The following is a 288,358-nucleotide window of genomic DNA, read 5'->3' on the forward strand; positions in this document are numbered from 1 at the left end:
TTGGTTGTTTTTTCACTGAACGAAAATAATTTGGTCAAGTTACTAAATGCTCTAATTACAAAATGCAAATTATAGACACACATCACAAACAGATCACTTCCATCCCTTTTCTTTCGAACTGTAACAGAGTTTATCCGTCCATCTAAGACATGTGGTACAACCTTGCCACTGTTCCCCACTTTCGTCGAAGCGATAGAGATGACTGCAGTTAATACGTTCTTCATCCGCACTGTCCTCGTCGGCAGTTGAGACCAGGGGAACACAGTCGGCCTCAATTGAAGGCGAAGACGAACTACGGCTTCTTTCATGTTATTTTCGTCTGTTCTGTTGGTTGGTTGATACGGATGATTTAGGGACAGAAGTTGCAACCGCCATGGATAACGATTCCTACGATAGGCCTAGGGCTACCAGTGCTCTGCTCGATTTGCTAGGTCTTCTTTGCTCGCTATTTCTTTGCAATTTTTCTTCAAAGGCCCTTTTTAAGCGGGAGGTTTTTAAGGTAGCTGCTGTTGCGGAAAGTCGTCCTACTGTGTTAGGCATGTTAAATTGGCCTTCTGTTGGAGGTGGAAGAATTCGGAATGGTGAGAATACGTTGCTAGTAGTTCCTTCTAGTGCACCAGCATCTTCAGCAACATCATTGTCTTTTTCTAGCGATATGAATTCATGATCAGCAAAGATATGCCTGTTGAAGGGGATTCTGCCACATGACTGAAACCCTTTCATAGCAACATCAAGAGTCGCAGATTTAGAATAAGCCTTTCCAGTCAGTTCACGAACCTGATAGGATGTTCGGGCATCCAGATCTCTACAGCTGGGTTGTAATAAGTCTTAAACGGACTTCTGAAGGACACGTCCAAAGGCTGCAATTTGTGGTTCGTATGCGGCGGGAGACACACAAGAGTAACTCATGTTGTCGTGCTAGGTGGATGACATCTGTGTTCCTTGTGTGGGAGAAATGCCCATACAAGGTGGGAACAACTGGATTTCCTGGAGTCGAGTTTGGGTACTCCAAAAAGGTGGAGGAACAACTCCGTGAAGATATAGACCTGAATCCATCCAGTATAGTGACAGCTATCTATATTTCCTGGAGAATAACCATCCAGCAACTCAGCCTTCATGTTATTTCAGGGGAAGGCTTTTAAAGGTGAACGGAACTACCAGCCGCACTCGTGCAAGAAATCACTGTCATAATAGCGTTCGTTCTTTAGAAGACAGACTTCCAAACTGTTTCTTCCATTTGACATTACTTTCAGCCGTGGACTCTGATCATCAACAGTTATGCCGGCTGAAATGGCCGAGCGGTTCTAGGCGCTACAGTCAGGAATCGCGCGACCGCTACGCTCGCAGGTTTTAATCCTGCATCGGGCGTGGATGTGTGTGATGTCCTTAGGTTAGTTAGGTTTAAGTACTTCTAAGTTCTAGGGGACTGATGACCTCAGAAGTTAAGTCCCATGGTGCTCAGAGCCATTTGAACAACAGTTATTCCCGCTTCGTTCATATTAAAAACTTTTCCAGGACTGAAATTTACACTACTGGCCATTAAAATTGCTACATCACGAAGAAGACGTGCTACAGACACAAAATTTAACCGACAGGAAGAAGATGCTGTGATATACAAATTATTAGCTTTTTAGAGCATTCACACAAGGTTGGCGCCAGTGGCGACACCCACAACGTGCTGACATGAGGAAAGTTTCCAAACGATTTCTCATACGCAAACAGCAGTTGACCTGCGTTGCCTGGTGAAACGTTGTTGTGATGCCTCGAGTAAGGAGGAGAAATGCGTACCATCACGTTTCCGACTTTGATAAAGGTCGGATTGTAGCCTACCGCGATTGCGGTTTATCGTATCGCCACATTGCTGCTCGCGTTGGTTTAGATCCAATGACTGTTAGCAGAATATGGAATCGTTGGGTTCAGGAGGGTAATACGGAACGCCGTGCTCGATCCCAACGGTCTCGCGTCACTAGCAGTCAAGATGACAGGCATCTTATCCGCATGGCTGTAACGGATCGTGCACCCACGTCTCGATCCCTGAGTCAACAGATGGGGAGGTTTGCAAGACAACAACCATCTGCACGAACAGTTCGACGACGTTTGCAGCAGCATGGACTATCAGCTCAGAGACCATGGCTGCGGTTACCCTTGAAGCTGCATCACAGACAGAAGCGCCTGCGATGGTGTACTCAACGACGAACCTGGGTGCACTAATGGCAAAACGTCATTTTTTCGGATGAATCCAGGTTCTGTTTACAGCATCATGATGTTCGCATCCGTGTTTGGCGACATCGCAGTGAACGCAACATTGGAAGCGTGTATTCGTCATCGTCATACTGGCATATCACCCGGCGTGATGGTATGGGGTGCCATTGGTTACACGTCTCGGTCACCTCTTGTTCGCATTGACGGCACTTTGAACAGTGGGCGTTACATTTCAGATGTGTTACGACCCGTGGCTCTATCCTTCATTCGATCCTGCGAAACCCTACATTACAGCAGGTTAATGCACGACCTCATGTTGCAGGTCCTGTACGGGCCTTTCTGGATACAGAAAATGTTCGACTGTTCTCCTGGCCTGCACGTTCTCCAGATCTCTCACCAATTGAAAACGTCTGGTCAATCGTGGCCGACCAACTGGCTCGTCACAATACGCCAGTCACTACTCTTGATGAACTGTGGTATCGTGTTGAAGCTGCTGTACACTCCATCCAAGCTCTGTTTGACTCAATGCCCAGGCGTATCAAGGCCGTTATTACGGCCAGAGGTTCTGGGTACTGATTTCTCAGGATCTATGGACCCAAATTGCGTGAAAATGTAATCACATGTCGGTTCTAGTATAATATATTTGCCCAATGAATACCCGTTTATCATCTGCATTTCTTCTTGGTTTAGCAATTTTAATGGCCAGTAGTGTATTTCCCAGCTGCTGTCGCACATTTCCCAGTAAACTAGCACGTGTTACTCTTCTGGCAAGCGAACTCAGAATGGCCGCATAAAAGGAGAAGGAAAAGCAGTTACAAGAAAGGTAATCCTACTACATAAAATTTTGGAATCACACCGTAATCGGGGTCTCTCCCCTATTGTTGTGACTGCAACTCAGTATGTGGTTTTCCGATACATTAGAATATGCGTGGACTATAAGTCGAATTCACGATGGATATCAAGACAGAGGCCATGCATCGTGGTACTGTCGTCCATAAGGAACAAATAATGACTGGGTTTGGATCGAAATAATCCAGAAAGAAGTTGGTTAATAGGTATATTGTTGCCTAACGAAAGGCATTTATTTACAAGCCCACATGGGTCCTCAGAACAGCCGGTATAAAATTCAGTTTCACATGAATAATCGATATACTACGCTACGAGTCCACGACTTAGCAAAAAGTCTTTCAAAATTTATAAAAAAATGACAACTTAGAATTTATTGCCTGACGGATTAAAAAGATAATGTGCATCACTATACTCAGTTTCTATTTAACCAACTTTGAGCAACCTACGAGTTTCTGTTTCACCACGCGGATGAATACTGTCGCTTGCCCAAACACGGATTAATCGTGCCAAATGATGCAGAGATTTGACCAGCACTCCCGTAAATAACCTAACCACTTCGCCTAAACTTCACAAAACTGAAATGATTTCACCCAGTTTTTTAATCGAAATAGAATCTCCAGACCAAGACAGATAATCCCCAGAGAAAATCCATCTTCCTCCCAACTCGTAACACCGAACTCCTCCAAACATGGAACCAGGAACTAGCGAGGCGAATGCTATTTCAATCAAGATGCCGTACACGCTTCTAAATTGCGGGAGCTTCCCATTAGTCTAAAGAAAAACTAACTTGCCAAAAATGGGAAACCGCTTCACTGACCAAGGAAAGACGGTGGTCGAAGAGCTTACACTGAGGTGACAAAAGTCATGGAATAGCGATATGTACATATACAGATGACGGTAATATCGCGTTCACAAGTTATAAAACGGCAGTGCATTGGCAGAACTGTCATTTGTGCTCAGGCGATTCATGTGATAAGGTTTCTGATGTCATTATCGCCTCACGACGGCACTTAACAGACTTTCAACGCTGCATGGTAGTTGGAGCTAGAAGCATGGGACGTTCTATTTCGGAAATGGTTAGGAAATTCAATATACCGATAGTCACAGTCTCAAATGTGTGCTGAGAATACCAAATTTTAGGTATTACCTCTCAACACGGACAATACAGTGGCTCGTGGCCTTCAATTAACGACCGAGAGCAGCAACGTTTGCGTGGAGTTATCAGTAGAGGAGCAACACTTCGTGAAATAACGGTAGAAATCAATGTGGGAGTACGCCGAACGTATGCGTCAGGAGAGTGCAGCGTAATTTGGCTATAACGGACTATAGCAGCAGACTACCGACAAGAGAGCCTTTGCTAACGACACGACATTTCCTGCTTCTCCTGGGCTGTGACCATGTCGGTTAGACCCTAGACGACTGAAGGTAGTGGCCTTGTCAGATGAGTCCAGATTTCAATTGGTAAGATCTGATGGTAGGGTTCGAGGGTGGCGCAGACGCCACGAAACCATGGGTCCAAGTTGTCAACAAGGTACAGTGCAGGCTGGTGGTGGCTCCATAAAGGTGTGGGCTGTGTTTACATGGGCTGAACCGTGTCCTCTGATCTAACTGAAAGGATCATTGCCTGGAAATGGTTATGTTCCGCTACTTGAAGACCTTTTGCAGCAAGCAAAAATGGACTTTTTATGGATGACAATGCACCTTGCTACTGGGCCGCTGGCCTTGTTACTGGTTTGAGAAACATTCTGGACAATTCGAGCGACTGATTTAGCCACACAGATCACTCGACGTGAATCCCATCGAACGTTTGTGGGACATAATCGAGAGATCAGTTCCTGCACAAAACCCCCATCGGCAATAATTTCGCAGTTATGGACGGCTGTAGATTCGGCACGGATAAATATTTCTGAAGGAGTTCCAACGACTTGTTGAGTCCACGCTATGTCGAGCTGCTGCACCGTGCTGGAAAAGATGAGGTTCGACAAGACATTAGGAGGTATCCCTTGACGTTTGTTCAGTGTGTCAAAGCTGAGTATAGGAAGATATGCCTAAAGTATTGCAAATATAATTGACGCTACCTGCTAGAAGTATATTATAGTGGCAAGAAATGAAACTGCCGAATCAAAAAATAAACTGTCAGTAGATTAAAGAGAGGCAAACCTTCTTTATAGCGTTTGTATGCTGGAGAACACTTTGAAATTCGAAGGTAAGTGGGATAAAGTACAGGGACTGAAATGTTACATACAGCCAGAACAGAAATCACACTGCAATTATTAGAGTCGAATGACATGAAAGGGAGGCTGAAGTTGAGAAGGGAGCCAGACAGGGTTTCAGCCTATCCCAGATGTTATTCAATCCGTACTTCGAGGGAGCAGTAAAGAAAATGAAGGAGAAATTTTGAGAATAAATTAAAATTGAAGGAGAAGAAATAAAAACTTTGAGGTTTGCGAAGACACAGTAAGTCTGCCAGAAACAGCAAAAGGACTTGGAACAGAAAGTGAACGAAATAGATAGTGTCTTGAGAAAAGTTTATAAAATTAACATCAACGGTAATAAAACAAGGTTAATGGAATCTAGTAAAGTAAATCATGCGATGCTGAATGCATTAAATTAGGAAATAAATGCCAAAAGTAGTAGATGAGTTTGTTATTTTGGCAGTAAAACAACTAATGATGGGCGAATTACAGTTGATATAAAATTTTGCAAACTGGCAGTAGCAAGATAAGAATATCTGAATAAGAGGAATTTAACGTTAAGTGGGAAACATTTCCTAATGTTATGCAAAATGGTAGATTAGAATGAATATTTAGTGTGCAACGGAGTGTCTGCTGATTTGTAATTTCCTGGCAGATTAAAACTGCGTGCCGAACCGGGACTCGAATTTGGGACTTTTGCGTTTCGTGGGCCAGTGTTTTCCTTCCTTCCAGGAGTGCTAGTCCCACAAGGTACGCAGGAGAACCGTTAAATTCTAGAGGTAAGAGATAGGGGAAGTGAAACGGTAAGGACGGGACGTGAGTCGTGGGTGGATAGCTCAACTGGTAGAGCACTTGCCCATTAAACACAAAAGTTCGAGTATCGGCCCGCTACACCGGTTTCATTCGCCTAGAAGCTTCAAAATTATATTTATTTGGTCATGAACCGGATTTCGGCTTCTTAAGGCATCGTCAGGTGGCGACTCACATGGATAGCATCTACAGAGAAACTACAGAAAATGCAATAATGACGACAAGTAGAGTGTTTACATAGGAAAGTATTACTTCTTGTATGTCACACGGATGTTTCAAAATGAATGTACGGGTTCTAAGGCTTTCAAGCACTTATTACATTCAACTTACAGTTATAAATAATACATCAAATGAAAGAGCAGCTGAAACAGTTTTTTCTTACAAGTGTTCAATGAGACCACCATTCGTCTCACATCGAGTCGGTATGGGAGTTCTTCCAAATCTTGATCAGTGGGTCTGGTATAATTGTTGCAACGATGCTATTTCTAAAGCCGGGTGGCTCAACTGGTAGCGGAGACACACATACACAAAATCCTTTATGAATCCCCAAATTTTAAAGTCGCATGGAGTCAGCTAGTGTGTGAACGTGGAGGTCATGCAAAACAAGCTCTTTCATTGCACCCCTTGCGATTCAGCGGTAAGGTACAACGTCGTTTAACCAATCGCGCACTGAGTTACGACAGAGAGGAAGCGCACCATCTTGCTGCCAAACAAAGTTCTGTGTTTCAGCTTCTGCCAGTTGAGGAAAAGAGCCATAATTCTAGCGCATCAAGATAAGAAACACCAGTTAGAGCTGCTTCACCGAAAAAGAAATCCTCATAGATTTTCCGCCGGGATATGGCACGGAAAAATTCAGTTTACAGCAGTCTCTTTCCAACTGTACCATCTCGTGGGGATTTCTTAACCGGCAGATTTCTTAATTGAAATGTCAAGTCATCATCTAAGACGACACGATCCAGAATATCTTCATCGTCATGCAGCAACGTTTCTTTTGCAAAATTGACACATAAACCTTACGCAGTAGGCATCTTACAGCTTGTAACCACTGCAGACGATAAGGACGTACTTGTAAGCGTCTCCTTAAAGGTCTCCACAGAGACATCACTGCAAATGCTAAAACACAACCAGCCATCCGAACTCATTTCTTGGTGCTACGCGTGAAAGGCACTCACTCGTTCAGCACGTTCTTCTGTCACTCTTGGTCGTTCCAGTCTTTTCCCCAAACAAAACTGTTTGAGTTCCTCTTTGATTTTATGTATTATTTATAATTGTATGGTGAACGTAATAAATGCTACAAAGCCTTCAAACCCGCATATTCATTTTGAAACACCCTGTATTTTGACAAAGCTAAATTTGAATTTACATTTTCGATCTCGTATTTGCAACAAAAACTTTATGTAACAGATGGGGGAAAAGCAAACTGCGTTTTCGTCATTTAATACTAAGCTTGCATTCTGTGTTATACACTACTGGCCATTAAAATTGCTACACCACGAAGATGACGTGCTACAGACGCGAAATTTAACCGATAGGAAGAAGATGCTGTGATGTGGAAATGATTAACTTTATCAGGGCATTCACACAAGGTTGGCGCCGGTGGCGACACCTACAACGTGCTGACATGAGGAAAGTTTCCAACCGATTTCTCATACACAAACAACAGTTGACCGGCGTTGCCTGGTGAAACGTTGTCGTGATGCCTCGTGTAAGGAGGAGAAATTCGTACCATATCACGTTTACGACTTTGATAAAGGTCGGATAGTAGCCTATCGCGATTGCGGTTTATCGTATCGCCACATTACTGCTCGCGTTGGTCGAGATCCAATGAATGTTAGGAGAATATGGAATCGGTGGGTTCAGGAGTGTCATACGGAACGCCTTGCTAGATCCCAACGGCCTCGTATCACTAGCAGTCGAGATGACAGGCATCTTATCCGCATGGCTGTAACGCATCGTGTAGCCACGTCTCGATCCCTGAGTCAACAGATGGGGACGTTTGCAAGACAATAACCATCTGCACCCACAGTTCGACGACTATCAGCTCGGAGACCATGGCTGCTGTTACCCTTGACGCTGCATCACAGACAGAAGCGCCTGCGACGGTGTACTCAACGACGAACCTGGGTGCACGAATGAAAAAACGTCATTTTTTCGGATGAATCCAGGTTCTGTTTACAGCATCATGATGGTCGCATCCGTGTTTGGCGACATCGCAGTGAACGCAAATTGGAAGCGTGTATTCGTCATCGCGATACTGGCGTATCACTCGGCGTGATGGTTTGGGGTGCCATTGGTTACACGTCTCGGTCACCTCTTGTTCGCATTGACGGCACTTTGAACAGTGGACGTTACATTTCAGATGTGTCACGACCCGTGGCTCTATCCTTCATTCGATCCCTGCGAAACCCTACATTTCAGCAGGATAATGCACAACTGCATGTTCCAGGTCCTGTACGGGCCTTTCTGGATACAGAAAATGTTCGACTGCTGCCCTGGCCAGCACATTCTCCAGATCTCTCACCAATTGAAAACGACTGGTCAATGATGCCCAGGCGTATCAAGGCCGTTATTACGGCCAGAGGTGGTTGTTCTGGGTACTGATTTCTCAGGATCTATGCACCTAAATTGCGCGATAATGTAATCACATGTCAGTTCTAGTATAATATATTTGTCCAATGAATACCTGTTTATCATCTGCTTTTCTTCTTAGTGTAGCTATTTTAATGGCCAGTAGTGTATGTTTCTTGATTTGCAGTATTTCCAGTAGTGTCATCTTTCTGTTCTTCTTAACAGAATGTAAAACTCCAGATTTTACAAATTATGAGTGATTTACTGTTAAAAGATTATCAGAAAAGGTTGCATCCTTGTTTTTTCTTTGGATTTTTTTTCTTACTCTCTGGCTTCTCTCATGTTCAGATAACGAGACAGCCACATCTCTGTCTGACTGACGAACATAATCATTCATTTCAAATTTCTAACAAGCAATTAAACCTCCCCATAGTTCCGTAGTCAGTGGTTGTTAAGAAACTTGAAGTTCTTGCTGAGTATTGTAGAGATTACCATTTTCATCACTAAAACTGATTATTCAAATTTATAGAAGAGCAGAATTTCTGAAGGATTTATCCCACGTGATTCATATGCATCATTACAGCAACTCAGCGCTCGAAGCTCTTGTAGAACAGCAGTGTGAAGAAACAAGTCGTTCGACAAATACAGCATTCTAGGTCGCTCGGTGAAAAAATTCACAAGGTGAAACAAGGCCGAGTAGGACTTGCCGTACTACTTTCAGATTCTCACCCTTGAATGTGTGGATGAACTTTGTAAAGGACTGTAATATGTAAGATTGAGGTACAACTGTCTGTTGTCCTCTACGTTCCTGCCTTAGCAGAGGAGGCCGATAACGATTGATAGAGCTGTGATCTTCGTTCCGAACACTGCTGGTTCAAAAGTTGGAGGCGGGCGAATTTGTCGTCCTCGAAATCAGGCCGGGGATGTGAGGTGAAACAGCAACGTAGAAATCCTAATTAGCATCCTGTGAGCCAAACTTACGGGCAGTGTCTCATGGGCACAGTTGAAAACATAAAAATTTGAAGGGGATACGCAAATCAATCGGTATATGGTTAAACAGTGCATTAGACGTAATTTTGGTCTTCATCTATGTCGTCTTGTGTCTTCGTACTGTCATTCAACTTCGACAGATTACCATACAATACAGCATCATCAGCAAACAAGAACAACAGCGGCCCAATTACACTTTTCTGGAGCACTCCTGACCGTACCCTTGTCTCTGATGAACACTCACCGTTGAGTACAAAATATTGGGTTCTATAACATAAGAAGTCTTCACACTACTCACAAATCTGTGAACCTGTTCGATATGCTCGTCCCTTCGTTAACGGCCTGCAATGGGGCACCGTGTCAAATGCTTTCCGGAAATCTAGAAATATGGAATCTGCCTTTTGCCTTTCATCCATAGTTCGCAGTACATCATGTGAGAAAAGGGCAAACTGAGTTTCGTACAAGCGAAGCTTTCTAAAACCGTGCTGAGTCGTGGGCATAAGCTTCTTGGTCTCAAGAAAATTAATTATATTCGAAGTGAGCATATGTTCAAGGATTGTGCAGCAAACCGAAGTTAGGGATGTTGGTCTAATTTTGCGGACCCTTTCTTTTATCCTTAATATATATAGGAGTCAACTGCTCTTTTTTTCAGTCCCTTGGATCTTTGATCTGGGCCAGAGATTCACGATAAACGCAAGCTAGGTAAGGAGCTAATGCCATAGAATACTCTTCGTAAAACTGAACTGAAACTCCAATCGGACCTGGTGACTTACTTACTTTCAAATCTTTCAGTTGCTTCTCTACATCAGAGACGCTTATTACTATATCGTCCATACGATATTCAAATAAGGGTATGTGAATATTTTCATTCGTAATGTATCCAGGTCCATAAAAAAGTTTATGTAAGGACAACAACATCTGTTGCTCATTGGGGGTTTTTCACAGCAGTCCTGAGCAACGTCAGTACGTTGTGAAACGTTCCCTTACTCGGACGTAGGCTTGAATCCATCGTGGCATACCACCGTTCATGTCATCAAGCCAACCAACCTTCACCTAAATTGTCCCACTCTTCAAGAACGGTTCTGCATAACTACTGAAGAGTAAGTTATCGTTGTTGTAGTCCAAATAGAGTTCCGTGCAATCGATCCCACACATTTAGTACGGGTTCATGTCCCGGGAAACAGGCAGGTCACTCCATTCTAGCAATAGTAACATGCTGAATGAACATGTTCACTAGAACAGGGCGATGAACAGGCGACTTACGATCGATCAAGATGAAATTTGTAAGATTTCTATCTTATTTTTGGTATTCAAGAAAAGTTATCTAAGTAATTTCATCCGATTTGTCTTCTTTCTCATATGTATACTGGATATTTTTCGATAGCCGATATGTTACACCACAGGAGATGTGAGTACATGCATTATGATCTTTGGCTGTCTGCAGTGTCGCCTATGCTATTGAGCTTGCATTTATCATGTGTTTGATAACAGGAATGTTTTAGTGGAATTTTTCTTTACTGGTTCGGGTTAGCCACTTTTATTGTTCATACGCGAGTAAGTAAAGTATTCATTTCACATGGCTTGTGATCAGAGGCTATAGATTTTTTTACCCCTTTCAGAAATTAATTACCTGACAATGTTATAAAGGATAAATTTTATAAATATGATTGTAATAGTCAGACAATGAGTTTCAGTTTTTGCAGTACAAGTTTTCAAAGACATGTTTTCATTTAATTATGTATCAATTTTAAATTTCACCACTGTATCCTCCCAAAAGAATTTCATATATTTTGATTGTGTGTGTCGCCATATTGCACTTTGCAGAACATAGTTGCTTAAACTGAGACATGATCTTCTTAGAATAGTTCTAAGTCCTTGCATTGCACTTGCACAAGGCTTTTCATTTATTTAGCTGCTTGCTGTTGCACTGCATATTTTATCCTTATCATCTTGAGCAGTGGTACTTTTCCATTGTCACGGTAAGCCATGAAATTGTTAGAGCTAGTTATATTACAGTCAAGACATATTGAGCTCATTCAGGGTTAATAATTACTTTTAGGAAGTATATCACATTCAGTATAGCCAAATAATAGTTAGGATTAAATTTCATGACACAGTTTTTCTCACAGTGCAGTGTTACATTCGCATGTGTATTATTGAATATTTAGAAATTTGTTAATCAGTTTTGAGTATGAAAATTTACAGGGCATTTTCATGGAAACGTTTTGATGGTTTATTCTTCCACAATATGATTAGTAATTTTATGTAGCATTTTCGTTCTGCTAACTCTGTGTGTAGGAATTGCGAGTCATGTATAGTGAAATCACATTTGCGTGTCTCATTTTATTAGACAGCATTAATTGAATTACGCCACCTGCACTATTTAGCATTACAACAGAGGCATATGTGAGTACAAGTATAAAGAAAAGCAGTTCCGTTTACTTCTACTTTCAGTTCACAAAATTAAATGTAGAAAACTTATACTTGGCGACCCTGACAGGATGCAAGGATTTAGGAACGTTTTGGTAATTGTGTAGTCAGAGGGAGGTACTATCTCGATTGTGAAGTTGTAACAACCACTTATTTGCACACACACTGCTTTGCTGTCTAATTTTAGAGTAAGAAATTTTGTATATTTTTCTTTGTGTACTGTCATTTTTATTTCATGATTTGTGCGATTTTGTGAGAGTTTGTTGGTTATTTGCATAACACTTTCGCGGTTTTGCTGAAAAGTAATTGTACAGCCTGAAGTCATTGTAGGTTACCTTTCACATATTTCTATTTAACATATTCAGGAATTTCAATGACTCTCATTATATGGGAAAAGTTCTCTTTTGTAAACAATGTGTGATTGAATATTTTTGTTTCCATTTCATTTTTGTTTTCATTTTGTTATGAATCAGCATCATTACTACAAGAACTGCACCTGTGCTCCCTTTTGTTGGCACTAATGCTGATTTTATTAAGCTATCATAGTAAACGTGTTGTTATCTATAAAAAAAGTTGTAAGAGACAGTTAACAATATAATTAGTAGGTCTCTGGTAGAGATGAGTAGGGCACTGGATGAGCGTAATGAGTCACAATAGAGAAATAGGAAAAGACAAAATCACAATTAAAAAATTGGCCAGCTCAGATTAGAAAAGGAGTTAATGATGACATTGACCCAATTATGAATAGTATTGAAAATAGATTCAGTAAAAGTAGGGTAGAATAGCGTCATGAGAACTAAATACATTCAGAACATATAATAAGGTAGAGAGTCGATTTAAAATGTCGAAACGCATCAGTTTCAGGTCAGAGAGCAATTGTTATCGTTAACATACAGTGTAGTGCAGAGTGCTGTGATCACTCAAGTAAATTAACAGAACGTGCAACCCGTCGTTAAGATTCGCGGAACATGTGAACAAGATGAAGCATTGAAATAACAGTCAGACACAGAAAATGATCCTTTTCTGAGAATGATGTCGAACATAATGGGAAAAACTGACAAATTTGTCTACTAGTACAGATAAGCATTCAGACACGCTTAACTGGTTCACTTTTTGGACGCAGGAAAACGCAAAATTTTGAAATAATTTGCAGCTGGTTAGTTGAAAGTCAACCAATACCAGATACGAAAAAGAAATAAGGGTATTTGATCAGCTGACAGAAATCGAAAGAAAATGTAGTAAATGAAAACAGAACTTAGATGGACATTCATTGGAACAAATTTTCTCTCGCAAGCACACTCCCCAATAACTGAAGAATGACGATTTCAAGTGCACAAGAGTTTCCAGATCGTTGGAATGTTGAAAGTGTTGCTAAAGTTTAGCAAAAAAAGAAAAAAAAAGAAGAATCCCCTTAGGGTTCAATACTCTTTCGTCAATACGTGCAGTTGTGTGCATAGGATCCAAGTCACTGGAGTACAGTTTCTATGTTTAGTTTTCTGAACTCCTTTCTAATCTTTTACTAACCCAATAACAAAAAAATTTCGATATTTTGTTGCTGTGAAGAAATAATGATTGACCATAACAAGGAATTGATTATGCATAATAGCCATGCGGAGGAGATTAGTTTAGAAGTGAGACTGCTTTGCTGATGTGTGTATTCGATAGTGAGAAGTGATTGTTGGAAGAAATTATGAATTTCGATGGGCAATGGTAAGGAAAAGTATTAAGTAGTTAGTAATGATGAAGGAATAGGTCAGAATAATAGTTTATGATGAAATGCACAAAGTAAGATGAGAAATGATGATACAAGCATTATGAGATATGGAAAATACAGAAAAGAAAATAAGATGTCAGGAAAAGTAAATAATATTAGGCTATAGGCAGAAGTTTTTAGGGGCCCTGCCATTACGCAATCAAGAGAAATGGACGGAATTTAGTAAAGTAAAATAATGAAAGCAAAATTACACTATGTCTTGGGGTTCACCAAACAATGTGGAAAGAAATGATTACTGTAATGGTGTGAATCATAAAAAATGGAGGAAGGCTTAGTTAAAGTGAAACATGGAAAAGATACACAGCAATAATAAATTTCAATAGGATGATAACTGGTGAATCCAAATAATACAGCATTTTGTAAATTTGCCCATAAACATATGTATTTGCCCACTAGAAATTTCACATAAACACATATGTAGAGAACTTCACCAAGTCAGACATATGACATCATTTATTGATTAAAACTCAACATGATTTTCAGAACAGTTGATGAACATTTTTCATTTTGTATATTTGTACATAGCTAAATTCTTGCATTTAATTTTCAGTATTTTTGCTTATGCAGCGTGGATTTCTGTAATTTTTTACTCTTGTATTTCCAACAACATCAACTGCATTGCAGGACAGATAATATAGTATTCTATAGATCGTACTTGCTGTGTATAGAAATATTTTTATATGTTTAAGGAACTATTATCCACAAGGAAAGTTACAATGAAAAATTATTGTAAAGACTATTATCCACAAGGAAAGTTACAATGAAAAATTATTGTAAGGAGTTGGTCAATACTCAGCTACTGTTGAAGTGAAACTAACTAATGCGAAGTTTTGGGAAACGTGCATGAATCCTCAAACTGAAAGGAAGATGCAAGAGAAACCCGCCTTTTTGTTCTTATAACATAACTAATACACTTTTTTTCCTCTTTTAAATTTAATTTTTTTGTGCCTTGGCACAGTTTAACTTTTAACATCATAATATGAATTTATTCAAAGATATTTGCTTGTGATAACTTCCAGCTTTTTGTACAAAAATTTTTAATGTAAATCTAATTTAGAAATACAATGGATTTACGTAAGCTGTAGCATGTGCCAGCATGAAGCTCTGTATATGGGAGTAAACATTTTTTTATTGGGTTTCCTCGTAAATGTAATATTTGATGGACAATGTATTTATGTTTTTGATGAGTTATGATGTTAGTGGTTATGAAGAAGTGAGAGAAAATCTAGAGAGGTTGATGGTATGTACTTAAATTTTCTAGCTATTTGTGATGTCGATGGCTTTTGTCGGTACTAGCTGTGCAAGCTATCTTTCGACTGTTAGAACCTGCGTGTACTTGATACGAAGGAACCAGACAACACAAAAACTCCATCGAACAATTAATGCTAGCTTTATTGATTGCAGCGACAGTAAGGGCGAAAAATACAGCTTGTTCATTCCATCCGAGCTTGCAGTTCAACATCACATAACATGCAGGGAACAAAAACATCAGAATTATCTCGTAATTATACACAGTCTACTTTGATGGGAAAAAATGGCAACACCAAAAATTAATTAATGTAGAGAAATAACATTTCGAGAAAACATTTGTCTAGGTAACATATTTCAGTGATTGTCTGCCCCAATAGCTAAGTGGTCAGCGTGACAATTGCCGTCCTACGAGCCCGGGTTCGATTCCCGGCTGGATCGGAGATTTTCTCCGCTCAGGGACTGGGTGTTGTGTTGTCTTCATCATCATTTCAACCCCATTCAGGCGCAGGTGGCCCAGTGTCGCCCAATGTGGCAGGTCGCCGAATATAATAAGACCTGCACCAAGGCGGCCGGACCTGCCCCATAAGGGGCCTCCCGGCCAATGACGCCATTTCCATTTTTCCATTTCAGTGATTAACACTGAAAGGTAACAGGCTAATGTAAGCATGAGATAAAACATTGTAAGTATGAAATACTAGTACAATAATATCGGTGTAACCGTCAGAATGGTGAAATCAAGCACGCAGACAAAAAAAAAAAAAAAAAAAAAAAAGCATGGTTCAAATGGCTCTGAGCACTGTGGGACTTAACTTCTGAGGTCATCAGTCCCCTAGAACTTAGAACTACTTAAACCTAACTAACCTAAGGACAGCACACACATCCATGCCCGAGGCGGGATTCGAACCTGCGACCGCAGCGGTCGCATGGTTCCAGACTGCAGCGCCTACAACCGCTCGGCCACTCCGGCCGGCCACACAGACATTTTGCATTGTGCTGTAAAGGTGCTGGATATCAGTTTGTGGGATGAAGTTCCAAGCTGATAGCACTTGGTCACTGAATACGTAGACGGTTAACTCTGTTTGTTGATGACCCCAGAATTGTCTTCTGTTGATTTCCCATATATGCTCGATTGGAGACAAATCTGATGATCGAGCAAGGCAACATGTCGACACACGGTGGAGCATGCAGGGTTACAACTGTCGTTTGTGGGCGAGCGTTATACCGTTAGAAAAAATCTCCTAGAATACTGTTGATGAATGGCAGCACAACAGGTCGAAACACTAGATTGATGTAGCAATCTGCAGCCAGGATCGTAGGATAACCACGAGAGCGCTCCTGCTGTCCTGCAGCTTGTCTAGCACCTATACAGGTTGGTTGCAGGGCTTCAACTGGCCTCCTCCTAACCAACACACGACCATCACTGGCACCGAGTCAGAATCAGCTTTCATCAGAAAACGTAATAGACCATGTAATGTGACTAGGCATAGCCAAGGCGCAATGGTAGAAAAAGTGGACGCTTATGCCATCTGTGGGCCACAATCGAAGGCAAAGCCGAAGTGCATCCGCCTGGTGGCAGCTAAATTAAAGAACGCTATGATGGAGACAATGTCTGGATTGTGCCGCACTCTGACAGCGAAATAACAAAAGAATTAAATTAAATAATATTGTTACGTGTAGTAAAAATATAAATGTAATATTACTTTAATATATTAAAATGACTGTAATTGAATGTTGTAATGCTATGATACATTTAATTGTAAATAGAGAACTTGGCGTAATGTAAAATAATGTTTAGGTGTGGGGGGGAATCCCTGATAATGAGAACAGTGTACAGGTTGGCGCGTAATATTGGCGGTAGAAATAAGGTGGCGTAGCTCTGAGGCAGAACAAGTGTTAAGTGGAGGAAAAGTAACTGCCAGTGTGTGCTACGGTAACGTTGCTAACAGACCATTTAGAAGTGAGCTGAAAATACATATGGACTTCGTTTATCGTATGGCTACAAGCTAAATGGACACTAAGGGTTGTAAGACGCGGTATTTCGACGGAGATTGACTGTGAGCGGCAAAATAGTACGGTTTCCCGCTCTGGGGTACATGGTGCAATGCTGCGTTAATTGCGACGAGTTGCTTGTGCCAACTGCGAGGTCTGAAGGAACCAGTAGCCGCATCCAACGGCGTATTGTGATCTCGATAACCGATAAGATTCATTGGTGAGCTCACTTCGGTAGCAACGAACTAGAAGTTATCTTACAGGAGTATTATTATAAACAGTGGTGGTTATACCGACGCCATTACCAGTACATTTATATTTTGTGAATCAGGTTGTGTAATAGTTAAGCCAAATTCTCTACAGTATGTAAAGTTTGGAGGCAATAATAATTTTGTGGTTTAAATTGAATTCCCCGAGTGGAATCAATTATATAAAGGCAATAGCTCATTATTAACCCATATCCAGTGATTTCTATGTGCTGCAACATCAGTGAAAAGTTATGGTGCGTGAGTATCGGCGTAGCTATATTGCAAGAGAAAATAGTCGGAATTAACGCCGAAATTGCCAGCAGACGCTGCTTCATGCAACGGATGGAAGATGCCAGGTACTGTGCCACCTTAATTACTATCCAGCCCGATGTGGTGGCTCTTCAGTACATTGCCATAGTCAATAATTATTCGGTTCCGTCCGAGCTACGTAAATCTCAATTAGTGTTTTCAGTAACTATACTGACAAGCAGATCTATATTGTTCTTTAATTAAGCGTTCAAGGAAATTGCTGCCACCACAACACACATTGTGCCTTCAGTACAATGCAAGCTCAGTAACATTAAATTCAGTAATTACAATTTGTGTAATTTACATTAACCTAAAACAAGTTCAAGTGTTTATCATGTGTGTTTATGTATTGTGAAACGATTTATGGCGGTGGTAGTGTTTTAAATGAATTATGTCCTCCTGCTAGGCAATATCAAACATACAGAATTAAGTGCTCCCTGTTCAGTCACTTCCAAGAGATTATCAGTGCTACTAACAATCAAATGAATACGTAAAAATAAGTTGGTTACGCGCCATTATCATTATTTATTCCAAAAATTCTATGTAGTGGTTGGATCACCATAGGGTGTCTATTCAAATCTATTACACGCGAGAGCCGCTTTCCGGAAGTCCGATGCCGCATGGTCTAATAATAATACAGAAAATTCGGGTAGTGGTATCGCAACCAGCACCCTGATATCCAATGAGCTCTCGCTTGACATCACTGAAGTCACACGTGGCGGCGGTTTGGAGTCAATGGAAGGTATGTTATAGGGCGTCTGGCTCGGAGTTATGCTTGAAGTAACCGATTTGTAACAGTTCGTTTAGTCAACGTGATGCCGGCTGTTGTTCATATTGCTGCTGTAGATGGAGTACGATGCGCCAGAGCCATACGTCGAATACGACGGTCTTCCCTCTCGGTAGTGCCGCGTGGTCGTCCGAAGCCTGTCGTTTTTACGACCGTACATTCTCTTGACAGTCGCTGCCAGCAATCGTGTGCAGTGGTTGCATTCCTTCTACGTCTTCCTGCAGTATCGCAGAAGGAGCATCTAGCTTCTCGTAGCCCTATTACACGACTTCATCCAAACTCAGTGAGGCGTTGATAGTGACGTGTTTCATGTCCAATCTGAAAGGTAGCTAACGCTTACTACCACTGTAAGACGTGTATATTTCTATTGTCTATTGTCAAACCACAATTTATGAAAGATCTTTATATATTTTATTAATAGGATTAAGTAGGAATAATTAATATTTGTCATGTTGGAAATAATTGTGGTCGTAGGGAATGTCTGTACCAAAGTATTGTTGGTAGGAGAGACCGCACATTGATATAATTTTAAAAAGGGCGGGAGAGACCGCGTATGGATACATTTTAAGAAAAGAGCGGGAAAGACCGCGCATTGATACATTTTGTAATGGCAGCAGGGATTGTCTGCACCAGAAAGCATTGTTGGCGGGAGAGACGGCACTTTAGCGTTCGTAGGAAGTCAGTAGAAAGCGAGAGGTGAAGCGAGTCGATAGCAGGTCTGAAGCGAGAGGTTGAGAGGAGCGGTGTGTCTGCCAGCCACCAGCTATGATTTACAAGAGATTATAAACGGATGTACAGAGACATCAGCTGACTATTATCTTAAGAGGAACTAATATTATTGACTTATTTTTTGAGAAATTCAAGACTACTGAAGGTATGTTTGCGCAATGCTAGTTGTAAGATTACTGTAAAAAGTAAGTCCCATTTGAACGTTTGTAAAATCATTTCATTCAGAATATAATTAATTTTTTCCAGCAATATTGCATTACTGATTATAATCTATCCCAAAAACCACCAACGTAAAACTTTGCAAAATTTTATTGTTGTCAAGAAAAACTTTAACTATTAATTACGTAACTTCAGTGAAATTAATTAAAGAATAACGTCAGCTTTGCTATTAAAGAATAACGTCAGCTTTGATAATAAATACAGCCACTTATTATGGCAGCCCACCAGCAGTTAATAGAGTATAGTAAAACAGAGTAAGTATATTCATGTCACAGTTCGATGTAGCAGTCAGATGGCGATCTAGTAACAATAAAAAGGTAAGGAACAGTTTTGGGTTATTGCAGGTAACGACTGAGGGCCACGACGACACATTCTGTGTTTCGTCGAAATAATCAGAACATCACTTTTAATAAGCACCATTTAAATTTGAATGCGAAGACTGACAAAGAGAATTAATTTCAACGGGAAGATTTCATTTGTTATTATTTATCAAGAGATAGAAATCCTAAGGGAAGGTTTCATAGCTTATTGTAGAAGGGAAGGTTGCGTAACAAAAGAGATACAGAGGAGACGGGAAGGTCTCACCATCACAGCGTGTATTTAAAGCAAACCTGATTTGCAGCCTCATAGTGGCACTACTAGCACCCCTCTTATACGACTGTCGCGCAATATGAATAGACTTCATCTTTCAGATGTAGAAGCAAGTTTTTCAACTTTGGTTTATGTCGCACAACTCCTTCTTGGTGTTGCGATTTTTTGCGTCAGTGTAATTTCGTGTACGGAAGGTACAAAATATAAAAAGGATAATCAAAGAATAACAAAGCCAAAATATATGTATACATAAAACACAGCGCATTTGGTGCCTGGCGCGAAATGTTTGACAGTGCGGTATATGTACACACAGGAATCCGGCAAGTGCGACACGATGTCTCTACATCAACCTATAGTGGAAGAGGAGCTTTATTCCAAATAGCGGGCTGGAACGTGGGTGCGACGACCGGATCCTAAGGGAGGTGTTTGCAGGTCCGCTGACGCAGTCTGCACCGAAAGACCAGAAAGGAGATGACAGTATAGACTTAAGCTCTACGTTGTTTTCAAGCCAAAATGGGGGGGACCTGCTGTCATTTTAAATAGCCCAAGACATTAGCAGATCACTGTTTACGACTGCTTCTTGTTCATTATTTCTGTCGTGTGCACGCAACACTTGTTTTAAATACTAAAAATTACAGTACTTACGTGAATAACATAGTGTCAGGAAGGAAATTTCGAAATTTTTCTGTTCTTTAATGTGTATTTGCTCTAGTAATACCACTCATTTGGCATCGTTAATGTAGCTTGTTTTTTCTCGATATATTCCGAATAACCAAAAAGAGAAGGAAGTGATGTGAACACCATGCTTTCGTAACTCTTCAACTTTTACCGTATCTTTATCAATAACTAATGAAGCAGGAATTCCGAAACCAATGCTTGTTCGCTTACTGGTACCTGTAATGCTTCTTGTTCGTTACATTTTTAGCTTTCAACTCGTATGCGCAACATTTTTAACTCTAATGTCTGAAAAAAACTTACATACGTGTTCTTCGCTAGCGAGTAAATGTGTGCCATGATGAAAATGCAAGGCGTGCTATCGTGTCTTGTGCATGTCGACAAAGTGAACGGTTATTGAAATGTCAAAGAAACAGAACTGCATAGAGGTATACCTCCATGTGGAATAGAGTTCTCGTTTTATGAGACCAATAAAAGCAATTCAGAGGGTAAAAAAGCCATATATTTTTTAAACATGTTCCATTATTGTGCAATACTATAAATATGATTAACTGAATGGCTTCAAACTCTTAGACTCCTTGAAACAGGTACTTCCTTTAACATGTATGTAAGCCATTATTTTTATTAACGACAGCTTTGCTTCCTTTCCCAGAATCTTTCTTACCAGTACTTCTGTCAGCTACTGGAATGTACATCTACTTTGATCATCTGCTTTATTTTACTTTTTAATTTCATTTTGAGGATTTCAAATTATATATCATAAGTCTATAACACGCTTTGTGATATACCAATAGTTAGTTAGTTCCATGTTCCATGTATCATTTGAACGATAAATTGCAATGATGTGGAACAAATCATTTTATATTAATGTCAATATTCTTTGTAAATATGCCTCCTTGCTGATCATTTATTATATATTTTGTTTTTTAATTAAAGGCAGACAGTAACTCCTACCCGTCACGATACAATAACAGATAGTTTTCTCCAGATTAGGAGTTGTTGTCCAGTTAATGTTACGTCCATTTTCCATTTTATATGGCTGTAAGACGGATTGACTTCATATCCAGCTGACATTAAATAATTTCGCGACTAGATGGTTTTTATACTGAAAGAGCTGATAAAGAGAAACGTTTTAAGTTTTCAAAATATCCACGGGTATGCTGCCGGTCTATAGTGTCCAACGGGCCCGTTGGACACTATAGACCGGCAGCATACGCGTCGATATTTTGATTATCAAATACGCTGGGAGAAACTCAAGAATCACGTTTTAAGTTTTGTCTCAAATTTTACTTTGCTGTCTGTCAGGCATTCTATATCAATTGGTAAGTGATCAACACTTTTGATTGCAGCAATGTGAACCCATGTTTGTCCTACAGACATCCTTAATGTGGCGTAATGGATGTCATTTTTTTAGGGATATTGGTACTACGAACATCATTGTTCCTGTTGAGGTGCAGTAGATTACTGACAGCAAACTTCATGAGGGAATAACTGTACCGTGAATGGGACAGATTGCTACTCACAAGTTGAACAGCAGGTAGGCACGACGAAACACGTGTTCACGTGAGTTTTCGGCCGTAGTCTTTTTCAGAAAGAAAGCAAAGCACACACACACATTCACACAAACATACACACAAGACACTTACGCACATGACCGCTGTCTCCATCTGTTCCACCCAGAATCTCTTTTAACGAGAGAGGATATGTGAACAAGGAATAATTAGTGGGGGGAGGAATTTATGCACCATTAATCAGCGCGGTCACGTATTCGTGTGATATGCGGGTGCGACACAGCTGATAAGTGTAATTCGTATGTCGGAGTGTTTGCGGTTTGGAAGGCAATAAAAAGCACGAAAGCATAGAAGTAAACAGTTCAGCCACAGATCATGACACAAAATATTGCCTGCACGGTCCCACATACGAACAATGACGGCACATGAGTACACATTTTGGGCGTTCACAAATCTTTAGAGTCAGATAAACTTGAAAGTGTGAAATACCATATGCTGTATAACAGTTACAATTACGAACAAATTTATAGAACTGCAGCCATTGCCAATAATAACAACAAAAGTATTAATATTAATTTAACTTTATCCATGTTTTGCATAACTAGCCTGCATAACTTGTCTGAAAAAGGACAGTTTTGTTGTTTTGTGCATAATTAAGTGCAGTTTAGAGTAAGAGATAAATAATGTAAAAGCTTTCGCTGCTCTCCGTTTCGTCAGAGACACTCACCAAGTCTCATTTTCTGACGATGGAAAACAGCGTAATGTCTGCTTATGAAATGTCCTGTCCTTCCATATAGTCCACAAAAAAGTTAATATTAATATACGTTACACTGCACTGTAGACACACGTTAAATGGGGAAAGCTATACTACGTACTTACTGACACTATCCATTTATAAAGAAAAGCCATGCGTCTGTTCAGTTGCACGAATGTCTCGATCACACTAACGGCAAAAGCCTACTCTCTGTCAGTGTGTTTCGAAGAAAGGTTTTTATCCTTATCATTGTTGAGTAACAATGTTCACGTTCAACTGTTGTTAGAGGAGTAGTTATAATTATTCTCATTAGTTCACTTACCTGTGGAAATGGGTCTAGATCCATGTTGTTGTGTAGTAGAAGATGCAACAGTGCAACAGCGCCACCTGTGCATTGGAAATCTTCTCTACTGTATACTCAGTAATGCCTTCAATAACCACCGGTAACTTTCAACAGCAACGGCAAGTTTTCTCTCGGAAAATTTGTCGAAATTGAGAAAATGATCTCACATCTAATAATTTTGAAGACACGAGCTGCTTCGTGAATGAGAAACTTTCGTTCTTGTGACTTATTATGGCGTCAACAACTTCCTTCGCATCTGCTACTATGTTTTCTGTTTTTTCCCTCTGAATTTCTTCTTCACAGGATGACGAAATTTGTTCAATTGCAGTATTTCTTGTTTCTCTAACTACACCTTCAAACTCCAATAAACATGGCCTAGCAGTTGTTGCTTCAAGATTCTATTGTTGTTTCCAGAAGAGTAAGTTTGCATGTGGCATGACCCTGTGAAAAAATCGTAGCCCAAAATAGAAAGGGTCTTTTAAATCCTAAAGGAGGCGGTAACTTTCACGTCTGGTTTTGTCTTATGCACGATCGGAGAGGGTAATTTCCTATAAACATTCGATCATACCTGTACTTTCCTTGTTCCCTTTCAATGTGTTGACTGTCCGAATGCTACACACCCACCTTGTAGCTGCTATTCGTGGTAGGCTAGTTTGCACAACTGTCTCTAGCACACTTTCCCTGTGTGAAAGCAAGACAGCCTATAAAAAAGTATTCTAGCAGATTAGTTTGCCTCTTTTCGCAGGACTAGATTAAACTGATGAGCATAGCAGTGGATATAACAATCCCTAGGATATACCTGCCCAGTTCTTGCCTGAACACCTTTAATGCCTCCGCTCATAACAGCAGCACCGTCATAGTACTGTGTGACCGTCTTCTCCTTCTTTGCATCCTCCTACAGAATTTGGCACCCTAAATAACGTCTCAGCATCCTGTGTTTCAGGGTTAAAGGAGCCCCAAAAATCTCTCTTCAACAGAGAAACGAAATTCGTATCTATACACAATTACCAATTGTTACATGGGAGCCACATCTGTCGTTTCGTCTGCCTTTACAGAAATAACACGCACTTAAAGCTTCTTGTATTATTATTTCTCTGCAAACAAATAGCGCACACTTCAAGCTTATTGCGCTTTTATTTCTCTGCATACACTTAGCATACAGTCCAGGACTTCATTCTGAACTGTTTTGAGAGTACCTTTAAACACAACTGCAGTTTCTAAGTGTTCCTTCATTGAGCCATCAATAGCACTTACTAAATTTACAAGCACTCGAAACATTCCAGGGTTTTACGAATCTTCCCATTAATCGTGACCATGTAAAGCTCACTCAAACGCCCCGAAAAATTTTAGGCAGTCTGCTAACCCGGAGAGAAGTTCAACCCACTTGGTCGTTATATTTTCTCACAGACACTCTGAAAACGCTGTCAAGCTAAATACAGATGTTCATTATGTCAAGCACAGACAGTTCAATGTTCGCATTTTTATGTAAGTGGGAATTTTCGTGCATTTCATTTTTTCGTACAAACGTAAAAAATCCCGAACACCTGTACTAGTCCATGAATTAATTTCTGGACTGAAAATCAGGCACTGGAAATAATACAGGGCATTCCTTACGTTGCACCCAGACAACCATTTGTTCTTACTGTAAAGTTCTTCGTTAAATGTTTGCTGTAGTGATACTTATCTGATTTCGCTACTTCCTCAATCAACAGATATAGTTTGGAAATCCCTAGTTCCTCTGCGGCTAATTTGTCCTGGTAATTTACTTTTTAGTTAGCACTTAAAACAGATTCAACTGAGTTCATGTTGACACTGCACACGAAAGCCGATTCATTCTATCGCCTTCGTACTGTCACCTGCACGATAAAAGAGCAGCTGCAACCAAAACTGCCGTTTGTGGAAATAAATTCAAGTAATAATGTGTACCAACATGGCCACAAGACTAGAGGTAAAAAAGAAACATTAAACTGGTAGACTCTCCGTTTAGGAATACAGAACGGTTACTATATGATAAAACCCAAAACTTAATATACTGTAAATCATTCAGAAACCCACAAAATAGGTTTTTCTGTCAGTATACCTACAACATATATTGACGTCTGATCTAATTCTTCTATTTAGTAAGTGAATTGGCATACCTGAGGAGAGTGCCACCATGTAGTGGTATTTATACCAAGCCAATGGTGTAAACCTCTGTCACAGTGTCCTACGACCTAGAGACATTGACATAAAGTTGTATGAGTGCTAAGCGCACACCCTGAACCGTGCACGTTGTTTATCAAATCTTTGTGTATTTGACCCATATGGCATTTACGTCAAGGCAGTTGCGCAAGTGCAAAAGCTCCTTAAAACGTGCGCAACTAAAGATTTGCTCATGACCCTGATGCTAAGTTTCATAAAGTCTAGAGAGTAGCAATGTAGCATATCGCAGTAGATTTAAGTGCCGTATATTTCAGATTACCGAATCTATATTACTTTTACCTGCGCTCTAAGCTTATTGACTTAATGACAACTCCCTTCTTTTTTTTACCTACTTGTATAAAACATACAAGCTCTGGTGCCTGGCGCGAAATGTTTGGCAGTACGGTATTTGTAAACACAAGCACACGGCACGAGCGACACAACACTATGTAACTGCGCGATGTCGCCACAGTTTTGAGAAAGAAGACGAATGGTATAGAAATAAATGAATAAAGTGATATTGTGGAATATTGATTGAGGAATCAGGCTAATGAATTAAAGATGTTATTGGCAGAAATAAGATATGAAATCTTGACAGAAGAAACAAGGGAAGCAACTGAAAATGTTATTTTCTAGTGGTAAAATGGGGATGAAACTAAGGTATAAGAAGCGATGATAATAAGAGATCGTTTTTGACTGACTGGTAACTGACTTACTAACGAATTTTCTTGCAGCCAATTTTTTGGATACTTTCAATAATCTTTTCATGAATCATCCCAACCACGATTGTTGCCTGTCATTAATTGTCTGCAGTTAATTGTTTCTTGTCCTTACATGTGTTGTAGTTGATTTATTTCCTGTCCTAATATGTGTTTGTACTGGGTTAGTGTTGTTTGTGTAACTAATGAACTAGTAAAAAAGTCTTGGAGTGTGGTCAAAAATAATATTTCTTCTTCGTTCTTTCGTACCATTAATTATTAATAGGTAGTATTTTGATGTTTGCTGCTATGGCTATTTTCTTTTCCAATTTGTTTAGGAACGTTTGAAATGTTTTACTTCTACAATTTCTAGAAATACCATTTTAGTTTATTTATGCTGTTATGGCTACCATGCATGTGCAGTTTTACATTACCATTTATGAACGATTACTATGACTTTCTATGAAAAATTTACTTATGTCAACTTAGGTATATATTATCATACATGTCACTCCTCATGTCTCAAACGTTTGTTTTGGGCTTATATAGCTGGTGAAACCTTATATTGTAAAACATATTCTATTATGTTTCATGTTAGCTTAGTGGAAATGCCAGGGAGATTACTATCACTACCAAAACATACGCATATCTATTCTAAGAGAAGTGGATATTCACAAGGTTAACTCTGTGCAGTTGCCACCATTAACATGGATAAACTGCAGTACTGGCCTGGTGGCAGAAGTGAGCAATTGGCAGATGCATCAGATCATGTCGGTAAGGAACACATTTCACTTGTGTTGTTGAGTCTACACTTACTGGAAATAGTGTTTGATATACAATGTTACAAGCAACGTACCAGACAGTGTTGGTGTAAAGAAGATGCTAGACGGGTTGTCATTGGGGGACATGTCACATAACTGCCGTCCTGGGTCTACCCTCTAGTCCCTACATGTGTACTGATTCAACACTTTGTACTGGTTTCATTCCTGACAGTCAGCCTTGAAGAATCTTGTTGTGTTGTGGAGTGATGTGTGTCATGGCAACTGTGTGATCCACTTTCACTTTCCTCCTTGAGCAGAACAGTGTCCTTCATTTCCTTTGTTAAATCGATCTCACATTATTCTATGTTTTTTTCTACTTAAATATATTTGGTTACATCATATCCTAAGAACGCATAACTCATAGAGTCAAAAGTCTGATTCCATTTCTGCTGTATTATGTACTGGAAATATAATAACTTTCCTTCCTTATCAGAGTCATTCTGCTCATACTTTTGTTCAGGATTTCAATGTAAATTTTAACTTTGTCCCTTTTTCATGTTTTTTTCTGTGTTACAATTTGTTGCCCATTCCTTTCTACTTGAAAATGACATCTCGACAAACTCTAATCAGCAGAGGGGACGGCATGTAAAGTTTCTGTAAGGTTTTTAACTTAATTTTTGATATTCAAGAAAAGTGATGTAAGCTCTGTTATCATTCGACATGTCTATTATGTTTCATGTTAGCTTAGTGGACATGCTAGGGAGATTACTATCACTACCAAAACATACGCACGTCTATTCTAAGAGAAATGGATATTCACAAGGTTAACTATATGTAGTTGCCACTACTAAAATGGATAAACTGCAGACTGGCCTGGTGGAAGAAGTGAGCAACTGGATATTTTTCAGACAGAGGTTTTCGCTAGTCGATACGTTACGCCACAGAGATTCTGAGTACAAGCACTGTGATCTTTGGCTGTCTATGTCACTGTGCATGTAGTTATGATGTGTTTCAATAAAGGAAGTTTTTAGTGGAATTTCTCTTTATTGGTTTGGGTTGATTAGTTTTATTGCTCAGACGTGAGTAAGTCAAGTATTCAGCTCAGATGTCCTGCACTCACAGGTTATAGATTATACCATTTCTTTACCATTTTCAAATGGCTCTGAGCACTATGGGACTTAACAGCTGTGGTCATCAGTCCCCTAGAACTTAGAACTACTTAAACCTAACTAACCTAAGAACATCACACACATCCATGCCCGAGGCAGGATTCGAACCTGCGACCGTAGTAGTCGCGCGGTTCCGGACTGCGCGCCTAGAACCGCGAGAGTATGTAGTAGAGTAAAATTTGTTTTAAAGATATATTTTGTAAAGATGATTGTAATAATCAGACAATGAGTTCCAATTTTTGCATTACAGGTTTTCCATTTAAATATTTATCAAGCTCAGATTCCACTACCGTATGTTCACGAAAGAATTTCATACATTTTAATTGTGTGTGTCGCCGTATTGCACTCTGCAAAACACAGTAGGTAAAACTAAGACTTGATCTCCTTAGAATATTTTTACGTTCTTGCATTGCATTTACGCAAGGTTTTTCTTTTATTTAGCCTGGTTGCTGCTACACTACGTTTTTTATGTTCATCACTTCGAGCAGAACCAAGTTTCCGATGCTACAGGTAAGCCATAAAAAATTCTTACGACCAGTTACATTACAATCAGGATACAATGAGATGATTCAATGTTAACCAGTACTTTTTGCAATTATTAACAGGTTAATTAGATTTACGGTTCAGTTAGGATTATAATCCTCGTTAGACAGTTATCCTCACAATCCAGTGTTACATTCGTGTGTTTATTATTCAGTGTTCAGAAATTTGTTAATCAGTTCTGAGTACGAAAATTTACAGGGAATTTTTATAGAAACGTTTTGATGATTTATTCTTTCAAAATTTAATTAGCAGTTTCAAGTACCATTTTTATTCTGTTATCGTTGTGTTGGAACTGAAAGAAGTGTACTGTGACGTAACGCATGGCAACACTTCATTTTACCGCAGAATAGAATTTCACAGAACTGCTTACTTACTGTACAGTTACGTTTTCTAATCACTTTGGCAAAGTTAACTAAATCTGCAACTATACAGCTTCAGTTTGGGCGACTCATTTTGTCAGATAGCGCTTCCGTAACTCTAGCATCGTTCAGCATTGCAATACAGCCATATACAAGTATTAAGAATGGCAGTACACGTTACTCCTAGTTTCACCTCAAAAATCATATGTATAAATGCTACAAACTGCCACCAAAATGTTGGCTATGCTGTCCCACTGTTGGTTGTCGAATCTCGTCCCTGTACCGTAGGACGGTGAGATTTCCCTCAAAAACCAAGAAAGGTGTACGGTGACATCATATAACGCCGCCCCAGAACATCGCTCCATCACCAACTTGTTGCACATGTGGGACATAGTGTAGGAGCCGTTCGATATTACATTATCGAGTTGTTTCGAAACACGTTGAATGCCATTATCAGGATGAAAAGTATATACACAGGGTAATATTTTCCAAGAAAATTATATACTGAGCAAGAGATGGTCAAATGTAGTATCGATTGTGTAGTAGTGTCGCTGCTCAATAGCGATCGCTGGTTCAAGGTGTTATGGGTAACGTGTTTGAGTAACTTTAGGTACAGAGATGTATGAAGGATTCTCAAATATAAAGACGTGTTGTATCTGATGTGTGCTGGATATATGCTTACTCGCTATGGGTAGTAATGATTTTTTATTTGCAAGATACCATACTGCAAATAATTAAGGTAAAGAAATTGCTTTGTAACCAATGCAATGCGCGTATTCATAAGTGATGATTGAGACAATGTATAGCACTCACATCCAATGATTTTGTAAAGCTAATTGTTAATGTATAATCAGTTTGTTGTGTGTTAATTATGAACATTATTAATTTTCAAAGAGACAAAACACAGGTTTTAAAGTTAGTGCCACATTGTTACTTACCACAAGCCAATACCAGTTCCCAGATCCATGGCGTTTTTATTAACTATTTTGCTCAAGAACTTACTGTCTCAGTCGTATTCGGTTTAATTAAAATGTATGCTAAGCAACAGCCTTGCACAATAGCTATATGCTAACTATACAATTTAAAGTATTAACGGAGAGCCGTGTGAAGAGCGTTACCAAAGCGCAGATAAAGGTAAGAACTTATATTGTTTCAGGAATTTCATTAATTAAGCACAGGAACCATTATTTTCAAATTGATCAAGTTTTGTTTTATTACCAGGGCCAATTTCAAATCAATAACGCTGCATCAGATTCAGTTTCTGTGTTGAGTAAATTCACGCAGTTTTGGCTTGGTTTAAAGTTATTTGCAGTTTACATTCTCGCATTCAGAAAAGTTCAGCACAGGACAAAGCGCATAAGCGGCGAGATAAAATACACGTTAGCACGCCATTTCCATTCTAGCAGATGTGTTGCAGGTTACTGTCAGTTACGTTATTTCAAACGCGCATGTTTCAAGGATAAAAACAGATCCGAGCCTCGTCCGTATCTACATCTGAAGCTAATCCTGAGGTGCCCATTCTGCGTTATTTCTTGCCCATATGCAACGGTATCCGGCGGAGGTTCGAATCTTCCCTCGGGCATGGGTGTGTGTGTTTGTTCTTGGGATAATTTAAGTTGAGTAGTGTGTACGCTTAGGGACTGATGACCTTAGCAGTTAAGTCGCATAAGATTTCACACACAGCCACACGGGATTAGCCGAGCGGTCTAGGCGCTGCAGTCATGGACTGTGCGGCTGGTCCCGGCGGAGGTTCGAGTCCTAGGATAATTTAGGTTAAGTAGTGTGTAAGCTTAGGGACTGATGACCTTAGCAGTTAAGTCCTGTAAGATTTCACACACATTTGAACACACATTTCACACATCTGAGCATCTGTAATCTGAGCATCTGTAACGGTATCAGTGGTGCTGTGGTGTACGGTGTGGTGCTCATCATGCATTCGTCTCCTAACAATTTGGTGCGATACATGACATCTTGCAGCCGCTCCGAACGCCGAATTAATTCAAATGGTTCAAATGGCTCTGAGCACTATGGGACTTAACATCTGGGGTCATCAGTCCCCTAGAAATTAGAACTAATTAAACCTAACTAACCTAAGGACATCACACACATCCATGCCCGAGGCAGGATTCGAACCTGCGACCGTAGAAGTCGCGCGGTTCCGGACTGCGCGCCTAGAACCGCTAGACCACCGCGGCCGGCCCGAATTCAATCCTGGAGCACTCAGTCCACGGATCCCTTCACTCAAAATTCGTAGATATCGATCAACCTGCGGACCTGTCTAACGTGGACGGCCTGTGCAGTGATGTCCTCAACACTACCTGTCAACTGGAACCGATTCCATGTCCGCACCACATCACTTTGACGCCCGTGCACATGTCGAGCAACTTCCCTGGATGAAAAGTCTTATGGGCGTAACGTGATGATGCGGACCGGGGTCATTGGTCGTGATTGCCCTTCTACCATTCCACAGTCATCCCTATCGCGTCACTACTGGCGCTTCACTTTCAGCTGAAATGCTGCAATCAATTCGAGAGCGACGTTCTGCCCGTAGTTAGCGCTCGAAGTAACTATGTGTATGTTTACGAGCAACGACTGGCATGACGTCCCGATCGTTACCACACAACCAAGTTGTTATTGTACTTGACGTCCCGTGGTCGTCATTGTAAACACGGAATGACGGTACAGTCAACGTTTACAACGTTGCCTAAGGAAGACACATGGCACTGTCAATGCTTCGGGTTAGCTGTGCATACAACATCACGTGGATCAGCGCGTCCGCGTGAAATATTGGCAGTAAGGCAGTGCGATGTTAGCCGTAATTGTGAATACGTCTGAGAACGGAAAACAGGGAAGGACGAAGTTGTCACAAAATTGGACACATTTTGGCGAAAAAGAGCTTGTTTTCAAAGTTGTACCATTTTGCAGACTGAAATTTTCATTCTCTATGTAGATAATCTGTATTCTGAAGATCTTTGTACACTTCTTACAAGTAAGACCAACTTTTATTGTACGTCTGCTGTATGATTTGATATTATACACAAAACTGCCGCCATTTACAAAGCATATTAGTAGAAGGTGAGGGCGCACTTTCTCGACATAACCATACTTGGTTATGTGTGGCGGGGATACAATTTGTTCAAATGGTTCAAATCGCTCTAAGCACTACGGGACTTAACATCTGAGGTAGACTTAGAACTACTTAAACCTAACTAACCTAAGGACATCACACACATCCACGCCCGAGGCAGGAGTCGAACCTGCGACCGTAGGAGCAGCGCGGTTCCGGACTGAAGCGCCTAGAACCGCTGGACCACAGCGGACGGCGGATACAGTTTGTCTCTGTGCGTATAGTTACAGATACAAAAACAGTTAATCAGATAAAAATTGCAATAGATAATACTTCCACTGGAGTTTGGCAAAAAATACTCAACAGAAACCATATCCTATTTGCCGGGTGGATATGAATAAGCGCTACAAACATTAAGCAAGATCACTGTGTACGCAGAAAGAGACCACGACTGACAATGATCTTTTAGGCTCCCTAATTATTTTCACTCTGCAGCGGAGTTTCCGCTGATATGAAACTTCCTGGCAGGTTAAAACTGTATACCGGACCGAGAATAGAAATTGGGACCTTTGCTTTTCGCGGGCAAGAGCGCACACTCCACTGTAAAGTGAAAACTTCATTCTGGAAACATCCCCATGCTCCATGCTGTGGCTAAGCCATGTCTCCGCAATATCCTTTGTTCCAGGAGTTTTAGTCTTGGATGTTTCGCAGGAGAGCTTCTGTGAAGTTTAGAAGGAAGGAGATGAGGTACTGATGGAAGTAAAGGTTTGGGACGGTTCATAAGTCGTGCCTGGTTATCTCAGTCGGTAGAGCACTTGCCTGCGTAAGGCAAAGGTCCCGAGTTCGAGTCTCGGTCTGCCACACAGGTCTCATCTGTCCGGAAGTTTCTTGCACAACTTTTTCAGGAAGAAGAAAAAGCAGAATGACGTAATGATACCTCTTCTTCTTGTTCTTCTTCTTGGTTGGCTCTACAGTCCTTGAAGAACTGCATCACGTGCCTCCATTCTTCTCTGTCCATCGCCTTTTTTCTCAAATTTCTTAGATTTTCTTAGATTTTCTTCCATATCGAGCAGCCACCTTTTCCTGGGTCAACCTCTTCTCCTTCTCCATCAGGTTTTCCCATAAAAACTTTCTTGACACTCCGAGTTTCTGACATTCTCTGTACATGTCCTGTCCATCTTATTCTTCCCTGCATAATTTTAACAACAATATTCATCTTTCCAAAAAGTGTTTGTAGTTCTACATTTGTTCTTACTCTCCAGCCATCTTCCTCTCTCACTGCTCCAAAAATTATTCACAGAATGGTACCTCAACAGAAAACAATCTTGAGGTTGAAAAACGGCAGGGAAGACAGAAATCAGTAAGATACATCTTGAAAGACTTCAAGATAGTTGAAGAAACTGGGAAAAAATATAAGTCTCCTGGAAAACAAAGATGTTCTAGATAAGTAGTTTCTCTGGATAATTCCGATAAAACACTTATTCGAAGAGACATTTTGGGGCATTATGAGCAAAAGAAGGAAATTCCGACGTTGAGAAAGCTACCTATATTTTCAAAAACGAAGATAAATTTTCAGGGGGAAGGGAAACTGTTCAGAAAATTTGGGAGGAGATGGGATTTAGCTTTAAAAAATGTAAAAACAAGAGGTCCATCCTGACAGAAGGTTCCGATAGCGAAAAGGAGCCAAATAAACCAGTGGGATTCACTGAGGAAGTGAGTGCATTCGCTTTATACTGTGAAAAAGTGCTGGAAGTATGAAGAATTTCCAGGTAACTGAGTTGGTAGTTGATAGTTGGAGACAGAACATCCTTGTGACTGGTAGTCTGCGAAAACCAGTTCATAGATGATGGCCACTGATGGAATCGTGTATACGATTGCAGTTAACTTCCTCAGCTTCAGTTAAGACCAGAACATGGTGTCCTGAAGTACCGGAAGTGGTAGCCATACAATAAATAACATCATAAGGACAGCTATAGGTGTTCCACTTTATTACACAATAATATTGTGGTCGGCTAACACAGGAACCATCACAATAACACAACTATCCGGATGATGCAAACTTTTGTTGTTGTGCACATTTAATCTGTTGTCGGTATGAAACATTCTCTCAGATGCGGTTATCAGAAACAAAATACAGAACACAAGAATCGACTTGCATATTATTACTGACGGAACGAAGTAATCAAGACAATGTGAATTATTAAAATTTCTTGCAAAGAACTGAACATTACAGGATCGGCTTCTAAGCTGAAATAAAAAGAAGTCATCCTCAGAAATACTTAATGTAGTTGCCTTTCGTGTTCTAGGCCGTTTAAAATTACTGATGCAATTTCTAGTCTCTGTGGAGGCTTGTTATCACCGGATCAGAGCAACAGTGTGGGAAATGAGAAAAGAAGTATCCCTTGTCTGTTGGCTGATAGCGTAACTCAAGACCGACAGCTAGCTGCACTTTCCCACGAGCTTAACAATCATCTTTAATTAAACATCTGGGAGCTTCAAAGTGCAGCAGGATACTCCGTTTCATCAGTGGGTTGCATCATATTTTAGCTTTTCTAGCGTTACGGTACTGTGGCGCTGGTATTTCAGCGTGTGTTAGGACTGCTGACAATTAACTCGAAACAGACAATAAATGAATTACTTATTTCTGTGACCACTCTTTGTATGCGTATTCAGCGTTCTTCGGAAATACATCACACTTACTTCGCTTGACGAAAGCAGTTTTTAGTGACTATTATGGCAATGTACAGAGATTGCACAAAAATATGGAAACGCGGCTAGAAATGAGTGCTTGATGAATGCAGTCGCTAGCCAAGCATGCAAGCTGCACGGTTTTTTGACAGGAACGGTAACTGTGCAATCTCCTCAATGCGTTGCAAGTGTCAACCTTGGACAGAACAGTGTTGAGTGCGTGATGTCGGAGTAAAGTGAAGTCGAACTTGGGAAAATTTTTGGTGGCCATATGCTTCCATAATCAAGGTAGCCGAAGTGTTTGGTGTTTCAAGAGGCACCGTCTTGAAGATTTATACCGCATACAGAGAAAGAGGAAAAACATCACCCGCGAAGGCACAACGCGGCGGACGAAGGAGAGTGTTGAGTGATCGTGCCACAAAGAGGATTGTGACGAAAGGTAACGGGACGGCTGTTGTAAAAGTCACTGTAGAATTGAATGTCGCACTTGCGAACTCTGTCAGCACCAAAACAACACGAAGGGAGCTCCATAAGCAGGGAATTATAGGACGAGTTGTAATTCCGAAACCACTCATCAGTGATGCAATGGAGGAAGACGTGGTGCCGAAGTCATAAAACCAGGACTATGGAGGAATGTAAGAAAGTCATTTTGTCTGATGAGTCTTGTTTCACAGTGTTACCAACTTTTGGCCGACTTTACCCCCCAAGAGTTCAAATTCAAATGGCTCCAAGCACTATGGGACTTAACATCTGAGGTCATGAGTCTCCTAGACGTAGAATTACTTAAACCTAACTAACCTAAGGACATCACATACGTCCATGTCCGAGGCAGGATTCGAACCTGCGACCTTAGCAGCAGCGCGGTTCCGGACTGAAGCGCATAGAACCGCTCGGCCACAGCGACCGGTCCCCCAAGACTGCAACATGACAGGAGTTCGGTGAATCTTCACGCAGCCGTAGCGTGGTACTTCATGGGCCCCTTGGCTGCTCTGCAAGACCGCATTAATGCCAAGGATCACGTGACCACTTTGGCTGATCAGTTCCACCCAGCTGTACAGCTCTTGTTCCACAATAGCGATGCTGTGTTCCAAGACAACAAGCCACCTGTTCACACAGCTGGTTTTGTGATCACAAGGATGAATTTCCTTATCTCCGCTGGCTACCACAGCCGCAGATCTTAATATCATTGAACCTTTCTGGTCTATTTTGGAAAGAAGGGTGCATTATTGCTGTCTACCTCCATCATCGTTACCTTACATGCCATTGTTTTGCAGGAATGATGACAAAAGATCCCTTGAAAACCTTACAGGACGGGCATTTATCCGTTTCGAGACGATTGGAAGCTGTTTTGAATGCCAACAGATTTCCTAAACAGTATTAGGTGTGTAATGTGTTGTTTTTTGGTGCTTCGACATTTTTGTACACCCACTTTTAATGCTCGCACCGTAGTGCCACGCTGAATTCAAGAGAAGGCTATATCCTTTAAGGAATCCCCTCCCCATGAACCATGGACCTTACCGTTGGTGGAGAGGCTTGCGTGCCTCAGCGATACAGATGGCCGTACCGTAGGTGCAACCACAACGGAGGGGTATCTGTTGAGAGACCAGACAACGTGTGGCTCCTGAAGAGGGGCAGCAGCCTTTTCAGTAGTTGCAGGGGCAACAGTCTGGATGATCGACTGATCTGGCCTTGTAACACTAACCAAAACGGCCTTACTGTGCTGGTACTGCGAACGGCTGAAAGCAAGGGGAAACTACAGCCGTAATTTTTCCCGAGGGCATGCAGCTTTACTGTATGGTTAAATGATGATGGCGTCCTCTTGGGTAAAATATTCCTGAGGTAAAATAGTCCCCCATTCGGATCTCCGGGCGGGGACTACTCAAGAGGACGTCGTTATCAGGAGAAAGAAAACTGGCGTTCTACGGATCGGAGGGTGGAATGTCAGATCCCTTAATCGGGCAAGTAGGTTAGAAAATTTAAAAAGGGAAATGGATAGGTTAAACTTAGATATAGTGGGAATTAGTGACGTTCGGTGGCAGGAGGAACAAGATTTTTGGTCAGCTGAATACGGGGTTATAAATACAAAATCAAATAGGCGTATGCTGGAGTAGGTTTGATAATGAATAAAAAAATAGGAGTGCGGGTAAGCTACTAGAAACAGGATATTGAACGCATTATTGTGGCCAAGATAGACACGAAGCCCACGCCTGCTACAGTAGTACAAGTTTATATGCCAACTAGCTCTGCAGATTATGAAGAAATTGATGAAATGTATGATGAAATAAAAGAAATTATTCAGGTAGTGAAGGGAGACGAAAATTTAATAGTCATGGGTGACTGGAATTCGAGAGTAGGAAAAGGGAGAGAAGGAAACATACTAGGTGAATATGGATTGGGGGTAAGAAATGAAAGAGGAAGCCGCCTGGTAGAATTTTGCACAGAGAATAACTTAATCATAGCTAACACTTGGTTCAAGGATCAGAAAAGAAGGTTGTATACATGGAAGAATGCTGGAGATACTAGTAGGTATCAGATAGATTATTTAATGGTAAGACAGAGATTTAGGAACCAGGTTTTAAATTGTAAGACATTTCCAGGGGCAGATGTGGACTGTGGCCACAATCTATTGGTTATGAACTGTAGATTAAAACTGAAGAAGCTGCAGAAAGGTGGGAATTAAAGAGATGGGACCTGGATAAACTGACTAAACCAGAGGTTGTACAGAGTTTCAGGGAGAGCATAAGGGAACAATTGACAGGAATGGGGGAAAGAAATACAGTAGAAGAAGAATGGGTAGCTCTGAGGGATGAAATAGTGAAGGCAGCAGAGGATCAAGTAGGTAAAAGGACGAGGGCTAGTAGAAATCCTTGGGTAACGGAAGAAATATTGAATTTAATTGATGAAAGGAGAAAATATAAAAATGCAGTAAATGAAACAGGCAAAAAAGAATACAAACGTCTTAAAAATGAGATCGACAGGAAGTGCAAAATGGCCAAGCAGGGATGGCTAGAGGACAAATGTAAGGATGTAGAGGCTTATCTCACTAGGGGTAAGATAGATACTGCCTACAGGAAAATAAAGAGACCTTTGGAGAAAAGAGAACCACTTGCATGAATATCAAGAGCTCAGATGAAAACCCAGTTCTAAGCAAAGAAGGGAAAGCTGAAAGGTGGAAGGAGTATATAGAGGGTCTATACAAGGGCGATGTACTTGAGGGCAATATTATGGAAATGGAAGAGAATGTAGATGAATATGAAATGGGAGATACGATACTGCGTGAAGAGAATTTGACAGAGCACTGAAAGACCTGAATCGAAACAAGGCCCAGGGAGTAGACGACATCCATTAGAGAGCGAGTCCTGACCAAAAACTATCATCTGGTGAGCAAGATGTATGGGACAGGTGAAATACCCTCAGACTTAAAGAAGAATATAACAATTCCAATCCCAAAGAAAGCAGGGGTTGACAGATGTGAAAATTACCGAACTGTCAGTTTAATAAGTCACAGCGGCAAAATACTAACACGAATTCTTTTCAGACGAATGCAAAATCTGGTAGAGTCCGACCTCGGGGAAGATCAGTTTGGATTCCGTAGAAATATTGGAACACGTGAGGCAATACTGACCTTACAACTTATCATTCTAGCATTTGTAGACTTAGAGAAAGCTGGGGTAAAACACAGGCAGCGAAAGGCTATTTACAATTTGCACAGAAACCAATTGGCAGTTATAAGAGTCGAGGGGCATGAAAGGGAAGCAGTGGTTGGGAAGGGAGTGAGACAGGGTTGTAGCCTCTCCCCAATGTTATTCAATCTGTATATTGAGCAAGCAGTGAAGGAAACAAAAGAAAAATTCGGAGTAGGTATTAAAATCCATGGAGCAGAAATAAAAACTTTGAGATTCGCCGATGACATTGTAATTCTGTCAGAGACAGCAAAGGACTTGGAAGAGCAGTTGAATGGAATGGACAGTGTCTTGAAAGGAGGATATAAGATGAACATCAACAAAAGCGAAACGAGGATAATGGAGTGTAGTCGAATTAAGTCGGGTGAAGCTGAGGGAATTAGATTAGGAAATGAGACACTTAAAGTAGTAAAGGAGTTTTGCTATTTGGGGAGCAAAATAACTGATGATGGTCGAAGTAGAGAGGATATAAAATGTAGACTGGCAATGGCAAGGAAAGCGTTTCTGAAGAAGAAAAAATTTGTTAAAATCGAGTATAGATTTAAGTGTCAGGAAGTCGTTTCTGAAAGTATTTGTATGGAGTGTAGCAATGTATGGAAGTGAAACATGGACGATAAATAGTTTGGACAAGAAGAGAATAGAAGCTTTCGAAATGTGGTGCTACAGAAGAATGCTGAAGATTAGATGGGTAGATCACATAACTAATGAGGAGGTATTGAATAGAATTGGGGAGAAGAGGAGTTTGTGGCACAACTTGACAAGAAGAAGGAACCGGTTGATAGGACATGATCTGAGGCATCAAGGGGTCACAAATTTAGCATTGGAGGGCAGCGTGGAGGGTAGAAATCGTAGAGGAAGACCAATAGATGAACACATTAAGCAGATTCAGAAGGATATAAGTTGCAATAAGTACTGGGAGATGAAGCTTGCACAGGATAGGGTAGCATGGAGAGTTGCATCAAACCACTCTCAGGACTGAAGACCACAACAACAACAACAACCTAAAGGGTTGTAAGGTGGCTATAATTTCGCACCTTACAAGCACTCATCCACATACTTTGCAGTGATCTACAAATACAATTACGTACCATGTGATAGGTTGTACATCGTATTTATGAATATGTAAAGGAGCTTGACATTGTCACATACACCTTGTAAATTATTGTTAACGCTTATTGCATGATAGGTTACGGAGTTTATTTATTATAAAAACGGCGTAATGAATGATTGCCTATACTAGTAGATTTGGAACGCCAATGGAGATGAAATGGCTGGCGGAACTGAATCCCTGGGTGGAAGGCCCACATAGGTGTGTTGGTCCTGCTTAAACACAGGAAATAGCAAGACAGATGTCGTAGCACCTAAGCGCTGGAGCACAATAGAGTCGTGACCGGCTGGTGTTGTAGCCGAACCGGAGGTATTATACTTCGGAAACGCTGAAAATCTTGGACGCAGGTGAGAGGAACGAAGAAGCGGCACCTCAGAAACCACGCAAGCTGGGTTATGTCCAAGCATTTTTACTCACAAGCATACCATTTTACGAGTATAGGATTTTCCTCGCAAACTTTCCGCACTGGACGACAAAAGACTAAAATATGGTTGGTCGGCGTTTGGAAGAATCTGTAGAGAGGGAGAATATTCCATGGTTTCAGGAATACGATTCGTTTTAGGAATTACGAGGGTGGGGATCCAAGCCTTGTTGGGAAGCCAGCGCTGGAGAGACGAGGTATCCCGTTTTGAGCTTCCGTGTTTGACAGTCGCTCAGTTTCAGCTTGTTGTTGGTACGGCTGGACTTGCTGTCTTTGCTCTCAGGAGATTTTATGGTTAGAACGGCTAGGCAATGTACTGTTGTGAACTTATACGATACTGGACTTCGTCTCCAGGCTAGAAGTCGTCGTTTAGTATGCAGCGTTCAGCGATTGAGAGCATCTCTTCTGCCTATACTTGCGTTGAGACGTTATCTGAACTCCGTCCTTGCGGCTGAGTGTTCGCGTTCCTCGTCTGTAGAACACAGAGAGGAGAAGACATTATTAGAGTATAGTAGTCAGAGGACCGCCGTCAGCCGTCCTAGTCGTTGAAAGAGTTTATTTTGTGGCTGGAGATCTCCCACCGTCGCAGACGTGGACGAGAACCATCACTCCGACGCACCAGGCGCAGTACATACGGTGATATTGCTAATTGCTTTGGCTTATTAGGGGCTATAAGGCTAAACAGCTGTGATCACGTAGGATTTATTTCCACCGACGTTGCACTCCATTGTAGATCATCTTTAAAATTAGTGTCTCCTTGTTTTTGGTACGTAGATGATGTCAGTCATTTCGCGTTATTTATATTAGATCGCGCACTCATAATAAAAGGGCAGAGTTGTTCAATGAATCAGTAATTTTAGTTAGGAAATATAAACAATGGTAATAAAGATTGTTTTTAATATACAATACATGTATAAGCAGCAAAAAGTTTATCATTTAATATAATTATTTCGCTTAATCATTCATCTCTGTTTAGGTTGGAATTTATATGTTAAAGATCATTAAGAAATCCTAAGATCTGCTTCAGGGGGTAGTCAGACAGGGCCAAATCTTCATTTTAGCGTTTATTATTTTCCGTTGCGCACAGTCATTTAACACCCGCCTGCAGTAGCATCTTGGAGGGTCTCAATTATTCTCTGAAAAAGAAAAAAAATTGAATTTCCATAGGAGTCACGTATGTGTAATTAGGTTTATAAATCCAGATGATGAATGAACTAGAAACACATAAAAATGTGCGACAGTCTCTCTTACTCCAACGTTCTTCGAGCTTCGAGGCTGGTGGTAGTCATTTCCAATAGCTGTTCTGGTACAAAAAGTTAAATTGTTGCCGAATGGTTTGCCTTAAGGGGAACTTTGATTAAATGCACGCCGGCGTGTAATTGTAACATAAGGAAAATAACACGGAGAACATTTCGCAATAATCAAGAGGTATTACATCTCGTCTGTTTTTCTTAGCCACTCCGCTCGTAATGACATTGCTGTTATCAGTTTGACTTAACAGAACTCGCAATAAACTACTTCCGCCTACCCATATGCAAATCGTCCGGCTGTGTGCCTAACCGCAGCTAGCGTATGGTAATTATATAGCGCATGATAACTAGATAAATTCTGCTGTGGAATGATACGTATCTAATTTACGCGGCTCTCGCGTTGAAATGACAAGGCCAGTATGAAATGTTCGTAACATCCCTCATCTCTCAGAAACAGTTTGACATAGCCATATTTTGCCACATGGTTAGTATGGAAACTTCCTTATCCACCGCAGTACACAAGTAACAACATATTTTTTTCAATTGATAAATGTAATTTTAAGTGTTGTTGGCAGGCTGGTGAAACGAGAATGGCTGTGACTTTTGCCATAACAAAAGTGAAGAAATTATGCTTTTATTTTTATACTGAGCATGGGCTTCTTCATAAACTATACACCTACGTTGCCCTCAACTGTAGCTTAATAATACACTGTTCAGGAATACACCACAATTTCAACTACATTAGAATATTAGTGAGATGCATCTTTGTAAACTCTGCTATGTTTTTGCGGAAGAAGCAGATTTTAAGATGGCATCAAGAGAAGTATAGGTGTTACTCAGATCTCATCACTGATGACACATCGCTGAAGAAAAACACGAGTAAGAAGACTGGGGAAGATAAATCGCTACTTCTGTTGTAATTTCTGCGGAATTCTATTCCCCAGTATATTTTTAGTAATGAATGGCTTGGACTAAAAGTCGTCAAATGACTTTATTTATATGTCTCAATATTCGAGAATATGAAAAAAATTCACAGCACACAGTGTACCGTCTTTTAGTTCTTACCCCTATACAGGGCGAAGGACTGTAATTTTCCACCACAAATATCTTTTCATTTGTCAGCGATACTGATTATCTGTTTTCACCTTGAAAGGTAATTGACAGAATTTTGCAAACCGTTAGCGATTACAGCCTTAAGGCTAGGAAATTGTTGTGTTATGTAAACGAGAACTACTACTCTGGTTCCAAAAAGGAGCATAGTTCTAATGTTGAAAATACGACTGATTAATTTCATCAGCCGCTTCCAACGGCCCGTCAAGATGAAAACATGTTATATCTTTATCATATCAAAAGAAAACTGAGATGAGATTGTTAACGAAATCACTCTGAATGATGATAGGAACTAATGGTTGGCACGCTATGCGCTCTGCATTGTTTTCAACTTTCTCAGAATATTGAGATCCATTCGTTATTAAAAATGAGCTAAGCTATAGGATTCCACCGAAATAACGATAGAAGTGAGAATTTATTTTTCCCAGATTTCTTACTTCTTTTACTTTTCTTGAAAGAAACGTTATCAATGACGAGTTTTGAATAAACCCCATACTTCTCTTGTTGCCATCTTAAATTTGCTTCTTTCGTCAATATACAGCAGAGTATACAAACATTCAGCTCACTGCCGATGACATTTTAGTTTGCATTATTCCTTTTACAAAATATGTAGTTACGTGTACATCGCGGTAGAGAACGAAGATTCGTATGTTAACCATATGCCAAAATTCTCTCTTCTTTAAATGTTATCATTTGCCAAAATCTCCTTTCTCTCTCAAGCAGTTAATGCGAGTCGAAGGATGCTCTTGAACCTTTCATATTCGCTTTATCGTCTGGGCGTGCGATTGCAACGGAATGCGCTATGTAATGATCAGGCTTAGTATTTTTGCTGCAAAATTCAGATGAAAAAAGAAAGGCAAGATGCTAAAAAGCGGGAAAAGAGGGACACAAAAGTGTTGATTTTCTCAACTAATTCAACAAATTCTCTTTCTCCTATTCTAGTTTATGGGTTTACAAGCAAGTACATCAAATCATCAGTCATGAGGAAAAGGAAAAAAGATGAAGCTACTGTCAGCAGGACATTAAGAATCTCTACAGTTATCAAAATACGTCCGTTTCTGTTAGAAGACTGAATTCCTTTACAGACGCTAAAATTTCTTTCAACCTCCACAGGAATCAGTGGGGGAAATTTCGAATCACCCTGAATGACAGTTGTACGTCTGTGCCAAAATTTCTCAATTCCGGATTCTTCTGAAGACTAGACTCAAGTTTGTCTTTGGCAAATACATCTAACTGTTCCATCATGGAAGTAAAAATATCCGTTACTTTTCCTTAGCAAGACTTGTTTTTCTAATCATTTCGCAGATGTAGTCAGATATTGTCACTATAGACACGAAATACACTGACGGGAAAAAAAACATCGCAACATCAAAAAATAATTAATGTATAGTATTGAAATACAGGGAATGCATTTGGCTGGGTAACATATCTAAGTGATTGCCGCTGCAAGACGCGCGAGATAACCTTCTGCAAATGTGAAATGCTGGTACATTAATAACCGGTGTATTCACCAGAATGCTGAATGCAAGCATGCAAACGTGTAAGCACTGTGTCGTGCAGTTGCGGGATGTCAGTTTGTGGGATGGAGTTCCATGCCTGTTGCACTTGATTCGTCAATACAGGGACGGTTCACGCCGGTTGAGGATGACGCTGGAGTTCTCGTCCGATCACGTCTCCTATGTGCTCGATTAGAGACAGATCTGTTGATCGAGCAGGCCAAGGCAACATTTCGACACACCGTAAAGAATTTTGGGCTACAATGGTAGTGTGTGGGTGAGCGTTATCCTGTTGGAAATCATCCGCTGGAATGCTCTTCATGAAAGGTAGCACAACAAGTCGAGTCGCCAGACTGACAAACAGTTTTGAAGTCAGGGTGTGTGGCATAACCAGGAGAGTGCTCCTGCTGTCATACGAAATCGCATCCAGGTGCAGGTCCAGTGCGTCTAACACGTAGACAGGTTGCCTGCAGGTCCTCAATTGGCCCCCTTCTAACACACGGCCATCACTGGCACCGAGGCAGAATCAGCTTTCATCAGAAAACACAACAGACCTCCATCCTGCCTTCCAATGAGCACTCATTTGACGCCACTGAAGTCGCGGATGGTGGTGGTTTGGGATCAGTGAATTGCACGCTACAGGGCGTCTGACTCGGAGCTGTCCTTGAAGTAACCGATTTGTAACAGTTCGTTGCGTCACTGTGGTGCCAACTGCCGCTCAAATTGCTATTGCACATGCGGTCCCATGCGCCATAGCCATAGGCCGACTACATAGGTCCTCCCTCTCGTTAACACCGCTTAGCAGTCCGGAGACCGTTCGTCTTGCGGCCATACATTCTCGTGTCTACCGCTGCCATCAGTCATGTACAGTGGTCTTATGCGACTGGTGCACAATGTGAACAGATTTCATACGTAGAAGCATGCCCACCGAAATTTGTGTCACACAACTCCTCCTGGCCGATGCGATTGTTTTCTGTCTGTCTTCAAAGTACAACCGTTTAGAATAGGGAAAGTTAGTACAGCCGTTTAGAATAGGGAAAGTTAGTTTTGTGCGATATTCTGAGCACAAATTACAGCCAGGTGCGGGCTGGATTGCAGTGACTCACGCATACTAGCAATTGTGAAGGCAAATACAGGCCACAGGGGCGCAGAACTACCAGAGAGGGCACACACAGCAATTTTCATGGCGCAAGTCACAGGCAGAATGGGGTCACTGACCAACCTATGTCTTATGCGTACGTGACGCGAAGCGGCGCATTAGCAAAACATAAGCACACAGCCGAGTTTAAATAGGTGCCATTTTATAACGAGATTGACTCAAGTGTGGCAGCTCTCCTGAACGGTGGGGCATGTCACACAACCGGCTACACACAGCAGCATATGGGGCGCCAGCGTTCCAGTCCATGGCGGGTTGTTGGTTCGACCCCCTGAGGCCGACGCGGGGTCCGTAGCCAGCCATCCAGTGGTGGGCCACTCCATGGCTCACTACCGTGGGCAGTCGCCGTAGCTTCCAACACACACCGGAGGCATCCCGAGGCTACGGCCGCAGATTCGTACACCGGATCATGGGTATTTGTTGTCGCCACTTCCTAAGCCACGCCAGCATGGGAACATGGTTTGGACCATCTAGCAGTTGTCAGTGGGCCGCTCGGCGGCTGTTTGGAGCGACGCGGAGGCAACGAGGAGGGGGACAGCTGAATTGGAAGCCACTGCAGCCTGACACCATCGGAACTCTGCAGTTCACCAAGGCCAGCTCAACACAGCATTGCATTGCACAGGCCGCTGGGGTGCTTCCTCAGCATTGCGGGGCCCTGTGATGCAGACCAAGAGGATTGCGGGCACTGTAATTGGAAACAATAAATCACTTGAAAAGGTCGGACGAGTCTTAATACGGTGCCTTCTACATAATTCCACTAGATTTTGCATCTCCACCCACTACAGTACCTATTTTCTCCTGTAGCACAAATTGTTGTGCCTTGGAAATTTCACATGCCTCAGCTGGATACAAAGAACGCACAAACTCTTTTAATCTTGTAAAAATCCTCACACAACATAATAACATACTCAGTATTAGCGATCGATGACCAGAAAATTTGGAAGGGGCAGGATAGTTATTTTCCTGGAGGCAACAACAGGACTCACAGCTTTCTGTAGAATCTTCTTCTGGGAAGAGCTGAATTGATTTGCGATGTCGTATTCATTCCTTGTGGATTCACAAACCTTGTGACCCGAGTATGTCCGAAGCATTGTTTCCCGAGCTTGGGAAACAATGCTTCAATTGGTTAACAAAATGGCTCTGAGCACTATGGGACTTAACTTCTGAGGTCATCAGTCCCCTAGAACTTAGAACTACTTAAACCTAACTAACCTAAGGACATCACACACATCCATGCCCGAGGCAGGATTCGAACCTGCGACCGTAGCGATCGCGCGGTTCCAGACTGTAGCGCCTAGAACCGCTCGGCCACCCTGGCCGGCAATTGGTTAACAGCTGAAACCATGTAAAAAAGCATGGAAGAACTCTTGAACTCGATACCACTCGACCACAGTTTTTGACAGGAGTGCAGGATTTATCGCACTGCTGCACTGGCATTGGCTTTCTGCAACTCAAACATTTTTAACGACATGGGCTTAACTTTCTTCCCTGCTAAGAGGAAAACTAAAATGTTCAAAACATATCGTTTCATAGTCTATGGTTTCATCCAGAATGATTCCCACATCGCAGACACATTCACCTTGATTCTGTGTATGGGTTTCCTGATGAACAGACTTCGTGTGGTTTTTTTAAGTACTCTCGTCGAGTATTGATATCATTGAGTATTTTTGAAGAAGTCCCTTTAGGGATGGAGAGTTCATGTTATTGAGGGGAAATCCTGCTTGTGTAAGAACTGTGCACAAATCACTATTCAATTTTCCTTCAAGTATTGGCTTTTTATAGAACACCGTTGAAATGCATTTCTTAATAGAGGTTTCCGTGATTTGTTTGAAGAATCTTTTTCTTCTGCTGTTTAGAGTTGGAAACATGTTATTTGATGAGAACCCATTAGTGTTTTTCAACTAATAAAATTCCTGAATCGCAAATAGTACATTGCATAACAATTCCACCACTTTCTATGAAGTCTTGTTTGAACTCCTGAGTCAGAACAAAAAATCGGGCACTGGACGCCACCTGCATGATAAAAATGTAGTAATACACTCGGTTAGTAACAGACATACACTCACGAACAGCAGGCAACTCATTCTGGTGAAATTAAAAGTGTTGTTGTTCTTGTTGTTGTTGTGGTCTTCAGTCCTGAGACTAGTTTGATGCAGCTCTCCATGCTACTCTATCATGTGCAAGTTTCTTCATCTCCCAGTACTTACTGCAACCTACATCCTTCTCAATCTGCTTAGTGTATTCATCTCTTGGTCTCCCTCTACGATTTTTACCCTCCACACTGCCCTCCAATGCTAAATTTGTGATCCCCTGATGCCTCAGAACATGTCCTACCAACTGGTCCCTTCTTCTTGTCAAGTTGTGCCACAAACTCCTCTTCTCCCCAATTTTATTCAATACCTCCTCATTAGTTATGTGATCTACCCATCTAATCTTCAGCATTCTTCTGTAGCACCACATTTCGAAAGCTTCTATTCTCTTCTTGTCCAAACCATTTATCGTCCATGTTTCACTTCCATACATGGCTACACTCCATACAAATACTTTAAGAAACGACTTCCTGGCACCTAAATCTATACTCGATGTTAACAAATTTCTCTTCTTCAGAAACGCTTTCCCTGTCATTGCCAGTCTACATTTTATATCCTCTCTACTTCGACCATCATCAGTTATTTTGCTCCCCAAATAGCAAAACTCCTTTACTACTTTAAGTGTCTCATTTCCTAATCTAATTCCCTCAGCATCACCCGACTTAATTCGACTACATTCCATTATCCTTGTTTTCCTTGTTTTGGACCTTATCACCTCTTTCCTCCAACAATGTACGTAAGAGCCCTCTTTCCCATTTTAATTGTACTGTAGCTTTTCAGTAATCTTGGTGATAGGATTTTATTATTTATAAGAGAGGAATTACATTGAGTTTAATTCCATTTATACACGATTTCAAATCAATGTAAAACATTTAACTTTCAGTTACTTCTCCTCAGCTTAGGTATAGTATGCGTACTGCCTTCAGTAAACGCGAGACTGAAAACAAACCTGTAACAACGAAAAAAAATTGTTTATACGACGAATCCTGTTTCTCTCAGCTTACCGCTATAAATACCCCGCAACAATACAAATGACAATTGTATTTTATTCTATACCCCCCATGAACCATGGACCTTGCCGTTGGTGGGGAGACTTGCGTGCCTCAGCGATACAGATGGCCGTACCGTAGGTGCAACCACAATGGAGGGGTATCTGTTGAGAGGCAAGACAAACACGTGGTTCCTGAAGAGGGGCAGCAGCCTTTTCAGTAGTTGCAGGGGCAACAGTCTGGATGATTGACTGATCTGGCCTTGTGACATTAACCAAAACGGCCTTGCTGTGCTGGTACTGCGAACGGCTGAAAGCAAGGGGAAACTACAGCCGTAATTTTTCCCGAGGACATGCAGCTTTACTGTATGATTAAATGATGATGGCGTCCTCTTGGGTAAAATATTCCGGAGGTAAAATAGTCCCCCAATAGGATCTCCGGACGGGGACTACTCAAGAGGACGTCGTTATCAGGAGAAAGAAAACTGGTGTTCTACGGATTGGAGCGTAGAATGTCAGATCCCTTAATCGAGCAGGTAGGTTAGAAAATTTAAAAAGGGAAATGGATAGGTGAAAGTTAGATATAGTGGGAATTAGTGAAGTTCGGTGGCAGGAGGAACAAGACTTTTGGTCAGGTGATTACAGGGTTATAAATACAAAATCAAATAGAGGTAATGCAGGAGTAGGTTTAATAATGAATAAAAAAATAGGAGTGCGGGTTAGCTACTACAAACAGCATAGTGAACGCATTATTGTGGCCAAGATAGACACAAAGCCCATGCCTACTACAGTAGTACAAGTTTATATGCCAACTAGCTCTGCAGATTATGAAGAAATTGATGAAATGTATGACGAGATAAAAGAAATTATTCAGGTAGTGAAGGGAGACGAAAATTTAATAGTCATGGGTGATTGGAATTCGTCAGTAGGAAAACGGAGAGAAGGAAACATAGTAGGTGAATATGGATTGGGGGGAAGAAATGAAAGAGGATGCCGCCTGGTAGATTTTTGCACAGAGCATAACTTAATCATAGCTAACACTTGGTTCAAGAATCATAAAAGAAGGTTGTATACCTGGAAGAATCCTGGAGATCCTAAAAGGTATCAGATAGACTATATAATGGTAAGACGGAGATTTAGGAACCAGGTTTTAAATTGTAAGACATTTCCAGGGGCAGATATGGATTCTGACCACAATCTCTTGGTTATGAACTGCAGATTGAAACTGAAGAAACTGCAAAAAGGTGGGAATTTAAGGAGATGGGACCTGGATAAACTGAAAGAACGAGAGGTTGTAGTGAGTTTAAGGGAGAGCATAAGGGTACAATTGACGGGAATGGGGGAAAGAAATACAGTAGAAGAAGAATGGGTAGCTCTGAGGGATGAAGTAGTGAAAGCAGCAGACGATCAAGTAGGTGAAAAGACGAGGGATAATAGAAATCCTTGGGTAACAGAAGAAATATTGAATTTAATTGATGAAAGGAGAAAATATAAAAATGCAGTAAATGAAGCAGGCAAACAGGAATACAAACGTCTCAAAAATGAGATCGACAGGAAGTGCAAAATGGCTAAGCAGGGATGGCTAGAGGACAAATGTAAGGATGTAGAGGCTTGTCTCACTTAGGGTAAGATAGATACTGCCTACAGGCAAATTAAAGAGACCTTTGGAGAGAAGAGAACCACTTGTATGAATATGAAGCGCTCAGATGGCAACCCTGTTCTAAGCAAAGAAGGGAAGGCAGAAAGGTGGAAGGAATATATAGAGGGTTTATACAAGGGCGATGTACTTGAGGGCAATATTATGGAAATTGTAGAGGATGTAGATGAAGATGAAATGGGAGATACGATACTGCATGAAGAGTTTGACAGAGCACTGAAAGACCTGAGTCGAAAAAAGGCCCCGGGAGTAGACAACATTCCATTAGAACTACTGACGGCCTTGGGAGAGCCAGTCCTGACAAAACTCTACCATCTGGTGAGCAAGATGTATGAGACAGGTGAAATACCCTCAGACTTCAAGAAGAATATAATAATTCCAATCCCAAATAAAGCAGGTGTTGACACATGTGAAAATTACCGAACTATCAGTTTAATAAGTCACAGCTGCAAAATACTAACGCGAATTCTTTACAGACGAATGGAAACACTGGTAGAAGCGGACCTCGGGGAAGATCAGTTTGGATTCCGTAGAAATGTTGGAACACGTGAGGCAATACTAACCTTACGCTTATCTTAGAAGAAAGATTAAGAAAAGGCAAACCTACGTTTCTAGCATTTGTAGACTTAGAGAAGGCTTTTGACAATGTTGACTGGAATACTCTCTTTCACATTCTAAAGATGGCAGGGGTAAAATACAGGGAGCGAAAGGCTATTTACAATTTGTACAGAAACCGAATGGCAGTTATAAGAGTCGAGGGGCACGAAAGGGAAGCAGTGGTTGGGAAAGGAGTGAGACAGGGTTGTAGCCTCTCCCCAATGTTATTCAATCTGTATATTGAGCAAGCAGTAAAGGAAACAAAAGAAAAATTCGGAGTAGGTATTAAAATTCATGGAGAAGAAGTAAAAACTTTGAAGTTCGCCGATGACATTGTAATTCTGTCAGAGACAGCAAAGGACTTGGAAGAGCAGTTGAACGGAATGGACAATGTCTTGAAGGGAGGATATAAGATGAACATCAACAAAAGCAAAACGAGGATAGGAATGTAGTCAAATTAAATCGGGTGATGCTGAGGAAATTAGATTGGGAAGTGAGACACGTAAAGTGGTAAAGGAGTTTTGCTATTTAGGGAGTAAAATAACTGATAATGGTCGAAGTAGAGAGGATATAAAGTGTAGACTGGCAATGGCAAGGAAATCGTTTCTGAGGAAGGGAAATTTGTTAACACCGAGTATAGATTTGAGTGTCAGGAAGTCGTTTCTGAAAGTATTTGTATGGAGTATAGCCATGTATGGAAGTGAAACATGGACGATAACTAGTATGTACAAGAAGAGAGTGGAAGCTTCCGAAATGTGGTGTTACAGAAGAATGCTGAAGGTAAGGTGGGTAGATCACGTAACTAATGAGGAGGTATTGAATAGGATTGGGGAGAAGAGAAGTTTGTGGCACAACTTGACTAGAAGAAGTGATCGGTTGGTAGTACATGTTTTGAGGCATCAAGGGATCACAAATTTAGCATTGGAGGGCAGCGTGGAGGGTAAAAATCGCAGAGGGAGACCAATAGATGAATACACTAAGCAGATTCAGAAGTATTTAGGTTGCAGTAGGTACTGGGAGATGAAGAAGCTTGCACAGGATAGGGTAGCATGGAGAGCTGCATCAAACCAGTCTCAGGACTGAAGACCACAACAACAACAACAACAGTAATGAGGAATGAACAAAAATGTTGTCTATGGTTGTTCTACTAATCCCTTGCACTCTTGTTGGAAAGAATATGGTTTGCATAAGATTATATGAATTAAGGAGGTCAACCAGCATCCTTTTCCTTGCACAATCACTTATACAATTAATATTGAAGTCACCACATATAACTAACTTTTTGTATTTCCTATAAAGTGAACCAAGAACCTCCTCTAGCTTTGGCAAGAATGATGTGAAATTGGAGTCTGGGGATCTATAAATAACAACAGATAGAAGTTCAGCTCTACTAAATTTAGCCACACCTGCATAACATTCAAACACCTTTTCATTGCAGTACTTTGAAACATCAATTGACTCAAATGGGATTCCGTTTTTCACATACATGGCTACTCCCCCACACCGCTAAGAGCTCTTAGAAAATCTGCCAGCCAACCTGTATCCTGGTAAAAGAAGTCTCTGAATTATCTCCTTATTTAAGAAGTGTTCAGATATACCAATCATTTCAGAGTCAACATCTGTAAGCACTTCACCAACTTTATCTCTAATACCTTGTATATTTTGATGAAATATACTAATTCCCTTATTACTGGCATACCTAAGCTTTATCGAAAGTGGTTCCTTTGTTAGAGAGACTTCCCTTAAGCAGGAATACCTATCAGCTGACTTCAATCTAAAAAAGGTGCAGCTCTAACACCCACTAGTACAGGAATTTTCCCATGAGTGATCCCACCACCCCCACCTATGCTTTGCCAACCTCCCCTTCCCATACCTGTTTAGGTGCAGGCCATGTCTAGTGAAACCCGTCCTGCTGATAGACTCCACCGACACCACTGAAATGTGACCCAGAGATTTGAATGCACCCAGCAAATAATTGAGGATGTAGGTAGCAGTTGCTACTGTGGGGTGAAAAGGTTGTCACAGGAGAGGAATTCGTGGCGATCCACATCATATCAGTTAGAATATTAGTGACTCAACAAAAAAACAAAAACAAAAAATTACATGTATTCTCCCGACTTTTGTTTTATGATCCTTAGGCCGTTGTCCAAGGCTTATTTCCGGGCGAAATACACTCCTGGAAATTGAAATAAGAACACCGTGAATTCATTGTCCCAGGAAGGGGAAACTTTATTGACACATTCCTGGGGTCAGATACATCACATGATCACACTGACAGAACCACAGGCACATAGACACAGGCAACAGAGCATGCACAATGCCGGCACTAGTACAGTGTATATCCACCTTTCGCAGCAATGCAGGCTGCTATTCTCCCATGGAGACGATCGTAGAGATGCTGGATGTAGTCCTGTGGAACGGCTTGCCATGCCATTTCCACCTGGCGCCTCAGTTGGACCAGCGTTCGTGCTGGACGTGCAGACCGCGTGAGACGACACTTCATCCAGTCTCAAACATGCTCAATGGGGGACAGATCCGGAGATCTTGCTGGCCAGGGTAGTTGACTTACACCTTCTAGAGCACGTTGGGTGGCACGGGATACATGCGGACGTGCATTGTCCTGTTGGAACAGCAAGTTCCCTTGCCGGTCTAGGAATGGTAGAACGATGGGTTCGATGACGGTTTGGATGTACCGTGCACTATTCAGTGTCCCCTCGACGATCACCAGTGGTGTACGGCCAGTGTAGGAGATCGCTCCCCACACCATGATGCCGGGTGTTGGCCCTGTGTGCCTCGGTCGTATGCAGTCCTGATTGTGGCGCTCACCTGCACGGCGCCAAACACGCATACGACCATCATTGGCACCAAGGCAGAAGCGACTCTCATCGCTGAAGACGACACGTCTCCATTCGTCCCTCCATTCACGCCTGTCGCGACACCACTGGAGGCGGGCTGCACGATGTTGGGACGTGAGCGGAAGACGGCCTAACGGTGTGCGGGACCGTAGCCCAGCTTCATGGAGACGGTTGCGAATGGTCCTCGCCGATACCCCAGGAGCAACAGTGTCCCTAATTTGCTGGGAAGTGGCGGTGCGGTCCCCTACGGCACTGCGTAGGATCCTACGGTCTTGGCGTGCATCCGTGCGTCGCTGCGGTCCGGTCCCAGGTCGACGGGCACGTGCACCTTCCGCCGACCACTGGCGACAACATCGATGTACTGTGGAGACCTCACGCCCCACGTGTTGAGCATTTCGGCGGTACGTCCACCCGGCCTCCCGCATGCCCACTATACGCCCTCGCTCAAAGTCCGTCAACTGCACATACGGTTCACGTCCACGCTGTCGCGGCATGCTACCAGTGTTAAAGACTGCGATGGAGCTCCGTATGCCACGGCAAACTGGCTGACACTGACGGCGGCGGTGCATAAATGCTGCGCAGCTAGCGCCATTCGACGGCCAACACCGCGGTTCCTGGTGTGTCCGCTGTGCCGTGCGTGTGATCATTGCTTGTACAGCCCTCTCGCAGTGTCCGGAGCAAGTATGGTGGGTCTGACGCACCGGTGTCAATGTGTTCTTTTTTCCATTTCCAGGAGTGTAGGAGCGCCAGTGTTATTATGAAGTGCGATGCAGTGTTTCTTCAGACATGTATGCATATATGCCTGAAGTTTGGGGCTGACCGTAATTCGTGCACGGGTATCCCAAGCGGTTAAGGTGACCGTTCGCGTAATGCGGGAAATCCAGGTTCGAGTCCCCGTCTGGCAAAAATTTTCGCTGTCGTCAATCTAAGAAACAGCCTAAAGTGATCCTTATTCGCAACTACGAATAGCTTTCTTGTTTATTTTGTCCCTGACGTTTCATCTCCTACGGCTGGAGACACAATCAAAAGTTATAAAGGCTCAGATAGCAGTTTAAAGTTTCGTGCCACAATGCTGTCAACATCGTCACAAACTATAAAGAATCAAAGAGCAGTTTCAAACTGGTGTCTAAGTGCTTATGGTCACTTGTCTCCACTATTATGAGACGACATATTACCCACATAAATAATCCTTGGTCCACGGCCTAATTTCCAAAAAGCAAAAGTCACGAAGGAAGCAAATAGTAGCTTTGAAAGCCTACCAAGATCTCCGCCAAGTCATCCATCATTGAAAAAAATAATGTACCGCATTGAAAACGGAGATGATAATTGACTGTGTATTGTTCATAGGGAACTTACCATTATGATACATTGTAACACCGCCATAGCACGTATCACACCTCGAGTCCATGGAAAGGAGTCGGAGTCAACATGGTATAGCTTATCCAGACTTCCTCTTTCTTAAATCACAATGAATGAGCCTCTCGCATTTGCCAGTATGAAGGCACACACAGTGCTCTTGATAAGAGATGCCCATTCAGAAGGTATTCCCACCGCTGCTCCAATTGCTCTGCTGCCATATTGCCTTCCTTTATTCGTCATCGAAGTGCAAATGTGGAATGGAACAACTCGTGACAATGATACGGATAGTGAGATTACTGTGACTTTTGATGTCAAGAGGCCTGTTCAGAATTCACTAATACAGTCATTGTGAGCTAAAAACGCTTTATTTACAGAAAAATAGAAGATAATGGTGCTAATTATGATATTTACATACACACACAACAGAAAATATTATCAAGGACCCAAGTTCTACATATATACAAATAAACAGTATATACAAAAGACCATGCCTATATTTAATTAAGTCATACAAGCCAAGCCTTGCATCGTGTGGATGCATAGTCACACAGGCTGAAAGCTACAGCTACATTAAGTAAGGCACAAATATTAGTTATTATTGTTTGTGCTCTGTATAAATTTCCAAGTGATGCAAATATATATCGGCGCCATTGTTATAAAGAAGCTGTAAGATTATTTTAATATCTGCAGTATAAGACATTAGTAACGTTTGCTCTCTCACCATATAAAGTATATAACTAGTTTGAGCAAATATACATACTAAAAAATACATCTCTTAAAAGTAGTTATTTATATACTCTATTAAATACTCTTATTTCTATGTACAATTCATGGACGGAATCAGATAACACAGCTTGTACAGATCACTGCACTCTGTGGGCGGAATCGTTTTGTACTATTCAGAAAAAGTGAGCAAAATAAATGGTGCTTTTTCTACATCTAAATCTACAACGTACAGCTTCCCTTTGCCCTTATTTGATGATTTATTAAGTATCATTAACACATTCAGTAACTTACAGATTAGAGTCTACGAAAATGACTCATGAGTGAAACATATGTGTAAGTAATATAGTGGTTTTTCTGATTCATGTAGCTCACATGGAACATTTGAACCTAGCTCTGATGATTTATCGCGTTCTGTCCCACCTGTAAAACTACATAGAACACATGACAAAGGGAAACCGTGTTTCTAATCCTACGTAAGTGATCATTTGGCTCCAGGCTGTGCCGGACTACTTCTGTCATGTATACATACTTCGTACTACATGTAACAAAAATACATTTCCCTATTGCATACTTTATTGCAGTGCACCAGTATGTATCTATATGTGCTATACTAGTTATTGCTGTTATACTGGCAAATATCTACATATTTTCCTCTAAATAATGCACGTTTATTTAACAAGACATATAGCTAGATATACATTTGAAGTTTTATGTAATCTCTATGCAGTTAATCTGTATTCTGAAGATCATTGTACAACTCTTACAAGTAACACGAAGTTCATTGTATGTTTGCTATACGATTGGATATTAAAACAAAACATCCGCTATTTACAAAGCATATTTGCAGAAGGCTAGGGCACACTTTCTCAACATAACTACATTTGATTATATGTTATGGGGACACCCTTTGTACCTGTGTGTATTGTTACAAATACAAAAATATTAATCATAGATCAGTTGAAATAGATAAGGGTTCCAATGCAGTTTGGTAAAAAGTACTCAACAGACACTATATTCTGTTTGTATCGTGGTTATGAATAATCGCTACATACATTCAGCAAGATCACGTGCATACAGAAGGAGACGATGACTGACATGATCTTTTAGGCTATTTACAAGGCTTTGTAATTTGTCGTCCGTGGACCGTACAGAGTGATTCAATAAACATTGGCATTGAGTTAAAACCCTTTACACTTAAACAAAATCTCAAAAAATAAGACACTGTTTACATCTGTACGAAGCAAAGTACCATTTGTCATATGTACTTCTTTCTAAGCTGTTTCACTTTTCTGTATTCTGAAATACGTGCAACACATTCTCCATATCAGCTGCTGATGACGATGAGTATACACATTGAGAAAGAGTGCCAGGAGAGACCATTTTAGTGGCAGTCCATTTGAAATGTAGCATGCAGCTTGAGCTTCGTGGGTTTTATATTTACTCTTTGAATAGTGCGTTCGGTTACCAACTTACAGATAAATCTCAGGCAATAATCAATGATTATTTCATAATGGAGTTTCGATAATGCGAAATTAAAATTATTTTTCCACTGTAATTAGACAAAGTATGGGACCACAGTTTATTGAATCAGATGATATTGTTGGTGCACAGTTTATTTTAGCTTACGACTCAAGACAGAAAAACATTATAAGTTGTATTGTGCAATTATGAGACGTTAGCACTTCCAATAAAACTAATGAGTCATTTACATATCCTTCTGACTGTGCGACTAAAATTTGTGTAAAGATTATTAAGGTTTTACAAAGAAACTGTACTGACTGTATGAGAGCATGGTACTCCGTCAAAAAAAGACAGAGATGGGTCATAATTTTATAAATAAGTAAAAAAGGTAAGCTATTTTCTCAAACCGCTTATTTTTATATCAGTAAAGAGCGCTGCGTAAAACAGGAAGAAAGAAAGCTACGATTACTACTAAAATTAGTCTAATTCTACATAAGATAGTAGGAATGTCGGTGAGTCTTTGCTCAACTCCAAAAACATCCGAATAAAGGTAATCCGACACAAAGTATGTGGAATACTGACGGCTGGGATATCCCAAATTCGTTCAGCTGCCTGCGTAGGGATAGCTCCCTTCATTCGCACAATTTGACGCATGTCGCTGTCGAAGCGTGAGTGTTGTGTATCACATATGAACGTTTAGTGTATGGAACTGCAGTGAGCGCATGTGCCATCTCTGTGATTTTTACGATTACACAAGAGAAGGGAGAGGGTGAAACGCTATGCAAGAATGAAGCCTACTTCGCTCGAATAGCACCAAGAGGAACGCAGAGCTTAGCGTCCCCATCCAGACGTCTGATCACTCGGTGAACAATGTCACATTCCACGAGGCACTGAACACAGTTTTGGAATTTAGTACTGGGCAATGGTACAAAATCTGGTTATGAAGAACTTGCGTCAACATCTTTCTGCCCTTGCTGGCCAAAAACAGGCTTTCCGCTACCAGGACTCGACTGTACCTCAGTCGACTGCCACCGTAAAAGCTTCCGCTAGCGAGAAGTGTGTAATTACACAATGCAATGAACGCCAATCACGTAAAGCTGAGTCCTGTGGCGAAAAGATAGAGAATTGTGTTCTAGCATAACCGGAGAATTTGTTGCTCGTTGCTCAGACAGGAAATAGCGACACATCTTTAGTAAGCTAGAACGGCGGGAAGAAGTAAAGCATTGTTAAAAAGTGAGACGAATTAAAGTTCTAACCGGGACTGCGAAATAAAGAATGGAAATATACAGGGCAGTCAAATTAATCTGGTTCAGGAGATGTTTAAAGTTATTACTTGCACAGATAATAGACATTGCCATTTTGTAACACTTTACTGTCCTCCGCTTGAACTATATTTAATGCACATAAGTAAAACGAAAGTATAATGCCGGTTATCTGTGCAAGTCGTACTTACAGACTTTGTGGGTCAGTTTCATTTTGGCTACCTTGTAATAACTATGGTAGCATAAGAAAAATTGAGTTTCACAACAGTACTTTTCTGTTAAGCCTAAACTTGATACATTGCACTAACTAGCACAGCTTCTGAATATAAAACGTTCAGTAACTATTGGAAACAATTTCTCGCTAATGTTAAATCAGCCTGAAGCATAAGACAAATGTAACGATAATCTGGGAATGTGCAGGATGTGGCAGAAACGTTACGACAAACTTCAAATGTCTCCAGAGGGTGTTTTGAGGAACAAATGGAAGATAGGAACCAATGTCCGGAAAAATGTGACTTTGTACGCTGACAGACCGTTGGCGGAACGTCTCGCAATGTTTTTTGTTATTCTGTGATCGCCACTGATTGCCCCTATCATCAGTTGGGGAGATGCTGCATTTACAGGCGCTGTCTCCTTCCTACAAATGCGATGCTCTGTTCTCTTGGTTTTGGACACGAGTTTCCATCTGCAGTTTATTTTTTTTCCTCTATGCCGAAAAACACTGTAGATTTTAGAGGGTACCAGGAGGAAAATAAACTGCGGATGGGAACCCGTGTCGAAACCGTCGTCCATCGAGGCAACAGAACATCGCACTCATATGAGACATGGCCATTCTATGCAGCAGCCAACTCCTTCTTTTCCACTGGCGATCGTGGCAATCGGTCGTGATCACTGAATAACAAAATGGCTCTGAGCACTATGGGACTTAATATCTCAGGTCATCAGTCCCTTAGAACTTAGAACAACTTAAACCTAACTAACCTAAGGACATCACACACATCCATGCCCGAGGCAGGATTCGAACCTGCGACCGTAGCGGTCGCGCAGTTCCAGACTGAAGCGCCTAGAACCGCTCGGCCACCAGAGGCCGGCTACTGAATAACAAACAACATTCCAAGACGTTTAGCCTACGGTCCGTCAGCATCCTAAGTTTGCTGCCAAAGGGGTAGCCTAGTCAGTAGGCGCCGGCTCCTATAACGTCGATGCTGTGTAGCGTCGTTGGTTGACGTTTCCAGACACGGGTTCCCTCGAAATCTGTCGAACATTTCTGCGACACCCTGTATACTTCGTGCAATGTGCTAAATACAGCAGATACTGGACAACAATCAATTAGAGCATACTGCTAGAGCCCTTTTTCTGCCAGGCGTTGTAGCTCGGTAATGGACAGTGTTGCCAATCCACTTAAAGGTGAGAGCACTATCATCTGACGATAACATCGTCGACTGCAGAAACAGACACAGATATGTCGCCTTGTGACCGATATTAATGTCTCGTCATCAGTGCTAAGAGAAGCTGAAGAACGCGACATGAAATTAGTTGCAAAAGCGAGACTCGAGACTGGTATGTGCTTTACTTCCTCTTCACCTTTCCCCCTCCAACCCCCCCCCCTCCCCCAACACCCTTGTTTTTGACACTATATAATTGAGGTCTATAGTCCAGTATAGCGTTCCCGTTGTTTAAATATATTCCACGTACAGTAACTTTTTGTATGTTTCCATGTAGATCGAATGCTCTCACAGTCTCTAAATTTATCGTTTCTGAGGACCTTCAGCTGCTCATGAGGATAATACTTATGTTACTATTGGTAGGTAGTGACATTGTCCTTTCTAGATGTTACGTGCTCAGACATACGATAAGTCAAAGAAAAATACATAAAAACCTGTCCAGAATTCGTGCTTTCGAAATGGGCTTCAGTGATTCGAGATGAAGATAACAATAGATGAGCACACTAGTAAGAGTATAAAACATTACTTATATTAATTTAGAATGTGTGATATTAAATATGTACATTTGCAGAATGGGAGGGTGACTGGGACCCATTGAAGTGTGTAACTTGATGGTCTGCCACTCGGGACTGGTACTCCGAGTCAGGGCTGGGGCTCCCGTAGGGTGGCCAAGAAGGTGTGGCAGGCGCTCTCGGCTGGCAGACACTGGCCGAATGCCTCCAGCAGCAGTGGCTCCGTCTGGACCGCCTTCTGGAAGTCCTGGAAGGACACCTTGCCGTCGCGGTCCGCGTCCAGCTTGCGCAGCGCCAGCTCCACCAGGTCCTTCACGCCCTCGTCTGGATCTTCGTCGTTCGGGTGCTTCACCAGGCAGTTCCTGCGCCCACACACACGTATCTAGTTCAGTGGTGGTCAATCTGGTTATTGCCGCCCAATAGTGAACGTTCCAGCTCTCATGGTGAGAGGTAGGCAGTTAGAGATTAAAGATATTTACACTACTGGCCATTAAAATTGCTAAACCAAGAACAAATTCAGATGATAAACGGGTATTCATTGGACAAATATATTATACTAGAACTGACATGTGTTTACATTTTCACACAAATTGGGTGCATAGATCCAGGGAAATCAGTACTCAGAACAACCACCTCTGGCCGTAATAACGGCCTTGATACGCCTGGGCATTGAGTCAAACAGAGCTTGGATGGCGTGTACAGGTACACCTGCCCATGCAGCTTCAACACGATACCACAGGTCATCCAGAGTAGTGACTGGCGTATTGTGACCAGCCAGTTGCTCGGCCACCATTGACCAGAAGTTTTCAATTGGTGAGAGATCTGGAGAATGTGCTGGCCAGAGCAGCAGTCGAACATTTTCTGTATCCAAAAAGGCCCGTACAGGACCTGCAACATGAGGTCGTGCATTATCAAGCTGAAATGTAGGGTTTCGCAGGGATCGAATAAAGGGTAGAGCCACGGGTCGTAACACATCTGAAATGTAACGTCCGCTGTTCAATGTGCCGTCAGTGCGAACAAGAGGTGACCGAGACGTGTAACCAATGGCACCCCATACCATCAAGCCGGGTGATACGCCAGTATGGCGATGACGAATACACGCTTCCAACGTGCGTTCACCGCGATGTCGCCAAACACGGAAGTGACCATCATGATGCTGTAAACAGAACCTGGATTCATCCGAAAAAATGACGTTTAGCCATTAGTGCACCCAGGTTCGTCGTTGAGTACACCATCGCAGGCGCTCCTGTCTGTGATGCGGCGTCAAGGGTAACCGCAGCCATGGTCTCCGAGCTGATAGTCCATGCTGCTGCAAACGTCGTCGAACTGTTCGTGCAGATGCTTGTTGTCTTGCAAACGTCCCCGTGTGTTGACTCAGGGATCGAGACGTGGCTGCACGATGCGTTACAACCATGCGCATAAGATGCCTGTCATCTCTACTGCTAGTGATACGAGGCCGTTGCGATCCAGCACGGCTTTCCGGATTACCCTCCTGAACCCGCCGATTCCATATTCTGCTAACAGTCAATGGATCTCGACGAACGCGAGCAGCAATGTCACGATACGATAAACCGCAATCGCGATAGGCTTCAATCCGACCTTTATCACAGTCGGAAACGTGATGGTGCGCATTTCTCCTCCTTACACGAGGCATCACAACAACGTTTCACTAGAAAACGCCGGTCAACTGCTGTTTGTGTATGAGAAATCGGTTGGAAACTTTCCTCGTGTCAGTACGTTGTGCGTGTCGCCACCGGCATATCACAGCATCTTCTTCTTGTCGGTTAAATTTCGTGTCTGTAGCACGTCATCTTCGTGGTGTAACAATTTTAATGGCCAGTAGTGTATATTAACTTTCCATAAAATTTTGACATAAAGTATTTGGTAAGTATTTATTATTGTATGCTTTGAGGAGGGACGTTCATGAAAAACACACACTATTTAATAGATGCATCATATCCACAATACTGAAGCTACCCAATGAAATTCTGTACTATACTTTACATGAAGTTAACACATTTACTGTTACGGTCTTTGGATTACATGTATCTAACATTTTTATTAAATTTAAAAAAAAATTATTTTTAAGAAATATTATAGGTACATTTTGGTCTGAAACTAGTCAAGAGAATTCTATAAGATTTTCACTGTTTAATCTCTTTGCATACAGTAAGCTTCTCTCCTGAGATTTTTTAAATACATCCAATAGAAGAATTTCAATAATTTTGTTAACTGTAATTCCGTAAATATAAAATTAATCCAGAATTCCAAGCTCTTGGCCCCTATCTCAGCTTAGACTCAGAATTTATAAAATTTTCTCTCGAGACAACATTTAGTGAGTTTATACACATAAGTGTACAAAATTTCATAATTTTGGCCTTCATAGATACTGAGAAAAAGGTACATAATTTTTAAAAAATATCATTTTCAAGAAATGCAAATTAAAGTTGAACCTAATGTTTTTTCTTATGTCATCTCTTCAGAATTCCCCAGATTTGTACTCAGGGTCCTCTTTCCACACAAGGCTCCTCTTCTGGTTTCTCGTTTTCTACCTTCTTTCTTTTACCAGGTCTCCAACTGACTTTGCAGCTGCAAAATGTCTTGAGTGAAATTTTCTATCTTAGAGTCCATTCTCTCTAACACCCTTATCCTCCACATTAAATACGAGGACTGTATCATAAGTTGCAATTCTGACAACTGTAGCAGATGAAAATGTAGTTTAGAGCATCGTTTCCATATGAGTGAATTTAGAGAGTCATTTGAATTCAGGGTTTCCCCACGAACACACGTTTTCATAAGTTCAGGATCCGCCAGCAACCTATACAATCTGGAAGCCTCTCCTGGGGATGTAGGAGTTGCTATCCCTCTGAGTCTGTAGATATTGAAGTGTTGCTTCAAAAAGTGGGCGTCACAGGAAGGTCACGTAACAGATTTAATTATTTTTCAGGCACTTCATAAATGAGTTCATTACTGAAACTTTGAGAACTTATTGTCCACGAGTTCTACAATAAATAAAAAATAACCTGAAAATTGATATTTTCGGTCAGTTTCATGAACGTCCTCCCTTAACCTGCTGCAAGTCTGCTTCATTAATTTCATAATATAAAGTTACGCCCCTATTTTATAAATCACCATTACTGTGTTACTTGTGGACGCATGGAGAATTTTACTAATAATGGAGAAACAAAAATGGGTGGTGGGCAAAAAAGGTTAGCTATCCATGGTCTAATTGTAGCGGCGCACGCCTAGAATTTTACATCACATTCTCAAGTGTTTACTGTAAAACTTCATGATTTTTTAGTTTAAGGAATACAAAACACTAAGCTCTAATTCGGAGGATTTGGTAATTAATAAGTAAAATTAATAAAAGTACCAATTTATATTTCAGTTTTATGTGCAACGCGGGAGCGGCCGAGAGATGATACAGACAGCAACTGTAAAGAAAAGTGAGGCACATGTAAGACGTGGCCGGATTTCATTGTAACTTCATGCGCATACACACCATCGTCAGGTATGTAAATGATCAGATCTGCATTATCTCACAGGTCCAATGGCTACTAGAGTGCATTAGCGTTTTTCGTTTTTAATGTTGCTACCAGACCTCATACGGTATCTATGGGGCTTGAACTGCGTCAGATATTGGGTTATCAATGGAAACGACACACAGATTCCGCCTACTTGTGTGAGAAAGCGTTATCAACGCCCGACAGAATGTGAAAGGAGCCTGAATGTGGATCTCCATTTGGCCGGCTGATCAGATCGTGCAATATGCAAATTTGGGAAGCATTCGGACGTGACTGTGACTTGATGCGGGGCTGCAGGAGAACGTAAGGGCAAACGTGTTCGTCGTCGAGGTTGCTGTTGATCACGACTGACCACCGCAATGGAGGATGGCAACAGTGTGGACCAGCACCTTGCACTCCATCACATCCGAGCCTGCCTTGAGGGAATAAGCAATACACTTCCTGCAGTATTCTGCGCTATCCCGCTCCATTGGTCCGAGAGTAGAGCAGCCGTCTCACGCGTAGCCTGCCGTTAACACCACAGCATAAATGGCTGTGTTCGGAGTTGTCACGTAACTGATAAGCATGTGCTGCTGATGACTTGGCTAGCAACCGTCAGTGAGTACGACGGCGACTTGCAGGAAGATGCCATTCTTCAAATGTTTCGGAGATGCACAGCGATAGTTGAAAAATGGCTCTGAGCACTATGGGACTTAAAATCTGTGGTCATCAGTCCCCTAGAACTTAGAATTACTTAAACCTAATTAACCTAAGGACATCACACACATCCATGCCCGAGGCAGGATTCGAACTTGCGACCGTAGCGGTCACAGCGGTAGTACTCCTCGAATCATGGTGTGGAAAGCCATTGGATATGACTTCAGGTTAAGGCTGGTAGTGTTTGAAGGAATTCTGGCGGCACAGCTGTACGTCATGGGCGTTCTGCGTCCTCATGAATTACTATAGTATTGCGCTGCCATTTATCAATAAGAAAATGTTCGTTCACACACGGCCCCTGCCGCTATGAACTGCCTAAGTGAAGTTGTGATACTCCCGTAGCCAGCAATATCCACAGCTCTATCCCAGATAGTTGTAAATGCAAATGTCGTGTGACTAGGGCCTCCCGTCGGGTAGACCGTACGCCGGGTGCAAGTCTTTCGATTTGACGCCATTTCGGTGACTTGTGCGTCGATGAGGATGAAATGATGATGATTAGAGCAACACAACATCCAGTCCCTGAGTGGAGAAATACTCCGAACCAGCCGGAAATCGAACCCGGCCCCTTAGGATTGACATTCTGTAGCGATCACCACTCATTTACCGGGGGCGGACTCCAGATAGATCATGTGTGGGACGTCAACTCCGTCCTAGTGCCAGTATCTGGGATATGAATATCACAACAATTTTGGGACAACTCCACTCAGAAGAGGGTACAACGGCTTTACTACACCCTTCCCAACCGAATCTGTGCCAGAGGGGGTGGAACGTCACACTGACTGGCCTCATACTGCCAAGTTCTCTGTGCAACACGGCTTTGCTGACCTTGGAGCCGCTACTTATCAGACAAGTAGCTGCTCAGTGGGCACCACTAGGTTGCGTGGGCCCCTGTTCAGTCCTCACACCATGGAAAAATCCCTGGCAATGCTGGCAACACGCGGTTTTCTTTGCGGCGAGATCTATTTACGAAATTTTAATCACCAACTTTCTCTTCCGAATGCGAAAATATTTTGTTGACACCCGCCTATGTAGGGAGAAATGATCATGATAATCAAATAAGAGAAATCAGAGCTCGAACGAAAAGATTTAGGTGTTCCTTTTTCCCACGCGCCATTCGAGAGTGGAATGGTAGAGAAGTAGTATGAAAATGGTTCGATGAACCCTCTGCCAGGCACTTAAGTGTGAATTGCACAGTAACTGTGTAGATTTAGATGTAGATTAACCACGATCCTTCGCACTCCTACGGAAGCGGACAATGATACATAGGTACAGAGATATTTTCTCTTATGATTGTGAGTTGATACGTAGTTGTATTTAAATACTACTAACTGTTGCCAAATTGGAACCTTCCGTTAAAACCTAGTGTTTGTATGAACCCGAATGCCCTGACACGCCAGTACACGCTTGTAAAATAAGGTCGGCCGTTACAACACGCCAGTGTCTGGCAACTTAACGTTGCAGAGGTGCACTTCACCAATTGTTGCAAACATAGTTACATTGGCCATAAAAAGTAGTGCCACTTTGGTCTGCCGACTGCTTTCTTTGGAGCGTAGAGATTTTAATAGCACCGAATACGAACAGCGGCTGTTACTTTTTGGACCACCATGCATAAGTCTACAACCGTTTTCCCATAGGTATAGTCAGCCTCCGAATCACAAAGACCAACAGTCTGGCGGTGTACGTTTACTTGTCTCAGTTTACAACTCTTCCATGTGAATCCTGCATCTTGCCAACTGCTCTTTTTCTATTGGTTACTTGAACCTGTTGTTGATGCTGTTGTTGTTGTTAGTCTTACGTCCAAAGACTGGTTTGATGCAGCTCTCTATCCTGCTCTATCCTGTAAAAGCCTCTTTATTGTTGAAGGGCTACTACAAACCTATATCCTTATGAATCTGCTTACTTTATTCACCTGTTGGTCTTTCTCTACGATTTTTATCCACCACACTTCCCTCCAGTACTAAACTGGTGATCCCTTTATGTCTCAGAAAGTGTCCTATCAACCGATTTCTTCTTCTAGTCAGTTTATGCCACGGATTTCTTTTCATCCCCAATTTCGTCCATTACTTCCTCATTAGCTACGTGATTTACCTATCTGATCTTCAGCCTTTTTCTATAGTACCACATTTCAAAAGCTTCTATTCTCTTATTCTCTAAGCTGTTTATCGTCCATGTCCCATTTTCAAATTTGGCTGCACCCCCATACAAATACTTTCAGAAAAGACTTCCTGACTCTTAAATCTACACCGAAACGCCAAAGAAACTGGTGTAGATATGCGCATTCAAATAGAGAGTTATGTAAACAGGCAGAATACGGAGCTGCGGTCAGCAACGCCCATACGAGGCAACAAGTGTCTGGCGCCGTTGTTAGATGGGTTACTGCTGCTACAATGGCAGGTTATCAAGATTTAAGTGAGTTTGAACGTGGTGTTATAGTCGGCGCACGAGCGAGGGGACACAGCATCTCCGGGGTAACGATTAAGTGGGGATTTGCCCGTACGACCATTCCACGTGTGTACCGTGAATATCAGGAATCCGGTAAAACATGAATTCTCCGACATCACTGTGGATGGAAAAAAAATCCTGTAAGAACGGGACCAACTACGACTGAAGAGATCGTTCAACGTGACAGAACTGCAACCCTTTCTCAAATTGCTGCAAATTTGAATGCTATGCCATCAACAAGTGTCAGCGTGCGAAGTATTCAACGAAACATCAGCGATATGGGCTTTCGGAGCCGAAGACCCACTCATGTACCCTTGATGACTGCACGACACAAAGCTTTACGCCTCGCCTGGACCCGTCAACACGATCATTGGTCTGTTGATAACTGGGAGTATGTTGTCTGGTCGGACTCATCTCATTTCAAATTGTATCAAGAGGATGAATGTGTCCGGGTTTGGAGACAACCTCATAAATCCTTGACCCTGCATACCAGCAGGGGACTAATCAAGCTGGTGGAGGCTCTGTAATGGTGTAGGGCGTCCAACTGAAGTGATATACGACCCCTGATACCTCAAGATACGAACCTGTCTGATCACCTGCATCCGTTCATGTCCATTGTGCTTTCCGAAGGACTTGAGCAATTCCAGCAAGACAATGCGACACCCCACACGTCCAGAATTGCTACAGTGGCTTCAGGAACAGTTTGCTGAGATGAAACACTTCCGCTGTCCACCAAACTCCCCAGACATGAAAATTATTGAGCATATCTGGGATGGCTTTCAACGTGCTGTTTAGAAGAGATCTCCAACTCATCGTGCCCTTACGGATTTATGGACAGCCTTGCAGGATTCACGGTGTGTATTCCCTCCAGCACTACTTCAGACATTAGTCGAGTCCATGCCACGTTGTGTTGCGGCACTTCTGCGTGCCCGCGGGGGCCCTGCACTATAGTAGGCAGGTGTTCCAGTTTCTTTGGCTATCAGGGTATATTCGATGTTAACAAATTTCTCTTCTTCAGAAATGCTTTTCAGGCCATTGCCAGTCTATGTTTTATTTCCTCTTTACTTCGGTCATCGTTAGTTATTTTGCTGCCCAAATAGCAAAACTCATCTACTACTTTGTGTCTCGTTTCCTAATCTAATTCCCTCAGCAATCCCCGATTTTAATTCGACTACATCCAATTATCCTTGTTTTGCTTTTGTTAGTGTTCATGTTATATCCTCCTTCCAAGACACTGGCCATTCCGTTTAGCTTCTATTCCAAGACCTTTGCCGTCTCTGACAAAATTACAATGTCATCTACAAAGCTCAAAGTTTTTATTTCTTCTCCTTCTCATGCCTATTCCAAATTTTTCTTTGAGTGCTCAGTGCCCAGATTCAATAACATCAGGAATAAACTACAACTTTGTCTCACTCCCCTCTCAACCGCTTCTTCCCTTTCATGCCTCTCGATTCCTTTAACTGTCGTCTGATTTCTTTACGAATTCCAAATAGTCTTTCGCTCCCTTGTTTTTACCGGTGCTTAATCTTAATGAAAGTGCAAGAGCTAGGGGCAATGGTAATTGCCCCTGAATGTAAATAGGAAGCTGATGGCTGAAGTCATGACCGGGACAGGAAGCTGTGAGGCAGGTGGCCATTTTAATAAAGAAAGGCAGCAACGGGTGGAGACCTATTACAAAGCTACAATCAAACAAGCGACATGCCGATATTGCATATCTTTAATATGGCCGTTGTGGTGCTATTGTGGTGCTATAATGAAAGTATGAAAACTTACTATCAAATTTTAAGAGCATTCCGCTTAAAGGGTAGAGAAGAAAACACTCTAGAAAAAATTACGATGAACAGGTCGTGACCATTGGTTAAAAAAAAAAATACATGATACCTGCTAATGGCGTATTTATTACAAAGAGGGGACATTTGCAGGTAGCAGCGAAGATGTGGGTAGATTCTGTTGGCGTAATCGAAAGTCGGGAGTAAGGCTACTATGAGATTAACCAGGAAGCGGGGCGTCTTCACTGTGCGACTGACCACAACAGTGCGTCGACAGGGCATCGGTCAGATCAGTAGGGGCCTCAACCGGCTCGCCAAACGGTTTTCCTCCGTTGACAGTGCTCTGTCTGGTCAAGCCGTGCTCACGTCAGGTCCTTAGTAAAGTCACTTGGCAGGTAGTCTGCAGCCGGATATAGAATGGTCAATACGACTTTCAGTGACTAGTTCGAGTTAAATTGTATTTAGCTCTGAATGCTTTCAACGTAAAGGCCGACGGAACATCAGCTCTCAAGGTAATGTAGGTTAACTGTCGTGAGTGTACAGAACACAATACTGCATGTTTAAATATGCAATTACCCTATTAGAAGAAGGTGTTACACAGTGAAGGTTCAAAAGTATGCCTGCAAGAAGCCAAATAAATGTATGTACATTAAATGAATAAAGATATGCTGTCTGCAAACTCCGCTTACTCTCGATTTGATTCTGCAGCGTATCTTGCTGTCTAGCGGTTTCTCGTTACAAACAGCCTTTTAAAAGTAATGTATGCATCGCTAGACAACTGTTGAGATTTCCACACTCACTGTTGCATTAAAAGGATGTAACCATGTGAATTTATTGGTAGGGGCACAAACATCCTGCTTGTCCCAGTATTACACGCAACATAAGATGGATCGTCAAAGAATATATATCTCGCTATACTATGCTACCCCAGGAGGCTGTCGAATGCGGGAACAAGACGTTTTAGTACGACATTTCTCTCTACGCCGAAGAGTGTTGTTAGAAATGACATTCGATTTAGATCAAACTAGCGATACTATTAATATAATATTTCTTGTTACAAACTAACTAAAAGATACCATAATAATAAAATTCCTGAAATTGTTTTATAGTTAGATGAATTTTCATTGTAGAATTTTAAATTACACGCTGATGAGAATGCCGAACGAAATAATTATCTTGATGATGCATATACGATATTTCTACGTTATTACTGCGCTCACCGGAAAAAATTTCCACCTGTTTTTACGGCTGTAATCTGGCCGTCTGTAGTTGGCACACTGGAAACCTGCAGTGGAACCTGATTTGCATTTCAGGTGAAAGTTCCAATTGCCCTTGAAAATTATGTTCGGTAATCGAACGTTCCACGCTTGGTACAGCAAAAACGCAAATAAAAAACCAGCTGTGGTACACGAGGAACGTTTTAAAGTTGTCTGTTAAGTCCATAAAAATTGTTTCCAAACTGTCAGGCTGCTACCACAAAAAAAATCGTATGTACTAAATGAGAAGTACTAGTCATCAAAAATCTACAGGATATATGGCCTGCCCTGCGCGGCATTCAGGCGGAAGATTACATAATCTGTGAATTATGTATTTCAGGTAGAGTTACTTCGATACCAGTGAGACTAAATTCTGAAAAATATAAGCAGCCTGCCGAATGAAAAACGCCAAATTCGACCACATACAGTATCATGGGACAGCGTTATTTGTTGTAATCAAAATTTCGGGATGCCCAAATAGATTTCTTACAACAAAGTAGTGACATCCTTGAGAGTGTACTATTCTTGAATTTATAACTCAGCCGACTCTATCTCATGATTCTTAATCGTTCATTAGAATAATACACAGTCCAGTCACATTAATGTGAACATTCCTATGATCGACGTCAACGTGCAAAAACCACTCACAGGTGACAGTGGCAGAATTGGCAGTGGAGGGTATACATAAAGCGTGTCCGGGCGAAGCGGAAAACAGTGCAGACGTTGTCGTAATGCGGATACAGGGTGACCTATCTGATGTCGAAAAGGGTATCATCATTGGCTTTTGGGCCTAGGTTGAAAGCATTCCCGAAATGGGTAAGTTTGTAACTGTTGGCGTGCCGCCTGGTTAGAGTATACCTTGCGTGGCGAAATGGCGCTATTCAAAACGGTGCCGAGGTAACTGTGGCGCATCGCTGGCAATAAATTAGACACGTGAACGGCGGCTAATAGACGTGCAACTGTTGAGCAATGTACTGCCCAGATAACCAACGAGCTGTTAACGACTGTTCGGCGAACTTTGCTACGTATTGACCACCGCAGCATGCGCTTGGCTCATGCACCCATGCTGGCTGCTGTTCATCAGCTACTAAAACTGGAATTTGCACGCTAATACCGCAACTGGGACTCCCACTGAGGTGGCCTTTTACGATGAATCACGTTTCATTCTCCATCGGACAGATGGCCGTTGGCGTTACTGCCTGAAACGTCTGAAAGCAAACACTGTGCAACAATCTTCAGAAGGGTACAGGTCGGAGGGCATTCCCCTGGATGATCTCATCGTTCTAGAAGGCACAGTGAATTAACACAAGTATGCATCTATCCTTGGGTATCATGTCTACCGCTAAGCGTAGTTCCCACCCTCCCCCAACCTCTCCCCCGCCCCTTCACCCTACACGGTGGCATCTACCAGCAGGACAATGCAATGTGTCACACAGCTAGCACTGTACGTGCGTGGTTCGGAGGGTGCCAGGATGAGTTAACAGTAGCTCCTGGCTACAAAACTCCGCGTCTATAAACCCAGTCGAGATTCTGTGGGACCGCCTCGGTCGGGATATTCGCACCACTGATCCTCAACGAAGAAACTGTAAGTAGGCTGTTTATGTTTTCTTATTGGCAACGTTACGTAGCGCTCTGTATGAAAATCACTGGCTGTGCTGTGTGCAGTCTGTGGCTAGTTTGCATTGTTGTCTGCCATTGTAGTGTTGGGCAGCTGGATGTTAACAGCGCGTAGCGTTGCGCAGTTGGAGGTGAGCCGCCAACAGTGGTGGATGTGGGGAGAGACATGGCGGAGTTTTGAAATTTGTAAGACTAGATGTCATGAACTGCTATGTATATTATGATTTTTCAACACTATTAAGGTAAATACATTATTTGTTCTCTATTAAAATCTTTCATTTGCTAACTATGCCTATCAGTAGTTAGTGCCTTCAGTAGTTTGAATCTTTTATTTAGCTGGCAGTAGTGGCAGTATTGCAGTAGTTCGAGTAACGAAGATTTTTGTGAGGTAAGTCATTTGTGATGGTATAGGTTAATGTTAGTCAGGGCCATTCTCTTGTAGGGATTACTGAAAATCAGATTGAGTTGCGCTAAAAAAATATTGTGTCACTTTAAGCACAGTCAAGTATAATTGTTGTAAGGGGACGTTTCAAAACGTACCGCGGCTGGCCACGGCACTGGAGTCGTCATGGCTCCATACCCGTGATTATACCTTCCAGAACCTCACTGACTGTTATCCTGCACGTCTTGTAGCTACCTGCATTTATTCAGGCTTTTGACAGGTGGTCACGTTAATGTGACTGGGAAGTGTATATAAGAATACTGAATGAAAAAGTAGAGTAAGGTTCGATATGGGAAATGCGAAAATACTCATAACCAATTCTCAGCTTACGTTTCGTGACGAATCGGACCATAGGAGAAAACAAGAATGAATTTACAGAGTCTTTGAATGTGGCTGAAACACTGGACTCGTATGCAGGAGAAAGAAAGTTCATTTCTCTGCCTGACTATGCTGGTTCAGGATTTCATGTAACTTCCCTAAATTTGAAATAGGCCAGTCGCTCTCTGTGTAAGGTGGCTATAATTTCGCACCTTACAAGAACTCACCCACATACTTTGCCGTGATCTACATTAACGCTTATTGCATGAAAGGTGACGGAGTGTCTTTACTATAAAAACGGCGTAATGAATGATTGGCTATACTAGTAGAGGTTGGAACGCCAGTGGAGATGAAATGGTAGGCAGAACTCAAGCTCTGGGTGGAAGGCCCGCATAGCTGTTGGCCTCGCTTAAACACAGCAAGTAGCTTGACGAACATCGTGGCACCTGAGCTCTGGTGCACAATAGGGTGGCAGCTGGCTGCTATTGTAGTAGAGGCCAGAAGGATCACCGGATAATACTTCCGAACGCTGAAAATCTTGAACGCAGGTGAGAGGAACGAAGAAGCGGCACCTCTGAAACCACGCAGGCTGTGTTATTTCCAAGGATTTTTACTCAGAAGCATACCATTGTACGAGTACAGGGTTTTACTCGCACTGGACGACAGAAGGGGTGGTCAGCGTTCGGAAGAATCTGTAGAGAGGGTGGAATATTCCGTGGTTTCGGGAATTTGATTAGTTTTCGGAATTACGATGGTGGGGAGCTGAGCCTTGCTGGGAGGCCAGCTGTGGAGAGACGAGGCCTTCCGTTGTGAGCGCCCGTGTGTGACGGTAGCTCGATATCAGCTTTGTTGGTACAGACGGACATGCTGTCTTTGCTCTCAGGAGAGTTTATGTTGCGGACCTATACGATTCTGGACTTCACCTCCGGGTTGGAAGTCGTCGTTGAGTACGCAGCGTTCAGTAATTGAGAGCACTTCCTCTGCCTATACTTCCGTTGAGACGTAATCTGAACTCCGTCCTTGTTGCCTGGAGTTAGCGTTTCTCGTCTGTAGAACACAGAGAGTACAAGACACCTTTATAGTATATTAGTCAGAGGACCGCCTTCTGTCGTCCTAATATTTGAAAGAGTTTATTTGTGGCTGGAGTTCTTCCTCGACCTTGTCCAACTGAGTTAGTGCTGCGTCCGCAGTGACCCAGCCGCCTTACGCGATGGCATATGCAATCAGGCAGCATTCATTCTCTTCGGAGACTCTCTATATGGCTACATCAATCGCAGTGGTGTACGCAGAACCGGGACCACGTGATGCAACTCTTGTCTCCAGTGCTGGCGGTGAGCGCACTCTCTCGACGCACGTCTCTCCCTGATGCACCATCAAGAGAAGCTGCTATAACTGTCGCCATGCTGACAGTCCGTAGTTCTCCAGACATCGGCGCAATGTCCTTGTGGATACCTATCTCCCTACAATCAAGCCCTTTACCCGACGCAATGTACGTGATGAGGCTGTACAAACCTGCATGGTCGAGCAAACAATATGTCTCCTTTGATGCGCTAGTCGCGTGACTCTGTTCAGATACTGAATAGCGATCCTCCTGAACCCATCAATTCCTTACTGCCATGGCAGCCGTGGTGACCCTACCAATGTGAACAGCAATATCGCAGAAAGATATAACGCAGTCGCGACAGACCACGATCCTGCCACTGTCGAATTCCGACACGTACTGGTAAACATTCATCTTTCTTATACGAAACATAACACGATATTATTGCAAGCAAACAACATTCAAATACGATTTATGAATGAAAAACACATTGCGGAATCTTTTCTTTTATACAGATTGTAAGTGGTGTAACTCCTATCTGCTTTGTGTGGTTCCATTTTCAGTGCTAATCATTTTCATATCCAATCATGTACACCGATTGACAAACAAAGTGAAACACTCAGGAGAGGAAAGTCAAGGAAATGAAACTTCAAGTGTTGTGAAGGTGTGTGATGTTATATCAGTGATTACAAAATCGAGTAAAACTACAAAGAAGTTGATAGTATGAACCCACTTATCAGTATACCGTTGCATACCCTCTGGTCTGCGGGCATGCACTGATTCGGTTGAGAAGGAGGATGTCATAAAGTCGTTGTATCGTCCCCTGGGGCATGCTGGCCTGCAACTGTTGTAGCCGGTTATTAATATCTGGTATATTGGCACTGGGATGTAGCTGACGTCCGAGCTCGTCCCACACAATTTCTATTGCTTACGTATCTGGGGATCTTACTGGTCAGCAGACAGAAGACCGAGAAATGTGCCGTATGTGGATGAGCATTATCCTATTGAAAAATTGCACCACCATACTGTCGCACGACAAATAACACATGAGGACTCAGGATGTCCTTGACATGCTCCTCCACCATCAGAGTTCCCTCAACACTACCAGCCGTGGCCTGAAATCATACCCGATGGCTCCCTACATCATGACATCAAGTATGCTCAGCTGAAACGATTAGCATTTCAGTCACCTCGGTTCAGCATGTGTGCTGTTGCCTAATAGACACAAGGTCCGCGCCGGCACTTGTGACCGAGCGGTTCTAGGCGCTTCAGTCTGCAACCGCGCGACCGCTACGGTCGCAGGTTCGAATTCTGCCTCGGACATGGATGTGTGTGATGTCCTTAGGTTAGTTAGGTTTAAGTAGTTCTAAGTTCTAGCGGACTGATGACCCCAGATGTTAAGTCCCATAGTGCTCAGAGCCATTTGAACCAACCACTAGGTCCGCCATGGGGCCTGATAACGTATTCCATGTGTGATGGCATCGATACGTATAAGGCACGAATGGCGTCCTGTGACAGAGCCATCCATCACCTGGTTCCAAAGTTCATCTGTGGTTATTGGCAATGGATCACAGCATTGCACGCGTCATATCATCCTATCACTTAACTTTCGACTAATGACAAGTCGGGTGACTTGGCAGTCCAGGGCAAAAGGCTGACATCCTGTGAACCAAGATGGCACGTGTTCGTGCAGCAACATGTGGTCGACCATTGTCTTGCTTGAAAACGGCGTCTGGGGTGTTATGCAGAAAGAGTATGGCTACGGCTCACAGGGTGTCATTCGTGTTGGTCACACTGGTGACAGTGCCCTGGACACGCACCAGCTGTGATTTGTGGTTGTACCCAATAGCAGACACACGATAAGGCATTCTGTTGTCACTGTATGTCTTGCGCAAATACAATCACTGTGATGCCACTTCCCGTGTCTGTGGCGAACCAAACTGCGGCCGTCATTTTCAAACAAATGGAATTTGGATTCGTCCGAAAACTCTAGCTGATGCCATTCCTGTCCGTAGTGGCGTTGTTCCATACACCATTGTCGTGTAGCAAGTTTCTGCACATTCGTCAGAGGCAGGCGGAGATGTGGACGACATACACTTAACTCGAGACGCAAAAACGTCGACAGATACCCCTGATAGTGTACGATGTGTTACGCTTTTCAACTGCAGCGCCAGAGCAAAGGAGGACGAAGATCTATCCTGCAGTACAATTCCGATGAGGTGTGGATCTTCTCAGAGGGTGGTCAGGGTGGTCCGACCTGACCCATCTCGTCGTTCTAGGGCATTCCGAGAACCATGCTGCACACACCCATGGCACTACCGAAATCCTCCGTCCTAAACGAGCAGCAATTACTCGGATGCCGGCCGCTGTGGCCGAGCGGTCCTAGTCGCTTCAGTCCGGAACTGCGCCACTGCTATGGTCGCAGGTTCGAATCCTGCCTCGGGCATGGATGTGTGTGATGTCCTTAGGTTAGATAGGGTTAAGTAGTTCTAAGTCTAGGGGACTGATGACCTCAGATGTTAAGTCCCATAGTGCTTAGAACATTTGAACAATTACTTGGATGGATGCATCATATTCTCTCATGCCAATAATGCGCCCTGTTTCAAACTGAATGATTTGACGGTACAGTCCGCGAATACGACAGAGAGGTATCCTGCACATCTGCTAGAGTCACACTGATCATTTACGTTAAGTTTAGAGAGACAACGAGACCCGCAGGCACATTTTACCGGCAGTGGGTGTTGCGCCACGGTATCAGTGTTGACCTTGAACTCATTGGCCGACATGGTTCATGTGCTAATCATTTCTGCAGAACATACTAATGTACAGTTTGTAACGCCGCAAATGCATATCCTCCTATTTCCATCTACTGTACTATAATTTGTTTTCCTTATTTTTGCTACCTCAAGATATGACATTTCTGTCTCTTTATATATTGTAATTGTTTTACTGTTTGTATATATATATATATTTATGCACTCATGTCGATGTATAATTGGTTTGTTTCGTAAATATTATTTGTATTTTTACGCTGGGTCTTGCCTAGGGAAAACTGCTATCGAACGATTACATCGATGGGTCGTGTGAAGAATCAAAGTGTGTAGGATCTTTGGTAGTGTTAACTCTGCCGCGTGGAGCGCGGGCAGAGAGAGTCTGGCTGGAGTAGCGAGTGGAGCAGGTGTGTTGTGCGACGCTCCCGCGAGTTGCCGCGCTTTCGGGGTTTGGCAGCATGTAATTGCGCTCGACTCGCGATGATAGTTTCTGACATGGTGTCGCGGACGGGAAGCATTAGCTGGCGCACATCAAGAGCCCGTTTCGCCTGGTGACCGTGTCGAGAAGAAGGCGCGCCAACATCCAGCTTCTGCAACAGCGACGGCCGACAATGAATGACTGTCGCCACCTCCTCGATCGACGGCTTCAAACCTTCAATCAACCAACAAGGAAGACTAAAAGCATATAAAGTTTCAGAACTGTATGGCAGACCTCAGCTTTTCAAATTGTTCCATTTGCCTCGCAAAATTACAGCAACTTAGCATGAACCTTTGTTGCTCATTGTCCCAATTGCATTGCCAAGCAGGGTCCCTTCCTTTTCCGAAATGAGCCCGAGGGTCGTTGAAATTCAAACGCCAGCATCATTCGATTTCACTGCTTTAATTTCAAAGTTCAGCTGGCTACAATATTTAGATTGCACAAGCACAAATTAAGAGTGCGAGTTTTGTTAACGTATTTTAGTTACCTGTGACTGCAGCTCAGCTTGGTACGTACTAAATTTTACTATTGTTAATTGTTCAGAGTCATTTAATTCAAGTTCAAAGTTAATTCTCTTATTTCTAAATTGCGTAGATTCAAGTAGCTTTTGAAATGATTGTTGAGGTAGTCCAAGACTAACCTTATTTTACTGAATGTCGATGTGCTTCAGAAAGAAAGCTCACTATTAACTTCAGTCACTAAATTAACTTTCGATTTTCCAGTTTTATTAATTCTTTTGCTAAATTAAGTCAGAGTGTAGCGAAATTTATTACTTCTGACAAACTTTCAGTTTTCACACTACACGTGTCAACCTTCAGCTGCCACACTTCTAGTGCTAATTATATGTGTAATTACCTTTCTTTTTCAGTTACTATAGTAATTGTCCTTAGGACTGGCGACCGTAATTTCCCCCAAATCTCAAATATCTAATTACCGCTAGTTAATTGTTAACGTAACGGCCGCACATTTACTTTCTTCATTAACTTTACCCCTTTTCAAAATTAATTTCCACCAGTTTCATTTGCATTTTTCCTTTCATTTAGATGTAATCCTTTCCTCCCTCTTTACCGACAGATTAACTTCGGTGACGATTGCTTTTCCCAAATTTCCATTAGGTACACGCGGTTTAATTTTTCACTGTCATTAAGGTCGATAAGTGAGGGGGAGGTTACACGTGGCGACCTGGTGACAGGACAATCTTCAAATTTGAGGTTGTTCTGGACACGAATTTTGCATTGTACAAATCTCGTAACAAAGTACTGGTTACGAAATGGTCGATACGTCAGCGAGAATATTAGTGTGAGGAATCCTAATTATATTTGAGATTTGGCATTTATATTGAAGATTATTAAAATGAGTGAAGGCAACAATTACCAAAATTTGGTAGGCTTGGATAAGGAACAATCGGTCGAACAGTAGGGAACACGCACCGCGGTACCCATTGTTCAGGGACAGGCGGCTAGCATGAAAGACGCGACCGCCGAAACGCAACAAAGAGCAGAAATGGAATTCCACACTTTAGAAATTGTTTCGGAATCGGAAGTGAAAATCAAATCTGAATCTCTTGATGACGAATACGGGGGGACAATTAAAGAGGAAGCCGCTGCGGAAGTAAAACCGGTAGTTTCCGGGAATTTAACTGATTTATTGAATGTTTTGATTAACGAAATCAAGAGTCAATCGGCCAAGCAAGAAGATCAGGCTGCCAAGCAAGAAGCTCAGTCTGAAAAATTTGAACGGTTGCTAGACAATCAGAACAAAGCTATTAACGTTGTTATCAACAATGTTGGAGTTGTTAACACAAAAGTTGATAAAATCAAAGAAGATATTGTTGTAATTAATACCGAAATCGGTAATCTTAAACAGGAAATGATAGGCGTTCAGGCGGAAATTGCGAGCATAAATACTCGTTTTAATTCTGAAATTAGCAGAATCGAGAAAAGTGTAGGAGAATCAGTTGCTCCGATCATCGAGAATAAGGTGGCGGAACAAATTCAATTAGTGAAAAAAGAGGATCAAAAGAAGGTGGAAACTTTAAAGGCTTTAGTATCCGAAGTAGATACCAAAGTGACGAAGCAGGCTGATACCTGCGAAGAAAAAAAAAGGGAAGTAGAAACGCTTGCGACAACCACTTGCCAAGTAATTACGAAAGTGTCGGAATTAGAAAAGAAACTTGACGAAAAACAGAGCTATGTGCCAATCTATGCACATAGTTCGGAATTGTTGACGAAAGAGGAGCGGTTCGACACCTTGAAAAAAGGCGGTATACACGCGACGGATTTCATTAAGAATTGTGAAAGAGTTTTACCCAGATCATGGACTGATGAGAGAAAAATTAATGCGATTATTGATGTGTTGGCTGGTGATGCCAAGCGTTGGGGCTTAAATCTCAACATTACGAACCTGACTTTTGACGAATTTAAAAATTTGTTTCTGTCTGAATACTGGTCAGAGCAAAAACAGCGAAAAGTCTGGCGCGAATTTGTCGTATCGAGGCCTTTCGATGCAAATTCGCGCGGTTCGATGAAGGAGTTTTGTGAGGGCTGGATCCGCAAGTTGGAATATTTGCGTGACCGCCGCTCGGAATCCGAAATAGTCTGGGAACTCTACAAGAAGCTTCCAGATGATACAAAACGATACGTAGGAAGCAATTACAGGACAATCAATGATTTCCTGGAAAGAGTGGAGGATGAGGACAATTGGCACAATAATCGCGACAGTGGTAGAGGCCGTGGTAACAACAACGGGTACCACAGCAACCACAACAACGACAACCATGGGAATAATGCATACCGCAACCATGGCAGCAATAACAATAATGGTTCGGATCGTAATAACAATCGGTACAATGCAAATAATAACAGGAATGACGGAAACCAGTATCATACTAACGTGATACGGGCTTCACAGAATAGTAATAACGCCAGAGGGTGTGATCAGCCGCCTCAGCAGCATCCGGGGACCGTATCTGCTGGGACGAGACAGGGAAACCATTAGCCGCGCCGGTGAGGGGCCGACCGGGCGTGGAGAAATTTTGGCGGCCCAATAGCAGGAGAAAACCCAGGTGTCGTCGATATGAAAATTCCGTGTGGAATAATCAACGGCGGGAGAGTGTGCCAGTGTTAAGAGAAAGGAGTGCGCCCACAAGTAGTAGATCAGCTGTATACACGGCAGTAGAAGGTACATTCACTGTCAGTGAGAACAATTTAAGTAGTGTTCCGGAAATCGATTATAAGGTGCCAGCTGTAATGCCCACAGCGGAACTGGAGATTGAGTTTAAGAATTATTCGCAATTGTTGAGAGAAGATCAGATGTCGGATAAAACGTCCGTCATCGAGCGAGGGGATGCAGAGAGGGATGAGCTCTGGTTAAGGCAGTTCGGTCGCTTATACGACGAACTAAGAGATTATAGGGGTCTGTATGGGAGAAGTGTTTATGGGGAGCGCGTGCAGTATTTGCCGCGTCTCGTCCCACAGGAAGATAGTATTTGTGAAGTGATTGAAAGTTCTTGCCCTAACCGGCAGACTTTACCAGAAATAGTTGATGTTAATGGGGAGCACGAGCAAGATTCGTCGTGTTTCGTCCCGCAGGAGTTAGATGTTGAAGGAGTAACGGAAAGTTCTGGCCCTAACCGGCAGACTTTACCGAAAGTTATAGTGGTAGAAGTAGCCGACCCATCCGACGCAAACCTCCAGTTTAAACATTGCGAGAGTATTAAGGGGAAAGATTACGAAAATTTTAGTGATAGCCGGACACAATTGGTAGAAAAGCACATAGATTTCAGCGTGTATGAGGTTAGAGCTGACGTTATGCGGTCAGACGGTAGCAGTGTGGGTTGCGCAGATCCAGAGGAAGTAATTTCAGATGCGACTGGGCACATTCCTCCAGGTAGATTGGCAGATGAGATCGATCTGACCAAAGAGGAATCAACGAAGGTGACAATTAGTGAATTGATAGCAATGCAACACTCACTAGTTGACGAGTTACAGGAAAAGGTTTCGGTATTGGAGGCGAAGCTACAGACTAAGCCTCAGGACAGACGTGTTGAAATTAAAACTGTAAGTGAACAGAGGCTGAAAAAGCCGCCAGATAAACCGGATTTAGGATCAAAGCCGGATGGTTTTTTCTGGAATGACCTGGATATAGACGAGGATTTACTGTGGGAAAATAAAGAAACAGTCGAGGACAAGTGTAGACAGATAGTAGTGTCTGTTAATATGCAAGACCTACAACTAAACGTGTTGATTGACACCGGTGCAGAACTGAGTGCTGTATCTGGGAAAATATTTGAGTTACTGAAAGACAGACCTGGCATCGTAGTTATGCCAGTAACAGGAGTGAAAATTATCGGTGCTACTGGGAAGGCCAGTAAACCGGTCACAAAACAGATTTTTGTCAACTTCGAGATATGTGGGGAACGATTTGAACAAGAGTTTGTCGTCGTGCCAGACTTAACTACGGAAGTAATTATCCGATTGGATTGGCTATTAAAGTACCGTACAGTGATTAATTGCGAAAGCAAAACTTTGACATGTACGTCACAAAATAAAACAATAGTAGTTAGCTTTGACGAGGCAGGAGACGGTGTGCATAGGCAATACCAGCCTATACACATTGTTAACTGGCCGGATGGTATTGATGTAGGTATGAATTTGAACTACTGTAATGTGAGGAATCTCGGCATTGACAATAGTGTAGAAAGTGAATTGTAAAGTATTGTAGACGGTGTGTCAAACGTAACACACGAACAAAGACGAGGCCTGTATGAAGTGATAATGAGGAATAAGAGTGTGTTTTCAGACAAACCGGGACTAGTGAAAGAGATAATCGAATTCCCTCCACGGATTGACATTAGTATTGGTGTGAAAAAAGATCCTTTGCGAGAAGTAATGAAGCTAAAAGTCGATGCTCGCATACGTCGTCATGACGCTAAAGCGCGTTTTGCTAAGTTTGCAATCGGAGACTTAGTACTTGTAAAAGCTCATGAGAAATCGAGGGAGATAGACAATGAAATCTCTAAATTTAAGTTTGTTTATAATGGACCATATAAAGTCATTGGTATACCTCACACAAATGCTTATTGCTTAGAGTATCCAAGCTCTGGAAAACTATTAGGTATACGGAACATTGTAGACCTGAAATTGTACCAACCTAGGATTGATTAATACCACAGAATGGGTAATTTGTACAGTATGTAAAATAGAGTGTAAGATTTAACGATTTGCTAGATTGCCATGTTTATGCCTGACCAAGAGGTCATTAAGGAAGTTGTAATTAATAAGTAATTAATTTTGACTGAATGATTTAAGAGGAATTGATTAATAATCATTTGAAAAATCCAAGCTGCAAGTTTAAGTTTTCAGCTGAGTCACAGTAGATTAAGGAATGTAAATACGTTTTTGTAAATAGCTGTAAGATTCCATAAATGTGTGATTTACTAGTCATTGCCGATGTACTTAGACGCTGTTTTAAGTTTCAGGCTAGTACATGCGTGTGATGATGGACAGTGTTTGAGTTATCCACTGAGATAGTGTTTATGGACTCCTTGAGATTACTCGGGAGTGGGTTTTACCGAAAGAATTCAGTGAAACGGACGTTCTGGAAATGCCGTTACAAGGGCGAGAGAGATCAAGCGTGCCGCACAGGCGGGCGCAACAATACTGGCGGGGCGGAACCGCTGTCGGCTCTTGTGCCGCTGTCGGCATTCTTTGTACTTGCGAGTACGGAAGGCGGAGTTGTTTTTCTTCCCGGACAACTGATATGAAAGAATTCTGTTGTCAATATTTATGTTTTTGTCGATCTGCTGTACATTATTTTCTTGTTTAGCGTTAAATAGATTCTCGTGACGAGAATATTAATTATGAAAAGGTTATACAAAATGTGTAGTCTATTTAATTATTTATTTGCGTATTTTGATCTACCTGTTTTTATGACCATGCCCTCTGATTAATTTTGCAAATAGTATTCCATTTCTCATAGTGTTACGAATTTTAATGATTTTGGAATAGCTAAACCATTTTCTATGTTTTCTATGAATTTTGATATGTTGTCAACCTGTTTTATTTTGTGCAAGATGACAGAGTGGAATACGATTAGGAGTGTCTCCACTCAATTATTATTGTCTAAAAATTGGTTTATGGTTAATTAGGCGAATGCTAAAATTTGTTGATGTTTTGAGCATATGCATTTCCGCTGTTTCTTTTTTTTTTTTTTTTTTTTTTTTGGACAATTTCTGAGTCTGTTTACGTTACACGAACATCCTCAGACGATGTGGGGCACGTGTAACGCCGGAAATGCATATCCTCCTATTTCCATCTATTGTGCTATAATTTGTTTTCCTTATTTTTGCTACCTCAAGATATGACATTTCTGTCTCTTTATATATTGTAATTGTTTTACTGTTTGTATATATATATTTATGCACTCATGTCGATGTATAATTGGTTTGTTTCGTAAATATTATTTGTATTTTTACGCTGGGTCTTGCCTAGGGAAAACTGCTATCGAACGATTACATCGATGGGTCGTGTGAAGAATCAAAGTGTGTAGGATCTTTGGTAGTGTTAACTCTGCCGCGTGGAGCGCGGGCAGAGAGAGTCTGGCTGGAGTAGCGAGTGGAGCAGGTGTGTTGTGTGACGCTCCCGCGAGTTGCCGCGCTTTCGGGGTTTGGCAGCATGTAATTGCGCTCGACTCGCGATGATAGTTTCTGACATGGTGTCGCGGACGGGAAGCATTAGCTGGCGCACATCAAGAGCCCGTTTCGCCTGGTGACCGTGTCGAGAAGAAGGCGCGCCAACATCCAGCTTCTGCAACAGCGACGGCCGACAATGAATGACTGTCGCCACCTCCTCGATCGACGGCTTCAAACCTTCAATCAACCAACAAGGAAGACTAAAAGCATATAAAGTTTCAGAACTGTATGGCAGACCTCAGCTTTTCAAATTGTTCCATTTGCCTCGCAAAATTACAGCAACTTAGCATGAACCTTTGTTGCTCATTGTCCCAATTGCATTGCCAAGCAGGGTCCCTTCCTTTTCCGAAATGAGCCCGAGGGTCGTTGAAATTCAAACGCCAGCATCATTCGATTTCACTGCTTTAATTTCAAAGTTCAGCTGGCTACAATATTTAGATTGCACAAGCACAAATTAAGAGTGCGAGTTTTGTTAACGTATTTTAGTTACCTGTGACTGCAGCTCAGCTTGGTACGTACTAAATTTTACTATTGTTAATTGTTCAGAGTCTTTTAATTCAAGTTCAAAGTTAATTCTCTTATTTCTAAATTGCGTAGATTCAAGTAGCTTTTGAAATGATTGTTGAGGTAGTCCAAGACTAACCTTACTTTACTGAATGTCGATGTGCTTCAGAAAGAAAGCTCACTATTAACTTCAGTCACTAAATTAACTTTCGATTTTCCAGTTTTATTAATTCTTTTGCTAAATTAAGTCAGAGTGTAGCGAAATTTATTACTTCTGACAAACTTTCAGTTTTCACACTATACGTGTCAACCTTCAGCTGCCACGCTTCCAGTGCTAATTATATGTGTAATTACCTTTCTTTTTCAGTTACTATAGTAATTGTCCTTAGGACTGGCGACCGTAATTTCCCCCAAATCTCAAATATCTAATTACCGCTAGTTAATTGTTAACGTAACGGCCGCACATCTACTTTCTTCATTAACTTTACCCCTTTTCAAAATTAATTTCCACCAGTTTCATTTGCATTTTTCCTTTCATTTAGATGTAACCCTTTCCTCCCTCTTTACCGACAGATTAACTTCGGTGACGATTGCTTTTCCCAAATTTCCATTAGATACACGCGGTTTAATTTTTCACTGTCATTAAGGTCGATAGGTGAGGGGGAGGTTACAAGTTGTGCTCAAAAGTATCCGAACGACTTGAATTGCATTTCGCCTGATTCGCATGCATCCCACATAACCCAGCTGTCTAGCAAGTCCTCTGATCACTCCTTGGTACAGTCGTTTGACTATTGAAAATGGTTCTAACAAGTCACCACTAGAAAACGCTGCTCTGTATCGCAGTAACTCAAGATGTAAAGCAATACCACGATACTACAAATACCAGGGACCCCTTATCAGAGATAAGACTGTCCTTAAGGCTTGAAAGCTCACATTTATTACAATAAATGACATACCTGAAATGTTACCACTCTCATTATTACGTCAGATAGGTAATGCACGTAGTACTTTTGTCGTAGTCATGATTTCCTCTTCAAAGTAACATACCGTGCTTATTATGTAACTCACAACGACATTAAAAATTTTAAGTTATTCACTAGCACCTAGTTGAGAATATGTATGAACTTCAAATGACACGACGAACCGTCTCGTTCTGCATATCGATTCAAACCCAGGTCATGCAAACTAAGCAAATATTTCGTGACGGACGGAGGCTAACAGTCATTCCTGATTAGGCATACAGAGAGTGATATACCTCGATTTTAGGCAGTAACAGTTGGCAATATCAGCTTTAAATTACATAACGCAAACATTTTTAGCGGACGCGATTTCCTACCCAGCTTCTACTGTCCCTGTTAACGAACTACGAGAGATGTTAAATATTGCTCCTTCACAAGTAACGTACTTGAAATACCGTGAGGTAAAGCTTTGTGTTGGACAGGGATTCGAACCCAGAACCTAATCGGAATGATAACGAAACACAATCAACTGTCACATATCGGATTTTCTCGGCAGTAGCTAGATGTTCTAACTGAAATGACGAGACGAAACATTAAGTTTTTCCTTCCCAGGACTCCAAACCGGCACCTATCGCTGTTACATTCTAGAGAAAACGAACGTCAAATATCGGTTTGTTGCACCAGCAGCGACATGTGAACATGTTTGAACTAAAAATAATATGACAGAGAGTTCAGTGCTGACTGGGAATCGAACCCCACACATATCGTTGTTGACTACACACAAAGAGACGTCAGCTGCCGAATTTTTCTCCACCAGTAGCTCGGAATAACATCTTGAACTTACAGTGATCTCGGAAATAGTTCTGTGTCTCACTGGGAGTCAAAACCGTCAGATATCGTTAGTGTTGACAACGACTGAAAATAAATTAAAAATCGAAATTATTATCCACCAGCAGATAGGAGTTCTCATGCTAGAGCTTGATAATGCATAGTGAAATCTTTAGTGCCGGGCCAGGATTCGAACCCATTCGCGCGCAATATGTGGAGATGTTGAGGAATCTGCAGTTTTGAACAGACAATAAATTGTAGCTGAACAGTATTGTCGCGAAGGGATCAAATTCCGCGTTAAGGGCGGTCGAGTTGCATTCCCAGTTCAGAACCAATTTTATCGGCATACAGAAGCTCAGATAAAAGATGGAATAAGTGTCCTGTGACCCTACATAGCGTTTGTTTCGTCACTAGAAATAAATAACGAGTATAAGAAATGTTACTGGTGATAGAGTTTCTACATGTCGTCACTCCAGACTTTATTGTGGTTAAACCTAACGCCTACTTGGTAGAGAAGGAATACCATTATTAATGCGAATTTCAGACCACAATGCCACTATATCTTCTTCACTTGGTGTAGCCAGAAGAGAATGGAATGTGCTCTCCCTATCTAAAATCATTGACGGAAGTTGGAATCGAACCCAGGCCATAGGTATATGAACCTATCATCAGTCCAACAGACCACCAAATCCTATTCTCTATGGCTCATTTTTCTATAGTAGCGCCGTTGCGCCACACTGGATGAGAATTCTGACACACAGGCTCTCTGTAGTAATTTGCAGCATGTTCAGTAAATACATTTATTTGGTTGACCGAATCACCATGAACTAGCTGCCTCAGATACCCAGTGCATACATTCGACACTATTATTTTGTAATCACCGAAATAAAATCACGTAACTGCCACCTACACAGATCTGCCAACGGTGTAGGATGAACTGCCACCTACACAGATCTGCCAACAGTGTAGGATGCAGAAATTTAAACAGGAAGTGTTCCTTTCCACTTGAGCTACTCTATTGCGCCATCTGTTTGTTGAAAACGTCGTGCAGTGCAAAAGAAAATGTAACTGTTTGTCTCTCAGAAGTCCAGACCCGGCCATATGCATTATCTCACAGCACTGTGAAATGCAGAAGTTCTGGAACAGTTGTTACTGAGTTCTGGAGCTGTTGTAGCTATGTGTCAGTTAGTAGCATAATGGTAAGTGTTCTGCACCCTAGATAAGATGTCGTGATTTCGACTACATTCGCTGCTACATTTTTTAAAATGCAATTCTGCTGTCTGCTGAAGTTATAAATCTAATGGAACTTTGAACATAATTCCCTTCACTTCTAACCCAAAATAGTCGCATGTGGAAAAAGGGCTAACTTCTGCGACATTGTGTAATTTTCAGATTTAATACACAGCCGGGCAGCAGATGCATCTCGAAACTTTTGTATTATGTATGGGGAGAACGCATAGTGCCAGAATACGCCAGAAACGTATTTTCTACATTAGCTGTCGTGTGGTAGTGGCATTTTATTCTTCTTCAAACCTTGTTTGACAGCTTTAAGTCAGAACAAGTTTTCTACATGCATGCAGTCAATAAACTGCATGTGCATTGTCATTAAAGGAAACCTTGCGAAAATTGTGCACTGTATTATGAGAAATGAATTAAAACTACCCATGATAACCTTGCAGCGAAAGTCTGTTTTAATAAAACTGAGTATCTGTATACAAGCGTGCCTCTATCGACACGAATTAGTAAAATACTACTCAGTTAGATTTTGATTGGGTCTGTGTTTAAATGGTATGCTGTGTCATACACAAGAGGTATACACATGTGGCATTTCATAAATAAAGTTATGTATTCCTAGAAACCCAAAATTTGCTTGTTATCAGCGGAAAGAGGCGTTGTCTGTTGTGCAGCATTGTAAGTTTTTCACCATTGCACTATGAGCCGAAAGTATTTTCTTGCGATTTCCTTTTCATTGTTTGATCTGACTGCTTGTAGCTCTTTCACAGAAGGGATAAAAACGTTACACTCAGTGAGACTGGAACTGCTAACCATTACAGAAGCTTTTTCACAGGTCACCACATTACCACAGAGCTGGCGAAGATGTATGTGCCTTAGCTTCCTCTTGCGAGACCAATAGTGGCTAGAACTCCTAAACCGCTATTTAAAGGCCGTGATTAGTTGCGATTTCCACGTGCAACGACTTTCCTGGGCTGAAAACCGTAAATTTACAATCTTTTGTTACACCCCAAGTGATAATAACTCAGATTATTCAATGGAAATCACAGGTAAAATCAATTGAACTTTGAGGCTTATTTCCTTGCACACCAGGAAGTAACTCGTCGATCACAGAGTTGCCAAACATACCTTGCCTTGTTGCCAAATCTCAGTTACAGTACCAGCAGGAAGAAGACGAACCGATGTGATCCTACAGCGGGTTTGGGCTGGGAAGGGACCATAGCTGGTGTCTCCAAGTCGCGACTGCTACGGCCTGGAATACGTAATGCGTCTAATTCGCATTTCTTAGCTAGGTTTAGAGACTAGAGCGTAGTTACTAATAATACTCAGAACGTTTTCGTGCCTCACCGATAGTCGAGCACAACAAACAAATAAAAATAAAAAAAGAATATGTGTGTGTGCTTGTGTGTGTGACAGAGAGAGAGATAAAAATCAAAAAGAATGAGAGAGAGAGAGAGAGTGAGAGAGTAAAAAATTGTTGTAAAGAAATTGAATCATGGAATGTAAAGAAATCTTTCATTAAGATGACACGTTCCACATCATTACCAAATGTCGCATTTGTGATCTATGGAACAAGAATTAATCTAATGTATTCTAATCTAACCTAATCATATCATATTGATGACTAGTCATGTAGAGTCATGAATTACCGAAACATTTGCCAATACAAGTAACCAAATGTAAACTTGAAAATAAAAGACGACAATTTTTGTAATAAGCTGGGGCTCCTATCAAGACCCTTTCGTCCCTGTTAACTAACCACAAAAGATGTCTGATATACCTCCATTCTGAAGTAACAAAGTGTGAATGCATTTAAAGATGAAGTGCATGATGTGAAGTTCTGTGACGGAGATACGAACCCAACACGTAATGGGATTGTTAACTAAGTAAAATCAAATGTTACGTATTGGTTTTTCTACCACCTGCTAGGTGTTTGAATGAAAATAAGGATACAAACTTTTGTGCCTAAGCGACTATCGAACTGCACACCTACCGTGCATCTACGAATACAGCTTAAGTATCAGTTTCTTACTCACCAACAGTAAGATGTATGCGTATTTGACCAGAAATAACGACACCTATTGCGATTGTTTGCAACACATGAACTGACATTAAAAATGCACGTTAATTTTCACTAGCAGGCCGGTGTGCATCTGATAGGGCTTGAAATGGAATTATGAATATTTTTCAACTGGATCAGGATTCTGACCCACATACTTATCTTTGGAGGAGACCTAGAGAAGATTGGAGTCTTGGGAAAAGGAACGAAATGATTGAACTATACTGTTCCGAGAGATTCAGATCCTTGAAAGAGGAGATACGAATTCGAATCACAGTCCAGCAAAAAATTTTTCTACGTCTCTAGTTCAATCAAGTACAATTAAAATAAGAGCCCTGTTCCTTTCAATGGCTATCTGTTCATCAAATAAAATAAAATTTTATAATGTAAGTAAGTTTACTGCCGATTGTATTTCTGTTTAGCATGACTTCCGCTATGTCATTTCCCAATGTAAACCGGCTCTGCCCAGTTGGTAATGAAGGAACGTGATGTTTAATGCGCATTCTGGATTATAACGTCTTTCTCTTGAGGTTACCATAGGTAAAGTAAATCTGTTTGTGCCTCTTAAGAGTAAATGCCTGAACCCACGCATCGCATTTGTGATAGTTCTTTCCACCATACCATCGTGGCCACATTTCCCAGCCCCAGGAGTGTGCCATAACGAATGATGTGCTTAGCTTACAAAATTGGTCACGGTGGAAAAAATGCGAGTCTATTTAATGGTTAAGTAGAAGCAAGCTTCTGACGTGGAGATTATGCTATTCTCATATCAGCATGATGTAAAGAATCTTCTAGGCATCATAGGTTCGATGTGAAGCCATTTTGAAATTTTCACAAATTCAGCAAATTTCTTAGTTCCAGAAAACCCACTGTTAAGTGTGAAGTTACTGGATAATTCGATTATTACCGTTATTAATACTATAATTTTCTTCATACCGCTGCTGGAACACATGTGCTTGAAGATCCATTAATGCCTTTTGGTCGTTATAGAAGTAGTTTCCCAAGAACAAGTTCTTTCCCTGTCCACGGAATCCTTTTCATGTTAATATCAAACATCAGCAATTACTCGTAGATTACATTAAAACTAAAGTAATTGATGAAGACGTTACTTGATAACAAAAACGCGCTGTCTTTCTTCATTTACTTGCGCCTAGAAATGGCTATCGAGTACTGCCAAACCAAAAGGCAAGAGATCTTTCTGCCTTCCGATATACGTCGCTGTCAGTTCTTCCATATAATTTGGTCGATATGATCCGTTTCAAGTTGTGTATGACAGACAGTGTTTTAGAAAATCGATTGTCTTCCTTTGCAATAAACAGAAAGATCTTAATTCTAAGCTATTCACGTACAAAATTTTCGCAATATTAGTTCAAATTTAAAATTCGCTTCTATAGCGTAGGAAAGTATTTCATAGTTTCAAAACTCACATCGGACTCTTTGACCTTACATTTAGTCGCTGACCATAAATTCTAGCTCAGAGTGACACCAGTTTAAGTAACCTATTGTAGTGAAGACTGTTTGCCAGTGCTCTTTCTCACCGGAAAATACGCAATTCAGTGATTTGGCTCCATAAGTACACTGTAACAGTAATTTCTGTGTGTATGTAATGCATACGGATTGTAGAACTTAGTGGTGCTCTCTCTTCCACTTCTCTACACAATATGCCTGACCTAAACTGGCCCTTTATCATTACAGGCCCTGGGCAGTCCAACATCATACTGACAACAGTAATGTGCTTATACTAACAACCAGACTGTTCGTTTTACCTGATTTTGTAATCATTTAAACAACATGACCTTCCAGTGGGAGACATTTCGTCCCCCTTTTCTTTCTGTGAAATTTGTAAGTTTTTTGCCTTCCAACCATGAAATGCGGCAGAGTGCGGCCGGTAAACGATTCACAAACCATGAATTAGTGCCGTTAAGACAATTTCTTTAAATACTGTCGTAGCTGAAGGAATTTAGTTTCTTCCTAAATCGTCTTAAGCAGCAACGTTCACAGGTATTTCAAACAGGAAACAGCTCATTGTCCAGGTACGAAGGTTGTGAAACAAACTTCCCACAGTTTGTGTCAGGTTGATCTTTTCGTCTGATAGCACTACGTAAGTATTTTGTCTAAGAGGTATCACAAGTAGTGCTCCTGTAGCTGTGGGAATCGTTGGCTGAAAACGAGTTTAACACCAATGGGTACAGTACTGTTAAATATTCAAAATGATTATCAACCTAAGTCTGAGTTCATCCACAAACTGAGGCGTATTTATAATATTAGACTGTGTATCCTTGTCTTCCTTGAGTTGGCATTGGAAGGCGTTTACACACCCGTACACAATACTATGAATACTTAGAACGCTATAGTTAACGTTTCTCTCACACACTACTTTTGTTTTTTTTAGTTCTTCTGGGTCTTCAGCGTGCAATATGTGTTGTAGATACAGTCTTAGACCAAAAAATTAACAGCTGAGTCATTCACGTAAGGTGGACAATACAGTCGTGCTCCTCTCAGAATCCTATGTCCGGCAATATGCTCGATCTGGCAACATTGTAGACTGCGGTACTTCCCAGAGGAAGTCTTCACTGCAGTCTTAGTACATTACTCTTGACTAGGACCGTAGTCTTGAGGTAAAACGCGAGACTAGCTACTATGGGGTCGGGCAACCGAAAGCACACGTCGACAAAATTTTTATAGCCCCTTTCCTCTCAGTGCTGAAGCTATCAATGTAATTCAAGCGAATCTACAATATATTTCGCTTTCTGTCACACAGATAATAACAGTTTGGTTCAACAATGTTTTAGCGAGAGATTTCTTGGCAGACCATCTGCCTCTGAACACCACTTGCGTCTGAGTTCTCTGGGACCCGTTTGCTGCCTACCAACGGGGGCTGAGGCACTGCACGGTCTCGCCTTCTGCCGACAATGTCTGCTCCACTCCAAACTCTCGACCATGTAAAATACTTTAATGTTGTTGAGTGATGACCCATAAAATCTGCCTATGATTTGCGTTTCACGCTTGATAGCAATGGAGGCACAAAATCGTTTTAATTTGATGATTATTTTCTTACTCTAGAATGCAACGATCAATGTGGCACAGAATTAATTTCATTGTTTCTGATCCAGTGCGCTATAATTAAAGCGTCACATTCTGTTCTTTTCCCTTTCACAGGAGATTCTTCAAATAATTTATTTTTGTCATGGATTCATATGTGTTAGTCAAGGCATAGAGATTAAATGCAATGTAATGTGTTTCGTTTCTTTCTTTGATTTCCTATGGTAAATGGATGCGAAAGATTGTGTCAATACCTTTCAGAATCTGCTCTATAGCTACTCAGGCAAACTGCTTGTTTTGAGGTCGATAAATTAATTAATGGAGAAGTGAACACTGTTCACAAGTGATATTTAAAATATTCAATTGAATTTAAAGCGACAAAATTGCCCATATTTGAAGCTACCCAGAGAAAAAGTAAGTTGCTAGAGCTGCTGTTAGCAAATGTCTGCAGGGAGTTCCTAGTTGCTACTGTGGAAATTAAGCATAGAAGCCCTATAGTAATCAAGAGGTTCATTTCCTTCATACTTATCACCCTGGCGCGTGAGTCTTAAGTGAAGAACAATATCGAAATTCGTATCGTTGATGGTCGATTCGAATTTCTTCAGAGACACTGGTACTGTGAAGCAGCTTGGCAGCCAGAAAGCTGAGATCTATGACCATTAACACAACTTACCAAGAGGATTTGATGTGTAAAGGTTTTCATCCGATTTCGTTTCTGATTTTTTTCTGGAAATTCGCAGCTCCATAAAATATATCACAAAAAGAAGCTCGCACACGCTGGCCCCTACTACAGTCCGAACTGACGACTGATTGAGCCGTTGTGACACGAGACACGGGCGGTACCACCGGGCAACGGACACACTGCTGGCTGCACGCCACTCTCATCATGGTATTGGGCGCTCAGCCTCATAACGAATCGTGAAAGATAATAAAAGTTGTCACTTACGTGAAGAATAGCATTTCTTTAGCCAAAAAATTGAATTTTCTGTCTCAGTGTCTTAGTTTACATGAGGATTATATAGGATGAGGCATTAAAAAATGGAAAGGGAATATCAAGTGAATTTAGCGAGTCAATTCAGTACCATACGCGGAAGTGATCGCACTGTCACAGTGTTGCGTAATGTTTGTGACGATGTTGCCAATTCTCAGCTGTGCGAGGAACAGCTCTGTAGCGGTATGCGAGGAGAATCCCGTGCTCGTGTCATAGGAGGATATGGAGAGGAGGCGCGGGGTTTGGTTAATATGCAGCGTTGTGTCAAACATTCAGGTGTATAATCTTCCACCATGATTACAGTTTCCTTCAAAATATGTATGAATAAAACACTTACCTTGTTACTTTGTGACAAAAGATTATTTCAGTACAATAAAAAGTCTTTGGAAGTCACCTATGCCCACCTGTCACAAAAGTAAGATAACAAACACTTTCCACCTCGAAATCGATTGCATCTATTTGCGGTCATGTGATCATCATGAATTGCACGAGAATGCAGAAAAATGTTGGTGCGAATGGAAGCTATAAGAAACACAGTTAACTAATTATTCTGTGCCACGTAATAATCAATTCATTTGAAAATTCAAAAGAGAAGGAACTAAAAATTATCCCCATTAAGACAGAAACTAAAGTGCAGATACGGGCATTGTGCAGATCTGCGCTTTTTCGTCTTCAGATCTATACAAATTATGTATACTAACCAGCGTATTCATTGCTTTCGTAATGTTTCCCTCTACTTTAGTCTTCTAATGATGTACTAGATCCGCACCCATGAGTCTCACTGTTGCTTTGTATCCTCCCATCTACTATCTTTGTGTGTCATTCCTTGGTGTTCCAAAAGCAAAATATTATTCCTGCTCCCACGAGGTATTAGAACGAAGTCGCAAGGAGGCTAACGAATTATAATCAAAATACACTGAGTCGCCAGTTTGTCTGTCGTCATGGTGTCAAGTCGACAGAAATAAACATCTTCGTCTTGTTATGCAAATATTTGCGTTTTATTTTACATTAAAATTTTACTATAAAAATTAAAAGAGGTGAAATTTTCCTTTTTTTCACAGCATCTTAATCGCTGAAGAGAAGTAAAGCTGAAATTAACCAATATCTGCTTTAAACAAAGTCTTCTTCCTGTTAACACAGTAGACTCGGTACCGCGTCCAGCTCCCATTCTCTTCTACAACTGCATTTAATCACCGGGGAACAGAGGCAACAAGCTTTCTGATGAATCTGTCACTCTGTGACATCTCCTCCCACGCAGCGTAAACTGCTTCCGACAACGCTGGCTTGGATGTTGGTGCAGGTCTTTGCTCCTAATATTTTTTCCATCTGGGAAATGTGGCCACGGTGGTATGGTGGAACGAACTATCACAGATGCGATGCGTGGGTTCAGGCATTTACTCTTAAGAAGCACAAAAAGATTTACTTTACCTCTGGTAACCTCAAGAGAAAGACGTTATAATCCAGAATGCGCATTAAACATCACGTTCCTTCATTACCAACTGGGCAGAGCCGGTTTACATTGGGAAATGACATAGCGGAAGTCACGGTAAACAGGAATACAATCGGCAGTAAACTTACTTACATTATAATATTTTCTTTTACTTGATGAACAGATAGCCATTGAAAGGAACAGGGCTCTTATTTTAATTGTACTTGATTGAACTAGAGACGCTGAAAAATTTTTTGCTGGACTGTGATTCGAATTCGTATCTCCTCTTTCAAGGATCTGAATCTCTCGGAACAGTATAGTTCAATCATTTCGTTCCTTTTCCCAAGACTCCAATCTTCTCTAGGTCTCCTCCAAATATAAGTATGTGGGTCCGAATCCTGATCCAGTTGAAAAATATTCATAATTCCATTTCAAGCCCTATCAGATGCACACCGGCCTGATAGTGAAAATAACGTGCATTTTTAATGTCAGTTCATGTGTTGCAAACAATCGCAATAGGTGTCGTTATTTCTGGTCAAACACGCACACATCTTACTGTTGGTGAGTAAGAAACTGATACTTAAGCTATATTCGTAGATGCACGGTAGGTGTGCAGTTCGATAGTCGCTTAGGCACAAAAGTTTGTATCCTTATTTTAGATTCAAACACCTAGCAGGTGGTAAGAAAAACCAATACGTAACATCTGATTTTACTTAGTTAACAATCCCATTACGTGTTGGGTTCGTATCCCTGTCACAGAACTTCACACCATGCACTTCATCTTTAAATGCATTCACACTTTGTTACTTCAGAATGGAGGTATATCAGACATCTTTCGTGGTTAGTTAACAGGGACGAAAGGGTCTTGCTAGGAGTCCCGGCTTATTACAGAAATTGTCGTCTTTTATTTTCAAGTTTACATTTGGTTACTGGTATTGACAAAAGTTTCGGTAATTCATGACTCTACATGACTTGTCATCAATATGATATGATTAGGTTAGATTAAAATACATTAGATTAATTCTTGTTCCATAGATCACAAATGCGACATTTCGTAATGATGTGGAACATGTCATCTTAATGAAAGATTTCTTTACATTCCATGATTCAATTTCTTTACAACAACTTTTTACTCTCTCTCTCTCTCTTTCTCTCCCTTTTCTCTCTCTCTCATTCTTTTTGATTTTTATCTCTCTCTCACTGTCAGAGACTATCGACGAGGCACGAAAACGTTCTGAGTATTATTAGTAACTACGCTCTAGTCTCTAAACCTAGCTAAGAAATGCGAATTAGACGCATTACGTATTCCAGGCCGTAGCAGCCGCGACTTGGAGACACCAGCTATGGTCCCTTCCCAGCCCAAGCCCGCTGTAGGATCAAATCGGTTCGTCTTCTTCCTGCTGGTACTGTAACTGAGATTTGGCAACAAGGCAAGGTATGTTTGGCAACTCTGTGATCGACGAGTTACTTCCTGGTGTGCAAGGAAATAAGCCTCAAAGTTCACTTGATTTTACCTGTGATTTCCATTGAATAATCTGAGTTATTATCGCTTGAGGTGTAACAAAAGATTGTAAATTTACGGTTTTCAGCCCAGGAAAGTCGTTGCACGTGGAAATCGCAACTAATCTCGGCCTTTAAACAGCGGTTTAGGAGTTCTAGCCACTATTGGTCTCGTAAGAGGAAGCTAAGGCACATACATCTTCGCCAGCTCTGTGGTAATGTGGTGACCTGTAAAAAAGCTTCTGTAATGGTTAGCAGTTCCAGTCTCACTGAGTGTAACGTTTTTATCCCTTCTGTGAAAGAGCTACAAGCAGTCAGATCAAACAACGATAAGGAAATCGCAAGAAAATACTTTCGGCTCATAGTGCAATGGTGAAAAACTTACAATGCTGCACAACGGGTAACGCCTCTTTCCGCTGCTGACTAGCAAATTTTTGGTTTCTAGGAATACATAACTTTATTTATGAAATGTCACATTTGTATACCTCTTGTGTATGACACAGCATACCAGTTAAACACAGACCCAATCAAAATCTAAGTGAGTAGTATTTTACTAATTCGTGTCGATAGAGGCACGCTTGTATACAGATACTCAGTTTTATTAAAACAGACTTTCGCCGCAAGGTTATCATGGGTAGTTTTATTTCATTTCTTATAATACAGTGCACAATTTTCGCAAGGTTTCCTTTAGTGTTGTTAAAACAACAGTAAACACGAGAGAGAAATCAATCATCAACGATATATGCGAATTCTCTGATGTTATCTATAACAGTCTGACAATGCACATGCAGTTTATTGACTGCATGCATGTAGAAAACTTGTTCTGAGTTAAAGCTGTCAAACAAGGTTTGAAGAAGAATAAAATGCCACTACCACACGACAGCTAATGTAGAAAATACTTTTCTGGCGTATTCTGGCACTATGCGCTCTCCCCATACATAATACAAAAGTTTCGAGACGCATCTGCTGCCCGGCTGTGTATTAAATCTGAAAAGAACACAATGTCGCAGAAGTTAGCCCTTTTTTCACATGCAACTATTTTGAATTAGAAGTGAATGGAATTATGTTCAAAGTTCCATTAGATTTATAACTTCAGCAGACAGCAGAATTGCATTTTAAAAAATGTAGCAGCGAATGTAGTCGAAATCACGACATCTTATCTAGGGTGCAGAACACTTACCAATACGCTACTAACTGACACATAGCTACAACAGCTCCAGAACTCAGTAACAACTGTTCCAGAACTTCTGCATTTCACAGTGCTGTGAGATAATGCATATGGCCGGGTCTAGACTTCTGAGAGACAAACAGTTACAGCTTTTCTTTTGCACTGCACGACGTTTCCAACAAACAGATAGCGCAATAGAGTAGCTCAAGTGGAAAGAAACACTTCCTGTTTAAATTTCTGCATCCTACACTGTTGGCAGATCTGTATAGGTGGCAGTTCATCCTACACCGTTGGCAGATCTGTGTAGGTGGCAGTTACGTGATTTTATTTCGGTGATTACAAAATAATAGTGTCGAATGTATGCACTGGGTATCTGAGGCAGCTAGTTCATGGTGATTCGGTCAACCAAGTAAATGTATTTACTGAACATGCTGCAAATTACTACAGGGAGCCTGTGTGTCAGAATTCTCATCCAGTGTGGCGCAACGGCGCTACGATAGAAAAATGAGCCATAGAGAGTAGGATTTGGTGGTCTGTTGGACTGATGATAGGTTCATATACCTATGGTCTGTGTTCGATTCCAACTTCCGTCAATGATTTTAGATAGGGAGAGACAGATTCCATTCTCTTCTGGCTACACCAAGTGAAGAAGATGTAGTGGCAATATGGTCTGAAATTCGCATTAAAAATGGTATTCCTTCTCTACCAAGTAGACGTTAGGTTTAACCACAATAAAGTCTGGAGTGACGACATGTAGAAACTCTATCACCAGTAACATTTCTTATACTCGTTATTTATTTCTAGTGACGAAACAAACGCTATGTAGGGTCACAGGACACTTATTTCATCTTTTATCAGAGCTACTGTATGTCGATAAAATTGGTTCTGAACTGGGAATGCAACTCGACCACCCTTGACGCGGAATTTGATCCCTTCGTGACAATACAGTTCAGCTACAATTTGTTGTCTGTTCAAAACTGCAGATTCCTCAACATCTCCACATATTGCGCGCGAATGGGTTCTAATCCTGGCCTGGCACTAAAGATTTCACTATGCATTATCAAGCTCTTGCATGAGAACTCCTATCTGCTTGTGGATAATAATTTCGAATTTTAATGTATTTTCAGTCGTTATCAACACTAACGATATCTGACGGTTTTGACTCCCAGTGAGACATAGAACTATTTCCGAGATCACTGTAAGTTCAAGATGTTATTCCGAGCTACTGGTGGAGAAAAATTCGGCAGCTGACGTCTCTTTGTGTGTAGTCAACAACGATATGTGTGGGGTTCGATTCCCAGTCAGCACTGAACTCTCTGTCATATTATTTTTAGTTCAAACATGCTCACATGTCGCTGCTGGTGCAACAAACCCATATTTAACGTTCGTTTTCTCTAGAATATAACAGCGATAGGTGCCGGGTTGGAGTCCTGGGAAGGAAAAACTTAATATTTCGACTCGTCATTTCAGTTAGAACATCTAGCTACTGCCGAGAAAATCCAATATGTCACAGTTGATTGTGCTTCGATATCAATCCGATTAGGTTCTGGGTTCGAATCCCTGTCCAACACTAAGCTTTACCTCACGGCATTTCAAGTAAGTTACTTGTGAAGAAGCAATATTTAACATCTCTCGTAGTTCGTTAACAGGGACAGTAGAAGCTGGGTAGGAAATCGCGTCCATTAAAAATGTTTGCGTTATGTAATTTAAAGCTGATATTGCTGTTACTGCCTAAAATCGAGGTATATCACTCTCTGTATGCCTAATCAGGAATGACTGTTAGCTTCCGTCCGTCACGAAATATTTGCTTAGTTTGCATGACCTGGGTTTGAATCGATATGCAGAACGAGACGGTTCGTCGTGTCATTTGAAGTTCATACATATTCTCAACTAGGTGCTAGTGAATAACTTAAAATTTTTAATGTCGTTGTGAGTTACATAATAAGTACGTTATGTTACTTTGAAGAGGAAATCATGACTACGACAAAAGTACTACGTGCATTACCTATCTGACGTAATAATGAGAGTGGTAACATTTCAGGTATGTCATTTATTGTAATAAATGTGAGCTTTCAAGCCTTAAGGACAGTGTTATATGTGATAAGGGGTTCCCTGATAGTTGTAGTATCGTGGTATTGCTTTACATCTTGAGTTACTGCGATACAGAGCAGTGTTTTCTAGTGGTGACTTGTTAGAACCATTTTCAATAGTCAAACGACTGTACCAAGGAGTGATCAGAGGACCTGCTAGACAGCTGCGTTATGCGGGTTACATGCGAATCAGGCGAAATGTAAATCAGGTCGTTCGGATACTTTTGAGCATGACTGTACATCTCCTGTGAATATGGACGTCCTATCTCTAGTCATTGACGGCGTTCTGTTTCCCTGAACATGAGTGTCCTACATTGATATTCCTTTGTAACAGAAATAAAAACATGGTTCAAATGGCTCTGAGCGCTATGGGACTTAACATCTGAGGTCATCAGTCTCCTAGAACTTAGAAGTACTTAAACCTAACTAACCTAAGGACATCACACACATCCATGCCCAAACAGGATTCGAAACTGCGACTGTAGCGGTCGCGCCGTTCCAGGCTGACGCGCTTAGAACCGCTCGGCTACACCGGCCGGCACAGAAATAAATTTTTAAATCTTATTCCAGTGCTAAATATCAAAGAAGGAAACAATTCGCATTTTAAAAGCTTTTAGTATTGTTCTACATTTAATAAAAATGTGCTAGCCGCTAAAGTGAGTGGACAGAGTAGAAATACAGAATTTCTGTTATTTTGTACTGTAATAATGGAATTTTCTAATTCCAATATTTACAAATTATTTCGCTTTCAATCGGAGAAGTGGGACAGAAATACAGAAAAATCATGCTGGACTGTCACATCACCGTTCTGGAGAACGTGTGGCCCTAAGGTGCTTTTTTATGAAATTGAGCTCTGAAGATCTCCTTCCACCACCAACTGCAGATATAGGTAAAGTCAGGAGGATTCATAAGCTTACCAAACTAATGTGAAAAATGACACTAGAATTTCTTTTTGTAATATAATGAGCTTTGTGGGGAACTGAAACAGAACGAATGGGTGCTAAAACCAAAACTACTTCTTCAGGTGAAAGACGAGCCCGATTACATGGTGATTTAATCCAGTAATTTATGTTTCAAATATATTTATATTAACTAGCGCAATTCTTCATACTGAAGTCAGTGGTGCGACTTGACCACACATTTGCGTTTATCTCGCAAACGGCTCATTTGCGGACCAATGTAGCGTGGAACGTTTTCGCTTCTGTTGTCGTCTACTTTCATCTGTATCTCTTTTCGCTACTAATTTTGATACACCCTGTATTCTATACAAAATATACACTCCAACTGCCTTTAGTACTCCTCTCAGCTTGGTGCCCCAAGCGGCTACTTGTTTTGCTTGGGCCTTTTACCGGCATGAGCACACATGATGCCAGTTTACCATATGCTGCATGCTGCCTTCACGATTTTGCAGTTTAACAGCCAGCTCGTACGGGTCCCGGACTTGACGCCCTGCTATATGGAGGGAGCAGCCGCCGGCAGGTTGCAGGCGCCCTCCTGCCGCGCTGGGGCGTGTCGTGAGGAGTGGCCGCTCCCACATAAATACCTGTCCAGGGGTCGCGCGGCTATCGACTGAGGCATCGACAAACTGACGCCGTCGAGTGGCCCTCGGCTGCCTGCCTGCCCCCGCCGCTCCCAGCCACAACGCGACAAGAGCGAACTCGCACTGATCGCCTGACACTCTCACAAAGCTGACACCAGGAGGGGGGGGAGCGCAGTGGACTCGCGTACGAAAGGAGCGGGGGTTCATATCCTCAACCCGCTGTGCAGCTTTAAGTCCCAAACCACCTCAGGCAAGTGCCTCTGAAAAGAACATGGCCGATTTCCTTCCGCATCTTTTTTCTCACATCGAACCCGCCTCCGCGGATGGTGTTTTCCGTGGTGGGGCTCAGAGAGAACAGAACAAGAGCCCTGGCCAAGAGTCAGATGGTTCAATCTGTTAATACTTAAACGCGTTGTCTAAACTGCAACTTACAGTTGCTATTAATCTTCCACCAAAAACTTTACTGAAAGCAACTGTAACAACGGCGACATGGCAAATATGTAATGGGAATATCTTCAAGATGTCCTCCAAAAATAGTGCGACATTTGGTTTATTCATTTTATTGGTTGTTGACCTCCGTGGGCATCGTTTATAGTATTTTAAGAAATGGCCACTTTTGCCCGCATCTCGTGGTCGTGCGGTAGCGTTCTCGCTTCCCACGCCCGGGTTCCCGGGTTCGATTCCCGGCGGGGTCAGGGATTTTTCTCTGCCTCGTGATGGCTGGGTGTTGTGTGCTGTCCTTAGGTTAGTTAGGTTTAAGTAGTTCTAAGTTCTAGGGGACTTATGACCACAGCAGTTGAGTCCCATAGTGCTCAGAGCCATTTGAGCCAATGGCCACTTTTTTATTTATGTTTATTTATGCGCCTCGGGCTTTCACATATTTGTATTGGCGTAATACACACTCAGTCTAGACTTACGCATCGTTAAACCATCAACAGCAATTTGGATGCTGCAGCTGGCCTCTGCAAATTGACAATTTTTCTTTACCGACTATACTTCGCGAGTTTATTTGCTTTATATTACTGGTTAGACGTATTTACTTTCTACTCTGTTTGTTGTTGTTCCGATTTTCGCTGTTATACACGTGCCTTTCGTGTTTTGCGCAAAAAACAGCGAGGTGTAAGCCATGTTTCCGACTGACATAATTGTTTGTGTCAGAATATTATAACTATGGTTCAAATGGCTCTGAGCACTATGGGACTTAACATCTTAGGTCATCAGTCCCCTAGAACTTAGAATTACTGAAACCTAACTAACCTAAGGACATCACACACATCTATGCCCGAGGCAGGATTCGAACCTATAACTATGGTCAAACTTGTATTTTGCATACAGGTACAGAAAGTACTATTTACAGTTTAACTTTCTCCATGGCTAAAAACTAAAATTGCTTAGCATGTTAGTTCTCCTATATAAAATGTACTATATTATTTTATAATAATCATCATAGTTTAATTAACAAGCGACTATCGCACTTATTAAGTAGCCAAACCAGCACTCAGGACATTCATGCTAACCAATTTGCGGTTTTTAGTCATAGAGAAGCTTATATCACAGTCTGACATATACAGGGTGATTCAAAAAGAATACCACAACTTTAGGAATTTAAAACTCTGCAACGACAAAAGGCAGAGCTAAGCACTATCTGTCGGCGAATTAAGGGAGCTATAAAGTTTCATTTAGTTATACATTTGTTCGCCATTTCAGCCAATAAAGTTTTTGGTCCCTTTTTCTTCGAATGTGCTACTGTAACTGGATTACAGTATCTGGAGATGTTAGAGAATTGGCTGTTCCCTCAGCTCGAATAAGAAGCACAACAATTCATATTTCAGCAGGATGGAGCGCCACCACATTGGCACTTATCTGTCCGTAACTACCTGAACGTCAACTACCCGAGGCGATGGATCGGCCGCCAGGCAGCCCGTGACAGAGAACTTCATCACTGGCCTCCAAGAAGCCCTGATCTTACCCCCTGCGATTTTTTCTTATGGGGGTATGTTAAGGATATGGTGTTTCGGCCACCTCTCCCAGCCACCATTGATGATTTGAAACGAGAAATAACAGCAGCTATCCAAACTGTTACGCCTGATATGCTACAGATAGTGTGGAACGAGTTGGAGTATCGGGTTGATATTGCTCGTGTGTCTGGAGGGGGCGATATTGAACATCTCTGAACTTGTTTTTGAGTGAAAAAAAACCTTTTTAAATACTCTTTGTAATGATGTATAACAGAAGGTTATATTATGTTTCTTTCATTAAACACACATTTTTAAAGTTGTGGTATTCTTTTTGAATCACCCTGTACAATCACGACACTCACTGCTGTGAAAATTGTTGCCGTCTGACTACTGGAACGATATTAGCGCCCCTAGCGGCGAGAAAGCCATCCTTAAGGTTAATGTTTGTTTTTCATTATTTTTCTACGTAATTAATGAAATAGTTATCATATCTTTGCGTCTATCAAGAGACGTGTATGATCGTAAAATAAATGTAAAAACAGCCGAATCTCACTGATTCAGTGACATAAGCTACATCTTATTTATGAAGAAATACTTTCGAATACCTATGTAGTTGCAGCTTACTCCGTTGAGATCATGAATATAGTCACAGATTTCATGCATGAGAAGCTTATATTTCTAGTGTTGTCTGTTCTTATTATGGTTGGTACATTCCTTGCCATGTAATAATTTTATCTTCAGTCTAATGATTCGAACATTCCTACACTTCAGTCGACTTTCTAATACACGAATATTTTTATAAATGTAGTTACTTTTACTTCAAAAGCGAATGTGTTGAAGATTGTTGCCGTTTGTGGCTCAGATGCAGTAATAGTTGTGGAATTGGTTTCTTCTGTGTTGTGAAACAGTTTTATTGCTTTTGTCGATTTATTATCATGCCTGTGTGATTTCTCCTCAGTACAGTTGTGGTGGATTATTTGGTTCGTTAAGTAAAGGAGTTATTACATTCCATACAAGTTGCCTACGTTGCACATTCACTTGTTTGTCTGGAAATGTAATGACAAAAACTTCACCTTATTGAGAAAACAAACAACGTATTTCTGCAAAAGGTGAGGTCCTCTACTCTTACTAGTCTTTTTTTTCTACCTTAAAAGAAAATAGGAATCTTCTGTAAATATCTGTAGGTTACAAGAAAATCGCAAACAACTGCCCTGTGATGTGACGTTTTATATCTCCCGTGGTCAATAGGAAACTAAAGACAGACAAATGTGGTGTAATTTTTTACTTACTGCCGATTTTTGTGGCACTACATACGCTCCCTATTGTAAAAACTTTGTTACTAATCAATATACACGATGCTACTCGCACTCATCTGATACCGTATGCAGAAATGTAGCTTTTATGTCGCTTGGAAAGCTGCCATCACAATGAATAACAAAAATGAGCAAGAGTGTCATGACTTGACGAGTTAGACTGTGCTTATACTGGAAACAGTACTTTCAGATTTTGTAAGCAAAATATAACTTTGACCATAGAAATAATACTTCGATGTAAACAATGATTTCAGTCGGAAATATGGCTGTTTTTGTGCAAAACACGATCTGAAAAGTGTTTGTGCCACGACTATAAAAGTGAAAATCGGAACAACAACAAACAGAGCAGAAAGTAAGTACATTCAACCAGGAATATATCTTAAACATAAAACTCACAAAGTGTAGTAGCTAAACAAAACTGATCATTTTCACAGGCCAGCTGTAGCATCCAAAGTGCTGTCAATAAGACAGGGATAAGAACTAAAAGATGGTATGCTATGTGCTGTGAATTGTTTTAGTATTTCTCAGAGCATTGAGATATAGAAATAAAATCTTTGACAGCTTTTAGTCCCAGTCATTCATTATTGAAGCTAATGATCTTACCGCAGTGGTAAGACGGTTTTCTGTCAGATCACCGAAGTTAAACGCTGTCGGTCTTGGCTGGCACTTGGATGGGTGGCCGTCCGGTCTGCCGAGCGCTGTTGGCAAGCGGGGTGCACTCAGCCCTTGTGAGTCCGATTGAGAACCTACTTGACTGAGAAGTAGCGGCTCCGGTCACGAAAACAGACAACGGCCGGGAGAGCGGTGTGCTGATTACAGGCCCCTCCATATCAGCATCTAGTGATGCCTGAAGGCTGCGTATGACACGGCGGTCGGTCAGTACCGTTAGGGTCTTCCGAGACCTGTTCAAACCGAGTTTAGTTTATCTTGGTATTTTTTTCTTTATTTTGGGTTATAGGGACCATGCATCCAACGACGGTTATAAAGTGCCAAAGAAACAAAATTGCAAAAAAGCAGAACAGAACAAAATTATGATGTTGGTATAGAAATTACTCTTGAAGTAAAATAAAAGCGCAACTGGACAAACACCAGCGGTAGTGATAACAATGACACTGCAACAGAGCTACAAACAGCACTGTACAACAATATTGTCACAAACGAGCATATGCTCTTAACGTGAAAGACAAAGACATAAAAAGGCAAACACCATACACTATACGGTAAGTACAACAATAACTAAAGAACGAAGTTGCAAACAACATTATATAACAATATGAGAAATGTGGCACACAGACAGACGTACTTGAAGTAAAAGAAAAATCCAAGATGACAACCACAATGCAACCAACTTCCAGTAAAACAGTGACATAAAAAGCACAACAGAGCAAGAATGACAATTTAATATACAATAAAAGATCTGTAACCAAGTTAAAACACAAAATTACGCATCCTATTACAAACCGGGATCCAGCCGCTGTGGCCGAGCGGTTCTAGGCCTTTCAGGCTGGAACCGCGCTGCTTCTACGGTTGCAGGTTCGAATCCTGCCTCGGGAATGGATGTGTGTGATGTCCTTAGGTTAGTTACGTTTAAGTAGTTCTAAGTCTAGGGGACTGATGACCTCAGATGTTAAGTCCCATAGTGTTTAGAGCCATTTGAACGAATCGGGAAGATGCCATGTGAAAACGATGACCTCCGGCCCCCTAGTAGACATAATGGATATCGTTGTGGGTTTCGGTTACTCACGTGGATATTACGTGGAGACAAATTACTCGGGGGAGAAGATCTGAAAGTGACCTACTGTGTAGTCAAAATGGCACGCCTGTACATACTCGGAATATGAAATACACGAATAAAAATTGAGAGCAAGCTTGACGGAGCATCCTAAATCTACTGCTCGCCACGTTTGTGCGAATCAAATTGTATAAACTGGTCACAGATACAATCAGCATCAAAGAAAAAATTGTTTTAAAATAAAGCTCTGACACTCCGATGTTTGAACAATTGGGTTCACAGCATCCTGGCATCATTTATTCGTTTGTGGTGGAATTGGACGAAAAATAAAAGAACTGGCACTTATAACCCGGCACGCATTAGGTGTGTAACACTCGATACACTTCTTTTTTCCCAAAGAATAGTTTGATTTTTACAATATTGCAGTGCCTGTGTTATACCGATTTACAGTGCAATATTCCTTCGGCATTGGCAAAAACTTTCGTTGTCGTCATTTCATTATACAGCTGATGCTTGCCCATATTCGCTACAACGATTACATTTCATGTAGTTTGATTTTCTCTGAGAAAGACATAAGTTTCTTCGACAATTTTTTTTAAAGAGATAGAGATTAGTTTTTTATCTAAAGGAGGTTTTCCTTCTGAAGGGTAGTTCAAAATTTTGCAACGAAGAAGAATCTTAATTTAACGAGGGAGAACTTTGTTTTTTTCTGCAAGAAGAGCTTAGTTGCTTCGAAAAAGTATTTTAATTTTTTCTCTGGAGAGTTTTAATTTTTGGAAGAAGAGGTTTGATAACAATATAATGGAATGATAAAGCATAGTCTCAATAAGCCACGATGCTACCGATGTCGAATTCTGAAATATGCTGGTCGACGTTTCCCCTTTTTACACAATCGCCTCATAAAGAAATAACATTCAAATGCGATTTCTCTGTGACAAACAGGTTGTTTAATCTGCCCTATGCATGCAAAACTTAGTTGTCATTATTTATACCTACCTACCTTGTGCGGTTGCGTTGAGATGCAAAAATTTGCATACCGAAGCATGTAGTGCATGTCACGCCGGTCTGACGTTTATTGAACACCGCCTTCACGGTTTTGCAATTTTAATGCTCAATGACATATCTGTTACCTTTATCAAGACGTAACACTAGCAGATGGCATAAGATTTGGAATTTATAGCATCCTGAACTGTGAGACGTGATAATTAATTTAGAGAGAGCCCGTTCAGTTGTACTAACCACGACTGCTTTCGAGAGTTTAAAATCCCATCTAAATTCTATTATTTGGTCATGCATAACACGCTGCTAAAACATAACATGTTTGTTATGTATTACCAAATACTATAATTTCATACAACTGAAGATAGGATTTTAAAATCACGAAATTGGTCTTGGTGTAAATGAATGTCAGTACAAATGAAGCGGTTTTTTCAAAGTTAATTACCACTACCGAACGGAGAGAGCCATCTAGCGCTATAAAACTATTCACAGTCCTCTGCCCTATCCTCCAGAAATCCCTCTCAATCAGTTTACCTCCTGGAACAAACAACGGTTCCTCAAAATCAACACTACCAAATACCAAGAAACAATTATAGGACGTACCACCCGAGACTTCCGCCCCCACAGCTTTTACCCTACCATCTACGACCATCCTATCCAATTAACTAACAGACTAAAATACTTCGGACTACTGCACACCTACAAATCCCTTACACAACCTATGTTCTGCTATGCCAATGTCGCATGGATTTCTGCTCCTCCCTCTTTCTACAGATCTTAGAGCGCCACGCACTCCGACCCGTCTTTCGGATCCGCTTACCCTCCCCTTGCCGCATCCTCTACCAACTTACAAAATTCCCCACCCTACTCTTCCATCTTGAACACCTCCGAATATCATTCGTTACCCACAAACTCGGCGCTAACCATCCTTCTGCTCTCTTGTCCTGGCACTCTGCCGCACTTGTACCACCACATTCCCCCAACTCTACACCTCTCTCTCTCTACACCCTCTCCCAAAGATACTTTAATCGCTTCCCCTTACCCGACCGTGAAATCCGCCCTAAAATATACCCGTCTTACTAGATCTAGAACAGTCTATCCCTTCCCCCCTTGTCAGGGCTCCCTTCATCGCCCCTCCCCACCACAGACGTCTTGAGGCTTGGTTCGGAACTGCATCATTCTTCACTCTCCCAAATACTTCCATCAAACATCTACCAACAAAAACCCATTCCTATGCACAACGCAAAACGCTAAAAATTCCTTCATACCTCTACCCCTCGCTCTTTTTCATTCATCTGTTTATATATCTTAATCACACAACAAATCACCTTAGCACAGCTGTCCACCTGTATTTTATTTTGTGGAAACATTCATTTTTATAACACCATTACAATTTTTTACTATGCTTTAAATTTTTGACTGAACTGCAGTGAATTGCAATCGTTGACAGATAACTCCCCGCCCATGTGGGGTGAGGGAGATGAAATAACAAGAAAGAAAAAATACAATCATTTTAACGCCGTAGTGGCGAGTGTCGCGAATTCGCGTCATACCAATGCTTTGCTCATAACTGGAAGGTAAACAGTTTTTGAATGCCAGTGCCGGTAGATGCAGATTCTTCACGAAGCTACCAACTTTTCTGACAAGTGCTGCATTCTACTGAGTCTTTCGGGTACCTCTAAAGCGCCACGATTTTTTATTTTTATCTCTCATCTAGAAATTTATTCCAGCCTCTCAGTTATGAATTGGAGAACTACGGAAATCTGAATATGTTGCAAAGACAACAATGCATACATAATGAAGCTCTCCGAAACACATGATACATGGCCCGCAGATTCCCTACACTGACGATAGAAATAACTGTCTGGCTTTTGTGCAAACATACTAAATAATGAAAAACTCACATAAAATCCTATACATGAAATATTAAAATGGAGGCTTAAAATTATTGATTATAGGGGTAGAATCTATTGATGTTCTCATGATAAATGTGTTGAATTATTGGAGCCACACAACAAAAAGCTTTACGATTGAAGGAACTGCGTAGCAGAACACCAACCGAAGTACTGACTGTCGAACGTTCTTACGAAACCGACTTTCTTTTATAAAGAAACAATAGACTCTTCTCTGTGGCGTTTGAAATAAACTTCTAAGAGAAATTCAACCACTTACCACGTAGGAGACGTGGTCAAAAAGTATCAAGGTAGTAGCGCGCAATCCGCAGCTCGTGGTCGTGCGGTAGCGTTCTCGCTTCCCGCGCCCGGATTCCCGGGTTCGATTCCCGACGGGGTCAGGGATTTTCTCTGCCTCGTGATGACTGAGTGTTCTGTGATGTCCTTAGGTTAGTTAGGTTTAAGTAGTTCTAACTTCTAGGGGACTGATGACCATAGATGTTAAGTCCCATAGTGCTCAGAGCCATTTGAACCATAGTAGCGCGCAAACCACTGTGCCGCCGTCAGGAGAAGAGGTTCCACAAACATATGCCCTTTTATACCAAACGTAAGTAGGTTTTCCTTTCCTTAATCTATCTTCTAAGATAAGTCGTAGGGTCAGTATTGCCTCACGTGTTCCAGTATTTTTACGGAATCCAAACTGATCTTCCCCGAGGTCGGCTTCTACCAGTTTCCCCATTCGTCTATAAAGAATTCGCGTTAGTATTTTGCAGCCGTGACTTATTAAACTGCTAGTTCGATAATTTTCACATCTGTCAACACCTGCTTTCTTTGGGATTAGAATTATTATATTCTACTTGAAGTCTGAGGGTATTTCGCTTGTCTCATACATCTTGCTCACCAGATGGTAGAGTTTTGTCAGGGCTGGCTCTCCCAAGGCTATCAGTAGTTCTAATGGAATGTTGTCTACTCCCGGAGCCTTGTTTCGACTTATTTCTTTCAGTGCTCTGTCAAACTCTTCACGCAGTATCGTATCTCCCATTTCATCTTCATCTACATCCTCTTCCATTTCCATAATATTGTCCTCAAGTACATCACCCTTGTATAGACCCTCTATATACTCCTTCCACCTGTCTGCTTTCCCTTCTTTGCTTAGAACTGGGTTTTCATCTGAGGTCTTTGTATTCATAGAAGTGGTTCTCTTTTCTCCAAAGGTCTCTTTAATTTTCCTGTAGGCAGTATCTATCTTTCCCCTAGCGGTATATGCCTCTACATCCTTACATTTGTCCTCTAGCCATCCCTGCTTAGTCATTTTGCACTTCCTGTCGATCTCATTTTTGAGACGTTTGTATTCCTTTTTGCCTGCTTCATTTACTGATTTTTTATATTTTCTCCTTTCATCAATTAAATTCAATATTTCTTCTGTTACCCAAGGATTTCTACTAGCCCTCGTCTTTTTACCTACTTAATTTTCGTCGTAAACACCGAGTTGTCTGAAAAATTCATGTCCGACACAAATGAATCATTGTACGGCACATAGTTTGAGATATGACGCCATAAACACCGAGATGCGTGAAAAATTGTCGCTTCGTGCATGAAGTTTTAATGTATTTTTTCTTCACTACAAAGACACTCCTACGGTCGAGTCAACTTAAGGAAATCCCTGGCAGCGCTTTTGATAGCTTTCAACTGCGAAGCGTAAACGGCTGTGTGCGAAAACAAGAGTCGTTTATAGAGCTATGAAGAGGCGTTGCCGTAGAGACGCTACAAAATCTTAAATCACGTTGCAGATATGCGTAGCAGCTGCGCCCAGCGTACAGACAATGTCAGGGATACCGTGCTTATACACTCCCGGAAATTGAAATAAGAACACCGTAAATTCATTGTCCCAGGAAGGGGAAACTTTATTGACACATTCCTGGGGTCAGATACATCACATGATCACACTGACAGAACCACAGGCACATAGACACAGGCAACAGAGCATGCACAATGTCGGCACTAGTACAGTGTATATCCACCTTTCGCAGCAATGCAGGCTGCTATTCTCCCATGGAGACGATCGTAGAGATGCTGGATGTAGTTCTGTGGAACGGCTTGCCATGCCATTTCCACCTGGCGCCTCAGTTGGACCAGCGTTCGTGCTGGACGTGCAGACCGCGTGAGACGACGCTTCATCCAGTCCCAAACATGCTCAATGGGGGACAGATCCGGAGATCTTGCTGGCCAGGGTAGTTGACTTACACCTTCTAGAGCACGTTGGGTGGCACGGGATACATGCGGACGTGCATTGTCCTGTTGGAACAGCAAGTTCCCTTGCCGGTCTAGGAATGGTAGAACGATGGGTTCGATGACGGTTTGGATGTACCGTGCACTATTCAGTGTCCCCTCGACGATCACCAGTGGTGTACGGCCAGTGTAGGAGATCGCTCCCCACACCATGATGCCGGGTGTTGGCCCTGTGTGCCTCGGTCGTATGCAGTCCTGATTGTGGCGCTCACCTGCACGGCGCCAAACACGCATACGACCATCATTGGCACCAAGGCAGAAGCGACTCTCATCGCTGAAGACGACACGTCTCCATTCGTCCCTCCATTCACGCCTGTCGCGACACCACTGGAGGCGGGCTGCACGATGTTGGGGCGTGAGCGGAAGACGGCCTAACGGTGTGCGGGACCGTAGCCCAGCTTCATGGAGACGGTTGCGAATGGTCCTCGCCGATACCCCAGGAGCAACAGTGTCCCTAATTTGCTGGGAAGTGGCGGTGCGGTCCCCTACAGCACTGCGTAGGATCCTACGGTCTTGGCGTGCATCCGTGCGTCGCTGCGGTCCGGTCCCAGGTCGACGGGCACGTGCACCTTCCGCCGACCACTGGCGACAACATCGATGTACTGTGGAGACCTCACGCCCCACGTGTTGAGCAATTCGGCGGTACGTCCACCCGGCCTCCCGCATGCCCACTATACGCTCTCGCTCAAAGTCCGTCAACTGGACATACGGTTCACGTCCACGCTGTCGCGGCATGCTACCAGTGTTAAAGACTGCGATGGAGCTCCGTATGCCACGGCAAACTGGCTGACACTGACGGCGGCGGTGCACAAATGCTGCGCAGCTAGCGCCATTCGACGGCCAACACCGCGGTTCCTGGTGTGTCCGCTGTGCCGTGCGTGTGATCATTGCTTGTACAGCCCTCTCGCAGTGTCCGGAGCAAGTATGGTGGGTCTGACACACCGGTGTCAATGTGTTCTTTTTTCCATTTCCAGGAGTGTAGATCTGTACATTATGCGTATTTCTTTGTACGATTGTTTCGCCGGGCGGAGTGGCCGTGCGGTTATAGGCGCTACAGTCTGGAACCGCGTGACCGCTACGGTCGCAGGTTCGAATCCTGCCTCGGGCATGGATGTGTGTGATGTCCTTAGGTTAGTTAGGTTTAAGTAGTTCTAAGTTCTAGGGGACTGATGACCACAGTAGTTAAGTCCCATAGTGCTCAGAGCCATTTGAACCATTTGAACGATTGTTTCATAATTTCGAACGTGTTTTCACGAATACATGAAAGAGAATTTTTTGATACTACAATACAAACACAGTTTTTTTTCGTTTCTAGTAGACAATCGGCAAATGAATACCCGGGCAGTGCCGGGTTTGTCAGCTTCTGTGCAATAAAAATGGAGGATTCGCTTTTGAAACCACAGAATTTACTCCGCCCACGCAGGAGGGGTGGTTAGCAGGTGGCCAGTTATGGCACAGAGTGATATCTCCTTTGCTAATATAAACTTTTCACTAAGAACTTTTTTTTCGTAGGATGCGTCGTTTTCGAGATATTTAGTTGTCTCAAGTTAAAACAATCTGAACAATCTTTCTTGTTGCGTGTGAAGTAATTTCAGATGCGCAGCAACATCTTGCAGAAGACTATCCTGCTACAATACCCTCCTACCTTCTACCCACCGCATTAGTAATTTCCGAGCGGCTCTGTTTCTTTCTGCTCTCTTTTTCACATATTCTATACCTTCGCTTTAAGTTCCCCAGCACACAATCTGACGCTTGCCTTATGAAATTGCGCTACACCTATCAACATAAATAATCATACTTTCATTGATATCGACGTTGTCTTCGTGACAGGCTGAGAAATTTCCTCTTTCCCATGTTAACGCTGCCTGCTTTAACATCCCTTCTCTTCCTTAGATGCCAGAGCTACCATCGTATATGAGAACTAGCTGCTCTGCACGTGCACATAAGCATTGGTAGGACAGGGCTGTAGGAAGTTCGCTTTTGAAAAGCCCATTCCGCTGAGGTTCCGCGTGGAGAGTTCGTTCGGCCTTACTGCCGTCCATAAATTCCGACGCCGGGAAGCAATTGGGCGCACGGAGGAGCGGAGCGTCGACCCGCCCGAGTCGCATCCGCGGCCCGCCCACTACTTTGCGGAGATAGAGGGCTCTGCTCCGCCAGGCCGACGCCGTCGCCGCCGCCGCCCTATCGCCAGGCGCCATCGCTGCACGGCTTTGCTGCCTGCCGCCGCCGCGTCGCGCAGAACCCTGTCTTAGACGCGCGTCGCGTGTCAACATATCGTCTGCCCGCTAAAGATACATCACCGTATGCCGATTACAGAAGTTTGCTCATGTCCCGTTAGTACAGTTCGTAACGTAAACATAAAAAATCTACTTGGCAGAGATGATAATTCAGAACGTGAGCAAGGTAGTGAAGACCATCCAAAACTCTATATACTCTGGTGGAAATGAAAAGTGTTACTGCATGAACATCTTGACTGGAAGCTTGCGAATCTACACTGGTCTTGCGGTATGATCTAAAAGGCTACAGACGATTATGAGTTTACGCCCTGAGAGCAATCACTTTCACTAGTAAGTCTTCCACTTGTCCACCTGCTAATTTGAGTTTGCCCTTTGACAGTGGTGGTTGTTGTTAGCCTGCAACAGAGGTTATCACCTTTATCAGAGTCTAAATGAATTTCAGTCCTGAAATAATTTAATGAAAGGGCGGCCCTTTCATTATTGTAGTCAATTATTGACGGATGATTAATGTATCAACACAAGACTGATCTTTTATAAAAAGTTATGACAAAGATTAAGTGATTATACAGAAACCAGATGGCAGTTATAAGAGTCGAGGGACATGAAAGGGAAGCAGTGGTTGGGAAGGGAGTGAGACAGGGTTGTAGTATCTCCCCGATGTTATTCAATCTGTATATAGAGCAAGCAGTGAAGGAAACAAAAGAAAAATTCGGAGTAGGTATTCAAATCCGTGGAGAAGAAGTAATATCCTTGAGGTTTGGCGATGACATTGTAATTCTGTCAGAGACAGCAAAGGATTTCGAAGAGCAGTTGAACGGAATGGACAGTGTCTTGAAAGAAGGATATAAGATGAACACCAACAAAAGCAAAACGAAGATAATGTAATGTAGTCGAATGAAGTCGGGTGATGCTGAGGAAATTAGATAAGGAAATGAGACACTTAAAGTAGTAAAGGAGTTTTGCTATTTGGGGAGCAAACTGATGATGCTCGAAGTAGAGAGGATATAAAATGTAGACTGGCAATGGCAAGGAAAGCGTTTCTGAAGAAGAGAAATTTGTTAACATCGAGTATCGATTTAAGAGTAAGAAAGTCGTTTCTGAAAGTATTTGTATGGAGTGTAGCCATGTCTGGAAGTGAATCATGGACGATAAATAGTTTGGACAAGAAGAGAATATAAGCTTTCGAAATGTGGTGCTACAGAAGAATGCTGAAGATTAGATGGGTAGATCATATAACTAATGACGAGGTATTGAATAGAATTGGCGAGAAGAGAAATTTGTGACACAACTTGACTAGAAGAAGGGATCGGTTGGTAGGACATGTTCTGAGGCATCAAGGGATCACCAATTTAGTATTGGAGGGCAGCATGGAGGGTAAAAATCGTATAGGGAGACCAAGAGATGAGTACACTAAGCAGATTCTGAAGGATGTAAGTTGCAGTAGGTACTGGGAGATGAAGAAGCTTGCACAGGATAGAGTAGCATGGAGAGCTGCATCAAACCAGTCTCGGGACTGAATACCACAACAACAACAATCTCTTGAACTACGTGCCGTACAATGATACATTTGTGTCAGGCTTGTCAGAAAGAACAGACACCAAGCGTTCATATGACTGATTCGCCTCGATGGGCAATGAATCTACCACCTGCAGTGTGAATACGCCAATTACGTTCGACCTCTTGTTGGAATCTCAAAGCAGCGAGCAGGGACGACATGGATGGAGACTGCGGATAGGTGACGCTAGGTGGGAGTGTGGGTCGGCCAGGAGGCATGCAGAGATAGCCCGAGCAGTTGTGAAAACACTGTGTCCGGGTGGTGCAGCGATTAACGCAATTGTCTAGTAAGCAGGGGATTCCGGGTTCGAATGTCGGTCCCGTACACTTTTTCCCTCGTCGCCGCTCATGCCGCATAAAGTCCCAATGCAGCTGAAATCGGTAATTCCTTCCCTTTCGTTTCCTTTCTCCCTCTCCACCTTCAATTTACATACGAGCTACTAACACAGAAGTGATACATTTAAACGTCAAGCGTGATTCGGCACTTTCCACGCATCTAATTGTTTGACATCATGTCTCCTGCACTATGGTAGATAGACGGTTCTTACCTCCACAGCGATTTTTTTCTGGCAGTAAGGAATATATGTACAAGTTTGTTTTGAAATAGGTCCAGTTGCTTTGGAGACGATGTAGAACATACATACATACGTACATGATGCTATAATTTACCGCCTTGTAAAGTCATCAGATGACCAAAACTAATTGCAAAATGATTTAGACAAGATATCTGTATGGTACGAAAGTAGGAAATTGACCCTGAAGAAAGAAAAGTGTGAAGTTATTCACATGAGTACTAAAAGAAATCCGCTAAATTTCGATTACGCGATAAGTCACACAAATCTGAAGGTTGTAAATTCAATACTTAGGGATTACAATTACAAATACCCTAAATTGGAACGATCACATAGATAATGTCGTGGGTAGAGCCAACCAAAGACTGCGATTCATTGGTAGAACACTTAGAAGGTGCAACAGGTCTACTAAACAGACTGCTTACACCACGCTTGTCCGCCCTAATCTGGAGTATTGCTGTGCGGTGTGGGATCCGTCTCAGGTGGGACTGACGGATGATACTGAAAAAGTTCAAAGAAGGGCGGCTTATTTTGTATTATCGCGAAATAGGGGAGATAGTATCACTGACATGATACGTGAATTGGAGTGGCAATCATTAAAACAAAGCGTTTTTCGTTGCGAAGGGATCTTCTCAAGAAATTTCAATCACCAGTTTTCTCCTCTGATTGGTACCCACCTACATAGGGAGAAATGATCACCACATAAAACAAGAAAAATCAGGGCTCGCACAGAAAAATTTAAGTGCTCGTTTTTCCAGCGTGCCGTTGGAGAGTGGAACGGTAGAGAGACAGTTTGAAGGTGGTTCATTGAACCCTCTGCCAGGCACTTTATTGTGAATATCAGAGTAATCACGTAGATGTAGATGCAAACATACATCCATTTCTGTAATCTGTATGGATTCAGATTCTGCGCTGAAAATTACGTACGTTTTCCTCAAATCATAGCTTCTCATTCATGGCAGATCGCGCCGTAATCAACAAATATCAGCTGTTCCTTTTTTGCAATTAAGAACCGACTCATTCTACATTTCATTTACGAGGCAAATGTGAATCTATGTGTTCTAAAGGTTGATATTTATGTTCGAAATTTACTTTAGTGTTGCGAATTTGACTGTACGGTGCAATAAGGTTAGTCTTTTCAGTGTCTTGTTAGAAAACACATTTAGCGTGATCCACGAACAACGACATGGAGGTAATAGTTTTCTGATTCCAGCGGGAGTTGTGATGGGTATATGGAAACAAACACCGATATCAGCCACCCTGATGGCGGAGTTCGAGGGCGGTCACCGAAATTAAGCATCGCGATGGTTTGGTGGCGCATCACAGTCAGCCCCTTAGGGAGCAGAAAACTACGTTACCGAACTTGCCAAATTCAGAGAAGAAATTCGGTCTTCTTTGCCTACTTGCCTTTTTGACCAGTAACTTTAATGGCAGGGACTTTCCTTTCTCCTTTCTGGCACCGTTATTCAGCATAACAAGAAAAAGTATTTACTAGAGAGAAACGAATAATACGAATTTACTGGTATCTTTAGCAGTGAGAATATAGTTGTAATAGGCCTACCAGAACCGTGACTGAACTCAGCGCCTAGCCGTGAGTAAAGGATGCCTTGTAATTAAATGGAACTATACATTCGAGCACACACACAAACATATACAGAAAACTTAGAAAGACACATTGGTGTTCTACTGCAAGTCACTCCAAAAAGTAGTGAATCAAGAGTTTCAAATAGTTCAAATGGCACTAAGCACTATGGGACTTAACATCTGAGGTCATCAGTCCCCTAGACTTAGAACTAATTAAACCTAACTAACCTAAGGACATCACACACATCCATGCCCGAGGCAGGATTCGAATCTGCGACTGTAGCAGCAGCGTGGTTCCGGATTGAAGCGCCTAGAACCTCTGCGCCACAGTGGCCGGCAAACAAGAGTTTAACCAGAACTGACAGGCAATATTATTTTCCAGGGACGGCGATAACGAGAAACACTCATCTTTTGGAAAATGTGCTGATAGATTATCTGATCAAAAGTATCTGGACACTTACTAGCGGATATTAACATGGGATGTGTGTCCACTCTTCGTCTTTATGACGGCTTCATCTCTGCTGAGGACACTTTCAATGAGAGTCTGAATGTTTGGGGGAATGGCAGCCCCTTCTTCTTCACCAGCCAAAACCAGAGAAGGAAGCGATATTGGACACTTGGGTCAGGAGCAAAATCGACGTTCTAACACGTCCCAAAGCCGTTCCATTGCTTTCACGCTGCTACTCTGAGCACGCTGGTGCATTTCAGGAATATTATTCTACACAAACCATTGCCTCGCGGATGCTGCTTTATGACGGCCGTTTCTGTCAGGTTAATAGAGTCATCGTCTCCGAACTGTTTCTCTACTGTATGCAATACAGAATCCTGTGAAATGCATTCATGCGCTTCCACATTACGTGTTTTCTTAAGTGCAATAAGGGGACCACATCCTCACCATGAAAAACACTCCCGTACCGTAACAACAGCTCATCCGTACTTCACAGTTGGTAGGTAAAAATTTCGTAGCATTCGCCAAACTCAAACCCTTCCATCGGTATGCCACAGGGCATAGTGCGATTAATCTCCCCAGATAACTCGTTCAGCCGCACGCTACTCTGTAGTGGCTCAATACACCACTCATGCGTCGCTTACTGAGAAATGTGTGGCTTATGAGAACCTGCCTGATCGTTGGAATGTTCGACGCTCCATATCCATTGGTACATAAGAGCTGACTGTTCTTGGTTTAGCTGTGGCTGTTCTTTGGTTTCTCGACTTCACAATCACGTCAACAACAGTCGAGCTGGGCAGCTTGAGAATAGTTGAAATGTCCCTGATGGAATTGTCACTCAGATGACATCAGATGACTAGTCCATGTCCCAGAACGCTGAGTTCTCCTGGAAGACCCATTGTTGTTTCACTAATGACAACACAGTACTTCGCGCCTCCTTGTATAGTAACTGGTCTAGTTCTCGTGACACATAGTGGTAAATTCCGCATTACGTAGGAGTGTCCGGATATTTTTGATCAGATAGTGTATGTTGCCGTGACGACGTCGATCGAGAAGGGCTGAGACCAACTGCCTAGCACTTTTTATAACACTACGATGGCAGTTTCATAACTACACTACTCGCCATTAAAATTGCTACACCACAAAGATGACGTGCTACAGAGGCGAAATTTAACCGACAGGAAGAAGATGCTATGATATACAAATGTTTAGCATTTCAGAGCATTCACACAAGGTTGGCACCGGTGGCGACACCTACAACGTGCTGACATCACGAAATTTTCCATCGATTTCTCATACACAAACAGCAGTTGACCGGCGTTGCCTGGTGAAACGTTGTTGTGATGCCTCGTGTAAGAAGGAGAAATGCGTACCATCACGTTGCCGACTTTGATAAAGGTCGGATTGTAGCCTGTCGCGATTGCGGTTTGTCGTATCGCGACGTTGCTGCTCGCGTTGGTCGAGATCCAATGACTGTTAGCAGAATATGGAATCGGTGGGTTCAGGAGGGTAATAGGGAACGCCGCGCTGGATCCCAACGGCCTCGTATCACTAGCAGAAGAGATGACAGGCATCTTATCCGCATGGCTGTAACGGATCGTGCAGCCACGTCTCGATCCCTGAGTCAACAGATGGGTACGTTTGCAAGACAACAACCATCTGCACGAACAGTTCGACGACGTTTGCAGTAGCATGGACTATCAGCTCGGAGACCATGGTTGCCGTTACCCTTGACGCTGCATCAGAGACAGGAGCGCCTGCGATGGTGTAATCAACGACGAACCTGGGTGCACGAATGGCAAAACGTCATTTTTTCGGATGAATCCAGCATCACGATGGTCGCATCCGTGGTTGGCGACATCGCGGTGAACGCACATTGGAAGCGTGTATTCGTCATCGCCATACTGGCGTATCACCCGGCTTGGTGGTATGGGGTGCCATTGGTTACACGTCTCGGTAAACTCTTGTTCCCATTGACGGCTCTTTGAACAGTGGACGTTACGTTTCAGATGTGTTACGACCCGTGGCTCTACCCTTCATTCGATCCCTGCGAAACCCTACATTTCAGCAGGATAATACACGACCGCATGTTGCAGGTCCTGTATGGGCCTTTCTGGATACAGAAAATGTTCGACTGCTGCCCTGGCCAGCACATTCTCCAGATCTCTCACCAATTGAAAACGTCTGGTCAGTGGTGGCCGAGCTACTGGCTCGTCACAATACACCAGTCACTACTCTTGCTGAACTGTGGTATCGTGTTGACGCTGCATGGGCAGCTGTACCTGTACACGCGCCATCCAAGCTCTATTTGACTCAATGCCCAGGCGTATCAAGGCCGTAATTACGGCCAGAGGTGGTTGTTCTGGGTACTGATTTCTCAGGATCTCTGTACCCAAATTGCGTGAAAATGTAATCACATTTCAGTTCTAGTATAATATATTTGTCCAATGAATACCCGTTTATCATCTGCATTTCTTTTTGGTGTAGCAGTTTTAATGGCCTGTAGTGTATGTCGTTGAATTGTTACGTCGAGCTGGTCTGCTCACATGATTCTGGGGGTGACATGAAGGGACCACCTGCTACGTTGCTTAAGTCAGTGGTAAGCCTCTCCTGCACTGTTATTGACTGACCTGAGCAGGTGGAACATCTCGTCGCGCGTGATGTAGCCGTCGCTGTTGAGGTCGTAGACGAGGAAGCAGAAGGCGGTCCGCTGCTCTCGCGTACCCCGCAGGAAGACGGACAGCCCCTGCACCCACTCCTCGAGCCGCACCACGCCGTCGTTGCAGCGGTCGAAGGCGCAGAAGACGCGGTCCATCAGCACCTCCTCCGTCACCAGGTCGAACGTGTTGTGCAGCAGCTCGCGGAACACCACGCGGTCCAGTCCCTGCAACGGCGCGTCCGTCTCTCTATCGATTTCTCTTTCACCAGATAACTGACAACTACTCGTAGCCAAAAACGTACCACGATAGTGAAGAAACACACCCTCCGGTTACTTGCTATGTTTTTCTTCAAGATAATTAAATTCTCTGCGTCTTCGCCCTGATGACAAGCTGCACTTATCAGTAACATACAGGGTGTTACAAAAAGGTACGGCCAAATTTTCAGGAAACATGCCTCACACACAAATAAAGAAAAGATGTTATGTGGACATGTGTCCGGAAACGCTTAATTTCCATGTTAGAGCTCATTTTGGTTTCGTCGGTATGTACTGTACTTACTCGATTCACCGCCATGATTTCGTACGGGATACTCTACCTGTGCTGCTAGAACATGTGCCTTTACAAGTACGACACAACATGTGGTTCATGCACGATGGAGCTCCTGCACATTTCAGTCGAAGTGTTCGTACGCTTCTCAACAACAGATTCGGTGACCGATGGATTGGTAGAGGCGGACCAATTCCGTGGCCTCCACGCTCTCCTGACCTCAACCCTCTTGACTTTCATTTATGGGGGCATTTGAAAGCTCTTGTGTACGCAACCCCGGTACCAAATGTAGAGACTCTTCGTGCTCGTATTGTGGACGGCTGTCATACAATACGCCATTCTCTAGGTCTGCATCAGCGCATTAGGGATTCCATGCGACGGAGGGTGGATGCACGTATCCTCGCTAATGGAGGACTTTTGAACATTTCCTGTAACGAAGTGTTTGAAGTCACGCTGGTACCTTCTGTTGCTGTGTGTTTCCATTCCACGATTAATGTGATTTGAAGAGAAGTAATAAAATGAGCTCTAACATGGAAAGTAAGCGTTTCCGGACACATGTCCACATAACATCATTTCTTTATTTGTGTGTAAGGAATGTTTCCTGAATGTTTGGCCGTACCTTTTTGTAACACCCTGTATATATGGGTCTGAAGGTGACCTATATTACGCGTCGAAATCAGTTATCCGAACAAGAAAGTATAATGCAACCCAGACCGCGTCTTTCTTCGTTATACTTACAGTGGTTACGGATCCCAGAGATACGTGGTCTTCAACTGTGAAACGCATCATGAGAGTCAGTCTTTCTGCGCTGCCCGAACAGTATAAATGTTTGACATTAGTTCATTTGTGATAGGGGAAGACAAGGCATCCGGCAGCCGTTTAATGGAAGGAATCAGCTCAGTCGCGCTCTTGCGTGATTTTAGAAAGGCAAAAAAAGGACTTTCCGAACTGTCGGTAAGTATCTCAGGTATCTCAGCAGGCTGATAACTTCCCATCTGTGACAAAGGAGGCTTTAAGTCACGCATCTCCAAGTTAGAAGTCACGTATCACCTAACCAAAGATGTTTATAACAAACGGCGAATGCCCGCCAATGCCATACTGAAATACTGCTGTATAGTCATTCGATCAGAATCTCTGCGTTCAGCAGATTGCTTCAAAGTAAGCAATAAAATACTGTCAGATCAACTATTAGCGAAAGAAAGGCAGATTATGAGGTATTTGTAGGCCTAGTCAAAGAACATAGAGTATACGTGAAGACACAACCATGCGCTTAATTCGAGTTAAAAAATGTTTCTCAGAAACGGGGCTAACTAACGTTCCGCATGAAACCATAGTCAGTTGTGAAAAAGAGAGACTGAAAAATTATAAACAGAACGCCACGATAGTCTTTCAGCTATAGATTTGTTGAACTGTGTTAGTAGGCGAAACAGTATCTGTTGTGCTCACAACACATTCTGAATACTTTTAATGCTTAGTCGGTATCAGAGATAGTTCTCTTCCCATTAAATTATAATTTAATAATTATTAATGCCTAATTTAACAGTTAAATTCGAACCATGAAAAAATTAAAAAAAAACAAGTACGGAATTGTCTAACATTCTGCGCGGTGTCTCCCTAGTACTTTCGCGCAACGACGCTCTGAGCGTGTTTTTTAGGGAATTGACTAGTTTGAACCTGGGACCTGTTGCTGGTAAGGAGACGCCAGACCACACATGACATGTAGAGTTCAGAAGAGTTCAGTGAGACTAGCGATGATATAATCAAATATTTAATGATTTCAGCGTCAGCTCCACTGCACTCCCTGTAAAAGAATCTTAATATTAACTAAATTTAGTTGAAGGGGTTCAAGGCTTTTCTATTTTTAGTTAGCTGGTAAAATAACGTCGAAAAAGCAGTTAAGTTTACCATTGGAAATTTTATTGTACTCACAAAACATTGTTTATAAATTGCACTATTGATAAAAGGAAATATTTTAATACAGGTTGATAAAAACCAACTGCGTTCAACAAAAATGTGAACGAATATTCCCTGAATGGGTTTCCAGGTTCTACAATGGATCGAAGGATGACCTATGCCAGCCGGCCGGTGTGGCCGTGCGGTTAAAGGCGCTTCAGTCTGGAACCGCGTGACCGCTACGGTCGCAGGTTCGAATCCTGCCTCGGGCATGGATGTGTGTGATGTCCTTAGGTTAGTTAGGTTTAATTAGTTCTAAGTTCTAGGCGACTGATGACCTCAGCAGTTAAGTCGCATAGTGCTCAGAGCCATTTGAACCATTTTTTTGATGACCTATGCCATATCACATCTATAATCTAGATTTAAGTTAAGTTTCATAAAAGAGAAAACTATCAAAATGGTCTACAGTGACCCTCAATTATCTTTAATTACTTATTTAACTTGTCGTAAATTACAGTGACTGATGCGGCTTCTCAATAATTATATACCAGGAAAATCATCACGTTTCAGATTTTAACTTCTAGTAGCAAATGTGAATACCACGAAGTTTAATTGACGATCGACCCTAGTATTACGTAAAAAGGGGATGTAACAGATGAGACTTCTGCAGTTCTGAATGAAGCCTTATGGCGGCACTGCGTTCGTTCATTACCTTGTCGGTGTTTAGGCAGCGTCAGGGGGCAGCGGGCGGCGAAGCTCCACACACCTCGCCGTCTCGGAAGCAGCTCCCTCCTAACTTCTCCTTACTACAATTTACCGAAGTTGGTTTTAAAAAAAAGGTATCTGGCTGTGTTTTCAACTGACCAATCAGGGTCTCAATGTTAACCTTAAGCTCCGCCTACAAAAATTCTGTCTATCCAATGAGAAACGTTATACTTTTCATGGTGGGGCAATGTTTTCAACGTTTGCAACAAAACAGAGACGCGTATAGTCTCACGCTAAAACCTTCAGCTGGTGTTATCGTAAGATCTATACTGTTCTTCTGGAGGGCTCTATCTTTTAACATGGCCTGGGGGTGGTCGTCGCGGTCGGCTGGCGAAGTCGGTGTCCGTCCCTTATTGTAGAGCCTCCTAGCCTACACGACTCTGCTCTCAGCTTCTGTTCTCGTTTCTTCCCTCGGAACTGCGTCTGTTTCACGGTGGGAAGGTATGACATGCATTTAGGCGTTCTTGTGTTAGTCTGTGGTATTCCATTTGATCACTCGTTGATCGTATTACTTTGGTTAATTTAATGTCAGGATTTATTCCGAGCTATGTGACATACTGCCGGATTTGCTATCACGTCAGGGTTTTCATGGAAGGTGTTGGATTTGCCTGACACCTTACAATCGTTGTAGAGTTATGGATGAGGATTGAAATGAGAGATGTATTCTGATCCTTCTCAATATAATCACATGTAGGTGAGTTACGTAGGAATTTATGAAAAAAGGTGAGTTACGCGAAGAGTAGCATCTTTTATTTGCTAGTAACTTAAGCAGAGGATGCCGGCCGGAGTGGCCGAGCGGTTCTAGGCGCTACAGTCTGGAACCGCGCGACCGCTACGGTCGCAGGATCGAATCCTGCCTCGGGCATGGATGTGTGTGATGTCCTTAGGTTAGTTAGGTTTAAGTAGTTCTAAGTTCTAGGGGACTGATGACCACAGCAGTTAAGTCCCATAGTGCTCAGAGCCATTTGAACCATTTAAGCAGAGGATGCCCCTTGTAGAAAAGCGAGTTCTCCTAGGTAAGTTTCAAATGGTCAGTAGTTTCTTGGCAACCACTGAGTGCCGCTATCAAATCTCCTTACCTTAACGTACGAGACAGAGGATGTAAAAATTGTACAGTTACGGTGTTTCAATATTAACCGAAGAAGTAAAAAATCTACCTTCTAATGTAATCTGTCGCATTCACAATTTTTCCCAGAAGGAATCCCAAAAATACAGAGCAAATTATCTCGTATTATTGCATTAAATAATCTCAAAAGTGTTGAGTTTCTTATCGATAGTCATAGAACGTTGTAAACTAAGTTTATTATCACCACATGTTTACAGCTTTCGACCTGGATATGTTCGAATGGCACTGAGCACTATGGGACTTAACTTTACTTAAACCCAACTAACCTAAGGACATCACACACATCCATGCCCGAGGCAGGATTCGAACCTGCGACCGTTGCGGTCGCGCGGTTCCACACTGTAGCGCCTAGAACCGCTTGGTCACCCCGGCCGGCACCTGGATATGTCATCAACTTTACAGACATCACTAAACACTGACACAGCAGCGAGACCTGTTAGTTATACAGACAGTCGGCATCACTGTAAGAATACCACACAGTGCCATGTGCAAGAAGAACGAACAGACTGTAATACTTCCCACACAAACAGCAGGAGGTGAACGTCAGATTTTTTAATTACAGTCTACGAATTTTCCGTTTTTCAGGTGTCTTTGCTCATTTAAAATTCTGTCAGATTGCTCTTTTAGATGGATGTAAATTCCCGTATCGTCCATCACACATCCGACTCAATTTTTCTGTGACATTAATAAATTATTACAAATGTTACATAAGCTACCGACAACTTTTTACCACAAGTACGAGAAAGCGTTATAGAACCAAAGAACGCATAGTTATCGCTATTCTTGTCAATAAATATGACGATAATGTGAAACATCACACAACCATAAATTAGATGATAAAAGAATTTATTAAGTTTTCATATTGTTAATTATTGTTTCATTAGATTACTGTGATCGACTTTATATATGAGATCCTTGTAACAACTGTTCAAAATTAACGTGCTCCCACAGTAATGGAACAAATATTTTAAACTTATTTTATTCGATATGTATGCAGTCATATTTACATCAATGATGAACGATAATTAATTATACTTGAGAACAAACACTAAACCTGTATAGCTTAATTAACGAATTTTTGTAAAACAATTATAATCTTTCCTGTGTACATACGTTATAAACACCGAACTTATACATAAGAACTTCGCAACGACAGCTCAAAAGCAACGTATTCCTAAAACAACGTAAAACTCCTTTCAATTTATCTTACGAAGATAACAAGTATATGCAGTCATAGTAGCAAAGACGTACATGTTATAATATACCATTAACGAATCTTCCATAAAGTAAGTTATAATCCTCCTAGTATATGTTGGGATATGATTGGTTTGACGTTCAGTCATAAGTAATATTAATGCATCCAATTTATAACGCTACCTGCCTCCGTAACCGAGGTCAAGGTAGCTCAGTGTGTTCGGTCAGAGGGTTAGCGGCATCCTGTAGTAGAAAAAACTGAGTGAATGGATCAACGATGATCTGAACGAGTATCATGAGACGTACGTTCCGAAAAAATACAACTAACAAAATCAGATTAAAAAACAAAAAAAAAGGTCGCTAACGCACACTAGTGCCGCTTCGAATGCTGCCCTTTTAGATGTCTGAATATTGTCTAAGGCCGAAATTGTAGAATCGTACATCAAATAAAGAAAATGTCAGTTGAAGGCATCACAAAACCATTTAAAATATTTATAACAGCTGCAGACTCTGTCCAAAGTGTTTGTGCTACGAGTATAAAAAAGAAAATTGAAACAGCGACAAGCAGAGTAGAAAATAAGTACACGTAAACAGTAATACACCGTAAATATACAACTCGCGAGGTACAATAACCAAAAACAAAATTGAAAATTTACACAGGCTAGCTGCGGCATTCAAATTGCTGTCGATGTTTTAACTGTGTACAACTGAAGACTGAATATGTATTAAATGATAATTAACTCGAAACCCTAAGCTGACGACAGGCGTTGATATACATCAACAGGGAACGTTGAAAATGTGTGGCCCGACCAGGACTCGATACCGGGATCTCCTGCTTACATGGCAAACGCTCTAGCCATCTAAGCCACCGAGGGCACAGAGGATAGTGCGACTGCAGGGTTCTATCCCTTGCACGCTCCCCGCGAGACCCACATTCCCTACTCTTGTCCATACACTACATTCGTAGTGCTCTTGCCCATTAACTCATTACTCGCGGCAGACAAACTTACCGAGTCCCGCAAGGGTTCGGGTAATGCGTGTGCATCGGCACCGAAGAAGGTCAATGGCCGGTTAGCCAGATACATGTCCGAAAGAACAGATACCATCTTCATGTAGTTAAGGCTAACCGGCCATTGACATTCTTCTTCTGTGCTGGATGCACAGAAGAAGCTTGTCTGCCGCGTGTAATGAGTGTAATGGGCAGAGGCAATACGAATGTAGTGTGTGGACATTAAGTTGGGAATGTGTGTCCCACGGGGAGCGTGCAAGGGATAAATCGCCGCAATCGCACTATCCTATGTGCCCTCGGTGGCTCAGATGGATAGAGCGTCTGCCATGTAAGCAGGAGATCCCGGGTGCGAGTGCCGGTTGGGGCACAAATTTTCAACTGTCCCCGTCGATGAATATGAACGCTTTTCGACAGCTTAGGGTCTTTATTTAATTATCATTTCATTCTAAGAGAGCTGCATGGTCAGTGATGGTACCTGTTCTTTCGGACATGTCCGAAGGAGTAGATACCGTCTTCATATAGAATATGTATTACGTCAACTGAAGTTGGGTGCAAGATCAAAACACGAATTGGCACAAACGAAATTATATCAAAATTGCTGGTTGACGTATTTCCCCAAACAATTGAGAAAGTTTATCGAATAGTAAATCCTCCAGAATCTAATGTAAAGAGCCAGGTAGGTTGGAGTCCCGTGCTACACTGATACTGTAGAGCGGAGAGCGCGCGTGTCGGCAGAGAGCGGCAGCGGGACACACCTCGACAGCGGCGACGCCGGCGAGGGGCGGCGCTGCGACCGCGACGGCCGACGCCTGCGCGGCGGCGGGGGAGCCACCCGCAGCACTCGTGCTGGCCACCAGGCTGCGGTACACCCGGCACAGCGCCTCGATCTCCTGCCTGCCGCACACACACACACAACACACATAACACACACCAATCAGTTTCTCATTGTCACAGAAATTGAAACTAGGCCTGAAAATGAATTACAACACGTACAGAAAATAATACGAATTTACAATAGGAAAGACGTTTGTGCGACCTCTTCTTCTTAAAGGGGCAATAAGTTCAGGCGCTATTATCTTGTTAACGGTTGATCTACTTTCACACTCGTCAGGTCGCTGGAGTTCTCTTGAAAGGCTCATTCCATTGTTAAAGAAAAATGTATATACAGTAGCTCCATTAAAATAAAACTAGTTTCATAAATCAACAGCTGTAACCGTTATAATATACACCACTGGATATTAAAATTGCTACACCAAGAAGAAATGCAGATGATAAAGGGGTATTCATTGGACAAATATGTTATACTAGAACTGACAAGTGATTACATTTTCACGCAATTTGGGTGCATATATCCTGAGAAATCAGTACCCAGAACAACTACCTCTGGTCGTAGTAACGGCCTCGATACGCCTCGGCATTGAGTCAAACAGAACTTGGATGGCATGTACAGCTGTCCATGCAGCTTCAACACAATACCACAGTTCATCAAGAGTAGTGACTGGCGTATTGTGACGAGCCAGTTGCTCGGCCATCATTGACCAGACGTTTTCAATTGGTGAGAGATCTGGAGAATGTGCTGGCCAGGGCAGCAGTCGAACATTTTCTGTATCCAGAAAGGCCTGTACAGGGCCTGCAGCATGCAGTCGTGCGTTATCCTGCTGTAATGTAGGGTTTCGCAGGGATCGAATGAAGGGTAGAGCCACGGGTCGGAACACATCTGAAATGTAACGTCCACTGTAAAAAGTGCAGTCAATGCGAACAAGAGGTTACCGAGACGTGTAACCAATGGCACCCCATACCATCACGCCGGGTGATACGCCAGTATGGCGATGACGAATACACGCTTCCAATGTGCGTTCACCGCGATGTCGCCAAACACGGATGCTACCATCGTGATGCTGTAAACAGAACCTGGATTCATCCGAAAAAATGACGTTCTGCCATTCGTACACCCAGGTTCGTCGTTGGGTACACCATCGCAGGCGCTCCTGTCTGTGATGCAGCGTCAAGGGTAGCCACAGCCATGGTCTCCGAGCTGATAGTCCATGCTGCTGCAAACGTCGTCGAACTGTTCGTGCAGATGGTTGTTGTCTTGCAAATGTCCCCATCTGTTGACTCAGGGATCGAGACGTGGCTGCACGATCCGTTACAGCCATGCGGATAAGATGCCTGTCATCTCGACTGCTAGTGATACGAGGCCATTGGGATCCAGCACGGCGTTCCGTATTACCCTCCAGGACCCACCGATTTCATATCCTGCTAACAGTCATTGGGATCCAGCACGGCGTTCCGTATTACCCTCCTGAACCCATAGATTCCATATTCTGGTAACAGTCATTGGATCTCGACCAACGCCAGCAGCAAAGTCTCGATACGATAAACCGCAAACGCGATAGGCTACAACCCGAACTTTATCAAAGTCGGAAACGTGATGGTACGCATTTCTCCTCCTTACACGAGGCATCACAACAACGTCTCACCATAAAACGCCGGACAACTGCTGTTTGTGTATGAGAAATCGGTTGAAAACTTTCCTCATGTCAGCACGTTGTAGGTGTCGCCACTGGTGCCAACCTTGTGTGAATGCTCTGAAACCTAATCATTTGCATATCAGAGCATCTTCTTCCTGTCGGTTAAATTTCGCGTCTGTAGCACGTCATCTTCGTGGTGCAGCAATTTTAATGGCCAGTAGTGTATCTACATACACCAGAAAAGATCAAATCCTGAAGGCGGCAGCGATAACACACGGAGCTAGAGTTTGTACAGGCTGTCCCGGGAGGAATGGTCAGTATTCAATAATATGATAGAAAAGCTCGTTGTTGTTGTGGTCTTCAGTCCAGAGACTGGTTTGACGCAGCTCTCCATGCTACTCTATCCTGTGAAAGCTTCTTCATCTCTCAGTACCTACTGCAAACTACACCCTTCTGAATCTGCTTAGTGTATTCACCTCTTGGTCTACCTCTGCGATTTTTACCCTCCACGCTGACCTCCAATACTAAATTTATCATCCCTTGATGCCTCATAACATGTCCTACCAACCGATTCCTTCTTCTAGTCAAGATGTGGCACAAACTTCTCTTCTCCCCAGTTCTATTCAGTATCTCCTCATTAGTTATGTCGTCTACCCATCTAATCTTCAGCATTCTTCTGTAGCACCACATTCCGAAAGCTTCTATTCTCTTCTTGTCTAAAATAATTATCGTCCATGTTTCACTTCCATATATGTCTCCACTCCACACAAATACTTTCAGAAACGACTTCCTGACGTTTAAATCTATACTCGATGTTAAAAAATTTCTCTTCTTCAGAAATTCTTTCCTTGCCATCGCCAGTCTGCATTTTATATACTCTCTACTTCGACCATCATCAGTTATTTTGCTCCCCAGATATCAAAGTTCATCTACTACTTTAAGTGTCTCATTTCCTAATCTAATCCCCTCAACATCACCTGATTTAATTCGACTACATTCCATTATCCTCGTTTTGCTTTTGCTGATGTTCATCTTATATCCTCCTTTCAAGACTGTTCATTCCGATCAGCTGCTCTTCCAGGTCCTGTGCTGTCTCTGACAGAATTACAATGCCATCGACGTACCTCAGAGTTTTTATTTCTTCTCCATGGATTTTAATTCCTACTCCGAATTTTTATTTTGTTTTCTTTACTGCTTGCTCAGTACACAGATTGAATAATATCGGGGATAGGCTACAACCCTGTCTCACTCCCTTACCAACCACTGCTTCCCTTTCATGCCCCTCGACTCTTTTAACTGCCATCTGGTTTCTGTACAAAATGTTAATAGCCTTTGGCTCCCTGTATTTGTCCCCTGTCACCTTCAGAATTTGAAAGCGAGTATTCCAGTCAACATTGTCAAAAGCTTTCTCTAAGTCTACAAATGCTAGAAAGGTAGGTTTGCCTTTCCTTAATTTATCATCTAAGATAAGTCGTAGGGTCAGTATTGCCTCACGTGTTGCAACATTTCTACAGAATCCAAACTGATCTTCCCCGAGGTCGGCTTCTACCAGTTTTTCCATTCATCTGTAAAGATTTCGTGTTAGTATTTTGCACCCGTGACTTATTGAACTGTTAGTTAGGTAATTTTCACATCTTTCAACACCTGCTTTCTTTGGGATTGGAGTTATTATATTCTTCTTGAAGTCTTAGAATATTTCGCCTGTCTTATATATCTTGCTCACCAGATGGTAGAAAACTCATCTGAAGCAAAAAACGTACATGGACACATGCCCCATTCCGAATGGTTTCCGAGATACAACACATATAAGATACATTTACATGTTGAAAATTCCAGTCATTTTAGAAGAGCGAGTGGCGGGACAGAACTACTTGCGGGTTCTTTTTATTTTTAATTCGTTTGTTGGACACCCTGATGACGTTCCTTTGGCCACGCAGACTGCGATGTATTTCCAGCATGATGCAGCCTCTCCACATTTTAGCAGACATGTGAGGGAACATCTCAAGTACACTTACCCTAATCACTGCATTTCTAACGGCAGTACAATTAACAGCTCATCAATACCGCCAGACCTTAGGCATCAGATTTTTGTTTATGAGGTTCGATGAAGTATGAAGTGCACAAACGAAATGTGAATATGCGAGATGAACTGCTTGGTCGCATCGTGAACGCTACTGCCCTCCATTTTGGAACGCGCAGAGATGTTCAGACAAGCAACAAAACATGTTCTCCAAAGAGTGCACAAATGCACTAAAGTTGACGATGGGATACTCAATCATTTATTGCAAACTGTACAACAGTTCTAATACGAAGTGCGTGATAATGCTTAGAGGCGAATGTATTAAAAATGGGCGGGGGGGGGGGGGGGGGGGGGTTGGGTTATTTCTGGGAAGAGACCAAACTGCGTGGCCATCGGTCTCGTCGGATCAGGGAACGACGGGGAAGGAATTCGGCCGTGCCCTTTCAGAGGAACCATCCCGGAATTTTCCTGGAGCGATTTAGGGAAATCACGGAAAACCTAAATCAGGATGGCCGGACGCGGGACTGAACCGTCGTCCTCCCAAATGCAAGTCCAGTGTATATTAAAAATCGGTTCTTTTCAATTGGTACTTTGTTATACAAACATGTTACAAACGCATGTTATAATGTTTACTAAATGTTGTACATGTGCACATGTGTACACCTGATAATGTACTAAACAACACAGAAAATAAATAAAAATGTACGTCAAATGTTTTCCGTCTTGGAAACCATTCTGAATAGGGCACATGTTGAAGTTTTTGCTTGAATGATCGTTCCTGTCCTATTCCTAATATTGACCGTTCCTCCTGGGACACCCTGTATATAGAAACTATACTGCATATATGAATCACGGGACTTGAAAGAGAGACAGTAGTTCTCAAGGCAGTGAGAGAGGATTAAAGCACACCCACAATGTTGTTGAAACTGTACTGTCTTTGACACAAAATCTGTCTATCACAAATACCTAAGCCACCAATAAAATGACCGCCCCTCACAGCTTTAAGTCTCACTGTCTGAACGATCTGGCAGCATTGCAGCGTGTGATACACTGTCTTCTACTTGAGCCGTTGTAAAGTTGTATCTGCATTTCGTTTGTTTGCTAAAACTACACTGAAGGGCCAAAGAAACTGGTACACCTGCCTAATACCGTGTAGGGCCCTGCGGGCACGCAGAAGTACAGCAGCACGACGTGGCGTGGACTCTAGTAACGCCTGAAGTAGTGCTGGAAGGAATTGACACCATGAATCCTGCAGCACTGTCCATAAATCCGTAAGAGAACGGCCAGGTGAGGGAACTCTTCTGAACAGCACGTTGCAAAGCATCCCAGATATCCTCAATAACGTTCATGTCTGGGGAGTTTGGTGGCCAGCGGAAGTGTTTAATCTCAGAATAGTGTTTCTCGAGGCACTCTGTGGCAATTCTGGGCGTGTGGGGTGTCGCATTGTCCTGCTGGAATTGCCCAAGTCCGTTCGAATGCACAATGGACATGAATGGATGCGGGTGATCAGACAGGATGCTTACGTACGCGACACCTATCAGAGTCTTATACAGACGTGCCAGGAGCCCCATATCACTCTAACTGCACACGACCCACACCATTACAGAGCCTTCAGCAACTTCAACGGTCTCCTGCTGACAGGCAGGGTCCATGAATTCATGAGGTTGACTCCATATGCGTACACGTCCGTCCGCTCGATACAATGTGAAAGGACACTCGTCCGACCGGGCAACATGTTTCCATTCACCAACAGTCCAATGTCGGTGTTGACGGGCCCAGACGAGGCGTAAAGTTTTGTGTCGTGCAGTCATCAAGGGTACACGAGTGGGCCTGCGCCTCCGAAAGCCCCTATCGATGACGTTCCGTTGAATGGTTCGCACGCTGACACCTGTTGATGGCCCAGCATTGAAATCTGCAGCAATTTGCGGAAGGGTTGCACTTCTGTCACGTTGAACGATTCTCTTCAGTCGTCGTTGGTCTGCTCATGCGGGTTTTTTTTTTCTGGCCGCAGCGATGTCGGAGATTGATGTTTTACCGGATTCCTGATATTCACGGTACACTCGTGAAATGGTCGTACGTGAAAATCCCCACTTCATCGCTACCTCAGAGTTGCTGTGTCCCTGCCGCCCGATGTGACCGATCAAAAAAAATGGTTCAAATGGCTCTGAGCACTATGGGACTCAACTGCTGAGGTCATTAGTCCCCTAGAACTTAGAACTAGTTAAACCTAACTAACCTAAGGACATCACACACATCCATGCCCGAGGCAGGATTCGAACCTGCGACCGTAGCGGTCTCGCGGTTCCAGACGGCAGCGCCAGAACCGCGCGGCCACTTCGGCCGGCGATGTGACCGATCGGTTCTAGGCGCTTCAGTCCGGAACGGCGCTGCTGCTACGGTCGCAGGTTCGAATACTGCCTCGGGCATAGATGTGTGTGATGTCCTTATGTTAGTTCTAAGTCTAGGGAACGGATGAGCTCAGCTGTTAAGTCCCATAGTGCTCTGAGCCATTTGATCTGCTGTGTCCCATCCCTCGTGCGCTAATTGTAACACCACGTTCAAACTGACTTTAAGTCTTAATAACCTGCCATTGTAACAGCAGTAACCGATCAATAACTGCGCTGGCCAATTGTTGTCTAATATAGGCGTTGCCGACTGCAGCCCCGTATTCTGTCTGTTAACACATCTCCGTATTTGAATACGTATGCCTATATCAGTTTCTTTGGCGCTTCTGTGTATCATTGATAGAATCTCAAAGATTTTTTCTTTCAATATGTAACCCACCAGTAGCAGTGATACCTTTCGAAAACATTCCTGCGAAACAGTTAGCAACTGCTTCAGGATCAGAACAGTTTATGCTCGAAAGTTTCCTCGCCAAGCAGCGGCTACTGGCCACCGGCCAGCGGCCTTAAGCACGTTTCTGTTCTCGCACTGGCAAGCATCAAATCTTTTACTATCGTAGTTTGATTTTCCACATGGAATAATTTCGATAAATCGAGTGAACAACGTACAGTAATACAGCGGTGCAGTCTTTGCTCGTGCAGCATACGGCATGAAGAATACTGACGTGTATAAACTACCACCGCCGCTACAATGTACCTAAAACAAAATTAGGTTGGTATGTAAGTTGAAACATTGGTGTTTAGTGTGTTACTATGAGTGTATTTATCAAATGTCATTTTTTACTTGAAGTTCTAGCATTTGCCTTGTAGTTAGGTATTGAATTTTGCATATTTGACCTTAAAAACGTTGTTTCAGCTTTCAAAATAGCGTCTGAAGTGGAAGAAGATCCACGCTTTGGGTTTAATACGGGTGAAGGCAGCGGAGACCGCTCGAAATATTTGTGCCGTGTGTAGTGCTAGCGCTGTCGAAGAAATCACGTTAGAAAATGTTTTTCTCGACTCAAGAAGGATCTATCTGATATGAATCATTTTCCACATTCAGAAAGTCCCATCAGTTGACAAATGATATGAATTGCTACCATTTAACCTACGTTCGACATTATCATTCAGTGGGAAAGATTCATAAGTCGGATGCAGGATTAGTGCTTACTCTAGTTGAAAGCAACAAAATTCAGAGGGCTTATTTGTGATATAATGGCCTCTGTGCGCTCACGGAGGATCATATGCAATGTTGTTACTGTTGACCGGTTATAATACCTTCATTCTAACTTCATAACAGCATTAAGTGGCACGGGTAGCGCGTTGTATAGTACAAACTGCTACCCAGGGGTATGTCCATCGCAATTGCCAATAACTGAAATGTCTTCACGTCACAGTGTAAAGAAAACGGCCAACAAGCTGGTATTGCTACTGCACAATAACGCTCATCTGCAGTCGGCTGATTTCACAAAGCAAGCTATGAACAAGCTTACTGGACTTGACGACATTATTAACTCCAAAACAATACGTTTCTAGAAGCAAAGAATCCGTAAATTTTCTGAGCGTTATCACACATTATCTAAAACGTGACAGAACATATTTTTTATTATTAATTTTTATCTTATTATTACTTTTGTGCTCAATAACCTAATGAAAAAACGCTATGAAAAATGCTCTGCACTAACACAAATGAATGACAACTTAGCGTCGTCAACTTAAACGAAAGTCTGCTTTAATAAACGATAACGTATCTGCAACACATGCCTACCTAAATCGTCACAAATTAGATTTTTTTGAACCTTAAAATGCTCTGTGTCTACGTCCTGTCCTGTGACGTACACAACTAGCATGGAAACGTGGCTGTTGGAGTACCCTAAAGAATTCCAATGAACAAATTATCTGTATTCTTAAAAAACTAAAGTTTATTTCAGTAAAACAAGAGAAATAGGTATTATCATGTGTGCCCTACATAAGTTTTTCAACCTTATGTTATGCGATACTGACAATAGCAAGAGGATTTATGATGGAGAAGATTTCTTAAGTGTTTTTTATTGTTTTTCGATCTGGCTGCATGTAGTTCTGTCACAGAAGAGGTCAAAATGGTTCAAATGGCTCTGAGCACTATGGGACTCAACTGCTGAGGTCATTAGTCCCCTAGAACTTAGAACTAGTTAAACCTAACTAACCTAAGGACATCACAAACATCCAAGCCCGAGGCAGAATTCGAACCTGCGACCGTAGCGGTCTTTCGGTTCCAGACTGCAGCGCCTTTAACCGCACGGCCACTTCGACCGGCGAAGAGGTCAAAAGTTCGTCTTCAGTGAGACTGAAACAAAGACCTAACGCATCTTTCACTTTACAGTGCGAACACGTTACCTCATGTATGAATGAAGAGTCTCGCGGCAATAACATTGAATAAAATGTTCTCGGTTTTCCAACCGCGTCAATTGCTTAAAACTACAAGAGCTTTCGGCCAATCACCCCTTGGCCATTGTCAAGAAGTATGACTGCCAGTGGGCTCTTGGTCCGCCATTATATACGCTAGCTGCCGGCTGTGACGTCACTGGTGCCCGTGACATTGCCATATATGGACATGTTTTGAGTCGGCGTTCGATGTCCCCCTTCAAAAGTGTGATCGCTGGATCCCACGCAGTGCTGAGCTGCAAGCCACCTTCTCTATTCAGGGTATTTGCGGTAATTTTTATTTCAGTAACTTCCTTCATTAAACTGTCCCAGAAGCCGTTAGTGCGAGCCACGACAGAGGTATCCTCAAGTTTTATGTGGTGACCGTTTTCTAACGCATGCTCAGCTAACGCAGATTTCTCTGGATAGCGTAGGCGAAAATACCTCTCATTTTCTTTCCTGCGTTGTTCCACAGTGCGTACTGTTTTTCCGATGTGCTTCTGGCCACACTCACAAGGTATTTCGTAGACTCCAGGTGTTCTGAGACCTACTGCGTCTTTAACTGGTCTCAGTAACTTACGGATTTTCGTTGGAGGCCTGAAGATTGATTTGATCTTATGCCTTTTCAGCAGGCGGTTTATCTTGCCCGACACAGAGCCACAGAATGGCAGCAAAGCAAATTTCTTTTCCTGCTCTTCGTTGGTGGTCTTATTCTGATGTTTCCCAGAAATCACTTCTTTCACTTGATGGGCGCTGTAGCCGTTATTCCTGAAAACCTTGCGTTGGTGGCTCAGTTCAGGGGGCAGGTTATCGTCGTCTGATATTACTCTTTCACGATGCAACAATATTTGTAATACTGTGCGCTTCTGTGCTGGATGATGATGGCTGGTGGTGTGCAGGTACAGGCCTGTGTGGGTGGGTTTTCTGTAGAAGCTGTGGCCAAGGCACCCATTTCGTTTACGGTGGACAAGGACGCCGAGGAAGTGCAATGCATTATCTTTTTCCACCTCCATGGTGAACTGGATATTACTGTTGATGCCATTGAGGTGTTCCAAAAACTCGTCTAGTTTCTCGCGTCCGTGTGGCCAAATGACGAATGTGTCGTCACGGTATCGAAAGAAACACTTCGGCTTCAATGGCGTAGTATTAGCAGAATCTACCTTTTAGTGAGGATGATATTATAGTCGGTTTTGATGTAGTGGCGCTGTTTACGAATGTGCCTATCAAAGGCGCCTTGGACCTAATTTCCCAGTATTTTGTAGGTGACGTGGTCGAGCTATTTAGGCACACTCTTACGTCCTCGTATTTCGTGTACAACGGCCATTATTACGATCAGACAGAGGACGTAGCAATGGGTAGCACGTTGGCTCCAGCTGTTGCAAACCTTTTCATGAAGAATTTTGAGTATATAGCCATAGATACTGCGCCATTGAAGCCGAAGTGCTTCTTTCGATACGTTGACGACACGTTCGTCATTTGGCCACACGGATGCGAGAAATTATACGAGTTTTTGGAACACCTCAATGGCATCAACAGTAATATCCAGTTCACCATGGAGGTGGAAAAAGATATTGCATTGCACTTCCTCGGCGTCCTTGTCAACCATAAACGAAATGGGTGCCTTGGCCACAGCGTCTACAGAAAACCCACCCACGCAGACCTGTACCTGCACGCCACCAGCCATCATCATCCAGCACAGAAGCGCACAGTATTACAAACATTGGTGCATCGTGCAAGAGTAATATCAGACGACGACAAGCTGCCCCACGAACTGAGCCACCTACGCAAGATTCTCAGGAATAACGGCTACAGCACCCATCAAGCATCAAGTGAAAGAAGTGACTTCTGGGAAGTATCAGAATAAGACCACCGACGAGGAGCAGGGAAAAAAACTTAATTTGCTACCATTCTGTGGCTCTGTGTCGGGCAAGATAAACCGCCTGCTGAAAAGGCACAAGATCAAATCAATCTTCAGGCCTCCAACGAAAATCCGCCAATTACTGAGACCAGTTAAAGACGCAGTAGGTCTCAGAACACCTGGAGTCTACGAAATACCTTGTGAGTGTGGCCAGAAGTACATCGGACAAACAGTGCGCACTGTGGAACAACGCAGGAAAGAAAATGAGAGGTATTATCGCCTACGCTATCCAGAGAAATCTGCGTTAGCTGAACATGCGTTAGAAAACGGTCACCACATAAAACTTGAGGATACCTCTGTCGTGGCTCGCACTAACGGCTTCTGGGACAGTTTAATGAAGGAAGTTACTGAAATAGAAATTACCGCAAATACCCTGAATAGAGAAGGTGGCTTGCAGCTCAGCACTGCGTGGGATCCAGCGATCACACTTTTGAAGGGGCACATCGAACGCCGACTCAAAACATGTCCATATATGGCAATGTCACGGGCACCAGTGACGTCACAGCCGGCAGCTAGCGTATATAATGGCGGACCAAGAGCCCACTGGCAATCATACAACTTGACAATGGCCAAGGAGTGATTGGCCGAAAGCTCGTGTAGTTTTAAGCAATTGAGGCGGTTGGAAAACCGAGAATATTTTATTCATCGTTACCTCATAACTAATGAGCTACCGTGGCACTTGTTTCTCCCTCATTGCGCCATTGGTGCCTAAGAAAGCACAGATCTGTTATAATGGACTCGTGAGCTCCATTGCTATTTTCAGAATCGAAACGGCGCTAACAGACGAAGGAGAACAGACAGCTCGGTTTTACATCTTAGGGACTTTATCTGTCTCAAAAAGAAAAGTTCCACCCCTATCAACTCAACACAGGCAAGACTCTTTAAAAGCATTTGGTACCTTGGAACGTATTTTTATTTTCCCCACAAACAAAGCATTATTTTGCATTTTTGTTACATTTTTCCGCAGACTCTTCCGGAAGTTACATATTTACTGTTTTATACTATTAAATATGTCACCCTACAGTTTACACAAAAACCGCCATCAAAATCAGTATGAACAGTTTACTCATCAGAAATAAGTTACCCATGCCTCAATGTGACCTCAGTTTCAGACTTTGATGTGGTGCGGTGAAATCTACGGACGCACACTGCTACGACGCTGCAAAACCGTTCAACCTTGTTCTGGTCTACGGAAGCAGAAATAGCTTCCTGAAAATGAAATCGTTGTAGATGTGACATCTCAGTTTTCCGAACCACATAGACCCAAATTTAAAGATTTATCTGTGGAAACAAGGCGAGGACGTTAAGGTTATTTGGAGAGGTCTGTCACACTTATATCATGTGGAAAGGTCCGCCCGTTCGATATCGGCCAGCTAAAAAGGCGTCACTCGGCGCGCGGCAGGCAGCTAATCGAAAGGCGCGCTGAGTTGTGCTTCGCGTTGCCAGGCAACCGACCGGCCAATGACGCGCCAGCGGTAGCCTCGTGGCTGTCGCCCCTGCTAAGCGCTCACCACGTGATACCGACTTTATGAGGTGCAACGACGTCGAGAACGCTAATAAAACAAGCCTTCATTACACAAAACATCAAGTGTGCGCGTGTTTAAACGCTGCGTTTAGAAAATTGCCAGTGTATGAGGGCTGACGCTTTATATAACCCGCTGAGGTTTTCGAGGTTTTAGCAACGTGGTGAGGCTTATCTTGAGAATCAGAATGAGGTGTGAGGGGTCCATAGCCCTCTGTCAGAAATGTCGGAATATTATCAGTTGATAAAATATTAGACTTCGAGTTGGAAGTATCAAGTTTACGAAACTTTGCTAATGAAGCCATCAGAGACCAAATCAGCATAAATATACCGAAAACACACTTCTGAGACGTCTGCGATACTTCAACATGGCGTTGCATAGAAGCCGTAGTGAGCGGTGTGCATTTTTTCAGAGCAACGTGGCCACTAGCTGTAAAAAGGTTTACATGCAAGCTCCTCAGTTGAAGAAAGAAGTTGAACAGTAAAAATAAAACTAAATCCAAAAGGCAATGCTTCAACGTTCCATCTCAGAGCGCTAATGAGAATGAAGTCTATCGCAGGGTGTCATTTTAATACTCTCGTCTTATTTGAGATGCAGCTGACCATTACAACGTAATGAAGCAACATAGTTGAGAAATAATCGCAAACATGGTCTGTAATAGGCTGTAATGCGATGTTTATTATGCATCTGTAGGCTTGGATCCCCACAAATACAAAATTTTTATAGTTGAAAAACGATGTAACTTGAGTGGTGCGTAGCTCTGATGTATGTGATAGCCATTTTCGATTCGTATGTGTTTACAAAAAGCTGCTTCTATTGATTTTCTTTCATTTAATTCACTTCTCTTTATATTTTAAGATGTTAGACTCTTCACTGCTTTCATCTGTTTTTACCGTGGAATGAGAGATTACATGAGTGATGCATTTTAATAGTCACGATGTAATTATGTTTTGGGAATTGACAAAGTTGGTACTGCTGTACTGTATATTATTAAAGTGCGCGTCATTTATGTTGGCGACCGAGTTTAGGTTCGTTCTGTGCATCTGACGTCACAAAACACAGTCAGCCAATGAACAGAGAACGACGTTGCCACATCTCGACTGCAGTGTAGAGCATGGATGAGAGTCTTCAGTTTTAGAAACGTTCAGTCATAAATAAAGTAATAGAACAAAAGCAATGTCTTGATAGCAGACATTCTTTTATAGAAAGTTTGGAAAAAGCATTCCTTATACCAATTGCTTCATATTCTATTAATTAATTAAACCAAACAAGCAATAAGACTCCTAATTCAGGCGATAGGCAAGGAAAGGTGTTTGTATCACTCTCACGAACCGCTTTTTCGCAATAAAGAACAGCGGTAATTGTTTATTTCCTATTGTACTTCGACGAAGCGTGAATAATTCATAGTCATACCAACAGTGTTTGTCAGTATTTTGCGTGCCGTGTTATAGTCCTTATGGCGTTATGTAGTGAGACGAGGTGCGTTGGCGTAACGGTTAAGGTGTTGGGCTGCTTTGCGAAAGGTTGTGAGTTCAAACCTTGAGCGGTGCCTAATATTTTCATTATTTAAAAACAATATCGAAGTGCCTTACGTCACAAATTATATTCGTTTGAATGCAATTTTTTGAAATTTCTAGTGCTTTGTCTCTTTATTAACCCTTTCGCTGCTGCAGACACGTGCTCGCCGCATTCCGCGCTGTGCGCGATTTTGTCATCACTGCACTGCTCGCCTGTGCAGACACATGGTGTTCCCACTGCTTTGACAAAAACTATTTGGCCCAAAAATTTGATTTTTACACGCCTTCTTCACTGGTACCTTCCCCCCATAAATGACTTAATTTTGTTCGATGTTCAACGCAGTTATTATGCAGCATTAAATGTAGTAAACCATTGCACGAAATTTTGAAGAGTCCAGGCGAGCAGTGCAGTGACAAAATCGCGCACAGCGCGGAATGCAGGGAGCAAGTCTTTGTAGCAGCGAAAGGGTTAATGCGGCCGTGGTGGCTTTACTTCATGAACTGCGCGCTCCCTCCTAAACGTAAGCTTGCGAACTATGCTATACTATGGCGCTGCTTCTATTGGCGCGTGCGTCGTGTGCAACTGGCAACGCAGCGATCTCCCGCGTCTGGGCGGGCATGCGCGAGCCGCCAAGATAAAAGAATTGAACTATAACACTGTGAGATGTTACGTTACAAAATTGCTCTGTGTTCCATCAGCTAGCCGTACATGATTGGCGGTGTTGAATGAGACTACTCCGGCAAAAAAGCTTGAACAGAAAATGAAGAAAATGAATACAAAAATTTTTTATCGGCTTTTGTATTAAAAACGACTTCCATCGAAGCAATTGAGCTTGAGAATACAATAGAGTGTCAACCCACGTGTGGCAGCTTACCCCCAATTCCAGAAACTAAGCCATTACTGTGATTAGGGTTAGCAGTTTTCTTCTTGACAAAATGTGGCTCTGATATCACTATAATGGTGACAGAAAATCGTAGATCTATACCCAGAATTAGATTTTACCTGTCTCATATAAAAAATGAACACAAAATGGATTAAGTTGATGAATCTCTACTACCGTAACCGATTTCAACAAAATTTAGACTTATGGAATGCTTCTGTTGTATCAATAATCATCTGACGAGTTCTTTAATAGATCATTTCCGATAGCTGTGAACTTCACTTTGACCTCACAAATCTACCTCACCCCCAGCTCCAACTGCAAAAAATGTTACTGATTACACCCCTCTGAACTCATCCTAAGTAATTTCCTTGAAGGTTAAATAACTTTAAACTTTAACAATCTTCATATTCCCTTTCTTCATCCATAAGAAGGTACTGTGAAACTTTTTCGTCACGACCGATTAAAACATGTCTCTCAACATACTCTTTTGATCCTATCTCTCACCAGCTTTTGACAAAGTGAACACAGACAGAAGAAACACATCGGCTCTGCAGCTCATAGCCTAACGATTGCAAAAAGTTCCATCAGAAACATTTTCTCAATACAGGTTTCTTTGAGTATTCCACCAGAATCGTCTTTCCAAACCATTCTTTTGCCAGCCTCTCTTTCCAGCCCCCGACATAAAAAAGTCTTTCGGCAGTGAAACCAGACACCTCGCCGAGAATACCTTGTTTTCAGAACTGGTCTACAGGTGCAATTTATCTTACAAAAAAATATTTTCGACGATCGCAGTCGTATTTCTTCACTCCACTTGAGCCAGTGAATTTCTATGGGAAATGCTGTCACCGGCGGCCTGCCATTGGAGACCACAGAGATGGGTTTGAAATATTAGATATTCCCGTTTAAATCACAGAAAATCATTATTAAGCCGTACGTCTGTACTTAAGAAGAAACAAGAACTGCCTATTGTGAAATATTTCCACATGTTATATCCATCACGCAGTGGTCGATAATTCAATTTTCTGCTTTCTTTAGCTAACTGACAAGTTCATTTTGTTAAAAAGGAAATCAAGTGTTTTCAATAATACTAGACAATTCGCTGGTACAGTTTAGCGACGAGTGTGATGGATTTTGAGACACGGAGATGAATAGAACCAGCATCGAAAGAGCGCGACGGATTAACGACCGTTGATCTCGTACTCCGGCCAGCCTCCATGAGGTTTTTAGGTGGTTTTACACGCTCCTCTGAGTAAATGCTGGGCTGGTCCCCTATCTCCGCCTCAGAATAATACGATGCACAAGCACTTCAAATACCATAACAAACAGAACAAAGTTTGCATAATTTTCAGAGAGATGGGTCACACGACTTTTCCGCCTTAGATAACTGTTGACTATAGGGACTAGAAGCGCATCCGGCCACAAAGTTTAAAAAATGCCAAAATCCCGAAAACAGAGGATTCCTTACGACGAGATAAACTCGAGAAAAGAGTGTGGCTGTATAGAGCGCTACACACTACACTTCGGCAGACGGTTCATTGCAACTGGTGAACTGTAAACATTCGCGTTGTAGTTTTTGGTGATGGTAGTAGCTGAAACACGTCCCGAAATCAACACACTCATAGAAATGTGTGTCTGTATATACATGTATGTATGTGTGTGTGTGTGTGTGTGTGTGTGTGTGTGTGTGTGTGTGTGTGTGTGTGTGTGTGTCTGTGTGTGTGTGTGTGTGTGTGTGTGTGTGTGTGTGTGTGTGTGTCTGTGTGTGTGTGTATGTGAGTGTGTGTTCCATATCTCCAGCTAAACCACCAGACCGATTTCAACCAAACTTGGTGCACCTACTCTTACTGTCAGGCAGCAATCGCTGTCGGGGTAAGAACGATCTACCTATCACAGTTTAAGAGATGTTACGTCATAAACAATGATATGCTTGAAAAACTTCCGCATCATGCATGACGTAACTCTGTTCGTAATAAATTTCGCAGACAGTATCCACATATGCCGCTAAATCCGTCTACAAAATTACATTATGGTACTACACAACATACTTCAGGAGATATGACGTCATAAACATTGAGACAGAAAATCTGACGCATCATGGATGACGTTTAAATTAACTGCTTATTTGTTTCTAACTCTGATCGCAACATATTTCGCAGACAGTGCCCACATATGCAGCTCAATGTATCTATAGAAATATATCGTTGTACGACACTTAGTTCAAGAGATATGACGCCACAAACACTGAGATGCGCGAAAAAATGCCGCATCATCCATGAGGTTGTAATACATTTATACAAAAGCGCGGTGTCTGTTCTTTCGAACACGTCCATAAAAAACAGACACGACGCATTCATACATTGAAAAGCCAAAGAAACTGGTTCACCTGCCTAATATCGCGTAGGGCCCCTGTGAGCATGCAGAAGTGCTGCAATACGACGTGGCATGGTCTCGACTGCCATTGTAGCAGCAGTAACCTATCTGACAACTGCGCCATTTTTTCCTTTATTGTGATTTCGACACCTTTACAATAAAGGTAGGCCGGCAGCGGCCTATCTACGCCGCTCTTCGGCCACAGATAACACAGACAGTATAAAGAGAGACAGAAAACAAAACAAACATGGTGGATAAAAACGGTAGACAGACATGTAAAAACACACGAAGCCGTTCACAGGGGCACTGTCCGAATAAAAAACGTTCACCACTGTACACAAACGGAGGAGACAGAAAGTACACACGTGAACGAAGGAGCACAAATGGAGAGACACTAAAGCACTGACGTGAAGACATACACAAGCACTGGCGACGACCTCTGGCGCATGAAGATGCACTGTTCACGCACAAAGCTGGGGACCTGCCAAAGGGAAGAGGTGCAGGTAAGAAGGAGAGGGGGAGGGTGTTGATGCCAGTGGCAGAGGAGAAGGGAGGGGGAGGGGAGAAGGGACGGGGGGTAGTGGAAGCCCAGGGGGAGGGGTGGGAGGGAGGAAGAGAGGAGGCAGAGAGGGGGGAGAGGGTGCCCCAGGAGAAAAACACAGGGGGAGGAAGGGGAGGATCAAAGTTGGTAGAAGGGCTAGATGGAGGGATGAGGGCATCATCAGGGAGTGGGAGTTGACGGAAGCCACCTTGGGCAAGGATATGGAGTGTGGAGTGATGGAGATCGGTTGGGATGTGGGAGTACAGGCAGGCGGGGGTGGGAGAGGATGGGAGAGACAATCGGGTGAAGGGGATCAAGTTTGTGGGAGGTGTAAAGGATCCGTAACCGTTCGAGGGAAAGAAGGAGGTGCGGGAACGGAATTAAGCTATACAGGTTCCTCGTGAGGGAGGGGAGGAGGATGCGATAGGCAAGGCGGAGCGCATGGCGTTCCAGGATTTGAAGGGATTTGTAGAAGGTAGAAGGGGCAGAGATCCAGGCGGGATGGGCATAGCAGAGGATAGGGTGGATGAGGGATTTATAGGTGTGGAGGATGGTGACGGGGTCCATACCCCATGTGCGGCCAGAAAGGAGCTTGAGGAGGCGGAGTCGGGAGCGTGCCTTGGCTTGGATCGTCAGGAGATGGGGGGGGGGGGGGTTCAGGAGAGGCGTCGGTCGAGGGTGACGCCAAGGTACTTGAGGGTTGGGGTGAGGTTGATAGGACGGCCGTAGATGGTTAGATAGAAATCGAGGAGATGGAAAGAAATGGTGGTTTTGCCTACAGTGATCGCCTGGGTCTTGGAAGGATTGATCTTGAGTAGCCACTGGTTACACCAAGTGGTGAACCGGTCAAGATGGGATTGGAGAAGGTAAGGTGCTGGGAGCGTTGCAGGGTGGGGGCGAGGGCAAGGAAGGTGGTGTCATCGGCGTATTGGAGAAGGTAAAACTGCGCCAGACACTTGTCTTATATAGGCGTTGCCGACCGCAGCGCCGTATTCTGCCTGTTTACATATCTCTGTATTTGAAGACTCATACCTATACCAGTTTCTTTGGTGCTTCAGTGCATTATTGTTTCACCTCAATGCGCAATAAATGTACAACCTACAGTGCGGATGCACATTTACATTCGACCTCCAGCAGGAATCTAGAATTAGCGAACATGGAGGACATAGAGGGGGGTCTGCGGATAGGCGGGGCTAAGTGAGAACATAGGTCGGCCGGGGAGCTTGCCGAGATACGCCGTGCTTTTGCGATAAATACTGTGCCGGGTAGCGAAGTGGTTAACGTAACTGCCTACTAAGCAGGGTCCGAGCTTTTCACTCATCACCCATAATTCCGTAGAAAGTCCCGATACAGCTGATCATTAGTTCCTATCCTTTCCTGTCTCCCTCTCCTCCTTCGATTTAAATAATATTTAATACATTTATTGCTTATTAGTGAGACACTCCTACAGTCACGTCAATTTACGGAAATATCTGCCACTTGACGGCGCTTTTGACAATTTTCAACAGCGAAGAGCAGACAGCTATAAGCGAAAACAATATCCGTCTATAGAGCAATGAAGAGGCGTTGTCACAGACACGTGTACAAAATCGCATTGTAAACACGTGAACCAGATGTACTTATTCATTTGTACGTTATCCATATCTCTTTGCACGATTTTTTCATAATTTCAAAGGTGCTTTCGCAAGGACATGGAAATTAATTTTTTTTTGTACTACACTACAAAAACAGTCCATTTTTTGTTTTCGTTTCCAAAAGAAAACTGGAAAAATGAATACAAGGGCAATGCGAGGATTTTGAGCCAATAATGTAATAAATAACTACTAAGCCATCTGGACAGCACGATTCACAGAAGCAACGAAAGTTCACTAACTTCAAAATGGCTCAAATGGCTCTGAGCACTATGGGACTTAACTTCTGAGGTCATTAGTCCCCTAGAACTTAGAACTACTTAAACCTAACTAACCTAAGGACATCACACACATCCATGCCCGAGGCAGGATTCGAACATGCGACCGTAGCGGTCGCGCGGTTCCAGACTGAAGCGCCTAGAACCGTTCGGCCACTCCGGCCGGCTCACTAACTTCAATTACACCTTTAATTATAGTACGCGGATTACTAACTTTGAATGTTCGATGCGTATCAGAAATTGTCTTTCACTTTGACAACAAAGAAGTAAGGCTTTTTACTGATGGAAAATGCGTATATCCTCAAAGAAGTTCACACAATTTTCCCATTTGTCAATATAATTTTCGGTTACTAATGAATTAAATGATTCACGATCGAACAGTCCAGGTAGTACCACCGATTGACAGTGTCTACCGGGCCCGTTGGACATACAAACCGGCAGGACACCAGTGGTCTGTTCGATCAACAAATACGCTGGGAGAAACCGAAGAATCACATACATGTTTCACGCTTAACGAGATCTATTTTAATAAAAGTTAGTTTTTTTTTTCAATCTCATCATCTTACTTGTTTGTGGAGTACTGGCGGTTAGTTATTTTGGTTTCCCAAATTTATTGCAGTTAGATGCCGTAGATTTGTAATTGAATCTTAAAATAGCCTAGTTAGTATTCAACAAGATGTCCGAAACTATTGATAACCACCTGTAATTCCCGAAGTTCAAACTCTATGGGAATAGTAGAATGTTTTTCGGGTAGGATGTTCCTCCTAACAAATTAAATTATGGGCACAAATGAAAAGTTCCATACTCTCAGAGACTCCGAAAGCATACTTGTCTTCTTTGTCGCTGAATGCGGCAACGCGGAATCTATTCGCGTTTCTGGCGCAGTCAGCGAGCATTCACTACTAAAACCAGAAAATTACCACTCATTTTACGCTATACAAACACGTCTGAAGCGACCAGAATTTATTCATAATGCAGTCCAAACGCGGCTGGTAATGCCGTAGCGTGAGAGCAGTTGCTGCAGAACCTGCCGTCTGAACAGAACTGTCTCATTTAAATATGAACTACCCAAAACTGTTTGAATGACGTGCATCACAAAAAGCGCAAAACTGTCTGGTAAGTAGCTAGTCGGGTAACATTGCACACTGCTTGAAAGATGATCGTTGAATTATGTCGTATTCTGGGTAAACGCAGAAACTGTGGCGAAACCTTGATCTGTTCCTTGTACGTCGGACACGTTATTGTTCTTGCCTGTGTTTCTTCGTAGGAGAGGATCCACTTACCCGCTAGCTGTGTATTGCTCTCACTGAGGTTACCGTTTCATGTGACGTCAAAACGAGGAAACAAAGAAGATGAACGTACCACTAGTAAGATCACGCGAACTAATTCTCCGTGGCTATTTGTTACCGTCCTCCCATGTAATTTATTAAGTTGCTACACCGTCTGTGACTTACTGTTCGTTCACAATGTGGTTATCTTGCTTGAACAATTCTCTTGATATAACGCTATTTTTGGGACTCCCTGATTCTGGTGTGTCATTTGCGGCGTACTGGCCCGCTTGCGACTTCCAGTAAGTGTTGGATACCTGTTAAGGCTGGTGTTCCAGCAGTCAGTCGCTTAGAAAAATATCGTATTTACTGTACTGTGGCCGGCCGAAGTGGCCGTGCGGTTCCAGGCGCTGCAGTCTGGAGCCGAGCGACCGCTACGGTCGCAGATTCGAATCCTACCTCGGGCATGGGTGTGTGTGACGTCCTTAGGTTAGTTAGGTTTAATTAGTTCTAAAAGTTCTAGGCGACTGATGACCTCAGAAGTTAAGTCTCATAGTGCTCAGAGCCAACTGTACTGTGTGTTGACTCTGCTCTCAGTTTATTCTTCTGGAATTGTCAGGCACCGGCGGAAGGTCGTAGTTTTTTTAATGAAGTTATCTTTCCGGCCGTTGACCGTAATGTTTCATTATTCGCCACACGATTGGAATTTCGACATTTAGGCCACTGTAAAGCGCTTCCGCAGTATGACCACAATTGGTAAATGTTCCACAAAATTTTTAATACACTTTTGAGGTCAATTTTACGATTCTTAAAACATTTTATTTCAGTTAAAATATAATTACTGGTGACAGTCATAATAATGCTATGGTATAAGGGTGACGCTGGTGGTGCATAGAAATGGATATGCTCTTATGCGGGTGGAATGATGAGCATGACTGTGGGGCCTTACGGAACTCAAGGTAGCGACTAAAATTCATTGAAGGGGAGGAAGAAAAGTGGAAGGACGGTGTGAGGTAGAACGTTGTAACTACAGCTGGAAGGAAGGCTATACAATATCTCGGGACAGACTTCATCGCTGGGTAGTGGGAGTTATTTGAACTTCCGGAGGGAAAGGATAGATAAGGCATGAAGGTACATTCAGGGTGATATGTGGAAGTAAGGGCACAGGAGGTACCTGGATTGGTGATTAATGATTAGGATATTGCGTGCCAGGACTGGGTATTTTGGTTAATCTATTGGCTTTGAAGGTGCTCCAAGAAGCGAAGTTGGTGCCGGAAGTCGATGAATTGTTGTAGAATACGAGTTGGAAAAGATAGGCGGATGCAGAAGGCGAGAAGGGGTGCATGTCTTTACAGAATTTTAAGCGGTTTGTAAAATTTAGATGAGGCAGGAATCCAGGCAGTACTGACATATGCTAGGATGGGGCGAATCAGGCATTTACAGGTGAGGATAATGGTAGAAGGATGTAGATCCCAGGTGCTCCCTGTTAGTAGTTTTAGTCAATTTTGAGCTTGTGTTCGGTGGTAAGAGTTGATGTTAGTTTTCTGTCGAGGATTTGTCCAAAAAACTGTACTGTGTTATTTAGGAGAATCGATTGGTTGTCGATGGATAGATGGAAATCTGGATGATGAAATGGCGAGTGATATGACAAAAATGGTCGCTTGGCCTTACTTTGGATTTACTTGAAATTTCTGTGTATTATACGACACTACAAGGAGATTCAAGTGCATTGTAGGGAGGCATGGGAGAGTGGGAGGGTGTGGTGAGTAGTTAGGTAAGCGGTGCCATCAGCATGTTGAGGACGAAGGTGGAATATGGTGATACGCGTGTGTCAGCGGTGCACGGGGTACAAAGAAATGGCGACAGGACAGATCCTTGAGGCACATCTGCAGTGCGGTGAAACATGTAGGGACAGGCGTCCTTATTTGTAACGTCTGTACACTCATAAATCAAGGATAATGCTGATTCATGGTGAACCAACGCTCTGGTGGGCGGTTTGCGGGTTTAAATCACCTCGGGGTATGACCATACGGTACATTTGACCGGCGGTCGTCGCACGGTGGCGCTGGCAGCAGTCCACATACACAGAGGTGTGTTGGTGCATGTCAGAGTACGGTGCAGCGAGTAGGTGTGCAAACGTCTACAGACGTGCTAATGGTTACTGTATGTTGAAAATGGCTCAAAGAATACATATTGATGACGTTATGAGGGGTAGAATACTAGGGCGACTGGAGGCTGGTCAAACACAGCAGGTCGTAGCACGGGCCCTCCGTGTGCCACGAAGTGTGATCTCAGGATTATGGCAACGATTCCAGCAGACAGGAAACGAATCGAGGCGCTACAGTACAGGACGTCCACAATGTACAACACCACAAGAAGACCGATATCTCGCCATCAGTGCCCGCAGACGGCCACGGAGCACTGCAGGTAGCCTTGCACGGGACCTTACTGCAGCCACTAGAAGAGTTGTCTCCAGACACACAGTCTACAGACGACTGAACAGACATGGTTTATTCGCCCAGAGACCTGCAAGGTGCATTCCACTGACCCCTGGTCACATGAGAGCCCGTAAAGCCTGGTGTCAAGAACACAGTACATGGTCATTGGAACAGTGGTCCCAGGTTATGTTCACGGACGAATCCAGGTACAGTCTGAACAGTGATTTTCACTGGGTTTTCATCTGGCGTGAAACAGAAACCAGAAACCAACCCCTCAATGTCCTTGAAAGGGACCTTTATGGAGGTCATTGGTTGGTCTGGGGTGGGATTATGATTGGTGCACGTACACCCGTGCATGTCTTTGACAGAGGAACCGTAACGGGTCAGGTGTATCGGGACGTCATTTTGCACCAGTATGTCCGCCTTTTCAGGGGTGCAGTGGGTCCCACCTTCCTCCTGATGGGTGATAACGCACGGCCCCACCGAGCTGCCATCGTGGATGGGTACCTTGAAACAGAAGAAATCAGCCGAATGGAGTGGTCTGCCTGTTCTTCAGACCTAGACCCCATCGAGCACGTCTGAGATGCTCTCGGTCGACGTATCGCTGCACGTCTTCAAACCCCTACGACACTTCAGGAGCTCCGACAGGCACTGGTGCAAGAGGCTATACCCCAGCAGCTGCTCGACCATCTGATCCAGAGTATGCCAACCCGTTGTGCGGCCTGTGTACGTGTGCGTGGTGATCGTATCCCATATTAATGTCGGGGTACCTGCGCAGGAAACAGTGGCGTTTTGTAGCACATGCGTTTCGGGACCGTTTTCTCAACTTATCACCAATACCGTGGACGTACAGATCTGTGTCGTATGTGTTCCATATGTGCCTATGCCTTTAGCGCCAGTTTTGTGTAGTGCCACGTTGTGTGGCACCACATTCTGCAATTATCCTTAATTTGTGAAGATGGGTGTAAAACAGTGGTGAAAATAGGATACCATAAGGCGGACGTAGTTAACTGAGAGTGCATGGGTCTACAGCTTAAATAGAAGATCAGAATCTCATTTACGATCAAAGGCTTATTGGATATCAACGGAAATAAATAAGGGGGACTTTCATTTGATGTGAGATACGGTGTGTAAGATAAAGAAGTTGGTCGTCGATTAAATAGTTTGGAAAAAGTTGCATTGGGTGTTGGGAATGTGTTGCAAGGTACTAAGGGTTCGTTGGTTAATGATGCTTTCAAGGATTTTGCTGAAAACTGATGTGAGACTGACAGCTTGTCGGGACAAAGTCTGTGAGTGTGTGGTATCAGGTTTTAGAAAGAGTCTTTGAACGATTTCACTGCTCTGGGCAATGACCTATTCAGAGGGTTCAGAGGGTTCTGTGTTCGTGTATGGATCTACTTGTGCAAAATGTCACACGTAGACAGAGTAACATTTTCGCAGGCGTAACTTAATCGGGAAAAAGTAGCCACATCATTAGCCAAGATGTCGCTACTTTCAATAAACGCGTCACCGCATGCTCTTTCCGGCGTTTGCTTCTTGTCTGGAACAGGAGGCGCTTATCGCGGGCGGCGACAAGTGGTATTCAACGGGGCTGAATCAGTGGCCCGGCACGGCGCCGCATGACGCATGTTTGGTATTTACGGTTGCCGGCGCCGCCGCCGCTGCCGCCGCCTCCACAATCGATCTCTCTGTTGATTTATATGCCCAGGACCACGAGGGGTCAGGAGCACCTGTCCCTCGCAAGCAACGAATGCGGAACGGCAAATCAGCCTCGGGGGAAGGGACCTCAGCCTTGACCCCGCACTAGTTCCAGCGTACAAAGCTGCCGCCTGCGAGTCACAGGGAAATGTGTGCCATGAGGCGTACTTCTGTTAAACCCCGTTCGACCACCCACAGTAGGGTTTTCTAAGCGTTCACTTTGTCGATTTAGGCGAATGCCTTATAAAAAGGACACAGTCTACTGTTATCTCCGTCCTTATTGAAAGGAAGCAAGGTTAGGATTTAAGTTTGGTCGACGACAAGGTAAAGAGAGATTGAACACGAGCTCGGAAAGTAATCGGTTGTGGCTTTCAGGGGAACTTCCCAGGATTCATCTTAAAAGATTTAGGGAAATGACGAGAAAATTAAATCTGGCTGACCTGTCGGGGATTTGAACCGCCGTGCAGTGTCTTACCCCCTTCACCTGCTCGCTTGGTCCCTCCTGATAAGATGTGTCCTGTAGTGACCTCGCCATCATTCATTTCCTTCTTTGATAGTTTCATCACCATCTTTCCCTACGCTTACGAGCCGAGCGTGAGAATACCTAGTAAACAAACAACTCCACAAAACAAAGGAGTTATCAAAAACATTAGTTATATTTATTTTTTACAACAGCACAGTGCTGCACCATTTCATGGTTTACCTTGTACTCTAGCTGCCGAGACTGGATGGTGTCCAACACCATTACTGAAATTGTGTCCCGCATTAATGACACCGGCCGACGTGAGGGAGATGTTGTAAGCTCGACTAGAAACACAAATAATTTGTTTTCGATCCACGGCACTGAAACACTTACAAACGAAAACTGGCACAAGTAATTTTCCACGGTTCGTATACAAATCACGGACGTTATTCTCCCACTCATCGTATAGTAAAATAGTGATGAGATGGCAAAACTGAGATGTAATATAAAAATAAAAAACGTTAAATTTAGAATGGAAAGTATCACACTTATCCAGCGATACAGCATCGCAGTTTCATACTTCTGCTGGAACCCAATTTCAGAAACTTCTTTTGTTCTTGCTTTAAATTCTTCTAGCACACGCATAGATATCTGTATGACCATACTGTCATTTTCAATATTCATCGAAATGCGCGCTATTTTGAAACTTTGTGGCAGATTGACTCGAACCTAAAGTCTTGCCTTTCGTAGACAGTAATCTTACCGACTGGGCCACGTTCTGGACTAGTGCTGCTGGAAGAATAGATACTGCAGAAAAATAGCTTAGCCACGGGTCAAGGGATTCTTTCCAGAGTGAATCTAAAAGGTAGGGCAGAGGCACTGGCACAAATAATGTCTTGAAGGAAGTTTGTGAGTCGCAATTAGATTGCCCAGTTCGTAAGATCACTCCCCGTGGAGACAGTCATGCATTCGCCTCCCGGTCTGCTATAAAGTTTGAATCTGCCAAGAAGTTTCAAAAGACAGATAACTCAGCTACAGAGTAAAGGAATCTTTCTGTAAACAGTCCCTTAGTTTGTGACTAAGCCAGTTCCCCACAATATCTGGTCTTCTAGCAGTGCTGATCCGCACAGGTATGCAGTCGATAAGTGTACTGCCTACGAAATACAAGATTCCGTCTTGGAGCTGCGGTCCGGCTTGCCTTTTCGATATGCCAAGAAATTCAGAACTCACATAGCTGTTTGAAAATCGCACAGGTTCGATGCTTCTTTGGAAATTCACTCGGTCGCAACTTACGAGCTTTGCTTTTAAATGATAAGTATTGTAAGTAGGCTATTTAGGATTTTATGTTGGTAACGCCACGTAGCTCTCTGTATGAAAATCACTGGCTGTGCTTTGTGAAGTCTGTGGCTGGTTGGCATTATTAGAATATTCGCTATTGTAGTGTTGGGCAGTTGGATGTGAACAGCGCGTAGCTTTGCGCAGTTGGAGGTGAGCCGCCAGCAGTGGTGGATGTGGAGAGAGAGATGCCAGAATTTTGAGAGGTTATTATGAGTGAACGATCTGGATGTGTATCCGTCAGAAAAAGGAAATTTGTAAGACTGGATGTCATGAACTAATATATATATATACTCCTGGAAATTGAAATAAGAACACCGGGAATTCATTGTCCCAGGAAGGGGAAACTTTATTGACACATTCCTGGGGTCAGATACATCACATGATCACACTGACAGAACCACAGGCACATAGACACAGGCAACAGAGCATGCACAATGTCGGCACTAGTACAGTGTACATCCACCTTTCCCAGCAATGCAGGCTGCTATTCTCCCATGGAGACGATCATAGAGATGCTGGATGTAGTCCTGTGGAACGGCTTGCCATGCCATTTCCACCTGGCGCCTCAGTTGGACCAGCGTTCGTGCTGGACGTGCAGACCGCGTGAGACGACGCTTCATCCAGTCCCAAACATGCTCAATGGGGGACAGATCCGGAGATCTTGCTGGCCAGGGTAGTTGACTTACACCTTCTAGAGCACGTTGGGTGGCACGGGATACATGCGGACGTGCATTGTCCTGTTGGAACAGCAAGTTCCCTTGCCGGTCTAGGAATGGTAGAACGATGGGTTCGATGACGGTTTGGATGTACCGTGCACTATTCAGTGTCCCCTCGACGATCACCAGTGGTGTACGGCCAGTGTAGGAAATCGCTCCCCACACCATGATGCCGGGTGTTGGCCCTGTGTGCCTCGGTCGTATGCAGTCCTGATTGTGGCGCTCACCTGCACGGCGCCAAACACGCATACGACCATCATTGGCACCAAGGCAGAAGCGACTCTCATCGCTGAAGACGACACGTCTCCATTCGTCCCTCCATTCACGCCTGTCGCGACACCACTGGAGGCGGGCTGCACGATGTTGGGGCGTGAGCGGAAGACGGCCTAACGGTGTGCGGGACCGTAGCCCAGCTTCATGGAGACGGTTGCGAATGGTCCTCGCCGATACCCCAGGAGCAACAGTGTCCCTAATTTGCTGGGAAGTGGCGGTGCGGTCCCCTACGGCACTGCGTAGGATCCTACGGTCTTGGCGTGCATCCGTGCGTCGCTGCGGTCCGGTCCCAGGTCGACGGGCACGTGCACCTTCTGCCGACCACTGGCGACAACATCGATGTACTGTGGAGACCTCACGCCCCACGTGTTGAGCAATTCGGCGGTACGTCCACCCGGCCTCCCGCATGCCCACTATACGCCCTCGCTCAAAGTCCGTCAACTGCACATACGGTTCACGTCCTTGCTGTTGCGGCATGCTACCAGTGTTAAAGACTGCGATGGAGCTCCGTATGCCACGGCAAACTGGCTGACACTGACGGCGGCGGTGCACAAATGCTGCGCAGCTAGCGCCATTCGACGGCCAACACCGCGGTTCCTGGTGTGTCCGCTGTGCCGTGCGTGTGATCATCTACATCTACATCTACATCTACATTGATACTCCGCAAGCCACCCAACGGTGTGTGGCGGAGGGCACTTTACGTGCCACTGTCATTACCTCCCTTTCCTGTTCCAGTCGCGTATGCTTCGCGGGAAGAACGACTGTCTGAAAGCCTCCGTGCGCGCTCTAATCTCTCTAATTTTACATTCGTGATCTCCTCGGGAGGTATAAGTAGGGGGAAGCAATATATTCGATACCTCATCCAGAAACGCACCCTCTCGAAACCTGGCGAGCAAGCTACACCGCGATGCAGAGCGCCTCTCTTGCAGAGTCTGCCACTTGAGTTTCTTAAACATCTCCGTAACGCTATCACGGTTACCAAATAACCCGGTGACGAAACGCGCCGCTCTTCTTTGGATCTTTTCTATCTCCTCCGTCAACCCGACCTGGTACGGATCCCACACTGATGAGCAATACTCAAGTATAGGTCGAACGAGTGTTTTGTAAGCCACCTCCTTTGTTGATGGACTACATTTTCTAAGCACTCTCCCAATGAATCTCAACCTGGTACCCGCCTTACCAACAATTAATTTTATATGATCATTCCACTTCAAATCGTTCCGTACGCATACCCCCAGATATTTTACAGAAGTAACTGCTACCAGTGTTTGTTCCGCTATCATATAATCATACAATAAAGGATCCTTCTTTCTATGTATTCGCAATACATTACATTTGTCTATGTTAAGGGTCAGTTGCCACTCCCTGCACCAAGTGCCTATCCGCTGCAGATCTTCCTGTATTTCGCTACAATTTTCTAATGCAGCAACTTCTCTGTATACTACAGCATCATCCGCGAAAAGCCGCATGGAACTTCCGACACTATCTACTAAGTCATTTATATATATTGTGAAAAGCAATGGTCCCATAACACTCCCCTGTGGCACGCCAGAGGTTACTTTAACGTCTGTAGACGTCTCTCCATTGATAACAACATGCTGTGTTCTGTTTGCTAAAAACTCTTCAATCCAGCCACACAGCTGGTCTGATATTCCGTAGGCTCTTACTTTGTTTATCAGGCAACAGTGCGGAACTGTATTGAACGCCTTCCGGAAGTCAAGAAAAATAGCATCTATCTGGGAGCCTGTATCTAATATTTTCTGGGTCTCATGAACAAATAAGGCGAGTTGGGACTCACACGATCGCTGTTTCCGGAATCCATGTTGATTCCTACATAGTAGATTCTGGGTGTCCAGAAATGACATGATACGCGAGCAAAAAACATGTTCTAAAATTCTACAAGAGATCGACGTAAGAGATATAGGTCTATAGTTTTGCGCATCTGCTCGACGACCCTTCTTGAAGACTGGAACTATCTGTGCTCTTTTCCAATCATTTGGAACCCTCCGTTCCTCTAGAGACTTGCGGTACACGGCTGTTAGAAGGGGGGCAAGTTCTTTCGCGTACTCTGTGTAGAATCGAATTGGTATCCCGTCAGGTCCAGTGGACTTTCCTCTATTGAGTGATTCCAGTTGCTTTTCTATTCCTTGGACACTGCTTGTACAGCCTTGGACATTGCTTGTACAGCCCTCTCGCAGTGTCCGGAGCAAGTATGGTGGGTCTGACACACCGGTGTCAATGTGTTCTTTTTTCCATTTCCAGGAGTGTACATATATATATATATATATATATATATATATATATATATATATAATGACTTTTGAACACTATTAAGGTAAATACATTGTTTGTTCTCTATCAAAATCTTTCATTTGCTAACTATGCCTATCAGTAGTTAGTGCCTTCAGTAGTTAGAATGTTTTATTTAGCTGGCAGTATTGGCGCTCGCGCTATTACAGTAGTTTGAGTAACGAAGATATTTGTGAGGTAAGTGATTCATGAAAGGTATAGGTTATTGTTAGTCAGGGCCATTCTTTTGTAGGGATTATTGAAAGTCAGACTGCTTTGCGCTAAAAATATTGTGTCTCAGTGTAGTGATGATCAGAATAAGTAAAGAGAAAACTGTTTGAGCACGCTTAGTTTTGCTCAGCTGTTAAATCAAATTACGTAGAAGTTTACCAGCACAGTAATTCATAATTTTTCTAAGGGGACGCTTCATATGTATAGTATTTATTTCCTACCTACGCGGGTTGGAAATGTAATAGTGACAACTATTTATTTAAAACTTATACAAAATAGACAAATGTTTAAGTCGTGTCCCGGCTACAAACTACCAAATGGAAAGTCGGAATTAAATACAACTTAGAAGATTTATTCCGGAAACAAGGTGAAACATAGCGTAATCACTCGTGTCCAGGTCCGTAGCCAAAGTTCACCTCCCGTGAACACTTTCACAGCAACAGCGTCGCGACTGAGTGGAGACCTGCGCCATCCTCCAGGAGGCCCACCAGACCACTCCCCTTTCGGGCCGCGATGACGCGACTTAACCACGTGGAGCTGCATTCTGATTGGCTCCGTCGACTCCAGCCATATGCCTGCTGCATCTTTTGTGGCGCCCCCACTGTGAGCACTTTGAAGTACGACGAGCTACTGCCACGGGAGCGTTCGCACACAGTGCTTGAGAAGACGGTGGCCGCGTCTTACGTGCGGCGACCGCGCTGTATAAACACACGGCACAGCAGTTTAAAAGTTTCATTGTCCCTAAGAGTAGTCACCTTCATTGCGTATAGCCCGTTACCAGCGATGTGGAAGTCGCAAAATACCGTTAGCTGAGTCGGTTGTGTTGATAGATCGAGTGGACCAGTCTGTTGTCCGAAGCATCCCTGTAGCAGTTCTGAAACGAATGCCATGACATGCTTGCTTCAATTTAGGAATTACATTGAATTCACAAGGACTTAAGTCCAGGGAGTATGGTGGGTGGTACAGCACTGCCCAGGCCCATCAATCGACCAAACATGAATCACAAAAAAAATGTTCAAATGGCTCTGAGCACTATGGCACTTAACTTCTGAGGTCATCAGTCCCCTAGAACTTAGAACTACTTAAACCTAACTAACCTAAAGACATCACACACATCAATGCCCGAGGCAGGATTCGAACCTGCGACCGTAGCGGTCACGCGGCTCCAGACTGTAGCGCCTAGAACCGCTCGGCCACTCCGGCCGGCAAACATGAATCACAACTTGCGCCATATGTACCCGAGCATTGTCCTTGAAAATGATTGGCGGATCCTGCAGAAAGTGTCGCCGCTTCTTTCTCTAGCTGGTCGCAGGCTGTGTTCAAAAAATTAACAGCTTAGAGAAAGAAGCGGCGACGTTTTCTTCAGGACCTGTCTATCATTCTGCAGGACAATGTTCGGGCGTATATGGTGCAAGTTGGGCTTATGTGTTCGATCTATAGGGCTGGGACGTGCTGCACCACCCATCATACTCCCCGGACATAAGCCCTTGTAACCTCAACTTGATCCCTAAATAGAAGGAAGCACTTCACGGCATTCGCTTCAGAACTGTTGCAGAGATTCATCGGGCAACAGCATGGTCCACTCGAACGATCAACATAACTGGCGCTGCTAAGGGTATCCTGCAACTTTCACATAGCTGGCAACAGATTATACACTATGGTGATGACTACTCTGAAGTGCAGGAAAACTTTGAAACATGTATCTATTTTGTGAAATTTGGCACCAAATAGTTGCCACTATTGAAGTCCGACCCTCGCAATGAGTATTGCGTTTGCGAAAAAGTACGAGGAGAGAGAATCTCAAATGTAACGAGGCAACTATTACAGATAAGGTGACTTCAAGCAAGCGATAATAGGAATATTGTAGAATATGCTAAGTTAAACAATCGGACATATATTGGAGAGACTGTGAGAACATCTAATAAAATATAGTAAAAGAAACAAATGTAAAACAACAGGTGTGTGAAGAAAACAACAGAGAAGTTTATGGTGAGTACACTTTTCACAATCTCAACGGCCGGCAATACAATAACATTGAAGGAAAAATCGTCCAAGCGTTCCAAGACTTCATTAAACGCTGGTATGGTTCGTTAGATATAAGACAAACGTAGTTCCTTGATAATGAAAATGATGACATTTTGGAAGTAAAGCCAAACGAGGTGTGCAAAGCCACTCAAAATATAAAAAATGGAGGGGTCTCTGGGGATGATTGTGTTTCATTGAAAAAATGGTTAATGCTACAGACAACCTAAGGTCATAGAATCAGAACGTTTGTGAAAGAAGACAATTCCCTGAAACAAGAAGGGAGAAAAACAACATACAGTTGCCGATAGGCCTGTTACACCCCTCACAGTAACGTACATGATATTCACTAATATCATCATCCTCCCCAAAGATAAAATATCCGATTTTAATCCAACAAAGAAACAAGCTGGCTTTAGAAGTGCACACAGCGCAACGCACCTTTAGCAAATCATTAATGAAATTATGTAACGAATGAATAGTTTTGTATTAGCACTTTGTCTGTGAGAAGTAGATGCTGACGGTACTTATAGATATAAGCCCTTTGCAGCGTTAGTCAATGACGTTAAAAGTTCTTGAAAGTCTTGTCGAATCTTCTGCTACGACGTTCCGGCATTCTTAAGGGGGCCTTAGCCCAGAAACTGTCTCCAAACATGGGATAAGATGATTATACAAGAATGACGCAGTACCGGTACCCAATAACGTGTAAAATCACATATTTTGATAAAGATTTTGCCTCCGTTTCCATAATAGCTCTTGAGATTTTGAGAAAGAAGACAGTGATGTTAGTACGTTAAATTCAGAGATGTATACGAATGCTGTAGCTTCGACGAGGCTTCAATGGGAGTGACAAGAAATTCAGTATTGAAGGAGGTCAACGAAGACAATTTCAGCAGTCTTAGAGGAAGTTTGCATGCCCGGAACTGAGAAACAAAGGAATAAGGATTGATAGAACAGTTGTGAATCACCGTCGCTTGGCTTTTTGCCTCTAGTGTAGATAAATTTCAACTACTAACAACCGAACTTAATTAAGTTTGTCAATAGGTCTAAAAGATATGAATAGGTCTAACGAGGGGACCTACTGGGAGGTGCATGGAGTTATGAGCTCCCACTTCGCCTGCTTGTAGTGTGGGTAGGCACCTATCACACCCTAAAATTGTAGGTCCCATTGCGGTCACGTTTTTGAAATATTGCCTGTTAAAGTTTGGGCAGCTCTTTATATACAGAAAATTTTCGCTATTGTGGGAAGTGAGCGCGTAGCCGAGTGGCCCCCGAGCAGATACAACGAACGAAAACGAACAAAAATGAGATTTAAAAAAAAAAGTGGAAAGCGAGCGAGACTCCCGACCAGGCGACCCTGGTTCGAGACACTTCTATGCTTCCATTGTTCCCATTTTTTTTCAAATGCCTGTTTTAATTTATATTTAATCATGAACATTCCGCAAGGAACTGATTAAAAAGAATCATAAGCCTCTATAAATCAAAATTACAAATTGAATTTCACATTTTGTTTCAATCTTTTGCGTTTTTTTATTTTAACGGGAAATTAACCGCAATGTAATTTCTTGAAATATTTTATTATTGTTCAATTTGTTTTCGTTGTATTTTTAATTTTGCTCCGTTGAGGTAGGGAATATTAAAAAAACCAGCGAATGAGGGACTAAAAATGTTTCATTTAACGGAAAGTTAATCGATATTTTCTATATTTTGACGAATACATTCCGACGGATGATACTTGTTACAAAAACAATCAAAACATTTGTACTTTCGACACCACGAACATTGTACGAATGCACATTCATCTTCGTCGCAATCGCATCTGTATTTTCTCAAGTCCGCAGGAAACGCCACTGCATTGACGTTATGGAATACTTCTTTTTGCGATGGATCTAGCGTCGCGAAAACAAAAGTAGCATAAACGGGTCTCGAACTAGGGTCGCCTGGACGGGAGTCTCGCTCGCTTGCCACTTTTTTTATCTCATTTTTGTTCGTTTTCTTTCGTTGCATTTGCTCGGGGACCACTCGGCTACTCGCTCACTTTCCGCAACAGTGAAACTTTTCTGTATATGAAGAGCTCCCAAACTTTAACAGGCAATATTTCAAAAACGTGACCACATTAGCACCCACAATTTTAGGGTGTGATAGGTGCCTACCCACACATCAGCAGGCGAAGTGGGAGCTCATAACTCGATGCACCTCCCAGAAGGTCCCCTAGTAAAATTATGTACTCGAAAAGAGTGCCGACGGCCTTGCTTCTTTGAACGCACGGTTTCTTGTCAGATCAACAAAGTTAAGCACCGTCGGACGCGGCCAGTACTTGGTTTGGAAACTGCCTGAGCAGCCAACGTGTTGTTGACGGGTGGTGGCTCAAATGGTTCAAATTGCTCTGAGCACTATGGGACTTAACATCTGAGATCATCAGTCCCCTAGAACTTAGAACTACTTAAACCTAACTGACCTAAGGACAGCACACACATCCATGCCCGAGGCAGGATTCGAACCTGCGGCCGTAGCGGTCGCGTGTTACCAGATTGAAGCGCCTAGAACCGCTCGGCTACAACGGCTGGCCGGGTGGTGGCGTAAAGTTCCTAATCACCATACTTCACTGCAATGTCTTGAATTGAATTATTAACCTCACCGCAGTGTCTCACGAAGTGAGGGCAGGTGATGGTACTGAGAGTGATCCGTCCGTCGGATGGGGACGCTACGTTCGGCGGCCTTCTTGGTGCTTTTCGAGAAAAGTAGGCTCTGTGCTAGCACCAGGTTTCACTCTTTCCTCTCATTATCCTCCAACATGGCTCCACGCTACATAAGCCCATCACAGTCTACACTTATCGAATACACTTAAAGGAAATAGCTCTCACACTTCGCCAAGGAAAGGTGCCACTGTGCGCGAAGGGCAACTGTACCTGACCTTCGGGGGCTCTCAGTCTACAACGCCATAGGACTTTACTTTTATTTTTACTGCATAGTAAAACAGCACATATCAACGAGGAAGTCGTAGAATTTGTTGAGTCACACAGTCAACATGGGTTTGGACAACATGCTTCCTGTGAAACACAACTAGTTCTTTATTCACATGAAGTGCTGAGTGCTATTGACAAGGTATTTCAGATCGATTCCGGATTTCTGGACTTCCGGAAGGCTTTTAACTCTGTACCACACAAGCGGCTCGCAGTGAAATTGCGTGCTTATGGAATATCGTCTCAGTTATGTGACTGGATCTGTGATTTCCTGTCAGAGAGATCGCAGTTCGTAGTAATTGACGGAAAGTCATCGGATATCTGAATGGTGCGAAAATTGGCAGTTGACCCTAAATAACGAAAACTGTGAGGTCATTCACATGAGTGCTAAAAGGAATTCGTTAAACTTCGGTTACACGATAATTCAGTCTAATCTAAAAGCAGTAAACTCAACTAAATACCTAGGCATCACAATCACGAACAACTTAAATTGGAAGGAACACATAGAAAATGTTGTGGGGAAGGCTAACCAAAGACTACGTTTTATTGGCAGGACACAGAAAATGTAACAGATCTACTAGGGCGACTGCGTGCACTACGCTTGTCCGTACTCTTTTTGAATGCTGCTGCGCGGTGTGGGATCCTTACCAGATAGGACTGACGGAGTAGATCGAAAAACTTCAAAGAAGGGTAGCACGTTTTGTATTATCGTAAAATATGGGAGGGAGTGTCACAGAAATGATACAGGATTTGGGATGGACATCATTAAAAGAAAGGCGTTTTTCCTTGCGACGGAATCTTCTCACGAAATTCCAATCACCATCTTTCTCCTCCGAATGCGAAAATATTTTTTTGACACCGACTTACAGAGGGAGAAACGATCACCAAGATAAATTAAGGAAAATCAGAGCTCGTACGGAAAGATATAGGTGTTCATTCTTTCCGCGTGCTATACGAGATTGGAATAATAGAGAATTGTGAAGGTGGTTCGATGAACTCTCTGCCAGGCACTTAAATGTGATTTGCAGAGTATCCATGTAGATGTAGATGTAGACTTTTTACGTTTACGGCAACTGAAGACAACAACTCGATTGAATGGTAAAGAAACAGAAAATAAAAACGGTGCTCTGTACTTGTGGTAAACTGAATGGTATTCTAAAAACGGAGCTTCCGATGTAGCTAAAGAGGGAAAGTTTTGACTTAGCGCGCCGAGGCAAGCACCTGCATTGCAAAGCGAGCAATTGAGATGAGCATTTTGGGAATGACTAGGACAGACAGCAAAATAAGAAAATAAGTTAAGCAACACGCTCCAATTAAAGACGAAAAATTAATGATTGTAATGAGAATTAAAGGAAAGTAGTTGGTACAAGGAATTGAATTAAACGCAGTCGAATGGATGGTAGATGGACCAAGGAAGTTTTGTGAAGGTTCCAAAGAAGTAAAAGACAGAAACAACGAGAGACTACATATGAAATGCAATGTGAAATCTGAAGATCGTAATGCTTTACAGACGACCATGAGACACCCTTATCCGGCTGTGTATGTCATATGGTTCAAATGGTTCAAATGGCTCTGAGCACTATGGGACTTAACTTCTGAGGTCATCAGTCCCCTAGAACTTAGTACTACTTAAACCTAACGAACCTAAGGACATCACACACATCCATGCCCGAGGCAGGATTCGAACCTGCGACCGTAGCGGTCACGCGGTTCCAGACTGTAGCGCCTAGAACCGCACGGCCACTTCGGCCGGCTGTCATATGGTCATTAATGATGTAATGATGACGACTGTAGCATCGCATTAGATCTCACTGCGTCAGTGGCATAGTGTGTAACTAGAAATGGCCGATAAACTTCTCGGTCGTGGTCTACAATGTTGTAGACACCTCAAAAATTGCCACCACTTTTTGCAAATATCTTACAAAAGTCTAAAAGTAATCCGAATATGAAATCAAAAGGAAACGAAATGGCGCAATGCTCTTGCATGTCACAAGGCTTTCCACAAGAAGCGATGTGATAGATTGCCAGGACAGTAATCCTAGCTACATTCAGCGTATGATTTTAAAACTGGTATGCCCCTGGTATAGGTTCCTACATTTCACTGCTATCAAACGGGATGTTCCGCAGCAGTCGCTCTCTGCTACGTTTGGAGACGATGTCTCTTAACTCGCCAGAACATATTCTTAACTTAGTTCATACGACGTTCACTCAAGATCGATGGAGGCAGCACATCTGACTTTCTTACAAGATTACTAGCATGACAAATAATTCTTCTGATATATGAAGGCACGCTTCATAGGACTGGTGAACTATGAAACGAGTCAAAGCATTCGTAATTTCCTGAAAACTACATCCTTCTGAAAAGCTTTTTTTTATTAGAAAACCAAAAACATTAAAAATATTACGATGAGAGAAATGTGAGGGCCAAGTTCAGTCGCATTCTTTTTTGGGAAAATGACGAGATAAATTTTCATCTGGTGCATAACGATCTTCTGTCTGAACGGCTTACACAATGTAAACGTCTTTCTTTCTACATCTGAAAGAATAACAAAAAAATTATTTTCAAGCCTCTTTCCAAAATGACGAAGAGAAGTTCTTACTCTGCCTTTGCCTATTCTTTCTTGCTAAAGGACAGTTCTTGATACAAACGACGTCTATCGTGCATTCACACACGATGAGCTGCGACATCAGCCATCTGTCATTATACAACACAAATGAGCTGCTGGAATTCATCAATGTTTTTCCGCGAAACAAACGTTGCTTTCAGGATGTCGCCATCTATATAGGACCCTTGACACTGACGTAGCGTTTGTTTAACGCACTACAGAACACAGGACAGTTAGCTGTAGTAGTGCGACATTGTAATTTCGGTGCGACTTGGGTCCTCATTCAGGCGAACCTATATTAATGATTCACGTCATTGACACACGACATGATAACATATTTTAACGTGTACATTGTTCTATAAACGCCTTCTGTTTTATGCTTTCCTTTCTCTTTCCATTTTAAAACAAATATAAACAATGGGTAACATTTATTATCAGTCAGGAATTGAATGAAATGCACTGAAATGATATGGATCCATTCGGATGAAATCAATTAAAGTGTTGTGTAATGAAAGCCTGAAAATTTATGCCTGACTGGGGCTCGAAATCATATTTCCATTCATTTAAGTGAAATGTAATTCAACTCATACACGTCCCATGTGCCACGGTAAACCACAGTCCTTAATCAAATGGGTCCCACCAGTTGCAATATTCTCACATATGCCGTGTGGGAACCTCTGGCTGTTCGGAAATCGTAAATGGAAACATACATGACGAAAACCAGCTTCAAGTTCCGGCCTCGCAAATACTGACAATTTTCACGACGTATTCATTAATAATTACATTCCTAAATTCTTTTCGTACAGTTGGTCTGTTTATGGTACCCCATCTTCACTTTATCTATCTTTCTGTCAGCGGGAGAGTCAACGTGATCTTCAGTTTATGCATACAAAAAACAAAGTGGAATTTTTACAAATGGTTTTAAAATTTGTCAAGCACGAATTTTAAGAAGTTTTGTATATAAAACAACATTATCTTCGATTTTTGGAATGTATATACGGGAAAAAAGTAATATAAAACAGTGAGAATATATTAAAAACACGTGAAAATCGTGGTCTTAAACAAGAAGCGCTGTACTTCTACATACAGTTGAAAGACCTGCACTTCGAAAAATGTCTGTTTTTGGAGGGGGAAAAGGTTTTTTAGTTGGGTGGAAGGTGTGGGTATAAGTATAGAGGTTAGGTGGGTAGTTTCGATGGAGAAGGAGCTGATATTGCGAAGACACGGAGGTAGGTGTAATTTTCGGTGTGGATAGGGCTATAGTATGAATATAAACAGGGCCGTGGGAGAAGATGAGAGAAGGAGAAAAGGAGTAGGGAAATACGGGCACGGAAGGGGAAAACTGGGAGCCCTAATGAGATAGGGTAGGTGGTGTGGATTATAGTTGGTAGGATTCGTAAATATCGGGTCTAATTTCATTGTCTGGCAGAGGAAGAAGGTTGAAATACCGAGCAATGTGGCGCAGTGGTTATCACACGGGACTCGTATTCGGGAGTGCGATGGTTCAAATCCGCGTCCGACCATCCTGATTTAGGTTTTGCTTGATTTCCCTAAATCACTTCAGGTAAATGCTGGGATGGTTCCTTTGAAAGGGCACGGCCGACTTCGTTTCCCATCCTCGCTGTTTCATCCCCTCTCCCAAACCAAATATCAAAGCTTGAAATTTCTTTGGGATTCACCTTCTCCTTCTTTGCAGTTTTCAGTTTTTTTATTCTGTTTAGAAAATATGAGTACATAGTATACAGTCACCTTGTGGTACTCGTTCCTTTTCTTAGGTAGGTTAAAAATTGCGTTTCGCTTAATTACAGCATAAAAATTTAACTATTTTGTCTATCGTCAGTAGTAGCTTTTTCATACTATAATGTACAAGAAGAACCATTAGAACCTACACAAACAATGGAATATTCCTAGGTGCACAACACGTATGTGCTTGCAGATTGAAGACTACAAGAAGTAGACACCGTATATAAAAGGACCTCAGAAAAGGTTCATCTGACTTCACATGACTACGTTGGAAGACGTGCCTTTTTTGTACTTCATTCATATTTTTATAATATTTTACCTTGCAATGGTATCTTTATCATTTTTGAAACGGCAATGTCAGGTCCTGTTGTTCCTTAATTTTCTAAACCCAAAGACACACTGATACTTGAAAGAGGAGGGGAGCAAGGTATTTTTTTATAAACTACCATTTCTGTAAAGTATCTCTTATGGGGCCCATTTCCTGTCTAGAATGTTTCTTTTTAAAGCATGACTGTTTCGTCTGAATGCCTTGTATGGGTAAAAGAAGCCCCTTTACTTATTCTCCCAAGTGCCAGTACCAACGTTTGAAACCTTGCCTCTCTTGCATATTTGATGATGCAGGATTCTTGGCGAATCACGAGCCATCCTGCTGCATTCGGGCTGTTTGCGAGAACTGCATGTAGTTCACTCGGCAATTTTGCGCGGCCTCATTGGCCGGAATTGCGAGCGCCGCCACTTTCCGCCCTCACAAAGTCGGGTCTCCATTTTGAATAAGGGAGAAAGGCAGACTTCGGTAGAGGAGTTGCGTTCCTGCTGACGATGGGTAAACATGTATTCCCAGTGGACAGCGATTTAGACTACGTCATGATGCATGTAATATGACAGAATCCTGTAAACTCGAAAGTAGCAGCGCTTTCTTGTTCTCCTGTCTATTATTACAAAAAAAATTATCCTTTTGTATGTGAAATAAATTGAATGTTGAGTTGTGTTGGACTCAGCACCCAAACTTTGTCTGTCAGTTAGATCTCATACACGTGAAGACACTCGATAACGACGTTAGATAAATTCATTCGATTTTCATGCATTCGTTTCGGCTTCAGCGAGTTGTATGGTTAAATACAGTATTTTGTGAGTGAAGTGAATATTTTTGTAGCTGTTAATCTTTCGCAGGTCATGATCTTCTTACTTTCAACTTTGAGAGCATGTATAGTCTAACCAAATGTAATCAAAATCATTAGGACAAATAAATAAAGAAATACATACAAGATTATTTAGTTGCCCCTACCTATTGGTTTCATGCAGCCCACAACGCCTTCAAATACCACACACACTATTTTCATATTCTCTTACTCGCTACATGCAAACTATTAGTTGTAGAGAAAAAATGAGCAGGATATTTTTGTAGGAAATTGAAGTAGTTAAATTTTTTACTGGGATATGTTTTGTCTGGGGTCATAGTGTTCAAATTAGTCAAGGAAAACGTACAAAAGTGACCTTCAAATGCGTTTTTCTTGAATAAAGAAACTGTGACCTTCAACGAAAAAGTGCCCCTGTAAAAAATGTAACTGCATTAAATTTCCAACAAATAAGTCCTATTCATTTTTGTCTGTAGGACGAACAGTTTGTACGTAGCGAGAGAGAGAATATGGAAATGTCATGTGAGTTTTTTGAAGGTGTCACGGGTTGCATAAAACCCAAAGGTAGGGGCAGCTGAGTCACCCTGTATATACGACCTACGGGCTACGCTACTTACGGAGTCTTCTTAGTTAAGCCAACATAACGGATGTAGAAACAGATGCCCGTCTAGTAGCAGTTAATAGAACACATCCAGTAACTAAAAAAAACTTCACAAGCCAAGATCGCTAAAAAAACATTTTATTTGATGACCAGTTTCCACAGAGATATGCCATCATCATCGGAGCTTATGCTTTTGAATTTTTGCAGCAAGTTATTCATCGGTTACTACCATGAAAATCATTACAGGTGGCATGTCAGTACCTGACCACATCAGGAAAACGGAACACGTTCAGTTTTATCAGTAACTTTAGAAAAAGATCACTTAGCACTAACTTCAACATTCGTCTACGCCAGTCTACTATCTTACGAGTAATATTGTACAAACAGGAATCATTAGCGTATAGAAAGATGGATGAAGAAAACCTGTGGATATTAGAAAGGAAAATATTAAGGAAAATTTTTGAACATACAATCGATGAAAATAACATACTATAGCGGATACGAAAAAATGGACAACAGAGGAAGCTGTACTTTACAAACACCATAACATAGCAAGAATGTCAGAGAATAAACTACTTACAACAAAGTTCTGTAGAACAGTAGTTGGAACGAGTAAAGAGGAGGACTCAGTATTAGGTGGGGAGATAGTATCCAGTACGGCAAAGCTTGGATGAAGAACTCCGAATGGACAACCAATACATCCGACAGAAGCAAGAGGAAGAGGCTCGTGGACCACGCGTGAGGTTGATAAGGCTCTTACCACACATAAAGTTTAAAAAAAGTCCAAAATACTTTTTCGACTTACTAGACGCAGGAGAACGTCAAGACTGTAAACAGTGAATTGGAGACTACTGACGATTGAGGAACGGATTGTGACAAGAAGCAAAAGTTCAGGAGGAAGTCTATCACAAAACGACGTTATGCAGCGCATACACTGTCATACATTAATTAGTATGATCAGCAATGTGTGACTGTTTGCTGGTGATGCTGTAATGTACGGGGTAGTGACGTGTTTAAGTGGCTCTGGAGGATACAGAATGACTCAGAGAGAATCTCTATTTGGTGTGATGAATAGTAACTTGCTCAAAACGCGAGAGAATATAAATTAATACAGATGAGTAGGAGAAACGATCCTGTGGTGTTCTAACACAGTATTAGTGGCGTGCTGCTTCACACAGTCACGTCGGTCAACTAGCGATATGAAATGGGACGACCACATAAGATCGACTTCTGTAAGTTCGGAGAATTCCATGAAAATGTAGCTCATCTTTTGCGACCCATATCTGAATGCTGTTCGAGTGTCTGGATTTCCCATCAAGGCATATTATAGGAAGGCAACGAAGCAATTCAGAGACGTGCTGCTAGATCTGTTACCGCTAGGTTCGATCAACACTCGTCTGTTAAGGAATTCTATGTGAATTCAAGTTGGAATTCCTGGATAGAAGATATTGTTTTCGCGAAACTCTACTGAGAAAGTTTAGAAAGCCAACATATGTGACTGACTGCAAGCGATTCTACTGTCAACAACATGTATCTTGCGTAAGGATCGCGAAGACAAGACAAGAGAAATCAGAATTCCACCTGCGACTAGAACAAGGAAACGAATAATCAACAGTAGTTCAAGGTATCCTGTGCCGTGCAACGTATGGTAGCTTGCGGAGCATGTACGTATATGTAGGTACTAAACATTTTACTCTCAAATTCATTGCTTGCACAAAAGCGAACAGTAAATATAATAGGTGGTGTTCACCCACGGATGTCATGGACTCGTAGGTACCTCTTCAAATAACTGGGCATTTCAATAGCGCAGTCATAATACATATATTCACTAATGAAAATCGTCATAAATAATTCATCTTTTTACCCACTACTGAATCTGTCAGTGGCTCAAAAAGGAGTTCAATATGCAGTAACAGAAATGTCTGATCATTTACCAAACACCATAAAAGTCTTACAGGTAGCAAAGCAAGTTTTAAGTCTAACTTAAAATCATTTCTCCTGGTCAACTCTTTCTATTTCATTGACAAATTTATATTTAAAAACTGGTAGCCACTTAAATAAAAAGAAAACATTGTCCAGTTGCGAGTAGAAATCGTGCACTGCGGGTTCGGTACAGACTAATTACTCGTATATATACAGCTCAACCACTCGGGGACTCTAGAGTTTCGACCAATTTTGTCTGTTATCGACAAGTGGCAAGATATTGGTCACAGAGAGGGAGGAGGATTTTAATTTCATTAATATAAATGTACAACAACCAAGAGGGAATAATAAGAGTGGACGATCAAGAACGAAGTGCTCGTATTAAGAAGGGTGTAAGACAAGGCTGTAGCCTTTCGCCCCTACTCTTCAATCTGTACATCGAGGAAGCAATGGTGGAAATAAAAGAAAGGTTCAGGAGTGGAATTAAAATACAAGGTGAAAGGATATCAATGATACGATTCGCTGATGACATTGCTATCCTGAGTGAAAGTGAAGAAGAATTAAATGATCTGCTGAACGGAATGAACAATCTAATGAGTACACAGTATGGTTTGAGAGTAAATCGGAGAAAGACGAAGGTAATGAGAAGTAGTAGAAATGAGAACAGCGAGAAACTTAACATCAGGATTGATGGTCACGAAGTCAATGAAGTTAAGGAATTCTGCTACCTAGGCAGTAAAATAACCAATGACGGACGGAGCAAGGAGGACATCAAAAGCAGACTCGCTATGGCAAAAAAGGCATTTCTGGCCAAGAGGAGTCTACTAATATCAAATACCGGCCTTAATTTGAGGAATAAATTTCTGAGGATGAACGTCTGGAGTACAGCATTGTATGGTAGTGAAACATGGACTGTGGGAAAACCGGAACAGAAGAGAATCGAAGCATTTGAGATGTGGTGCTTTAGACGAATGTTGAAAATTAGGTGGACTGATAAGGGAAGTAATGAGGAGGTTCTACGCAGAATCGGAGAGGAAAGGAATATGTGGAAAACACTGATAAAGAGAAGGGACAGGATGATAGGACATCTGCTAAGACATGAGGGAATGACTTCCATGGTACTAGAGGGAGCTGTAGAGGGCAAAAACTGTAGAGGAAGACAGAGATTGGAATAGGTCAAGCAAACAATTGAGGACGTAGGTTGCAAGTGCTACTCTGAGATGAAGAGGTTAGCACAGGAAAGGAATTCGTGGCGGGCCGCATCAAACCAGTCAGTAGACCGATGACTAAAAAATAAAAAGTATATAAATGTTACATACAGTTATGCAGGAGGCTGGGATCCAGTATTACAATAATCAGTAGCTCTCCATTCAGGCTGAGTGAGTCGGATGGTAAAAGTCAAACACCAGGCAAAGAACGACACTATTGCTCGCATGACACGTTTCGGAATTTATCCGTCGCCAGATATCCGGGCGCGATTGCTGCACGTAGATATGGCGCTTCAAGTTGTGAAACAAACATTCGCAGACTAGTTCTGTTTCACGTACAACTTGAAACTCCGTATCTACGAGCAGCAATCGCTCCTGGATATCTGATGGATAAATTCCAAAACGTGTCATGTGGGCAATACAGTCATTCCTTGCCTGCTGTTTGACTTTTACCATTGTGATCTAATCAGCCTGAATGCGCAGGCCTACTGGTCTTTTTAATTTAAAGTTTGTCATGAGATAATAAATAACAAGAGAACTATTTTTGTGACATAATTACAAATTAACAACTTCCCGATATTTTCCTTTACTTATACGATGAAATTTCATAATTCTAGGTCAACGGGAAGTACCCTATAGGTTTTGAGTAGTAAATTTGCGAGTATCAATATATGTGACCTAAATGGCCTTATCTTCTGATTGCATTGAGTTGACGCTAATTACTACACGGCCAAGGGCCTGTAGGTCTTGGCACGTGCCATAAATTTCAGCTTGATACGTCTACCTGTTCTTGACAAAATGGGCCCAATAGACTGACGGACGGACAATCTGACAAAAAAAGACAAAAAAATTTTCGTGTGACATAGTTACAAATTTACATTTTTCGAATTTTTTCCCTGTAGTTGTATTGTGAAACCTCCCTTCTTGTCAAATTTCATAATTCTAGGCCAACTGAAAATACCGTAAAGTTTTTGATGAGTGAGTTTGCGAGTGTCAAAATTTGTGACCGAAAAACTTATCTTTTAGTTGCATTGACCTAGAAGCTTACATGTATTACACCGCCAAGGGCCCATAAATCTTAGTATAAGCTATAAATTTCAGATTGATACGTCTGCCTGTTCCTGACAAAATGGGGCTTAACAGACAGGTGGACAGACTCACAGACAGTCTGATAACAAGCTGCAAAAAAATTTGTCTTGTGATCTGATTACAATTTTACAGTTTTCAGATTTCTTCCTTCGGTTATGTTGTGCAACCTTTCTTTTTGGCAAATTTCATGATTCTAGTCCAACTGGAAGTACCCTACACGTTTTGATGAGAAAGTATGCTACTATCAAAATATGTAATATAAAGGGTCGTGTCTTTTAATTGCATTGACCTAGAAGCTTCAATGTTTTACAACGCCAAGGAACCATTGACCTCAGAAAAAATGGTTCAAATGGCTCTAAGCACTATGGGACTTAACATATGAGTTCATCAATCCCCTAGACTTAGAGCTACTTATACCTAAGTAACCTAAGGACATCACACACGTCCATGCCCGAGGCACGATTCGAACCTGCGACCGTAGCAGCAGCGCGGTTCCAGGCTGAAACGCCTAGAATCGCTCGGTCACAAAGACCGGCGATCACTAATCATGTACATTAAGGCGACAAAGTCATGGGATAGCGATATGCACATTTACAGATAGCGGTAGTGTCGCGTACACAAGATATGAAAGGGCAGTGCAAAGTCGGAGTGTCATTTGTGTTCATGTGAAAAGGTTTCCGACGTGATTATGCACTCACGACGGGAATGAACGGACTATGAACGCGGAATGGTTGTTGGAGCTAGACACATGGTACATTCCAATTCGTAAATCGTGAGGGAATTCAACATTCCGAGATCCACAGTGTCAAGAGTGTGCCGAGAATATCAAACATGAGGCGCTACCTCTCACCAAGGACAACGACGGAGAGCAGCGGCGTTTGCGTAGAGTTGTCAGTGCTAACAGACAAACAACGCAGTTTGAAATAACCGCATAAATCTATGTGGGACATACCACGAACGTATTCGTCAGGACAGTGTAGCGAAATTCGGCGATAATGGGCTTTGGCAACAGGCGGCCGACGCGAGTACTTCTGCCAACCGCATGACATCAAACTTCCTGGCAGATTAAAACTGTGTAGCGGACCGAGACTCCAACTCGGAACCTTTGCCTTTCGCGGGCAAGCGCTCTACTAATTGCCTGCGAAAGGAAAAGGTCCCGAGTTCGAGTCTCGGTCCGGCATACAGTTTCAATCTGCCAGTCAGTTTCATATCAGCGCACACTCCTTTGCAGAGTGAAAATCTCATTTCTGGAAGCATGACGTCGCCCCTTGTACATGACTGGAAAACCGTGGCCTAGTCAGGTGAGTCCCGAATTCAGACGGTAAGAGCTGATGATTGGGTTCGAGCGTGGCGGAGACTCACGCATCCATGTACGCAGGTTTTCAACAATGTACTGTGCAAGCTGGTAGTGGCTCCGTAATGTTGTGGGCTCTTTTTACATGGAATGTACCGGGTCCTCTGGTCCAACTCAATCGATCACTGAGTGGAAATGGTTATGTTCGGCTACGTGGACACAATCTGCAGCCGTTGATTGGCTTCACTTCCCCAAATAACGATGGAATTTTTGTGGATGACAATGCGCCGTGTCACAGTGGCACAATTGTTTGCGACTGGTTTGAAGATTATTCTGGACAATTCGAGCGAGTGATTTGACCACCCAAATGAATCCCTTGGAACCTTTGTGGGACACAATCGAGAGGTCAGTTCGTGCACAAAATCCTTCACCAACAACCTTTCGCAATTACGGACGGCTATTTAGGCAGCATGGCTCAATATTTCTGCAGGAGACTTCCAACGACTTGTTGAGTCCACGCCACCTCAAGCTGCCGAACTCCGCCATGAAAAAGGAGGTCCAATCCCATTATTTTTGTCACCTCAGCGTACATATGTCCTGTAAACTGACTCATTCCATATCGTTTCAATAAAAGTTACAGTCGTGGACAAAACGAATGAGACCCCTCGCCTTTTCGTTATGCTGATCCGCACAGCTTTAAAGTCTGCTACACAGCATAACAGGCAAGGCGACGAAGTGCTTCCAACAGACTATCCAAGTTCGCTCGGCTGATGTGCTGAGATAAAAGGCTCTGAGCACTATGCGATTTAAATTCTGAGGTCATCAGTCGCCTAGAACTTAGAACTAATTAAACCTAACTAACCTAAGAACATCACACACATCCATGCCCGAGGCAGAATTCGAACCTGCGACCGTAGCGGTCGCTCGGCTCCAGACAGTAGCGCCTAGAACCGCACGGCCACTCCGGCCGGCCGTGCTGAGATAGCTAGCACTGGAGAAACTCGCTCTTCCAAGACGCCACTGCATCGTCTACCACCACTTTGTGGGAAACAAAATACCTCAAGTATAAGCCAATGTGTTGTATTCACATATCTGTGACTATCACTTGGATGTAAAGAATTCGAAACACTGTAGAATACGTTTGGCAGCTACGTGGCATTTATTTCCTGGGGGGGGGGGGGGGGGGGCAGAATAATCCTACTAACTTTACTCGCTAATAATAGTTTTTTGTTATTTCGATAAACATCCCGAATGATTGTCACATAAGCGGTGACATAAAGGTAGACAATTCATGTTTTTGAGTCCTGAAAGCTCTATGCAACAGAAACTGCAGATTATTTTGCCATTTTCTTTGCGAAATTGCCGGCTTATTCATGTCTGGGGTAATAATAGAGGGCTGTTTGCCTGGGTTGTCTGCTAGCGTAGTGAAAGGTGTTTGCTACTGCAAAGGAGGTCTGGTTTGTTTTCGGTTCTAATCTCGATGGAGGCTGACAGACTATCAGTGAAGGAATTTTAAGAAATTCTCGCGCCAACAATACGTTTTATTGCTACCTTTATTCTGTACCGGCGCCCTGTGGATGTCGATATGAAACTTTTGTAACTTTTTCCGCTTATGTCAATAATTGAACTGACTTAAGTGTGGCACTGAATGGTTTTTAACTGAATTTCGTTATGAATCTTCACGCAATGCTAAATTTGCACACTTTCATGGTAGGTCAGCAACGGTAATCCAGTATGACTGAATCTGAACGTTGACACAGACCATGTCGCGGCCAAATGCGCATAATATTTTGCTAATTCGTAACGATCTGGGGTACTTCGTCTTACTAAAACAGTTATGTTATCTCGATAAGCTGAAATTCATTTTTATTAGTACAGTTCATACTAATTAGCGTTTCTCCTTTCATTTATATCTTATACAGGGTGTTACAAAAAGATACGGCCAAACTTTCAGGAAACATTCCTCACACGCAAAGAAAGAAAATATGTTATGTGGGCATGTGTCCGGAAACGCTTACTTTCCATGTTAGAGCTCATTTTATTACTTCTCTTCAAATCACATTAATCATGGAATGGAAACACACAGCAACAGAACGTACCAGCGTGACTTCAAACACTTTGTTACAGGAAATGTTCAAAATGTCCTCCATTAGCGAGGATACATGCATCCACCCTCCGTCGCATGGAATCCCTAATGCGCTGATGCAGCCCTGGAGAATGGCGTATTGTATGACAGCCGTCCACAATACGAGCACGAAGAGTCTCTACATTTGGTACCGGGGTTGCGAACACAAGAGCTTTCAAATGCCCCCATAAATGAAAGTCAAGAGGGTTGAGGTCAGGAGAGCGTGGAGGCCATGGAACTGGTCCGCCTCTACCAATCCATCGGTCACCTAATCTGTTGTTGAGAAGCGTACGAACACTTCGACTGAAATGTGCAGGAGCTCCATCGTGTATGAACTACATGTTGTGTCGTACTAGTAAAGACACATGTTCTAGCAGCACAGGTAGAGTATCCCGTATGAAATCATGGTTACGTGCTCCACTGAGCATAGGTGGAAGAACATTGGGCCCAATCAAGACATCACCAACAATGCCTGCCCAATGAGTCGCATGTCAACACAAGCACCAAAGTCAACATTACCTTCCTTCAATTGGGCCAACTGGCGGTGAATCGAGGAAGTACAGTACATTCTGACGAAACTAAAATGAGCTCTAACATGGAAATTAAGTGTTTCCGGACACATGTCCACATACCATCTTTTCTTTATTTATGTGTGAGGAATGTTTCCTGAAAGTTTGGCCGTACCTTTTTGTAACACCCTGTATTAAGGTGTTGTGGTTAGTACACTAATCTGCATTAATATAATCTTACACATGATTGAAAATAGTCTGACAAATTTCGGATAATTTTTCAATTTCACGCCTGTGCATAGTACGTTGGTAGCACTTGCTCGCCTTGCCTGTTATGCTGTGTAACAGACTTTAAAGCTGTACGGATCAGCATAACGAAATGGCGAGGGGTCTCGCTCGTACTGTACGTTCAAATCATCAATGGAACATGTAGCTAACTACCAACTAAGTTGCTTATAACTATGTAACGAAGTGTTTCTGTATTTCGACACAGCGCTTCAGTAATGAGTGTGCAAAAAGCAGTAGAAATGGTGGTAAGCAGAGGAAGGGCTGGCACGCACCTGGAGAAGTGCGTGCGGCGGCGCAGGTGTTCGACGAGCAGGTGCGCGCCCTTGGCCGAGGAGGCGGCGGCGGCGGCGGCGTCGTCCCCCATGGCGGCCCTGCGGCCCCCGGCTGGCGCTGCCGGCCGCGACTGCCTCGCGCCGCCCTTGCGCCGCCGCTTGCCGCCCCCGCGGGCCGCCCCTCCCCCTGCCGCGGCGCCGCCCCCACCCGACAGCCCCGCCGCCGCCGCCGCAGCCGACGCCGCCGCCGCCGCCGATTGCGACGCCCGGCGCCCGCGAGCCAGAAACAGCGACACGCTCTTGAGCAGCATCGTGCCGCCGCCTCGCCCGCCCCCACTGGCCATCCTGCGATGCGTGCTGCGCACACCCCTCGCAGGTCAGTCACTGGAAATCTCGTTTTGGATAAGATACATTCTATCATTTATTTAATTCTATTGCATTCATTTTAATTGAGGACGTACCTCATAGTTCCATTCTGAGGTCAATTCTGTTATCAATTGTCATCTTTTATTTATTTTTTTGTTGGTGATACACATACGAGGTGTGATCAAAATGTAACGGGAATTTTTCAATTTCGCGGGCTGTATGCATCAGAGTTTCAGTTTGTTGGTACACATTTTCCTGATGTACCGGGTGATCAAAAAGCCAGTATAAATTTGAAAACTTAATAAACCACGGAATAATGTAGATAGAGAGGTAAAAATTGACACACAAGCTTGGAATGACATGGGGATTTATTGTTGTTGTTGTCTTCAGTCCTGAGACTGGTTTGATGCAGCTCTCCATGCTACTCTGTCCTGTGCAAGCTTCTTCATCTCCCAGTGCTTACTGCAACCTACATCCTTCTGAATCTGTTTAGTGTATTCATCTCTTGGTCTCCCTCTACGATTTTTACCCTCCACGCCGCCCTCCAATGATAAATTTGTGATACCTTGACGCCTCAGAACATGTCCTACCAACCGGTCCCTCCTTCTTGCCAAGTTGTGCCACAAACTCCTCTTCCCCCCAATTCTATTCAATACCTCCTCATTAGTTATGTGATCTACCCATCTAATCTTCAGCATTCTTCTGTAACATCACGTTTCAAAAGCTTCTGTTCTCTTCTTGTCCAAACTATTTATCGTCCATGTTTCAATTCCATACATGGCTACACTCCATACAAATACTTTCAGAAACGACTTCCTGACACTTAAATCTATACTCGATGATAACAAATTTCTATTCTTCAGAAACGCTTTCCTTGCCATTGGCAGTCTGCATTTTATATCCTCTCTTCTTCGACCATCATCAGTTATGTTGCTCCCCAAATAGCAAAACTCCTTTACTACTTTAAGTGTCTCATTTCCTAATCTAATTCCCTCAGCATCACCCGACTTAATTCGACTACACTCCATTATCCTCGTTTTGCTTTTGTTGATGTTCATCTTATATCCTCCTTTCAAGACACTGTCCATTCCGTTCAACTGCTCTTCCAAATCCTTTGCTGTCTCTGACAGAATTACAATGTCATCGGCGAACCTCAAAGTTTTTGTTTCTTCTCCATGGACTTTAATACCTACTCCGAACTTTTCTTTTGTTTATTTTACTGCTTGCTCAATATACACATTGAATAACATCGGGGACAGGCTACAACCCTGTCTCACTCCCTTCCTAACCGCTGCTTCCCTTTCATGCCCCTCGACTCTTATAACTGCCATCTGGTTTCTGTACAAATTGTAAATTGCCTTTCGCTCCTTATATTTTACCCCTGCCACCTTTAGAATTTGAAAGAGAGTATTCCAGTCAACATTGTGAAAAGCTTTCTCTACGTCTACAAATGCTAGAAATGTAGGTTTGCCTTTCCTTAATATATTTTCTAAGATAAGCCGTAGGGTCAGTATTGCCTCACATGTTCCAACATTTCTGCGGAATCCTAACCGATCATCGCCGAGGTCGGCTTCTACCAGTTTTATTCTACCAGTTTTATTAGAACCAAAAAAAAAAAAAACACCCCATATTTCTACACGCGTGAAAGATCTCTTGCGCGCGTCGTTTGGTGATGATCGTGTGCTCAGCCGCCACTTTCGTCGTGCTTGGCCTCCCAGGTCCCCAGACCTCAGTCCGTGCGATTATTGGCTTTGGGGTTACCTGAAGTCGCAAGTGTATCGTGTTCGACCGACATCTATAGGGATGCCGAAAGACAACATCCGACGCCAATGCCTCACCATAACTCCGGACATGCTTTACAGTGTTGTTCACAACATTATTCCTCGACTGCAGCTATTGTTGAGGAATGATGGTGGACGTATTGAGCATTTCCTGTAAAGAACATCACCTTTGCTTTGTCTTACTTTGTTATGCTAATTATTGCTATTCTGATCAGATGAAGCGCCATCTGTCGAACATTTTTTGAACGTTTGTGTGTTTTTGGTTCTAATAAAACCCCATGCTATTCCATGCATGTGGGTCAATTTGTACTTCTCTATCTACATTATTCCATGATTTATTTAGTTTTCAAATTTATGCTGACTTTTTCATCACCCGGTATGTTAGAATTTCCAACTGTTTGGAATATTTAGCTTACTATTGACATTCTAAAAGGTTATACGTGTTTTCGAGTGCTCGCCAATTTTTACTTTCGAAAAAGATGGATCAAAGAAGTTGCATTCAGTTTCGCTTGAAAAATGGAATAAAGTGCAGCACCGTATTCTAAATAATGACTGTCGCTTTTGGCTAATCCACTATGAGTAAGACAAGAGTTTGTGAGTGGTACAAATGTTTCACAGAGGGTCGAGAAGACGTCGAAGACAACCACCCCGGACGCCCTAACACATCAGTTACCGACGACTGTGTTAAAGAAATAGAGAAACAGGTTCTAGAAAATCGCCGAATCACCATCAGAGAGGTTGATAATGATGTTGGCAAAGCCTTTGGCCCGTGCCAAGCAATGTTTTCTGATGTTTTAGGCATGAAAAGTGTAGCAACAAAGTTTGTTCTGAAATTGTTGAATTTTGACCAAACACGACGTCGAGTAGACATAGCTCAGGAATTGCTGAAAGAAGTCGACAACGATCGAAGGATAGGAAGGAAGACTGGGTTTAACGTTCCGTCGATATCGACGTCGTTAGAGACTTAGCACAAGCTAGGATTGTGTCAAAAGTGGGGAAGGGAATCGGCCGTGCCCTTTCAAAGGAGCCATCCCGGTATTTTCCTGGAGCGATTTAGGGAAATCGCGGAAAATCTAGATCTGGATGGTCGGACTTTTTTATTACCACGAAAGCAATGAATAAAAAATAATAAACACCTAGCTTCCACTCAGTTATGAATTATACAGGATGAACAAAAATTCACACTCTTCAATGTTTCATTGTGATTCCCTGAATACTAAAAATACAAAATATCTTTAACAAAATTTTGTCCCATGCGCATTTTCCGTAGAAAAGGGGCGACGAAGAAAGGAAATTTGGCAACAGTGGTTGGTAGGTTGATTTTTGGGGGAGGGGACGAAACAGCGAGGCCATCAGTCCGATGAGACTAGGGAAGGAAGTCAGCCGTGCCCTTTCAAGGGAACCATCCCGGCATTTGCCTGGAGCGATTTAGGGAAATTACAGAAAACCTAAATCACGATGGCCGGACACGGATTTGAACCGTCGTCCTCCCAAATGCGAGTCCAGTGCACTAACCACTGCACCACCTCGCTCGATCGCACCAACGTCCAGAATTTCTGAAAAAGTTATAACAGCTGACGAAACATGGATATAAGGGTATGACGTCGAAACCAAGGCCCGATCGTCCTTATGAAAACCGTCTGAAAAGCCAAGACCGAAAAATTTCGACAAGTTCGATCACATGTGTAGGTTATTCTCACTGTTTTTGTCGATGAGATAGTGCCCTATGGTCGTCTGGTCAATCGGGAATACTACCTGGAAGTTATGTGCCGTTAGCATGATGCAGTCCGAAGGAAACGACCAGAATTGTGGCAGAACCCCTCGTGGAAACCGCATCACGATAATTCTCCCGCTCACAACTCAATGTTTGTTCGTGATCTTTTGATCAAAAATAAAACCGTTGTGTTGTCTTATTCACCACATTCGTCGTACATGGCCACCTGCGACTTCTTTCTGCTTCCGAGGCTGAAGGGAACCATGAATGGACGTCGTTCTGCTACCAATTATGGGATAAAAACACAATCGCTGAAGGAGCGGGGCAAAGTTGATGTAGATGAATAAATAAAGATTCCTTAAGAAAAACAAAAATTGCTATTACTTTTTGAGCACACCTCGTATACGTCAGCTTCCTAGAAACTAAAGCAGACAATAACTTCTTATTGCTTGCTGTAACTGAGATTATTCCATAATTTTATTTAGTAACTGTTTTCAGTGAAACAACTCTCTGAGTTAATTCCATTATTGCTAATAGTAGTTGTAGCACTACTCACTAATCAATTGCATAATTACTACTAGTAGTAGCACTACTCACTAATCTAGATACCAGTTTAAATAGCTACTGAGGTCACGGTCTTTTATTTTGCTGAATCAACGAAGAGTACCAAACAAATGGAGAAAAGCAAATGTGACCCCCTTTTCGAGAATGATCGCCCGACAACGCACATAAAGTTTTGTCCATAAAGCTAACGCCCATATTTGTAGAAGTATGAAACTTATTATGACATTTTCAGAGAATGATAATCTGTTCTATTCAAATCTGTATGGGACTGTAAACAGAGATATTGCGAAGAACAGCGCGCTGAGTTCGTTCATGAAATCCAGAGCGCCGTAGACAAAGGCACCCAGATTGGTACCGTTATTCTGGACTTCTCGGAGACATTATATGCAGTTCTGCAGCGAACAAAATGCGAACTTAAGAAGTATTGGACAAGATTTGTGACTGATGTAGAACTTCCCAGCAGATAGAACTCAACGTGTTGTTACTGCTTCTCCTTGTTCTTCTTTTGTGGCTCTACGGCTCTTTGCGAGCCTTAGCCTCTTCAAGAATTTTCCGTCGTGTATCTCCGTCCGTTGTTAACGCACTCCAGTTACTATAAAGCATTTCGCAGAGACCATAGTCGGCCGTCGTGGCCGAGTGGTTCTAGACGCTTCAGTAGGGAACCGCGCGACCGTTACGGTCGCATGTTCGAATCCTGCCTCGGACATGGATGTCTGTGATGTCCTTAGGTTAGTTAAGTTTAAGTAGTTCTAAGTTCTAGGGGACTGATGACCTCAGATGTTAAGTCCCATAGTGCTCAGAGCCATTTGAACCATTTTGAACCAGAGACCCTCAATTACTCCAACCTCCCATCGGCCCACGGCCAATCACGCCCTCTCTGTCCTCCTGTATTTCCTTGTAATACCTTTTTGGGTACTTCAGAATCACTCATTCGTGCTACATGCCTAGCGCACCTCAATCTGATTTGTTTCACTTTTCTTCTGATAGGTGAGTCTTTACAAATGATGTACAGCTCACGATTGTATCTTTCCATGTTCCTCTTTCACACATTGAGCTGATGATTCTTCGAAGAATCTTTCTTTCGAATGCATCCAGAATTTCGATGTGTTTTGCTGTTAGGGCTCAAGTTTCGGAAGCATATGTGAGCATTGGTCTAATAAGCGTTCCGTAGATGAGTAACTTGGTGGTGCACGTCAGGAGCCTAGATGACACGAGTCTTGTTAGAGCAAAATAGGCTCTATTGGCTGCAATTAGTCTCTATCTGATTTCATAAGAAGTGTTGTTTGAGTAGGTGACTGTCGAACCCAGACAGATGTGAAGGTAATCTAGGGAATATCGAATGGAATGCTATAGGACCGTTACCGTTAACAATATGCGGAATGTTTGACTATTCCTACGACTTCTGGGAGTTGTAGAGAGGACTAAATAGGTCAACGCTATCTTGTCGAAAGTTTACAGTTTGAGAATCGTGGCTGTTGTACAATTACAAGCTTTACAATTTAAAAAGTAACCAGCCACAAGTATGAACTAAAAATACTTATTTAAATCAGACCATTACCCGTTTCACATTTGTTGAAAATCTATCTTCAGATGGCTCTTTAAAATTTCCTGATTTTTCTGATGGGGCCTTGCTTTGTACTCATTACTGGTTTGGTGCACTTTTTTTTCCTTTATTGTCATTTCATTCTCCTCCATATGAACGAGGCATGGGATTTCAGCGGATAAAAGCCACCGCTGTTCAGCGGTGTGAGGATAAAAAGTTTAAAACGTATTATAAAACTGGGCACGGTGGTTGACAAAATGAATATGTAACATAATAAAAAGACAGATGTCAATAGTGTTGAGCCTTTATGGTATACTTTGGAGAGAAGGGTGCTTGATCACTACCTGAACGTGCAATTATTTTGCAGAAAGGTGGTATAAGATACCCATGAAAATCATATAGAACCTGTATTTATCCATTTTGGAACGACTGGAACCTATTTCGAATGCAACGGGTTTGCTGCACCACATTCGGTATGGTAATTTGTTGTGTTTTTGATGTCTCCATGTTTTTGTCCATCCCTTGTGTTGCTACATTGTGCTTAGAAACACATACCGTCGTGCTTCCAGTCTTCAGCACTAGCGTTGTCTTTCTCGAATTTGGAAGACCTCTGCTAGCCTAAATAATCCAGATCTCGTAATTTCCACATTCCCTTAAAACTCTCCACTGATCGGCGATAGTTTACCCTCATTTTACGTGCTAGGAGATTTGTCTTGCCATCGGCATCGTAGGTCCTCTAACACTGAAGTTCCTCCATAGCTCCAGAAAGAACACATGTTGTGCTACGGCGAGTATCTATTCTTTTTCTCGTGTCCTCCGGCCTTTGTACAGCAATATGTTGCGTAGGACGGCCCTGGGGCCTACAGAGCTTTTAACTGTTGGCAATACCACCGACTCATTTCGCTACACCGTCTGCGCATCAACACATGTCGACGCCGCAATCTTCACTTATACTCCAGAATGAGATTTTCACTCTGCAGCGGAGAGTTCGCTGGTGTGAAACTACCTGGCAGATTAAAACTGTGTACCGGACCGAGATTCGAACTCGGGACCTTTGCCTTTCGCGGGCAAGTACTCTACCATCTGAGCTACCCAAGCACGACTCACGCCCCGTCCTCACAGCTTTACTTTTGCCAGTATCTCGTCTCCTACCTTCCAAACTTTACAGAAGCTCTCCTGCGAACCTGGCAGAACTAGCACTCCTGAAAGAATGGATAGGAGAGCTTCTGTAGAGTTTGGAAGGTAGGAGACGAGATATTGGCAGAAGTAAGGCTGTGAGGACGGGGCTTGAGTCGTGCTTGGGCAGCCAGATGGTAGAGCACTTGCTCGCGAAAGTCAAAGGTCCCGAGTTCGAGTCTTGGTCCGGTACACAGTTTTAATCTGCCAGGAAGTTTCACTTATACTGATTTACACTTATTTTTTGTAATGACTGTGTCATTCTCCTCTCCTTCCTTTAAATGTGAATCTCTAGTTCTCTTCTGAAAACCTACTGGACTACTTTGTTTAACTAGTGCCACAGTGATTAATTCCATACAACGTTGTAATGAGAAAAACAGTGCCACCTACGATTCACAGTGTTCCATATTTAGTAATCACATGAGCATAAGGCGTTCCACGTGATCAGTGATTGTGATTCGGTGTTGGTTCTTGTACCGGGGTTGTTTACCACCCATACTAGGGAAACAACTCACTGTCCAAGAGTATAGCCCATGTTCCATAGTAGAAGATAGTTGGGGAACTCTTGTAGAAGACACATATACGTGACTCCCTGCAGACTTTGAGAGAAGCTAACTTTATAGTCATAATATTTCTCACTATAATACAACGTGTTTTACCCTGGTTATTATCTTTCCTTCACGTCACGTGGTGTAATACCATACAGTTGCTCAGTTCAAATAATGGAATTACAATGAAATGAACACCCCCAGATGCATACAGGCGTTGATATAAGTCAACGCGGACAGTTGAAAATGTGTGCAGCGACCGGGACTCGAACCCGGAATCTCCTGCTCATATGGCAGATGCTCTATACGGCTGAGCCACCGAGGACACAGAGGGTAGTGCGACTGCAGGGACTTATCTTTGGCACGCCTCCCGTGAGCCCCACATTCTCAGTTTATTGTCCCGCACTATATTCATAGTACCCCAGCCCATTACACTCATTACTCGCGGCTTTTTCCCGATGCCGATTCCCGTAAGAGTTCGGGCACTGTTTGTGCATCCCCACAGAAGAAGAAGATGGTCCAATGGCCGGTGAGCCATATATATATATATATATATATATATATATATATATATATATATATATATATATATATATATATATATAAGGATGGTATCTGTTCTTTCGGACACGTCCGAAAGAACAGCTGCCATCTTCACATATACAAATAAAATGGCTAATTCTAATTCTGTATTACAAAAGTTTGGTAGAAATGTTTTGTTCCCCCTAGTTGCGCTGTGTATTTATTTGATTAGCGTTATACACTCCTGGAAATTGAAATAAGAACACCGTGAATTCATTGTCCCAGGAAGGGGAAACTTTATTGACACATTCCTGGGGTCAGATACATCACATGATCACACTGACAGAACCACAGGCACATAGACACAGGCAACAGAGCATACACAATGTCGGCACTAGTACAGTGTATATCCACCTTTCGCAGCAATGCAGGCTGCTATTCTCCCATGGAGACGATCGTAGAGATGCTGGATGTAGTCCTGTGGAACGGCTTGCCATGCCATTTCCACCTGGCGCCTCAGTTGGACCAGCGTTCGTGCTGGACGTGCAGACCGCGTGAGACGACGCTTCATCCAGTCCCAAACATGCTCAATGGGTGACAGATCCGGAGATCTTGCTGGCCAGGGTAGTTGACTTACACCTTCTAGAGCACGTTGGGTGGCACGGGATACATGCGGACGTGCATTGTCCTGTTGGAACAGCAAGTTCCCTTGCCGGTCTAGGAATGGTAGAACGATGGGTTCGATGACGGTTTGCTTGTACTGTGCACTGTTCAGTGTCCCCTCGACGATCACCAGTGGTGTACGGCCAGTGTAGGAGATCGCTCCACACACCATGATGCCGGGTGTTGGCCCTGTATGCCTCGGTCGTATGCAGTCCTGATTGTGGCGCTCACCTGCACGGCGCCAAACACGCATACGACCATCATTGGCACCAAGGCAGAAGCGACTCTCATCGCTGAAGACGACACGTCTCCATTCGTCCCTCCATTCACGCCTGTCGCGACACCACTGGAGGTGGGCTGCACGATGTGGGGGCGTGAGCGGAAGACGGCCTAACGGTGTGCGGGTCCGTAGCCCAGCTTCATGGAGACGGTTGCGAATGGTCCTCTCCGATACCCCAGGAGCAACAGTGTCCCTAATTTGCTGGGAAGTGGCGGTGCGGTCCCCTACGGCACTGCGTAGGATCCTACGGTCTTGGCGTGCATCCGTGCGTCGCTGCTGTCCGATCCCGGGTCGACGGGCACGTGCATCTTCCGCCGACCACTGGCGACAACATCGATGTACTGTGGAGACCTCACGCCCCACGTGTTGAGCAATTCGGCGGTGCGTCCACCCGGCCTCCCGCATGCCCACTATACGCCCTCGCTCAAAGTCCGTCAACTGCACATACGGTTCACGTCCACGCTGTCGCGGCATGCTACCAGTGTTAAAGACTGCGATGGAGCTCCGTATGCCACGGCAAACTGGCTGACACTGACGGCGGCGGTGCACAAATGCTGCGCAGCTAGCGCCATTCGACGGCCAACACCGCGGTTCCTGGTGTGTCCGCTGTGCCGTGCGTGTGATCATTGCTTGTACAGCCCTCTCGCAGTGTCCGGAGCAAGTATGGTGGGTCTGACACACCGGTGTCAATGTGTTCTTTTTTCCATTTCCAGGAGTGTATTTCAACCTACAGTTTTTCTGTATCCACTCGCGAACTGAAGAATGTTAGATTATAGACGAATGGGTTCGTAATCCGGATGACTCACACAATTGAAGTTCACTTAGTATCTGTAGCTTGTTACACTAAAACGTCTCTCTTTATTACATGCGGAACTAAAATCAGAATTTAATGCCGGGCAGAGAACAAGTTCGTCTGAACAAACAGTGCACCGAACACTCCTAACGATGGGCCTCCATTGCCGACGATCCACGCATGAGCCAATGTTAACAACAGGACGTCGACAACTATGACTGAAATTGGCACTGAACTTAGGCGCAGTGGCAGAGCGTTGCTCGGTTTGATGGATCCCGTTACCTTCTCCATCATGACGATGAGAGGGCGCGAATCCGTCGTCTTCCAGTGTGACAGCTCCTTGACACCTGTACTGCGGGACGGAGACAAGCTGGCGGCGGTTCCATTATGCTCTGGGGAACTTTCAAGTGGGTATCCGCGGGGACAGTGCAGCTCGTGCAAAGCACAATGTAGGTCAAGGAGTATCGTACACTGGTTGTAGACCACGTGTATGACCGCTTCATGACGATCATGTTTCCCGACGCCAGTTACATTTTTTAATAAGAAAATGCGCCGTATCATAAGGCTAGGAGAGTGATGGAGTAGTTCGAGGAACAGAGTGGCGAGTTCCAGTTTATGTGCTGGCCCCCAACTCGCCAGTTCTGATCCCAATCACACCTGGTATGTGATTTAACGAGCTCATTGCCCCCCTCCACGGAATTATGCGACTTGTGTTTGTGCAAATGTGGTGCCAACTCCCTCCAACTACTTCCATGGTATGACGCGTTGTTGCAGTTTCCATGCCAACGTTGGACATACCAGCTATTAGGCAGGTTGTCATAATATTCTAGCTGATCCGTGATTGTGACTGGTATTAAACAGAATGGAACCTAACCGCTAATGTTGTTTCCAAGAACAGAACTTGTAGCCTAAAATTCGTGCATATTTGAAAGTTGCCTTGACTATTGTCGAGCATCTTGAAGCTACTGAAAGTGATTGTCTTGGGTGAACTTCCCTGTGTAACGTACCATAGATGTCCCAAGTACTGTCTACTCTACGGACGCTGCACCTTCTCCAGAAAAGATTAGCCTACATATACCACGCCCACTTCACGGCGAGAGGACTAGATTCCCTGCTACACAGTCCGAGGCGCTACATCCATCCGCAACTGCCACGTTTTGTCTGAAAGCGACAGCGAACCTAGGTCACTGTGACACATATCTCTTTCTGTAAAGTCCTCAACATCACTTGCTTGCTCAAAGCAGGAGCAGCCGATAGTTCAAACTTAAGGCGAATAACAGCACCACTTAGGGAACTGTTCCAAGAAATGCGGAGGATAAGTATTTGCAGCAATTTATGGCTTAGATTTGAATCAGTAGCAGATTATAGCCGATCCTGGAACGGACGATACCAGTTACCTAGGTTCTGATGGCCTACTTAACCCTTACCGAACAAAATTGTTCCTATAACAGATCGCAGACGTTTTATTTCAAGCTGAATGGAAGGACTGAAAGTGACTTCGATGATTTTGTGATAACATAGATTGTGATTTCTTCAACTGTGGTATAAGCTGGTTTGAGGGGATGGGGGGGAGGGGGGAGGTGGGAATGCCGCTCACTGGGTAAGCTGACTGTAATTGAGATGCAGCTGTCTTATTTCCTACGTATGCCAGACACACTGTTCCATTTCTGTCGTTAACTATGATGTTTATTGAACCTTATGACCCTGCCTAGTGTTTAAAAAATGTCAATCTGTACCGTACTTCGGAGTCTCCGTTAACTGTAGATCCCACTATAACTGATTGGCTAGCTCAATTAAAAGTCGGACATCGCCTCCTGTACGACTATGCCTAGTAGAGCTCTGCGGTGTTGAAACAAGCCTTCCGATTAAGCAAGGATACATGTAACTACATGATATTCGAAGTGCTTAACAATCTGTTTACATTACCCATTGAATGCGATAAATGAAAATAATTGACGGATTTGACATGGTGGTTACTTTTAGCAAACATCCGAGAAAATAACACAAAATAAACAGTTTCTGCATCATACTAGGGAAAAACACAATTTGTCTAAAAGTAAGAAATATATATATATATATATATATATATATATATATATATATATATATATATATATATATCACACTGGTCAGTTTTATATCCCATTTGTCCACTTTCTACTCATGGTTTGGCTACGAAAATTTGTTGCATAGTAATTGTCCCTCAAATCATTAACTAACTTTTCTTGATTAGTCGTATTACTTTCAAGTAAGAAAATCTTTCTTTGTGAAACTTCATCTCACACCGGTCTGTTTGATACGCCATTTGTCGATTCCTCACTTTTCTTTTCGCTTATGTACGAAAATTCGGACAAAAATCCATATGTGATTTGTGGGGAGTCTCGTTTTCGCTCCACTTAAACATTTGACCAAAAACTGATCCATAATGCGTTTCTTCCATCACCAAGTCTCATGGTTCCAGTTCACATTTTCCTTCTTTCCATCATCTTCCAATTTTTCTCTACAACGAATTCTTTCGTCTGAGCACAAGTTAAATCAAGATAACGTCGCTACCAAAATTTTCAATGACAATCACTATATTGTCTAACTGTATTCTGTATACTCTGCACATATTTCCATAACAGGAAATCTACTTATCCATCTGCTACATACAATTCCACGTGCAACTAGAAATTAAAATGTAAAATAAGGCTTCTTGCATTACAGTACTGGAATGAAGACTTTTTGAAGAGGATCTCGACGCCCACAATAAGAATAAAGTATCCTTGAAATAAATGTACATAAAATTTTGTATTCTTTGTGTCACTGTATATAATTCTAGGTTGTGCAGAAATATTTATTGATTCCGTTTTCATCGAACCCTTCTAGCAGTCGGTGATTCTTATTACCCATACTTTAAGCTTCAGCTATTGTCGTTGGTTTATTCAAATCGTCCAGCTTCTTTCAGTTTGATTTCGGCTGTACTGTAGTGCTTATATCTGAACACGTAACTACACTCCTGGAAATGGAAAAAAGAACACATTGACACCGGTGTGTCAGACCCACCATACTTGCTCCGGACACTGCGAGAGGGCTGTACAAGCAATGATCACACGCACGGCACAGCGGACACACCAGGAACCGCGGTGTTGGCCGTCGAATGGCGCTAGCTGCGCAGCATTTGTGCACCGCCGCCGTCAGTGTCAGCCAGTTTGCCGTGGCATACGGAGCTCCATCGCAGTCTTTAACACTGGTAGCATGCCGCGACAGCGTGGACGTGAACCGTATGTGCAGTTGACGGACTTTGAGCGAGGGCGTATAGTGGGCATGCGGGAGGCCGGGTGGACGTACCGCCGAATTGCTCAACACGTGGGGCGTGAGGTCTCCACAGTACATCGATGTTGTCGCCAGTGGTCGGCGGAAGGTGCACGTGCCCGTCGACCTGGGACCGGACCGCAGCGACGCACGGATGCACGCCAAGACCGTAGGATCCTACGCAGTGCCGTAGGGGACCGCACCGCCACTTTCCAGCAAATTAGGGACACTGTTGCTCCTGGGGTATCGGCGAGGACCATTCGCAACCGTCTCCATGAAGCTGGGCTACGGTCCCACACACCGTTAGGCCGTCTTCCGCTCACGCCCCAACATCGTGCAGCCCGCCTCCAGTGGTGTCGCGACAGGCGTGAATGGAGGGACGAATGGAGACGTGTCGTCTTCAGCGATGAGAGTCGCTTCTGCCTTGGTGCCAATGATGGTCGTATGCGTGTTTGGCGCCGTGCAGGTGAGCGCCACAATCAGGACTGCATACGACCGAGGCACACAGGGCCAACACCCGGCATCATGGTGTGGGGAGCGATCTCCTACACTGGCCGTACACCACTGGTGATCGTCGAGGGGACACTGAATAGTGCACGGTACATCCAAACCGTCATCGAACCCATCGTTCTACCATTCCTAGACCGGCAAGGGAACTTGCTGTTCCAACAGGACAATGCACGTCCGCATGTATCCCGTGCCACCCAACGTGCTCTAGAAGGTGTAAGTCAACTACCCTGGCCAGCAAGATCTCCGGATCTGTCCCCCATTGAGCATGTTTGGGACTGGATGAAGCGTCGTCTCATGCGGTCTGCACGTCCAGCACGAACGCTGGTCCAACTGAGGCGCCAGGTGGAAATGGCATGGCAAGCCGTTCCACAGGACTACATCCAGCATCTCTACGATCGTCTCCATGGGAGAATAGCAGCCTGCATTGCTGCGAAAGGTGGATATACACTGTACTAGTGCCGACATAGTGCATGCTCTGTTGCCTGTGTCTATGTGCCTGTGGTTCTGTCAGTGTGATCATGTGATGTATCTGACCCCAGGAATGTGTCAATAAAGTTTCCCCTTTCTGGGACAATGAATTCACGGTGTTCTTATTTCAATTTCCAGGAGTGTATATATGGAGAGTAAAGCTTTCGGACAGTAGCCATCAGAGGTCATTTTTCCGAACTGACATGAAATCCGAAGTGCAATTCGCCACAGACATGATTTCTTTTCTTTAGTAAACACCTAATCGTATGACACAGACGAATTACGTATATATTATTTGTTCTCATCCTACCATCATTATTGGTGTCTGCTACGTCTATTATTTAAAACGATTGAGACTGCGATATACTTACCCTCCAGAGCGCAATTTCCCTGTGATTGTCGCAGTTCAATATCGATTTCGCAAAATGGATGTCACACGTCTTTACTACATGCTGGGTTATAGTATTCAGTTTAATCAATACCGGGCTAGACAGGCGATTTTAATGAGATTTTCATGCAATATATTTGTGAGCGGACGGATGCGTCGTCCTGATCACGCTCAAGTCGTTTCACATGAAATAGTCTGACGACACTGAGCAAGCAATGTTGTTTATGCCACCACGTCAAAATAACTCATCCTGTAACGTTGCCAGTTTTGCGCAAAAGTCGTTAACTTAAGCAAAAGAGCAACCAATATGTAATTCTATTACGGCGCATACCACAAACCGCGTAAAATATGAAGTATTCTCCAACTCGGCTGCACGACATATGACATTTTAAATGGATGTCAGACGACAATAGCAGATTGGACAGAGTTTCTGCAGCAGATAAACTGCATGAGCAGTAACTCACACAGAACTGTTTGTTTTCTATCGCATTTTGTCGTACCAGGTGTCTTCTGGTACAAAGTCAACATTGGGATATCAGAAAATAGTTGCCTGTAACTTTTCGCTAGACATTTACTTAACTCACAGAAGCTGCCACCCAGAACAATGAAGAGAAACTTGGAGCTCAAGTTGCGAGGCCGTCATGTCACGTCTTTCGGTGGACATGCGACATAGCACTTTCATGTCAAAATATCAGGCGTGAACGAACAGGTGGCGTCAGAAGATAATTATCAGTTAAAACATAGTTTGCATTTTAACAACGTCAACCCTCGGAACAAGAGCTATGTAGACTTTCTGTGGCGTTTCAGGCCGTTTCTAGGTGCTGCAGGTAGCGTTGCTCTTACGACGGACCAGTTCAGCACCGTGGCATTTCCGACCAGAACCTCCGCCAATTTTGCGGCTTTCTTTGACGTGGCGACAGAGAAGAGTACCGTCGATTAAGCTGTACTCGTAGGTTACTAAGTAACCACGCCCTCGTAAATCGAGACATATTCGGAAAAAAAAGCAACCAAATATTTATTTCAAGCAAGGATACAAATTTCATGTCGTTTCACTTGCAGCAATTTCATGTTTCGTTTTTTAACTAGACTAAAAACAAACAAGCACAAAAGAGCATTTGAACATGCCTATGCACCAAGTGCTTAGTCAGCTCTAAGCCTGGATTAAAATGTGAAGGGATGTTATTGTTACAAAATGGTCGGAAAAGCCACGGCTAACACCAATCAGTTTCGCGCTGTTATACTCGTATTTTCGAGGAAAGCCTCCTCCGCTTTTCCGGCTTCCTTCAACGGCCGGAATATGCACGGCTAAAATATTGGTGCTCGGAAACACCACGTTTACGTCACAAAGCGCATAGTCTCACAACACCGTGAACAAGACACGGGTTCAATTCAGCAATGATCCACCAGTGAGGGTGACGATCGATCAAAAATACGACCCAAAACACAATGACGGGTTGTCATACCGGCAGCATATGCTGCAACCCATTAACTCTGTAGGACCCTGACGACAACGGACAGATTGCTGAAATTAGTTTAATTTCAGGGAGGCTCTCATTCCGGCAAATAGAAATATTTTTTTGGCAGAGACATTAAAATTTGTACTGGGTAGGTACTGAGGTCCCATACTAGAATTTTATCGTCAACGTCTTACTTATCATTGTTTGAAAGCGTCCATTGAATGATGGCTTGGAGACTGCTTTCGACAACCACTGATTTGCTGCTGTATTAGCGGTAGATGTAGTTATGGAGACACAGCGCTTTTTTTATCTGGGTCACGTCTGTAATTCAGCATTGCATATGGCTGCGATGTCGTCTGACCTTATACTGTCTGTATGAGCAATAGTTGCATATAGGAAAGCCAATACAGAAGATTACATAGCATTTTCTCGTGGCTGGATCCTCTGTCTACTACATGGAGTGCTCCATCTCCCAAGCAATGCATGACCAATGTATCAGAGTCTACCACGAGTATATATGTAAAAAATAATAAAAAATAAAAACATAAATCTACCACGAGTGTCTCGGATTGGGTGAAATAGCTGTCGCCAGTGTGAACTGTAAGGAACTGAAATACAAAGATAACAGGTGTCGCCGTCATCTTGTTTGAATTCAAACAGCGGGCAGATCGGCCACTATGCAGCTAAACACTCATCTCTTCAGTGCAAGATAACACTAACACGTGAACAACTACAGCAATAAGAGCCATCTTATCTCCACCACCCATTCGTAAGAGTAATTTTGCGAACGGCATTCCAGAGGAATTAGAGATTAACACAGAGACAGTCAAGAGCTTACCATCGAGGGGCTGGGGAATGTGTCACGTTCCCACGTTGGAAAAAAGAAAAATAAAGAAAAGTTATTAACCAAAATCGCATTGTGCCCTCCACGTGCACAGACAGTTTCAAAAAATCCAGAATACATACACTCCTGGAAATGGAAAAAAGAACACATTGACACCGGTGTGTCAGACCCACCATACTTGCTCCGGACACTGCGAGAGGGCTGTACAAGCAATGATCACACGCACGGCACAGCGGACACACCAGGAGCCGCGGTGTTGGCCGTCGAATGGCGCTAGCTGCGCAGCATTTGTGCACCGCCGCCGTCAGTGTCAGCCAGTTTGCCGTGGCATACGGAGCTCCATCGCAGTCTTTAACACTGGTAGCATGCCGCGACAGCGTGGACGTGAACCGTATGTGCAGTTGACGGACTTTGAGCGAGGGCGTATAGTGGGCATGCGGGAGGCCGGGTGGACGTACCGCCGAGTTGCTCAACACGTGGGGCGTGAGGTCTCCACAGTACATCGATGTTGTCGCCAGTGGTCGGCGGAAGGTGCACGTGCCCGTCGACCTGGGACCGGACCACAGCGACGCACGGGTGCACGCCAAGACCGTAGGATCCTACGCAGTGCCGTAGGGGACCGCACCGCCACTTCCCAGCAAATTAGGGACACTGTTGCTCCTGGGGTATCGGCGAGGACCATTCGCAACTGTCTCCATGAAGCTGGGCTACGGTCCCGCACACCGTTAGGCCGTCTTCCGCTCACACCCCAACATCGTGCAGCCCGCCTCCAGTGGTGTTGCGACAGGCGTGAATGGAGGGACGAATGGAGACGTGTCGTCTTCAGTGATGAGAGTCGCTTCTGCCTTGGTGCCAATGATGGTCGTATGCGTGTTTGGCGCCGTGCAGGTGAGCGCCACAATCAGGACTGCATACGACCGAGGCACACAGGGCCAACACCCGGCATCATGGTGTGGGGAGCGATCTCCTACACTGGCCGTACACCACTGGTGATCGTCGAGGGGACACTGAATAGTGCACGGTACATCCAAACCGTCATCGAACCCATCGTCTACCATTCCTAGACCGGCAAGGGAACTTGCTGTTCCAACAGGACAATGCACGTCCGCATGTATCCCGTGCCACCCAACGTGCTCTAGAAGGTGTAAGTCAACTACCCTGGCCAGCAAGATCTACGGATCTGTCCCCCATTGAGCATGTTTGGGACTGGATGAAGCGTCGTCTCACGCGGTCTGCACGTCCAGCACGAACGTTGGTCCAACTGAGGCGCCAGGTGGAAATGGCATGGCAAGCCGTTCCACAGGACTACATCCAGCATCTCTACGATCGTCTCCATGGGAGAATAGCAGCCTGCATTGCTGCGAAAGGTGGATATACACTGTACTAGTGCCGACATTGTGCATGCTCTGTTGCCTGTGTCTATGTGCCTGTGGTTCTGTCAGTGTGATCATGTGATGTATCTGACCCCAGGAATGTGTCAATAAAGTTTCCCCTTTCTGGGACAATGAATTCACGGTGTTCTTATTTCAATTTCCAGGAGTGTAGTAGACACTGACTAGTAGGAAGTGTCTCGTATCCTAACACAGTTTAGAGGGAAGACTGTGGGCTACAGATCAGTCTGCAGTTTCCGAGCGGATAGGAGCAAATGCAGATAGACAAACTTCCAGTGAAGGCAGGTTGATTGCCTGGATCAGCGCCACTGTCACAGGGCACTTACCAGAGGCGCGGATTATGAGACTCGATAGAATGCTCGCAGCAGGAGACGCAAGGACTCAGGGCTCTGGTTAATACTGCACATTTGCAATCAGACAAACTGATACACTGAAAGCTAATTCTAAACATTAGACATGCAAAGGATACAATTGGTCGCACAACAGCAGTCAGTGTTTGAGTCCGTGGGGTGAGAGCTAACAGAAATAGCAATCACTGGCAGCTCTGTGAAGCACGAACTTTGAGAGCAGCACTGCACGTGGGAAAAACAGACCTTTCCGAGCTTTTCCGTGGATGGCGATCAGCGACAGGGAGTCGGCACCGCATTGACCTGCCTGAGAACTCTTCCTGAAGATAAAAATATGGGTTTTATAGGATTGTGGCGGTGCACTATTTCTGCCTTCCTATAGTCGGCTCACTAATACACCAGCTGTTTGCAGGCTTCGGCCAATCTGTCGGTTGGCTCTGTACCTCCAGGGTGCCTCTGGCCAACCATATTCAGATCCCTGCCTTTCACCTACTCGATAGGTAGGAATGTTTCTGCCCTTTACATTGACAGACTCCAAGTTTGGTAGCAACAGCGTTCAGCTGAAAACTAAAAGTCACTGCCATTCCTATTATGGCTGGCAACAACGCGTTTTATCTCACTTTTCCCAGAGGCCTTTCGTGAGTAGGGACTGTTGCTGTAGCACTCTGACCTGTGTAAATTCACTGACGTTGTGGTTCTCATGAACAAGTATCAAGTTTGCTGCCTCTGCTAAGATGTGCCCTTTTAAGTCCATCTTCTGCTTTGACGCCTTGCCACAGCGTCTAGGCGGTGGATGGAGCAACCAGTTAACTCTTTGAAGTGAAATTTCTCCGCTGGAACAACTGATAAGCGTATCTGCAATTCGCAAGGCTCTACCGTTACTATTCACCTCCGATGACCTAAACTCTTACACATTTGCTTGCTCTCTGCATTTTGTCTATGATTTTCTATCTTGGACTCCCCAAGCTGGCTTCCAACTTCCTTAAGCTTAACAATGTAGACGTCAATACGTCCTACACAGAGCCATCTCTCGATGAATCTCAAAACTAATTCGTTTTTCGCCACTGCAACTACAATTCCTGATGGCTGTGAACTCTAAATTGCTCCTGTAGAGTTGAGCGATGACGTTTTCTCTCATGTTACAAGGAGTACAACTTTGCTTCCGCCGTTTGCCGATAGGTGGCGACAACGGCAAGTAGCAGTCGAAAGAAGCAGATCGCACACATCAGGCAGTTAGCTTGGACCTCGGTCAACATAACCTCATTCAAACATTAGTCGATTTGTGTCTGCATCATAAAGTTGTTCTTGATTGAAAATGTCAGTTTACGAGCCTAATTCTCGTCATTTGCGGGAGCCGATACTGTTTTGTTTCAATATGAAGAAAACAGCTGCTGAGTCTCATCGAATGCTCTCAAGTGCACATGGTAAGGACGCTATTAGTGAAAGAACGTGTCGTGAGTGGTGTCAACGCTTCAAGAACGGTGATTTTAACGTCGTAGACGGGCATAGTAGCTGAAGAGAGGATTTTTCAAAGATGCAGAATTGGAGAAATTGCTGGGTGAAGACTCGCGTCAAACTCAAGAAGAATTGGAACGATTAGTGGGAGTGACACAGCAAGTCATTTCAAAACGTCTTAAAGCTACGGGCATGATTCAGAAAGAAGGAACTTGGGTCCCGTGTGAGCTGAAACCAAGAGACGTTGAACGGCGTTTGAGTGTTTGTGAACAGTTGCTTCAGAGGCAATCGCATTTCTATCGCATTTCTCTAGTTCATTACCATAACCCTAAACGCAAAAAATCATGGGGATATCCCAGCCATGCTTCCACGTCGACGGCCAAACCGAATATTCACGGCTCCAAGATCATGCTCTGCATTTGGTGGGACCAACTCGGCGTCTTGTAGTATGAGGTGTTAAAACCAAGTGAAACAATCACAGGTGCTCGTTATGTAATGCAATTAATGCGTATGAGCAGAGCATTAAAAGACAAACGGCCGGAACACATCGAGAAGCACGATAAAGTGATTTTTCAGCACGACAACGCTCGACCGCACGTTGCAAAAGAGGTCAAACCGTACTTGGAAACGTTAAAATGGGAAGTCCTACCCCACCCGCCGTATTCTCCAGACACTGCTCCCTCTGATTATCACCTGTTTAGATCAATGGCGCATGGCCTGACTGACCAACACTTGCGATGTCATGAAGAAGTCACAAATTAGATCGATTCGTGGATCGCTTCAAAAGATGAACAATTTTTTCGACGCGGGATTCGTACACTGCCCGAAGGATGGGAGAAAGTAGTGGCCAGCGATGGAAAATACTTTGAATGATACATGTGTAACCAATTTGCTTCATTAAAGCCTCAAATGTTGGGGAAAAACGGCGGAAGCAAAGTTTTACACCTTGTATCAACAAATGACAAACTATTAAAAATATGAATATAGAAATTATTCGCATGTTACCTGCCTGACAACAAAATAAGATACACAGATTTCATAAAAACTATATACTTTCAATTAAGTGCACTGCCACTAGTAGGTATCCATTACACTGTCGTAGCATAAACACCTTTTTTCAATGGTTGTAAGTTTTATTTTGTAAGAATTTGTGATTTTTTTCCTCCAACCCTACCCCCTCCCATCAAACTAGCATGACTTGTCCTCATCACAGATCATTGGTACACTGTTTGGTCCAGGGACATTTATTACTATTTACTGGACGTTACTTGAAATGATACAACAACAGAATAATGATTTATTGTCAGAGGAGAGGTGTTGTTGTTGCTGTTGTTGTTGTTGTTGGTTGTTGTCCTCAGACTGTAGAGTGGTCTGCCACAGCTCTCCACACTAGTCTACCCTGCGTAAGACTCTTCATCTTCGCATAAGTACTACAACCTACGTCCGTATGAAACAGCTTACTGTATTCAAGCCCTGGTCTCCCTCTGCAACTGCACAGAGGGACTTTGAAGTCGCTGATTCTGACAAACATCTAGTTCCTCAGCTGGCATCACGAAGCTGAGAGCACCCCGATACAGTCCTGCCATCAAGGAAAGATCTCCAGCAGTGCCGGATTATTGAACCTGGAGGGAGATACAGTGACCACGACCCAACAAACAGCACTACACTTTGTTGAGTGACAGACATATCTAGAAAGTTCGTAACACATTTGTCCACCAAAAAAACTTTTATTCGCCTTCCGGCATTATCTCTATCAGCAGCCTAAATACTGTGGTATTATCGCTTACCAAAACATGCAACCAGACATAGTTAGCTGGCATAGTGGTTAAGACAATGGACTAGTATACGAAAGGAGCAAAGTTCAAATGCCTTGACACCATGCCAATGTTGATATTCTGCGATTTCCGTAAACCATTCCAGCTGAAGCTGATTGTGTTTCTTAGAAGAAGTCTACGTTCGATTTATTGCATCGGGATTATCTAGACGAGCTACTACTTTATCACTAATGACTCCACGTAGACGAAACTTTGTACTCCAGATCCCTTTCATTCTTCCACTCCGACGATCATCCAACTGCAAAAGAATCATGCAGCAAAAATACCCCTAAATCTAGTAGATGTCTCCAGCAGAGGAAAGTAATGCCATATACAGACACAATACCGACTCACTGGATAGAAAAATTATTTTCAATAACACTATCGGTATTCATAGACATGTGTATCGGAAAAGGGCCTACGTCTACGCAGTGACATTCTATAATACGGATGGGAGTACAGTATCTAAGCTGCAATGTGTCCCCACTATCTATCCCTCTTACTCTCTTTCTCATTGTCATCTTCAGTTTCTCTCTCTCTCTCTCTCTCTCTCTGTGTGTGTGTGTGTGTGTGTGTGTGTGTGTGTGTGTGTGTGTGTGTTTTTGTGTGTGTGTGTGTGTGTGTGTGTGTGTGTGTGTGTGTGTGCGTCGAAAAATCCACTCATTCAAGACTCTCTTCTGGTAAACAGCACATAGTCACGATCCTTTATTTCCACCAAGAATAAAAGTCATTCTGAAGTTTTTAACGTCTCCACCAACACATATGCCACATTTAGAGATTTTCGGCGTACTTTTGGTTGGAACAACGACCAATACACTTTAGTAATAAAATATGTTTTTGTCTATGGGCAAAATTTGCAATTTTGTCTACTGGCTACCGGTTTCGGTACACAGTACCGTCATCAGCCCATCCTAGCATCAAAAATTCCAGCACATAGTTATAACGACAATGAAAGAGAAATTTACAAAATATTTCTCTCTATGACAGCATACGTATGGCACACAGTGTAACTTTGAAATGTGTAGGTTGCCCCTTACCCTTGGCACGCAGTCTTCAAGCTCGCTTTCCAAGCAAAACAAAAATTGGGACTATTGGCTAAAGCAAATACACCAGCTTAAATCACTCATAGATAAGTTTATGCTCTCCATGAAGCTCTTCCCATGTTCTTTGGTTCATCTACACCTATATTCGACAAACCACTAGAAGTTCATAGAAGGCGTTACTTCCCACCGTATCGTGCATTAGAGTTTCTTTCCGTTCCACACTCATATGGAGTGCGGTAAGAATTCCTGCTTAAATGCCTCTGTGTGCGCTTAAATTATTCTGATCTTGTCTTCGCAATACGTAGGAGAATGTAGTACATTCCGAAATTCCCTACACAATAATGGTTCTCGAAATTTGTAAGTAGATATTCGCGGAATAGTTGGCTCTATCTTCAAGCTTTTGCCAATTTAGTTTTCTCAGCACCTTCCTCGCGCTCTCCCGCGGCTCAAGCAGATCTGTAACCATTGCTGCTGTCCTTCTTTGTATATGTTAGGGTACGTTAGTGCTACTTGGTATGGGTCCCAAATACTTAAAGAACATTCTACACTCCTGGAAATTGAAATAAGAACACCGTGAATTCATTGTCCCAGGAAGGGGAAACTTTATTGACACATTCCTGGGGTCAGATACATCACATGATCACACTGACAGAACCACAGGCACATAGACACGGGCAACAGAGCATGCACAATGTCGGCACTAGTACAGTGTATATCCACCTTTCGCAGCAATGCAGGCTGCTATTCTCCCATGGAGACGATCGTAGAGATGCTGGATGTAGTCCTGTGGAACGGCTTGCCATGCCATTTCCACCTGGCGCCTCGGTTGGACCAGCGTTCGTGCTGGACGTGCAGACCGCGTGAGACGACGCTTCATCCAGTCCCAATCATGCTCAATGGGGGACAGATCCGGAGATCTTGCTGGCCAGGGTAGTTGACTTACACCTTCTAGAGCACGTTGGGTGGCACGGGATACATGCGGACGTGCATTGTCCTGTTGGAACAGCAAGTTCCCTTGCCGGTCTAGGAATGGTAGATCGATGGGTTCGATGACGGTTTGGATGTACTGTGCACTATTCAGTGTCCCCTCGACGATCACCAGTGGTGTACGGCCAGTGTAGGAGATCGCTCCCCACACCATGATGCCGGGTGTTGGCCCTGTGTGCCTCGGTCGTATGCAGTCCTGATTGTGGCGCTCACCTGCACGGCGCCAAACACGCATACGACCATCATTGGCACCAAGGCAGAAGCGACTCTCATCGCTGAAGACGACACGTCTCCATTCGTCCCTCCATTCACGCCTGTCGCGACACCACTGGAGGCGGGCTGCACGATGTTGGGGCGTGAGCGGAAGACGGCCTAACGGTGTGCGGAACCGTAGCCCAGCTTCATGGAGACGGTTGCGAATGGTCCTCGCCGATACCCCAGGAGCAACAGTGTCCCTAATTTGCTGGGAAGTGGCGGTGCGGTCCCCTACGGCACTGCGTAGGATCCTACGGTCTTGGCGTGCATCCGTGCGTCGCTGCGGTCCGGTCCCAGGTCGACGGGCACGTGCACCTTCCGCCGACCACTGGCGACAACATCGATGTACTGTGGAGACCTCACGCCCCACGTGTTGAGCAATTCGGCGGTACGTCCACCCGGCCTCGCGCATGCCCACTATACGCCCTCGCTCAAAGTCCGTCAACTGCACATACGGTTCACGTCCACGCTGTCGCGGCATGCTACCAGTGTTAAAGACTGCGATGGAGCTCCGTATGCCACGGCAAACTGGCTGACACTGACGGCGGCGGTGCACAAATGCTGCGCAGCTAGCGCCATTCGACGGCCAACACCGCGGTTCCTGGTGTGTCCGCTGTGCCGTGCGTGTGATCATTGCTTGTACAGCCCTCTCGCAGTGTCCGGAGCAAGTATGGTGGGTCTGACACACCGGTGTCAATGTGTTCTTTTTTCCATTTCCAGGAGTGTAGGATGGATCACACAAGTGTTTTAAAGGTAATCTCCTTTGTTAACTGATCACATTTTCCTGATATCCTACCAATGAACGAAAGACTACAGCTTGCTTTACATGCCATTGAGCCTATGTGATCGTTCCCTTTCATATCGTAAAAAAATTCGTTACACCTAGGTATCTGTATGAATTGACTGATTTCAATTGTAACTCGTTGATATTATACTCATATGAAGAATCATATGATACTGCAGTCCTAGAATACGACGTTTTCGAGTGTTTTCAAATGCAAAATTTTACATTTCTCAACGTTTAACGCAGTTTCCAATATTTGCAGCAGTTTTTAGTATTTTTCAAGACATGAATTGTCATTTCTATATGATTTTTCAGAAAGTACTTCATCATAAATATCTGTTTCATCTGCGAAAAGCCAGGTGTTACTGTTAATATTGACTGCAAGTTCTCATATGTGCAACAAGAGTCAGTGTCGCAACATACTTCCCTGCGACATCTGAAGTTATATCTATATCTTTTGATGACTCTCCATCCAAAGTAACTTACTGCGTCCTCCCTGCAAATAAATCCTTAATCCAGTCACAAATTTCTTTTGGTGTCCCATATGATCATTCCTTCGTTAACAAGCGTTGCTGTGGTATTTAGCAAATGATTTCCGAAGTCAATGGTCTACAGTTTTCAGGGCAACATGCGAGAGAAACGCATGTCACACAGAGGAGAGCATTCTGTTCGAGATACCTCATTGTGTTTAAGCGCAGTATATTCTAAGATTCTACAGCAGATGGATGTCATTGACAGTGGAGGTGGTTACGTGGATCACATCTGCTACCCTTTTTGCAGACGGGTGTTACCTGTGCTCTCTTCCGATTACTGGACGTGCTATCTAGGTCGAGGAATCTACGCTATATTTTGATGAAAAGAGGGTTAACTCAGTCGTAGATTATTGTTGCTGAATCTGACAATTTGTTAAATTTTGGTGACTTCATCCATTTTTCATCGCCGGTGACATATCCACATCCTCATTTTTGCAATGGTGCGAGAATTAAATTGATGTATTACTCCTGGGTTATCCTGACAGCCTTTAAATATGACCACGATTCATCTCTTCTTCATGAAAGCCTTTTGGATAAAGCTTTGATATGGTAATCGTCGAATTCTCCACGAATTGTCCTCTAGACAGCCAAACGCATTTCTTACAGCGTATCTCTATCTACGAGGACGCGCAGAAATGTAATGCCTCAGAATTTTTTATTCTGATCTCAGTGCCGGTTGAGGTATTACAAGCCATGCATATTACTCAGTTGACTTTCCCGCTTCACTGATCCAAGTTGCAGCCCTCTGCCGCCAGCGAGCTACAAATTGTATCGTGTAACATGGCGGCGTGTTACGTCACTATGACGGTGCTTAAGAATCAGAGTCCTGTAATAGAGTCTCTAACCACAAAAAACGTGCCTCCAGTAGAAATCCATAGAAGAAAAATAGCTGTACACGGTGGTGACGGTATCGACATCAGTAGCATGCGACGTTGGCTTGTTCGTGCTCGAAAACAAGAAAGCATCAAAGAATCGCTGACTCAAAACGGTTCACGACCATGCCATCAGCAGGCAGTCATGCTCACAGTGTTCTGGGATGTCCAGGGTGTGGTGTATTTCGAATGCTTGCCTAAAGGCACTACCATAAAGTCTGTAGGATAGCGTGAGACCATCAGAAAACTGAATGCACGAATTCGAAGAGTTCGTCCACATGTGGAGTACCCTCTCCTTCAAAATGACAGTGCCATACCATATACGAGCGCTGCGACTTCTGCAACAATCCGACGCCTTGGGCTCATTGTCATCGATGTACTTCCACACAGTCCTGACTTAGCCTCATCCGATTTTCATCTGTTTCCAAACTTAAATAACACCTTCGAGGGTTTCACTTTGATAGTGAAGAAGCGGTGTAAGCAGAGATGAGATTGTTGGTCCGTCAGCAAAGTCGAACATTCCACAGTGACCGTATCAACAAATTGATCTCTCAGGAGAAATGTGTTCGTCGCCAGGACGACCAAGTTGGGAAATAAATATGTGGACATGAAGAATAAGAATGTAGAATGTTAATAAACGTGTATTGTTTTACACCTATAGTGCAGTAGTTGCTGATTTTAGATGTTTATTTCCGGAAATTCTGTACTGTGGATGGTCCTTCCATCACGTTCTACTTCGTACTCATCTCTCATAGCTCGATCAACTATTCTTCTAAATTTGAGTCACAGTCCCTGTGCATGTTACTACTCACAGATACGAGGCGGAATCCAAAATTTTCGGGACTGGTGCTGCCATCTGGAAAGTAGGAGTAGTAGATCCTTGCACCGCTAGGCGGCGAGAGCTGCATATCTGATGAGTCAGTGTGCGGAGCGGTATTCAGCTGGGAAAACGTGTTACGCGTCCACAGGGATTTCCATAATATTCTGTGTTTGGTGTGTGGCGATTTTACGATGGATCCGCGAACAGAACAGAGCGTGTGTATCAAATTCTGTGCGAATCACCGGAAAAGTGCTATGGAGACCCTTGCAATGATTCAACAAGTGTTTGGGGGACAGAGCATGAGCCGTACGCATGTGTTTGAGTAGCATGCTCGGTTCAAGGCCGGCCTTACAGACGTCGAAGATGATGATCACACTGGATGGCCCGTTAGCTGCACAACGCCAGACATTGTTGCCAAACTTCAACAATTGGTTCATGTGGATCGACGTCGAACCATTCAAGACCTTGTGGGTGAAGTAGGTATTGGTTATGGGACATGTCAATGAATGTTGACTGATGAACTGGGCATGCATCGTGTCGGCGCAAAATTTGTGCCAAGGATCTTGACTGCCGATCAGAAGGCACAGCGTGTTGAAGTGTGCAAGGACCTTCGTCAGACCGCATCTGATGATCCAACCTTCTTGTCACAGGTTATCACGGCGACGAGAGCTAGATTTACGTTTATGACCCATAGACAAAGCTTCAATCGTTGCAGTGGAAGAGCCTGGGCTCTCCAAGACCCATAAAAGCGATACAGGTGAAGAGCAAAGTGAAGAGCATGATCATTGTTTTCTTTGATACTAAGGGAATTGTGCACAAAGAATTCGTCCCACCCAACCAAACAGTGAATTCCGTGTACTACTAGGACATTTTGTGACGGCTCCGTGAAAAAGTGCGGCGATGACGGCCCGAACTTTGGCGTCAAGGGAACTGGCTGCTGCATCACGACAACGCGCCCTGTCACACGTCCTTGCTCACCAGGACCTTTTTGGCAAAAAACAACATGGTGGTTATACCCCGCCCACCGTACTCGCCAGATTTGGCACCTTGCGATTTCGGGCTATTCCCTCAACTGAAACTCAAGTTTCAATACGGTCGGTTCGACACTCTAGAGAGGATTCAAGAAGCATCGCTGGCGGTGATAAACACAATTAAAGAACAGGACTTCCAGAAAAGTTTTAACCAGTGGCAGAGGCTCTGGGACCGGTGTGTACGTGCGGATGGTAACTATTTCGAGGGTGATGGTGACCAATAGTCCAAAGGTAAGGTTTTCAACAGATGGCAGCACCAGTTCCAAAAATGTTGGATAGCACCTCGTACATGCTTCAAATTCCACATTGGTATAAAGCACTCTTCATCTAGTTTTCTGAATGTATAAATCTATGTGTTTTATGTGCCCTTTTAACTTTGGTAAACATTACTGCTACAACTCCCTCATAGTCACTGACGGTAGTTTGTTTGTGAATATCCTCAAAGAGTTCAGGTCTATTTGTTGCCATTAGATCTAATGTATTTCAATAATGAATGGACTCTGTTCTGTGTAGTTTTCAGGGAAAGCTTTAACTATTGTTTTGCAAGTCGTCTTGTCCTGTCACCACTTCGAAAACTACTGCATAATTCTCCCAACACGACTGTTGGATGATTACAGTGTCGTAAAATAACGACAATGTAATTAAAGATTTGTATTAGTGAGATAACGTTGTCTGTAATGTTTTTGACCACCTCTGAGGTGGCGTATAATGGTCGTTAGTAGGAGCCGGTTGTAGGTTTATGCCAACCTTCAATACTGAGTGTTGCACACAACTTCAGTTTCTGTTTCGGTGGTTTTGAGACTACTCTTACGGATACACAACTTTCCATTCCCATTAGCCTATCTTTATATACACTCATACTCACCCCCAAAAATCTCACTTCTATCAATTCCAAGTTTTAGACAACTTTCTGTATCTACTATTGTATGATACCCACTGCTTTCAAGGCGTTCTTCAAATTCGGAATTAAGTTGCGAGTGCTTCAGCAGTCGATCATTACAATTTTAATAGCCTCATCTGTGGGGGATATTTATTTGGACCTTACACTGATACTTTGGGCTCTTCTACAGTTATCGTTTACATGGATTGCAGAGCGACCTAAGCTATAAAACACTCATGTGCACCTTATACACAGCATTGACGTGCAATGCACACCTGAACCGTTTCAGTGACATAGTTCTCAGCCATATGGTGTTAGTCTAGGAAATCGCAGTCTATATTGTCACAGAAACTTCGAAGTCTCTTTTTCTAGCCTTCCCACTTCACTTAGAACCAGGCGGCCATGATTCGTTGTTGTGGCAATGCTTCGCACTGTGAACTTCGTGATCGTTCGAGTGTACGCCACAAAATTCAGTTACTTAAATACTTTTCGTTCTGTGGCTGCCACAACAGCCTCTTCAGCATGATGAATGACGCCTCCTGGGTCACAATGTAATTCCTCCTTCACTCTGCTGTTTTTCTCCGTGAATAGTGTCATGTAATTTCTGACGCTATCCACTATGTGATTTGTATTAATTGTGAACAGTAAATGGTCCTATAGCACTCCCTCGGGATACAAACGACGCTGCTTTTGCGTCTGAAGATTTCCTTCCTTTATGAATGGCATGCTGTGTTCTGTTTGTTAGGAACTCTTAAATCCAACAAAAATTTGGTTTGATATTCTGTACAGGCCTATTTTCTTTAATAGGTAACCGTGTGGAAATTCCGGAAATGAGACAGCACGCAATCAGCCAGCACCGACAGTATCTATTGCTTTCTGAGCCTTGTGGACGAACAGAAAGATCTGGGTTTCAGACGATAGTTGTTTGCGAAATTCGCGTTGATTCCTACAGAGGAGATTTTTCGCTCACCAGAAAGACAGTAACACAAGAACATGAACGTCTTCTAAACCTCTAAATTAGATTAGTATCAGTGATGTAGTTGTTTGCTTCTATTCCATGACCCTTCTGGAAACAGGAAAGACCTGAGCATTTATCGAGCGAGGTGGCGCAGTGATTAGCACACTGGACTCGGGAGGACGACAGTTCAAACCCGCGTCTGGCCACCTTGATTTAGGTTTTTCTTGATTTCCCTAAATCTCTTCGGGCAAATGCTGTGATGGTTCCTTTGAAAAGGCACGACCGACTTCCTTCCCCATCCTTTCCTAACCCAATGGGACTGATGAACTGGCTGTTTGGTCCCCCCCCCCCTCCTCCCCCAAATCAACCAACTAACCCATGTATCTTTCTCATCATTTGGAACGCCACAGTCGTCCACTGATCCACAGACCCACGGTACACTGATTTTAGAAGCAGTCAAAATTCTTTCGCATGTTCTATGTAGAATCTTACATGTATTTCAACTGGTATTGCTTCTTTATTATTGACTACTAAAAGAATTATTGAATGGTTCAAATGGTTCTGAACACTATGCGACTTAACTTCTGAGGTCATCAGTCGCCTAGAACTTAAAACTAATTAAACCTAACTAACCTAAGGACATCACACACATCCATGCCCTAGGCAGGATTCGAACCTGCGACCGTAGCGGTCACGCGGTTCCAGACTGAAGCGCCTTTAACCGCACGGCCACACCAGCCGGCAAAAGAATTATTGCTCTAAAAACAAAACTGTTAACGACATAAATTGACTGTCTACCAAATACACTGCCTGATAAAAGAAGCGAAGCACCCAGAAGATATGGCCGGATGTCACTGTACATTCGTACACGCACACCACCTCGGCAAGTATGTACATGATAGGGTTGAAATTCTCTGTGACTTGTGGAATGGCCACCAGGGCACATTAGTGTTCTTCAAGTTTAATGTTGTTACCAAGCCTGGTAGGACCCGTAAATGGCATGGATAGCATCAGATGTTGAGATATCCCTGCAAAGGATACGGAGATACCGCGTACTTGTGAGACAACATTACCAGTACCTGACAAAGTTCTAAATGGACCTAATTGTGGGTCTCCATTTGGTCAGCTGATCGAATCACACAATATCCAGATTTGTGGGGCATTCGGATGCGAAATTATTTCGATGTTGGACTGCATGGGAACGTAAGAGAAGGCATACTCATCGTCAGGTTTCGGTTGACCACGTCTGACCACAAAAGGGGACGATAGGCCGCACTGTGCACCAAGCACGTCGTAATCCCTCCACATCTGCGGCTGCCGTCCGAGAATACTTAATGGACTCCCTGCAACATTTTGCGTCGTCCATCACTATTGGTCGGAGACTAGCAATATACGGTCTAGGCTATTATCTTCCTATGGGTAGGCTGCCCTTAACACCACTATACAAACGACCGTGTTTCGAGTTGTATCGTGACCGGTTAGCCTGAGCTGACGATGAGTGGCGGTGCACTGTGTTGTGTGATGAATCGCGGCTCGTCACGGACACCTGTGTGTTCATGTGTTACCTCTCATGCGCCAGTATCGTGATGCCACTTTTCAATAGGACAATGCTCGTGCACACATTTTACTTATCTTTATAAATCGCTGCATTATGTTTCATGTGTAGGACCAGCTTGGACGTCAATTCGATCGCAGTGCCAGTAACAAAGATATCAACGAGCAGTTGCAACAGTTGTGGGCAAGCCTGCCTTAGGAGAAGATACAATAGCATTACGACACCTTTCACAATCTAATGAGGACATGTACCTAGGCCAGAATGAGTGCTACGACCTACTGATAAAGTGGTCTCATACTGCTCAGTTCCTTGTAAATTCGACTCGATATTGTAAGCATTGAAATAACATCACGTGTCTTCTCAACTTGCAGTGTTTCATTTCGTTTCCTCTCCCCTTCTGCGCGCTTTATTTGAGTATCTTAAAACAGTATAGATTTACGTCCCAAACTTTTCCCTATCTCTTCCACGACACCCTCCCAAACCGCACATCTTATAGAATAAAGGAAATACGTGTAACGACAAACATGTACAAAATAGGTGTTTATAGTCGACTAGAACCTCGAAGACTTCTTCCGAGGTGGCAATATTTAGCCAAGCCATTTCCACTGTCACATAACAGTGATGGACGACAACCTATCTCCGACATCAGTATGAAAGCTATATGGCGATACAGCCGAAGATGGGCGATACAGGTAAAATTAAAACAAAACCGGACAGGGAAACCACGACCAAAAAGCTGTTTTGTGGCGTGCGTACCATTATTCATCTTAATATAGTCTGATCAGACCACATCCGCGCGCTGTTCCGACATGATTTATTTCAAATTGAATTTGGACCGAATTACAGGCGTTCCACTTGCAAATCAAGAAATCCCGGCCGCTATCCGGAAGCTTGACAGCCGCGGCCATACTTTATCCGGACTGAAATATCGCCAGGGACTTCTGCTCGCGCGGATGTCGCAGGCATGGCAGTGGTACCGGAAAGGCCGCTTAATTCGTCCTTGCTGTTAGTGTGGCTGCGTGACCCAAATTGGATTCGGCCAATTTCCACGGAGGCCTTCGTGCGTGCTAATCCAGCGGCAGAAGCGCCGCAATCAGATCTCAGCTGCAGTTTATATTTAGGTACGAATCACTAAATCAAGCTGTAGACCTGCTTAGGGCTCAGGGCTTGTGGCGCACAGGTGGTAAATCACTAACCACTGAATTGTTGCTGCGCGGCTGGGCATTTAATTGAGGTGCCGGAGCACGCGAAGCATGGCCGAAGCAATTCAGAGTAGTGCGACTACTTATATATTTCGTAAGACACGATGAGGGTACATTGGAAATATGATTATCTTACAGAATCTTATATACAGTAGTTACAAGTCACACAATGTATCTTGGTAAGTTAAAATGCAAAAACGCAGTGTTTTCAGCCAGTCCGCAACATCATCGGTGGTACTGCATGCATCTTGCATACTTCCTTCAAATTTTCTTCTTGGACGCTCTATAGATCCGTGCTGGATAGTCTCGGTCACATTGTCACAGTCGTAGAAGGTATTTCCTGCTTTTTCACATATGTGAAGTCAGGTTCTATATCTTCTATGATTTGTCCCAATTCTACTTTAAGATGCTCATTCCTTTCTCGGTAAACTGAAAACAGGTGGAGTTCTGCATGGATTTGCCGATTAAACCCGAGTCATCGAGATTTGAAGAGGTCCGTTCTTCGTTCCAGATCTGACGAGTGTGTAAATTTGATTTTATGAGTTTCTCACCAAGCTTCCATAATAGGTTCCTAGATTTCAATCTGCCTCGTTCTGAGGATTGCAGTCCTAATGTAAGAGCAGTTGAGGTTGACTGTGACATTTCTGCCCTTCTCTTGCCACGGCTGTTTTTTTTCGGACGTGAGGAGGGTGAATGCTGGATAATAATAATAACAGTAGTTGTTGACATTAACAAAAATATTAATTAGTTTATCATTTTTGAAACCCTGTTTAATGTCATCAGGAACACGAAAGGTAGGTACAGAGGAGAATTTTGAAATGACTCTGACAGTGACAATAAGTGTTAAGAAGGAAGAGACTCTTTAAATACAGAACGCTGTAGACAAGTAGGAGGGAAGAAGGGTTACTGGAAAGGCGACTCTTCGATTAGAGTGAGTTACAGGCAACTACACTCATGTCCAGAAGAAACAGAACATCTTGAATGACTAGAGATAGGACGTTCATACTCACAGGACATGTATACCGGGTGATCAATAAGTCAGTATAAATTTGAAAACTGAATAAATCACGGAATAATGTAGATAGAGAGGTACAAATTGACACACATGCTTGGAATGACATGGGGTTTTATTAGAAGCAAAAAAATACAAACGTTCAAAAAATGTCCGACAGACGGCGCTTCATCTGATCAGAATAGCAATAATTAGCATAACAAAGTAAGACAAAGCAAATATGATGTTCTTTGCAGGAAATGCTCAATATGTCCACCATCATTCCTTAACAATAGCTGTAGTCGAGGAATAATGTTGTGAACAGCACTGTAAAGCATGTCCGGAGTTACGGTGAGGCATTAGCGTCGGATGTCTTTCAGCATCCCTAGAGATGTCGGTCGATCACGATACACTTGTGACTTCAGGTAACACCAAAGCCAATAATCGCACGGACTGAGGTCTAGAGACCTGGGAGGCCAAGCATGACGAAAGTGGCGGCTGAGCACACGATCATCACCAAACGACGCGCGCAAGAGATCTTTCACGCGTCTAGCAATATGGGGTGGATCGCCATCCTGCATAAACATCGTACGTTCCAGCAGGTGTTTATCAGCCAGGCTGGGAACGATGCGATTCTGTAACACGATTGTCATGCGCAGTCACTGACGTTTTGCTGTCCAACGCCATCTGTGGACATTTTGTGAACTTTGTTTTTTTTTGTTCAAATAAAACCCCATGTCATTCCAAGCATGTGTGCCAATTTTTACCTCTCTATCTACATTATTCCGTGGTTTATTAAGTTTTCAAATTTATACTGACTTTTTGATCACCCGGTACATACATTAGTATGTTCCGCAGAAATGATTAGCGTTTGAACGACGTCGGCCCGTGGGTCCGAGGTTAACATCGATATCGCGGCGCAACACCATCTACCCGTAAAATGTGTCTGCGTCTCTCGTTGTCGCTATAGACCGAAGGTCATGGATCAGTGTGACTTGAGCAGACGTGCAGGATGCCTCTCAGACGTATGCACGAGCCGTACCTTCTGATCAGTGAGTTTGAAAGAGAGCTCATTATTGACACAAGAGGATGTGATGCATGTACCCGGGAAATTGCTAATCGTGTGGGAAGAATTGTTTTGGCAGTGCAACGGGTGCGTGCGGAATGGTTCACGGTAGGCCGTAGAACACGACGAGATGGGTTAGATCGCACCACCCACAGCATCCCCGAGAAGATCGACACCTCATCCGAATAGCACTGCAAGACAGATCTGCGTCCTCCTCGACTCTGGCGCTACAGCTGAACAGTGTAACACATCGTACACAATCAGGTACGACTGTCCCTCGCCGTTTAGTACGGCATAGGTTACGTGCGCGTCGTCCACTTCTCCGCCTACCTTTGACGAATGTGCAGAATCATGCTAAACGGCAACTGTGTATGAAATGACGTCACTGGGTGCAGGAATGGCTTTAGATAGTGTTTTCGGAAGAAACCAGGTTCTGTTTGTTTGAAAATGATGTCTGCATTTTGGTTCGCTGCAGACTGGGGGAGCGGCCTCACAGTGACTGCATTCGCACAAGACGTACAGCATCAGCTCAAGGCCTTACGGAGTGGGGTGCTGCTGAGTACAACCACAACTCACAGTTGGTGCATGTCCAGGGACTGTGACCAGTGTGACCTACGTGAATGACGTTCTGCGACCCGTAACCATACCCATTCTGCACAACACCCCAGATGCCATTTTTGAGCAAGGCAATGTTCGGCCACATGTTTCTGCACAAACACGTGCCTTCTTGGTGTCACAGGATGTCACCCTTTTGCCCTGTCCGCCAGATCACCCGGATTGTCGCCAATCGAAAATGTGTGGAATATGGTGAAATGACAGGTGCAACCCAATGCCAACCACCGCAGATAAACTTTGGAACCAGGTGAATGCAGCATGGATGGCTATACCACAGCATGCCATTGGCGTCTTATACGCTTCGATACCATTACACATGGAACAAGTTATCAGGGCCAGTGGCGCGTCTTGTGACTGCTAGGCAACAGGACGCATGCTGTGCCGAGGTGACTGAAATGCTAATCATTTCTGCAGAACATACTTATGTACATGTCCTGTGAATATGAACATCCTATGTCTAAGAAACTTCCTGTCAGATTAAAACTGTGTGCCGGACCGAGACTCGAAATCGGGACCTTTGCCTTTCGCGGGGAAGTGCTCTAACAACTGAGCTACCCAAGCACGACTCACGCCCCGTCCTCACAGCTTTACTTCTGCCAGTACCTCGTCGCCTACCTTCCAAACATTACAGAAGCATTCTGGAAACATCCCCCAGGCTGTGGTTAAGCCATGTCTTCGCCATATCCTTTCTTTCAGGAGTGCTACTTCTGCAAGGTTCGCAGGAGAGCTTCTGTAAAGTTTGGAAGGTAGGAGACGAGGGGCGTGAGTCGTGCTTGGGTAGCTCAGTTGGTAGAGCACTTGCCCGCGAAAGGTAAAGGTCTCGAATTCGAGTCTCGGTCCGGCACACAGTTTTAATCTGCCAGGAAGTTTCATATCAGCGCACACTCCGCTCCAGAGTGAAAAATCTCCTTCTGGATCCTATATCTAGTCGTGAAGATTAGTGTATGTGGAAGCGTTGACTATCGTGACAGAAAGTGGACCATTACCTGTCTTTTGAAGCTGAATATTTCTAGTTTTCAGGAAGGTTGTTCCAAAGTTGGATTCCGGATGCAGAAAAGGTTTTTGAGAAAATGACTGTGTTATGTAATCGTATGAAGAGAATTTTGCCCTGTTGAAACCGAATATTTCTGCTATGCTGTTAAGGCAGCGGTGTTAGAATTAAAGACGAACAAGAAGTATTGTAATAATTGAACAGAAGGTAGAGCAGACAGAGGGCATCATAGTCTCTACGCTTATCTGCACGTAGCTGTGATAATTGATCGTAGGGAGAAGCAATATAGTAGAAAAAATCAACATCGAGCGTGAGCGGTAATGGTCCTCTTACTATTACCTATAGGATACATGAGATTTCGTCTATTTCTGTACAAGGCTCTTCATACATGACAGTAAGCTGGTTTCCGCTGTTAAAAAGCTCAGTCACAATCGTGACAACAAATACGATGTGCATGGAATTTTTTATATTTGGTTTGCGTATCATGCCAAATCGAAAGCTGTTTGAAATGCTATAAACATCAACACCACCTATCTAAAAACAGGTATGTGACGCATACCTTGGATTTCGCATATTCGTTTTTTAAGGGATCCACTATCTCCGCCACAAAGAAAGTCATTGTACTCCTCGCGAGTCATAATGCTCGTTTCTTCTTTCGGCAATGGGATGGATAATTGTCATGATAAGAGGCCGCGTTGCATGACTATCGTTACGTGTCATTAATAGTGACTTTTGCTATAAATGAGTAACGCTATTACGAAACCGTTTGATCACTTACCAAATGGCATAAAATATGTGCAAATATCACAGCTGAATTTAAAAGCAGGCTGAAGAAGTTGCTTCTGGACAACTACTTCCATCGTACAGAGAAACATTATTTATAAATACATATTGTATAAATGCAAAAACAAAATTTATTTATACTATAAATTTAAATACTTCGTAGTGTTACATAAATCGTTTAGTAAATGGTCAGCATTTTTATTTAACTTCGTTGGCATTTGTTCTATTTATGAGTGTAACGTAGTCGAATTATATGTAATGCAGACGAATTAAATCAGGTGATGCTGAGGGAGTTAGATTAGGAGACGAGACACTTAAAGTAGTTTATGAGATTTCTTATTTGGGTAGCAAAATAACTGATGATGGCAGAGGCAGAGGGGATATTATATGTAGACTGTCAATGGCAAGAACAGAGTTTCTGAAGAGTAAAAATTTAATATCGAATATAGATTTAAGTGTCGTGAAGTATTTCCTGAAAGTATTTGTATGGTGTGTAGTCATGTATGGAAGTGGAACACGGAACATAGACAAGAAGAGAATAGAAGCTTTTAAATGTGGTGATATAGAAAAATGCTAAAGATTTGATGGGTAGATCACGTAACTAATGAGGAGCTACTGAATAGAATTAGGGAGAAAAGAAATTTGAGTCACAACCTGACTAGAAGAACGGAACGGTTGATAGGACACATTCTGAGACATCAAGCGATCAAAAATTTAATACTGGAGACAAGTGTGTGTGTAGAGGGTGGCGGGGGGGGGGGGGGGGGAGGGGGGGTGGAATCATAGAGGGAGACCAAGAGATGAATACTGTAAGGAGATTCAGAAGGGGATGTAGGCTGTAGTAAGTATTCTACATCTACTTCTACATCCATACTCCGCAAACCGCCTGACGGTGTGTGGCATAGGGGACTTTGAGTACCTCTATCGGTTCTCCCTTCTATTCCAGTCTCGTATTGTTCGTGGAAAGAAAGATTGTCGGTATGCCTCTGTGTGGGCTCTAATCTCTCTGATTTTATCCTCATGGTGCTACGGCAGAGTGTTGAAGATAAGATGCATAGAACAGATAATAATGAAGAGGTAATCGAATTGGGGAAAAAGAACTATGTGGCATAACTTGACTCAAATACGGGTTAGCTGATAGAACACATCTTGAGACATCAAGGAATCATCGATTTTGTAATGAAAGGAATTATGGGGGAGGGGGTGGAGGAATTGAAGCGGGAGACCAAGGCTTGAACACAGTAAGCAGGTTCAAATGGATGTAAGTTGCAGCAGTTACGCAGAGGTGAGAAGGCTTGAACAGGATAGACTAGTGTGGTGAGTCTAGTTATAGGCCCGAAGCCCACAGCACTGCAATGATCTGCTTGAAGCTATACAGGGTTATTCATAAATACCTCCGTAGTTTTAGTTGATGATTGCTAGAAAACTGCAAGACATATAGTAAAAAGATGCATGTAATGGATAGACTTTTTCTACAAGTTTCTAACTCACATTACAAGAGCTTTATGTGGGCATCGCTTGTGATTGGCTAACATCAATACATGGCTGCAGTACATTGGAGTCTGTCAAACGAATTGCCGCGGATGGCATGACAGCAGCCCACTTTGGAAATTTGTTCATTGGGCTGCCTATCTGCAGGCGTGAAATCATTCGATGCGACCGTACAGAGGGTACGATTTATCTACGTCACGTGTGGCCAAGTATTCGGCTCGCTGGCCGTGCGCTGGCACGAGTGCCATAAATGGTTCAAATGGTTCTGAGCACTATGGGTCTTAACATCTGAGGTCATCAGTCTCCTAGAACATAGGACTACTTAAAGCTGACTAACCTATGGACATCACACACATCCATGCCCGAGGTTGGTTGGTTTTTGAGGAGGAGACCAGACAGCGAGGTCATCGGTCCATGCCCGAGTTAGGATTCGAACCTGCGACCATAGCGGTCGCGCGGTTCCAGACTGAAGCGCCTAGAACCGCTCGGTCACACCAGCCGGCATACGAGTGCCATAGCGCTAAGACTCGGTGAACATTTCGCCCACGCCACGTCACTCTGTCTGAGTGTGTGGAGAGCGAAGATGAAGAAACGGCATTCACACTGAGTGCAGCAGCTCGACGCGGCATGGACTCAACAAGTCGTTGGTAGTCCCTTGCAGAAATACTGTGTCATGCTGCCTCTGTAGCAGTCCATAATTGCGAAAGTGTTGGCGGTAAATGATTTTGTACACTAACCGACCTTTCGATTTTGTCCCATAAGTGTCCGATGGGACTCATGTCAGGTGATCTCGGTGGCCAAATCATTCACTCGAACTGTCCAGAATGTTCTTCAAACCAATCGCGAACAACTGTGGCCCAGTAACGTGGCGCATTGTCATCCACAAAAATTGCATCGCTCTTTGGGAACATGAGGTCCATGAATAGCTGCAAATGGTCTCCAGATACCGGAACGTAACCATTTCCCGTCAGTGATCAGTTCAGTTGGACCGAGTCCATTCCATGTAAACGCAGCCCACACCATTACAGAGCCACCACAAGATTACACAGTGGCTTGTTGATAGCTTGGGTCTATGGTGATGATGATGATGTTTCGGATTGTGGGGCGCTCAACTGCGCGGTTATCAGAGCCCGCACAAATTCCCAATCTTGACTCAGTCCAATCTCTCCGCTTTCATGGATGATGATGAAATGATGAGGACAACAGAAACACTCAGTCATATCGAGGCAGGTGAAAATCCCTGACCCCGCCGGGAATCGAACTCGGGACCTCGTGTTCGGGAAGCGAGAACGCGACTGAGAGACCACGAGCTGCTGATGGGTCTATGGTTTCGTGGGGTCTGCACCATACGCGAACCCTATCAACAGGTATTAACAACTTAATAGGGACTCATCCGACCAGGCCACGGCTTCCCACTCGTCTAGCGTCCAACCGATATAGTCACGAGCCCAGGAGGGGCGATGTCGTGCTGTTAGCAATAGCAGTCGCGTCGCTCTTCGGGCTGCCGTAGACCATTAACACCAAATATCGTAGCACTGTCCTAACGTATACGTTCGTCGTACGTCCCGCATTGATTCCTGCGGCAGTATAACGCAGTGTTGCTTGTCTGTTAGCACTGACAGCTCTACACAAACGCCGCTGCTCTCGGTCGTTAAGTGAACACCGTCGCCCACTACATAGATAATGACTGAAATTTTGTATTCTCGGCACACTCTTGAACTGTGAATCTCGGAATATTAAATTATCTGACGATTTCCGAACTCGAGAGTCCCATGTGTCTAACTCCAACTACCACTCCGCATTCAAAGTTTGTTAATTCCCTTCTTGCGGCGACAATAACGTCGGAAACCTTTTCAGCTGAGTCACCTGAATACATCTGACAGCTCCGCCTACGCAATGCCCTTTTATACTTTGTGTACACGATACTACCGCCATCTGTCATGTGCACATCGCTGTCCCACGGCTTTCGTCACCTCTGTGTAATGCTCGCAACATTACTTGTATTCTCGCAGGAGGGAGAATGAGACAATGAGGAATCAAGACCAATGTCGTCATCGTCGTGTGCCTGGCTAGGCTTGTAACAGTTACCTGGATACGATATTGCAGTGCCTGTGTTGTTTAGAAGTACAATGCAATGCTCCTTCGGACATGCACTCTTGTGCTAAGGAACAGCACTGCGGCGACAACAGCCGTTATGAAATACATGATATGTATTCACAGTTGCGAATGTGACAATCATCAGCTAGTTAGTTAGTTAGTTGGTTGCGTGTTCCATTTATCAATTTATCAGTCGCACGGTACGGTAGCCATTATGATGTGGAACGTGTCAAGTGCACAAGCAATGCACATATGAAATAAATATATATATATATATTTCTTTTATTTACCCCATTCCCTTAAATGGCACAAAATGCATATACTATATTTATAGAGTTATTTATTCCTATTCAAGAATTCATCTATGGTATAGAAAGAGTGGTCAAGGAGATATGATTTCAATTTATTTTAGAAGCTATAACTGCTGTCTGTCAGACATTTTATTTCATATGGTAATTTGTCGAAAATTTTTATAGCAGCATATTTTACCCCTTTCTGTGCCAAAGACGGGTTGACTAAAGGATAGTGTAAGTCTTTCTTTTTCCTGGTATTATAATCATGAATGTCACTGTTATTTTTAAACTGGTCCATGTTGTTGAGAACAAATTTCATTAGTGAGTAAATGTACTGTGAGGCTGTTGTAATAATTCCAAATCTCTTAAAAAGATGCCTACAAGGTGTGCGACTATGAACCCCACACATTATTCTAATCACTTTCTTTTGAGCAGTGAATACTTTTTGTCTAAAGGTTGAGTTACCCCAAAATAATATTCCGTATGTCATCAGAGAGTGAAAGTATGCAAATTATGTTAGCTTACTAATTTCTATATCCTCAAAATTGGCAATTATTCTGATTGCAAAAGTTTCTGAACCCAGTCGCTTTAGAAGATCCAAAATATTAATTTTACAATTAAGATTCTCATCTATATATACACCCAAAAACTTAGTATGCTCTACCCTGTCTTCTGACCTCTGTTGATATGTTGTATATTGATTGAAGGAACTGTACTTTTTGAAGCAGAAGATTGGATGTACTGTGTTTTTTAAAAAAATTTCAGCAAGTCCATTTGCAGAAAACCAATTAATGAATTTTCCAAAGACTTATGTATATCATTTTGAGTAGGAGTTTCTCTTACTGCATTAATAATGATGCTTGTATCATTAGAAAACAGTACTCGAACCCGAGCTCCACGCTCAAAATTTCGCCTATCCGTGCGTGCTCCCAGGATGAAGAATTTAGCACACTGCAATGTAAGGATGTAGGCAGAGTGGCATGAAAGTTTGCATCGGTACGGGGAGCATGCACGGATATCCGAAGTGCTTAAGTCGACCACTCACGATAAACACGAAATCCGGGTCAAGCTCCGATCTGGCACACATTTTTATGTCACTATTCGGTAGCAGATCTACATACACTACTGGCCATTAAAATTGCTACACCACGAAGATGACGTGCTACTGATGCGAAATTTAACCGACAGCAAGAAGATGCTGTGATATGCAAATGATAAGCTTTTCAGAGCATTGACACAAGGTTGGCGCCGGTGGCGACACCTACAGCATGCTGACATGAGGAAAGTTTCCAACCGATTTCTCATACACAAACAGCAGTTGACCGGCGTTGCCTGGTGAAACGTTGTTGTAATGCCTCGTGTAAGGAGGAGAAATGCATACCATCACATTTCCGACTTTGATAAAGGTCGGATTGTAGCCAATCGCGATTGCGGTTTATCGTATCGCGACATTGCTGCTCGCGTTGCTCGAGATCCAATGACTGTTAGCATAATATGGAATCGGTGGGTTCAGGAGGGTAATACGGAACTCCGTGCTGGATCCCAACGGCCTTGTATCACTACCAGTCGAGATGAAAGGCACCTTATCCGCATGGCTGTAACGGATCGTGCAACCACGTCTCGATCCCTGAGTCAACAGATGGGGACGTTTGCAACACAACAACCATATGCACGAACAGTTCGACGACGTTTCCAGCAGCATGGACTATCAGCTCGGAGACCATGGCTGCGTTTACCCTGGACGCTGCATCACAGACAGGAGCGCCTGCGATGGTGTACTCAACGACGAACCTGGGTGCACTAATGGCTAAACATCATGTTTTCGGATGGATCCAACTTCTGTTTACAGCATCATGATGGTCGCATCCGTGTTTGGCGACATCGCGGTGAACGCACATTGGAAGCGTGTATTCGTCATCGCCATACTGGCCTTTCACCCGGCGTGATTGTATGGGGTGCCATTGGTTACATGTATCGGTCACCCCTTGTTCGCATTGACGGCACTTTGAACAGTGGACGTTACATTTCAGATGTGTTACGACCCATGGCTCTACCCTTCATTCGATCCCTGCGAAACCCTACAGTTCAGCAGGATAATGCACGACCGCAAGTTGCAGGTTCTGTACGGGCCTTTCTGGATACAGAAAATGTTGGACTGCTGCGCTGGCCAGCACGTTCTCTAGATCTCTCACCAATTGAAAACGTCTGGTCAATGGTGGCCGAGCAACTGGCTCGTCACAACACGCCAGTCACTACTCTTGCTGAACTGTGGTAGCGTGTTGAAGCTGCATGGGCAGCTGTACCTGTTCACGCCATCCAAGCTCCTTTTGACTCAATGTCCAGGCGTATCAAAGCCGTTATTACGGCCAGAGGTGGTTGTTCTCGGTACTGATTTCTCAGGATCTATGCACCCAAATTGCGTGCAAATGTAATCACATGTCAGTTCTAGTATAATATATTTGTCCAACGAATGCCCGTTTATTATCTGCATTTCTTCTTGGTGTAGGAATTTTAATGTCCAGTAGTGTATAATAAAACTGATGTCAAGGAGTTCGCACATGGAATTAACATCGATAGATAATGATTTTTTTTCTTGGGGCACAAAGGCTTCGTCTGGTCTTTTGTGCTTTTGTCCACAGCCATGACGAATAACATCCTGCAGTGACTTCGTAATCGACGAGAGTGCTTGAACACTAGACAGCTTTCGTGAAGGGGGTGGAGGAGGAAGGGAACAAAGCTGCTTTGAGTTATCGCGGCAACCAGCGCTCCTTTCATGCGCTGCCTGCAACAAACGGACGGCGAGTAGCGCCTCAGGCGGCACCCCGCCGGCATCGATCTGCGACCGGGGCTTATTTATTATGCAGCAGCAGGAAAGCAGGTGGCGCAGCCGCCGCCACGGTCGGGGGAGGGGGGGGGGGGAGGGTTGCACTGCCCGCCCCGTCCGCACGAAACAGCAGCGTGTCCTGCACGTGTCTAGTTTGGCCTAGGGGGAGACTACACCGACTAAACCCCTCTCCCCACCTCACTCCTCCGCCTCACCCCCCAGGGCATTTCTTCCCTCGTCCTGACACGTTCCTGAAAAACCGCTTGCTGTCACCACATTTCAGCAACCAGTGGCCCAAGTGGTCCCCTCGCAAAATAAAAGATGATAGCGCTTTTCCCCTTTTTTATTTCTGTTTTATTACATTTTTATAGCTGCAACGAGAGTTCTAAACGCGAACACATTTGTAGTAAATCCTACATATGCCTGTATTTACATTCCCAAAAATTACGACATTGTGCAGTACGACCTCTCTCACGAAACAGAAGAAACACTGGTGTAGGCCCATATGGTAAACAATATGTCGTAAAAGTTCGTCGAGAACGTTTCAGAACTGACAGGAAAGATAAAAATATACACTGCTTCCTGCGAACGAAAACCTGTCAGATATATTGCTATCCTGGTAGACTCACTGGACTCAACATTAACTCAGCCGCTTAAAACAGCACCCTGGTCACTTCAGTGCAGAACTGGCACCAACAAGTCACGTGACCTACCACACTTGGCGTAAGTCATGATAAATGGCACGCATGTGTCAATCGATTGCATGCAATTAGTGTAGTAAGATGGGTCAACGTGGAAACATGTCAGAATGGAATTAGAGATCTACCTTGAGTGAAACCGAAAAAAATCCCAGCACCAAGAAACAATTAATGTGGAGTACCAAAATTTCGGGAATACATTTGTCTGGGGAACATATGTAAGTTAACGCTGCAAGTTCACAAGGTTAATGTAAGCGCGGAAAAAGCCATTGCAGATGTGAAATGCTGGTACGTTAATAGCCGGTGTAACTTCCAGAATGTGAAATGCAAACATGAAAACGTGCATGCATTGCGTCTGTAGGTGCCAGATGTCAGTTTGGGGATTGAGTTCCATGCCTGTAGCACTCGGTCAGTCAATAAAAGGATGGGTAACGCTGGTTCTGGATGACGGTGGAGTCATCGTCCAATGACGTCCAATAGATGCTCGATTGGAGACAAACCTGCTGATCGAACAGGCTATGGCAACATGTCGACACTATGCAGAGCATGTTGGATTACACCAGCCGTATATGAGCGAGCGTTATCCTGTTGGAAAATACCCCCCGGAATGCTGTTCATGTATTGCAGCGCCACAGGTCGAATCACCAGACTAACATACGAACTTGCACTCAGGGTACGTGGGGTAACCACGAGAGTGCTCCCGCTCTCAAACTAAATCGCCCTCCAGTCCATAACTCCAGGTGTAGGTCCAGTGTGTCCAGGTCATAGACTGGCTGGTGGCAAACACTCACCTAGCCTCCTTCTAACCAACACACGGCCATCACTGGCACTGCGGCAGAACCAGCTTTGTTCAGAAAACACAACAGACCTCCACTCCGGCCGCTAGTGAGTTCTAGCTTGATGCCACTGAAGTCGCAAACGGTGATGGTTTGTGGACAAAGCGTCTGAATCGGAGCTGTCCTTGAAGTAACCGATTTGTAACAGTTCCTTGTGTCACTGTATTTCCAACTGCTACTCGAATTGCTGCTGTAGATGCAGTACGATGCACCAGAGCCAGACGCCGAACACGACGTTATTTCCTCTCAGTAATGACACGTATTCGTCCGATCTTCTGCAACTATACCTTTCTGTAATCACCGCTGCCAGCAGTCATGTACAGTAACTATATTTCTGCCAAGTCATTCGATCAGCAATATCTTGGAAGAAACAGCCAGCTTCTCGTAGCCCTATTACATGACCTCGTTCAAACTCAGTGAGGTGTCAATAGCCGCGTGTTCGTGATCTCTCAGGCATTCTTGACTAACACCAACTCCTTACTTTCAATCTCAAAGGTAACTAATGTTCAAGACAGTTACAGCGCGTATTTGTAGCAAACCTAATTTGCATCCTTATAGTGGCGCTACTAGCGCCACTCTTATGTAAGCGGCGTGAAATTTGAATACACACCATTTTTCAGATACAGAAACACGCCTACCGACTTTCGTTTACCTCGCACCACTCCTTTTGGTGCTGGGATTTTTTTCCGTCAATTGGCAACGTAGATTGTCCAACGCGTATAGACGGAGAGATGAACCAATGTACAGCAGTCGTATCAAGATCCTAACTGACAGGGACTGGAGCAGAGTGACACGACTTCTCAGTGACAGTCTGTTTAAAATCCTACGGGAATTGTTGCTGTCAATCTCAAAGGTAAATAACGTTCAAGACAGTTACAGCGCGTATTTGTAGCAAACCCGATTTGCATCCTCCTCAACCAGTTTCCGAGCGAACTCTGCGAAAGGATCTGCATGGATTGGTCATCGGAGTCGGATACTTCGCAGAAGGACTTTGCACACAATAGCAGAAAAATCTGCACTTCTTCCAGAGGCCAAACATCACAGTAACTGAACATTAGTAGACTAGAAACGCATGTTGTGGTCTGACAAGTTGCGATTTTTCTTCTCTTCGAATGATCTGAGGCGCTGGTCCTGACCGTCCAATGAAGCCATTAGTACTCATCGTGTGGTGGCTATAGTTCAGGCCAGAGATGGTTCTGCAATGCTTTTGGGGCGTTTTCGACCTATGACTTGGGCCCCTCATTCACATTACAGAATTTACAAACACACCTGTGCAACTTTCCAGTCTTTGTGTACGGATTTTTTTTTTCTCGGGCGAACGGTTATATACAGGATGATTCAAAAAGAATACCACAACTTTAGGAATTTAAAACTCTTCAATGACAAAAGGCAGAGCAAAGCACTATCTGTCGGCGAATTAAGGGAGCTATAAAGTTTCATTTAGTTGTACATTTGTTCGCTTGAGGCGCTGTTGACTAGGCGTCAGCGTCAGTTGATGCTAAGATGGCGACCGCTCAACAGAAAGCTTTTTGTGTTATTGAGTAAGGCAGAAGTGAATCGACGACAGTTGTTCAGCGTGCATTTCGAACGAAGTATGGTGTTAAACCTCCTGATAGGTGGTGTCTTAAACGTTGGTATAAACAGTTTACAGAGAATGGGTGTTTGTGCAAAGAGAAAAGTTCTGGACGGCCGAGAACGAGTGATGAAAATGTAGCACGCATCCAGCAAGCATTTGTTCGCAGCCCAAGAAAATTGACTCGCAGAGCTAGCAGAGAGCTGCAAATTCCACAATCAACTGTATGGAGAGTCCTACGAAAAAGGTTGGTTATGAAACCTGAACGTCAACTACCCGAGGCGATGGATCGGCCGCCAGGCAGCCCGTGACAGAGCACTTCATCACTGGCCTCCAAGAAGCCCTGATCTTACCCCCTGCGATTTTTTCTTATGGGGGTATGTTAAGGGTATGGTGTTTCGGCCACCTCTCCCAGCCACCATTGATGATTTGAAACGAGAAATAACAGCAGCTATCCAAACTGTTACGCCTGATATGCTACAGAGAGTGTGGAACGAGTTGGAGTATCGGGTTGATATTGCTCGAGTGTCTGGAGGGGGCCATATTGAACATCTCTGAACTTGTTTTTGAGTGAAAAAAACCTTTTCAAATACTTTTTGTAATGATGTATAACAGAAGGTTATATTATGTTTCTTTCATTAAATACACATTTTTAAAGTTGTGGGATTCTTTTTGAATCACCCTGTATTATTGCTAAGTATGGGGTTATTATATCAGCATATTCTGAAAGGGGCCTAATTGGTATACAATTTGGACCCAAAGACTTACCTTTATTAACTCATTTAAACTGCTTCGCTACACCGAGGTTACCTACTTCTAAGTTACTCATGTTGGCAGCTGTGATTTATTCGCATTCTGGAATATTTACCTCTTCTTATTTAGTGAAGGGATTTCGAAAAATTGTTTTCATTAGCTCCACTTTAGTGGCACTATCATTAGCAACATTACCAATCCTATCGCAAAGTTAAGGTATTAGTTGTGTCTGGCCGATGCAACAGTGCTCTGACCTGTTTTGTGTACCATGGGGGATCACTTCCACCTCTTATTAATTTATTAGGTATAAATCTCTCAACTGCTGTTGATAACGTTTCTTTGAATCCAAGTCATATTTGGTCTGCACTTACATACTTCTGAAGGAACGAAGACTGTATATCTGCTTTTTTAAACAGATATATTTTCCGCATTTGTTTTGGTGAGTTTCCGTGTTACAGTATTCAGTCTCGCTACAACCACTTTGTGGTCACTTATCGCTGTATCCACTATGATATTCCCTATTCGCTCCGGATTATTGCTGCTAAGCAAGTATTTAAACTTCGATTGGGGTCCCGAGGTAATTGCTCAAAATAATTTTTGGAGAAAGCGTTTAGTACAATTTCGGACGATGTTTTATGCCTGCCACCGGCTTTGAAAATGTATTTGCACCATCATAACGGAGATAGATTCAAGTCACTATCGACCATAACTTTATGAACAGGGTACTTAGTTGAGATGACACTAAAGTTTTCTTTGAACCTTTCAGCGCAACTGTACCCTCTGAGTCATACGACGCATTCTAAGACATCAAGGGATCACTAGTTTAGCAGAGGAGAAAAGTGCGGGCGGTAAAAATTGTAGAGGGAGACCAAGAGATGAATATAGTAAGCAGATTTAGAAAGTTGTAAGTTGCAATAGCAATTCAGAGATGAAGAGGCTTGCACAGAATAGAGCAGCATGGAGAGCTCCATCAAGCCAGTATTCAGAACTAAAGACCACAACAACACACATCCTCTGGGTCAGGTAGTCGGTAAAAGGAACGATTATTAACTTATTCCTGTTGTCAGGTGTAACTTCTATCGATACTAACTCAAAAGAACTATTTATTTCAATTTCTGTACAAGATAAACTATGCTTAATAGCAACAAATACGCCACCAACAGCTGCATTTAATCTAACCTTCCTGAACACCTTTAGGCCCTTTGTAAAAATTTCCGCTGAACGTATCTCCGGCTATAGCCAGCTTTCAGTACCTATAATGATTTGAGCTTCAGTGCTTTCTATTAGTCCCTGGAACTGTCGTTCTTTCCCAGCACAGCTATGACAATATACTACCAAAAGAGGGTGTGGTTTTTAGGTTTAACCTTGTCCTGTGTTTGAGGTGCATCCTTTGAGACAAACTTTTTTTGTTCTTTCCCGAGAACCACTAACAGCGAGAAAAGCCATTCCACTCCCAACTACACCCGCTACCCATGTAGCTTCTTCTTATCTGTGATGGATTCCTGACTGTCAATCCTCGCGATTATTTTGTATGTTCCTCTAGCGTTGCGTTATATACATGGAAACAGACCTTATCACCAACTCGCGATTATTTTGTATGTTCCTCTAGCGTTCCGTTATGCACATGGAAACAGACCTTCCTGTATCACCAATGTATATTAATTCGCACTCGCTACTGAAGTAAGGGTTCAGACGTATGCAGCATACAGACAGCATCTTTCTTTGAGCTGAGCACATCTCTTGTTTGTTACTGCTTGCGGGGATCTGCTTGAACCCCTTCAACAGAGAACACTTCCCACAAGTTCACGGATGCCCAAAATGTGCGGTAGGAGGACGATGTGTTCTTGCACCATTTTCTCCATTATTGTGATCTAATTTTATTTTAGCGTAGTAGTTCGTACAATTATTTTATCGTAGCCATGGCTATGAAAATTAATCGTAGTTTCTGCTTTTCCATCTTGACGTTTTTACGTCACTGATCCTGTGTGTCCTCACCTTTAACGTTTTTAACGCTGAATTTTTGGTCCTGCATTGTAGGAAGACGACAAGTAGTTATCTGTTGGTTGCTGGTGTATTTGCTGCATGCTCTGTGGCCGTACATTTCCACATCGAGAATGCCGGTCTTTCCCATTTGCACCGTGAGCTGGGTATCAGCATGCTGTAGGCTAGAAAGTGGTGAGAGTAATGCAGTCTATCATCATTGAATGCCAGGATGACAAATGTTATTAATAAAGGCAATAAACTCCTTGAATGAGTCCATTATCGTTACGAAATTTAGTGAATAATGCTGTCTTGCTTGCTTCATGTATTTTAATTTTCTACAACAACTTTGTTACTACCATAATCAAATCCACAAACCAGAGTTTTATTATAACTGACACTGAACTTTGTTTTATGGGTCTAAGAATGTCAGTAGCCGAGACGTCATAACAAATATAAAGACACAATAGCCGCTCCAGGCGACATTCTTAAAAAAAAAAGGTAACGAAGGTGTCATTCACATGTGAGTTCATAATTTTGAGTGCAGCAGTGCCGGCTGTTTCCCACCTATCCTACTACTCATGAGGGTTAAGTATCCCCTTTTCCTTCCTCATATTTCTCCATGCTCTCTCCTACCTTGTCCACACACCAGACTCCTCACATTCTGTCTTTCTACTATCCGCGCCGACACCCAATTCCCTTCCATAGACACTATCCAACGGGAACCTCTATATTTATAACCGCACCGTCCAATCCCACAGCACAGTTTTCCTCTCCCTAAACCCTTTTTTCCCAGTGCACGTCCTCCAGCTTTTACTGCAAATGTAGTGCTCCTTCACCGTTTCTGCAATGTGTTTTAAAAATTTGTTTTTTATTTTTATCTTAATTTTTCGGTTTTAATCTAAACAATAAAGAAAATCAACAGTTTAATATTACATTGTCTCCAACAGAATTCATCTTTTTCTAACTTTTTAAAAATCTGTAAAATATTTCACCTTTTAGTGATATTCGTTTCGTCTTAATTGACACTTTGTAAGGTGGCTATAATTTTGCACGTTACAAGTACCCATCCACATACTCTGCGTGATCTACAAACACAATTAGGTATCATTTGATAGGTTGTACATCGTACATATGAATACATAAAGGAGACTGACATTGTCAATTACGCCCTGTAAATAATTGTTAACGCTCAGTGCATGAAAGGTGACGGAGTGTCTTTATTATCAGAACGGCGTAATGAATGATTGCCTATACTAGTAGAGGTTGGAACGCCAGTGGAGATGAAACGGCAGGCGGAACTCAAGCCCTGGATGGAAGGCCCACTCAGGTGTGTCGGTTCTGCTTAAACACAGAAAGTAGTTAGACGGACGTCGTGACACCTGAGCGCGAAGACACAATACAGGGGCGACCCGCTGCTATCGGCCACTATTGTAGTAGGGCCGGAAGGATAACCGGATAATACTTCCAAACTCTGCAAATTTTGGATGCAGGTGCGAGGAAGAAGAAGCGGCACCTCGGAAAGCAAGCAGGCTGGGTTATTTCCAAGGATGTTTACTCAGAAGCGTACCACTGTATGAGTATAGGTTTTTCCTCGCAAATTTTCCGCATTGGACGACGAAAGACTAAAATATGGTTGGTAGGCGTTCGGAAGAATCTGTAGAGAGGGAGAATATTCCGTGGTTTCGGGAATATGATTCGTTTTCGGAATTACAATGGTGGGGAGCTGAGCCTTGCTGGGAGGCCAGCGGTGGAGAGACGTGGTCTTCCGTTGTGAGCGCCCGTGTGTGACGGTAGCTCGATCTGAGCTTTGTTGGTACAGGCAAACTTGCTGTCTTTGCTCTCAGGAGAGTTTATAGTTAGAACACTTAGGCACTGTACTGTTGCGAACCTATGTGATACTAGACTTCACCTCCGGGTTGGAAGTCGTCGTTGAGTACGCAGCGGTCAGTAATTGAGAGCACTTTTTCTGTCTATACTTACATTGAGGCGTTATCTGAACTCCGTCCTTGTGACTGGGAGTTCGCGTTTCTAGTCTATAGAACACAGAGAGGAGAAGATATTATTAGAGTATATGAGTCAGAGGACCGCCTTCTGCCGTCCTAGTATTTGAAAGAGTTTATTTGTGGCTGGAGTTCTTCCGTCGTCGCAGACGAGTACGAGAACCATCACTTCGACGTACCAGACGCTGTACATACGGTGATATCGCAAATTGCTTCGGCTTATTAGGGTTATAAAAGTATAAAAGCTGAACAGCTGCGATCACGTGAGTTTATTTCCACTGAGGTTCCATACCACCGTAGATCATCTTTGAAAGTAGTGTCTTCTAGCGTTTAGTATGTAGATGATGTTAGTCATTCCGCATTATTCATATTATTCATTATTCATTTTTGTTTAGATTGTAATTTATAGATCTAAGAGATCCTAAGATCTGCTTCAGGGGGTAGTCAACAGGGCCAAATCTTCATTCGCCGTTTATTATTTTCCGTTGCGCACATTCATTTTACACCCGCCTGGAGTAGCATCTTGGAACTTCTAATCTTTTGGCTGAAGAACAGTATGTTGTAGTGCTGGGAGTCCACCTTCCGCCCATACGGGGTGACGAAGATTTGATAACAATAAGGGGCAACACGCAGATACGTGGACCATTAACATTTCGTCTTCCATTTCTCGTGCAGGCGCAACCTGCTGTTCGCGGAAATTCTGTAAAGTTTCACCGAGAATATCTGACTGCTACGTGCAGGAAGTCTACGTGCTGCTTCCCACGATTCGTTTCTACCTTCCTCTGAGTCGACAGAAAGCAGAAAATAAGATCACTGTCGTCGTCAGCAAACTTCCTGCGCGACAACAGCCGTCGTTCGCAGCCAAGTTCGCCCCGCGGTCCGGTGAATTTCAGCGGAACGCAAGTTGGACCTCTCCGGCGCGCCGTTCGCAGCCGCCATTGGCACGCCATGCCACAGCACGGCACGCTACCTTCGTTTGCGCGCTCATTTGCAACTAAAACCTATTACCTGCACCGCGGAAAATATTTCTCCTTCATCAGCGGCCGAAGGTTTTCGTTAACTTTAATTGCACCTGTAACGAGCCGATGGCACGCTCCTAGTCTTAAAACTGAACAAAATGTGGGAACTCTGTAGGTAAATCTACCGTTTTGCATTTATCTTTGGTTTTATGCTGTAATTACACATTATTCAAGGGTTTCAGAGTTATATTTCTTTTCTGCTACTAGTCACGGTTTTCTTTTATTCGTATTTTACACGACGCGGAAAATGATTCCCACTTTCAAGTGTATTTTCTCTTTGTACTATGTCATTTTTACGTAATATTTTCGGTGTGTGAGGTTCTTCTTTGTTTTGTTGACTTTATAGGAATATATAAAGAAACGAGCAGTTCTTAGTTAGCTACCGATTTTTATATGTAATTAGTAGCGAAATTTGGAAGAACTTGCACTTTCTGTCTTCTTATGCTTCATTTGTGCAGAGTCTCACACATGTTACGCATCACACACATATTTCAGTGCACAGTACACAACGAGTATAACTTACACAAACAGTTAGACGTTTTTAAATGTAGTTGACAGAGATAATGTTACAGGTCTTCCAGAGGGTACGCTATGCTTCTGTACAGGGAGTATTTATCTTACCAATATGGATCATAATTCGCTTATATTTCTTTAATAATGGTACTTTTTCTGTGTGTTATTATTTTTATCCAAGCATATTGTCAAAGTATCTGAAGAAGTTCACTGACAGGGAGTATTTATCTTACCAATATGGATCATAATTCGCTTATATTTCTTTAATAATGGTACTTTTTCTGTGTGTTATTATTTTTATCCAAGCATATTGTCAAAGTATCTGAAGAAGTTCACTGATTCATTTTCAATTTTTTCGTTTAACGTTTTTTCTTCATATTTTCTTTAACGTGAATTTATCTCCAGCTCTTCTAACAAATCCATTTTATGCCCTTTATTTAGTCGGTGGAGTACTTTGACATTTTACTCTACTTTTCCAGGTAACGTGCCAGGAACAGTCCATGTTTTTCCTAGGGCAAACATGCCAAAATGTCAACACCAGCTACACAAGCTTTAGCCTACACACACAACAGACACACATCATCAGCAATAGCCAGACACACGCATAATACAGGACACTCATTTGGAAAAATAGAGCAAAATGTCAAAGCACTCCACCGACTAAATAAAGGGAATAAATGGATTTGTTAGAAGAACTGGAGATATATTCACATTACAGAAAATATGAAGACAAAATGTAAAACGAAAAGCTTGAAAGTGAATCAGTGAATTTTTTCAGGTGCTTTGACAATATGAATATACCTAAAGAAAAATAATAACACACAGAAACAGATATAAGGAAATTATGATCCATATTGTCAAGATAAATACAATCTGTACAAAAGCATTTCATAATCTGTGGAGGACCTGTAACATTATCTCTATCAACTACATCTAAAAACGTCTTTTTATCTGTTTGTTTATGTAAGCTATACACTACGTGTACTGTGCACTGAAAGTTGTGTGTGATGTTTAACGTGTGTGAGACTCTGCACAAATAGACCATAAGAAAACCGTAAGTAAATGTTCTTCCAAATTTCGCTACTAACTACATATAAAAAAAGTCGATAACTAATTAAAAATAGCTCGTTTTTATATATTGCAGTAAAGTCAACTAGACAAAGCAGAGCCTCACACATCGAAAACATTATGAAAACATGACATAGTACAAAGAGAAAACACTCTTGAAAATGGGAATCATCTTCCTAAACGCGTCGTGTAAAATATAAATGAGAGAAAATCGTGACTGGCAGCAGAAAAGTTATTTATAAACAAACTCATTGTTTTATAGTCGCGGGCTGCCATAAAACCATTTATAATGTACACAACAATATTTCTTTTACAGTCATTGAAACGCTGAACATGATCACATCCTAATGTAAGTCTGCAACATTCCTCTCAGCTCTTCTTATTTGTGATGTTCATGTTTCCATCACTAGAATATGATTTATGAATTATATTACCCTCATTCTCAGATGTCCATCTAGCTGTCCAAATCAATGAAAGGGTACATCAATTGGCTTAAATAGCGAGTGACAAAGCAAGTCGACCCTACCATATTAGTTCGTATGTACTTGTATTTCATATATTAAGGCCTATATAAAAGTTAAGCTGATTCTATTTTCAAAATTCCGATGTTAAAGTTCCAACATTAGTAACACGTTACGTAAATCATCAAGACTGTAGAAACAAATTCCCACCCCCACCCCCCAACTTTATTATTCCCATGATTCAGTTTTCTGTTCTGGTTGCAATGAAGTAATTAGTTTCAGTTAATTGTTTTCATCAGAAATAATGGCAGTCAAAAGTAACTGCCGTCGAGCAAGGATCCTTACTGAAGATTTGCTAAATTCTCAATAATTAATTTTTAACATACAAGATAAACCCTGCTGTCATAAACTCGGGATTCCCATTGCGGAGTCATAAATTAGTACTGCTTACCTTTATGAACTACTGTTCATTCCAAATAATATATAAACAAAATACAATAATCTTGTCAGCCAGTGAGAGGCAAAAACTGTTACCTAAAGAATTTATAAACTACCGGTATTATAAATTAAAGAAGTTGAACAACATCCCGGATCGAGTCTTTAAAAGGACAACCCTCCCGTCATTTCATTCAGTCTTACTTTAGTTTTCGCTCAGGCTTGTTACCGGCTGCATACAGTGCTAACATTTCTTCGTTCAATTTAGCCTTGGGGCACTTTAGTGCTAAAATTTTGTTTTATCTAGACTGAGTGGGTATACTTTATAGACAACTGATGTATCCGTTAAGATCCGTGCTTTTGGTTTAGCTTGGGAATGTTAGCGATTATAATAACTAAAGACCGGATTATATGCATCATAAAAACCTTAAAATATGCGTCAAAAATGCTTAAAAATGCATGAAACGTGTCGAAATATGCAAGATCAAACAATAAAAAAAACATGGTAGTTGAAATGAAATATCGTGTGGCTAGGGCCTCCCGTCAGGTAGACTGTTCGCCTGGTGCAGGTCTTTCGATTTGACGCCACTTCGGCGACCTGCGCGTCGATGGGGGTGAAATGATGATGATTAGGACAACACAACACCCAGTCCCTGAGCGGAGAAAATCTCCGACCCAGCCGGGAATCGAATCCGGACCCTTAGGATTGACAGCCTGTCACGCTGACCACTCAGCTACCGGGGGTGGACAACATGGTAGTTACTACGTGCATTATATCTCAAAGTCGGACCTGTGCATATCAGTTACGAGGAAGAGCGCCGGCCATGCGAACTATCGGTATATTTTGTGGTGTCACCGCCAGACACCACACTTGCTAGGTGGTAGCCTTTAAATCGGCCACGGTCCATTAGTATACGCCGGACCCGCGTGTCGCCACTGTCAGTAATTGCAGACCGAGCGCCACCACACGGCAGGTCTAGAGAGACGTCCTGGCACTCGCCCCAGTTGTACAGCCGACTTTGCAAGGAACGGTTCACTGACAGATACGCTCTCATTTGCCGAGACGATAGTTAGCATAGCCTTCAGCTACATTTGCTACGACCTAGCAAGGCGCCGTATTCAATTGATATTGACATTCTATTAATGTATCATCAAGAGCGAGGTTCTACAAATGTGGATTAAAGTTAAGTATTCCAGAAGCTACGTACTTTTCTTTATAGCATTCATTACGTATCCTGTTTCAGACCTCACGCCAGCCTGCATGAGTTTAAGCGCGTGCCTTTCGGCTTCCTCTCATTGTGTCTAGGCTGTCTTGTCTAGACACAACGTATTTGGCGACGAGTAAAAAAAAAAGGGTCTTGTTCTTTATACTTGCTTAAATTTCATTGTGTCATGACTTCGCCACAATCTCCAGATGCACTGTCCGAATTTTATCGCTTGCAGAATCAGCAGACGCAGGCGTTATTGGATGCCCTTGGACAGCTCGTTCAGGGTCAACGTGCAATGCAGAACGATGCGGCAGCCGCCGCTCCACCGCTACCGCAGCCACAACACGCAGTTGCACCACCTTTTCGTCAATTCGATGCGGCGATGGAAAGCTGGACGGAGTGGTCACACCAATTTGGATTCCATCTCGCCGCCTACAGAATTCAAGGTATTGAGCAGCAGCCTCACTTATTATCATGTGTCGGCGTCCAGACGTACCGTGTGATAGTGAAATTGTTTCCCCGACGCGACGTAGCAACTCTGTCCTACGAAGAAATTTTGTCTGCATTAGATGCATATTTCAAGGAATCAGTCAATATAGTTGCAAAAAGGTATACGTTCTTTCGTACAAAACGTACGGCCAGTCAAACTAATCGGGACTGGGTTGCAACTTTGCAAGGCCTTACAAGGGATTGTGCTTTTGAGTGTGAATGTGGACTCCCTTATTCGGATACTATGGTACGTGATGCAATTGCACAGAACGTTTCTGATGTTCGTATACGGGAGCAAATTTTGAAACTAGTCAATCCCTCCCTTCAACAAGTGATAGACATATTGGATAGGCAAGACACACTTGACTTTGCTCAGGAATCATTTGCAACTTCGCCAGCCGTGTGTCACATTAACCGGCCCGCCGGGCGAGCTGCACGGAACTGTAAACAGCCCTCGCGCCCATCCGCGCAGCTGCCGCCACGATCTCAACCACGTGTCCCACGGCAGCAAGCAAATGCAGTAAAATCATGCCCGCGGTGTGCTACTAGACATTCGCGTGAAAATTTCCCGTCACACCAAGCTATTTGCTTCTTCTGTAATAAAAAAGGACATGTTCAGAGTGTTTGCCAGAAAAAGCTCAGAACGGACACTCACAAACATTCCAGGCCCTTTGCTTCGCCCCGGAATCGAACCAAGAATACTCAGGCTCGTGAACCTACGCCCAAGGATATTCATGTAGTTCATTCCACTCCGCCCAGTGCCACTCTCTCTAAAAGTGACTGTGTGCATCCCACTGATCAATAAAGACACGTACAAACATCTGGGCACACCTCCGTTGCGTGCCGCAAATTTTAAGCTAACTACATATTCAGGTCACACGATCCCTGTGTTAGGACAGTGCAGCCTTCTTGCAACATACAAGGGACAAACAAAACTTGTGTCATTTTACGTACTTCGTTCTTCTTCTGGAGTGAACTTGTTTGGTTTAGATTTATTTCAGTTGTTTAACTTGTCTACAGTCAATCAGGTCCTATCAGTGAACCAGACTGTGCCTTCAGCCAGTGTTTCTAGTCTATGTGAAGAATTTTCAGACATTTTTGCACCGGGCCTCGGTTGCGCTAAGAACTATAAAGCACATTTGGAACTGAAAGTAAACGCGTAACCGAAATTTTTCAGAGCGCGCAATGTTCCCCACACATTGTGTGATGAGGTCGCAAAAACATTACACGATTTGGAATCACAAGGTGTGATTGAACGTGTGCAGGCTTCTCTCTGGGCCTCATCCTTAGTAATTTTGCCAAAACCTTCTGGAAAATTGAGACTTTGTGTGGACTTCAAAGCTACAGTGAATCCACAATTAGTGATTGCAACTTATCCTTTACCCCGCCCGGACGATCTTTTTGACAAACTGTGCCCGGGTAAATATTTTTCGAAGTTGGACCTAGCAGATGCGTACTTGCAAATACCAGTGGGCGACGAATTCCAGCGCGTCTTGGTGGTTAACACGCATCTTGGTTTGTACCGATTCAAAAGACTGCCATTCGGGTGTGCATCCGCCCCTGCATTGTTTCAGCAATATCTACAAACTGTTTGTGCCTCAGTCCCTACTGCAACAAACTATCTGGACGATATTGTGATCTCCGGAAAGACGGAAGACGAACATTTAGCCAATCTCAGGACATTATTTCAGGTCTTGCGACAAAATGGTCTTCGCTTGCGGAAGGACAAATGTGTGTTTTTTGCTCGTGACTTACCTTATCTGGGACATGTAATCAATGCCCAAGGCATACATCCCAGTCCTGAGCACCTCCGTGCCATACAAGACTTGCCTTCGCCGGAGACTTTGAAGCAGCTACAGAGTGTGCTGGGTAAAATTAATTATTACCACCGATATATTCCCCATGCCTCTTCCACTTCAGCTCCGCTTCATCGCTTACGCCGTAAAGGTGATCCGTTCATCTGGACGACGGAATGCGAACGCGCCTTTCGCCAGTTGAAATCGGCGTTGCTGTCAAATACTTGCCTTACGCCATTCTATCCCCAGAAACCCCTTTTGTTGATGGTAGATGCATCGGATTTCGGGATCGGTGCTGTGCTTGCGCACAAAGATGGATCGCATGATCGCCCTATTGCCTTTGCGTCCAAATTGCTCTCGTCTGCGCAAAGAAATTTTTCACAGAGAAAGAAGCCTTGGCTCTCGTATTTGGTGTTACTAAGTTTCACGATTTCTTGTATGGTGTCACTTTACTATCATCACCGACCACAAACCTTTAACATCGCTTTTTCATCCGACCAAGCCTGTACCTCCACGTACAGCGCAGAAATTCATTCGCTGGCCTATTTTCCTCTCGCAGTACCGCTACGATATCTTGTATCGGTCCACTGCTAAGCACGGAAACGCCGATGCGTTGTCCCGTTTGCCTTTTGCTGAGGATAGAGCATTCGATTCTTCCGAACTTGCTTGCATGTTCATTGATGCGGAAACCGATGACGTGGTCGAATCGTTTCCGATTGAGTTTCGTCGTGTAGCTACAGCCACTGCTGCTGACCCTGTCCTTGCTACCGTTTTGCGTTTTGTTGCTACGCAATGGCCCTTGTCAAAGTCACGGATCGAGGATCCGTTGGTTCGCCGATTTTTTGTTCACAAGGAGAGACTTTTTGTTCGACGTGGTGTTTTGCTGTTGCGTTCTGATAATGATCAGTCCAGGGTCGTAGTCCCACGTTCGTTACAGTCCTCTGTCTTACGGCTTCTCCACCATGGACATTGGGGTATAGTGCGAACGAAACAACTTGCTCGTCAGCACTGTACTTGGTTCGGAATCGATGCTGCGATTACGAATATATGCTCTTCTTGCATGGCGTGTGCCGTACAACAATCCGCACCACCACGGAAATTCTTTGCATGGCCAAAAGCCACTTCCCCTTGGCAACGCTTGCACATCGATTTTGCTGGTCCATTCTGGAATGCTCGATGGTTGGTTGTGGTAGATTCATTCAGTAATTTTCCTTTTGTTGTACGGATGTCTTCCACGATGTCATCGGCCACCATCCAAGCGTTATCCGCTATCTTTTGCATTGAAGGTCTTCCACAGACTATTGTTTCCGACAATGGCCCACAATTCATGTCCGCAGAATTTCAGTCATTCTGCAAGGCCAATGGTATTCAACATCTGATATCCGCGCCGTTTTCGCCTCCGTCAAACGGTGCCGCTGAACGATTGGTCCAGCCTTTCAAGCCACAGATGTTGAAGTTGAAAGAGTCGCATTCTCGGGAGGACGCGTTATTGCTCTTCTTGTCCTCGTATCGCTCTCAGCCCCGAGATGGTCGCTCGCCGGCTGAGTTGCTCCACGGTCGTCCTCATCGAACCTTGATGTCCTTGCTGCATCCGCCGCATCAGGTTCCTGTGCAGCGGCAGACGCCTGCTTTTGCTCCGGGCGACGTTGTATACTATCGCAACTATCGCGGTTCACGGCGTTGGCTCGCAGGGCGCATTCTTCGCTGCCTTGGCCGCGCTATGTATCTGGTTTTGGGGGCCACTGGTGAGGTGCGTCGACATCTCAATCAGCTGCGCCTCTGTCGTCGCACGGATTCTGCCGCTCCCCGTCTGCTTTCAGCGACGGTGCCATCCGGTCAGCTCCCTGGGGACCCATCTACTGGCTCGCCTCATCCCTAGGTGTTACCGACGCTGCCTTCCATTTTGCCACATGGCGACGCGCCGCCGCCGCCGCCGACGACGCCGACGCCGCCGCCTGTTCTCCCGCCGGCGACGCCCGCAGTGGACGCTTCGCTGCAACCGCCAGGCGCCTCCCTGGGTCACGCGCTGCCGATCGCTTCCCGTGACCAGCTGTCCTCCGACATGGACTTCTTGCCCGCTCCGGACCAGATGTCGTCTTCGCCCGTCGGCTACCCCGACGCAATGGAGGTCGACCCTACGGCCCCTCCTGTGTCTTTACGGGCGCATACACCGCATGTTGGCGTGCACCCTGGACTAGGTTTTCAGGCGTTTTCTAACTCCCCTCGGACCGAATGGCCGGGTGCGGGTGGCACAGCCTCGCCTGTTGTTAGGCTCCTCACCTCGTCGCATACGTCAACATGGGGTCCTCCCCACGGCGGGCGGAAGCCTTATAACACCACCGTTCGCCGATTTGCGGGGGAGGAATGTGGTGTCACCGCCTTTAAATCGACCGCGGTCCATTAGTATACGCCGGACCCGCGTGTCGCCACTGTCAGTAATTGCAGACCGAGCGCCACCACACGGCAGATCTAGAGAGACGTCCTGGCACTCGCCCCAGTTGTACAGCCGACTTTGCAAGGAACGGTTCACTGACAGATACGCTCTCATTTGCCGAGACGATAGTTAGCATAGCCTTCAGCTACATTTGCTACGACCTAGCAAGGCGCCGTATTCAATTGATATTGAAATTCTATTAATGTATCATCAAGAGCGAGGTTCTACAAATGTGGATTAAAGTTAAGTATTCCAGAAGCTACGTACTTTTCTTTATAGCATTCATTACGTATCCTGTTTCAGACCTCACGCCAGCCTGCGTGAGTTTAAGCGCGTGCCTTTCGGCTTCCTCTCATTGTGTCTAGGCTGTCTTGTCTAGACACAACATATTTAAAACGCTGATATCATTTTCTAAATGCTTTGTGGTAGAGGTTAGGAAGGAGGCCATTCTGGGATTATTTTCTAAAAATTGAAAAATGGGGACGCATAACGTGTTTCAATAATTGTTCCTTTTTTGCTGTTGTTGTCGGTAACAAGCGGATGCGATGCGAGTGAGCCGCAGCGAACCAGTCGATATGTACAGGACTAACTTCGAGGTATTTTATTTAAGAAACAACATACAATCATGAACTGTTTTGAACAGCGCTAACTTTTAATTGATACTATTGGACCAAAGCATCATTTACAATTTATTTTACGTTTTTCTATTATTGTAAACTTGAACGACCAAGTACTGTTCCAAATGTTCGGTAATAAGAGTGTGTTTTCGATCACGCAAAACATTTTTACAAGCGGAAAAGGAGCGTTCTACATCAACTGAGGTAACTGGGAAGTATTTGAATTTGGGTGCTACGTTGGCACTTATTGTTTCTGGTAAAAGTTCATCCATCCCATTAATAAAACTATCAATTTTGCACAAGGATTCAAAGCTGGGGTTATTGTTTAAAATGTTTTCAAACTTTTCTTTAAGTTTTCTTGCGAATACGTCCGGCAATGAGGAGTTCCCTAGAATAATTTTAATCATTAACTGAATAAATTCATTCAACACCAAACCTTGAGTTTCAAGCTTTTTAATACCTGCAGGTACATAGGAAAAATGAGTGCTAATCATAGCAATGTGTTTTTTAATACCGGAATCATTAAAAGCTTCCTTGCACACGCAAACTGCCAAAGCCTCTGCACTATCCAAGTCGTTTACTACCACTAATGGCCTCGAAACGTTCATTGTAAAACAACACAGCTTCGACCCACGTACCCCAACGAGTTACCACTGGTTCGGGAGGTAAAGGCACATTTGGTAGTTTTTCTTTGTAGGTCTTGGTGCGAGCACGAGCATTTAGATATACTTTCTTTGTTTATGAAATCAGTTTATTTACATTCACAAACGTGGAACATACTTCTTCAGCAAGGCGATGTACTCCATGGGCAAAGCACATCACGTGAATCACAGTAGGATAAAATACTCGGAGGGCTTTTCCTGCTTTGACCATATAGGGAGCAGCATCTGAAATAAACACAAACATCATTTCATCTGCACAAGATTCTGGAAATACTTTTTTATGCCCTTCTTCACAAATCTGGCGATCGTAGAATGATTTACTTTTCCAAGTTTTTTGCAGGCCGCTAAATAGGAAGAAAAAGCCTGTTATTTTAAAGCACCAACAATTAAATTTGTAATGTAACGGCCACAAGTTTCTGTATTTTCGTCAAGTGAAATCCGGATAATGCTGTCCTTGAGTTCATTGGACATTTCTTCCAGAACATTTAAGTAAATTGTATGTAATTTTTACGCAATGTTGATTCATCTGGCATACTGCGATGTAAACAATATTTGCACAGGAAGCCTTTGAGGATAGGATTTGTAAGTTTGTGACTAGGAATATGCTTGCAATGAGTGCTTTACATAGGTCCATGTTAAACCGACTGTTTTGGTTACCTTTGAAAAAAATCCCTGCTACTGCAACTTGCTGTTGTCAGAACTTTTCGTCGTGGTCCTTTCTTGTGCATTCCTGCGATATGAAGACTTGCCGTGACATACTGGTCTAGTTGAAACATTTTTCGCATGAAACCTTTTTCTCGCAAACTCGACAATATGAAACAGTTCCATCATATGTAAATGTTCCAGGATGGTCAGCTATCCACGAAACGACGTTTCTTTTTTCGGACGACATGGTGCACAACACACTACACACTACACGTCGCACACCCGTTCAAATGGAAAGCTAAACTTAAACAACGGACGTGCAACTAAAAGCTTGTGTAGTTTAATTTAATTGTTACCGACGCGTACTGTATGTCAGCCGAGGGGATTAAAATGAGGGGGGGGGGGGGGCGCAGGAGCAATGACTCTGTCTGCCTGTTGCTGCTCCTCTTCTGTAATGATTTCGCTAGACAGTGGCCTCTCCGTTACCGATTGCACGCAGTTCTACGTCGCGGTCAATCTGTGAGACATCAACACTATATCGAGATAGAGACCACCCATCTAAATATTTAAAATATTGTAAGCTTAGGGCGAAAATATGCATCGTCACTAGTCTTTAGTTAAAATGTGCAATAAACGGTGAAAAGGAGCCAAATATGCGACCTTTGATCACTTCATCTATATTATGTTACGTTTTACTTTCTGACAAGGTAAAAACTATTAAGCTCCGCATAGTCTCTGTAAATTACCTACCCGCCAGGTTAGCCTAGAGCGCTAATGCGCTGCTTCCTGGACCCGGGTAGGCGCGCCGGCCCCGGATCGAATCCGCCTGGCGGCTTAACGACGGAGACCGGTGTGCCGGCCAGCCTGGATGTGGTTTTAGGCGGTTTTCCACATCCCACTAGGTGAATACTGGGCTGGTCCCCACGCCCCGCCTCCATTACACGGCTCGCAGACATCTGACCACATTCGCACTATTCCATGGATTACACTAGACACAGACAGTTGGGGTACACTAATTCCATCCCGGGGGGTTGGGGTGGCGGCAGGAAGGGCATCTGGCCATCCCTTAAATTAACCTTGCCAAATCCGATTAACCATGCCAACCCTGCGTCATTGCGGGACAAAGGCACAAGCAAAAGAAAGAAAGAAAGTCTCTGTTAATTACCTGTTCTTAAATGTTAACTTCTGTAGGACATCTGGTCATCATCAGCAAGATCTTAAGGACGCAATTAAAGACTGGTGAACTTCCAGTTTTGAACTGGCTATTCATTTTAAGAACAAATTCTACAACTGCACTTTGACGTTGTGATCCACCAAAACTGCGTAGCTACTAAGGCTTATTCCGTAACAGTAGGTTTAGTTATGTGACAAGCGTACTCGTAAAAGATACACTGTGGAAACTAATTATAGAATCAGGTGGTTGAAGAAGATGCTAGTGACAGGTATACTGACGTCGAGAAAGATATATCTCCATAACAGAGTTCAGGTAACTTAATGTACGAGGGGCCTCCATTAAGCAGTGCAACACATTTTTTCTGAAAGCGAATTGGTTTTATTCAGGATTCCTATACACCGTATTATTCCCCACTCTTTGGGGCACAAAACCCTGTTTTCCAACATAATCTCCGTTGAATGCGATGGCCTTACGTCACGTTATTGGGAGGGCCTGTATACCCGGATGGTTCGACTCTTACTGGTCGACGTCGGAGCCGTCTTGCTGCATCAGTAACCTCCCCATCATCCACGTATTGCTTCCCGTGGAGTGTATCCTTCATTGGACCAAACAGATGGAAGTCGGAGGGTGCGAGATCCTGGATGTAGGACGGATGAAGAAGAACAGTCCAATGAAATTGTGTAGAGCTGCTCTCGAGTGCGCAGACTTGTGTGAGGTCTGGCTTTGTCATGGGGAAGGAGAAGTTCGTTTTCATTTTTGTGACGACGTATGTGCTGAAATCATTTCTTCAATTTCCTGAGGGTAGCATAATTCACTTCAGAGTTGGTCGTTGCACCACGAGGGCGAACATAAAACAGAATAACCCCTTCGGAGTCCCAGATTACCGTCACCACAACTTTGCGGCTTTTAACTATTCCTTCGGAAGAGAGGTGATGTGGTGCCACTCAATATGTTGCCGTTTTGTTCCCGGTTTGAAGAGATAAACCCATGTTCCATCGCCTGTGGCAATGTTCGAAAAAAACTGTCACGACGATCAGCCTCGTATGGCCCGATCAGTCGTTGCTCTTTATGTTCTTCAGTTAGGTGGCGATGAAACCAACGGCCACACATCTTTGAGTAACCCACCTGCTCTTCCGGAGTGGGAAGGAGCGCCTGGTCCCTGGCACGAATCCGCAGGGGGACTTATGTCGAGGTCCGGTGCTCCAGCCAGTCTGTGGATGGTTTTTAGGCGGTTTTCCATCTGCCTCGGAGAATGCGGGCTGGTTCCACTCATTCCGCCTCAGCTACACTATCTCGGCAATTGCTGCGCAAACAAGTTCTCCACGCACGCGTACACCACCATTACTCTACCACGTAAACATAGGGGTGACACCAGTCTGGTGTGAGACGTTCCCTTTGGGAGGGGGGGGGGAGGGGGTTGGTCCACCGGGAGCCGAACCTCACAGTAACCCTGGGTTCGGTGTGGGGCGGCGGAGGGGTGAAGTGGACTGCGGTAGTCGTCGTGGGTTTGTGGACCACTGCGGCTGCGGCGGGGACGGAGCCTCTCCGTCGTTTCTAGGTCCCCGGTTCACATACAATACAATACAACCCACCTGCTGGAGGAGTGTGTCTGCACTACCAACAGAAATGTCCAGCTGAGCAGCGAGATGTTTGACTGTTATCTCGAATGAGATTGTCCAGATTGCAGCAGTGACAGCTATGTGCGGCCGGCTGGCGCGGAGGATCGGACAGGTTTGCACGATCTTATTCGGACTATAACGAACACTTTGGCCAACTACTCACTATGCTTTTCTTTGCTGCCAGGACTCCGGAACCATTCTGCAAGCGCCTATGAATTTCGGCGATGCTCTGGTTTCCCGCCAAAAAAAATGCAGTGTCAGCTCTCTGCTTGGAACGCACGTCCGGTAGAGATGCCATTTCGAAGGCTACGTATAGCGCCACCACCTATCGGAATTTTTTGAATCTATAGGGGCTGAAGTGGCAATATCCCATGATATTCCACAACAAATTCCGCATTTTTTCAACCGAAAATGGCCGAGAAAAAGATGTGTTCCATTACTTACTGTACGCCCCTCGTAAATAAGCTCACGGGACCAGATATTAATCACTCTCTTAAAAGATTACTCTGATCGCTTTGCACCGCTAAAGGTGATACAGAACTGGTACGAGGCGGTCACGTGGTCCTCCTCCCCTGACAAAAAAACGGTTCAAATGGCTCTGGGCACTATGGGACTTAATATCTATGGTCATCAGTCCCCTAGAACTTAGAACTACTTAAACCTAACTAACCTAAGGACATCACACAACACCCAGTCATCACGAGGCAGGGAAAATCCCTGACCCCGCCGGGAATCTAACCCGGGAACCCGGGCGCGGGAAGCGAGAACGCTACCGCACGACCACGAGCTGCGGACCTCCCCTTACATAAGTCATGATTCTGAATAGGTGTGTGTGTGTGTGTGTGTGTGTGTGTGTGTGTGTGTGTGTGTGTGTGTGTGTGTTTGTGTTTGTGTGTGTGTATGTGTGTCTGTCAGCGCCCTAACGTGGATCGACGTGAAGACACGACGGAATGACAGAAAGGAGTTACCCTGTATGACCACACCGTAAATGAAGCTGCCCAATTTGTGGTGTATCAATGTTGACCGCCCAACATGTTTCTAAGGAACTATGTACAGCTTGTAGCCACCTATGATGGCGTAGTAACAGTTTTCCTAAGTGAATACTTGTTAACAAGGACCAAAGACGAGTGCGACTCGTTGTCAATGAGAACCAGTTTCAAACCCGACAAGCATTGCTGCTGTCAATGAATGCAGGTCTATCTTATCCAGTTTCCGAGCGAACAATCCGAAAGGAACTGCATGCGGTAGGCGTCTGGAGTTGGGTGCCTCGCAAAAAGCCATTGTTCACAGTGCCATATAAAACTGTTCGCTCTCCGACTGGGCAGTAATTGATTGCAGGCGTGATGTCATGCCAGCAACTCAGGCTGACGACGGGAAGTTAGAGTTTCACGTCCCATAGACGACAAGGCCACCAGACACGGCCAAAGGTGCAAGTTGCAAGATTCAACATAAGCACTGGATTGCATAGGGTGTCTAGCGGGGTGAGCGTATGTTGTTGTTTGAGAATGTCATGACGTTACTTTCTAATCTTGACTAAAGTTAATGTGGTGGTTCGACGTATATTCATACGGTCATGTGGACGTCGTTATCTCCCTTTGACGCCAGATTTAAGATAGTATAAACAGTTTCGGAGCAAATGCTGCATCTGTCTTCAAGGAAATGCATGATATGGGTTGCAAAGCAACAGGGTCGTTTCTATCTTTAGGCAAGAGTATGCGGCCGCCTAGGCAGCAAAATTTTAGGGGTGGCGAAGGGTGGAAAAAATCAGTCTGCGATAAAATTGAGCAAATGAAAAGAATGAAGAAGAGGAAAAATCAAAGCACTGAATTGTTTTCAGATGCATACGGAGCAATTACTTAATAAGTGTTTACTTACTTTGACGAAGTAAATACGTTTCCTCTATCTACCTCAAAGCTAAAGCAGCCGCTACTGGGTACTCAACAGAAACAAACATGACCATAACTCATCTCTGCTGAGCTCTGGAGCAGGGCACGTGCGCTGCCTCGCGATCACGCTGCGACTTGATACCATAGCTCCCACAGTCACTCTCTTTGTTTTTGTCTCTGCAGATCATTTGTCAAGCATCGGTTGTATTCGGTGGGTCTGTTAATGTTTTCAGTTCCACTACCTTTTCCTGTGGATAATCGATCACATATTCACAGGATAGTTTTTGTACTTCTCGTTCAACATACACTCCTGGAAATTGAAATAAGAACACCGTGAATTCATTGTCCCAGGAAGGGGAAACTTTATTGACACATTCCTGAGGTCAGATACATCACATGATCACACTGACAGAACCACAGGCACATAGACACAGGCAACAGAGCATGCACAATGTCGGCACTAGTACAGTGTATATCCACCTTTCGCAGCAATGCAGGCTGCTATTCTCCCCTGGAGACGATCGTAGAGATGCTGGATGTAGTCCTGTGGAACGGCTTGCCATGCCATTTCCACCTGGCGCCTCAGTTGGACCAGCGTTCGTGCTGGACGTGCAGACCGCGTGAGACGACGCTTCATCCAGTCCCAAACATGCTCAATGGGGGACACATCCGGAGATCTTGCTGGCCAGGGTAGTTGACTTACACCTTCTAGAGCACGTTGGGTGGCACGGGATACATGCGGACGTGCATTGTCCTGTTGGAACAGCAAGTTCCCTTGCCGGTCTAGGAATGGTAGAACGATGGGTTCGATGACGGTTTGGATGTACCGTGCACTATTCAGTGTCCCCTCGACGATCACCAGTGGTGTACGGCCAGTGTAGGAGATCGCTCCCCACACCATGATGCCGGGTGTTGGCCCTGTGTGCCTCGGTCGTATGCAGTCCTGATTGTGGCGCTCACCTGCACGGCGCCAAACACGCATACGACCATCATTGGCACCAAGGCAGAAGCGACTCTCATCGCTGAAGACGACACGTCTCCATTCGTCCCTCCATTCACGCCTGTCGCGACACCACTGGAGGCGGGCTGCACGATGTTGGGGCGTGAGCGGAAGACGGCCTAACGGTGTGCGGGACCGTAGCCCAGCTTCATGGAGACGGTTGCGAATGGTCCTCGCCGATACCCCAGGAGCAACAGTGTCCCTAATTTGCTGGGAAGTGGCGGTGCGGTCCCCTACGGCACTGCGTAGGATCCTACGGTCTTGGCGTGCATCCGTGCGTCGCTGCGGTCCGGTCCCAGGTCGACGGGCACGTGCACCTTCCGCCGACCACTGGCGACAACATCGATGTACTGTGGAGACCTCACGCCCCACGTGTTGAGCAATTCGGCGGTACGTCCACCCGGCCTCCCGCATGCCCACTATACGCCCTCGCTCAAAGTCCGTCAACTGCACATACGGTTCACGTCCACGCTGTCGCGGCATGCTACCAGTGTTAAAGACTGCGATGGAGCTCCGTATGCCACGGCAAACTGGCTGACACTGACGGCGGCGGTGCACAAATGCTGCGCAGCTAGCGCCATTCGACGGCCAACACCGCGGTTCCTGGTGTGTCCGCTGTGCCGTGCGTGTGATCATTGCTTGTACAGCCCTCTCGCAGTGTCCGGAGCAAGTATGGTGGGTCTGACACACCGGTGTCAATGTGTTCTTTTTTCCATTTCCAGGAGTGTATATAAGTAAGTAAAAGATAAATTCAGTTCGTCATACCCAAACATAAAAATGAGTTGCTGTCTGACTGTATATCTCTGAGTGATTAAGACACGTAGTACGAGAAAAGAAATACATTGGCTTCTCTCAGACAAATTAGCTGTCGTTTTCTTAAAAGAAAGGGGAAAGGGAAAAGCCAGTGCCTTTAGACAAACACAACATCCTCGTCTCACCAGGAATCCAACCCGAACCCACCTTGGACAGATGGTCAGAAACCAATCCCTTACACTGGTGCACCACCGGGGCAGCTAATAAAAATAGTAGAACTCTTAACAAAAAATGCATATAAGGCGGTATTTATTTACTTAATCGCAGGTAAATGGATGCTGAAAAAGATGAGATTTATTCCTCATTCTAAATGAACTTCAATTAAAACATAAACAAAATAACAACATGATTATGCAAATGACCTAGTCTGGTGCTTTCACATGTCTCCCATTACTACAGCATAATTTCTAAACTCAAGGAAAAATTCATGCGGTCTTCGGCGCTGCAGTCATGGACTGTGCGGCTGATCCCGGCGGAGGTTCGAGTCCTCCTTCGGGCATGGGTGTGTGTGCTAGGCCTTAGGATAATTTAGGTTGAGTAGTGTGTAAGCTTGGGGACTGATGACCTTAGCAGTTAAGTCCCATAAGATTTCACACACATCTGAACATCTGAACATCTGAAAAATTCATTCCCACAAGAAAATAGTTTCATACCTTTATTAGCCCATTTCCTTGCAATTAAATTGAACAAATATTTGATGCCAATTTTGGTTGTACTGGTATATTCAGTTGAGTTCTACTTTAAAATACTAAGCACATTCTACCTTTTTCAGTTATTTTCCGAAATTTCAAAAAATTAAGGACAAATAATAAGAAATTTATGATATTTGTTGTCGTCAATGAGTTTTAAAAGAATTGAGGACATATCATGGAAACTGAGGACTGTTCCCAGAAAATGAGGAGGCTGTCCCCAGAAAATGAGGACGTCTAGTCACCTTAATTTTGATGATTAAATGTGTGATAGGAGATTTGCATTGTTGTGCCATTGGATGTTGGTTGTGGTGGAAAGGGAACGGATATCGAGGAAACCGCTGGAGGTTAAAATAAGAGGGCGTCATTTTTCAGTTCTCGCCTAGGGTGGCAAAGTACCTAATAACGGCCTTTAAAAGCAACTTGTAAGTGAACATACAATTGTCAAAATACTTTAATATTTTCTATGGAACCCGCTAAATCAGTACTGGGAGACGGTCAACATTTGCTGTTGGTATTATGTAGTGTGGTGGAGATTCTAGGGAAGCACTCGAACTAGATTTCTAACATCAAAAAATTGATGCACAAACTGCTAAGCGAAACTGCAAACCGGTTGAGACAAGGGGATTACATTTTGCATCCAGCCATCAAGATTTAACTTTCCCATAGTTTCCCTAAATAGCTTAACACAAATGTCAGAATTGTTGTTTCAAAAAGGATACGATCTATTTTTTCGCTTCATCTTTGCTAAATAACAGACTGATTACCTCGTTGACAGTGGAATGACAAACCCTAATCTTCCATCCTTCCTTCTTTGATACACCATCGGTTACATAAAAATCATAAATAGCGGGAATTTTACGACCATTCTTATCAAGAGATTGCAGGAAAAACTCATTATGAGAAATGAAAATAAATTTCATGTAAGAGAGATATCCAAAATTAATTAGAATCCTTTCCTTTCCTTGGGGATGAGAAGAGGGGGCGGGACTTGTATGATGAAGTGTTCTGTAGGAACGTGCCTCGTTTAGACACTGTAGACAATCCCGCAGAAGCCCCATTTAAGTAGGAGCGCTTGTTTCCGTAAACGCCCATTCCCTCATTCAACTATTTTCGTATCACCTCTTACACGTCCTCGAAACGTTTCCCGTTTATGTCCACTTGTCAGTCTAGGGATTAAGAAAAAGGGAGAGGGACGCATACCTAGTGACAACAGAGATGTACGAAATCGATGTCATTTTGTTTTTAGCCAAAAATCGCCCTGCTGTTAAATGCTGTGTGACAGGGAGCGTTGTCACGGAGGAACCAGTCCTTTGATCGGGACAGTGCAGGTCGTTTTTCTCACAGTATACCATCGAATATTTTAGCACTTGAAGATAGAAACGCTAGTTAAATGTAGAAATACACTTAGGAACAAATATGCGGAACACAATGTGACGTCACGGCAAAAAATTACCCAACATTGCCTTCACGTTTGTTGTCAACCTTTTATTCTTGACTCGGTGGTCGCATCAGATCATTTGACAATCATTAATAACTGCAATAACAGAGAGGGATAGCACGCCATCCATCGTTTTAACGGAAACTAAATGTTAAACAATTGCAAACAGAGACACGCCAAAGCTAAGGAGGCACGCCCTACACCGGTTTACGACTGAGCGATACAGAGACGACATAAGATCTTCCCTCACAGCTTCACTTCTGCCAATAGCTCTGCCCTACAGATTCGAATCCCACTCCGGAGCACAGTGTTAAACTGTCAGAAAGTTCCGAAGCAACACACACACCGCTACAGAGTGGGAGATTCATTCTGAAATGGTAGGGAGTTTTAGATGTTTTGGCTATTAACACCCCTCGTGAGGAAGATATCAGTCACTGTAGACCTGTCCGCCCCTGGTAGCTGAGTACTCAGCGCGACGGAATGTCATACCTAACGGCCCGGGTTCGTTTCCCGGCTGGGTCGGAGATTTTCTCCGCTCAGGGACTGAGTGTTGTGTTGTCCTTATCTTCATCATTTCATCCCTATTGACGCGCAAGTCACCGAAGTGGCGTCAACTCGAAAGACTTGCACCAGGCTAACTGTATACCCGACGGAGGGCCCTAGCCACACGGCGTTTCCATTTACTGTAGACCTCAATTACCGACTTCCTACAAAAAGATAAAGTCTGGCCATGGAAATGTGAAACGAAGGTCTCGCTACAAATATATGCTTTGCTACCAGTGTGTCACTGGTGTGCCAACTGCGGATTTTTTGCGATTTTCTGAACCGTCTCTTACGCATTTGCACCCAGATTCCTCCAAACAGAACTATTTCCCCAAAATTCTTATAGATGATTCGCTACTGTCAAGACACCGATAAAACTCCAACGGAAAACTGAATACCAACAGAGGAAGTTGGCTCCAGCTGACAATATTCCCGTTCAGAGTCAGTATTCCACGATAACCTTCATTCTTTGCGTGCAGAGATTCTCACGACGTCCTTATATGTCTTTGAGTCAGCCACAATGCTACATTGAGAAAAGAGTAGAAGTGAAACGATGACATATTCTTCGTGCAACATAAAAGTGAGTTGCAGAGTACAAACTCAGTTGTAGATCTCACCAGCGATAGGTTTGGGAACGAACAGAAGCAGCGTTCGTGCAGCAAGCCCGTAGACGGATTAATCGATGTCTGCGACCGCTTCTGATAAGAGAAATATCTACGAAATTTTTATTCTGCGGGAAGCTCGCCCAGTGATGGATGAGATAAGGCAATGCGCCCCTCGTCTTGTTTTCTCTTTCATTTCACCATGTTTTTATACAATGAAACGCTTCAGTGATGTTAGGGCCTGCTTCGCTTCCACAAAATTATTCTGAATAAAATATGTACGTAGGTTACTGCATTTGTTCTTCGTTAATACGTTTCATGTCTAATTATTGGACACATACTGTGTATAAACCCAAGTGATGTTCTTGCTTCGCTACGTAACCTAGCAGATTTCATCAGTTGTTATTAGTTTTCCGTCTTGAGCTTACTGCAGTTTAATTAAAGAGATTTACACCAGACGCGTCTCGCTTTTAAATATAAAGCATCTTCCATGGTTACTGATGTTTCTTTACATATTCTACAAACCACTGCTTCTTCCCTCCTTGCTATCAACGGTTGACTGAAAGACTTCGATTCTCATATGCACTTGGCAGTTTTTGTCATTCTGCAGTGCTTCTTGCTCTGCGTTATTTACACTTCAGTTTTGTAAACTGATCTGAAGTTATGCGTGTTTCTCGCTCTGCATATTAAGCTCAAGTCGGGAAAGCAAGAGTAACTGATTTTAACAGCTGCTGTGGAAGCTGGCCAAGCAAACAATTAGGAAATTTTACGTCGACTGCCTGTAGACATAACACAAGCACTGATGAGCCCACAATTCAGATACATTTAACTACCTTTAAACTTTTAAAGCAGCTGTTTGAGAAAAGACAGTGGTCCTCTTTTTGATACTCTAACTTATCCTCAGTTTGATGACACAACTCCCTCAATGAATGACTTTTAAATTATCCTACACATAAAACAATCATCAGCTCGAAATATGAATTTTCATTTTCTTACTTCCCTTGTCTTCAAGCGCACTCTACCTTTCAGTTTGCATTTCTAACGGTTTGATTGGTAGTATCACCTATCTTTGGCTATTCCTCTCCAGTTTATTCTGAAATTTTTCTACATTATTCACAGAATAGTATTACTCACATAAAACGCTACACACAAACGCTTGCATATTTTTCAATAGTACAAGTTTTATTGTAACATCTGTTACAAGAGTATGTATATGTGACATTTACAAAACTACAATTACTGACCCATCTGATTTTTTGTGTTAGTCATATCATGTCACTGCCCCATACTTTCTGTATCTATCTCATTTAGATTAATTTTTAAAAAAGTGATCTTACACCTTATCTCTTGCTATGCATGTAGTGTATTTTATGCTCTTCTGAACAGCTATCACTGTATTTTTTACTTCTATACTTTTTTACTTTTACTATATAAGTGGAAACATAACATATGTTGATCTGGTGTAATTACATTTTCCTGAAGACATATTGAGTCTCAACTTTCTTATCAAACAAAACTTTTGTATCTATACAGCCTTGTATTTAGACATTAATGATATTTTATTGCTTGGATTGACCAAATACACACAATATCTACTACTTTAAATCAGACATTCGCCATCAAGCACTTTTGGGGAATTTTCTCAGATATTTTCATTTATATCATTTTCATTTGAGGTATCAATTTCTCATCATCATGTCCAATATGTTTGAATAATGACAGAGAAATTTAAATCTTAGTCACAACAGCTGATCTCATTTTATTAACTGTGATCATGTTGAGTACTGTAGGAAGAAAATTGATGAAAATGATAGCCTAAAAATATTATTATAGTTGATAATTTTTAAATATGCTAGATGTAAAAATTGTCGTAAATTACATGTATTTGCTGTTATAAATATTTGATTTGGTTGCACATTTGAAAGCATAACATCAAAATTAATTAGGTTCAATATTCAGATAATCTTTTACAGTGTAATATAAATTTTAGTATTTATCAGTAGTCATTTGTATTTTTTGACGATGTATTTGAAGAGATAAATATAGATAGTTGTTTGTTAACAGATATTTAGAGTAGTTAAGGGAAACACAACATTTTTGCATAAATTGGTGCCTAGTAAGGACTTTATGCTGTTGTAACTTACATATCATTGAACATGCAATTTCTTGACAGATCTAAAGGCAGGTAATCCTTAATTTGTTGTGACTGGGAAATCCCTGAACATGTATTAATAATGTGCTATGCAGGTAAACAGTGTGAGATAAAGTTTATATAGCCTAAACACTTAATTGAATTCAACACAAAAGAGGCTCTACCATGAACAGAAATAAACTAACATAACATTAAAAGGTATACGTCATGTAAGAAATTTTAAGAAACATGACACAACAGAATATCTTCTACACAAATAAGTAGAAATATTCACTGATCTGTATTAGTGTACCTACATATTCACATCTTCTGTTGCATTTGAATCCATTGTATAACAACAATTAAAATGTTATTAATCTTCTGACTTCCAGAGAATATGGTTATAAGATTCAATGAGCTCTGAGCAAGGTTGCTAAACAATCATTTGTAAACACTGTACAGGTACCAAACAGAATGTCACTATATGTTATCACTTTTCCCAAATGTGGTAACCACTCAAAGAGACCCATATGTAGTGTAGGATTGTGGAACTGATATAGAACCTACAGAATTTTCATGTTTTGATTAATGTTTTTCAGTCTCTCTAGTGGAAATATTGTAGCTATATTCCAAAGTGATATCTGGACAACTTGCTATAGGTAGAAATTAATTCCTTATCCAAGATAAATCTCCCTTCAGACTTACTGTAGGATTTACTTACCTGCTCAGTTATGACAAGAACAATTATTTATGAGAAATTAAGGTCATATGTAACTAATGACTTATTTGAAATCACACAATAGATAAATAAAACATTTTTAAATTTTTAAATCTCTTTTTTTTGTGGCTTTCAATTTTTTCTGAGATACTTCTTTTAACGTTTGTATTATGTGTGATACAGTGTATTGTGATAAGGTGATGTGGACAAGTAAAAATTAGGTAAATTCTCTCTATATCTTAGCAACAATTTCTTTTCTTTCATGTCTGTCAAGAAAACTATGACAGTTTGAAAAATATTGTATAAAAATATTGTTGTAATCTTTTGTTATTAAATGTCAATCAAATTTAAAGTGGAGAACTCATATTGTCAGCACTGAAATTGGGGGAAACTATGAATTATTATAAAAGTTATTCTACTAACTATATACTATATAAGATCTGGTTCACATTTCTAATAGAACCTGAAAAATCGAAGATAATATCATCCTGTTATCTATGAAAGTACAATATCTGGTATTACTATTGCAATTGTCATACAGTAACCTAAAACCTTGTGTGCTTCCAGTGTGGTCTGATTCAGTTTACAGAAAATAACAAACATTGCTGTTTACAGAAAATAGCAATAATTTCTGGTGTGTGGTACACTTATAGGATAAACAATTTTTAGTTATATATTTTCAAGCTAGATTAAATTATCTGAACAACATAATGATATATTATATTGCAAAATGCTCCTCTGTATCTTTACCTAGGATTGAATAAAGAATTGTAATTTATATCATGAATGAAAAGTATGAAATATCTATTTCTACTTACTGCAGGCACTTTGTGTTTGTTCATATAGAAATATATCCTCATATGAAAAGAATTCACATGGTAATACACAGTAGTTTTCAATAGTTAACAGTTTTTATTTTTTTTGTAAATACGAATTCCCAATTATCTCCTAGAAGTCATACTGAATCTGTGTTTACCAAAAATTTCTCATACTTATTACCTGGAGTATATGAAATTCATCCTCAAGGGATATTCCTAAATAAAAATTATGGCATATCTGCAGTAAACACTAAATATTAATAAATAATACTTACCAAAGGGAAAGGAATAACCAGTTCTATTCAGAACATAATTTTCATTAGAAGTGTATTAAAATGTAAAAGGTTATACACAAAGCACACATGATTGTTTTCAGAAAATAAGGAGTGAGTGTGAATGTAGCAGCTGTATATGAATGCATACGATAAAAGTAACCCACAATTAATGTTATTGCAATGCAGGCACACAGCATACTCCACATTATTTGTCAAACCAAGGAAAGTAATGCGGTTCTTATATTCCTTAAGGATTTGTAACATCTCATTGAGATAGAACCCTGATAATGAAAGATATCATGTGGAAAACAAAGTATTGATTAAGTCCATATATTAGATAACTAAATGCAGGCAATAACAATGATGAATGGGGAAACACTAAATATCGTCAGCAACGTGTAAATTTTTGGGTGTCCTTCGTGTTACTGAAGATAATATGGTCAAGCTTCTTTGTAAATTGCTGATAATGTGTCACATGAAAGCAAAAGTGCTTTGTTGGTTACATTAAATTCTTTATGTTGTTTGATAACAGGTGGAAGAGCTTGTATAATACTTCATTGTGAATACACCTTTTACAGGTCCAGAAAGGTAGTATTAATAACAAAAAACATGTGCATTGCCACACTTGAGGAGCTATTATCACTCATACTACAACACTCTTCTATGGAGTCTTTTTTCTTTATCGTTATCATATACAAATTAGTATACAGTGAAATACTGTCACTTGAGTATTGAAATTATCTGTTATTCTAACAGCTAATGAGGTGTAGCTAGAAATATTACAGTTATTTATCTACAATTTACTTGTTAATTCACCAGATACAGCTGTATTGGTCTCCACCACCTCAGGAGAGAGAAAACACAGCATCCGAATTTATTGTACCACTACTGAAACGATTGACATTAACTTCGTTTTGATAGGCTATGTTAGTGTAGTGAAAATGTTAAATACTATGCAATGTTTGGCAATGAAGGCAGTTGAAAGGCATACTCCATCTCATCTTGACCCTCCCCCTATGTCCCTTTTGTACTAAAAAATAGGAGACGCCACTCTCTTCACATAATACCTAATCTCCTAGTAAATCAGTTCCTGTCGCTGTTCAATGCTTACCAACATTCATTTCCTCCCTCCCCCTTCTTTCCAAACTTACTGAAGACCCTCTGCCTCTTCAGTGTAAATAAGACATTTTGAGATGAGACTTCTCCATCCTGTGCCTGTTACTTCAAATGTTTTTGTAGAGCTTTACATAAAACGTTCTCCTATATTCTTCATAGTTCACTATTTGTATGATGTAAAGAGTTATCACAAATCGTCTGTCATGAACTGAAATTGTTCTCACATTTAGAAACAGAGAGTTGATTTGCAATTGCAATGGAGCTAAATCGTTTCTGTAGATTCTCTGGGCGCCCCCACATTCATCCAGCTAGCTAGACAGCCTGCAACCGCCATATGCCACCAAAATGAGAGAATCACACTGTGTCAAACCCATTACACCCATACTCAACCTTGCAGAGCATTTCCATTTAGTTGTACCCAGCCCTCTTCATAACAATAAGCCCACTTCACCAAACATTACACATTCCCTACCAATGTCACAACTTATCCCTACTACCGCTTTATACTCAAGATTCCTTTCCAAACAGCCTTTTCCCCCTGATCTGCTTCCAAAGCTTCCAGAAGATCATCTCCGGTTAACCCATTGTTAGCACCAAGATCGTTATCAGCGTCTCGGCAACATATTATCAGTGCTACAGAAGTTATCACCTCCACATCAGGATCACATGTTTTAATTTAAAATATCATCATTTCTTGTCACCTTGAATACTCGATTTACACATAAATTAAATCTTTCTTTTTGTTGTTGCAGGTATCAACCGACTGACGTGATTCAGATGGTGTGCAACAGAGACACTGTTCTATTGAGTTTGTTTCACAACAAATGATTCACCTCTAGCTCAAAGCAGCCACAGATAGATAATGCTGTCATACTTACAACTAATAGCACATCAGCATTGTGAAGATGAACTGCACTAAAAGAAAATACCATCTTAAACAAGCTACCAATAAAATTTCCAGCAAATTAAAATAATAATACTTACTTGCATATTTGAAAAAACAGTCTGTTGATGATCCACAGCTGTATGAAATAGTTCGGAATCAATTTCGAAGGAGCTATTAGTGAAAAACCATCATTTCGCTTATATTTTAACATATTTAAGAAATGATTCATTGATACACTTCCAAGATCCATTTGGTTCATCTAAAGTGAATTGGAGAAACAATCAGAAACCTAAAAAAGGAGTTGGGAGGGAGTAGGAACAAGTATTGGAGTATCATGTGTCTGATTTCGAAAAGGGAAAGAAAACATTCGTTAACCTCAGTTGTCACTAATGCAACTTCTCAAACATCACTTGGTATTGAAAAAGAAAAAAAGGCAGTACTAGAGGAAAAATAGGTTCAAAAATGAAATAGAATCCTAAATCTGTGAAAAAGATCATACGTTTCATCACATCTGTAGATGTATTTAGAATCGAATCAGTTGATGATTCACAGATAATTTCATACTTTAAGCTTGAATCTGTGTTGATGCAAACTAATAATGACCAATGCCACAATATCCATTTCCATTTTAATAACATTTCATAATTCTGAGAAAAGAAATTTGGCAGTTTTTAGAACAGATACCGCTTGGAATCTTCGAGTTCAGCTGATTAAGTGTTTTAACTTTCTTCAGACATATAAAAGTATCTGAAGTTACAGAGATGATGTCTAAATAGTATAGGTTCCACTCACGTATTATGGATGCATATGAGTGAATCTATATTATATTTTCTTGCAAATTACAAATGTGCGATAAGAAAATGTTCGCCTTTAAAGGCGAAACAAGAAATTCCCATTTTGCGCAACGCCAAATCATAAGTCGATCAAATAAAATTGCTTGGTTTAATAGTGGTCATGGTAGATCAATGTGTCACTTTCATATACAAAATAAACACAGATGCATCATTTCCAGAGTAAAATGAATGCGCTTTGACATCAACAAATATTCTTAAGCTGAGATGATTAATGCAATAGTAATCTACATCACATGATTTCACAAAGGTACAGCATAGTTCAAAACACAGCGAGTGGAAAGAGGGTCATAAAAGAAACCTAAAAAACAACTACGATTTTTTAAAACTGAGATAAATCAAAATAAGGACAAAACTCGTCTCAGTATTACAAATGAAAAATGCTATCTGTTCGGAGCATAGCTGCAGATAAGCAAAGTATCGTCTTTCGTAAACCCGACGTCAGAGGTTTTAACTTACTAGAAACGGAACGCACAGTCCCGAATAAGAAGATTCACCAATTCAATAAATAAAGTGGACTGCCCTAAATTCTTTTGACTACCTAACTCTGCAAAGAATGTCAATCCGTCTTACAGCAGTGAATAAGGAATTCAGCTATTTCTCCTTAAATACACTTGTCATTCACCAGGTTACATAAGGATTTTCTGTTCTTTCTTACAGTTTATTATAAAATGGCTCTGAGCACTATGGGACTTAACATCTGTGGTCATCAGTCCCCTAGAACTTAGAACTACTTAAACCTAACTAACATAAGGGCATCACACACATCCATGCCCGAGGCAGGATTCGAACCTGCGACCGTAGCAGTCACGCAGTTCCGGACTGAGCGCCTAGAACCGCTAGACCACCGCGGCCGGCACAGTTTATTATAAGCCTCTTTGTTAGAATCACATGGGTCGAGAAGGTCGCAAGTGATAAGCGAGTAAAAACTGAAGCGACTGTTACATTGACACTTCATTATTGTTCACCCGACGTGATAATACACAACCGTAAATTCCCAGACAGTGGCTCTGCAACAATTTATAACCACCTTTCATTCTTACGTGAATCTTTTATTGACAATCAAATTTGTATCGCTGCTAACCAATGGTGCACATGGACAATGTTAAAACTTAAACTGATCAGCTGTTCTAAATGCAAAGAAAAAGGTTCATTCTATTAAATAACGAAAAACTTTCTTTCTTTTTTATGAACTACAATGTGTGCTGCTAGTAAATAACCGTTTAGCATTAAAGGTGCAGTGTTCCGAACACTGTAATACGAAATATAAAATCGATAACTCGTAGTCACATAAGACACGAACCAAGTGAGATTATATTTTAAAAGCAGCTGAACTGTAAGCTCGTAAATTAAGTCGACCGTTGATCATTGAAGCAAGAAGAGACTTACCATCACTTTAATTGAATTGTAATAGTTTACGTTTTGAAAGAAACATATGATACATGAAGGTAACTGTCACAATATATGTACATACGACCGTAGTTTCAGTCTAAACTGACGCTTATCGAACAAAAGCCAGTAAGAATAACGACTTTCATACGTGAAAGGGTAAGAGAGATCGTTAAAGTAGGGTATTTTGCAATATAAGAGCTAGTGGGTCAAAAAGCAAAATTGTTGTCTCTAAACGTGAGTAGTGTCCACATTAGACTAGTTATGTCCTGAAACAGAAAAAAAAAAAGTTTTCATGGAAGGATCAGGTTTCGCACGCCATGCGAATAGACGTTTGAGAACACTGACAGAGGACAAAGCCATACCTCAAAATTTGTAGTCCTGGACTGATTTTAAACTAAAGTTTCTTTCTCTCGAAGGGATTCACAGAATGCTAGATTCTAGACATGTTGCTTGCATTAATTTTATGAGACAATATATTACAAAGAGCAATTGAAGTTTCATATTATTTGCATTAAAATATGATGGATGTAAAATCTTGGAAATGGTTTTTAATTTGTAACTCAGACTCTCTTATTTTCAGTCTCTCGCCTCTCTCTCTCTCTCTCTCTCTGTGTGTGTGTGTGTGTGTGTGTGTGTGTGTGTGTGTGTGTGCGTGTATGTGTTTGTGTCTGTGTGTGCGCAAGAGGAAGAGAGAGAGAAAAGGAAAGAAAATAGATACTATCGGCAACGTAAGAGGACTGACGACTGCAACCCTTGATAGGTTGCTAACATCATGGACAATACAATCATTACAAATGCAAATATAATTAAGATATTCGCCAGACCAAGTAGTTAAACTACTGCTGGCAGTGCAGTTGCGGAAACGGTGAGCAAATCGAGGACAAAGGTATGTGTCGGACGCGACAACAGCGAATTCAAGCGTTTTCCCCCAGAGAGCTTTCGACGCTGCGACTCCGGTGCCCACTTAATGGCACGCAGCGCTACACGCAACCGACGCATGCAATAGCAACATTAAAACGAAGCAGCTACGTCAATAAAAAAGAGAGTGAGTGGTAACCTGGCTTTGTGCAGCGCAGCGGGCGAGCGGCCGTCAGGTGTACGAAGCGCAGACCACGCGGGGGAGGTGGGGGGCTGCAGGAGGGGTGGAGGAGGGTGGGGGTGTAGGCATCGCCAGCGCCGGTCGCGGGGCAACCACGGGTATCGAACCAACACCGCCACCTGGCGCTCCCACCTCTTTAGTGCACTCCGCTTCCTCTTCAAGGTAAGGGAACGGCAGGAATCCCAGGCAGCGGACTGTGCGCTGCAATAGGCTGATGGCTGGACAATAACTATAGCCATAGAAGGTAACGAGGTGGCCCACGAAGTTTCTCGAAACGGACTATGGCCTCGGAGTAAGCGGCTGTTATCACGCTAGCATGTTGCAGTCAAGTATGCGGTGATTCCTTTCCCAGCTGTTAAGTGCTTACTGCTATGGAAGACGAAAATGAGTCACAAAAGAAGGAATAACAAAATTTTCTCTGGCTTCCAGCTACTGGAAATAGTACAAACTGCGCTAGCTTCCGGCCAGGTGTCGTTCTCAACTTTTGCATATAGCCCGGTTCAAATCCGCGTCCCGCGTCCAGACATCCTGATTAGGTATTCCGTGGTTTCCCTAAATCGCTCCAGGAAAATTCCGGGATGGTTCCTTTGAAAGGGCACTGCGAATTCCCTCCTCATTCTTCCCTTATTCGAGCTTGTTCTCCGTCTCTAATGACCTCGTTGTTGACGGGACGTAAAATACTAATCTCTTCCTCCTCCTTCTATACATCCCCAATACATGATTTGGCGTCACTACCATTTACGAGGGCTATCTTTTTTTCCAAATTCCCATCGGTCGTAAAATTAAAACCACAGTTAAAGTTAGGTTTCCAAATCCCCATCGGTCGTGAAATTAAAACCATACTTAAAGTTAGGTGATGCTTTGCGCATATATGTTGCGAAGTGTTTCTAGTACGCCCATCTATAGCGTCACGTCGCATTTTTCAGTTCTGAGCACACAGTGAGCTTGTAAACATGTCTAGAAAATAGTGTCTCCCGCCAAGTGTGAAGTCCTGCTGAGGGGTTTCGCTTGATTTCATGCAGTCTACATAACACAACTGTCACGCGTTTTCTTCTTCGTGACGATTCTTGGCCGCATACTGCAGGCACAAAAAAGATGTTCCTGCAGCTTTTTCCGTGCGACGTGTTTAATCAACCACCATACAGCCCGGATTTGGCGCTTTCTGATTTACATCTCTTCGCTCACATGAACCGCTGGCTACGAGGACAGGATTTTGGCACAGCCAACGAGCTGTGGACCAGCATAGGGAATCGGCGGAAATCATAGGCGGCTCCCTGCTATGGCGAGGGTATTGGGAAGTTGGTACTACGCTACAATAAATGTCTAAGTAGGAGCGATGACCACCCAGAGAAGTAACTGGAAGGTGTAGCTAAATTATGAAAATAAAACATGTTTATACTTTCACTTTCACAACTGATCAGAGGCTGAAAAAATAGCCCTTGCATTTCCTTGTCGTGAACATACCGGTCAAAAAATCAGACACACCCGACAGACATCACGCCAGTACCCTGTAAAGGCGCCTCCAGCCCTGATAATGGCCTCATGGCAACGGGGAGGAGAGTCCACAAGTCTCTTCACATATCCTATATGTAGCAGAAGGCACTCATTGATGCTTAGATACCACAGAGCTACCAAGTTGTGGGAACGTTGATTGCTATATTTCACCTGCTGTTCCAAATAGTCCCAGAGATTTTCTGAGGGGGGACTTGTATCAGGTAATTTATTGGTCCAATCGAGGGAAAATGGGGTGCCTAGATGTTCATCAGTCCCTGAGAACACTGTTGTCATCATCTTGGAAGGCAGCAGTGTCCAAAGAACACCCACCATGAAGATGTAGAATAAAGGGCAATGCTGGGTCACCGAGAATGTTGAAATAAACATCCTGGCTCGGGTTTATGCAAACTTGAATGCATGGACCCAAGTCAAAGTACAAAAACACCCCCAATCCTCCACGGAACCATGTCTAGCTTGAACTACAGCCTCCTTACACTGCAGGTTAAAGGCCTCAAGTGGTCACTGATGTATTTAGCTAGAGCATTGTTTGGAAAAGAAGGAAAATCGCCAGCTGTTGGACTACACTACAGGCCACCATTCAACTACTGTCCAGTTTGTGCTTTTTGGTCATTTAAGATGTGTTACTGTGAGCAAAGACCTTCTATGAAGTGCCCGGTCCAAATGTCCAACCATGCAGTTCCCTTCACGCAAACTGGTAGAGATGGACTTGCATTAATTGACGGAAAGAATTCCTACGGTTTGGAGCCAAGGTGTGACATTCGTCTGCGGTCCCTGTCAGTTAAGATCTCTTCACGAACACAGTTCATATGCCATGTTACACGGCTACAATTGATACACCACTCCTTATAGACACGTTGGACAGTCCAGGTCTATACATCAACAAATCTGACACTTCATTCATGATGTGGTCATGAGAACAACCCAACACAATAGTTCCTTTCCTCCAATCTGTCATGTCTATTCTTTGACCTGCCTTACTGTGCTGTTCCCATTTGACCGACTTATACATACACATCTCTTCATTATTGTGACTTACACTATCAGTGGAAGCCCACTTCACCGCCTGCGACTAGTTCTACACCATTTATACAGCGCTCGGAAGGTGTGCTTGTGTTATGTTAAGGGGATGACTATTATTTTGTTTAGTGTGTCTACAAGGCATTCTTCCTTTTTTTTCTCAAGCCATATCCAACGCACCAGTTCAGCTAGTGATGGCTGGTGCCAGTGCATAGACAGCTGCAGACCAACGTATTTATTGAAGGGATGTACTACTTTAATTGCTTAGAGACTTAAAGAGGAGGTGTCAGTTAACAAATTTGAATGTCCAGTTTCAATCCTCAGTTGAACCTAGGATATTTTTCTATTGCCTGTCACTCCTTTCCCCCAGGATTTGTGTATGTGAAAAATAGAAAGTTGCATGCTCCTCATAAGTCCACGCTAAACTAATGTCCCCAGTAACGGATTGAGTAAATCAATTTAATGGTCAAAGGAAGGCAAGAGCCTACCAGCACCAAGAGGACAATACACAGCGGTGTTCAAATCACTCTTTCTTTTAATGACAACTTTCCTTCCGCCTCTTTTACGGTTCTGTCCCAGGAACTGTTGATCTGTACGGCTATAGTGGCATTTCGCAGTATACAATGTACGGTACAATTAAAAGATCACTTTTTTGAAACGCTATCCATTGCGACGTAGAAATTTAAAATTGGCTGAAATGTGCCTGAACCTTCCTTTGTAACGGTGCAAAAGCGTGGCGCCCTGCGACGTCATCCTCGCTCTCAGCGACGTTTCAGACAGCAAAATGCCGACACAGGCGAAAAAAAAGGCCACAGCTGAGGTCACTCCCATTTCAGCTCTCCTTTTTATGCCACTGTGATGGATGTCAGAACCGTAATTTTCTTGTGGGTGGCTGAGCAAAACGTTTCAGACACATCGAGGCTTGGAATCGACACGAAGAATCCTCAAGGGGGGGTGTAAAGAGTGTCAATGAACCCACCCGTTTCCTTGGGACGTTGATTCCCACACAATTCGCAGTCGAAAACGACAGCTCGCAGTGTGATGAGCAACAGGACGACTTTCTCGACTATGTCTGACACATTGCTGAAACCCCCTGGACGGTTCAACCCTTCAGTAAGCACATCGGGGTCCAGCAATATCACTGAATGTGATCGCACCCCTTTAGATTGCAGTGCCACTGCAATTTTTGCTCTGGTGTACAGAATGGCAGCACTAAGGACTGTTCAAAACCATTCGACGCAATATTAACATGATCCGAAGCAACAGACAGCACCTATGCACCTTCACCTCTCCTATTTCGTACCCGCCTGTGACGTGATCATGAAGGGATGCGACATTGACACGTGTGTATAAAACAGCAAAGTATCTCTCTAAGGCCCTCCTCCCCAATTCGGCATCCCCCTCGGTGCCACCTGTCAGCCTTTGTTGAGCATCTTAACAATACACTTGAACAGAGACCTAGGCACCAGCAGGCAGGCAACCTCTTGAGACTCCTCTGACTCTGCTTGCCTACTATCAGGCGCAAGCAGCAGCATATCCTGCTTGGAGGTGCCTAGGAATCTTGTCACAGTTTGTCTCTGTACAAGTACATTTTTAAAATTCTCAACAAAGGCAGGCAAGAGGCACCGAGGATGTAGGCAAACTGGTGGGTCTTAAAGGGTCCCTTTACCGTTTTATCCACGCACATGTCAATGCCGCAACCCTCTCTGATTACCTCACAAGAGCACCTGAAACAGGAGGACTGAAACAGCATAAGCGTCCTTTGCTGCTTTGGATCGTGTTCATATTTTGTCTCATTTGTTTTGAACGGTCTCTAGTGGTTTCACCTGTACACCAGAGCGAAAATTGCAGTCGCACTTAACTCCCACAATCAGTGGGGATGCTAGCTGGCGATGTTCTTAGAGAAGGATTTAATCGTTCAGCGGGGTTTCAGAAGTGTCAAAGGTTGTCGACAACGTATTCTTGTTGCTCATCACACTGCGAACTGCCGTTTTTGATCGCAAAACGCGTGTGAATAAATTCCCCAAGGGAAGGGGTGATTTCATTTACGCCCTTTACACTACCTGCTGAGCTTTTCCGTGTCGTTTCGGAGCGGCGGTGCGTCTGAAATGATTTTTTTTCTTAGGATACCCATAAGAAAATTGCGTGATTTCAGTCATGAGCATCGCTCTTCTGACCTCCATCACAGAGGCGTTAAAAGAAGAGGTGACCTGTGGGTAAGGGGGACGTGACACGTCCACGGTGACATTGGGTAGAATTGTGGTGAAATTTGGCGCCAGTGTGTCCTCATTAATCCACATTACACCGCGCGTAAACTTCTGAGCTCTGGCCTTTCTTTCACGTGTGTCGGCACCTCACTGTTTGAAGCATCGCAGATCCCGAGGGTTACACAGTAGGGCGCCACGCTCTTGCACCTTTGCAGGGGAAAGTTGTGGAAACCTTTGAGCTACATTTGAAATTTATCCCACGAAATGGGAGACAACATCGGCGTTTTGAAAAAGTGATCCTTTAATTGTGTTGCGCAGTGAATTTGGACATCTATGGCCAAGAGCATCTTCTGTCAAGGATGATTCTTCAGAAGAACGAAGGTGAAAAGACCTCATGTGCTTCTTCCGGTACTGCTAGATTGTGCACTGTTCATTCGATGTAATACTGGTAACGCCCAGACTCGCATGGAATATTACGAGGGTGAGTCGCCGGCCGGAGTGGCCGAGCGGTTCTAGGCGCTACAGTCTGGAACCGAGCGACCGCTACGGTCGCAGGTTCGAATCCTGCCTCGGGCATGGATTTGTGTGATGTCCTTAGGTTAGTTAGGTTTAAGTAGATCTAAGTTCTAGGCGACTGATGACCTCAGAAGTTAAGTCCCATAGTGCTCAGAGCCATTTGAGCCATTTTTGAGGGTGAGTCAAATTAAAACCTTAAATATTTTTTTAAATATTATTTATTGTGCAGAAGTGGTACAAAGCTGTATCACTTTTCAACATAATCTCCCCCACGCTCAATGCAAGTCCTCCAGCGCTTACAAAGTGCATAAATTCCTTTAGAAAAAAATTATTTTGGTAGGCCGCGCAACCACTCATGCACTGTGTGGCGTACATCTTCATCAGAACGTAACTTCTTTCCTCCCATTGCGTCTTTGAGTGGTCCAAACATATGGAAATCACTTGAGGCAAGGTCTGGTGAGTATGGTGGATGAGGAAGACACTCAAAATGCAGGTCTGTGATTGTTGCAACTGTTGCACGAACAGTGTGGTGCCTTGTATTGTCATGTTGCAATAGGACACCTGCTGGCAGCAATCCACGTCGCTTTGATTTGATTGCAGGCCGCAGATGATTTTTAGTAGATCCGTGTATGATGCACTGGTGACAGTGGTCCCTCTAGGCATGTAATGCTCCAAAATGACACCTTTTTCGTCGCAAAAGAGAGTCAGCATAATCTTCCCTGCTGATGGTTCTGTTAGAAACTTCCTTGGTTTTGGTGGTGAGGAATGGTGCCATTCCTCGCTCGCTCTCTTCGTTTCCAATTGGTGGAAGTGAACCCAAGTTTCGTCCCCAGTAACGATTCTCGCAAGGAAGCCACACCTTCTCGTTCAAAGCGCCGAAGAAGTTCTTCACAAGCATCAACATGTCGTTCTCTTATTTCAGGAGTTAGCTGCCGTGGCACCCATCTTGCAGACACTTTGTGAAACTGGAGCAAATCATGCACATTGTGGTGTGCTGACCCATGACTAATCTGTAAACATGTCACAATGTCATTCAGTGTCACTCGGCGGTTTTCCTTCACCATGGTTTCAACTGCTGCAATGTTCTGTGGAGTCACAACTCGTTGTGTCTGACCTGCACGAGGAGCATCTTCCACTGAAGTCACACCATTTGCGAACTTCCTACTGCATTCATAGACTTGCTGCTGTGACAAACATGCATCACCGTACTGAACCTTCATTCGTCGATGAATTTCAATGGGTTTCACACCTTCACTACGCAAAAACCGAATAACAGAACGCTGTTTTTCCCTGGTGCAAGTCGCAAGTGGGCGGCCATCTTTATACTGATACTGCGACGGTATGTGTACATCTGTACTATTCTGCCACCTACAGGCCATTCTGCATGCTGTTTGTAGCACGCTTACCAACTTACAGCGCGAAATTTCGATTTGTTATTACAAATTTAAGGTTTTCATTTGACTCACCCTCGTATGTCTACTAGGTAGGCATACGTCGTCCTACATATGCCTCAGGAGCTGTCGGATTTTTTGAGAAGGATTGAAGAATTTTTCTATAATTCACTGCCGAACATTACAACACCAAATAATGAAACTTACTTATTTTGCATATACATTATAATAGGAAGTATTGGTAATTAAATTAATAGGTGATTTCAGGATAAACAATTACAATTATAATTACGAACAATATAAATTGGAAACAACACACAGAAAATATTGTAGGGAAGGCAAACCAAAGGCTGCGTTTTATTGGCAGAACACTTAGAAAATGTAACAGATCTAAAGAAACTGCCTGCACTAGTCTTGTCCTTCCTCTTTTGGAGTACTGCTGCGCGGTCTGGGATCCTTACCAGACAGGATTAACGAAGTACGTCGAGAAATATCAAAGAAGAGCGGCACGTTTTGTATTATCGCGAAATATGGAAGAGAGTGTCACTGACATGATACAGGATTTGGGATGGGCATCATTAAAACAAAGGCGTTTTTCGTTGCGGCAGAATCTTCTCACCAAGTTTCAATGATCAGGCTGTCGACGGTGATACAGACACGCACATTGAGCAGATAAAAAGGCAACAGCGAAAAGCTGGTTTCCCGTGATAGTCGATCGTAAACGACCTACTGGAGATGAAGACGACGTTGGCAAGATACCGAACATACAGATCTCAAGGTAATGGTTCTCCTCCCTCACAACGCACTAGATCGCACCAAAAGGAGACAGAGAACCAAAAGGCAGACACAGCTACATTGCGGGAGAAGAATGAGGAAGAAGAAGAAGAAGAAGGAAGAGGAGGAGGAGGAGGAGGAGGAGGAGGTCTTCTCGACAGGCTGTTCTTTTCAGTTCTGACTTTCTTTTAATGTCCTTTGTTGTGTGCTGTCCCTTAGATTTTAAGTTATATCTGAGTAGTAAAATTATTCCAATGATGGATCAATAAGCATAGAGTGCTGATAAAAATGTGTTGTGAGACATGTGCTTTCCGATTATCTTACAGCTGGCACTTCTCAGTCTCACTTTTGTTATATTTCTGTTGCTGCTCTGAAGTTCAGATTCGGGTTATTGTTATATTACAACTTTCAGTCAACATGTATCAAGGTCTCCATGATTGGTTAACTTGATTATTATAAATGATGTGTGTTAATTTTGTCTACAAACTCATTCCCTGGAAGGCCTCACTTTTCCCGAGTAGAAGTGACATCATCAGAGGATCTAAGGTACTGGTACAAGTATACTGACACTTTTAACTGTCGTCGTTGACAGAATCTATGAAAAAATCCAACCAGAATCAATGAACAAGCCCACCCAGAATTAATGTCCAATCCGAAAACAGTTCCACAGCGTAAGATGTAGTCTTTCTGGATACATACAAACAGCATCCGGCTAGTTTTTTCATTGCTAAAATAATTAAAATACAATAATATGACTTCTTTCGGTGAGTTACTTTAAAACACATATTGCGTCAGTAGGGGCTGCAACAGAAAACAGCGAGGTTGGGGGAGGGGTACTGGAGCCACCATCTAAGGTATCGGGAACAGGCCTGTAGCTGGTATGACGGGTAGATGTCAGGTGGGATTCATTAGCCATAAGGAGGGAGCCTGCAGAAGTTTCCTTCGGTTTGTTTATGGTGTGGTGGTGGAGAGAAGGGTGAGGGAAAAGTTGATACTGGTGTCGCAACAGACCAGGACTGAAGTGGATTGTGAAGCAGTAGGCTTTTTTGACCTCAAGCTTACAGGCTATTTGTGATATTGGAAGCTTTCGGAAGAGGGAAGTTTATCAACTGGAAAAGGATAGCTGAAGGAGAGCATAGATAGGTACAGAAGGTAAAGAGAACTGCATGTCGTTCTACGACTTGTAAGAAGTAGCAAAATTTTGGGGCTACGGAGATCTAAGCTACGTTGGTGAACATAAGAGCGGGTTGGCTAATGCATTTGTAGGTGTAAAAGATACTGGAAGGATGTAATCCTATCGAACGGCCTTTTAGTAGTTTCAGTAATTGTAATCTGTTTTGGGCTTTTTTGAATGATTAGTAGATACACCAAGTTAATCACCAAGCTACTTTTTAGTCGACGTATGGTTATGGGTGGTGAGGTAGAAATCAGGGAGACAGAAACGACGGTTTTTTCTATGTTACAGCCTGGTCTTCGGCAGGACTGATTTTGAGGTATCAGAATAAACACCAGGAGGCGAAGCTATAAAGGTGGATAAGGAAGGTCCGTTGAGAAGCTTGGAGGCGTGGGACAGCGTTCTTTTATAAGTTACTCTATTACTTGCGGTGGTACTTCTTGCCTCGGAACTTCTAGTTACATCATAAAGAAGTGCTACCGGCGGCAGTCGCAGACCGCAGCTGTCGAATCTTGGTGACCGTGTCGATATCGGAGGTGCCCATATCGGAGATGGTTGGAACAGTATCTTATTATTCCATTACATTTGGCGTCCAATGTAGCGTCAATATCTCCCGTTACAAACTTATAGTGAGCTACTTTTGGCGCCAAATTGGCCAGTTATTTTACACTGTGATAATTTTACAAGAGCCTTTCTGTTATTGCAGACTTCATGATCTCTAATGTCTCTCAAACGCACCAAGCATCAATTTTTCCCACGTTGTGGGACATCATTGCACAGAGTATACCGTCATACCAAAAGGCACCCCCTTTCCCCCCTCCTACTGATAATCCAAAGGTCGCTATGCACATTGCTTTCTTGAGTATGTCGAATGGTAACTCCTGAGACTTCATTATAATTCAACTATCTGGAGTTGTCATCTGTATGAAAGGCACAATGAGATCTTATGAATTCCTTCCTGGTAATCAGTTGAAAGTACGCTGTTTAGGTTTTTATGTTGCTGACGCCATGTAGCGCTCTGTATTGAAATCGCTAACTACACTGTGTGCAATGTGTGGATGGTTGGACTCATTGTTGGAATACTCGCTTGTGTAGTGTTGGGCAGTTGGATGTGAACAGCGCGTAGCGTTGGGCAGTTGGAGGTGAGCTGCCAGCAGTGGTAGCGCGTAGCATTGGGCAGTTGGAGGTGAGCTGCCAGCAGTGGTAGATGTGGGGAGAGAGATTTCAGAGTTTTCAGAGGTTACTAAGAGCGGACGATCTGGACGTGTGTCCGTCAGAAAAAGTAAATTTGTAAGACTGGATGTCATGAACTGATATATCTGACTTTTGAAAACTACAAAGGTAAATACACTACTGACCATTAAAATTGCTACACCACGAAGATGACGTGCTACAGACGCGAAATTTAACCGACAGGCAGAAGATGCTGTGATATGCAAATGATTAGCTTTTCAGAGCATTCACACAAGGTTGGCGCCGGTGGCGACACCTACAACATGCCGACATGAGGAAAGTTTCCAACTAATTTCTCATACACAAACAGTAGTTGGTCGGCTTTGCCTGGTGAAACGTTGTTGTGATGCCTCGTGTAAAGAGGTGAAATGTGTACCATCTAGTTTCCGACTTTGATAAAGGTCGGATTGTAGCCTATCGCGAATGCGGTTTATCATATCGTGACATTGCTGATCGCGTTGGTCGAGATCCAATGACTGTTAGCAGAATATGGAATCGGTGGGTTCAGGAGGGTAATACGGAACGCCGTGCTGGATCCCAACGGCCTCGTATCACTAGCAGTCGAGATGACAGGCATCTTATCCGCATGGCTGTAACGGATCGTGCAGCCACGTCTCGATACCTGAGTCAACAGATGGGGACGTTTGCAAGACAACCATCTGCACGAACAGTTCGACGACGTTTGCAGCAGCATGGACTATCAGCTCGAAGACCACGGCTGCGGTTACCCTTGACGCTGCATCAGAGACAGGACCGCCTGCGATGGTGTACTCAAAGACGAACCTGGGTCCACGAATGGCAAAACGCCATTTTTTTCGGATGAATCCAGGTTCTGTTCACGACATCATGATAGTCGCATCCGTGTTTGGCGACATAGCGGTGAACGCACATTGGAAACGTGTATTCGTCATCGCCATACTGGCGTATTACCCGGCGTGATGGTATAAGGTGCCATTGGTTACATGTATCGGTCACCTCTTGTTCGCATTGACGGCACTTTGAACAGTGGACGTTACATTTCAGATGTGTTACGACCCGTGGCTCTACCCTTCATTCGATCCCTGCGAAACCCTGCATTTCAGCAGGATAATGCACGACCGCTTGTTGCAGGTCCTGTACGGGCCTTTCTGGATACAGAAAATGTTCGACTGCTGCCCTGGCCAGCACATTCTCCAGATCTCTCACCAACTGAAAACGTCTGGTCTATGGTGGCCGAGCAACTGGCTCGTCACAATACGCCAGTCACTACTCTTGATGAACTGTGGTATCGTGTTGAAGCTGCATGGGCAGCTGTACCTGTACACGCCATCCAAGCTCTGTTTGACTCAATGCCCAGGCGTATCAAGGCCGTTATTACGGCCAGAGGTGGTTGTTGTGGGTACTGATTTCTCAGGATCTATGCACCTAAATTGCGTGAAAATGTAATCACATGTCAGTTCTAGTATAATATATTTACCCAATGAATACCCGTTTATCATCTGCATTTCTTCTTGGTGTAGCAATTTTAATGGCCAGTAGCGTACATTGTTTGTTCTCTATCAAAATCTTTGATTTGCTAAGTATGCCTATCAGTAGTTAGTGCCTTCATTAGTCAGAAACTTTTATTCATATCAGTTTAGTGATGACCAGAATAAGTAAAGAGAGAAGTGTCTGAGTACGTTCAGTTTTGCTCAGCTGTTTGAAAATCAAAAATCCAGCACTGTCATTGTTTATATACAAAGGGAAAGTTTCACAGTTATCACTTCCTACACGTACTGAAGTATCTCCCTGCGTAGTAGACATGATGGTTTTTTTTTCTGCGCCCAGTCTACATAACAGAAGTACTAGCTTTCACACATTACCATAAAAGTACATTATCTGATCAAAGGATCCGGACACCCGTATGTAATGCGGAATTGTGTACAGATGTTACGAGAGTCGGACCCGCAAGTATGAAAGGAGAAAGGGAGTATTATGTTGTCATCAAAGAAGCAGAAACAGCAGAATAGGTCGGTCAGCAGAGTTCAGTCACATCGAATGTGGACTAGTCATTGGTTGTCTCCTGAGTAACAATGCATCGGAGACATATCAACCACTTGAAAGCTGCCCAAGCCACAAACGTGACTGTGGTGTGGAAATGTGAAGAAACAACCAAAGCTGAACCAAGACCACGCAGACCTCAAATACGGTTGGACAGGGACTGTCAAGCATTGCGGAGGGCTCTTGTACAGAACCGTATGAAATCAGCGGAACGAATCAATGACTGTGCGTAGGGAGTCAGAAGGAAAGGGGTACAGTGTTCGAGCAGCTCCTCTTAAGCTATACATTCTGAAGTCAATGGTAACGCTGCGCGAGTCAGTGTATAGAGCGACGCCAGCAGGCAGGAAGAGTGATTTGGAGTGATGAATCACGCTACATTCTGTGGAAATCCGACAAGAGTGCTGGGTTTGGGGAATGCCTGGAGAATGTTACCTATGATCAAGTGGAGTGCCAACAGTAAAGTACGGAGGAGATCGTGTTACGATACGGGGGTGTTTTTCGTGGTTAGGGAGCAGTGCCCTTATTGCGCTTAAGAAAACGCTAAATGTAAAAGGCTATGAACACATTTTACGGCATTGTGTACTGTCTAAAGAAGAGGAACAGTTCAGAGACGATGACTGTTTGTATCAGCATGACAACACACACTGCCATAAAGCATCATCTATGAGTCAGTGGTCTGTGGGCGGTAACATTCCCGAAATGGACTGGCCTACCCAGAATCCCGACGTGAGCCTTTGAGAGTTCATTCCAGAAGCCAGCGTTCAATATCACTACCTTGTCTGGTTTAGGCTCTTGAGGAAGAATCGGGTGTCATTCCTCAATGGACATTCAGACAAAATTGGTTCAAATGGCTCTGAGCACTATGGGACTCAACATCTTAGGTCATAAGTCCCCTAGAACTTAGAACTACTTAAACCTAACTAACCTAAGGACATCACACACACCCATGCCCGAGGCAGGATTCGAACCTGCGACCGTAGCAGTCCCGCGGTTCCGGACTGCAGCGCCAGAACCGCTAGACCACCGCGGCCGACGGACATTCAGACACCTCACTGAAAGAGTACGCAGCAGGATTCGAGCTGTCATAAAGGCGAAGGGTGGACACAGCCCATATTAAAGTCTCCTATCAGGTTTCTGGATACTTTTGATCAGATATTGTACTTAAATATATGATCACGTAGGTATCTTGTACTTGAATCCTTAAACGTACACTGCAGTATTACCTGTAACGTAACTAACATGACTACCAGAACAGGTTATTGCTGTCTACACAAAAGATTTGAAAAAAAAAAGACAAGAGCTATTGGATTCCCAATACTTACCCTGGCACAAACAAGCATTTAAATATTTTAATTCAATAATAATATCAAAGGCTTTTCTTGTGTTTGTGTCTGGAGCAGGGGTTGTGAAGTAAGCACCTGACGAATGCACTTTCCATCACAAAAAACTGGATTGAAATTTACACAGTTTGTCGAATTCGAAAGAAAGTCATAATAAAGATATCACTATATGTTTAGTTTCTCGAATTGTTACCAAAATTTTGTAGTGGCAACTTCTGCCACCGAATGTAACAGCAACACCAAATGTAATGGGAAGAGGTAGAATGCACCGCCTCATCTAAGCTTTCCAAGTGATTTATTGTTTCCAACTACAAAAAATGGTTCAAATGGCTCTGAGCACTATGTGACTTAACTTCTGAGGTCATCAGTCGCCTAGAACTTAGAACTATTAAACCTAACTAATCTAAGGACATCACACAAATCCATGCCTGAGGCAGGATTAGAACCTGCACCTGAGCGGTCGCTCGGCTGCAGACTGTAGCGCCTAGAACCTCACGTCCACTCCGGCCGGCGTTTCCAACTACAGTGCCCCCCTTCATCTCAATTTGCATCACTGGGTCCCACAATGCTGAGGACACCACTTCGCTGTGTGCGAAACAGCTTGGTGTGGAATGGCTGCCTCAGCAAGCCGTGCACACACGGCTGTGAGTCGGCCTTGTACGGCAGCAGAGTTGCAGCATCATCAGGATGCCTGCAGTTGACTCGGCGGTCTGTGACCCTGCCAAATCAGCACCACACCCACAGTAACGAGCCATGGAGTGGCCCGCTGCTGGCTGGCTCCAGACCCCGTGCTGGCCTCAGAGAGTCGAACCAGCGACCCGCCTCAAACTGAACGCTGGCCCCCCATCTGCTACTGCGTGTAGCTGGTGGTGTGACAGGTCCCACCATCCAGGAGAGCTACCACACTTGAATGAATCTCGTTAGAAACCCGCACCTATTTATACACGGCTGTGCACCTCTGTTTTGCCATACACGCTGCTTGGGGTCACGTACTCATAACACACTACGTTGGCCAGTGGGCTGTTCTGCCTGTGATTTGCGACATGCAAAACCGCTACATATACTCTTTCAGCAATTTGACGGCCCTGTACCCTCTATTCTACTTCGCAACTGTTGGTATGCATAACTCACTGCAATCCGGCCCGCACCTGACTGTAACTTGTGCTCAGAATATTGTACAAAATTAACTTTCCCTATCCTAAACGGTGGTGCGGCTACAAGTTGATTCGTAAATTGACAGTCTAGTGATGTGATTATCAGAAGGATTTTCATTTTTCTGGGTTATAGTGGGCGGTGCACCATTGAAAAGGAGACCAGTTCCGAGTTTCGTAGACGAAGTTTTTCATTCAGCGTCCATGACTTTCAGGCGATAAGTTTGCTCTGTAGTAATTGATGAACAGTTGCGACTTTCAGAGTCGAGTTTATGGTGATTTGGCCAAAGCTGGTAATATCATTAGGTGACAGTTTTGTGTTACACCAGAGAGTCAGAGGAGGTGCTCGTCGAAGAAGTGGATCTGACAAGGTTTATTCAAGTGGGAATAAAACGAATCGTTCCAGCGATTCAGAAATGGTCGATTTTGGAGCGGCTTTCGAATCTTCAGGGCTTTTAACAGTTCTTCGGGACTTTTCAGTTTGCTGAAATTGGCAGAGACATAGCAACGACCCACCTCAAGATTAAGCAGAGACTGTTCGAGATGTACGTTTTCAGTCGGTTACCAGGTCTTGGAGTGCATTTCATCTACATCTACGTCGAGGACAATCGCGTTGCTACAGCGTAATGATCAGATGTGTCTCTCGTCTAGAGGGTCAGTTCACGGTTGCTTAGCGACATCAAAAATCTAATATACAATGCTGGCCATTAATACTCTAACATTAAAATACATGATTAAATTTATAGATGATTCGGTGGTATACAGGACCGAAATTTAGTATACCGACCTGCCACCTTTGTCAGCAGCAGTGGCTCCAAGCCGCCTCAACATCACTTCAAAGTGAAGTGTACGCCAGAGACAGATGCATCATTTCATACCGCTTTACCTCTACGCCACAGCACATCAATTGTAGTGGCGTGCAAATCTCTCGGCAGCCCATTTTTGGATAAACTACGAATACCTCATGCACGCGCTTCTAGCGAATATCGTTAATATTCCATTTACTCTTTAATTCTCGAAGGGTAGGTGTTACATCAGTACTTATCTATGTTTAGCATCAGCTTCTAAGAGACGATTACAAATAACAGTCTACACCATAATAAATTTCAATAGGATTTTTACTCATATAAGACTGGAGCACTTTAGTAGAATTTTATCCTTAACAGCTTTATTTCAACTATTTCTCTTCACATGTTCGTTTACATGAAGCTTGCTTTACAAAAACACAACACATAGTTTTAACATTTGCGCTTAATTTCCGTTAAAGAAAAAAACACATACTAGGCCGCCGTCCAAGTGCTAACACCACTACTGACAACAGTCTGCCTGATTTGGCGCGCATTCAGCTTTATAAAACAATCATGTTTTTCCAGAATGAAAAGCTATTTGGTCAACATAAATATTTTAGCAGCATCTGGATTTACAAACAGTAAGAGTTTAAGTAAACTTTTATCTTTTTTTATACGTCCAAAAATCTGAAGCAACAGTAGTAACAAGAATTGATGTAGACCTAAAACAAAAATGTAAAATTTAAGGTATGCCAAGGCAGAAACTTTGTATTGAAATTTTATATCATAATAATTTTTTTCAAAAATTGCATGTGTTTTTGAAATTAATAGTGATCTTACTTTGATGGATGGTAAGTTTTCGTCTGCCATTGCATACATCAAATTTACAAAATATTCATGTCCACGTGGCTTTAGCTATAAATTATATAAAACAAATAAAAACAAACTACACTTTTCATGAACAGAAACTCTCTCTGTAAAGTGAAATGTATAGGATGACGAAGTTTTTGTACTATAATTCATTCACATAATAATTAGCAAAAATATATGATAATGTTATCGACAGATTTGAAAAATAGCATAATTTCGTAAATACTTCAGAGTCTAACCTACTTACACAGGGTGATTCAGCTACCCCTACCATTGGGTTTTATGCAACCCGCAATGCCTTCAAATACCACAAGCATAATTTTCATATTATCTCGCTTGCTACTCGCGAACTATTAGTCCTACAGCAAAAAAAAGCAAGACCTTTTTGTAGGAAATTCAGTGTATTTTAATTTTGTACTGGGATGTGTTTTCCCTAGAGACCATAGTTTTCAAATTATTAAAGAAAAAGGTCAAAAGTGACATTCAAATGCGTTTTTTTCAATAACACGAAAACCGTGGCCTCCAGCGGAGACGTATTCCAGTGCAAAATTTAACTACATTAAATTTTCTACAAAAAGGTCATTTTCTCTATAGGACTAACAGTTTGCGTATAGCGAGCGACAGAATATGAAATCAGGCGTGTCATATTTGTAGGCATTGTGAGCTGCATTAAACCAGGCAGCAGCGACAGTTGAATCACCTTGTATGAAGGCCATGAATTTCATACTGTACGACCGGAATCAGAATAAACCTGACCAAAATACGAAATGGGATAGCAACTTTCGATAAATTCAGGATGGTACAGTAAGCTTCAGATGTTGCAGAAACCTCATAACCTTAGTTTATTATACCACGATCAGATGTTTTCAGTGGCTATCTGGAAATTCTCCTGGCCTGGGCAACAACTGAAAATCCTCTGTACCGAGATAGGCCAGGAAAACATGCGATCTTGTGTTACCTTGTTAAAGATCACGACACGAACATAGGGTACAGCCACTGACTGTAACGTGTCAGCAATGTAACGACTGCTCTGCAAACTACCGGCTATGCAAACCAGAGGTGATCGTGTTATGTTTCCGGTGGTACCGCATACCATCATGCCAGAAGCCGGGGACGTATGATGATGAAGAATGGTACACCTGGCAATGTTGTTTTGCTCCAACCTTCCACAGATAGATACACCCATAGTGGTTCTGCACGCAATACAGGGACTCGTTTGAAAGATGACTTGGTGCCATTCCTGTGTCCACTTTTGCTATTAGAAGCACCACTGACGGTGCTCCTCTCGCTGCTACCGTGTCAAGAAGAGCTGTTACGATGGTGGCCGTGCTGATAGTCCGTGGTGCTCCAGACATTGCCGTACATTTTGGACAGGTTGATACTAGTAGATATTTATCGAACAGAAACATTTACGGTACTTAAATCGAGACAACTATCTGTACATAAACAGCGCGAAACGTGCATTTTAAATAACGCGTTAGTGTTTAACAGAAACAATTAACACAGAGGTTACAGTATTTAGAATCAGGACGAGTACAAGAACTTGGAACTTCTAGTAGACTTATTTAACAACAGGGTTGATAAAATGATAATTAAATCAAAACCCTACGCTGTCGACAGGCGTTGATATACATCAACGGGGACAGTGGAAAATGTGTGCCCTGACTGCGACGAACCTGGGATCTTCTGCTTGCATGGCAGACGCTCTGTCCATCTGAGCCACCGAAGACACAGAAGATAGTGCGACTGCAGGGACTTATCCCTTGCACGCTCCCCGTGAGACCCACTTTCCCAACTTAATGTCCACACACTACATTCGTAGTGCCCCTGACCATTACACTACGAATGTAGTGTGTGGACATTAAGTTTGGAATATGGGTCTCACGGGGAGCGTGCAAGGGATAAGTCTCTGCAGTCGTACTATCCTCTGTGCCTCGGTGGCTCAAATGGATATAGTCGGCACGGTAGCTCAGCGTGTTCGCCCTCTGTAATAAAAAAAACTGAGTAATGGTATCAACGTTCAACTTGAACGGATGTCTTGTGACGTCCGCCCAGACCAAAACGCAACAAACAATACCGAACAAAATGAAAAATAAAAAAAAGATGGAGAGAGAGTCTGCCTTGCAAGCAGGAGATCCCGGGTTCGAGTCCTGATCGGGGCACACATTTTCAACTGTCCCCGTTGATGTATATCAACACCTGTCCGCAGCGCAGGGTCTTGATTTAACTATCATTTCATTCTAGAGCGTTGCATGGTCACCGATGGTAACTGTTCTCTCGGATATGTCCGAAAGAACAGATACCATCTTTATACAGGGTTGATGGGTGGACTATAGTCAGTCATTGTGAAATGGACCATATTCTGCGTTCTGGACCTAAACGGGTCAAACGGGGCCGACAGACCGCCGGGTCATCCTTTGTCAATGCATATGATCAGCACACTGCTCTCCCGGTCATTGTCGGGCTTCGAGACATTGGAGCCACTACCAATTGGTCGCGTAGCTCCTCAGTTGGCCTAACGAAGCTGAATATACTTCTTACCATTCCATCCAGCAAAGAAAAATCCCTGGCAGTGCCGAGAATCGAACACGGATCCTCCACATGGCAGCACTGACCGCTTACCTACGGATGCGGACGAAATGGTACGTATACTGCTCAGAAATACTGAAATTCTACAAGAAAAATTTGAAGTCCCGTTCAAGTAGTTAAAAATCAGAGAGTGGTGCACAGTTTTTCAGAATACTTACGGTTCTCCTGAACTTTGTATCTTCTTTCTCTAAGAAAATGCTTTATTTTTGCAGGAGTTGCAAGATATTATCTTCATTCATGTGTATTTTGGAGGCCATCTCCATCATTATACGGATTCAACGGTCTTCAGAAATTACATTGGAAATATCAGCTATGTGACCAAGATCGGTGTTTCCTAATCGTTTGACGAGGCACCGGAAAAAAGTTAGAGCAAAACAAGCAATGATGAACTCGCCAGGGACATGGATAATTTATGCATTATGAGCTGTAACTACGCCCTGCTTAGGATAGATAAGCCTTGCAAAGTCTTGCACAGCCTTGTATGCCTTCAGCAGCCTGCATTAGCCTTGTCAGTTTTCGTTATCCACTTAACAACGTACACTGGCTCCAGCATTGACGGAAGCCAACTTCTGTGTGTACTTGTAAACTCTCCCTTCCTAATCGGCCTACTGTTCTGTGATATAATTGACCGTGATCACGTATGCCTATAGAAATTTTAGTGAGTAAGGCTACTGTTAACGAAGAAAAACAATACCGATTAGTAGGAGGAAGGTGAATGACAGACCCTTCTGAAGGAAGAATCTATTCTAAACGTAATCTAAACACTGACGATAATTTTGAAATGGGTGACATATAGCGCAGTCGCTCACGAACCACACAAAAGGGTACCACGTAATACTTAATACAAAAACATACTGATAATACAAAAAACACTGATTAGCTAAACAGGGAATAATTAAACTGTTGCCAGCCCGCTAGGCCAATGAATCTCCAGAATCTTAAGAAAGGTAATGGTAAAGCAATTTAAGCAAATAATCACTGGCGTGGCAACAGGAGATTGTCACGCTTTTCCACAAGACAACAGTTCACGAGAAAATAAATGAATCAGAAAGCACTGAGTTTGCAGTTACTTATTCTGAAATACTGAATTTTGAAAGTAAAGGTAAATGAAGTTACTGGTTAAATAAATGCAACTAAAACTTTGTTACGTTAAAAATGACTTTCAGTAACCGTCATGTAACGTACTGCAAAATTTTGAAAAAGTCAAGCAATTTACTTTCGATCATTGAAAGATTGAATTGAATTTACTGAAAGCAAATTAGCAATCGATTTTAATATAATAACAATAAAATGCATATCAAGTCTGCAGAAGTCACTCGTTAAGCTAAATACAGAATAAATGAAATTGCGCATTCTTAATTTGTGCTGTGTCGTTAGTTATTAGTTTTGCTACTGAAACTTGACGTTACTTTAAGTGAATGAAGTTAATACTCAAAATTGCAAATTAGTTAAGCCTCTGTTAGTCAATACAAGACTGAACAGTTGCTGAGGCAGAAAATTTAGACTGAAACTGGTCATTAGCAAACACACGGAACTTCAAATGGCTCTGAAACAACGTGTAAGAATCTGCTTTCTCGATCATGTTTGCAAACACACACGGTAATCTCGTTTTTGTACGGAAGCTATATTTATTATATTACTTAAATTTAGATTTCACGTGTCCTTGTACAACATTCGTAATATGTACAGTACATTCACGATTGCGTTAATGAAGCCCCGACGGAGACAACAATCATAATAGCGCTCTGGTACCTTAATTCTTGACGATAATCCTCTAAGCCAGGAAAACTTTGGAGAACGATTGAAATAATTATGCTTGGAGTTTGTTGGAAATCGTCAAGTGCACTCATTACGAAACACTTGATGATTATAGAATGGGCAATTTGCGCTCCGTTTTAAGCAGAAATATGTGTTTGACGATTCTCATTATTTACGACATCATATCTCGTGAATTATTTGCTGTGCGGTGATATAATTTTGCAGGTGCTTTCAGTGATATGTGTAGGTTCTATATCAAAAATATTTTACGAATAGCAGTAGTGACAAAGAAGTAATAACTGTAAACGTCACGGCAGATGCGGAAGTGTGACCACATGAACAGCCAAAATATAGTAACCGATAAACTTTTTTTTCTTCCATCAATTAGTGAGGGGTGTCAGCAAGAAAAAGTTTGGTTCAAATGGCTCTGAGCACTATGGGACTTAACATGTGAGGTCATCAGTCCCCTAGACTTAGAACTACTTAAACCTAACTAACCTAAGGACATCACACACATCCATGCCCCAGGCAGGATTCGAGCCTGCGACCGTAGCAGCACAGCGGTTCCGGGCTGAAGCGCGTAGAACCGCTCGGCCACGGCGGCCGACCCACAGAAAAGTGGCAGTAAATAGTTACTTAATTTTCGTATTTTTACTGCACTCAGGTGACTGCTTTGAAAGGAAAGGGACCCTGCTTCGCAACAATGTCTGAGGACAATGACAACACAGGTGCCCTACAAGTTTTAATTATCGCAGATTGTTATTCAAGTTAGTCATACTTTGTGAAAGAAATGTCACTGGATAATGCCTCTACAATGTTATATTCTTTCACTTAACCGTCTCACGATGTCGTAGCTGTGCGGACGGCGAAAAATGAGGCCGACGAGAATGCCGAACTGCCGCTGTTGCTGCTGCTGGTGGTTGAGAACCCCGAGTCGTCTCCAGAGCCACTGATAATTGTGAGACAGGCAACAGTTGGAACTACAGCTTCCTCCGCCTGTCCACTCCTACCGTGCTCTCAAATCTCGCCAGTTTAACGAATTAAGTTGCGCATACACTGGCGCGACCAGAGCTGCACACCGCGTCTGCGTGAGCGCCCAACGAACACTTCGGCGCTCTTTCATCATTCAAGCTGCTCTGCTTCCGCTCTGCTCGTACTGCGACATAGACTCTCCATACGCAAAGATGAACAACGGCACAGCTGCTGCCATTTCGTCGTTGCTATCGAAACATTAAAATGAAGCTCCCTTGGCTGTTATCCAGCAATTTACTATATCTACATTATACAGGGTTATTACAAATGATTGAAGCGATTTCACAGCTCTACAATAACTTTATTATTTGAGATATTTTCACAATGCTTTGCACACACATACAAAAACTCAAAAAGTTTTTTTAGGCATTCACAAATGTTCGATATGTGCCCCTTTAGTGATTCGGCAGACATCAAGCCGATAATCAAGTTCCTCCCACACTCAGCGCAGCATGTCCCCATCAATGAGTTCGAAAGCATCGTTGATGCGAGCTCGCAGTTCTGGCACATTTCTTGGTTGAGGAGGTTTAAACACTGAATCTTTCACATAACACCACAGAAAGAAATCGCATGGGGTTAAGTTGGGAGAGCGTGGAGGCCATGACATGAATTGCTGATCATGATCTCCACCACGACCGATCCATCGGTTTTCCGATCTCCTGTTTAAGAAATGCCGAACATCATGATGGAAGTGCGGTGGAGCACCATGCTGTTGAAAGATGAAGTCGGCGCTGTCGGTCTCCAGTTGCGGCATGAGCCAATTTTCCAGCATGTCCAGATACACGTGTCCTGTAACGTTTTTTTCGCAGAAGAAAAAGGGGCCGTAAACTTTAAACCGTGAGATTGCACAAAACACGTTAACTTTTGGTGAATTGCGAATTTGCTGCACGAATGCGTGAGGATTCTCTACCGCCCAGATTCGCACACTGTGTCTGTTCACTACACCATTAAGAAAAAATGTTGCTTTATCACTGAAAACAAGTTTCGCACTGAACGCATCCTCTTCCATGAGTTGCTGCAACCGCGCCGAAAATTCAAAGCGTTTGACTTTGTCATCAGGTGTCAGGGCTTGTAGCAATTGTAAACGGTAAGGCTTCTGCTTTAGCCTTTTCCGTAAGATTTTCCAAACCGTCGGCTGTGGTACGTTTAGCTCCCTGCTTGCTTTATTCGTCGACTTCCGCGGGCTACGCGTGAAACTTGCCCGCACGCGTTCAACCGTTTCTTTGCTCACTGCAGGCCGACCCGTTGATTTCCCCTTACAGAGGCATCCAGAAGCTTTAAACTGCGCATACCATCGCCGAATGGAGTTAGCAGTTGGTGGATCTTTGTTGAACTTCGTCCTGAAGTGTCGTTGCACTGTTATGACTGACTGATGTGAGTGCATTTCAAGCACGACATATGCTTTCTCGGCTCCTGTCGCAATTTTGTCTCACTGCGCTCTCGAGCGCTCTGGCGGCAGAAACCTGAAGTGCGGCTTCAGCCGGACAAAACTTTATGAGTATTTCTACGTATCTGCAGTGTGTCGTGACCATATGTCAATGAATGGAGCTACAGTGAATTTATGAAATCGCTTCAATCATTTGTAATAGCCCTGTAATTATAATTAATTATATACAGTCAGAAATAAATACACTATTACATCCTTTACATATTAACTATAGTTTCTGTAATAAGGCGCACATATTCAGAACTAAAATTATAGTACATCTTATCAACGGATATGAAATGCCGAAAAATTTTGGATCATGCAAAAGATATTTTATCTGCATTTTCGGTGATACAAACTGATCCAGACTGACGCCACAGTACTCAATGTTTGCATGAACTGAACTAAGATGTCCTTGTAAACTCTATGAATACTCATTTGTTCAGAATAGATTACTGCAGCGAGTGTGGACAGACTGTATTGTCTGCGTTTGTGCTATTCTCGATGCGAAGAGTGGGAGCCAGACCAGGGCTACTGCTTAAATAAAAACAAACGATCATCTACACCCACATCTTCGTACACACTCCGTAAGCGGCTGATTTCTGGAAGGATTGCTTTCTGCCTCAAGAAAACTTATTACATTCGAACCGTAGAACCAGCCACTCTTACACTTCAAGAATTAAAACCTTCTAACGAATTAAAAGTGTGTTCCATGTCGGAACTGGAAAGTACAATTCGCAGATGTTTGATTTCGAGGCCTGTTCCCGCGCGAAGTTACGTGCCCCCCATAGATGCCTCTCTTGGTTCATAACTGCAGTCATCAGCTACTGTGCGGTTCGGCTCGCCAGCAGCTGACTTGTAACGGCACGGTACACGCTAAAATTGAAGCTGTGAGCCAGTAGTAGGCTGACAACTGCACAGCGTAGTGAATCTAGTCACTGTCGGACGACTCACAGAATTCTATACAGAGTGTCGCAGGAGGAAAAGTCAGTATTCAAGGCTATGACAGGAACGATCTTTCGAAGCAAAAAAGGTCTAGTAAAGATGGACTCCAAAATGCATACCTTAAGAGCTATAAGCACTTGCTCAGTAGAAGAGAAGTGTTTCACTGTAGCGAAGATTGCGTGATACTTGCTTGCCGCAAAGCCTTGGCTGGCATCCTCAACTTGAAAATGGCACCTCTATCTTTTGTGAAACACGCTTACGAGCGTTTGCATGAGCAAATATCACTAAAAAATTTCTGATTATTGGTTACCTTTAAGCTGAAAGTTTGAATAACTTAACTGGAATGGAAACGGAAATAAGACGTTGCTGTGAGACGAAGAATTTTATATAACAACATTTTATTTAATAAGATCATGATAACTCACTTTACTTAAATGGTACGGTTATATGGAATGATGGCTCGTCATCAGTGATACCAAAAAAAATATCAATTTTATGCAACCTGACTATCTGTCCTAACTAAGATGACTACAGCAGCCATCACGCAAACGTCTATACTCACCAGAGTCTCAGCAGGGAATGCCTAACGGTCTCCCCTCGTCCGGAGTCCACACACGGTGGCCGAAGGGCTCAAAGAGTCTGCAGAGCTGCTATTTGCCAACCTAACGGGGCCTGCCAACGCGCGGGGAACTTACGTCTCTCTGGTGCAGTGATACAATGGTTGGCTAAACTGCATCTCCACATTCACAGAACCCACAGCAGACAGACCTCGCATACGTCAGCAGACGACCCGCATTCGCATTTGCAGACTATACTAAGAGTGATAATATAACATAATTCCGGATTAAATTTTCCTGAGTGTCGGAAGGGCACCCAGGTGTGTTTTGAGCATGTGAGTCTTGTGACAAGCCATGTAGCGGTTCACACGGCGCCGTTGCAAGATGAGCTCTTTAGAGCCCAAGTTCAATGGACTTTTATTTCCTTGTTTTGATCCGTACTACCACATCTCAAAATATGAAAAGCAAAGAGCTTTCTGTAGAAGAGATTTGTTTCACAATATCGAAGGTGAAGAAGTGCTCATAGCTTTTACGGAATACATTTCAGAGCCCCTGTTTACTAGACGTTTTTGCTTCTAATGATTTTTCCAGACATATCCCTGAATACTGATCATTCTTGCTGGGACACCCTGTATTTTTTGCTTTATGTTCAATTCCATCTTCAGAGAGCCAGGCATGTTACTTCCATACCAACGAACCTGGCTACTGAAGAGGGCCCAAAAGAGGTTTGGGGTTCACCTCTTATGAGCACAGGATGTCCCAAATATTTAGCGTCAATGTTCTACAAGTATAGATGACCATAAACTGATTAATGAGGAAATAAAGGTCGGAAATGAGTACTGAGAGTCTTTTTATTTACTGAAACAACGTACAGCTTATAATAATAATAATAATCTACGTTAATGATAGAAGCTGGAGAAATGAATTAAAATTCGCAGCATAGCCACGACTTGAACCTACGTCTCCTATTTACAAGACAGACGCGTTAGCCATTACACCACCGTAACAAGACAAGTAACACACCTGCATGGGCTACTCTAGTCCAGCGCCCTCACTGCCATGAATTGAAGTTGTGTCAGGGAGAGAGCGTTAGACTAGAACAGCCTGTGCAGCCCTGTAGCCTAAACTTCTTCAGTGGTATAACGAGTAAAACATCTGCCTCGTAAGCAGGAGATCTGGGTTCAACTCGTGTCTGTATTGCAGATTTTAATACATTTTTTCAGCTTCTATCATTATCGTAGATACAGTTGAGATTCATATTGTACACCAATAACTTCAGTCCTTTGTCGTTGTGGTCTTCAGTCTGAAGACTGGTTTGATGTGACCCTCCCAGCTAGTCTATTGTGTGTATGCCTCTTCATCTCTCCATAACTACTCCAATCTACATCCATATGAGTCTGTGTATTTGTTTCGTGCATTAGCTTTTGCATGAGCCGCGTTTCTGCTGAAAAGCAACTGTTGGCAGTCTGTTTTCGATAGTGTAATTGATTTCCTTTTTAAGAGCTAGAGGAACTTACGACCTTAGGATATAGTGGGTACTTTACAAAGCAGATTTTAGTGTTTGTTTATTCTTTTCCTTTATATTTTATGTACATATCAACTTCAGCAGCTCCACAGTCAGATAATTTTCTCTCTTGCTGAGGTCTTTCTCTAATAGTCCTGGTTGCTTTACTTGTATTTTTTTTTACATTTCATTCAGTTTCTTGGACAACAAGATACGGATAGTGTGCTTGTCGTGTGGTAACTCAAAGGGAATTGGTCAGAGACAATAAACAGCTGGAAGCTGAATTGGCCATGGTCGACAGAATTCAGGCAACTGCTCAACGCCGTGGTGACAAGACTTGCGACGTCTTTGGTGCCATTACAATGCTCTGATAATCCTTTTGTTGCTACGTCTTCCGATATACAACACCTGACTCGCCTGTCTTCACTCGAGAGCAAATGGTTGACAGTGGTGGGTTCACGTATCTCTGAGTGGAGGGCGAAAGTAGAAACTTGTCACATGCCTGTCTCCTTAGGAATACAGTAGAATATGGAATGCAGGCTCTGACATCACCAGATCCTCCTCCACGCACACTTTCATGTCTCGAAAGAGGATGGCGTTAGCAACAGGAACGACGTCCTACACTGTGTTGATAACAATCCTGAAACAGCACGGGGCACCCTGTAGCCTCCTCCTTACCCCTACCAACTGGTTGCCTCTCCCGAATGCGCTGCTACTCGCAATCTGGCATCAGCAGCAAGACACTGTGGCCACATCTTCTTGTGTTTGTGTATTCCGACAAAGAGCTTGTTTACGTTTCCAATGGTTCATTTATAACGTAATCTATTGAAACACTAAGTCGCATCACTTCCTGTCTTATACGCACGTTCAAAACTTTTCACCTGCGAGTTCAACGTTCGGATTCATGTCCAACTTAGAGAATGACCGCTCGTCCAATCTTTTCGGCAAACACTGTTACCGAAATAAAGAATTTCGTTCCGTGGAACCTCCACACTCAGTTTGTTTGCGGCAAGCAAAGGTCGGTTACCTCAAATCGTGCTAATTCCGACATGTGGTGAGCCCATCGTGACCTGGACAGATGAAAAACGTTGAGAGACTACTATGGACCTTCAATATCATGAATTTTCGTATGATTTTGTTTGTTTCATGTTTTCATATTCTATCTAATCTCTCAGAGAGACAGTATCAACAACCGTTTTTCTGTTTTGCCTCTTCCTGAGTTCCTGACTTATGCACAGACAGCGTCTAGCAGGGGCCGCCCTAATCTATCCTATTCAAAAATTTATTACCATATTATTGTTTTAGGATTTAGGAAAGACACATATTACTGAATCTTCATTTACTATAGCACATACAAAACAGAAATAGAATTGCTATTTAATTTAAAAAGGTTCAAATGGCTCTGAGCACTATGCGACTTAACTTCTGAGGTCATCAGTCGCCTAGAACTTAGAACTAATTTAACCTAACTAACCTAAGGACATCACACACATCCATGCCCGAGGCAGGATTCGAACCTGCGACCGTAGCGGTCGTTCGGCTCCAGACTGTAGCGCCTAGAACCGCACGGCCACTCCGGCCGGCATTTAAAAAGGAAATAACATGAAAATATCTACAGAATATTCCCTTTCCGAGCTTTTGTATCCGCAAGATCCATAAAAGTGTCACTGATTTCCATATTGATATCGTGTGCAGTACTATTCAAAGAGAAATAGGTAAGTCTATTTTGCGACAACGTCGACCTGAGGTCATTTTTTACTATTTTTAATTTATAAAAAGATCTTTCACTGTGAGCTGCAGTGGTTGGTAATGTTAGATAAATTCTAAATGTGGTAAATAAATTATTAAATGCTGGATTTAAACTGTCCGAAAATAAGTAATTTAATATGTTCTATGGGATTGTGCAATCATCTACGAATAATGCTAAAAGTTCTATTTCATTCAACAGATCGTTTTCATCAATATCAGAATTTAAGCTGATGCTCAGTTTGTTTTTTTAAACTTGAAGAGCGAATGCTTGTTTCTTCTGAATCTATTTTTTTCTAGTTACATAAGTTCTGTAGAAAGGATAAAGCTGCATGGTTTTCATTTAAAAGTTCGAAACGTTCGTCGAACTTTGTTATAGCGGTGTCCAGCAAGTAATAGTAAAATTGTATCTTGAAATACGTTTCTGGGTCTACTTTGGCTCATCTTTACGCTCATAGATAAAATGTTTTTGCCCTTCGACGGGGACGGGTCGATGAGGGGAAATTTTGTCTCGGCGTCAACCTCTTCACTTACTTCTTTTGCATTGGTAATGAACATGGATTCAGTAGCAACCGCAAGTAATTCGGTTTTAGCTTGAGATATCATTTTGCCTGCTTGTGAAAGAACAACGGTTGATTTCTGTAAAGCTTTGCTGACAATACTAATCTTGAGCGGACAGATTTAAAAGTTCTACGAACTGATCTACCCAAGCACGGCTTATGACCGGTGCTGCTGGGATTGCTCGGTTGGTAGAGCACTTGCCTGCAAAAGCCAAAGGTCATAAGTTCGAGTCTCGGCCTGGAACACAGTTTTAATCTGCCAGGAAGTTTCATATCAGAGTATACTACGCTGCAGAGTGAAAATTCATTCTGGCAAAAATAGTAATGTTTTTAAATCTTTCCCTCAATAAATAAATAATTTTATTTTGGATTTAAGGATCGAGATAATGTATAATGCGGGACTCTGCTTTTTGGAGGCGAGAGACGTGATCATCTAACTCTAACACGTCATCGACGTTAGAAATATATTTAATTAGTTTCAAAAAATTTCCGTTATCAGGCTGGAAAAGTTTTTCTGACTTCCCTCTTGGCGCTAAACATTGTCGTGCTAAAACGTAAATTAGATGAATCATTCTTTCTATTAAGGCCGTCCATTTTCTTTTCTCGCGTTCAGTTTCAGATTGAGTCATGGGGTCTACAGTCCTTCCTTTAGAAATATCACTTTTTAAATGCAGGCATTTTTTGACGCTCAACAGATGCCCTGCAATTTTTTCGAACGTTCTGTACTTCTAGAAAAGTGCTGCCAGTCTTTGTAACATTTGCCACTGAAAGCTGTGACATCGTCATTAAAAAGTTTAAAGTGAAAACAATAAACGGAATCACTTGATTTTGAATAGCCAGTCTCTTTTAACGGTTCCGTTATTCGATAACTTCTTTGTATAGTATAGATCTGAAAAGATCTACTTTTACTATTGTTCAGATAGGCAAATATAGTTATCTATGTTATAGTATCCATGATCTATTAAACACATCCTGAAGCTATCAACTGTCACTTGACCCCATGACGCAAGATCAGCCATGACATCTTCAGTGATCACCTCTTCCGAAGACACATTGCCCCTTTCACAGGAATCAATTCAACAATTACCGGCGACGGTGGAGAAGTAGGTGCAAAAACTTTTCGATTTTCCTCTGTAACCAGGTATCCGGAAGCAGATGAGGGGCTTGTTATAGTAATGAAATAGACGTGGTTACATACTACACAGTTTTTCACTGACACAAAATTGGTGCGTACGTAAATTATTAAATAAATAAAAGGTGCCGAAATGCGTAACTCATC

At 43.0% G+C, this 288,358-nt stretch overlaps 1 protein-coding gene across 1 annotated transcript; it reads right to left on the reverse strand.

Moving 5' to 3' along the window:
- Positions 1-59,539: 59,539 nt before the first annotated feature.
- Positions 59,540-176,843, reverse strand: LOC126414947 (calaxin-like). The gene is made up of 4 exons (XM_050083392.1): positions 176,736-176,843; positions 127,061-127,199; positions 119,743-119,996; positions 59,540-60,228 (listed from the first exon to the last, which is right to left on the reverse strand). The coding sequence occupies exons 1-4, from the start codon at positions 176,825-176,827 to the stop codon at positions 59,997-59,999; spliced, it is 717 nt and encodes a 238-aa protein (XP_049939349.1). The 5' UTR covers positions 176,828-176,843; the 3' UTR covers positions 59,540-59,996.
- Between the last annotated feature and the right edge of the window lie 111,515 nt (positions 176,844-288,358).

The sequence above is a fragment of the Schistocerca serialis genome, chromosome 1 (assembly GCF_023864345.2).
Source record: "Schistocerca serialis cubense isolate TAMUIC-IGC-003099 chromosome 1, iqSchSeri2.2, whole genome shotgun sequence".
Taxonomy (NCBI): Eukaryota; Metazoa; Arthropoda; class Insecta; order Orthoptera; family Acrididae; genus Schistocerca; species Schistocerca serialis.

Coding starts and splice junctions, on each gene's coding strand:
- LOC126414947 (XM_050083392.1), bottom strand. CDS start 176,827: ATGGGGGACGACGCCGCCGCCGCCGCCGCCTCCTCGGCCAAGGGCGCG. Junction 119,997..127,060: donor CCGGCGTCGCCGCTGTCGAG/GTGTGTCCCGCT, acceptor GCGCCGTTGCAG/GGACTGGACCGCGTGGTGTT. Junction 60,229..119,742: donor GAGATGTTCCACCTGCTCAG/GTCAGTCAATAA, acceptor GTGTGGGCGCAG/GAACTGCCTGGTGAAGCACC.